Genomic DNA, 221,434 nt, shown 5'->3' on the forward strand with positions numbered 1-221,434 from the left:
TAACATGCATTTGCAAGAGATAGAGAGACAAAGTATTGCTTCCTTTACTCTGATGGCATGAATGAAGGCATATAAATTGAATTTCCACATCAAGTTACTATGGAAATCCTTTGGGTCATGGATTGAGTATAATGGCATATCTACACATGATAACTACAATTTTTTTTCCCTCTCATGAAGCTTTTAAACTTGGGTATGAAGCTTGTGTACTTGGATAGTGTCGCCCTTGGGGCTTTTTCAATTTCTAACATACAAGAACAGTGAAAGTTTAAGGTTTCTTTATGTCTGCTATATAAAATCAGAAGAACTAACAAATTTTCATCTAATAAAATCTTACATAGGGTTATTCTAAAATATCGGACCATTATTGATATACTGATTTTGATCCACTCACATTTTTTCTTTGTTAAGTGCAGGCCCAAGACCCGAAAGGAAACAAGAGACTAACTAGCTACAAAACGGGCTCTAGAAGCCGTATAAAGTCCTCCATAAGGAGCTGCTCACAGCTAGGATCCACTCACATTTTTTCTCCCTCACAAAAAGTGTTATGAATCCACTACTCTTTTGCTTACAGACACTCCCCGAAGTACACTATAACGATCCATCCTCTTACATAAGTTTGAAGCACCACAAAATTTCTAAGAAACATAATACTTAGAGAGGTTGGTAAGCCATCCATCTATCAATCAAGGCAGAGCATTCCTTGACCTTGTACTCTGCGGCAATGTGGCCTGCTCCCTGTACACAAGACCAAAAAATTATTAACTAAAGTCATAACTAACTTCCTGAGAGAGGGCAGCAAAGTGAAGGATTATTCTTGCCTTTATAGTCGCAAACGTCAAATTGTAGAATTCATTCATTAAGTTCTTTGTGTATCTGCATTAAACAAAATTTTAGTTATGTCATGAGAATTTAGTGTTAAGAAGTATAGGAAGGAACAGAAAAGGAGCAACTTTGGCTACTCTTGGGTTGCAAGGAATGAAGAAGGTTTGGTACCCACCCTGCAGTTTGGCCATCAACAGACCATGCCCTCCAGGTCTCATTCACTGTCAAATTGAGCAAATTTATCCAATTTTGTGTACCAATGTGAGGAATTGTCATGTCGTGATCACCACTGTATATCAGAGCACGTAGGTTGTTCTTTGCGAGACTTTGATGATAACTGAGAGTACTAGTGACTTCTTCAGTGTATGCATTAGCCATGGTGCTATTACAGTATTGCCAAAACGTTTTCGTGCCCTGATTGGCATCAGAAAAATGTCTTAGTGCAGTAATTTTGTATTTTTTTTTTCTCTTGTTGGTAGGATATCATGAATTACAGATTTCAGATTAAACATACCCTTCGGACACCAAGAGCATCTTGGACACCTCTGTTGTTGGCCCAGATGTAGCCAAGCATGTGAAAATAACTCTAGAAGAAGAAAACCAATTAGGTGCTGAAGAGGTTTACCCAATAGAGGAAAAATTGTTGCATACAAACAGAATGTATACAACACCCCTCTTATAGCCACCTACTCACATGCCGGTCACATGATTAGATATTGTGAGAGGAATGTTGTATAAAGAGAGAGGCTTACCCGACACCAAAGTGCAGGACCATTGGGTGCTGAACTTAGTAAACCTTTGGACAAATCTTTGAGATATCTCTGGGCTATGCCTATCTCCTTTGGTGTCGGCAATGAATCCATACAGTCTGGTTCCAAGATTTGCATTGTATTTATGTCACTGATGAGCTGCAAATTGACAGGTTCACTCATTCTCAATGCTTATGAAGCTTAGTCATGACCACAAAAAATTTAGTTGATGAAGCCAATAGTTTTTTGTGCTCTTACCTCGTCAATAGCATCGATATCTGTGGTGCATGCAACATTGCTTGAATCTATGTTTACGTAATCGCCATTGCAACTTGTTTTGGCAGCCTTGAATTCATATAGACATGGAAAATTTAGAAATATGACATATATATGAACTACAAGATGAGCATACATGACACATGATGTATAGATTCTCTACTCTACTAGTTTGTTATTTTTGGGCATTGCATCCAATTAAATTGTACAAGCTAGGTTCTTCACTTCTTCATTACATGACATAGAACATGCAAGCATAGCCAAAATTCATGATTCACCTTATACAGTTGATCTGATATAAGAGTGAGCCGGTGGGCATAAGGAATTTTTGCATTTCCATCAATGACTGAATCTGTTACTGGGTTCCCAAGCACATATCCCTGTTAACAGTTCAAGAATATAATAATCAACAACAATTCACAAAATCTGATATTATATATATACTGGCCCCTTCCATTAAGGGATCCCTCAAAATAATTTTATTTAAGGGATCCCTCATTTATATATCATTAGAGGCACACTTCCGTTTTCATAGTTAGATTCAAGTACCTTGAGATTCATTAGAGGCACACTTCCATTTGCATTCCCTGCAACATCATGAGGAAGTAGGATTCGCCATAAGCTAGAGCCAAGTTTAAAAAAGACAATGGTTTTCATTTCAATGATAATATAATATATGGTGACTAATTTTTTGGAAAACTTTTGGTGAGTTTAGTATTATTGAGTAACATGTAATATACCATCCAGAATCTGTTGTACAATCATGGGAACGGGTAAGCCAGAGTAGGAGTCACCACCAACATAGAGTACATTTTCCAAATATGTAGGGTGTGCCTCCAGCCACTGCATAACAACACAAACTGTCAAATTCAAACAGGCTTTTCCATTAAATTTCTGAGGAGTATATATTACTTATTTTCTAACAGATAAATTGTGACATACCTTCTGCAGAAATTCATAGCTTTGTGCCACATATTTATAGTCTCCCATAACATAACCACTTTGGGTTTTTGAGTAGGAGAATCCAGCACCAACAGGTGCATCTATATATATGACATTGAGGCCCTAGGAAACATGATCACCATAATGTTTCAGAAGGGTATATATAAAGAAAATTTGTTACAATTAGGATACAGAAATGAAGCATTTAATCTGCGTGTACCTTTGTCCATGAAAACAGGTTATCATAAATTGTTGGCAGGCTCCCATTGTAATCTCCATATTTGAAAGATAATGGACCTATATATGCAAAGCATTTATATCAAGGTCCTTTTCAACACAATCCCAAAGAAAAACCAAGGCCATTCTCCTAAGTCTTAATTGACCTGCATATATGGGGGCCAAATTATAAATGAGTTGAATTTAAGGATGCATCAAAATCTGCATCCTTAAATTTATTTGAACCAATGAACACTCTTATAAGGATTTATAGTGGAATATATGGTGAATCCGCAAGTGTAGAGGCCATGACACCAATTAAAGAAGATGAAATCCCCGCTCTAAATGCCTTGTCCAAGACTATTTTCTTGGGAGGCTGAGGTTGAGGGTTAAAGTCCCTCCTTCTGCTCCTGGCTTCATCATTTAGTAGTAACGAGTGTATAGGTTTTGGGGGGGAGAAGGAGGATAAAAAACAGAAAAGCTTTGCCTACTGCTTTGAGAAACAAATGAAATAAAGGATGAGAAAAATACCACTCTCAAAGAAAAAACCAGCAAGACCAGAGCAACCTGGACCTCCATTGAACCATAAGATCAGAGGGTCTTCCGCAGGGTTCCTCTGAGACTCAACAAAAGTGTAAAACAGCTGCACTTCTTCATTGTCACCTACACCGACATATCTATGTACAAAATTGATAATCCAGTAAATACAAAAGATCAGACCAAAAAATACAAAAAAGTAAATACAAAAGCATTTCTCAAGCATACTACTACATATATTCGTGAAACCAGGAATGCCTCAGTGGGGGCAAGATGAAAAAGCTCTTAAATTTCAATTAACAATACTTTCCTTCAAAGTTAAAAGAGAATATTACCAGTTATAACAATACTTTTATACATGTCAACAATAACATTCAACCCTTCAAGATAATCTTCATGGCTCCATTTAACAATTAATATAAACTATTAAACACTAACACTGTCGTTATTTACAATATATATAATAGTAACCATAACATTAACACTTAATATAAATTAATTGTTAAAACTTAGAACTTAAAACCCATTCAATCCCATTACATTCTTTCCCTCCTGGCTGATGGGTTTCGTCAATAGAAACACCATAATCCATTCATCTAACCATTACTATAAGTCATATAACAAACAACTAGTACTATGGTTTTGCCTTTTGATGAAATGTCTAATAAGGCATGTAATCAAACAAGTTCTGGCCCCCTCAAAGGGAAAAATGCAAGAGCCCCACCTTTTCTTTAAAGCAAAGGGTAGGTTCTAGTAAAGTAAGGTTAAACATTACAACCAAGTGCTCTCATCACAGTTCTTGCCAACTGCAAGCTGAGTTATCATTAATATGTGCAGTGTTCAGAGGGGGCAATTGCCCCCACTTGGCCATATATGGCTCATCCAATGTATATTTAGTACCCAATGCCAAAGTTAAACGAAACTGAAAAAAGCATACCCTGTTTCTAGTGTGAAAGGAAGGTTACCGGAGTAACCTGGTAGAGCGGTAATGGCTGTTGTAGTGATGCTTGAAGCTGAAGTGATGGCTATCACAGTACTGAAAACCAATACTGCAAGTAGACGCAATCCCATTATGCTCATAGTGTTGGTGGGCTTCGATATTAACAAAGCTCTAACTAGAGGTTGCTGTAGTACTACTTGAGCTGTTTTTGGTGCCACACAGAGAACTAAAATGCATGAACCAAGAGGATCTTTTGTGATGTTTTAATCATAATATGTCCCATGATATATCTTGTGTTTAATTCAATCAGTATCTAATTATCTATGTATATAATCTGAGGAAATAGGTTGTTCCCATTTGGGTATAACTTACATATTGTCAGCAAAATGACTCTGTTAGGTACCAGTAAGTCAAAACATGCAGGTACAATAGTACCAGTGAGTATAGTCTGTAAGCAAGGCTTATTACAGATATAACCCCAGTGTCTGTGTGTGTTTATAGATATACCAATTCAAAGATCCCTGAAACCCACTAATTTTACAAAGTTATAGAGACTTGGTAGAGATTTAGAGAGTGCTTAATTAATTTTATATTCCAAGCAGTAAGTTTGTTGTGTGCATACTTGGTTGTTAGCTGTAAGTCAAAGAGGAACCAGGATTACTACAACGTGCTCAAGAGTCAAAGAACTTATAAATCTATCTTGATTAATTACGTAAATAAAATAACATCCATGTCACACGTGTTTCATTTAGGTCGGTACTTTACCTCTAATTATGATGTTTGGGAGGGCTCTCTCTTTACTCTTTAGGGTTTTGCGGGATCCTATTTCTTTGGGGTTTGCTCTTGTTTTGCCAAAGCAAAAACAAACACAGAAAGTTTCTAAACAATTAGGCCTTACTTTTGTTGGTGTCCAAGAATGGTTGACCAGTCAAGGGGACACAGGACACTTAGGCCACTATTGACATGGGCTCTTAGCCCAATTCAATGACAGTGTTTGGACCTGGTTATGGCCAACCATGGGCTAGTCTGGTCGGTATACACTATACCAACGATTGTGAGCCCAAGTTCTAACCCGACACCTCGTTTATTATTATATACGACATATAGTTCTACTGGATAAATTATATATGGTTTAGAGTTTAATTTCAACTTAAAACTGACATAAACCTCCTTTTGGGGAAAAACATTTAGTTAGGTTAGGAGAGAATTCGGTCTAAAAGGCCTTTGAAGATTGAACGCATCCAAAAAAACTGAAATATAATATATATTGGCCTTTCAAAGTGCAAAATTCATGCATAAAACGAGGTGCTTCCCTTTCCTTGCGCAGTCAGTGCTCATCAATCATCAATCATGCATGACCTCTTTTTCAATTTATTATTATTTTTTTTGGCCATCTTTTTCTATTTATTTTGGGGTTTTTTTTTTTTTTTCATATTTAGTACTTAAACTTTGACCTTTGTCTTAATGTGGTACCTAACTTTTATTTGTCCCAATTGAGTACCTAAACTTTTATTTTGTGTCTAATAGGTACCAAAATGAATTTCTGTTAAAATTGTCAACAAAAGTTAAGGGCAATATAGTCACTAAAAAAAATTATTTTTTAATTATTTTCTTTATATGTTTAAAATTATAAAAAAAAAACAAAAAATTATAATTAAAATATAATTTTTTTGAAGTGACCATATTGTCCCTAACTTTTGTTAACAATTTTAACAGAAATTCACATGAGTATTTATTAGACACAAAATAAAAGTTTAGGTACTCAATTAGAACAAATAAAAGTTTAGATACCACATTAAGAAAATGGTCAAAATTTAGGTACTAAATATGAAAAAAAAAAAAAAAAAAAAAAAAAAACCCTTTATTTTAAAGCAACCTATCCCCCTTAACACCCATGCATCACACGCTACTTACACAGTTACACAATAGTATTCATAATGTGTGGGCCATATAGTTGATAAAACAATTGTGGCTGATATAAACAAATTAATTTCAAACGGTAATTCTAAGTTGAGATAAAAACTGAAAAAAAAATATGGTCCGTAATTGACAGAAAATGAAAGTATGTGTCATTTATTAACACAAAACAAAATTAATATCCTGAAATGAAACAACTATCAACTGTAAATTTTTCTCTTTTCTTTTTAAACCCCGCACATGAATATTTTCCCACAAACTTTCATATTTATCATTAAATGAAATTATAAAATAAAAACAAAAAATAAAAAATAAAAAGACAAACAAAAGAACTGAGCAGTACCCAACCTGAACCACCCTCCCCTCCTCCGTTTCTTCTTCCTACCCACCCACCCCGCCGACCAACGTCTCTCTCTCTCTCTCTCCCTCCCTCCCTCTCTTTTCCGTATATTCTTTGTCACTCTCTCTCTCTCCTATCTCCCTCCCTCTCTTTTCCGTATATTCTTTGTCACTCTCTCTCTCTCCTATCACTGTTATAGGTAAATTTTTTTTCTCTCTTTTTCCATCAATACTATCAATCATCCCTCATAAGTATAAATCCTGGGTCATGGATAATGAAAGGTCAGCACCAATCTTCAATGGCAGGTTGTTAGTTGCCAAACTGAAAGGATTTTTAGTGTTTTAATAGAGTTTCTAAAAAAATGAACATATGATTTAATCTCATTGATCCAAAACAAATGATAAAGATGTAAATTAATGTCTTAACCGAGTAATAATAGGGATCTCAAATTTGTATTCTAAAATAATGTGTTATTATTTTATTGATTTATATATGGCGTCATTAAAAGACTCATTTATTTAACAAGTAAAATACAAACACATGTAGTGACACATCATTTTGGATCTAAATTTAGAATACAAATTTGAGATCCCTAACATTATTGGTCCTAACTAACTAGTCAAGACCCAAGCATTATTTGTTTTCCGAATTCCACTTTATTGAAAATTGAAGGTTTGTAGAATGACATAACATAAGACAACACCAAATAGCTTCTAATGAATGAACAATTGGTTTACGAGACAATTTAGTATGTTATGTTATCACATTGTCAAATTGAACAATTTGAAATATCTAACACGTTATCTTACTAGATCAGGTCCATTCAAGTGCGAACGTTTGCACATATCTCCGAGCGCTTGTTAGTGTATAATTTTTTTTGTACTGAGTGCTTGACCTGGTTTGTCGGTGTTTATATTAGGGTTTATCTCTGGAATTTTCCAAAAACTCTAACATAACGCCTTTACAAAAGTTATTCTACATTCTAAGAATGTATGGAGTGAACATGTCTGCTTATACCCTAAAAAATGGATGGAGGAAGCAACGCCGAACTCTACAAGCTAAAAAACAATCACCTGGTTAAAAAAATTTCACCGAGCTCTCGATGGCGTTACCGATAGCGCTCGGTATCAGATGCGAACATACGTTCGTTCACACCTGAACAACTTCGCTTACCAAATAATCTAATATATTAAATTACCAAATTATCAATATAAACAGTAAATTAAATGAATAGTCTTATTTGATTGACAATATGTTAAATTAATATCTCAATACACATAATGAGAAGAAAAATATCTCAAAACATGCATATATGAACTATATAAAATATTAAGAGTGATATTCAACACAACACTTTTTTTTGGCCAGGATTCTTAAACAACACTTAACGCTTAAGAAAATGATAGGGAAATACATTACAGACACTGCACGTAAAATGCAAGCCAAGCAGCACGCAGCTTCACTTTGGTCTTTGTCTGTTCCATGTACACACATGGATGGACGAAAGTGGCCACGAGAGAGAGAGAATGGGGCCGGCCCAGGGGGGTGGGGCCCACACAGTAAGTCTGCCAGTAATAAACATTAAACAAGGTGAGATATATTTGGAGACAGAGAGGCTTTGTTTGTAAGAAAAAAACTTGTGAGGAAGAGAGGCTTGTTCTATTCCAAGCCACCAGAAAAAACCAGAGAGAACGAGGAGACACAGAGAGCTCAACATACACAAAAAAGGTAAAAAATTTTCCGTGTAGAACAGCAAAAGAGGGAATCTTTTAGATCTGAACCAACGTAATAACTATTCATTCATTGATATTTTCATTTGGGATTTTGTTCTCCTTGGAATTCTCAGCTCCATTTTGCCCGTTTTCTCTTCCTACTTCATTGTTCATTTGGTTTTCATTTGTACAACCATTCTCTCTCTTTCTCTTCCTGAATTTCAGGTGGGTTTCTGGTTTAGATTCAGAATTCAATTTTATAGTCTTGAATTTTCTTGAAGCTATTGGTTCTTCATGCATGCATTAATTTCCCGATTGGCTTAGAATTTGCATCTCTCAATTTCACAGAATGGCGTTTTATTTTTTTTGGTAACCGAGGTTGTCCTGGCCAGCTTTCGCGCACCAGACTGAATGGCGTTTTATTGCTGAATGAAGTGAATTCCTTATTCAATGATTTTCCTTTGCACATTCTCTTCACAATTGCCAATTAATTCTCTTTAAATCTGAAATCTTGTTTTCTTGTTCGTCTTTGTTACATGTTTGGTATTTAATTCAAGCTCTAGATTTATATTTTATTTCTCAGTTTGTCCTTGTAGTTTTATAAAGTTTAAATCTTACTTTGAAGGAAGAAAACCAAAATATATTGCAATTCTTCTGTTATGTTGATTTTTTATTTTCTTTGTGCCATTATGATTTCAGGTTGTGTGTCTCCTCTTCCTGTACAAGTAGAGCTCAGAGCAATATATAAAGGGTGGCAACATGGAATATGAAACTAACAATTGGATTTGGGATGGAGTGTACAACCACCCACATGTCTTTGGTGGTCTAATGCTCACCGCCGCCTTGCTCGGCCTGTCCACAAGCTATTTTGGTGGAATTGCAGTTCCTCATTTGCCTTACTTATGGTCTGATTCGGGGATTTTCCATAAGAAGAAATGTGACAAGAAGCGCATTCGGGTTTACATGGATGGGTGTTTTGATCTCATGCATTATGGCCATGCCAATGCCTTGAGGCAAGCCAAAGCTTTGGGAGATGAGTTGGTGGTGGGTGTTGTTAGTGATGAGGAGATCATTTCCAATAAAGGTCCACCTGTTTTATCCATGGAAGAGAGGTTAGTATTCATGTTTATGTTATATACATATATATATATATATTAATGTTAATACCAGCACATCCATTTCTCAAGAAAAGATTTTTATATTGGAATGCGAGAAGGTTCATATGCGAGCTTGAGTTAGATATTTTGTTATTTCTTGACTAACTTTAGTTACATATTATGTTGTTGTATATGCATATAAAGTACTATATAGTTTATACACAGAGCTTGCAGGGTTACGTTCCCTAATAGTGTTATTCTGCAATCCTTAGGAATTAGAAACTCTTGCAACTGTTGTATAATCTCCTGTTGCGTAGTTTAACTGGTCTTCGATAAAACTTTAAAAGTTTGTTGTATGCAATATATGCAAGTACTTCCTTTTATCTAATTTGAAGTTCTTTCTAGACTGGCTCTTGTTAGTGGATTGAAGTGGGTGGATGAAGTCATACCCAGTGCTCCTTATGAAATTACTGAGCAATTCATGAACAGACTCTTCAATGAGTATAAGATTGACTATATCATACATGGTGATGATCCTTGCCTGCTTCCAGATGGAACTGATGCTTATGCCTTGGCAAAAAAAGCTGGCCGATACAAGCAGATTAAACGCACTGAAGGTGTCTCCAGCACAGATATTGTAGGTACTATATTCTCTTGATCTACCTCTGAAGTTCCTGTTTTTGTTTACTAACCACTTATTATCCAATTGATGAATTTGACTCATACTTGTGCAAGTATGAGGACCTGTCAATAGTAAAATTATTTAAATTTAGAAGTCCCCTCAATCCATTTTATAGTTTGCTGATTTGAAATTCCACTTGTAACATCAAGTTAGCTGAGTGAAGACATCTGGTCAACAATCTTCCTACATAGCTAAAAAATTGCTTACTGAAAACATTTCTTGATTTCAATTGGTCTGACAATCATATGAATGTAGGGAGGATACTTTCTTCTTTAAGGGATAAAGATGTTTGTGGAGATCATAATGATACATCTTTGCATGGAAACCCAGAAAGTCAGCCCAAGAGTGCCCATTTATCTCAATTTCTACCAACATCCAGACGGATTGTGCAATTCTCTAATGGAAAGGTATGGCTAGTTCCTCTCATTATTGTTATGGGAAGACAATCATGTATGACTTCCTTTCATGTTCTGAAACATGTCTTGTTTTCTTAAACCTTAAATTTTAAGATTTGTTTTTATTTTTGTATTTTTTAAGCTGTTAGTATTTCATATATTACACTTCAGATGCTGGTCTATGATAATGTTCTAGTTAGGGGGCATGTCTTGTTAGGCGCGTTACACTTTAGATGTTAGATGTACTGCTGATGTGGGAACCGTGTCCGCAATCTGTACTTGTTTGTTTTTCATTTAATAAAGTATCTGTTTCTTTTAGGGATCCTGTGCTCCAGTGCATTTATTGACATGGGAAATATGTATCTTTGAAAATGAACAAATGAACCTCTTTTCTGTACATGCTAAGACCAAGAAGTCATCATGTGTAAGAGATGTGACTCTGATGAAGTCACTTCCTACTCTAACCTGTTAAAACTTTTCCATTCTATTATAAAGCCATGAAGAGAGAGCAGAAAAAGAAAAGTAATTCACATTTCCTAGATAACACAGTCCTGAATTTCTTTTTACTAATTAATTTAAAGAGTAGAGCATTAGACAATTATTGGGGGCATGTATGAGAATTTTGCATGGTAGGTTGGAATTGAGGTTTCAGTTTATATTTATTTTTAAGCTCTGGAGGAGAAAATAGGGATGAGGTGGAACTTTTGTTTCTGCACAATGTGTTTTTTGACACTCCCCATGATAACACTGTCTATATTCTCAGGGACCTGGACCAAATGCTCGTGTTGTGTACATTGATGGGGCATTTGATCTCTTCCATGCAGGACATGTTGAGGTACAACTATATGCTTCAGTTACTCCTGCAAACCTTTTATTTTCTAATGGGTTTTTTTATTCTTTTTTAATATATATATATATTTTACACAACTAGATTTTAATTGGATCTTTGTATTCATTTTTCTGTTGTGCATCTAGTTTCAAAGTTGTAGATGTTTCTTATTATATAGAGGTGACAATTTTCTGCCTCATCTTAGATGTTTTGTGGCTCCAATATGAACTTGGAGTAATTTCTACATGGCCTTCGTGATGGTCTTTTGTTTTGGTGCACTCTTACATGACACATCCTTATTTTCAATCCAGTATTGTTTTAGTACTCAGTTACTCACCTACAATCATGACTTAGTGCACTCCAACATGACACATCCTTATCTTCAATCCAATATTGTTCTAGTACTCACCATCAATCATGATTTAGTGTCATTGTTGTAAGAAAAATAAATCTGACCATTGCATTAATTTATGAAATGCTATTGTGAATTATTAGAATGGTGTGCTACTAATTAGTTATCAAAGGGTACCAATTGAAGGTATATGGGTTAAGTTTTGACCTTCTGGCAACCCATAAAGGGTATGCTAAATGTAAACAGCTGAAGCTGAATGTTGCCAGGTCACGTGCATAGCCACTGCTTTGTGGTAATTCTATGCCGCAGAGATTCATTGCATTATCTTCCCTTTCTGTATGAAGTGTCATCAAATCTTTTTCTCATCAATTTATTATATGAAGGCTTTTTATTTTTTATTTATTTATCTTTTACTTTTGCTTGCTCAGATCCTGAAGAATGCTAGGCAGCTTGGAGACTTTTTACTAGTTGGCATTCACAATGACCAGACTGTGAGGTATTTCCATTTTCTTGAGTTGACATCAATTCTTTCATTGGTGTGCTTATGCCTTGAAATTTTTCGTCTCTTTCTAAATTTATATGTATAAGCTAAACATAAAATTTTATCTTAGTGTCTATCTTGGTCAATAGGGGTAAACTTGTTAGAAGACCAAAAATATTGATATTTTGTTACTTGCAGCGAACACAGAGGCAAGCACTGCCCAATTATGCATTTACACGAACGTAGTCTTAGTGTATTGGGTTGCCGTTATGTTGATGAGGTCATCATTGGTGCTCCTTGGGAAGTTACCATGGATATGGTGAGTAAATGTACATATTTATCTATTTTTTGTACTTTATACCCTCTCTTACACACATCTTTGACTCATTGTTAAGAATAGTTTAATCCTTCTGTTGCACTGTCTGATTTAGATGTGTTAGTCACTATATCTGAGGTCTATGTTCTTACATTGACAGATTACAACATTCAACATTTCATTGGTTGTGCATGGAACAGTTTCTGAGTACAACTTGTTTACTGTAAGTTGATGGATCTTTCATCAGAATCAATCACTATTAAACTTTGTTCTAAACAAGTTATTGAATGGGATGATTTCTGTTGTGCAGGGTGAAAGTGATCCTTATTCTGTTCCCAAGAGCAAGGGGATTTTCCAATTACTTGAAAGCCCAAAAAACATAACGACAACATCAGTATCCCAGAGGATAATTGCAAATCATGATGCTTACATGGTATCTCTGAAATCCTTGTCTGTCTTTTTGCTTGTATGCACTGCTATTTTCAAGAGATACAGGGTCAGATTATAACTCTTATACATGCGAATTGGCCATTTTCATAGTATTTAAGCCTGAATGGTCTTTCTTAAGAAAGCTCCTCAATGTGATGTGTTTCTTCATATCTTAACCATATTTTTTGCACTGAATCTTCGTAAAAAGGAAAAGGACATTCCATGATCTTTGCATGTGCAAAATCTCTGCTTTGGAGAGTGCTGATAAAGTTCTTCCCCTTGTTGTCTTTGATGCAGAAACGCAATGCCAAGAAAGCACAGAGTGAAAAGAAATACTATGCAGAGAAGAAATATGTCTCAGGAGACTAGTTCTTCTATTGTTCTGGGTTAAAACCATAAAGTTCATCCTCGGGCCTTGACTCATTGAAGAGGTTCTGAATTCTTCAGGCTTTATAAATTGACATTCGTCTTTGCTAAAAGGACAGGAAGAGAATAGAAGGGAGGACATAGAAGACACCCACCCCCATCAGACTTCTATGTAACATTTATTTTTCCCGTTTTTGATGTATCTCTAGCAGAATATAGATGAGAATCTAATACAACCTCGTCAATCACCCTGTGCATATTTGTAATGAAATTATTTATCTGGGTGTTTGCACTAATCCCATTATATGGCATTGTTCTCATGGTTTTGATTAATAGAAATATGCTGCATTTCCCCTTTGGTCTTTCACTTGGTAGAGAAAAACTTACCTACGGGTGTATAAACCTTACATCATAACTTTCAAAGTTACATGATAAGAGCAAATAGAGTCGGTAGGTGTATATAACCATTACATAAAAGTTTTACTCCTCCGAGTGGCTTATTAGCTTAAAAGCTTAAACAAGCAAAAGATGCCCATGTGCCCATGAAAGCCAAAAACCTTAGCATAAATAATAAGCTCTTGATCTGGATCCTTAAAAGCCATAATGAACATGCAAATCATTCTTTGACAAATTCCTACACTGCTATTAACATTACAGCACTACTTTCTTTCTGGTGCTTCAAAAGATTGCTGTTGGCAAAGGGCCTCCTAATAAAATAAAAGGAACAACCAACCTCTCTTGGGTCCCTCCCATATACAACCTACATGAAAAGACTGCAAGAAGATTGGAGGCAGCAATGCAACATCCAAAAACCAACCCAGAAATTAAACCCTATTCTGCTTTTGGGGTCCTCATTGGAGCCATGTGATGGGTGTGGATGTGTTGTGTGGAGGCTGTGGTATCATGCAGTGCTGTTGCTGCCACTGAGGAAAGCCTCCATTACTTGTCCACATCCCACCACCACCATACCCATCAGCCATGCCTTGCTCTCCTGTGCTCTCTTCAACCTCCATTGTTGCTGTTCCCATCTCTTCAGCCTCCATCAGCTCCTCTGGAACCTCTGCTTGCGAAACCTCCATTGATGGTTGTGTAGGTGGTATCTGACAAGGAACCCATGGAACCACCGCTTTACACTGATTGCTGTCGTTTTGCACTGCCTCATCTTCCTCAGCTGATGATGTTTTCAGACCATAATGACCGGAACGAAGAAATTGGTCTGCAAAACCAAACCATAACAGCAATTAGTGAAAAATTTAACAAGATAAAAAGAGAAATCATTGGAAAAACCAAATGGGTATTGGGGCACATACCTTTGAAGCCAGAAATCAAGTCAGAATGAAAAGAGACAGAGACATTAGAAGGGGAACTGAAGCTTGGGGCATTAAAGGGCTTGAAGAGAACAATGGCCTTTTCTTGGTTTTCTGAGGGCAATTCCTCATTCACTGGACCACCATATTTCAGCTGATTCTGAGCAGCCATGAAAGCTCCTCCTTCTCCTTGTTGTTGCTGGTGGTGACCCAGAGAAGCATCCAATTCAACCTCCTCTTCCTCCATTATAGGTGGCAAATGAGCATCCTATATCACAAAAACACATTGGGTATTTGGGTAAGACCATGGAGCAGAATTGGCTGAAGAGAAAAATAAAAAAAAACAAGTGAAAAAAAGAATTAAAGACAATACCAGACGGCGAATCTTTCTGGCCGGAGAAGACAGAGAGAAGTCGGAGAAGTCGTCGTTGACTTGGTCCAACTCCTCCACCTCCTTCCTCTTCTTCTTCAACAGTTTCATCTGCATTCCTTCTAAGACAAAGTAGCCAGACATTTTTTTGCACTGGGTTCCAAATTTCTATGGAAAGAAAGTTAGATAAGTAAGGGTGTTGTTGAATTGTTGACTGTTGAGGGTTTGATTTGATGATGGGGTTGGGAAAGTCTGAAACTGGGTCCTCTGTAATAAGGAGGAGGCAAAGAGAGAGAAAGGAAAGAGAGGTTTCTGTGTCTCTAGATGTCTCCAGAAGACAAATCATCCATGTGTAAGAAACTTCTTTACCCAAATTTAGCCCATTGCTAATTTCTACCATCTACTTATGGGCTATGGGCATGGTCTATGGGCCCTTATTAGGATTAAAGAAAAATAAGGTTGGTGTTTAATTATCACATATATATTATCAAAAATTGAAATACCATTTTAAATTTAAAGTAAATGATTATAAAGCCCAATTTTAGGCTTTCACTACTTTTAAGACCCAGGTCTTTTTTGGGTATTCGAAGGAAGCCCAATTTATACTAACCCGGTCCTCACTTCCGTCTCCGTCATTCTCTCTCCGTCTCCTTCTTTTCTCTCCGTCTATCTCCATCTCCCTCTCTTTCTCTGTCTGCAAGCTTTGCTGCTGCTCCTTTCTCCGGCGACTCACCATTGTTGCCGTCGTTGATCGAACAATTGTTGCCCCTGCTTGGATTGATCTCGGTGCCTTTCTTCGGCAAACCACCACGAAGATGATCCTCCCTTCGCTTTGAGAAAGAGGTAGCAGAAGCCACAGTTCCAAATCGACCTCCTTCCTCACTCCCCACCTCACAAGTATGTCTCTCTCTTCCTATCTCTATATATTTTTTCTCTCTCAGCTTAGCTTGGAAACATGGCCTACGCTACCACTGAATTGGGGACTGAATTGGGGTTTCTGATTTTAGGGCTCCAATTTCTGATTTTGGGACTCTAATTTCTGATTTTGGGACTCCAATTTCAGATTTGGTACTAGCATTTAGTTTACTGTGATACTCCTTCAATGGTAAATCTGATAGCACCTTTAGCAGATATCTAAGAATACAAAAGGATAATTGGCCAAAAAAAAAAAAAAACAAAAAGAATACAAGAGGAGAGTGCCCCATATTGAACAAAACAACTCACTTGTCAATTTGGTACTCTTGATATTGCATTTATATTTTATAATCAACAACAAGGCAGCAAGCAACCAAATTAATGCAAGCAACCTATTTTATTAGAATTACATAGGTGTAACTGGATTGCAAAAAGTTGGTGTAAATGTACTATAAGAAGTTTGTGTAACTATAATGCAGCAACATATTTTATTTGAGTGTTAGATCACATACAAAGAGTGTTAAAATGTTTGACGAATCATATCTTTGTAATTAAAAAACCTCGATCTGCATGTTAGCTTTTGAGTAGCTTAAAAGTCTATAAGGTATTTATTAGCCAAAATCTCATGGAAAAATGCAATCTCTCTAGTAGTTCTGGTAACTGTATAGATTGAGCCGAACTAAGAAGCTAGCAAGCCCATAATTTCTCTTGTTGACTTAGATAAACCCATAATTTCTGTTTTAGTTTGTTCTTTTGTTGTTTATGCTTTCACAAGAATTGTACTAGGTTTAAATTATATTTTCTAATTTATTGTTACTATTAAACAATAACAATACTTAATTGCCACTGCCGAGCAGTAACAATAATTGATTGTTACTGACGAACAGTAACAATAAGTGATTTTTGGATTTGGATTTGATGTGTTTATTGCATTTTTGAACTAATTTTTATGTGATTGCCACTGCCTGCCTGATAGTGACAATTGTTAAATAGTATTTTTTTTTATAGTGGCTATTTTTTTGGCAGTGGCTATTGTTAAAAAGAAAAAAAAAAACAGAAGACACACGGCAGCTTCAACAAAAAAGCAAAAAAGAAGAAGACATATGACAACTTCATGAAAAAAAAAAAGGAAGTACATGCCTGCTTCAGCAAAAAGAAAAAAAGAAGAAGACAAAGATTTTTGTTTTTTATGTGTTTATGTTAGAAAAATACATAAGATTTGTATATGTATGTTGTTTCTGGGTTTTTTTTAGCATAGTGAGAATAGTCATTGTTCGATAGTGGCAATAAATAATAATTATCACTGTGATAGTAGCAATTAGGTGATTGTTACAGTGTAATAGTAGCAAATTAGCAATCACCTTATTTGTTACCGTGTGATAGTAACAATCAGGTGATTGTTACTCTCTGAATTTTGTGATTTTCTATAGTTTGAATTTTGGTGATTGTTATTGTATGACAGTAACAAAATATATTAGTTATCTTCAATAGGTGATTGTTACTGTCAAACAGTAGCAATAAGTGATTGTTATTATCAGACAGTAGCAATAGGTGATCGTTACTATCAAATAATAACAATACCGGATTATCATTGCCAGGAAGTAGCAATAAGTGATTGTTACTAACAAATAATGATAATACTTAATTGCCACTGTCCGGCAGTAGCAATAGGTGATTGTTACTATTCGATAGTAACAATTATATTTACTATTAAAACGTAAAAGATTATGGATGCCTCATCTTGATTTTTTTTATTTTATATTAGTTATTATTTAACATGTTTATGAAATGAAAAATATCCAAATTATGATTTTTTATTTATTTTTTGGGTAGTTTATGTACCAATTGGCATTGAAATGAAAAATAAATAAATAAATAAAAGAAAAAATGGCATTTTAAAAAACACTGTAGCGCGCTACAGTAACGGCGTCACTGTAGCACTGTTACTGTAGCGCCGAGTTTTTAAAAGTGGGCCGCTACAGTATTTCACTGTAGCATTTGGGCCGGATGAATAGTAAATTTAAAAAAATGGACTTTAAAAAAAAAAACCCTTAAATTTGTTAGAATTACACATTACAAATTAAAATTTGGGAAAAAAACGTTTTTAGTCTCTGTGTTTTATCCCGAAAACATATTAGGTCCATGTGGATTCAAAACTCTATATTTAGTCCATATGATTTCTTTTATTTACAATATGAGGACAATTTTACCAAACTCAAATTTTTCAATTTTTGTTTGAAAATCAAATTGAAGTTACATACATAATTTTTTTTTTTTTTAGTAAAACTTGCAAGTTTAAACAAGTTATTAGTTTTAATTTGAGAAAAAATTTTATGTTGGTTATAAAATGTCCTAAAATTACAAACATTATAAAACACAAGGACCAAAATATATTTTCGAGGTAAAACACAGAGACCAAAATTGATTTTTTTTCCCTTAAAACTTAACATGCAATGAACCACTAGTACTAAACCTAAACGTTATGGACAGACGACGGATTTATATTTTTAGGGTATAGTATCAATAACGTTCACTCGTATTATAACACGTGAATTAATTATACCACGTGATGGTGTTACAATTATACAGATAATTTCTCGATTTACACTTCTTATTAAGCTGATGAGTTGGAAGCCTATGTATTTGATGCTGATTGTTGAAGAAGATTGTAATGACATTGAGTGCAAGTATTTAAAGGGTTCTTTATTTCTTTTTGTTAGGATTTCATCAAACACTCTCTAACATCCCACATTATAGTTGGCATTAGAGAAAACCTTGAGCTATAATTGTAGTAGTACGTACTTAATCTACGATTCAAGCAGATCGACCAACCATACTCTTGTGCAAATTGAAATGGTAGTGAACCTTCTTAGCATCGGAAGTCACAGTAACAATGTTCCATAATCTTTTCAAAGAATGCACATTCTCCATAGGCCGAGGGATACGTCTTCTTACAATACTCATCGCAAACTTTCTTTCCTCCAATGCATCCACTCAATTCAGTTACTAATGCAGTACAGCGATTTACACCTGGACTTGGAGCTCCTGCTAAAAAAATAAACCATTATTGTCTATATATATATATATATATATATATATATATAAAGGGCACTTCTCCAATTTGGTGAAACTTTCAAACTCTCAAAAATACCTATGATTAATCAAAATTTCATGCAATTTTTTTTTTCTTAAGAGGGATAAATTCGTAAAGTAACAACACAATAATCAATATGAAGTTGTTCATGAGCCAACTTCCTATCTAATAAAAAATAAGTATTAAAATTAAGAAAATAAAAATCATTATCCATGTTAACTAAGAAGTTTTTAATGAGTCAACTTTATCTATGAAAGTAAGTATTAAAAAAAAAAAGGCCTCCAAAAATATTCCAAAAAAGTTGCTCCTCAGCCAGCATCGATCATGAATTAAAAAATAAAAAATCAAACAACAATGATTTAAAAGGTATTACTTTTTTTCTTTGAATTTATATATATTTGCTATAAAAAGACTATACTCAATAAAAAAAATGTCAATTTGAGCACATGACAAGAAACTAGTAAAACTTTAAAAAATAAAATATAACCCACATAATAAAAAGAACAAAACAAAATATGACACTTCAAATTAAGTTCTTTTAGTAGCAAAATTATTTTGAAAAAAAAAAAGGTAAGATAACACTATCCTATAAGGTAAATCATTCGGGTTAGTGCATGGCTCTTAGCTTCCCTACCTGTTAAAAGGGTTTTAGGATAAATTAGGTCCTCACACTATTCTAATTTCTTTTAAAAGAGAATTGTTAATGACCATTTGACATAGTGAATGGCATCCAATCTCCTTTTTTTTGGAGTAAATATTGAGCTCAAAACTCATGGACATATGGCAGTTGATTAATCTAAAAAAAGAACTATTAAAGTTTTTTTTTTAATCAACAATTGTTATCATGAAATTTGAACTCAAAGATCTTCTCTAGAAAAAGGAAAAATGTGTGTGATCCACTATTAAACAATAATCATTGATGAGAACTATTAAACTTTTAAACATCCTACAATACCTTTTTTTAAAAGAAAAAAGGTCTTTTTAAAAAAAAAAAAAAAAAAAAAGGTCTTTTTTTTTTAATTAAAAAAAAAAGCTCAAAACAATAAAAAGACATTTAAACAAAATTTAAAAAAACCCAATTCACCCATAATTATTTTTTATTGTTACCCACCCATCAAATTAAGTGACATATTATTAATTAGTTTTAACAATTAAAATGACTTGGTCTTTATCATTTTTGAGTCTATCGACTCTTAATACAAGGCCAGGCTACCAACCTTGTATTTCAATGACTCTGATCGAGTTTGGGTCAAGTCACAAGCTGACCCAACTCTATTTTTTATACAAGCAAATTGAGTCAAGCCTGACCATAACATAAGATCGGGACCAAGCCAATTCCTGACCCAAAGGAAGAGCTAAACACAAACCGGCCCATAATTAGACTTGGACCGTATTTTATTTTAATTTTTAAGTTTTAAGGCTATACAGACTCAAACAGTAAGCCTCGGTAAAACTAATTATTATCAAAATGATTGCAAATAAAAAATAAAATAATTACCCTGCACTAAATGGTTAAAACTCAAATGAACTAATATACCAATGTGGTAGCTGAGTAGTATGATCGACCTTTAATGCATTGGTAGTCACAGAAACATTCAGGTATATGCTTTTCAAACAACACACATTTTCCATAGGCCGAGGGATACACCTCCTCACAATATGCATTACATGTTTTCTGTTCCTCTAAGCATCCAACCAACTCATTTATCATTATCGTACAACGCTTCCTATCTGCATAACATGTTTTTTTTTTTTTTTTGGTTACACATAACATGTTGTAAGAAAATGAACAATCATTATGTAAAAATATTGCAAAAACAATACAACTCGCTCTATAATTAAAAAATATTATCCAAGCCAGGTATTGATGATAAAAATCTAGATAATGCAAATAAGATGATGTGTAGTCATCGATTATATATTGATTGGCAAAGTAAAAATCTAAAAAACATTTTATTCTAGGTTGATCAATACTCATTCATAGCTTAGAGTTTAACTTAGCTTAAAACTTGAGAATCAAACCTAATTGCTAAACTCTAAAACAGTAATTTTACACCTAATAATAATTAATCTTATTGGGAAGGAGATCCAAAACTGAAAAAATAAATAAATAAAACCCTGACAGAGCAATCTGGGTTGATATGTATATATATATATATATATATATATATATATTTTCCTGAAATTTGTCTTTGCTGATCGCAGCTGCTCTGTGTCTTTCTACACATCACAACAAATACTTAATTCCGGTATCAATAAATAAATAACCTGCATTTTCCGACAAGACGATGTAGAATACCGCAAACAAGTAAATGAATCTTGGAGTCATAGATATGCTCTTCCCACTTTTTGCAAGAAAATGAAAATAATGAAAGGGGCAAAAAGCTCCTGCATATTTTATAGACAATTGATTCAATGATTAGTTAAGAGTTTTTGGTTTTTCGGGGTGAATAAAAATTAACTAAAGTTGACGAGACAAAAACACAACGGGAAGAGTCAGAAACTCAACATCAACCATTAAATTAATTCAAATAAAATACTAAAACATGATCAATACATGACTTATACTAAGTAAAGAATTATTGGTAAAATTTCATATCTGGTTCGTCGTTAAATTACGGAATATTGTAGCATGGATAAGTACATAAATGCTCACATAACATGCTTAAAATAGGAGATAAGTTAGAGACATTAGAATTCAATGATTGAATTTAACACAATTATTAAAATCGATAAATATTGAAATGAATTCAACCATTTGAATGCATTGTCCTTTACATGTTTCTCATTTTAAGTTCTATAATAAGTATTTTTAGGTAACTTTAGGCTTATAAAGATGTGTAGTCCAACTCATTAATTGACTACACATACCACCCACAACAGGATACAATTTGTTAACTTGTAAGGCTACATAATAGATTACATGTCTTGATCAGATTCATTATTATACAATATTTGATTAAAGTGATTACTTGTACGATGAAAGTTAAGTCAAGTGGGTGAGGGCCGTGAGGCTTTCTTAAGCACGCCCAAAAGCCCTCGGGAACGTGGAACAAATTATATGTTTGATGACCTCTAACAGCCACTATTAGATGTGAAACATAGAGTTTCTCATTGGAGAAGACCCATTTTATTTGGGAGTAAGTAAACTTGTTCTCATTAATTAATGTACTTCGTTGGCTCATACATATGCCTAAACACTTGTTTGTTTTGGATATCCTCACAAGTCATAATAATGTAACCGAAAAAAGAATATCCTCATAAACAAAGTTAAGACTAACTACTTGTTTTCTGGTAAAATTAAAGAGTAGAGTGTTTCTTTTGCTGCTTAGAAGAAAATTTGCTAACTAGTAGATAAAAAGGGGGCATGAGAATCATACAAATTGATCACAAGGTGGTTTTAGTTATATTAGGCGGAAATATTTTTACAAATTAAAAAAACTGGTGGTCACAAATTGTCTGAAGGAGGTATACCATAGCATTAGTTACAAAGTTGCTTCTTGATTTTCTTTCTTGTACAAATATATCCTACTGGGGGTCCCAAATATGCTCAATGTCAAACACAATCTGGGAAAGATGAATATTAAATGGCTTCGCCCAGGCCCCAACCCATGGAGATTATGTAATGGAGGGCGGCTTTTTTTTTTTTTTTTTTTTTTTTTTTTTATTATTATTTTTTTTTTATATAAGGCTCAGGGAAGGACATATATAGGTGCAGGTTGGGGAGAGAGGGAGGAATAAGAAGATGGCTCGGGGAGGGACACAGGCGCATGAGAAAAGAATAAAAGGGGATCTGGCACTACAACAATTATAGCTTATAGCCACCTTGAATTGAAACTAAATTGAAGTTAGTGACAAATGACATTTTTTGGAGTCACCAATTAATATTTTAGTTGTTTTTAAAAATTTTAGTGGAATTAATAGTTGTTTTACGATCCACTAATTTATATAATAGTTGACTAATAAGTAGTTACACAAAAATAGTAACCAAACTGGAAAATTAGTGGGAGATTTATTCCTTTCCCACAACAATTCCAACTGAAAGAGGCAAATGTGGGATTCAAAAGTTGTCTTAATTATCATTTGCCACTTAAGGTTTAAACTAATTTTAGAATGGTGACATTGTTGTAGTTTATTGTCTGCAAACAATAGATATACTCACACTGACACACCAAAATGTTCTCGTTACAGATTATGGGAAAGTGTGGAGCAGCACTGGAACACACACTTGCGTGTGAAATGGGACTTAAAGGTATATGTGTTAATAAATAACTCATCCTTGGACCATTTGATATTTCCAAATGGTGGGGCCGCTTCAAAATTGTGAAGGAGTAGATGTCTGAACACCCTTTAGATCTCCTTTTTATCAGATCTCTTGATCTCTTGTTCTTAGTAAAGAAAAAAAGAGAGCTCTTGATCCTTTCATAGTTTCATCCCATCTGCTTCAGATCTCTCTCTCCCTTTCTTGCTCTTTCTCCCCCACATGCTTCCGATCTGTCTGTCTTTATTTTTTATTTTTTTACTTCAGATCTCTTGATCTTTCATGCATCACACCTGCTTCACATCTCTCTATACACCATCCCAACACCAAATAAATCGGGAAAATCTAAACAATAACAGGACCATACTAGAATCGATCGGCATCAGTTCTGTGTGTTCAACTATTTTTTTGTTTTTTGTTTTTTCTATTTTCTTTATGATTTTAGGGGTCTTTATTTTGGGTTTTGATTTCTCATTTCTGGCATGGATATTTGATTTCTCATGTTTGTTGCCATCTGTTGAATTACTATTTGAAATATATATTTTTGTTAAGATTTGGGTGCTTCATGTTTATTATGGACCAAGTATTTATTGGAATTTTTTTTCCAGAACACAGAAGAACCATCAACACCAATGGTGAAGAACAATCACACTTCAATATCAGCAGCAACAGCCACAACCACTTTACATATACGTTCCTTTTTTTTTTCTTTTAAAGTTAGGGAATTTTTCGGATGACAAGAGAGATTAAAGCATTAAGATCTACAAATGTATTTTCTTTCATTGTTTTCTTTTATATCATTATACACTGTATTTCAATTGATTTCAATGTATAAAGGGTTTATAATAATTAATTAATTATTTGCTTTGATTTTCAAATACTGATGTACTATTATAAAATTGTTAATACTATTATAATATCAGATTGCACACAGACAATTACTAAAGTGGATGGAGGCATTCTTTTAATTCAAGTTGCTCTTCATCAATACAGCAACTATCTGCAAAACAATGGTGAGCCTCTATTTGCAACTACCTGCAACTCTATTTGCAACTACCTGCAACATTGGTGGAGGGAGAAATTGTCAGCAGCGTTGGACAGTTTTTGTCTCCAAACTCCACCATTCCAAAAATTTGGTTTGGGTAGCCACCTTACCACCCCTTTCTCTACAACCATCAGCCTAAAAGTGACTGCATGGTAGCTATTGATCCTTTAAACCAATCTTTAGTTGTTAATGCATCAATAGATAACATAAACCAATAGTGGATTTAAGAGGAAAATGGTGTAGTGTGGGGCGCAAACAGGCCTTGGGAGATGAAATGGAAGAAGAAAAAGTTGACTGGCAGTGGCAATTGCTACTGTTTTACACCGATAATTATTGTTAGTGTGACACAGTAACTATTTAAATTGTAAAAATACTCTATTAATTGTTATTGTTTGACAGTGTCAATCATTGTTACCGTAAAAAAGTAACTATTTAAATTGCAAAAATACTCTATTAATTATCACTATTTGACAGTAGCAATCATTGCCGACAACATGGCCAAATAGTGCGACATTGACAATTTTGTTTAGTTTAAAAAAGAAAAAAAAAATCTATAGAAAAAAACATAATGTAGACTTATTTTTATAAAGTTTGGAGTTTATTTGTACAAAATTGATCTATTTATCATTCTAACTTTTAGGTGGATTTTTTTTGTAGACTTTTTAGTAATTTACTGTAAAAACAAAGAAGGGAGTAAAAATATACCGAATTACTTGGACTGTTAATGTGTCTTATTTAGCAAAGAATTATGGCTTCTTTTTTATTTCCTGCTTGCTAACTTGGTTAATGTGTTTAATTGCTACTTCTTGGGTCCCACATTTTTAGCTTCGAGCAAATTAAATATTGATGGCAGCTGCAAGAGTGAGGTTGGTAAGATTGGATCAGCTGGATTGTCTTATGAGAACCCTGGTGGTACTTGGATCCAAGGTTTTGCTCTCAACCTTGGTTGGGAGGAAGGCTACAAACGAGTTGAAGTAGAATGTGATTCTAGTGCTGGCGTGATTTTGGTTAAGACTTCTTCAGTTGATCACAAATCACAATCACCCTCTCTCAGCCTCATTAATGGTTGCAAGGAGGTTATTAACTAGTGGTGGGATTGTTCTGCTCAGCATAAATAGAAATTTGCTGCAAACCATTTAGCTAATATAAGCCATGATCTGAGTTTGGTTTTGTATCATTTTTTATTTCCACCTCACACTTCTCTCTTGGTTATCCAAGGTCTCTCTGCACAGTTGAGTGTAAGTGTGTAACAATTTAAATTTCGTAAAAATTCACATTGGCAAAGTCATCCACCACACTCTTAGTGAACAACAAATAATAACCAACTTCTCTAATAACTTTATTCAAAAAATTTGATGGAGAATACAATTGAACAAATAAAGTGGATAGAAATTGAATAAGGATGTAATGTAGAAACATACACATTTTCTTACGATTTGGGCTGCCACACGATAATGGAACTTTACAAGATATGAACAAGATTTATTCATCCATATTATTTTTTGGGGTGTCAGAAACCTGAAGATGATTTCTCTCGAATTACTATTTACTGCCTCTTTATAATTTGCTTCAGACTCCAAGTTGGCAACACAAGGATTTAAATATGCATCGATTTCTTTTCGTGGTGATATCTTCAAGGCATATGGATTTTGAGCCACACATCAGCACTAAGCATCTTCATGTGGAGTGAGTAACAGGATGATTGAAGAATAACTTAGCATGGGATATAAATTGGTGTCGAGAAAGTGAGCATACTGTTTAATTGCAATATCTCTTTCTGGGAGGTCTCTTGAGAGGAAGTCAAATGGTGCAGGCTTGCTGGTGTCTACCAAGGGCTCCCATCTGTATCCAAGCCTCTCTGGCAGTGTAATGGTCACGGGTAAATGACTGGCATTGAAGGCAACGTAGATCTCTTCCTTCACTGAGTCGATCTGGATTAAAATGTTGAGTCACAGACCAGTTGGGACAATAAAATAGTGAGTTTGAAACCACACTCGAAACAACCCCAAAAGATCCAAAAGGGAAGTGATCAACCTCAATAATAACAAAAATCTGTTACTCCTATGATGCCAGTAGGAGTAACAATAGGTCCAAAAGAAAAAAAAATGTACTTCTCTTCCATACCGTTGTAAGTGTATTTGGTATGGTTTTGAAATGGGAGCATCCAAAACAACCCATGATATACCTATTTCTTGATATGTCAGTGATGGGTACTTCCATGCAAGATTTTTATGCAACATATGGCATAAGGCAGAACAGGATAATCTTCCATTTATTCTCTTTTTCAATAAACAAGGTAAGATTAATCAAAATTTGACTCTAAATTGCATTAGTCAGGTTGGTTAAATTTAGTAGGGGATCTTTAACATTGTGACCATGTTAAAGGAACGATTGACTTCAGACGAATATGGCACCCCAGGAGAGCATGAGAGCATACCAGAGTAAAGGCTACAAAGCGGCTTGCTTCAGTCCAATCTGGCACCCCAGGAGCATGACCATGCCACTGCAGCCTCTCTGCTGTTGGGAAGTCATTTAAGCCAAGTGACTCACATTCCCTGAATAATCCACATTAAAGAAGGAGATACAAAATGTCAAACAGAAAGCAAGGTATAAATAATTGCAATCAATGATATAGATACTTACTGCCGGAATTTGGTCATAAGGCAGCAAAATCTGAAAAAATCTGAGGACTGTTCCTTCTTATCCCACCGAAAGTAATTAATCTGCAGCACAGCAACAACCACAATAAGAAAATGGGTTTGACAGAAGAAGTTCAGCAAGGTGTAGAGAATTACCTTATTATCATGGCAATATGTGTTGTTGTTTCCCCCTTTTGTATGACCATATTCATCACCCATATATATCATCGGAACACCCTGATAAAAAAACAAAAATGAAATAAGGTAGTCAGTAAGCAGACAAAAACTATGTGACACCGTTGGAAGAATCTATGTAGAAAGTGCCACACTGAAACAATATCTGCAGGGCAATATAGAATTGTGCTCCAAAAGCTAGAATATGCAAACTCAAGTTTAACATACAAATTTTTTGGCTTTTCTGTTATCTTTAGAATGAGAATTCAACGGGATCCATGCAACACGGGTATGGTAGTAAGAAATACTCCATAATATTATTTTAGTGGTTGGATTGTACTGTCTGAAAACCTTTTTGAATTTATCAGGACAAACGATACCATTTTAATAGTAAACCAATTTAGCAGTACAACATCAAATTTTCTTTTACCCCTTTCTTCCCTTGCACTGCAAACACACAAACGTTAATGCTACTATTTTTGCGTCCATGAACTTCATAGATGCCCATGCCCATGCTTCCCCGTTAATTGAGAATGTGTGTAGAGAAATCTTAAAGAAAGACTCAGATTTAAGTTACAAGAAATCAAGGCCAACAGAGACATATTATAATAAACCAAACAAGATCATTGTAGTCCAAATGAACAGTAAGGTTATAAAATGTATTATAATTGAACCTTACTTTAATAGAAGGCTTTATTACATTTTACCCACCTGAATTTTGAGGTCAATTTCACTTCACCACCTAAAAAAAAATTGTGTCAATTTACCACCTGAATTAAAAATTTGTTGCAATGTACCACCTCTGGCTCATTTTGTCTAAAGTTTTGTTGAAAATAAGAATGTTTTGGTCTTTTTAAGTCGATTTTCTATATTGTCAAAATGGGTAAAGTGTAAAAAAGCCATTTTTTTCTAACAATATGAACTTAAAAATGACCAAAAAAACCCTTAATTTTGACAAAATGAGTCAGAGTTGGTACATTGCAACAAATTTTTAATTCAGGTGGTAAATTGGCACAATTTTTTTTTAAATGGTAAAGTGAGATTGAGCCTAAAGTTCAGGTGGGTAAAATGTAAAAAAGCCTTAATAGAATAATAACAATAGTAATAATAATAAGGGTTAATTACAATTTATCCCCCCAACTTATCAGGGAGTTTGCACTTTGCCCCCCAAACTAAATTTTTTGACACTTCACCCCCAAACTATGTTATGTCAAACAAATAACCCCCTTATGTAAAAAAATAAGTATTCTCTATCAAAGAAAATTAGTTTGGGGCGCAAAGTACGAACCTCCCAATAGTTTGGGGGGGATAAATTGTAATTAACCCTAATAATAATAATAATCATAATAAGTAACAACAACAACAACTGCAGCAGCAGCATCTTACTTGGGAAACCATGAGGCAGACAATAAAGTTCCGCATTTGTCGTTTCCTCAATTTCTTCACTGAAATGCTTACGAACTCTCCCTCCTAAATTATTGAGTTAAAAAACAGAATGATAACTTGTCTCTAGAAGTAATAACACATCTATGGGCTTACAAATCTAAGATGAATTTTCAAGTAGATACATTCACAAAATGAATTCTTAATGATTTCGTTAAAGCAAACCCTTTAACATTTGAAACTCCATTTAACTCTAGCTCTTGACCTCATTATGAGACCAGCAGTGCATTCTATCAACAGCTTGAACACATATCTTTCTTCTTAAGTAGCTTTCCTGTAGGGTTGGCCTAGGATCTGGTTTTTAAGATAATTCTTTTCCTTCGTCAATGTGCTCAAACATAAAGACAAAAACACCACAAATATGGCTTTTTTGCTTCCCATAAATGCATGATAAGCATATTTTCCTTCTTCATGGGTAATCCAAATATCAAAAGCAGGAAGGAAAAAAAAAAAAGGATTCCCCCTCAAACATATTAATGAAAGAATAGAGAACTAAAAGACAAAATAGAAATTAGGTCTGAGGGGCAACAGTGTAATGCTGCTATTGTTATATTTATAATATTTATAGGGGCTGGACATATGTCAGAATCATTTATGCCTTAAAGGTTCAGCATGCTTGATCAAAAGTTGTACACCTTTGGTGACCTTATCACACAAATTAACACACAGCATCAAACAAAATCTCAATCCAACCATCAGAGAATATGTTTAACAATATTTACCTGTCCACAGTTCCAGCTATTATTATGACTCTCTCCATCATTGTTGTCTTCTCCATTTGCCAGGTTATGTTTTTTGTTATAGGTTACTAAATCAACTAAAGTAAAACCATCGTGTGCACAGACAAAGTTGATACTATTCCATGGTTTCCTTCCCCCTTCCTGGTCCAAAGATATAATGAGTGTTACTGAGTGAGAGTGAGAGTGAGAGAGAGAGAAAGAGAGAGAGAGAACAGAACAGAGCGAGAAGCATATACAGCGTTCCATACTCCAGCATATAATAATCAAATATTAAATTCGAGTCATAAATCTTAGCTTCAGACAGACAAGTAATAAGGAGTCTTGCTCATTTTTCCAATAATTTCCATATTGAGCAGTTTGGGGATTTTTCCTTTCACACCATAATTTAATATACAAACATTAAATCTATTTCTTCACCATTCAAGTCCTAATTGTTTTCCAAGCCCCAACCCACCACATAAGCAGTTGCAGAAAGATTACCCAACCTATCGTCAAGGTTGAAAATATCGGAAATTTCTTAAATATCGGTCCTCAAATTTACGGATATATCGATATCGGAAAATATCGGTGTAAGTCAATGAAAACATATAATTTTTTTAATGAAACTCTAAGAAATATTGAATCAATTGTTAATTCATGTATTAAACAAATAATTTTCATAATCTACTATACGTATGATAAGGAAGTGGATCCTCTACCAATTTTTCCTCTGCTAGACTATACAAGACTTTTAATCTAGATCATTCAAGAGAATCTAATGGTTAGGATTGTACCATCTATTTAATACTTTTAATTAATAAACCCTTTTTATATTTATCCATCACCATTTTAACGTTTATCAAAAAGAAAAAAAAACACATGATCTTTAATGATAGATCTGCCATTGTCTTCTCCTAGACATTTACCCTCTTTTCTTTCTTCGGCCATAGATCTGCCATTCCCTCTCCCTCCTCCATTGTCACCCACAGCCCTTTCCTTCCCTACTCTTCCATCCTCCCAAGTGGCTAAATTGGCTAATGCTTTCCATGTTTTCTATAGAAGTGCTATTGTGAAGCGGGAGTCCGTCCAACGATGTCGTTCGTGGAGACGCACTGAAGTTGGAGGAAGGAGGAGGGACGTTAGAGCAGCGACAGCCATGGCACTTTGAAGAACACGCAACAGAGTAACAGACACACAAGAGACAAGAAAGGGACCCAAAGTGCCAAGAGCTTGCAGACTTTGCTGATATATCCGCGATATATCTTACATGCCATTTAAATATTGACAACTGAAAAAGCCGATATCTCGGCTGATATTTCGCCGATATTGGCGATTTTTTCATCCTTGCCTATCGTCCATCAATACTACTCCCAAAGCTGGCTTATGAACTCAGGATTGAACAATACCAAGGAAGATAAAAATTAAATGTTTTCAAGAGAAGAAAAGAGGGGAAATATGGATTGACATAATATGACTAGTACATCACATAAGAAGGTTTTATAGTCATGGTTAACAGCAAGAGACAGACAACACTTGAATTACCTGGTATAAATTAGGACTCCCACAAAGGCATTCAGCCAAAGCCCCAGAAAAGCCATCTGTACCCTTGATAAACTGTCGCACTGTGTCACGGTACTGAAAGTAACAAGAATTTACAAGTTAAAAAAAAAACTGACATATCATGGAAAAGCAATATACATACATAAATGACCATATGGCTCATCTATATAAAGTACAGGATGAAGAACTATAAGCAGGTTTCAGGACTTGAAGATGCTGGAGAATAAGGTTATAACATCTGAGAAATGGAAGAGGTTTTAAAGGAAAGCCAAAAGCTTCCATTTGAAACATATCAATGTATTTTAATTTTCGGTTAATGATTTTGGCGAGATAGATCATCTGGAAGAATTCTGAGATGCCACGCCCAAAATATTGAATAATTAGACATAGTTATGATGATAAAAATCTCTACATATGGTAGATTTTTTAAGAGCCACTTGGATGAACTGATACCAGATTAGTGAGTTAATAGGTATAGGATGCAGTACTATACTTGATGAGATGCCAACAATAAGAGACAGAACTGAAGAGAATCCGATGCCTGAAGCTCTCCAAAAATTTCAAATAGATGTAGGAAGAAATCTCCTATTTCTAACTTAATTGGTCAATCTGAACTGAAGTTATGTAAGACATTGCTATGATTTTGATAAACAAGCAAAGGTATCAGAAGGTTGACTCATGGATTATAAGTTGGGATTTTACAGTAAAAAAAGGACTTGTTATGGATGTATGTTACAAAATTACGTTTATATGTTTAATGGAACAACCATCCCAGCACATTTTTCATCTGGTTCTATGACGGCAGGGAAAAGAAGATAGGGTCAATTGGGATCCCTACACTTTGGATATTTTGTGTTTCATTGTGTCATCCTATTCTTTATCTACAGTCACTTTAGATTAATTGAGATGATGACTATAACAGTATAGCATCTGAACAGACCTTCCCATTCCATTCTGACCAAATACCCCAGTGAGGAAACATGCCAACTTGGTACAAGCCTCCTGTATCCCATGCTTCAGCAATAAGCTGTTTGAAAAACAGGCAAAGAAATCACGATCAGTAATCCCTTATATACTAGCAGAAATGCTAGAAACAGTAATTGCTAATTAGTTGTAGAAACCACATTAAGCTAAATTCTTATGCAGGATCAAATCATTGAAACCAGTGCAGGGTCACTATAACTTAACAAAGTTCTAGAGACATGAATACAAAAATGACAAATAATGAATTTTTTATGAAAAGGTCATAATAATTTCAATGAAACAATGGAAATGGAGCACTGCTTGGAAGCATGGAGGCACAAACAAATGTAACCAACCAAACTGATTAATATGCAACTCATAGCATGGAGGCACACAAAAAAAAAAACAAAAAAACCAATCCAAACTGATTAAGAATCGAATGGACTAAATGGGTGTTTACCAAGGCGAGTTAAGTTGCATTTTCCCCTAATGCATTGGTTCTAATAGATGGTCTCCCCTAAATGAGATATTCACATCATTTTCCAGCTGTATCAACTATTCTAAATCGAGGCAACTTGATCTGTCTAATATTTTTGTGAAGCATGTAAATTCAATGTTATCAAACAGGCTAATTCAGTTTCAAATGGCCCTTGGACGTTTTTGGAAATATTGATAAAGAATATGTAAGGTATATTTAAGAAAAGTCTGAAGTATGAACCTTCACTCCATGAAGTATTGGGTCATTGCTTATCATGTCAATCAATGGCGGGCTAGCAAGAGGGGTTCCAGTTTTCAACAAGTCACCTTCTATCAGACTCCCGTATACATTAACTGCATCCCAGAGACTGTGGATAAAGAAGGAAAGGAAGTTAAAAGGACTGAACTGAACACCAATCTCCTGTATGAAATGATTTGGAACACAGAGCATCTATCAGATAACCTGCTACCCCTGGTCATAATAGAAGCAAGATCAAAGCGGAACCCATCCACATGCATCTCTGTTACCCAATATCTGTTGCACAGATAAGAAAAACAATGACCTTTCAGCCTTTTGGATATTGAAGATGATAGTTGCAATGGAAAAATAAATACTTCTATAGTTAAAAACAACCAAAGTTCAAAAGAAAAACACAATAAAAGAAAAAAGGTTAGAAGTGAAGAAAGATGACATACAATAACAACAGTTTGGGTATGTCTACCTCAAGCAGTCTACTATAAACTGTCGCACAACAGGATGGTTGCAATTGAATGTGTTTCCACATCCAGAATAATTATAGAACTCTCCCTGTAAAATAGAGAGAGAGAGAGAGAGAGAGAGACCCAAAAAAAAGGACAACAGATTTAGTTTACAGTATATTTATAAAGAGACATCAAATCAGAAAGGATGGAATGAGAAAATTTTTATAGAACTTTTATCAGTTCACAAATCAAACTAGACTCCTTGGTCTGGGGCATATAAAGTAAGCCTAGCCTTGCTATGCTCTTCCAAATAAAGGTATATGTTCAAAGGTCGATATTGTTAGACCTGTTTTAGTAGATATTTTGGAATATGTTTATAAACAAAATGTAACAGCACTAGAATGTTCTGCTGCTTCATTTCAGATTGACCACTATCGAGCTATGAAAGTTATAAAAAACAATTATGGAGTACAAGATTCAATCACAAGGGGATCAATAAACAGAAAGGCGGGTATTGATAAAAATTGAATGAGCCACTATGGACAGAGAGGTGCCAAATTTGGACCACCACATGACCACATAGCTTAGAAAGGGCATGCTTGGTTGGTAAAAAATGGAATCATTAATTTCTGGTTTCTGGTAAAATGTAATATATTGGTGAGACTAGTAAAGAAATTGCACTTTAAACCAATTTATCTAAAGCAATAGGGTGCACATCATTCCCTTAAGAAAAAACTTTGAAACTATATGTCATTGTCTTTTCACTCATCTTGTGCTGCTTTTTTTTTATGGTGGGGGGGAAAGACAATGACATAAACTTTTATGAAATAGAAAGAAAGAAAATCTACAAGAAACATAAACTTTTTTCCTTTGTGTTGCATATTGTTAAAAGACATGCATGGACGACCAAAACCTAGCTCTACTACCAAATTCATTATAAATTATGTAACCTTACCAAGAGAGGAAATCAACTAATTACATAGAAACTCAAGAGACTAAATAATGCACAGATCTTCGTTTTTCAAAACAGTTACCAATGAACAACAGAAATTGTAATGCATATAGAAACCAACAATGTAAAGGCATTATAATTGTCTTTAAGTAGATTCAATCACCATAACATTTGAACAATATTCTGACAAAAAAAAAATACAACATTTGAACAATATAAAACAAAAGAGAAAACTTCAATTATGAGAATCATATCATTTCCTACTTCAAGAAAAAGAACTTTTTTGGGGGAGAAAAAAATGGTACGAGTAGTTTCTCCTTTTCTTCTTCACATTTAGTCCAAGCGCATAAAAAGACTTACTATTGTCAAAGCTATACCTTAGGTGCAAGCATGTAATAGACACTGTTATCAGCTCCTCTAAAAGATAACATGGGACCATTTTCATTCCCTTCAGCTGTGTGATTGAAAACAACATCCATGATCACCTGCTTAAATAGAACTATTTCTGAAATCTTCAAAACAAAATATCTCAATGAAAAAAATTTGAATCATATTACTAATAGTTGTCACCTCAATTCCACGTTTATGTGCTTCTTTAATAAGAGACTTGACTTCATTTATTGCATCACGGCCACAATTGCGTGTGCCAGCAGATGAATATCTTATCATTGGTGAAAAGTAATTGACAGTTGAATATCCCCAAAAATTTACCCTGGGCAAGCAATGAAAATTTATTTATACCTGATATATAAGGCACCAAAATGTTGTGCTCCAGATTCTAAGGAGTTAAAAAAATAAAAATTTTAAGCCCCATTTTGGTTTTTTTTTTTTTTTTTTTTTTTTCAAACAGGGTGCTTGTACTCTTATTTTTAAAAAGCACCCATGAGTTGATATACTCTAGAAAGTTAGCTTCTATAAATTTTGATTTGATTAGATTTGTTTCGAGTTTCTATCTAGATTGTTGCTGTCTTGCATACTCCCAAAGAAAACAATGTGCATAGAAGGTAGAAGTCTTGTACTTATAGTCACCCAAGACAGAATTGTAGCTGAAGTATTCCAGCTCATTGAACTCATGACATGGCATTAACTCTATACAGTTGATCCCAAGTTCCTGCAAAACAAACGTAACCTAATAAGAGCATCCAAAAACTAAAATGCGTAATCACATTATTTTAATATCACCACAGTGGAATTGTTGGAGCTGATAATAGATAATTTGGTGGTTAAAATAACCATTATGTAATAGAAAAATATGATTCCTCTTTATCCTCATATACAGGAAACGATGATTCCTCTTTATTTTGGGATACACTGCAAAGTTATTAAAGAGCTTCTATCATGTAATTTCACTCCAATAAGGCTTAAAGGTATAAAATATTTGGTTAGTAGCTCATGGTCATGGGAAAATAAATACTTGTGACATGCTCCAGAAAAAAGATGATCGTATATTTGTCATTCACAGTGGGATATTTTGTGCAAAGGGGCGGAGGAGACTGTTGATCTTAATTTTTTTTTTAATTGCCCATTCTCAATGCAAATCTGAGTTAGGTTGATGCAATTGTTTGGAGTGGATTGGATTTGGCCTAAAAACTGCTATTCCTTGCAGGTGAAAGATTTCATGGTTATTGGGGCCAACAAAAAGGTGGTGGCTTCAATGTGGCCAAGGTTCCCGATTCTCGTTATGTATTTTATATGTCCAATGGGCCTCCAATGCACCACGCAAGCACACAGACAACAGAAGATTGTTTTACAAATACAAATAGGAAATAAATATATATACCATCCGTCGCATGACGAGATAAACCTCCTAGGACGGCTTGCAGAATTTTTCTAGAATCTCTCTGAACTGTACCTTTAAGTGATCAAGCTTCTCCACCAAACCAAGGTATGTACCAGGCAATTTAGTCATGCTGGACTCATGCCGTGTAAACCCTCTCACATGCATTTCATATATGATAAGATCTTTTTGTGGATGCTTCAGAGGTAAATCTCCTTCCCAGTCAAACTGAAATCATGAAAGAACCAAATTTTATCGCTGGAAAAATATTCCATCATATAAAATAAGTGCAATATGATTTATTGGCAAACTTTTGTGTTGTTTAGGAATTAAGTTCTTGAACTAATATGCCTAAAAATATTTTCTTAGGAATGAAAATTCGAGTTATAGGTTTAAATTGAATGTTATTTTAACGGAATATTATATTTAAAAAATTTTAAAAGGAGGAGGCAATTTATTTTCTATCACAAAGTTAGCAAGCTAAGAATGCAATTTAAATTTATTCAACAGACTATAGCTTCTAGTTTCTAGTCTCCTCATCCCACCCCCTACCCAGAAAAACAGAAATATGCTGTTGATCAAGATTACTCTAAATGTCCTTAGCAGTTAAAGGAGCTAAGAATGAATTTCAAGCTCACATAAACTAACACCACCTTCATGTGCAGTTCCAGAAATTAAACCTGAAGAGATCACATGCTTGTAAATGTAATGTAACAAAATTTTATAAATAAAGTACCTCATCATCAAAAGAAGGTACCATGCAGGCCATTTGAGGCCAGCAATTACCATCAGGACCTGGATTCCCAAATTCTCCTCTGCGTATAACTGCCTAGACAAATTTGAAAAGAAAATATATCTGAGCCCTTACACATTAAAACCAAAAACAAGTCAAGAAAACCCATGCATGAATCATAAGGGGAGAAGAAACCACACAACGCAAAAGAAATGATAAATAAAAGATGCAGTCATTCAGACCAATAACCTTTGCATAAGGATCCAATACAATCTTAAAAGGGTCATAATAGTGTCCCTCTTCTGGAGAAAACTTCCCATCAAATTTGTATCCATAAAGGATATCTTTGAAATCCCCCTTCACAAATACATGCCACACATTTCCAGTCTTATTGGTCAAAGGATCAAGAGAGATCTGCTCAGTAACTTTATCCTGCATCAGATAAATAGCAATGCTAAATTATATACGTAGTCCAAATTAAGAAACTCAAGAAGCCAGAAGTCAAGTACAAATTTCAATTCAAGTTTAGCCAAGTAAACCTTTGTAATCAAGATTTCAAGACTCAAAACTGCCAGGGTAATAATAAAAATCAAAATGTACCCAACAGTTCCAGAAAAGTACTAAACTGGGTCCTCGAAGCTTAGTACTTTTCTATACGAACCCATAATCCAAACCATAATACGATTCACTGTTGTAATAGAAGTGACTCAGAAAACTCTTGTTGGTTGTTGCATTAATGTTCTTTGGTTTTAAACTAGGCCTACCAGCTGTGTGATTTTGAAAGAATATAAAACTAAAAGAAAAATAAATAAATAAAACTCAAACACAAATGCTGCACTGTCACTAATAATCAATCTTTCAGGCTTTCTGCTACGACAGTTCGCAAACAAACGTGCTACCAGGCTCAATTCACTATACCTGCTCTAAATCGGAGACACTGATCAAACAGAGAGTGGCGGAATCCGCATTGCCGGAATAGACGGCGAAGTTAACCCCACCATCACGCGCCGTCGCACCAAAGGGAGTGGGGTGGCCCTTGGACACCTGAAAACGATGCCGTTTGGGCCGGTTGACGACGGCGGTCTCCACCTCAGTCGCTGCTCCTCCATCGGCGGGCTTCACCGCCAACACCGAAGCGCCGCGCATCGGCCAATTGAGAGTGTTCCTGTTCTTGCGGTTTAGCGGCGTGGCATTGGAAGAAGCAAAGCGGTGGTGGTGGGAGTTATGGTGAAGAAGATGGAGGTTGGGAGCAGTGCAGCAAGTGGTGGAGCTGGTTAGGTGCTCCATTGAAGCATGAGCTTTATCTGATCTCGAAGTGTAGTAGTAGTAGCATTTTTCATTGGAGTTCGGTTTGTTGAAGTTTGTTTGGACTTTGGAGGCATTGTCTGTTTAATGTTTGTTTATCATCGGCTATTTTTTCGTTCGCGAATCGTGACATCGCGGGGTCCACCACCGTTTTGTTCTTTTTCCGCTTTGATGAGTTATGGCTATGGACCTCTACTCCGTTTGGTTAGGACCGTGGGACTGACAATCGGCTCGGTAAAGTTCGACTTTGTATGGAGTTCGACCCGAACTTGATTTATTTAAGTTTGGTTCATAAAAACAAGTTAATTCCAGGTTCGCTCATTTAAAAAGCAAGTCAAATTTGAACTTTGGTGTATTTGGCTTAAAAAGCTCACGAGTAGCTTGTATTATTTTTTACAAATGTCATAAGTTATGAATTTTTAAATAAAATTATTTGGTACAGTTGTATTTTAGAAAAATCATATTCATTTATATGACATTTTTAAAAAGCTTGTGGTGCCTATTTAATTTAATTTAATTTAAAATATATAATAATTTTAAGTTAAATTAACATATTATAATGCTTTCAAGAAAAAAATGTTCAATAAAAATTAATATTTTTTTAAATAGTAGTTAATGAAATACATTAGATAAAATTATGTAAATAAGCTCGATACAACTCGAGTTTGTATTGGACACGGTAGTATTCGGCTTAGCTCAAGTTCATCATCATAAGCCAAGCTTAAGCTGGATAAATTTAAAACATGCCAAGCTTGAGCATAGTAATATTCGGCTTAGCTTGGCTTGTTTACACCCCTACCTTTGGGTCGTGCCAATAGTTCACCAGGAAAGTATTATTATATGTACCCTCCTTTACATAGTTTCTAAACAAAATTGTTTCAAATCCAAAATTTAAAAAAAAAAAATTGTTTTACCAAAAATTGTCACTTTACCTTAAGTAAAATCAAACAGGGTTTTTGACTAATAAAGGGCTAATACACATTTAGCCTACTAGTAAATCTACCATAATTTTCACTCCATAATTTATAAGAGAGGATTTGAAAGAGCTTTTATAATAGAATTATTAGTATTTGGAAATGGTTCTTTAATGTAATGTTTTTTAAATTTTTTGTTTGAAATTGCCACTTATTAAGCACCTGACTACATTTTCATCGTCATTATATAGTTGCGTTTTGCAACTTCATAATGTGATATTTTTATTCACTTTGTGGGAAAACAGATTTGAATTCAAATCCATATTCTCACATTCAAATCCATATTCTCACAAAGTAAATAAAAACATAAATAAAAATTTTAGTTTTAATTATGTATAACATCCCCAAACTATGTCCTGATATTTTGCCACATTGGTTAACCAAACCTCAAGGTTTGTCAACCAGCTGATTCGGTTGTGGTTTCTTCTTTTTCCAAGACCACACCTCTCAATTTAGTTATGGTTATAGGCACACAATTCGGTTAATCGAACCATGCCCAATAAGAGTTCATAAAAATAGGGTTAATTTCAGTTCAGTACTTTAAGTTTGTTTCAAATTTCAATTTAGTACTTCATGTTTAAAATCTTGCAATGTCATACCTCATTTTTCCAATTTGTTGCAATGTCATACCTCTGTCAATATAACTGTTAAAAAATTTATTAAATGCTGATGTGACACGTACGTGGCACTCGCACAATGCTGACTAAATGTCACGTGATCTGACAACATGGCACGTCATGTCAAGTGGCATAAAAAAATAATTTAAAATCTAAAAATTTAAAAATAATTATGTGGCATGATGTGCTATGTTTCTAGATTTTTAATTATTTTTATGCTACGTGGCATAACATGGCCTGTTATCAGATCACGTGACATCTAGTCATCATTGTAGGAGTATCATGTAAGTGCCACATTAGGTTTTTACATACCTCTTAACAGTCATACTGACAAAGGTATGACATTGCAACAAATTAGAAAAACGAGATATGACATTGCAAGATTTTAAATATGAAGTACTAAATTAAAATTTGAAGTAAACTTGAGGTATTGAACTGAAATTAACTTATAAAAATATACTAGTATATTCCTTCAAGGGGGTTTCTATTAGTACCCCCCCATTTTCTTTGCCCTCAGTTCAAAATGAAAACTGGAACACCCAAAAATTCATTGCATAAAGTGAGCCCAAGCAGTGGAAGGCCCATTTTTCTTATTTTTTAGTTTTAAAATGAAGCCCAGACTGAGCACCAGAGCATCATACCTGGCGTGACTTGGACTGCCATTATAATTGAAGAGCTCTCCTTCATTAATCTCCACGCATGCACGATCGTTTTGGTTAAACATCTCTTTACTCTCTTCTCCTCTCCATCCATTGATCCATAGCCGTTTTGTTGGAGTTAGAATTTCTCGTAAAAAATTCCACTATCTTTGGTTTTAATAAATAACTGTTTCTTTTAGTGCTTCATGTGTGTTATTTTATGAATACATAGATTGTTCCAGTTTTTATATTTATGCAATTATGCTCTGCCCGCTCTACTCTTTAGTTCCTCATCCATGCATGTTTTTGCTTGTATTGTGAAAAATTGAAAATCATCAAGTAATTATATATACAAATTAGTTTAACAATTCATTCTGTTCGAATATTTAGTAATTGGGTTTGGTATTAATTTGTCTGTTCTCTACTTTCTGCAGTATATATGTTTTGATTGTAATGCTGAATTAAATGGGAAAAAGAAAGAGGATCGCACTACAAGAAAAATGCTCATTGGGCATAGCCGCATAGGTAAAAAGGCACGTATATGATTTGGTGACACATTTTTTATATTGAGCACAAATATCAGTTGACATGTGTTGTATAATTTTTGGGCATATATGAATTGTGCCCGCCATCTGTGTCCTTCTTAAAGTGAGCACGAAATTCGTGCCTAAATTTATACCCTGACAGCCACTATCACATCAGCATTATGAATCACTCTTTTTTTATCTAAATTTTTTATGACACAAATATATGTGTCTTAGCAACAGATGTGGCAACCCAATGACACAAAACCATTATTTGTGCTTGTTAAGTGGACACAAATGTGCACATCCGTGACCTAATACATATTCTTAGGGAACTAGTGTCTCGAGAACTCTCATCATTTAAACCTTTATACAAAATTTGGAGAATTTTTTACTTCTCTTTCTCTTTTATTTTTTTTTTCAAATCTCGACAATTGATCTAACATATACAAATCTCGTAAGAAAGAATCAATGATGGTCTTCAACTCTCAATCTCTCCATCCCTTTGTAGAAAGGTATTAATTAATTTTTTAAATTTTCCTTTGGGTTTAATTTCTGGAATATTATTTTTTGGTTTTTTAAAATTTCAAGGGTTGTTAATTTTATCTTCTTCTTTTTTTTTTTTTTTTTTCTTAAACAGGTTTGATTTCTTAACATGGGACACCTTAATCCACAGCTTCCTTCTTGGTCAAAGTTGTAAAAAAAAAAAAACAGAAGGTATTTTTCCTGATTTGAGAAGCCCCATTGTGGGTGCAGTTGAAGCAGTGAACATATATGCTATTGGTATTATGTATTTGTGCTTTTGTGCTTTTGTGCCGCGTGACACAAATATCGGATTTGTGCTCTATGCTATTGGTGACGCCTAATACCGGTCATATTCAAGAAAATTGTGATTGCATTGTTACCAATGATATTATGACATGATTAATTGTGTTTTTGAGTCGAGACACAAATAAAAATTTGTGTTTTGTAAAGATTTTTTTTGTAGTGGGACTAGTGCAATAAATTTGGGTGATAAAATAGGAATATAAATAATATGATGGCTCTTAGCCAACACACAAGTCTCAAATCAAAATATGAAACACTACAACCATAAAATAAAAGAGAGAAATAATTTGCTACGACAACTAAATGAAGGATGATCTAGTAGCCAAATTTTCTTATTTGCCTAAACCCTTTCTACAACCACATGAGTTTGCCCGTATCTTCCAACTGAAATTGTCCAGATGGTACAAGCTTCCCTTTTTTTTACCATTGTCAATTGACTCCTTGGTATTCAAATCCTGATTGTGCAATAGAAGAAGAAGTACCAACATGGGCCCACTTGAAAGCTTGATCTGCCATTAGAGGATGGGAAGCCAAGGTAGTCACCTGTGAAGCTTGACGACCTTTCTTCTTATACTTTTCTTCCCATCAATCAGGAACACCATGTATTTTAAAACACGTTTCTTTCACATTCTTTGTCCCATTACAATGAGTGCACATATGTTCCCCTTTCTTAGGATCAAAGCGCCTAGTTGAGAGCCTAGAACCAGAAGGCTCGCGATCCAATGTACCACCATCAGATGGATGAGTCATTCTGTCTATTAGCTTCAACATGTTAACCCCCAAGCATGTTGACCCCCAAGCATGGCATTCTGTCTATTGGCTTCAGCACAAACCATAGCATATGCATTATTCAAATTCGGAAGAGAAGATATAGCTAAAATCTGACCCCGGACATCATCAAGATTGGAATCAAGACCCGCTAGGAAAACATACAATCTATGAGAATTAACCATAGTAGAATAGATTTCAATATCCTTAGCACATTCCATCACACATGGTTGAATATAATCAAGTTTCTGCCACAATTTTTGTAATTTACCAAAAATTCTATCACAGAGCCACCATTCTGGCGAGTAAAGATTACCTGACAATGGATTTGATATGCCCTGGAAGCATTTTGGACAACAGAATAAATTATCTTTGCAGTCTCCCAAATATCTTTAGAAGTCTTCAAGAAAATAAGTATAGATCGAACTTTCTTGGTCATAGAATTGAGAAGCCAACATTTAACCAAGCAGGAGCAATATTTTCACCATTGACATAACCCCAAAATCTTTTTTTAGTGACAAATGAACGAGCAATCTCTGCCCACTCAAAATAATTAGAACAACCTAATATTTTAATTCGGAGCAACTAGGTAATCCATAGTAATAAAGCATAAATAAACACCTAAAGAAAATGTCAATCAAAACAATTATCGATGGCAACAGAAACAGAGACGACAACACACTTGTAAAGAAGTGTCAATATCAACAATTGAAGAAAAAATCTAGATATTTTAGAGGAAAAAATCCAAAAAAACCAAGAACTGTAGCAATCAAGTCAAGGGTCGATCACGGTCACCAAACTTTGTTATCTATAGCAAAAATAAGCGTAAATGTTTAGGCAAAAATCCTCAAAACCAAGAACAAGAATTGAACTCTAAAAGATTATAGGGTTAAAAACAAGATAAGGCAAAGCTCTAGGAAAAACATCTAGGGTACGCGTTTTGATACCATATCAAAATTCAGGTTTTAGGTATAAATAATTCAACATTTTTTATTCTTCTCTATAAGGAGACATTTATAAAAATACAATCCTAATTTCATGAGGAAGAAAACTAATTAAAAATAATAATAAAAGGTAATAAATTTATCCTAATTAGACTAGATCTAGGAAAATATAGAATAAGGAAAATACACAATAATAATAAATTATGACTATACCTCTTAAATTACCACTCACGCTTATCTCTTGAAGAAAATTATGCATATTCTGCTTTTATTTTTCGATCGATTTTAAGTTATTTTCAACAGCTAGAGAGTCTTAACCTATGCTTGAATATGATGCATCAATCGTTCAGTATATAGAATTAATCATTCAAAATTTGTTTTACATTCATAATTGCCATGCCTGGCCCTAGCTAGTCATAATTTTTAATCTTTTAATTAAGGATTTTCAATTTTTTTTGCCTAACAATTAGTTTCGATCATCTTTTAGAGAACTATTGTGCTTCCCAAATTTCTAGAATTAACTAGTCTCAAGAAGGTATCATTAACAGTAGCTATCACAGGTGGGGGGCAAAGTCTCTTTGATTTGACTTCCTTGATAGAGCGATGTCCTAATTTCTTGCAAATACTAACATTGAAGGTTAATTTACTTTCAATGTTGTCTTACAATTTTAAAAATAGAAAGTTAATTTATTTCATGGTTTGAGAATAAGTGCTAATTCATATATTTATGTGAGTCAGTGTACACAGAAACTCTTTTTTTTTTTTTTTAGCTTAAATTATGAATTGGTTAATTCATTACTGTTGATGCTGAAAAATGGTAAAGCAGTCAACGTCGAGTCGAACCACGTAGGCCCGTTGACCCACCACTAAGTGGATGACACGTCGAAGTGGGGCAGGAACGGATAGCTGGGCCTGACTGGTGAGTAATGGAGAGAGTAATATCCAATGCACCCTGCGCAAGTACACAAAAGTGAGCGGGAAGGGCACCGGTGTGGTAGCGGCCAAAGCTCCTCCGACGCTCAAGTCAGTGTTCAAAGAGATCTGAGAGCAGAGTGAGTGAATAGTATAATATTGATTGAAAAATGGTCCTTTTGTGACAAGAAGGTACCTCTTTTATAGTACCTTTGGAAGAGTGTCAACCAATCCGGTGATGACACGTGTCCTTTGTGATGACTTGCACTGTAGGAGCGCCACGTGTCACCGGTCTCGAGGATCTGAGTGAGTTGACACGGGTCTGGAGCCCAGGAGGCTTGAGCTTGGGAGGCCGGAGCCTAAGAGGTCGGGGCCCAAGGGGCCGGAGCCTATGAGACCGGAGCCTAGGAGGTCGTGGCCTAGGAGGCCGGAGCCTAGTAGGTCAGGGGCTAGAAGCCCAGGAAGGGCTTAGTCTTTTGGGCTTAGGCCCAAACAGCATGATGTTAAGCTTTTTGTGACTTGTCGTTATGCCCAGACGTTTAATCATACGAACAGAAGTCCCCCAAGTTTCCGAGCAAAAGATAATTCTTGGTTGGGAACTTTGTACACAAAAAAGTCCGAGCAGAACGACAAGTAACCACACACTTATTCCTGCTTAAGCTATTGTCTAGAAGTCCCCCAAGTTCTTTAGCAAGAAAAGCTGTACTGCAGGAAAGCTTGGGGGTTACATATGAAAGATCCCTTTGAATTTCCTTTTTTTTTTTTTTTTTTTTGAATTTCTGATCACCCTGTGTTCCGAGCAGTAGACGCTTCGTGTAATCCCAGTGAATCTCGTCCGATTTAAGTGGGGGGATGTTGCCCTTTGTAAATAGGATTTTGAAACTAAACAGTATAGCTCAGATATAAAAGACCCACCCTAAATCTCACATTTGTTACTGTAGAAGTATTTTGGAGAGAGAGAGTGGGTGTTAAAATAACTCAAAGAGAGGGGTAGTGGTGTGCGTGGGAACAAAACAGAGACAAGGGCTCGGGTGGGTGGCTGACTTGCTCGGGTGGGAGGGAGAGGTGAGGTGCTCGAGTCGGGTGGATAAGGGGTCGGGTCGGAGGGTAGAGCTCGGGCCGAATTTTGCTCAGGGCGGAGGCGTGCAGCAGGAGTGACTGAGTGGGCTCGGGCCGGAAGGATAGGGGCTCGGGTCGGAGGGAAGAGCTCGGGCCGGAGGCTTGCAGGAGTGCTTGGCGCGGACGCGGGCGGCGCGGACGCGGCGCGGCGCTGGTGTGCTCGGGTCGGATCGAGTGGTGCGTAGTGGTCGGATCCGAGCGCGGGCTCGGGTGCGCGGGTGGGCGGAAGAGAAGAGGGCTTCCTCAGGCTCGGCGCGAGGCGTGCGCAGTGGGCGGATCGGTGCGGTGCAGTGGGCTCGGCTCGGGGTGGCTGCTGCGCGAAGGGGGGTGCGGCTCGGGGCGGCTGCTGTGCGAAGGAGGGCTGGTTGCGCAGCTGGCTGGTCGGGCCGGAGGTGGTGCTGCACGGGCCGGAGGAGTTAGGCTGCGCGGAGGCTCGCAGCAGAGGAGCTCGGATCGGGGCCGTTGCGGGGGGTGGCTGAGTGGGCTCGGGCCGCTTGATTTTCACACTTTGAGGTAGGGAATTCAATAAAAAAATTTTCTACCCACTTGATATATTGATTTTGCCTTTAAAAATTGAGAACTTTGAGAAATTGTGGTCGTCCAGCCTGAGGCGGACCTTGGAATTCTGTTTGTTAATTTTGTGGATAATGTGAGTAGGGGCATGTGGAGGTGCAAGTGGGTATGAGCCTTGCCGAGCACTGGGTAGGCACATGCCTTCATTTTTGGACTTTGTAATTTATTAGGTGTTGTGTTCTTGGCCAGGTACCGAGGAGACAAGATAAGTGGGTCGGAACCCGTCTGAGCCGTTGGAGCCACGGACTATAGGTAAAGGCTTGGGTTTTTATTGCTTGTCTGCTTGAATTGATATTGTGAATATTGGCTTTGATTGGTAGCTGAACATTGGAAAGTGATAGAGTGAATGTTGTGAAATTGGGGGTGGAAGAGCACATATGAGGGGTGGAAAACCATTAGTGATCTGATATGTCCATGGTGTTGTCTTGGTATTCCGAGCACTTCCCATCTTGATTTTTTGGTTTGTCTTGGATGGGCAGGTGTGGTGGGCATGCTAACGTCCTAGAGGGAGGTACCAAGGAGGTGGAGCTCGAGGAGGGAGCATCCACAGGTGGGGAGCATGACATGGGTGTTGAAGATAGTGGTCTGGGAGAGGATCCCAAATAAATGTTTGGAGCACACATGGCCCGGGGGCAGGGGTGGGCGGACCATCGCCCTATTTCTGTTTGAGTTATATGGTCGGGTCGGATGTGGCCTGTACCGAATTACAAACTATTTTGATTATGAAGTTTGTACTTGAGTATGTGGATGATTTTGAGGGTGTCCGACCCGTTATTGGGTAGGATGCCCTTCCTTTCAATACATGGTATGGTAGGATGTCTCTGGAATGCATGATACTTAGTTTTCCTTGAATGCACGGTACTTATTTTCCCTTGAATGCATGGTATTGAGTTTCCCTTGAATGCATGGTACTTAGTTTCCCTTGAATGCAAGGTACTGATATGGGTAAGGTCGGATGTTTGATGGCCCGGGTGCCTATACACACAATTAACACTTTGAATGAAAAGATGTCCGTGGTAGGATATTCATTCATTAAAGCGATATAAGATAGATGAAATTGAAAAAGTCCCCGGGGGGTACAACATGTGTCTACTTGTAAAAGTAACGGAGGTGCTCGGCATGCCATGGGTGGCCGAGTTCTTTGCTGGTTGTGGCGCGAAAGCCTGTATGTGCCCGGACAGACGACCTCAATGATTTTGTAGGGCGTCTAGGGTAGGGCAGGTGTTGGAGACATAAACAGCCATAGAGGACTTAACTTATTTTTTCTTCTTGACTGAAGTCGTATAGCAGGACCTGGCTGATACCTGATTGCCTCTGACTACCCCTGTGCCACATGGGGTCGGGAACTTAATCAAAAACAAGTGGGTGGAGATCATAACCTTAAGTTGGTTAAGGGCCGGTCGTCCCAGGATGACGTTGTAAGCCGTGGGGTAGTCGACCACCAAAAATTGAGTGGTTGTGGTAGCGGACGAAGGATACTTTCCGAGGGTGAGTAGGAGGTAGATCCCACCAAGAGGGGTGATCATATCGCCCGAAAAGCTGAGTAAAGGAGCGATCGACCGGTCAAGCCTCTCCTGGTCAATTCCAAAAGCTGTGAAGGCAGAGGCGAATAGGATGTTGACGGAGCTACCACAATCGACAAGGATCCGAGCCACGTCGAAATTAGCTATGGTGGCTTCAATGACCAAAGGGTCATCGTGTGGAAAGATTAAATCATGTTCCTCCTCCTCAGCAAGGGAAATGGGCGACCACCCGAGCTTAGGAAACCTGGGGGTGGGTGGCTACCTTGCCCTGCGTCTAGTTGACGCGGAACATTTTGGTCCCTTCGGAGGGGGGGTTCCTCCTCTCACCACTCCGGAGAGTGGTGTGTTCGTCCCTGTCGTGGGGGTTCCTCCTCTCACCACTATGGGGAGTGGTATGTTCTTCCATGTCACGGATGAGTCGCTCATACAGCTGTGTTGTATCATTTTGGAGGTCGAGCTGTTCCTGGGTTCGTTGGAGTTGAGCCTCCAATCGTTCGATGTATGCCTCATGATCAGATTCGGCAGTCTTCTTGCCTCGCTTGTCACCCAGCGGGGTGTTGTCGACTTGGTCGAGAATAGGACCTTCGTCAGACATTGCAGGGGTTAGAAAGTCCTTGCACCTCAACTGAGGGTAGAGAATCAAATGGGGAAAGGTTGCTACGTTCCCACAGACGGCGCCAAACTGTTGATGCTGAAAAATTGTAAAGCAGTCAAGGTCGAGTCGAACCACGTAGGCCCGTTGACCCACCACTAAGTGGATGACACGTCGAAGTAGGGCAGGAACGGGTAGCTGGGCCCGACTGGTGAGTAATGGAGAGAGTAATATCCAATGCACCCTGCGCAAGTACACAAAAGTGAGCGGGAAGGGCACCGGTGTGGTACCGGCCAAAGCTCCTCCGACGCTCAAGTCAGTGTTCAGAGAGATCTGAGAGTAGAGTGAGTGAATAGTATAATATTGATTGAAAAAATGTTTTTTTGTGACAAGAAGGTACCTTTTTTATAGTACCTTTGGAAGAGTGTCAACCAATCCGGTGATGACACGTGTCCTTTGTGATGACTTGCACTGTAGGAGCGCCACGTGTCACCGGTCTCGAGGATCCGAGTGAGTTGACACGGGTCGGGAGCCCAGGAGGCTTGAGCTTGGGAGGCCGGAGCCTAAGAGGTCGGGGCCCAAGGGGCCGGAGCCTAGTAGGTCAGGGGCTAGTAGCCCAGAAAAGGCTTAGTCTTTTGGGCTTAGGCCCAAACAACATGATGTTAAGCTTTTTGTGACTTGTCGTTATGCACAGACGTTTAATCATACGAACAATTACCGACTTCCTATCTAGCCTTGTGGTAAAGTGGTTACCCACTGAGTCACAAGGTCCTGAGGGATAGTGTTTGACAGGGTCTGTGATGCATATGCTATTTGGATATACCCATCTACTGATTGGTTGAGGGCAAGGATTAAAATTTGTTACAAGATTGGTGAGATCTCTCTTGCAAATCAAGCTTCTCAATTGAGTGCAATCTAGTTAAGAAGTAAAGTTTGGGTTAATTATTGGTTACTTAGCAGTTCATCACTAGTACACCATACCAGTAATAGATTTCATACACTGCAATATTGTTTTACCTTGGTTGGTAATGTTAATATGTTATACAGAATATGGTTGCATGTGTACCAACTGCTTCACCCCCTTTTGAGCTTCTAGTCTCATAAAGAAAATGTAGTGCACTAGAATAATTATTAGGAGTTAGTGAAGCTTTGTGACGACCCCAACTCCTATCTATTTCCTTTTTCTTTACATATCATAATTATATGATCTACCAATTGGTTTATAAGTTTGAATTTCAAGTAGAACAATGTAATATGTGCATCAAATCATATATGATTTGTAATAGACCAACTCATTCAAGAATCTAGATGGTCTTTAATTTTCACTTCATAATTAGTCATTACATTCAAGTTCTCGCTAAGAGATGTACATTTATGCATAAACAATCAAATTCAATGAAAATTATAAATCATGGTGTGCAACCGTGATAGTGAGAAACCTTAAACTGAGAATAATGGATACAGATCTGAAGATGAGGCGACAGAGGAAGAGCCAGTTACCCCGGCCCTAACTTCATTGAAGGCAAGTAAGAGAGAGAGATAGCAAAGAAAAGATCGAGCAGCATGTGCATTTGAAGAGGTAAGAAAAAATCATAAATATATATTTTAATGATATTATCTTTTATGCCAAGGTTTTAAAGGTTTTACAGGCAGGACATTGTAAATTTATGGGAAAAACATACAAAGTGAATAAAAAAATGTAAATTTTAATAATATTATCCTTCTATGTACGTGAAGGCTTTCAAGGCAGGACATTGTATAGGTTTTTTCTTAATTTTTTTGACAAAGTTTAGTTTAAAACGTTTTAGAAACATACATTGAAGCGAGCTCAGAGTAGTTCACTTAGCATATACTTTATGCTAGCAATGCATGGTTGTATACTTGTATTCCTTTAATTCTAGCAGAGTACTTTTCACATATATTTTATGCTAGCAATGAATCGTTTTACGTATACACAGCTTTAATTCTAGCATAGATGTTCACTTCACATATATTTCGTGGCTTCGTGCTAGCTAGCTAGGATTGCAATGTTTGAAGAGTGGTACGTCATTTCACATATATTTTTTCATGCTAACAATATATGAATGGTTTTATCCTTTAATTCTAGCAGAGTAGTTCACTTCACATATAATATATATATATGCTAGTAATGTATGTTTTATTCTTTAATTTTGGCTCTTCGATCATCTTATTTTCTGTATTGCTTAAGGTGAAAGACACAATTAATTAGATGGAACAAGTTCTAATATTCATACTCTAATATTCAAAAAATCAAAACAAGAGAGAGAGAGAGAGAAGAGACGTAGCATACTAGTATGATATATATTAAATAAACTGATTGTCATCTAAACAACTATCTAAAAGAGAAATTATTCTGTATAACCGCTACATTGACACGTGGTATAATCATTCTATTTGTTATAATATGAGTGAATGTTATTAATAATATGCGTTATTAATATAAACACATCGTCCAATAATACCCTTACACGTTGAATTAGTTATACCACGTGGCGGTATGTCGGTTATACCTATAATTTTTCCATCTAAAGGAGGGGAAATTCTATGTATCATAATTATATATTTTATATCCCTTTAATTTTGATGGTTCATTTTTTTATATTAAGATATAAATTTTTGAATCTTTTTATCTATTTATATGTCATACGATGTTTACAACAATACACAAATTCAAACTATATATGTATTTTACTAGTTAAAACACTAGGCTCCATTTGTTACGAACTCAAAAGTCAAAACATATAAAAATTAGTCTCAGTATAAATTAAGCTCGAATCATATAAAATTGAGATGAGGGGGAATGAGGATAAACGAACCAATGAACCATGGCCGAGTGTTCTTTTTTATTATATCTGCTAATTTTTGTGGGCTTCAGACTGGGGCTTTCTTATTCAATCTAATCTATAGCTAAAATGACCATAAAATTATATTCAAAATAATTATCTAATTATAAAATTAAATAATACCATTGGGATCATTATTAAATAAAACTCATGATAATTGTTTGATTATAAAATTAAATATTTTATTTGAGATAATTGTCTTGGTGATCATATCCATTGAGAATTTGTAATCTCCTCAAACTCTTCGATTCTCCATCCAACGGCCGAAATTGCTTGTAGGTCGGAAAGGCAAAAATCAGGTGTAAACAGTTTTAATAGTACTAAAACTAAAACCCCCCATATACATATCGTGTCCAAGTACAATTTGTGTATTATTGACGATGGTCAAGTCAGCATCATGACAAGTGACGGCAACGGTGGAGATCATGACTTGGTTTGCTCCACTTCTATCACTCAATAAAATAGAGACCGAATGGTTCTCTAATTTTCTTTCATTATTTAAGCTATTAATTTCATGTACCTTAAAGACAAAAATGAATACTTATTAATCCTTCTTTCATTTTTCTTATTTAAACCATGGAATCTCCTTTTGTTTTTTTTATCACTTGTAATAGACTAATAGTATCACATTATTCAACTAAAACGGCCACTAAACTAGATGTCAGAGTGTAAGGTGTGATTGGGGTTTTTATTTATTTAATCAAAACATTAGAGGATGAATACAAATTGAAATTATGAGTGTTTGTTTAATTAGTCAGAAAACAGACTCTGATCAATTTCCTAACAAGTCCTTGATACAGTATTGTCATATACAAACAAACAAAAAAACAATAATTATATGTTAATATATATCTCTTCTGTGTATTATGTGCCAAACCCTAAGTACTCACTTCTCGTTAGTAGAGAGATCAGAGATGTGTTGAAGTAAAGGTTTTATGGAATAATAAATTTGTTATTGTTCTCGTGATCTACGAACCAAGTTGTTCAAATGTTCTCTGTACATCCAACGATAAAAACTGCCAAGATTGTCACAACGTACGTACTGTAACAGTGAATCAGCTGCGGTAAGATTTTATTTACCTGACAGCATCTTTTTTTTCTTGAAAAAGGGAGAGCCGTAAAACATTGAGGACTGTGGACTCTCTGGAGATTCGATTTCAGATCCGTAACTTTCGACGTATGTCAATTTGTTGACCATTTTCATTGGTGAAAAGTGAAAACAAACAATATTGATATTTGTTTATTTATTTATGAGTAAATAATATTCAGAAAATCACGGATTTTAGCTCCATTTTTATCCCAAATTTATGGTTCTCATGTGCACGATTGGGAGAATTTTTAATGTGTAATCAATACACCGTTATGTAGTGTAATCAATTTAACGTATAATGATATTGTTAGACGGTATATTTATCTTTCTTAGAATATAATATTAATAATATTCACTTATATTATGATAAATTTAATTTGTTACACTACATGACAATGTATCGATGACACCAAAAAATTTCCGTAATTGGTGACATGTCTTTTCGATGACCACTTACCACACCCTATTTTATATTGGAGCCTCATACACATGATACCTATGTGTAGTCAAAGTTGTGTGCGAAATAAAGAGAGGTAGGGAAGAGAGTAGCTTTAAATTTTAATCAATTAGTTGAGCAGTTGAACTATATATGTTGATTGAGATTTGAGCAGTTGAGTAGTTTTAAATTTTCATCTTCGGGTCATATTAATCAGCCATTACTAATCGTTTACACTAATGTGGGTAGTCCATGATAGCATTCTAGCTCATTACTTAAAGATTTAAAGTTAGTGTGCCAAATTGTCAATAACCATTTTAATAGAGGCATCCAATTGATCTTTTGTAGGAGAAATTTTTGAATTTAAATATTATGAACAACAATTGTTGATCAATAAAAAAAAAAATCTACCAAATGAGTATTTTGCAAATATTACTTTTATGTCTTTTTATATTAGGAATAGAATGATAATGAATGAATCATATTACAATGTTTGGAAATAATGAGAATGAAGATCAGTAAATAATTTTATTCTTGTTTTGTTAATCCAAAAAGGCATTATTGGCACTCCGTAAAACTAATCATGCCCTCTTTTTTTTTTTTTTTTTTTTTTTATCAAGTCAATTATCAAAATTGTCCTGAGTTTTTAACCTTCTATAGGATAAAAATTAATAGATGTACAGTTTTTTTACTAGCTAACTATTGATCTTGTTGTATTTATCTCTGCCGTTTTGATGGAAGAGTTTCCAATTTAGTGGGTTCATGAGTTTCATATTCCTCTTCATAGGTACGTATCATGTAAAAGGTTGTTGCGCATTTACAAAAATGTGTATACCAAGCATATGAATGAAATTTCATATCATTCCCAAACTCTCATTTCGCAAAAGAAATGTTACCAAACAGGAGAAGAAAGGAAACATCAAATTGAATGGTAACTTCAAGTTTAATCAAGGAAACCACAGAAGATAATCTACTATGAAGGCTACATATTTAATGACGAGGAAGAAGCCTATAATACTATGGGCACTCCCGATTATTTTGGCCAATTAATTTTTGAATATGCTAGTTTCAACATATAATTCTAGCATAATTTTATTTTTCTTATTTTTCTTAAAGTTTAATGTATGAATACCATATAAATTGGGAGAAACTGTGATAAATAATATTTGTATCTCTAATAGTTATTGTTCACTTGCACATGCAAGTCTTCTTTTAAAAATAAATTACATTAACAATAATCAAACTTTTAACCTATTTTAATCTTAACTCACTTCTTTAGACTCGGTTCTAATTCTAATGACATCAAATCTTACGCTGATAGCTAGTGAGGGTAACATTTTGACCATCACCCTAGCCTTACGGCCCTTACCCTATCATGAATAGAAGATATTATTTTATCTAATGTTGTTTAACAGCTAGGGTTTAATGTTTATGTAACTTTGAGATAGTGCAGATAAAGTGAGTGGGTCTTTTTGGGGTACTCAAAACTCAAAAGGTTTCCCGTACGATTCAGAAGAGATTGCTCTGGTTTGCAAATTTCAGTTGGTCTCCGTAGCACTTTTCCGTATACATCATACTTCCTTCCATGTGGAAGTGTGGAACTTTGAATATTCAATATCCTTCTCTCTCTGCATCTGCTATTCTGCATGGACCATCGGACATGTCAGATATGGCACCAACCCCAAAATTAATTAATTAATTAAAATTAAATACAAACTTCATAGTTTCTACTTTCTACCTTTCATGTGATCCTTTTCAATTACCATTCTACCCTTCTCATCTCCCCCCTCTCCTCTCTCCTCTTTTCTCTCATGAAATGTCTACTTCAAATGATCATGATAGAAATAAGAGTAGTCATCTCCATTTTGAATAATTCAAGTGTTTAGGTGCTTTTTCAAAATCGAAAGTTATGCGAGGCGACATAGGCCCCATATAAAATAAGGAATGCAATGTAATTAATATGTTAATAATGTTTAGATCAAAACATGTCTAATATTATAAAGACCAACTATCTACTGGTTTAGAAATTTTATTTTTTCAATAAAAATCTCAAATTCGAACCCCTCTAATTAAAATTTAAATAAATTTAATGTAGAGGCCATGGATCAATTTCGACACTCAGTTATGAGGGCTCCAAATGGACATAGCTACGCTGAGACTTCCTAGAATATTTGCATTCAAACCTCTATTTTTTTTTGTTTTTTTTGCCATGAATTCAAACCTCTATAAATAGGGTAAAATCAAACCGTCATGATCCAGATCACACAACTCTTACTAGCTAGTAGCTACCCAAAACTTGTGAAAAGTGTTCCGCAAACATCAGACAAGTATTTCTCTGAATTTTAATTTTCTTTTATTTCGTCTTTGATACAATGATTGTATGGCATAAAATTTGTTGATGATAAAAAATCAAGCCTCATCAGCCGTCGTATTAATGAACATATTAATTGAAATTGAAAAATGACTTTTTTTAGTTATAATCCATGAGCTACATGCAATAATGATTTTTCTTTTGTGCTACCTGGTAAGTTTAATTAGTACATACAATAGTGGTTAAATATTACTTGGAAGTCCTTGATTAAAAATGTGAATTTGATTAATCCTAATTATATCAATTCGATCAAGGATGGGAAGACACTGACGATATATCGATCACTGCACAGTATATATTGGCTAAATAATGTAATCGTTTGTCAACTTCTTTATTTTTGGTCCTACATGAAAGTGGAGAATGTTCCATGCAATTAGCATCACGCTTGAAGCAGCACAAAAACAAATAAACTTTAATTAATGGATTGGGAAATTTCTTCTTAACTTTTGACCCCTAGAAACGTCTAGATTAGTAGATTTGTAATAGAGTATGCACAATTAGTAAACATATGCATTATTATCATAAAAATAATGTTCATTCAAATTCAAAATCCTAATTAATAATAAATCCTCTATATATGGCTTATGCTGTAGATTCCATATTTCCATGCATGCCGCTTAATTACTACAAGCATGAATAATGCCCAAATTAATATATTGGTTGTTCTATTTTATTTAGTGATGTGAAAGCACTTAAGTTGTTTCACACCACCATAATAAAAATTTTAGTTTTGTGAGGATAACATAAACAACATCATGAACTATTAAAATGAAGTTTTAAAGACCCAGCTTCTCGATCATGCTGCATATCAAAGTTTAATTAATTTTGTTCAAAGCATGCATAAACACTAAATAAGGTATTAAATTTCGTTTTTTTAGAGATCCGAAATCGAAACACATATTTGATAATTTTTTGTGAAGATTTGGCAGAAATTTTCAAAATTTTCGAAATTTCGGCGAAATTTACGAAATTTATCGAAATTATCGAAATTTTCCTATTTTCTATTTTTTATTTTCTTCAACTTCAGAAATTCACCAAAAATAGCTCGAGACTCCAAATAATTCACCGAAAAATTCTACGGACTCGTATTGATGAGTACTAATTTCCTATAACCTCAAAATAGTTAAATTGCTTTAAAAAAAATTATGAAAAATCCTACTCTCATAATTTAATTCTAAAAATAATAATAATCGTCAAATTCTTGAATTTTCATTTAAATTCATTTCCAGACAACTAAGCTTTAAAACTACAACCAAAGGTCTAAGTTAGTTAAAATAAACTTAAAGAAATTTCTAATTCCTTTAAATAAACCTTAAAACAAGTTTGGAAAATTTAAGTAACAAAATTACCATAAGCCAAAATTTGAGTTGCTACACTTAGTGAAGACAAAGCTTGGCTGGGTGAGAGGCACGGGAAAAAATGAAGGAAAGATAAAAAAAAAATTGAAGAGAGAGGCACGGGGAAAAAAAGTAAAGAAAGAAAAAAAAATTAAAAAAAAAAGAGAAAAAAGGAGGGGATTTGGGGCCTTTGGGCAATTGGAAAGAAGAAAAAAAAAAGTTTGAGATTTTGTTTAGTTATTTTAAACCTTAAACTCTAATACATTTCTATATAAAAAAATAATTAAAAGTATCATAAATGGCCTAAAACCTAATATCTTAAAAAATATAGAGTATATAGGGTTTAATGTATAAATTATAGAATATAAAGAGTATTAGGGTATATAGAAGATATAGAGTATTAGAGTTTAGATTTTAGTGTATAATTAAATTATACAATATAAAGAATATACTAATTTTATTTAACAGTATTTGCCTCCAGCGCGTATTATATTCATCACATATCACATGAAACCTACTATATAATTTGGTTTTTTTAATGTTTTTTATCAATGTAGTAGATAATATGTTAAATAAACATATGGTAAAGTTTCATTCAAATTTTTCATATTTTGATAGCAATTTTCATCGTTTCTGTCTAATTTTTGTCGAAATTTAAAAATCTTCAATTTCCATCAAAATTTCTTCGAAATCCAAAATTTTATTCCATGACACTAATGTATATTAACTCCCATCATTATCATTGTGCCAATATAATTCCGAACCTAACATGACATATATGTCAACAACTTCTAAAACCATGACTGTACCTTTATCATCACCTCCCAAAAAAAAACAAAGCTAAGGGACACAGAACGAGCCAATGGGATTAATGGTATTATATAGATAAATGGTGGCTAGCTTGGAATTTATATTATAATATTTTCAGAATCTTTCAGCAATCTATATGGCATTTTCCCTTTGAGTCTATATGCTACATGGTTATGGTTGGAATATGTTTTCAGGTAATGACCTACCCCGCCAACTCCACTTTAGAATAAACTCGCGCCGATCTACAATATCAAAATTTATAAACCAAAAAAAAAAAAAAAAAAATTGTAAAATGTGAACTGAATTGAGGTAGCTAATGATCAAAATAGGGTAAATGGGCAATTTTATTTATTCTCATTCATGATCTATAAGTTTCGTTCACTCATTCTTGGAGTGTGTAGATTATAAACTGAGAGTGTGAATAACAATTTTCATAAAATAACATTGAAGCTTTAAACATGTAAAAGGCATCTAAATAATTAGAACACAAAATTTCTAACCATTCATCATTAAAATTTCCAACAATTCCCAACATTTTTGTTGCTAGAAATCAATTCCTAAGACTTCATCATCATCATCATCAACTACAGCATCAATACATTGAAACAAATTGATGCCTCAAAAAAAAAAAAAAAAAAAAAAAGGTAGAAGTTCAACAACTACATCTCATTGAAGCCCATCAAAGCAGTACTACTACAATTTTGAAGATGGGGTTTCAAGGATGGTTGGAACCAAAAATCCCTAAAAAAAAGCATCAAATTGGCTTCCGAGCCACTATATACAATTCCATCCCCTAAATGAGTACTAAACTAAAACCTTTTTCCCAAAAAACCAAAGGCATTAGATATTTTTAGAAACCTAACAAGTAGTACTATTGAGAAGAAGAAGAAGAAGAAGGAGCTGTCAAACCCTAGCTTTCTGCAACAGAGGAGTGAAGGCATGGCAAGACGAAGAAGAAGTAACATTGGACGCTAATTCCTTGCAAGAATCGAAACCCACTTCGGAGTAAATCTTCAGGAACTCGTCGAGAGCGAGTTTTCCGAATTTGCCCTCGTCCCTCTCCAAGAGCCTCAGGATCTCTCTGAAGAACCCGACTTCGCAGGGCAGGACGAGCCCCCCGCTGCACTCGAAACCGAACTCCTCCTCGGCTTTTTTCAGGAGCCCGGCGAAGACCGGAAGGTTCACGAACCGGGCAGGGATCACGAACCGGAGCCGCTCGGATCCGACGTAGACCGCGAGGAACCCGGAGGGAATGCGCCGGGTCGACCCGGGGTCCGAGTCGGAGTTGTCGTGGTGGGAGAGGCGGCGCCGGAGGCTCGTGACCTTCCAGCGCATTACGAGCTGCTTCAGGCGCACTATTTGGCGGATCTTCTCTACCTTTTTCATGGCCGTCGCCATTGGAGAGAGAGAGAGGAGCGCTGTGTGCTTCTGCCTTCTGTGAGAGAGAGAGAGAGAGACGCAGAAATCAGGAGCAAATTGAATGAGTGAGTATGGGAATGGAGTCCGTGATTTGGAATGATTGTGTTTTGGTTTTTGGAATTTGACTAATTTGCCCTTTTGATGGTCAAATTTTTCTTAAGAGATGGACACAAATTTTAATTAATACATAGTAATTACTATTTTATTAATTTCGATATTTATTTTTTTTGTTTTCATAAACTTGAAATTTCGATATTGGTGTTTAACGCTTTAAGTGGACTCAAATTTCTTTATATATTTTTCTGCCAAAAAAAAAAAAATCTTTATATTTATCTCACCAATTTATTTCTTGAGTTAATTACACTTACACCCCTTGAGGTTTATCGTCTTTTCACATATACCCCTGGGGTTTCAAAAATTACACATACACCCCTAAGATTTCAATCTATTACATATAACCCCTTACAAGAGAAAAAAATAAATAAACAAAAAAGAAAATATTTATATTGAGGTTGAATCTTACACCTTGAGTAATCTTATTAGGCAATTTCACCCTTTAGCATGTTTTTTTGTATAATTTCTCATCATTTTTTGTCTCACTAGAGGGGGTTATATGCAACAGCTTTGAAACTTTATGGGGTGTATGTGTAATTGTTGAAACCCTAGGGGGTGTATATGAAAAAACGATAAACCTCATGAGATGTAAGTGTAATTAACTCTTATTTCTTTAAGTGGTTTCTAAAAAGACTTCTTCTTTTAAGGGTGTTCCATAACACAAAACGCATTCATCAATCCACTGCTTTCAGCAGAACAACTGCACTTGTAGTTAACTGCTAATATATTTGACAAAAAAAAAAACTGCTAATATTACATTTACACTATATTCTTGATAAAAAAAATACTGATTTTATATCTTAAACTTATACATTCCCTTTTTTTTTCAATGAACAAACTTATACATTCTCTAAAACTTCCTAATTTATTTAAATACATTCAAATAAATCCTATACAATCTTGAAAAAGATATATATACACATACGAACCAATGTGAGATATGTTCATATAACTCAATTTTTATGTTATTGAAGTTATAAAAAATTGACTCATACATTTGCTTTTGTTAAAAAAAAAAAAAATACTTGTACTAGCTAGTATTTATTCTTTGAAATACTAATATTAATTCTATTAATACTAGTACTATACTAAACTACAAATACTACTTGTGCAAATTAATATATATATATATATACAAAAATGATTTAGAACTAACTAGTTAGTGAGATAATATAATACTAATCACCATTTTGGGTCCACTACACAATATAATTTTATAATTCAAACTGTTCATATTGTAGGTCTCCATTCAAAGATTAACCTTACAAAAAATCAACCAAATCAGAAATCATGTAGCCATTCGATTATCATTACAATTATTTCATGTTTTATTGAAAAACTTGTGTTCGTCCATTTACTTGAGCACAATTAGCTTACTAATAGTTAGCTAAACGATTTTTGATTTTGTTACTTTTTTTCTAAGGATGATCTTTGAATGAGAGCTTAAAAAATAAACGGTTCAGATCATGAAATTACATTGTGTAGTGAGCTCAAAATGATAGTTAACGTTATATTATCTTACTAATTAACTGGTTAGTTCTAGAGTACTCCTCTATATATATATATATATATCTATCAAACATTATATGTTATGTATCATATTTAATTAAATTGCAATTTATATTGGTATATAATTAGTATTATTATTGTTAAACTGAAAATAAACTAAAGATATACTGAAAATAAACTGAAGCTAAACCTAAAGTAACTGAAGTAAAACCGAAAATGAACCCAAAGTATTAAATACCAAAATTACCGAAATCAAACTGAAAACCAAAGTTTACCAAAAAATATCGAACCGAAAAATACCAAAATTGTTTATTTTGGTAAGCCCCATTACCAAATCGACCGATGGGCAGCTCTACTTACATCCATATTTTATTCCCAAAACTTCCAATTTTTCCATGAAATCAAATTAAAAAAAGAAAGGGAAAAAAAAAAACAACAACAATACCCACTCACTTGAGCCCCACCCCACCTCGCTCTGCCCCACTCACCAACAATAGAAACCCCACCTCTGTCGCCTCCTTGACCACCCATTTTCCCCTCCCATCTCCTTAGCTCAACCTGTTTTCCTCCCTTTGTCTGCCATTCACCGAAAATACCCAGAAAGAGCCGACGACTTTACTGGTTACCATTCGTGGGGTTACTGCTGGCAGTGGGCCAAGGGAGACGGGGGGGTTTGGTGTTTTGGGGTTTTTTTTTTTTAATGTTATGCAAAGGGTAAAATTGAGATTTACTATTTAAGAAAATGGTGGGGTGTTTAGAGCGTATGTAGAGTACAAATGGAATTACCCATTATAAAATAATGCATTAATACCTCAATAATTCACTATTTTCTTTTTAACTACCACTATCCTAACTAAAGAAAATTTACCATGCGGAAGCCACATGTTATGTAAACGATTTTTGACTCTCGAATATTGACGGGTTCTTCCTTTCCCTTCTAGGTTATAGATTCTCTACTCTTGAATTTGACTGCTTCATACATAGAACTACCACTACCAAAACGAGGTTGTTTGTTTGTAATAGTGTTCTAAATATAACGATAAAGAGACCCACTATTAATGATAAATAAACCCACTTTTTATAATTACTTTTCCCATGTTATAAGCTTATCTAGACCATTTTTTCTCCAGGGTTCGAATGCTCCTTATTAGGAGTTTGAACGGCCATTGTAACTCTTTGATAGTTATAAGGCAGACGTGGTTTAACTTACCAATAGTTTGAACTTTTAATTGTATTTTTTGAACTTGTATGTATTATTTTCTTATAGTTGTGTATTAACATTACAAAAGTAACATGTGAAAAAGAATTATGTAAATGACTATTTCTTTGACGTAAGGGCATGTTTACCTCAAGGGAATGAGAATAGGGGAATGTGAATGATTTTCATTCATGTGTTTACTAATATTTGGGAATCATTCTCATTCTCATTCCTGTGTTTACTTAACAGTTGGGAATAAGAATGATTCACATCCCCTTGTTTCTTTAACAATTGGGAATAAGAATTCCTTGTTTACTAAACTTGGAGGGGAAAGAGAATGCATGTGGGGCCCACCAAAATCAGGAATGTGATTCCTGAGGGGGGTTTGGAATGAGGGAGGGGGAATCATAATGAAATTTTCATGTCCAAAATTGTAACGCTTCGAACCTCGGACCCATAAAAATACTGAAACACTGCCTTTCAACCATTTTTCAAAGAATGAGCCATGCACATAAATATAAATAAATAAATTTCTTTCAAATAAAACATTTATGTAAAACCTCTGTATAAAAACATTTAACAAAACAAAGTGGGTCCCACTGCCTCGACTTCTCCTCACTGCTTCCTCAGCCTGCTTAACCTGCAAAACACAAACCCTACACCACATCCATGGTGTACCGGGTTATACAACAAATCCGGTAAGCTCGAAAGCTCGTATGAGTGAAATGACTTAAAGAAATATCCTCAATAATTTTTCAATTTCTATACTAAAAAAAAATAATCTCCGCAATAATATCTATAATTACTCAATCACATAACAATTTCATCAACCCTCATCCAAACATCAAGATAAACATAATTCCTCAAATTCACATCAAATTTCACCAATAATAATAAATCAATTCGGCAATTCAAATGCCTAAACGTCAACTATTAACCTCAACATCAACCATTTACATTCTAACCCATAATCTCAATGCATAATCATCCTCATTTCTATTTTCAAAGATTCAAGCCTAGACTTTACAAAGTTCTAGCCAAACCAATTCCTAACAAACAAATGCATACACGCAAGCAAAGCAACAAATCAACTATCTAATTTCACTCACATCGCTCTTTGAAATCCCCCTATTTAAAATCATTTCTCAAATCCATTTTTAAATCATCTCAAAATACTCCACAACTGAAACCTCATGCCACACTAGTACTTGGGGAACTGCTGGTCATACACTGAGGTAATTAAGCTCGTCACATCCTGTGCATAGGCACGAGCAGGCAGATAAGCTCGCCACTTCCCGTGCAGAGCGAATCGATGCACGGGCAAGCATGTATGCTCGCCACTTCCCATGCCGAGTGAATCAATCCACGGGCAGGCCAAGATGCTCGCCACTTCTCATGCAGAGCGAATCTATACACGAGCTGGTAGGAATGCTCGCCACTTCTCGTGCAGAGCGAATCTATACACGAGCAGGCAGGTAACTAGGCTCGCCACTTCCTGTGTAAAGCGAATCGATGCACGGGCATGCAGGTATTCTCGTACAACCTCAAACACAACATTCTCGAAACTAACTCATAACTTTCATTGTTTAATAATATATTAATGCCCCTTGTATTTCTTCTCGGATTCACCTCTACATATGCATCATCATCAACACTTGCTGTGAGAAAATTTATTCTTAAAACATTTATAAAACAAGGTTCACTCACTGTTTACTCTGAACTATGCCGAATCTTTTTCGAAGTTGATTCCTACTCACGATCCTTCACTTGTTTGTCACTCAAATCATACCAATACTTCCTTAATAAGTAACTTGATTATTCTGTAAAATAATTGCCTAAACATTATTCATTAACCTCGACAATAAGCATTCCTTCTCTAATTCAGCAATTATCCTCAGAGCAACTCTATAATTCCCAATTAATTCCTTAGCCTCAAATTCTCATCAATTCATTCTCATGATCCAAATCCTACACTTAGCCTTCTCTAACATATAACATCAAACACACAAAACAGACAATTCACTAACGGTACTCTACATTACAATTCGATAAGTTTCACTCACTGTTTAACCACGTGAAATGACCGAAATGCCCTTCACGGCACCTTTGCTCGGATAACAAATCCGGCAGCATAAAGGCATATGGAATAGGATTTCCCGAGCCCGTGCACCTGTTAAGACCAGACAATCAATCAAACAAAATCCAAATTTCTCAACAAACAAAATTGGTCGAAAAGAGAATCGACCATCACGCGTGGTGGCTGCCAAAATTACAGAATTCACAAGAATGCACAATCGGACTAGAATTTCACCTTAATAGGTTCAAGTGGCTGGGAAGAGGTCAAATACACAAAGTTTGAGTCGTCGTCGCCGCTGCACACGGCAGAGTCCACGTTGGCCGAGGATTCCCAAACCTGGGTTTTTCAATTAATCAACTTTCAGCTCAAACCAAGACAACTAATAACGAGAGGAGGTCGATGAGATCGATTTTGATACCTGAGTCGACGCCAAATGTCACCGGAATCGCTGAAATCCGCCGGAGCAGCCGCGGCCCAAAATCCTTGATCCGCCTCTGAGAGAAGTCGTCGGAGCAAGAGGGAACCATGGCCGAACTCGTCGTGGTGAGAGGAGGAGGACCCAGTAGGTCCGGTGTCTCGTCGTCGCCGGAAAAGCTCGAAACTAGCTGGAGAAGACGCAGCTTCTCTCTCTTCGCACCGCCGTGTACGGTGATCATTGGCGTGAAAGGATGGCATGGGGAGGCTCAGAACGTCGAGGGGAGTCCATCTGTGGTGGTCCGGAGTCGCGTCGTGGCTGAAAAAGTGAGATCGCCAGCGAGGAGGCTCGGCATGGGTGATCAGCCGAAAAAACGAAGACTAATGGGAGAGAGAGGAGAGGGAGGCAAGCTCCGTCGACTAAACACCTAGCCCAGCCGTCACCGGACGCGCCAGTGGCAGGGGCGGCGAGGGTGAGGGGCGAGATAGAGAGAGAGGCGTGGGGAGAGAGAGAGAGAGAGAGAGAGAGAGAGAGAGAGAGAGCTGAAATGTATTTAAAAATGATTTTGGGTTTTAAAATTCTTTCCACGCGAAAATACAAAAATGCCCCTCACTTTGGACGTCCGTAAAACCCAAACCATAACTCCGTTTTACGCGTGCTTCGTGTCTACGAACTCGTGGATTCGAGACCTATCCAACATACCCAAAGTCAAAGATGAAAGTCTATTAACTTAAAAAGTCAACTTTTGGGTCAAGCCCAATTTAAAACAAAATTTAAAAATAAATCCAAAACCTTTTATTTTTCAAATAAATTTCCAAAATAATCCAAATAAATTTTCAAATTATTTAAAATAAATCTCTAAAAGATATGGGGTCTCACAAAAATGCCCCCACATTTTTTATGAAAAACAAAAAATATACTTTATTTTATCATTTAAGATAAATATTTAAATAAATATTCATCTTTTTGAATATTTATCATTTAAAAAATTGTGATTAATAAATATAATGGATTAAAAAATTGATAGAAATATAATGGATTAAAAAAATTGTGAATATTAAATAGTTGATAGAAATACATTGTAAAAAGTATTAAAATTGTAAATATAAATAGTTAACAAATGGATTAATAAATAAAAATATTAAAATTGTGTATATTAATAAATAAAAATATTAAAATTGTGATTAATAAATATAATGGATTAATAAATAGTTGATAGAAATATAAATAGTAGTAAAATGAATATTTATCATTTAAAAAATTGTGATTAATAAATAGCATCTAAAAAATATAATAGATGTTGTTTAAGGGCATTTTAGTAATTAAACTCATTTTTATTCTGATTCCTATTAGTTAGTAAACACATTTATAGAAATCAACTTTATTTTCATTCTCATTCCTAATAGTTAGTAAACACGTTAATGAGAATGGCTGATTGCGATTCATGTTCATTCCGATTCCTATTCATTTCGATTCCTTTTCATTCCGGTTCTTTGCATTCTGATTCTTACTCATTCCGATTCCAGTTTAATAAACATGCCCTAATTATGGGTTGAAACTAATAGACAGCGGGTTAAAGATAATTCCAAGCGAGCTATAAGCCATCGTTCGAAGTTCTGTATCAAGTTCTAAAAGCTCACAGCTGCTCGCCCTAAAGGTTTAAACACTTGACGAGAGATGTTAAAAGTGGACCGGTTTATTTTATATTTTTCAGCTTTTATCCTATTTTATTATGAGAGGTGATTTTCGCACTCATCTTTTCTCCATTTGCACTCCTTCTTATCTTTTTTAAATGTTTGTATATATTTTTATTATTTATTTTCCACATATACCCTTTGACTTTTAATTATAGAATGTCACCTATGTAACATTAAATCCTACACATTTAATTTTTTAAAACTGTTATAATAATATATCTATTTCTATAACTCTTTTTAAAAAAGGAATAAAAACTTATGTAATTCTCTACACTTCTGTCTGTCTTCATGATATAGTACATTTTTTTTTCTTTCTTATTAAGCTATCATGTGACATTCATTTTTAAAAAAATCAAATATGCTACAAATAAGTAGTGGTTGCTTGGCATGGGAACATTTTTCTTGGCAGTGTCAAAAGACCCAAAAATGAGGGAGTGGACTAATTGAAAACCCCAATTAATTTCATAACACAAAACCCACCATCAAAAGAAGAAGATACATAAATTATGACCCTCATGAAGAAAACGAAAAAAAAAATATGACAGGCTAAATATGTTTCTAATGAATTATAAAATGATGATTGAAAGCACGTACAAGACTGGTTCACAAAAAAAAAAAAAATAGCATAAAAGGTAAAAAGATGCAATATAAAGAAGATACGACGAGGGGGTAGAAAATTACTTATTTTTATTTTTTTAATAAGTAAGAGAGAATATAAGAAAAAATAATCATTACTAAAAGATAATTAAAATAAAAATTCAACAATCATAAAAGATAAATTTGAAAAAATATACAAAATACATTAAAAAAGAGATAGGAGTGCAAACTGAAGAAAAATGAGTGCCAAAATCAACTCCCTTTATTATTTGTATTGTATTGACTTATTTGGACTTGAAAAAAACCGGACCGACCATTCTATTAAACTTGATATGACGTTTTAACCATATGTGCCGCTACACTGACTATGATTGCCCAACGAAATTGATTGATTTTTCTTCAAGTTTATACCACCTCTCCCACTTGAGATCCACAAATCTCTTATGTTAAAGTTCAAACATAAAACGCTGCTGCATTTTCATTAGGATCGACTGTCGAGTAGATTGACATTTGCAAGATCATTTGGGAAGATGGGTGAATCGTCCTGGCCTACTGAAGCTCAGGTACTCTTCTGAATGAATTGAAGTCACTTGTATTTCAATGGTAGCATAACTCCAGAATGTTTCAGTTTATGCTCCTACCTATTATCTGGATATACCAAGAAAGATGTACGGTCTAATGAGGCTACTACGAAGTATTTACTCATGGGTGGGGCAAGCTCTTCTGGAAGCAAGAACTGGGTTGGGGTTGGCATTGGTTCTTTAAAAGTAGGGGAGCTAGTTTTTGAGAACCGGGTTGGCATTGGTTCTTTAAACTGGGTTGAGGTTGCCTTAGAGTTGTCTTCAATGTGGGTTGAATTTTTTGGATTACATGATAACCAGATATTTTTTACTTGGGTTTTCGTTCTTTTTTTCTGGTTTGCTCATGTAACAATCGTATTGGCTTTGTGAATAGGTTATGGGGTAGTGCATTGTTGATCTACATTCCAGTTTATGGGGTACTTGTTTTAATGAATTGAAGTCACTTGTAATTCGATGTTAACATGAGCACTGTTTAGCTGACATATTCTTGCTTTCGGAAGAAATAACTGGGTTGGGGTTGGCCTTGGTTCTTTAAAAGCAGGGGAGCTAGTTTCTGAGTGCTAATTAGACGTTGCCTTAGAATTGTCTTCAATGTGGGTTGAATTCTATTCTTTAGATTATGTAATAAGTTTGGCTCTAATTTGGGAACTTTACTTTATGGGTCTGTTTGCAAGTATTGTTTTTGGCCTCTGTTTAATCATTTTGCAATGCTGTATGGGTCTCATTTATTATATTGTATGCTAGTCATATATGTATGTATGTATATTGCAGTTAAATGGAATTAGAAAGGTAGTTTCAGAAATGACTGGGAGAGGTATCGAAGAAGTTCGTGTTGTAGTTTCTCCTTATCGAATTTGTCCATTGGGAGCTCATATTGATCATCAGGTTAGTTTTAGGTAGCCCTTGGTTCTTTCGTTGATAGCATGTGGACCTCTTGATTGATCTCCTTTTTAGTAGAATTTTAAAACTTTATTTGTTGTTCATTTAAAAGAATTATGTTTCTATATGCTTTTTAAGACTTGTCGCTGTTCATATATTACCTTTTGATAACTAAGTTGCTGTTCGTAGAATCATATCATTTTACTTGTGCATGTTATAAGTTGATTTTATAATTTCTATCAAGCTTTCTGTTAGATACCAAAATTTTTTGTTTTAATGAATATATTTTTTAGGGTAATGTGTTAAAGAGTTATGATCACTTATTGAAATGGTTGCAGGGCGGAATTGTATCAGCTATGACAATTAATAAGGGAATACTTCTTGGTTTTGTTCCTTCTGGTGACACTCAGGTAAATATAAAATATAGTCTTTTAACCTTGCGAGTTTAGAATACCAGTGAGAATGTCCAAAAATATTAGTCAATTAATTTTATTTTACACAGTATTTACTATGAAACATCAATCTAATCAACAAGTAATAGTAGGCTGAGGTAAACATATAATTTCCTTTGAAAGCATAGAGCCTTATTTTTCATTGGGTTTTTTAGTTATATTTATCGTTATTGAATGAATCAGAATAAAGTAACATTTAAAAAGAAATAGATTCTTTGGAAATGAACTTAATTTCAGTTGTGCAATCTCAAACCTTAGACAAATTTGGCGTCTGGTGGGTATGTACCTACAAGGTGCACTAATGTGGAACAATTAGCTCTACGATGTACATTGGCCAGGGCTGCTTCTACCTTACTGGATCTGCTTGTCCATTCTTTCATTCTAGAAATTTGGGAGCTTTACTGATGCATCCATGGTTTGTTGGTTGGGTATTAATTTAAAATATTGAAGGTCCTCAACAATGGGTACTTTGCAATCTACTTCTTCCTGTTGATGCAAAAAGCAGGTTATTAAATTGTAAACCTGATATTTTAGATCTGACAGCAGATTATTAGGATGCTATAAATGTTTAGTTCATACCTTAAACCGTGGAGTGAGTTATTTGAAGTTTGAATTACAAATTAAGTTGTGTTTGGTGCTAGCTTTTCACCTAACTTGGTTGCTTTGCTTGCAATGGTTTAGCTCAATTTGTTTCAGCACATGTGACTCATTCTTGGCTCTGGGATCTTGGCCAAGCTTGACCCTATTCTTTGATTCCTAACACCCAAATCCTTTCTGTATTACATAAATTGTGGAATCCTAACTATAGTTTGTTCGAGTATCGGAGCATTTTAATGAAATTTGGATAGCTTGCCTGTATAAAAGTCTCTCTCTCTCGCCCCCCCTCTGTGTGAGTATGGGGTGGTTGAATGACCCATGAAGTATCTCATATTGTTGCACCAATATGCAGTTGGATAGTTACTGATCATGGGAAAAACAAAATCTTAACAATGCTATCGGAATATGAATGATCCATGTAGTATCTCATCATCACATGTATGATTTCGTGCTCAGATATGGAGTTGTGATCGTGTTTGTCATGATTCATGAAGAACGAAATCTGGAACGTCCTGTGAATACTTTGGAAATTTGGAAACATTGAGCAAAAAATTATACTAGAGAAACTTTTCGACTAAATTATGAGAGTTAAAACTTTAAAGTTAGCTTCCTCATAATTGTTTTAATCTTTATTTCCATTGACATCTGCCTGCTGGGTTATTGAATTCTTGCTGTAGGTTATACTGCGTTCAGGACAGTTTAAGGGTGAAGTTAGGTTCAGGTGTGGGGTCCTTTCTCATGGTATTTTTTAATTTTATCTATTTTTTTGTTAATATGTTTCATATCCATGCTTACTAAATTTCTATTACTGTCATTCTAGTTACAAAATGTCTTTATATTTGAGCTTCAATATTAATTTTGTGCAAAATAGTTAAATTGAGTACTGCAAGTAGGATTTGTACATATGGATGGGTGAAATTGGTAAACACATAACTGTTTGCTTCTCCTAATGTTTTCAAATTTCAGTTAGTGCGCCAATATATATCAGCGGTATCGAGAGAATTAAAGTAGATGTAGTTAGTTAAAATATCCATCATCTAGAAACCTGCCTATGTAATTTGGAGTTTATGCCACTGGATTAATAGCAAAGGAAGCAATAAGGCAATTGTCATCATATCATGCCTAATGGAGATTGCCAAGCCAAATAACCAACTTTTTATATTTTAATAATTTGAACTTTTATAAATCTTGCTCAATGGTTATCTTGTTTGTTTGATGTTTTTGTCAGAAACAAAAGTATAAGCAATATAGCTGAAGAAGTACAGTAACTTGTTGATCATTTGATCTACATAGGCAAGATATGGAGGTCACCTCCTAAGCACAAAATTCATGATGACTAAAATGTTTCTTTTCCAAATTTCCAATGCTGCATCTTAGAAATAGAGAAGTGATTGAATCATCGCATGCGTACAAGACTGCATTCCTAAATCCCAATAGCACAAAAAGCCATCAAGCTCCAATCTTTTTTAAAAAGTAACCATTCCTAAATCCCTTTAAATCTCAAATCAAATAAACCATCAGGAAACCTAACTATAGTTCTAAATTCTAAAGATCCTGCATTAGTAGGGTGTATAAATTAAATTACGGTTTACAGGATTAGGTTAAATACTTAAAGCATGAGGTGCAGTAGAAAAATAGGTTGCTGGAAATTGTGGGTAGTATTTAATGTTATAATTTAAGGGCGGTTTTGAAGGACTATTTGAAGGCTTAAGGTTGTGGATAAAAGTTGGGCTTTAGGGTTTCAATGAAGGAAAACGGAATGGATTCAAGATGCAAATAGATAAAAAAAGGAAGAAGCTCATCACTATGCTGTAGCAGCGAATACTTAAAAGGAAATTGCAATACAAGTTAGCAAGATTATAGAAAAGCTCTTTTCATGGTGCTGCATCTTTGTACCAAGAATTTATTACTTTTGTCAGACTACTGTAAATAATTTTTGTATTTACTCTTTTCTCTTTTTAGAATCTACTGAAGTTGACAGGAATTTTCTTCAGTAAGATATAAAATAGTAACCTGTCTTATGTTTGTTGAGTGTTCCTATTTTCTGTGTATGATTTTTTCTTCAAAAGGTAAGTCATTGACTCATTATTTTACTTGCATTTCATTGCTTAATCATGTGGCTTCTGGTGAACTTGATTATGTATTATTGTTTTTATAGTGTTGATGAAGTTCAGTGCCTTAGGAACAATGCAAATAATGGTTCCAAAATAGATGAAGAAAGTGACTGGGGAAGTTATGCAAGAGGAGCCGTATATGCATTGCAGAGTAGGCAGAACAATCTTGTCCAGGTTGGAGATATGTCTTTATTGACCTTCCTCACACTTTTTTCTGATTAGTAAAATAATTGCTTAATTGGTCTATGGTAACCTTTTATTATTTTTTTCCAAGAGTCAAAGAGAGTCGAAAGAATATTACTCGGACATGCACGCATTACTAAGCACTTTTGCACCATAGTTTTGGTTTAGTATAATAAAAGAATAACTATGGCCAAATTCCATAGCTTACGTTCACTGATTTGAAATTGAGTGATGCTCAAGTATGTCATTTGGGTATCAAGGCACTGGGCAGATCATACATGAACTTTTGCTTTTGGGCTACATTATTTTCATTTGCTCCAGATGTATGATTTACAATCTTATTTATCTTGGTTAAGTCTAGTTGTAAAGCTTTGCATTCATTTGGAAGATGTGATTATAAATTTATAGCAAGTATGTAACAGATCTCTGGAGGAGGTCAGCTTGTTCTAGCACCTAACTGTCGTGCTACTTGGGAGTTGGGATTGCCTAACTGCCCCCTCAAGATGCCCTTTGGTATTCCTTTCTATAACTTTTTTAGACACACCTATTTGTGTCTGGCTAAAAAGTATTTGTTGGGCATTTTTCTTTGGAAATTTTTTGAATGCATATGATATATTGTCTGATGATTCTATGCCACCTTTCATCAAATAGTTATTTTTAAGATAATTTGTTTCTCTTGTTGTAGGGTATCATAGGATATATTTGTGGTCCTGAAGGTATGGACAGTTCAGGCCTTAGCTCCTCTGCTGCTGTAAGTTTGTCTTCCTCATTGATTGTTTTTTTATGTTAAATGATGACAATAAAATATGATCGTGTGCAAAACCTTCTAATGAAAAGAATCAGAATATTGCAATTAATAATTCTTGATTTTATGGTAAATTTTTTTATTTCTATCATGTTTTTTGTATTTTACAAGGAAAATGATATATAACATGAAAGATTTTGGTGATTTGTAACTTGAATTATGTGGAAACTGAGATATTCCTGCCATATTAGGAAATGCATTTATCCATATTTTTAATCTGGGTCACATCTACATTTTAATACACACTTGTGAATCTCCTCATTACCCCCCCCCCCCCCCCCCCGTTTTTCTTAACAACTCTTCATTACACCTTAGATGCCACATTATATGAGTTTTGTGTCAGGATATACTATGTATTATTTCTCTTTGTAAAATCTATCTCCTCCTCATTAGATGCCATAATATACAAGTTTTGTGTTAGGAAATACTATGTATTATTACTCTTTGCAAAATCTACAGATGTAGATGTATTATTTACTAGGGGTCTGCCTTGTATGCCTCTCCTGGACTAGGTTTTGCACCTCACTCTTTTCTAATAAAAAATTACTAGTGTAGAAAGAAGAGTTATATGTTCTATATATTCTTTTGGCTGATGGGAGTAGTGAATTAGGCTTAGATTCAAGAGATCAAACTTTGTTGACTGATTTTATCTTCCATGTCAAAAGACTCAGGCACAAACAAAAACACAAGCACACACATGAACCAGTTTGCTGTTCGTACAATTGCACAGTGATAGAATTATATGAAGATGCAACGAATTTTGAAGCAGAACTGCAGATGTGTTCATGAAGTTTGTCCCAAAGGATCAGTTTTCAAATACTAAAGGGTAAAATTTTAGTTGATGATACAACCCATTAGTAGCTACCATTATTCGTGGCAATTGGAGGTAGGTTATAATCAGAAATTTATAGATGAAGGCATGCGGATTGCTGTATACAATAATTGCATCCGTTGAGACTTAATTTTAGTGGCTCGGAATCCGTGTACAATTTAAATAGAGGTGAAACTGTAAAGCAAGAATTACTTAAATGCTATGCATGGTTTTTTATTTATTTTATTTTTTTTTTTATTGGTAAAAAATTATTTATTTGAAGACTGTTTGTAGTACAGCTTGTGGAGCTTTGCATTTCTTTATTGCTGAGACTTCCTTTCAGTAAAATCCAACCCATTAAGTTTAACAGTTACATGTTTGACAGGTCGGCGTAGCTTACCTACTGGCTTTGGAAACTGCAAATAATTTAACGGTGTCCCCTGAAGAAAATATTGAGTATGATCGGTAGGTTTCTTTAACATTTAAGGGTCCAACACATGGGCCAACAATTAGTTTCTATATTGGCATTCCCCTTCACATGTAGACCTCTCTCTATTACTAGAGGGCCCAACATGTGAAATTCAACTTATACGGGTTAATTTGTTACCAACTTGCTTGATACTATGACAATTTATTGGTTTACCAAGCTTAAATTGTTAGGATGTGACCAACTACTAGTTTATATTATAACAGATGTATTGCTTTTGCTTTTACTTTAATGCCCAACATTCTGCCCCATATATAGAATAATAACAGTTGTAAAACTTTCCTTTTAATCTATTTGATTTTCGGTTATCACACAGTATTCTGCCAGCTTGTCTCTTTTTTGGCCATCCTGTTCCAGTATAGTTATTTATTTTATGCTATTCAGGTCTCACATTAAGGTAACATCACTCTTCTACATTTCATGTGGTGTCATACCTTTTAATAGTTTTAATTCTGTGTTGTTGTAGGCTGATTGAAAATGAATTTTGGGGCCTGAGAAATGGTATATTGGATCAATCAGCCATATTGCTTTCAAGCTATGGTTGTCTATTGTGCATGAACTGCAAGGTAATGTATGAAAATGTGTCTGTATTTCATGTTTTTTAAAACAAAGTCTGTATATTGACTTTGTTATAAGTGCAGGAGTCTGATTCTATTTCCTGATATGTTGGACATACATTTTAGTTTTGGGCTTTTTAACTTTGATTCATTCTGCATACAATAATCCAATCATCATCTTCATGAATTGCTTAAGTGAGTCTTCGAGTATGTGGATCATCTGATCTATGGGGTGACTTCTTAAGAAGTTCACATTCCAGCTGCTGCATTTCTATGATCCTGTGGGCAGAGTTGTTTGTGTGGGACAAACTAATTACATCGTAAATTTTATATAATTTAGTAACAATTTTAGTATTATAAATGAAAACCTTAAGCATATCAATTCAGAGCTACAGGTTTAATCTGTATATATCTGAAAACCCTAAGCGTATCAAACATTAACCCAAAATTACCAATAACATTGAGGGGGGAGAGAGAGAGAGAGAGAGTAGCATTTAAAAGATTCAAAGATTTTTTGTACCCAGTTAGAGTCTTACAAATACACAGTAAATCATGCCTTCTATTTTATCTGCACCTCAAAGTATAATAAATTTTCCTTATCAGTGTATTGCTTTCAATTTTGAGCAATATGTTCTTAAAGGTACTACTTTACTATACTAGTTATTGCAGTCTGATGTGGGTTATGCATTTCTCCGATCTATTTCTTTTATAACCACATATATCGGATTCTGCTCCAGTTTTGATTATTAGCAACATGATGTCTGATATATGTAGTTTGCATATGTAGACTAAAGAACATAAGCTTATACACCCACCAAAATTGGGAAAGAACCACAAGACTGAGTGGCCGAAAGCATACAAAATATTATTGGCATTTTCAGGCTTGAAGCAGGCTTTGACTGTAAATCCTGGATATAACCGTCGAGTTGAAGAGTGTCAAAAGGCAGCCACAGTTCTTTTGCAGTAAGATCCATTTCCCTTGTAACTGAGAAAAAAATTTACTCTTCTTCATTTTAATTGAAGCTCAAGGAGTTAGACCATGGTGTTTTCCTTTCTGTATTTTCCGGTTAGGGGGGTCCATGCCATCACCCATTTATTCCTCAAAATTGAATCCCGTTGACATTCAAAATGAATCTTAGTGTGTCAATTTGTATAATTTTAGGATTTCATGAATCAAAGTTGAAGCATTTCTCTCTAAATATGTTTATTTATGTACTTCCTTTTTTTTTTTTTGGGGGGGGGGGGGGGGGGAGGGTTAAAAAAATTGACAGTTGAATCTCAAACCAAGCGAGGCAGTCACAGTTCAAGGAAATTGGCCAATTTTCATAACTTTTTTTTGACTGTTTAATAAGAAAATCTGCATATGATATTTTCTGGTCCTTTCGCCAGGAGGAGAGGGGGGTAAAAAGCTGAACACTCCAAAAATCGTTGGTTGAATCTCAAACCAAGCGAGCAGTCATGGTTCAAGGAAATCGGCCAGTTTTCTTAACGTTCTTTTTTTTTTTTTTGTTTGTTTAAAACCTACGCATATCTGCATATACTTTCTGGCCCTTTCACTAGGAGAGGAAGTAAAATCTAAAGAGATTTAGATCATGTGTGGGAATTTTATCTGTTATTATTATTGTTGATTTTAATAGAGACAATCATTTTAGGGAAACCAGTGCACATATAGGCCATGTCCCTCTGGTTACTTGGACAGTCATTTTATTTTGTGTGCATGTGGTAGGAAAAATAACATGTTGATAACCACTCCATAATAATTATGGGTATGGTTTTTTTGTTTCAAAATTTTGTGGGAAATTTATTTCCTTGTATCCTTCTTGACTTTCTTGATTTTGTCTTCTTCTTTTGTTTTTCCCATTAAAGTACATTTTTTTTTCCTTTAGAATACCTAGATTTTCAATTTAATCCCTAAAATTGTATTTATATATGAATACAACATTTTAATTTCTAATATTTAATAGATCATGCTGAGGTTACAGATTGAAAATTTGACCTTTGACTCTTTCCTTCTCCAGCTCCATTTGTGAAAACATTGGACATTTGCTTCCTTTTTCGCTTCATCATGAAGCTGTTTCCTCTTTATTTTTTTATTTTTTTATTTGGCTATAAAGCCTATAATTGATAACTTAGACTTGCCATTTGTGATTGTCACCCATTGCTAGCTCCTCGGGTTGTGTCTTTTTGACAATTTCATGTTCTGTCATTGGTCTGGAATGGTAATCAAGAGAAAGCTGGTTATTTTCATATAAGGGTGAAATAATAGTTACTAGGAAGCCTGCTTGCATGTATATATTGGTACAAGCCCAAGAATGCCTGTCAAATTTGACATAACACACACTAACATGTCCCCTCACGTGTACACTAACACAACACTTTAGATCCAAATTGAGCCTTACATGTGGACATTAGATGTTACCAGAAACAGTGTACCATTTGGAGCAAACATTTCATAGACAATCAAGCTCTGATACCATGTTAAGTTACTGTTGTCCCAAAGAAGCTGCTCAGTCACAAACCTAAAAATGTTATTCAAATTGAACAGAACAAGCACTGGCAAGAAAGAAATAGGCATAGTTATTTTCTTATTAATTGTTAAATGCTGAATTGAACTTATCTTCCTCTTGTTTAGACTATTGATATCCAGTCTGACATAGCCTTTTCTTCATTTTACCAGTGCAACCGGAGGTGGTGGAGCAGAGCCACTCCTATCTAATGGTTAGTACCTTTTCCTTAACTTCTCGAGTTTAAAATTCATTCCTATGATCTTGTGCGATGATATTGATTCACTTCGTTTTCCTCCTACAAAACAGTTGAGCCAGAAGCTTATCAAGCTCACAAGGTAAGAGAATGTGTTCAAAGTTTTTGCGAACGAGATTCCTATGGTTCATGTACATACACACAAGTCATTAATACATAATATGTGCATGTCAATGTATTTGGAGCATAGGCCATACCCTTTTCTTTTTATGTCCTGTCAAGATAGGTACATCCCAAGTTGAAGCATAGAGTCCATGTAACCCAGGTTATGAATTACAAATTAGTCAGAAGGTGTAGAGTTGGATCAATTTTAGATGTATGATAACCAATTCCTTGAAAATGGTACTGATTCCTTATGTGAAGGATATGGCTCATAGTAGAGATGGTGATATTTACATATTCAAGAGTTATGGTGGTAATGTAGGTGGCTGCTCATCCTCGTGACTTACAATGTTGAATAGGATAACAATGTACGAGCCCCTTGTATTGGTGAAAGCATCCCCCTGAATACAAGAAAACTCCACCCATGCTTCAATGTATGGCCTAAAAACACTTGTGCCATTGTCATCTTTCATAGCTTTTAGAATGTTTATATCTTGTTAGGAACATGTCATTAGTATAAACTATAAAGTGTGATATTTTGTGATCATTTAGGGACTATCTTTTCGTTGCTAATAGTTCGAAATATTGCTTTTCATTTAAAGAAGTTGGCAGCCTTGCCTCAGAAAACTTTCATCTGCAGTTTTGCTTGGACTGAGTTAGTTCAAACAATCAAGTGTGAATGTTTTAATATTTGACATCCACCATCAACAGCATTGAGTGCCATCCATTTTTCACAGTGAATACTCTCCAGTGTTATTTTCCCATCTAAGTGATGATGTTTGGTCTTGTCCATCTTGGGCCTGCATAAACATACATTCTCTTCACTTTTATTTGATATCCGGAATTTTGTTCAAATTTCTGGTCATCTGTGTTTTCCTTCCTGGTATTTCTCACTATTTATGTGTCCTCGATGCTTCAATTTGCAAACTTCTTTACAGAATCTCATATGCTTGAGCATTTGATATTATTATTCAGACAACTCTGAGTATGTTCCACCCTGACTTTGCACCGAGATGGGGGTTGTTTGGTAGTATAAGATCATGGGTCATTATTATGGTCCATTGTCAGCTTCTATGTTATTAATAAGAGCAACGCTTCACCCCCATAATTTTTCTACAGACTTTCGCTCCATGATGTGATGTACCACGTGGCATACCACCAACAGTGTGCTTCTTCATGGGTGTGAATGAGTAATGTGCATGGTAACGTCATGGAGTAAAAAATTGCTATTACACTTGGAAGCAGGAATGCATTTTTCTTTTAATAATTTCCTATACTCTTTGATAAGTTGAGATTTCCCTTGTATATATTTAGCTTTTCTTTCTCTTGTGAACAACATATATACTTCTACTCAATGTTGTTATATGAAAGAGTCATGCCAAGTGGTGTGCCTCGTTCACTTGCAGGCTTAAAAGAAAATGAATATGCTACTTTTTTTTCAGTGAGGTCTTCTGGGGAAAGTTCTTTCCCCCCATATTTTTGTTCTCTTGGGGCTGGTGAACTGTCCACCTCTGGACACACAAAGAAAACAAGGAAAGTAGAAAAGCATTCCTTGTTCTTTGAGGGCTGTGGTTCTTGCCTCATCTATTTTTATTTGCGTTACCAGAATATTCAAAATAGCCTTAAATGTGATATACAAATACATGCATGAGAAAAAATTTCCTTATAAATATGATGTCAATGGACTTAAATGGTTGAGAAGTTATTTGATTGATGTTTGTTCCATATTCCATTTCAATGGCTTTAGACATGTAAATGAAGCTAAGTATCCGGTTATGATTTTACTATGTCGTGGTGATTTATCAATATGCTCTCTCTCTCTCTCTCTCTCTCTCTCTCTCAATCTCTATCTTTAATCTCTATTTCTCCTGCAGCACATATTAGAACCAAATCTAGCCAAGAGAGCAGAGCATTATTTCTCAGAGAATATGCGGGTTATCAGAGGTATTAACATTTACATACACTCAATAATCTAAATTGCAAAAGTGCGGGTCATTCTAACTTCTATTTTGTTCTTTGCTTTATCTACTCCTAGCTACTTAACATAATGTGATTATTTCAGGACTTGAAGCTTGGGCTTCAGGCAGGTTCAAAGATTTTGGAATGCTCATTACAGAATCTGGCCTAAGTTCTATTCAGAACTATGAATGCGGTATGATTTATTTTCCTTTGTTCATAGCTACCGTCTGTTTTCCCAAAGCATCCTCCTGAATCTTCCCTAATCATGGTGAATAAAAAATGAAAAAAGATATTTAATTGAAATGATGAAAAGAATGAAAACTTATTTTCACTTTTTAATATCAATAAGCCTATAGACCTCTACAAGGACAGTTTTGCAGGTAGTACCAGTGATGGCTATATTGCCTGTTTCTTTTACTATTTTGTTGGTAGAACCAAAATGTAGAAGCCACCTGATGGTGAGAGAGAAGTTAAGGGATATATGGATACTTAAAGAAAGAAAATATAATTAATCTTTCTTCAAGTGTAATATAAACTAAATTCTTTGTGCCAAGAATTTGATATATGAGTACATTTCTTCAAGTGTACCTGGTCCGATTCTTGATCTCATGGGGGCAAGTAGGTATACCAGGATTAGATCATTCAAATGCTTCATGTTCAGTCCAGGTCCATTACTGGTTAAAATAGACTAGTTTTCCATCTTTGTTGTTTAGGCAGCATGGGCACTCAATTGAGTTACCATGTCATTAACGTCTGTTCTTTCTTTTGATCTGTGATCTCTTGTCTGCACAATAAAAGCATAGGATCACAGTGATTTGCTTCTGATAGTATCTGGACTTGAGCAACTTCTCAATGTCTGTACTAACAGGCAATTTAACTGATTATCTTGTTTTCTTTCCATATACAATCACCTTTCGAAATGAGTTACGCTATTTTGGCAATGATTTCTCCTTGCTGGCTTTGAGCTCATTTCAACACAAATTTTACTACCAGTTACTTAATTATCGATTTAATTTCCAAAATTTGATGAGTTTTGTCTTGATTATGTTGAAATTCTGACATCTGCGCAATCTTAAAATTCCGTCCAGTTTCAACCTCTTATTTTGGTAAATATTATATCTCATACTTGATACTAGCATCAACTGTTGTTGTGATTGTTAAGGTTCCGAACCACTGATACAACTGCGCGAGGTCCTTCTAAGGGCTCCTGGTGTATTTGGAGCACGGTTCAGTGGTGCTGGATTTAGAGGATGCTGTGTTGCACTTGTGGATACTGATCATGCAGCCGAAGCTGCATCATTTGTCAGGAAAGAGTATCCTAAGTTCCAACCTGAGTTGGCAAGTCAGTTAAACCAAGAGACAGCGGTTATGATATGTGAGGCTGGTGATTGTGCCCGTGTTATTTGATGACCGTCTACCAATTACTATTATCTGGTCAATTTTTTAATTTTTAATTATTTCATTCATTGTAAACCTTTTTGAACTGCATCTTGATTAGGTTTAGCAAATACGAATATAGGACATTGAGTATTCAAAAGAAAGCTTCTATGGGTGGAAGGTGAGAGCTTCTGTTTGTATTGAACTTTGTTTTCTTTGTTCTTTTTCTTCTGGTGGGCTTGAATTTGATATGATATGGAGTGTCTGTGTGTTGTCCTTTGACGACTCATCTAAATGGAATCTGAAAAGTCGCGTGCTGTTACTAATGAACAGATAAGAGAATAAAGCAGTGTGGACTGTGTAGTGTACATACAACTTCGTTATTTGGTTGTGTCATTTCCATTACAGCTATGTGTCTGGAAAAATAGTTATCCTCATTCCCCCTTCTTATGTCAAACAAGGTGCTTCTTTTACTGCTATTTCATAATACAAATGATAATCCTCCCACCATATCCAAAGTAGTGGGACATTCGGAGTATAAATAGTTCAAGCACTTGTATGAGTTTTATGTTAATGCGATAACACGGTAATGCATTCTTTATTCCAAACCCCACAGCACCTTCAAAGGCATCTTCTTGCTACAACCTTTCTCGCGTGCAGTCTTGTCATACGTGTGGAGAGATAGACATATATATATATATATATACATATTGAAACATATTAGTACACTATGCTTTGCGAATTAACAAAAAAGTAGGGATGGAATTTTCCATCTCAGTACCTCATGAAAATTACTAAACCTTGATCAAAAGCTTGATACAAAGTGATTGAACAATGTGTATCAAACTACCAACTAGCTTGTCAACCAAAAAAGAAAAAGAACAAAAGCTAATTAAGTAGTTTAGCTGCATCAAAACTAGTTGTTAGTGGAGAGACATACATAGAGAAAGATATGGGTACACTCTACTTTGCAAATTGAGGGATGAAGGATTGAAATTTGGAAAATTCTAAGTCATACGGACGTTTTTGGACCTTTTGATGTTTCTAAGGGTACACAATGGACTAATAGGGTATAATTTTCTGCCATTGGATGTGGTGGATGTTCACATTACTGTTTACACCAAAGAAGCTCTTTTGAATGTATTGATCTCAATATCTCATGCAACCCTAATTTTGAGATTTTATTGGATAATTATTGAACTTCAAAAGTTTAAAAAAGAATGAATCAACGATGTATATATAGGCGCATCTCATTTTAATTTCTGTTAAGTATTGACTATCTTATACAAGATCAATATGGGTCATTCATTATTTGGAAAATACTATAGTGCATATGTGATGTAGATTAGACCTGACCGTTAGTTGCTTTTAGAGGTAAATTAGTTTCTTGTAGAATATGGTTTTGGACCAATACATCTAGCTAGCTGTATGTAGTGCAGCCGATTGTATGATAGAAGCTGTCGTTATTTTTATATTATTTTGGAAATGGGGCCTGAAAAGTGAAAAATAATATGTGGTATCGGCATTCATTTGGAAGAGAAAAAGTGATCGAGGTTTCATGCACATTTTTGGCATTTAAACTTTAGTATCATTAAGTGGCCAAAAAAAAACAAAAAACTTGTATCACTATCACCCCATCTTTTGATAGATAGATAGAAAAACACTAAAGAAACTTATCCTGAGATAAAAAAGCAGCAGCACTCATTCAAAAAAAAACAAGGACGTTAGCGATTGATCAGCTAATTATTGTTACCAAAGCTGATTGAAAGCTCTCTCATAAATTATAATTTCCATCAATCGTTCTAGCCTAGTCTAGAATATTTTGGATTGATATTGACCGCTTTCTTAGCATTATAATATAGGATAATGCTTTAGACATGCTAGATTATTAATTGATAGGAAGATGCTATTTGTCCTAAACATTTGTTTCTAATTATTTTTTCCTAACTTACATAATGTTTATACATTAGACTCTTAAGAACAATAAAATAAATAAATTCTTCTAAATAAAATGATACTACATATGTTGGAAAACAAAAATTGAGAAAAATAGTTGAGATTTTAAGCATTTTCCTAATAAAGATTATAGTGCCTAATTTTAAACACCCTACTCACCAAAAAAATTTGTCTAAACCCCCACCCATCTATAAACTCTTTCAAAACCCCCTAAAACTTATAATCCTAAATTACCCTTCTGACGCATGCTGACGCGCGCTGACGCATGTTGACGTCACTGTAACTGTATTTTGGTGAAACTGTTTTTTTTTTTTTTTTTTTTTTTTTTTTTTTTTTTTTTTTGTTGCTAAAACTCAATATTTCACTAAAACTAAAATCAAACACTGAAATTGAATTTCATTACACTAAAAATGAATTTCAAAAATTCAGTTACACTGAAACTGAATTTCAAAAATTCAGTTACACTGAAACTGAATTTCAAGAATTCAATTACACTGAAACTGAATTTCAAGAATTCAATTACACTGAAACTGAATTTCAGATACACTAAATTGAAGAATTCAGTTATGAATTCACTTACTGAAACTGAATTAAGTGATAAAACAATTACACCTCGACTAAAATGCAATTACACCTTAATTAAAAAACAATTACACCTTTACTAAAACAATTACACTTCACTAAAACAGTTACACCTTTACTGAATTCCGTTTCACTAAAAAGAACACAGCAACCTTATCCAAAAAAAAACCAACAATACAACAAGTCATTGAGATGAGAGGAGTAGCCAACAATACAACGTCGTCCGATCACCTCACACGCGACGAGTACACGACAGTCGCCATTGCCTCGATCTGTTTCTACCTGCAAATTTGATTCATCATATTTCAGAACCATAATTTCATTCAAAGTTCATTTAAAACTCATGTTTCACGAACTGAAACTGTTTCAAGAACTGAAACTGTTTCACGAACTGAAACTGTTTAATCAATAAATTAAGTAAATTTGTATATACTTATAAATCAATTAAAAAACTCACATTTCTATCCGATTAACATAATTAAGCTAGAACTGAATTTGGGGTGAAACTGAATTTTCAGAAAGTGAAACTAAATTTTCTAGAACTGAAACTGAATTTACACAGTTACACTAATTAAGCTAGAAACTGAAACTGAATTTGTTGAATTCAGTTGCACTTTTTAATCGCCGAGGTACCTGTTTAAGACCAGACAGTTCAACAAATCAAACAGGGTTCATAAAATTGATCGTTCAACGGCCGAGTCGGGCGGTGACCACCACACACGGTGGCTGCCCAGCCCCAATCAACACACAGAAAATTACAGAACTCACCCAAAAATATTCTCGGACCTCGAATTGAGCTTTTAGGGTCGGTTGGATGATCGGTGGGCACCACCGTGTTCGTCGCGAGGAGAGGAAGCTATTGGTGCCAGAGTTAGACCGCGACGCTACCGGAAAATGGAGATCGCCGGCGGAGGCTTCGCTGCTGTTTGGCGTCGTTCCATCGCCGTCGAGGGTCGGTTGGATGATCGGTGGGCACCACCGTGTTCGTCGCGAAGAGAGGAAGCTATTGGTGCCAGAGTTAGACCGCGACGCTACCGAAAAATGGAGATCGCCGGCGGAGGCTTCGCTGCTGTTTGGCGTCGTTCCATCGCCGTCGAGGGTCGGTTGGATGATCGGTGGGCACCACCGTGTTCGTCGCGACGAGAGGAAGCCATCCATGGCGGTCCGGCACCTCGTCGTCGCCGGAACTGGCAGATCTCCGGCGGGGAGCTCGGGTCTGCCTAGACCCGATCCGGTGTCGACGTTCAGTTTCGCGGAGAGTGGAGGGCAGGGAGAGGATGAGGGGGGAGAGGTGAGCGTGATGGGACTGGTATCGCCGGCAACCGTCGCCGGACGGCGGCGCACGCGCCGACGACAACCGCGGGGGAGAGAGAGAGAGAGAGAGAGAGAGAGAGAAAGCACGCACAGAGAGAGAAATTTCAGAAATGTGGGCTTGATATTTTTTTGGAGGGTTATAATTGGAAAAAAAAGGGTAAAACTGGAAAATTAAAAGATGGGGAGTCAAACTTGACTGGGTATTAGTTGACTAGGGGGTTTAGGAAAATATTAAGTGTAAGATTGGGGGTTATAGGAGAGGTAGATTTTGGGTGGAGGTTATGAAAGATTTTATCTCTAACTAGGGGGTTTATAATTATTAACATTAAAGATTACAAGCTTTTTATCTAATAGCCCTATTAGAGTATGTGCAATGGTTGAGGTCAATATGCAATTCAATACAAGCCTATTAACCTTATTTTTCAATTATTGACTTTACACAAGTCTGTTTGTTGCAATGGTTCAAGTCAATAATAACATAAGTCAATAACTATATATGTTTTAATATGTTTTGTATGTTCTCTTACAAATTAAAATTTATAAATTTATTTATTTTAAAAATTATACCATTGGAATGATCTCAATGAGATCTTTAAAATGAGCCTAATATTTAATATTTTTTAATCATTTAAATTAATACCCAAATTTAAATTTCTCTATTTTAGATTATAAACTATAAAATAATCGTATTAATAAAAAACCATAATTCATATAATAAAACATTGATACATTAATTCATATAATAAAACTATAATTCATGGCAAAAAAAAAAAAAAATTAATACACCAAGCAACATGACACAATCTCTCTCCACCTTTCACTTTTTCTCATTGTGGGTCCGACAAATCAAATTTTTTACCTTTCAATTTCCATTTCAATTCATCTATTGCCAATTGACACCCCATTGTAAACTATTTTTGTTTCAAATTGTCAATTGAATCGCCAGTTGATCACCATTGCACATGCTCTTAACACTTTTGTAATATAAAGAGATGGCCAATCTTGATCGAAATTTCAAGAGCTCAAGGAAAATTATAAAATGCACTCTCAAGCCTCCAAATATATTCACGTGATTTCTTTTTTAGCGTTAAGTACTCATAATATTAGAGGGTCTATATATTACTTGGATCTAACCCACCATATAGGGGGTTTATAAAATTTGGGGCCATGAATATTTAAGGTCTCAAGGTGGTTACCTCATTTGGCTCTCTCAAGAATTGACGATATACTAGACTGTTAGACAAGTGAAATTTTTCGGAATGTATATTAAATTTCATAGTAAATTACACTTTCTACCTCCAAGTTTGGATCATTTTTCATTGTGCACCATTACCTTCAAAACTTTACAACCTAATGTTAGATCCGTCTTTTGATTCACGCAATTCGTTAGTTTGACTATGTTTGACCGTCTTTTGAAGTGTTATTTGCTTATGTAAAAACTATGAGACCATGTATTTTCTTACATGGCATATGTGACCAAGCAACTACCCTGGTTTCTGTTAACAACAGTTTTGTAAAATATAACACCCATTTCCTACCCCAAATTGTCCATGCATACCATTTGAGATGGCATATGCTTAACAAAAACCGTAGTGAACTTCTCATCACTTCTCACATAAGAAAACGTGGGTCTCATAGCTTTCATATAAATAAATAACGCTTCAAAAGAGATGCCGAACATATCAAACTAACAGAGGACAGAAATTGAAAGACATACATAACACTAGGGTTTAAATTATATATATAGTTTCAGTAATGCTACACTTACCACATTTTTATACCATAATTTCATACCATCTTATATGACATTCATACATTGGACACTAAAAATTAAAAATTAAAACCTAAAAAAGAAAAAGGAAATACCCTTCCAGTAAAGTAATAACACATCAAGTGAGATACAAATGTGGGAAAACAAATGTGGGACAATTAGCATTATTGATATAGTTTTGAAGGTCAGGGTGCAAGATGGAAAACGACACAAATTTGGAGTGTATATAGTGTAATTAACACTAAATTTTATGAGAAATAATAAATAATTCCAAATATAATTGAATAAAAGGTTTTCTTATTTTAAATATCGAACTCTATAAGTTTCAATTTAATTGCTAAAGTACAATAGATTTTTAGATTAAGTAATAGTTGAAAAGTCAACATAAAATTTTACTAATATGCCCCTCACCTTCCTCTAGTTCCTTTTCACCAATACTCTGGCCGGCCACTCTTCACTAGTACAAAGTTGTGACTGCTTTCCAATCAGTTAGAGTTGTGACTCATAAAAGTCATAAAAATTTAGAGTTTATATGGATTTAAAGTTTTAGATTTAGACTTGAGGACTGAAGTCCTATTACCTATAAACTAAACACTAATGCCTAAGCCATAAATTAAAATAGAATAATGCTATATATACCATATTTTTATACCATATTTTTGTACCATCTTACGTGTCATTATTTTACTGGACAAGGTTTTTTTTTTTTTTTTTTGGATTTTGGTTTTTGGTTTTTATTTTTTAGTATCCAATGTATGAATGCCATGTAAGTTGCCACATAAAGTGGTATAAAATTATAGTATAAAAATGTGGGATGTCTAGCACTACTGGTTAAAATACAACACTGAAAAAATAAATAAGCTATTGCTATAAGCCTATAACACGCTTAAAAAATTGTGACTGTTATAAACTCATACCTGTCGCTTAAGATAGGTCTGCCGAAAGTCAGCTAGCAATTTGCTAGATGATAGGTGGAGGGTGGTGAGAGATAAAAGGTGGGGCTAGGACAAAATGGTAATATTATAATATCTTGGCCAAAATTAGTTCCTAATCTAAATTTAATTAGATTTGATTAGTACCCCAACTAAAATTTTTTGGACATTTGATATTTAATCTATATTTTTCTTTGAAAGAAATACCCTATGACATGGCAAATTTACAGCCACAGAATAAAGAAATAGTGATTGGCAGACGCATGATTGCGAATAAAACAAGGTGCGTACTTAATTAATTTTACAAGTGGTTTAAATGCGCAGAGGCTTGAAAAGATGATGATGAAGGCATCATTTATGGCATTTTATGAGTGATATGATATTGTTGAAAGTCTTGACTTTAAAGAATTAACATGGTTAAACTGCTCGTAGTGCATTATGTATCACCCGACTCCACAGTCCACAATTATTAATTATATATGCAAAGTGGGAAAATTATACATCACCCTATTGGGGACTTCATAATTAACAACCTAATAATATAATATATCAAGATATTTAACAAGACAACACTACTAAAGGACTTATTATCTATACATATTTTGGGGAAAATTAAGTAAAAATCATTCTAATTAATAAAATATATAACGTTCTCCATATCCCATGCACTAATGTAATTGGTTAATTTAATGGAATTGGACATTGGTGTTGACTTTTGAAGATTAAAGTACTAATTGAGTGTTTCCTACCCACAACTAGGGGTGCTACAAATATTGTAGGGGCTCCTCACACCTAGCTTTGGTCTCTAGATTAGGAGCTCCGTTTTTATGGCAATTATTGTCCATTTTGGGGTGTTGCCTTCATTGTAGCAACCCCCACCCTGGGCCCTAGTCCTCATGCAAGTGATCTTTATTGGTTAAATTTGAGAAGCATATATGATACCATTTTCGGTGGCCAAATTTTTTTTGGGGAGCGCGGGGGAAGCTTTTACGATTGTGCGATTAAAAATGAACGGAAAAAATTTATCTAGAATTTTTTTTGCCTAGATCAATTAAAACTTTGAGCAACCAAAATATAAATAAAAGAACAACATAAATTTAAAAGAAAGTTTAATGGAAAATAACATTAAAATAAATTAAAAGTTAAGAGGCGTTCTTGAAAAACTTAAAAATACAAGAAAATTGCATAAGCATAAGAAAATACAATTAAAAGGGCCTTGAAAGACTATGCAAATGAAAATAAAGAGAACTTCGAGAAATAAAAGCCACTAGGCTAATGTGCTTGGAGATTCACATTATTATGAGTTTTGGGGATTGTGTGTGTTGGAGAGGTTCGATGCTTGAAATTGTCTTGTGAACCTACTTTTATAGTGATCCAATTATTTTGTTCTTAAGTTTTGTAGCCATGTGTGTGACTTTGCCCCTCCATTACTCTTAATTATTTTAAGAGCAAAAAATCAATGTAAAAATGGGTGTTAAATGGGGTATAACAACCAGAGTCTTATGCACTGGGCGGCCGTGGGTATAGGCTGTACAACCCTTGCCAATTGTAAAAAAGTATGCATAAGATAAGTTGTAAACTAAGACGTTTTAAGTCTAAATTTTACGAGCTAAAAAATATTCGGATTTACCTTTTACATAAGAAGTACTGATTTGAGTTAATAAATAATCGTGAGTATTATTTAAATATCTTGTTGCGAAAAAAGGGATAAAAAGAAGTTGGCCCTTTAGTAATCTTGATCATTTGACTAATTTCGCAGTCTCTGGTTTAAAATAAGAAAGTATATATGTCCTCACCGCCCACCTGGGTGGTGAAAGTGGAGGAGCCAACAACATATATGGCACTAACATAAGCCATAATGTCGCATTTGCACAACTTGAAAATTTATCAAATAGAAAGCCATTCAATCACCAATCCGTCAATTTTTCATCAAAGTGATGTTATATCATATATATGACCCAAATCATACAAATTCTGACAAGGCTCCATCAAGCCCTCCTAAGTCCTACCTATATGTACGTAGCACATATTTTAGTATGCAATTCCATATTCATTTCCCACTCCATAAAATTGTTTTTCTTTTATATTTTTTACACCTTTCAAATTTTAACCAAGGTTAGGGTTTTGAGTCCTCTATGAAAGTTCAAAAACTATTTGACCTAGTTTGAGTAGTACTTGGCGGGATTTGAACATTATTTTAGGAGAGTTTGATATTATTCAAAAGGGTTTTTCTTTAAAAACAATTATAATAAAACATGCATTTTTAAAAAAAATATTAAAAGGGGTATAGTTAGTAATATATTTAAGGACGTACAAATAGAATTTCTCTAAATTTTATTTTTATTAATAGATGAATGAAATATTTTTGATAAACACTTAAAATAATGATCATTTAATAAAAGTTTTTTTATCACCAATAATTCCTTTACTTTCACTCAAATATCAAATTGGTCCCTAAAGCGCATTTTCGATCAATTTCATCTCTCATTTTTGCCATCAAACATCAATTTGGTCCCTAGACATACTTTGTAAATTCACCAAAAATAGCTCAGGATACGAAAAAATGACCTAAAAATTCCTATGGATTAGTCTTGACTACTGCTATTTTTATATAGAGTCAAATTATCAAATTGATTTTTTAGAAAATTCAGAATTCTAAAACTAATTCCCCAAATTTTTTAGAAAATACTAAACGTCAATTTGATAATTTGATATAATATAAAAATAGTAGTAGTCAAGACGAGTCCATATGATCGAATTTTTCAGAGAATTTTTTCATATCCTGAGCTATATTTGATAAATTTTTAAAGTGTGTCTAGGGACTAAATTGATATGTTTGGTGACAAAGATGAGGGATGACATTGAGTGAAAATGCGCTTTAGGGACCAAATTGATGTTTTAATAAAAATTGATGGATTATTTGTGATAAAAAGCCTTTAATAGAACAAGTAAATAATTTTCGATTTACGTTTTTATTTATAGAAAATTAGGATTAAATACCAAATATTAATAGTTTTTCAGTAAAGCAGCAAGACATTAATTTTTTTAGTTTAGGTACTAACCTAGAATAAGACATTTTGGATTAAGTCACAAATCATTTTGTTATACAGTTTTGATTGTCGAACAGTGACAGTTGTGACTGTCGAACAGTGACAGTTGTAATTGTCGAACAGTCACAGTTGTGATTGTTTAAAATTTATAAAAAATCAAAATTTTTTAAGGGTTTCATACTTTTGATTTAGGTTTAGGGAATGAAATCCTATAATCCAAAGATTAAACATTAAAGTTTAAGCCTTGCAAATATTGAAAAAACAACAAATTAATAAAAAAGTTATGACTATTTGACAGTCACAACTCGATATAACCATGTTTTTAAAAGTTAGTACTTAAACTGAAATTTAGTACCTAAAGTGAAATTACATAAATATTTTGGTAGTTAAAATGAAAAAATATTACAATTTGGTACCTAAATTAAGTCAATGGACCTTTTTATTTATAAGGATGATAAAAAATTTACAATAATTTTCGATATTGCATTTTTTTATAATGCACTTTAGGGACCAGATTTTAAGGGTAGACGTTTTTTTATCATCAAAATGCAATATAAGGTAGGCTCCACAATTGACCCCTTCAGTAAGTTTTTTTATGGGATCCCTTAAATACTATATATAATGATAAGAATATGTGAATTATCGCAGGAACAGTTTCAAGCACGTGCATTTTTTTTTATTCTAGCTACTTGGATTTTGGCCATGCAGAGGGAACCCCACTCATCACTTGAATAGGACCTGGTGCTCCCCTTATAAAAACCCCACCCCACTTGGAGTATGGCCATGCCAATTTTGTTTTCTTTCTCTCGCGCGCAGCAAACAGAGATGAAGATTTTTGTTTGCAACAAATTAGAGAGCTTTCCTAGCTCTTCCAGCAACAAATCACCTTGCTTCCTCAAATCTTGTAGGGCTCTAAGTCACTCATTATTTCGTGTCTTACTCTTTCATACCAACCCTTTCTATATCCAGCTTATCTACTTTGTAATGCTCTCTCTCTTGGGTTATCTGGCTTTGAGAGTCACAAAGCCAAGAACTAGTACTTCATTTAGGTCTAAGGACTTTGATGTGTTCTTCACATCTGTGTCAGCCACAACAGTCTCAAGCATGTCAACACTGGAAATGGAGGTCTTTTCAAACACCCATCTTATTATCATGACCATCTTGATGTTATTGGGTGGGGAGGTTTTCACTTCCTTGCTTGGACTTCAATTGGCAAAGTCCAAAATTCCCAAATTTCATGATGACCCAAATTCTCAAGACTCTAATAAGACCACTTCTTTTGATCTAATTGAGTTAGGCCATCATGATAAGTTCACTAGTGCACAATTAGAGAATCATCATGATCATCATGACCATGAGAAACCCAACAATTTTGACATGCATAATGGTATGATCAATATAAAGTGCAACTCGATTAGGTGTTTGGTTTATGTGGTTTTGGGCTATCTCTTAGTGGTTCACATTGTTGGGTCTAGTTTAGTGTCCTTGTACATAACCCTTGTCCCAAGTGCAAGACAAGTACTCAAAGCCAAAGGCATTGAAACCCCAACATTTGCTGTGTTCACCACAGTTTCCACCTTTGCAAATTGTGGCTTTGTACCCACAAATGAGAACATGATCATTTTCAAGAAAAATTCAGGCCTTCTACTTCTTCTTGTCCCTCAACTCCTTGTTGGGAACACATTGTACCCAACATGCCTGAGATTTGTGATCTGGGTTTTGGAGAAAAGCACAAAGAGAGTGGAGTTCAGGTACTTGTTGAAGAATTATAAAGATTTGGGGTACAGTCATATGCTGTCTGGTGTTCATTGTTTTCTTCTGGCGGTGACTGTGTTGGGGTTCATAGCAGTTCAGGTTGTACTATTTTGTGCAATGGAGTGGAAATCTGAAGCCATGGATGGAATGAGTGGCTATCAGAAATTTGTGGCCACTATCTTTCAAACTGTGAATTCAAGGCATGCAGGTGAATCCGTTGTGGATCTCTCCATCATCTCCCCTGCAATTTTGGTGCTATTTGTCGTCATGATGTGAGTCCCTCTTAATTTTCCATCTCTAAAATCAATTTCCATTATTTGTATGAATCCGGATTCTTACTTTGTTCCATGGAGATTGTTTGGAATTTTTGCGTAAGACCTTCCTATGTAACCTTCTTCTCAAGTTGACAACATGCATCTAGTCCTAGCCTCATATATAATATAAAAGTGCATCTCTCATACATGCATATTATGAGATATTGCATATTATAGGCTCATAAAGTAATTTTTCATTGTTTCACTTTCAATGAATGACAAGTATATATTGAATTTAGGACAATATTTGGGACCTTTGGGTCACTCCAGTATTCCAAGGTCACCCCATCTCTCAAATTTCGATTTCGGCAATGCCGGTGCATGATTGGAACCGTTCACTTTTTAGATAACCAATTAAAAATCATCTCTGTAAAAAATTAAATCAATTGAAAATCGTTTGGTTATACAACTTTTGTCAATTAAGTAGAAAAAATTTATGGTTTTCAATTAAAGAGTGATTTTTGATCAAACTGTTGATTTTTTCTATTTAATAAACAACAATTATATAATCAAACGATTTCTGATTGAGTAAATTTTTTACAGAGATGATCTATAATAAGTGATCTAAAAAGTGAACGATTCCAATCATGCGCCAACATTACCGAAATTACGATTTTGGAGGAAGGGGTGACCCAAGTAGTGTCCTTGAATTTATAAGAGTCTTTAACTAGGAATGCACTGATATTCCACGCTTAACCCACTCGATCATAATTAAACTAGCATACGGAGGTTTTTAACATTTAAGGAAAAAATATGGGTCGAGTGCTATTACACTGCATAACACTCTTTTGCACTTTTTTGGCAGTGCAGTTACACTTATATAGAGCAAATTGGACAAAAATCCAAACACTCTTGTTGATTTTGGATTAAACCCACTGTTTTTTTTGTTATCAAATTATGCCCTATTTTACCTTGACATATTGGATTTCTTTTTTGCTGTATTTTTTTATTTATTTTAAATACTTATTTTGCCCCTTAGTTGACAAATTAATTAAGATTTTCCTAATAATTACATTCCATTTTAAGTCAATTCCTTATATCATGTTATTGGTAATTAATTTGTTATTATGAATATTTATTATGTTTCATTCGAATTCGGTTCTCATTGTCTCACTTGTTTTTTTCGGATGTTTTTGGTAAACCACGAAGCTCCTTGGTTAAAGGTAAATAAACTGCTTTGTAGGTGCTGCTTGGCTGTTCTCGGTGTCTCACATGTTTTTAATTTTACTGGTGGTGTTTGTGTTTGGTAATACTGCTAAAACTGTGTTTGAAGGCATCATATTAATTTGTCTTTGTGATGCACCGATTTGATGTAGGGGACAATTGCGTTGTTGATGGAGTACAGGTAACGTACTCCATAATCCTAAAATACCTTTAATGCTACTATAAAACAACCTCACTGACACATTGACTCTATAATCCCAAAATACCTCAAAAAACAAACATGCCTGCAATTGAGGTTAATATTCACATCTGCTAAAAAAACCACACCTGCAATATAGCTAATTACTAAACAAACACACTGCAATTGAGGTTAATATATACTCACACCTCCTAATTACCCAGAACCCACCTGCAATATAGATTACTAAACAAACGCAGCCAGAATAAAAAACACACCTGAGGTTAATATTCACGCCTGCAGTCTTTTAAAATCAAAACCCAAAACACACCTCGGAATTACCCTCTACCATAGGTTCATTAACTGGAAAAACCCATCGCAGATGAATTTCTAAATAAACCCTTCAATTCAGGTTAATTTACCTTGAAATTCTGAATAAAAACTAGAAATCAGGTTAATTCAGGATTCCTACACATCCAAACACCAAGAAAAAAACAAAATACCTCAAAAAACAAACCTGAATATTGTACCTACTATGTAGATAGAGTGATTACAATCATACCTTCTAAAGAGGTGTATTTCCAAGATTTAAGGGATTAGGAGTTTGCAAGATTTTAGGAAACAGAAGGTGGCAAAATTTTAGGAGGTATAAGAATATCACGGTGGAGAACTGGAGAAATATGGAGACGAAGACGCTGACTATTACCAAATGGCAGTATATGTAATTTCTTTCATCTTTTGGCTTATTTACTTTGCTGATGTGTACTAAAATGGGCCGCATCTATGAAGGAAAAAACCACTTTCTAAGGTGAAATTGGGCTCATCTTCTAAAAGTTAAAACCTCTATATATTATTAACAAAAACTTAATATTCTAAATAAACTCATCAATTCCCTAAAACTTATTAAATCAAACCTGAATACACACAAGTAAGCCTAAATCAAAAAGTAGAAAGCAGTGCATTAACACCAGGCGTAACTGTCATGCAAATTAAAGAGTTTGATCTCTTCACACAAAAAAAAAATATATATATATTAAGAATTTGATCTCTTCCTCAAGGAAGTAAAAGTTAAAACACTGCCTTGTGATCGAATTAAATTTATATGCAAAATCTTAATTAGCATGCATATATGACTTGTCAGTAGTCTACGACTATGCAAGTGAGATTATGCATTTGTTCTTTGACCCCACCGTTGCTTGGTGTTCATGCCAGTTGGGGTTTCTGATTCTCCTAGCATTAAAGTTATAAAGTCAATCAAGCCTAAAAACTCTCTACCAAAGTTTTTGATCCAGTGGCAATTCTCTGTATCTGTACGTACGTAGAAGTATTATTCTTTTCGGAAAAAGAAAAAGCATATATGCATGCATGCATGGTGGGTTTTTGGTTATGGTGGGTTTTTGGTTATTGAGTTTTCTTCTTTACTATAATTCAGGTATCTGCCACCATATACAACATTTCTTCCAACAACCAATTATCGTGAAGAAGAAGTTTCAGAAAATGGAAGACAAATTCGAAATGCAAGAAAGACTTGTTGGGTGGAGTCTCTAATATTCTCACAACTCTCTTATCTGGCCATCTTTGTCATTCTAATTTGTATCACAGAAAGAGAAAAGATGAAGGAAGACCCCCTCAACTTTAATGTTTTGAACATCACCATAGAAGTTGTAAGGTGAGCATAATTGCTTCTTTATATATAGTTCTCTGCATTTATCTTAAAGGTACATGTTTGTTTCTTCACATCAAAAATTAGAATCCTATAGTGTCACCCCCCTTTACTTTTTTAAACACTAAAACAAGAATCTTTACATCTTGTAGATTTTTTAAATCTTCTTCTGAGAAATAGGCATGGAATTCTTATAGATCGAATATTCCATGCCACAAGACAAACACTACCTAAAAGTACTATACGGATTTGTTAATTTATTAATCAATATATGATAACTATCGGTTTCTTGTTTTTTTAATGAATCAATTGTAGTGCATATGGAAATGTGGGGTTCTCAACTGGCTACAGTTGTAAACGTCAACTGAAAGTGAGAGCTGAGAGTGATTGCAAAGATGCATGGTATGGATTTGTGGGAAGGTGGAGTATGGAGGGAAAGTTGATCCTCATTCTTGTCATGTTCTTTGGGAGACTAAAGAAATTCATTATGAAACAGGGTAAAGCTTGGAACCTATCTTGATTGTTAACTCATCCAGGTTGATATATCAATAATATTAGAGTACCAATTACTATTCAAACTTTTAGTCACAATTCATATGATATGGCACATTACATGATATATCAATTTATTACTTGTTGTTATAAATAATATTTATAAATTTAAAATAATATCTAATACTATTAATATACATATCTTGTATGTAGTTAGTTGTAGAGTGACGATTATTATTTTCTAAAAAAATAAAACTTTGTTCTATCTTCTTCTTTTTTTTCTTTTCGATTAAAAGTTACTCAAACACGTACTTTAATAAAAGATGCAGTTACAATTACATTTTTTAGGGGTCATTTGGGTTAGATAAGATAAAAGAGAATTACTTAGGTGGGTGAGAATACGTTTTAATTAGCATGCTATTGGTTTAGATTTAAGATTTATAAATTTTACTAGAAATACATAGGTGTAATTATAGTGCAAAATTACATCGACACTAGGGTATATATAACTGTGATGCAGTGATAGTAAGTGTTCAAATGCTTTCAAATGAGCGTTTCAATGCTCGACAGTAATTAATGTAGCATTTGAAAAAAATTTCCTTCAAAGTTTTATTCTTTGCACGCGAAATCAACCCCCCAAATCAAGTCGATCTTTGGGGTTCAGGAAGAACCGCCAAATCAAATCTTTTGGGGTTCAAGCTGAACCCCCAACCCCAAAATGAAGTCTTTAGTTTCGGTTGAATTCTCTCAAGACGTCCATGTGGGTTCAATCTGAATTCTCAAGAAAATGATGTTCTAAAGCATCTCTACTTATCTGTTAAACCTTTCTTTTTGAATTTTTATTAAGGAAAAAGAAGGATGAGAGTTGAACGCTTGTTAACTCGTGTAGAGGTGACTAGCTAATTTGTCACTGAAATTTATGGAAAATAGTGAACTCTTTACTTGTAAGGAATCACTATTTACAGACAAGTCATAATTTTACATGTATTCAATTAAAATACTTTTATAAGTCAACTTTTGTCAAAATTATAAAAAAATAAATAATCTTTTACACAAAAAAAAAATATTTATTTTGTATGACTATCACACTATCATATAATGTTACTAATTCACGTTTTATAATATATATATAGCCAATAAATTTATATTTTTAAGATATAATTTTAATATACATATATTAAAACTTAGATGAATTAATAACACATTGTGACGGATCTGACGGGTATTACTGCTTAAATTAGTAAACAACATAGCATCTACATAATTACGGTTATCTTAAGCTAATCGGGGCGACGGATTGGGCTTTATTCTTTTTGTTTATTTCACTACTGATTGGGCTTTACTTTCCAAAAGTGGACATCACCATGCTTTGACTAATAAACGAAAAGAAAAGTTGATATGAAAACCTAGTTTAAAAACGTGGCAGCATTACATGCAAACCCGTAAATATAAAATGGTTGTTGATTCCAAATGGATGGCAAAGCATGCTGAGTTAGTTAGATGCGATGAATGACTGATTTAGAGGGCAACGACATGTAGCTCCATAGTAAATGCAATGCCAAACGGACAATTCAATGCAAAGAAAAACCTAAACCTAGTAGCCACTGCCCGTGATCTATTTATATCATGAATATATAAATATATATATTTATATATTCAGGGACGGATCATAATGGAGGGCTAGGCGTGCTCAAGCCCGCCCTAATTTTTTAAATGGAGACGATTGTTATGGAATCTCTACCCTACTAAAGTAGAGAAAAGCGACTTTTTAATAAGTAATAATTGCGGCAGACGGCCCGACTCCATCTTCATCCTAGACATAAGCCTCCCAATTATTAAAATTGTAATCTTTAAAAGATTTACTTTCACTGTTTGCTTTATTTGCACTACAAAAAAAAGATATTTGGGCGACGAAAGTTTGGAAGACGAACTCAAATTTGTCGCCCAAACAGGTTTTGGGCGACGAATTGTAAAATTAGTCGCCTAAACTAATAAAGGTTTGGGTGACAAATATTTTCATCGCCCAAAGTCACTTTGGGCGACGAATATGGTGTTCGTCGCCTAAAATTACGCGCCAAAATGCTCTTGGACCATACTTTGGGCGAGGAATCCATATATTCCTCGCTGAAAGCTATTTTAGGCGACGATCTATAGATTTGTCTCCCAAAGTAGCTTGGGGCGACAAAATTATTCCTCGCCTGAAGTGACTTTAGGTGAGGAATATATGGATTCCTTGCCCAAACTCACTTTGGGCGACGAATCTATAGATTCCTCGCCCAAAGTCCAGTTCATTTTTTATGTGCATTTATATTTAGGTATAAGAATACGATGCGATCATGTTTTCAACGATCTGAACCGTTCATTTTTTACTTCCATACTCAAAGATCATCACTGCAAAAATTTAGCTCAATCGAAGATGTAAAAATTGGTTTGTCAGTTTGTCTCTAGAGATAAGATTCCCTATATTTTCTCTGTTTACTTTAATTATGCTGTCGAGGTCTCAACTCCTATAAGAGACCACCTTCAGTCTGTTGAAGGGCATCTTTCAAATGTGTATTTCTTTCATATCCTGTAAAATATTGTGAGCTTAGAGTGTCTTGAGGAGTGGTGTGCTCTTGTAATCACGTGTAGTGTGCTACTACAAACTTATACTCGACTGTTGTCATGTAACTTTGTTTATTAAATAAAATTTCAGTCCAGTCTTATGATTATATCTCTTATATATTTCATTTCAGCATGTACGTGTTAATAATCCTTTAAAATATTTGTGTAGTTTTCAATTAATTTTCATAGTTTTGTTAATTTTATATATCAAATCTATCACCTCTCTGCATAAGTTTAAAATAGATTAAACATGGGAGCGTTTGTACACCTATAATGGTATCATATATATATATATATATATAAAGGAATGCTCTAAAACTAACTGGTTAGCAAGTTAATACAAAGCTAACCATGCTTTTGGGACCATCACATAACTAATCTTATAATCCGAACCGTCAATTATTTAGACCATACTTCAAAGATTATCATTGCAAAAAATCAACTAAATCGGAAATCATTTATTCATCTAATTGAGATCAAATAAATAGACGATTAGTGTTTCCGATAAAAGCATATAAATAGTTTTTGTTATAATCAAATGACTAAATGACTTCTGATTTTGAAATTTTTTTACAGGAATGATCTTTGAAGTATGGCCTGAAAAATAGACGATTCAGATTTGCGGTGGGCCTAACATGGTGGTTAGCTTTATATTAACTTATTAATCAGTTAATTTTAGAGCATTCTTGTATATTTATATATATATGCCCTCAAGAAGGCATAAACTATGCACATATGCCTCATGTAAGGCAAAAAATATGTTGTCCAAAAAAAGGCATAAAATATGGGAGAACAAAATGTATAGATGGTTATGCAAATTTTTAGTTTTCATATTTTTAGTTTTTAGTTTTTCGTTTTTTTGTGTGTAGGATTGTAGGTAATGCTTATGCAAATGGCTTACATAACATATGTTTAATTCGCCTTCAATTGAAATTACAGGTAGATACATAAAAGTTGTAATGTTCGATCTATTCCAGGCTTCAGTCCTAAACGGCTAAACCAAACCATATATATGTTAGACCTCCCAAGATATAAAAAAACAGATTATTGGACCCTTTTTTGGTTCATTAATGAGCCAATAAAGTCCTTCAAGACTAGCTTGATCATGTTTATGTACACACTTATCTGACCACATTAGCTGATCGATCATCTTATGTACCAACTGATGTGACCAAATCATGTCAATTAATAAGATAGGTTGAACATAAGGTTTAGTTAAACTAATGTGGTTTAATTGAACAAATTAATAACATTACTCTTTTGCAAGGAGTAAAATTTCGAAACTTTCGGCGAAATTTCGTTTTTTAGAGGTAAGGAAATTTTAACACCATATCAAGAGGATTTCGAAAAATTTCGAAAAATTTCGCCGAAATTTTCCGAAATCCTCGAAATTTCGACGAAACTTTCGATGCAGAGACTGGAGGGAGAGAGGGGAGGCAGAGCAAGAGGACTTCGAAAAATTTCGCCGAAATTTCACCAAAATTTTTCGAAATCCTCGAAATTTCGGCGAAACTTTCGATGCAGAGATCGGAGGGAGAGAGGGGAGGCAGAGGTAGAGGCAGAGCACCATCACCAGAGGGAGAGAAGAGATCGGAGAGGAAGCTGCAGTGGCGTGCCCCCCTTCGTCGGATCTCTTCTCTCCCCCCTTCGTCGGAGGGAGAGAAGAGATCCGCGGAGGGGAGAAGAGGAAGAGAAGAAGATCGGGCGTGGGAGAGGGAAGATAGAGATTAGGGAGGAAGAGGGAGTGAGGGACTAGGAGAGATAAACAAAGAGAAGAAAAACTGGAAGTGAAGGGGGAGAAAAAGAAAAAGGAAAGAAAAATGAGGAAGACTGGCCACTAGAAGACGAAGACCAAAGTCACGGGGGAAGAAGAGGAAAAGGAAAGAAAAGAAAGAAAAAAAAAGGAAAGAAAAAAAAAAAAGGAAGAGAAAAGGAAAGAAAAGAAAAATTTTTTTTTTAGGGTTGATTGGGATTTGAAGTCTTTAGGCAATTGGAAAGAAAAAAAAAGGTTTGAGATTTTATTTGGGGTTTGATTTGGCCATTTTGGTGTTTCGTTTAGTTGTAAATATAAATTATGAAAAAAAAAAATTTATTCCCTCACCATGGGGTTTCATTCCCTTAATGTTTGGTTTTCCAATTTGGAGAATTTGTGAAATTGAAATTTCAGGTAAACCGCTATCGCCACTGCTGCCACCGAGTTAGTTCTCTTTTAACCCAATTCAGCTCAATTTGACTATCGAAAACCATTTCCAAGTCCCTTTGAGTAAGCTTGCTACTTTCTATTGCCACATTGGTGATTTATTCGTGTAATTTCATTATGTAATTATTAATTAGTGAAGCATTTTTTTAACAGTACAACGCGTATTATATTCATCACATATCACATGAAATCTACTATATAATTTGGTTTTTTCAATATTCTTTTATCAATGTAGTAGATAATATGTTAAATAAACATATAGTAAAGTTTCATTCAAAATTTCCGTCGTTTCCATCTAATATTTGTCGAAATTTAAAAATCTTCGAAATTTCCGTCGACATCGAAATTTCCTCGAAACCCAAAATTTTATTCCTTACTCTTTTGTTGATGATATCAACAATAAAATATGAGGAATTTTATTGACTCCTAAATTTGTTCTTTCAACACACCCAAATTCTAAAGTGTTTGTTTTAAACTTTCAATTTTATTCTTGTAATTAAATAACTGAAAGAAAATTAAAAATACAAGATTTTTTTGTCAAAAATGAAGGCTTAATTATCGATTTACCATTCAAAATTGTAAGTCATTTCCACATTGCCACCTGAAAGTTTTTTTGTTCTAAATTATCACCTGTAACTTACATCCGTGTCCCATTTTATCTTGTTCCGTCAACAATTCCGTTAAAAATAATGACTTGGCCGTTAATGCTGATGTGGCGCACTGGATGTGCGCCACGTGTCACATATTTTCTTGTATTTTCTGATTTTTTATTTTCCTATTTTTATAAACTTTGAAAATTAATTAAAAATAGCACCGAACTTAGAAAAATACACGGAAAATTCTTATGGACTCGTCTTGACTAGTACTAATTTTTTATGGAGTCAAAAATACTAATTTTCCCTCTAAAAATTTCTAGAAAATTTGGAAAGTTCAAATTTATTTTTAGAAAATTAAAATACTCTAGATTTTTTGAAAATTCATAGGATAATATCCGGACCTCCAAAAAATATGAGGTCTGCACCATTAGTCTTCTAAAAACTAACAATACCTTTCTCGTGAACATTTGCTACCCAAAAGACCTCTCGGTCTTAGAGGAAAATAAATTTCCCTATATAAAATAAATTCTAGAATTTCTGTAAACTCCCGAAATAATTCTCTAAAACAGGCTTTTGGTAATTTTTCCAAAAATATTTTTGAGAATTCGTCCTAGAGTTTCAGAAAATTCTAGAATTTTTCTAGAATTTATTTAATAGAGGAAAATTTATTTTAATTTTTTAGAAATAAATTTGGACTTTCCAATTTTTTTGGAAATTTTTAGAGGGAAAATTGGTAATTTAACCCTATAATAAATTAGTGCTAGTCAAGATGAGTCCGTAGGAATGTTTCGTGTATTTTTCTGAATTTAGAGATATTTTTAATTAATTTTCAAAGTTTATAAAAATAGGAAAATAAAAAAAATTCAAAAATAAAAGCAAAGATGTGACACATGGCGCACATCCAGCGTGTCACGTCAGCATTTTTAATGGAATTGTTGATGAAATAAGGTAAAATGGAACACAAATGTAAGTTACAGGTGGTAATTTGAGACAAAAAATCTTTCAAATGACAATATGAGAATGAGTTACATTTTAAGTGGTAAATCGATATTTAAGCCAAAAATGAGAGTTTGAATCCCCAACCCTCATCCCTCAACAGGGCCCCAACCCCCTCCTACTCTTCTCTCTCTCATCGAAGTCACCGACCCCGCATCCTCCATATTAGAGGTCATCAACTCTCTTATTGTCGTTACTGAGTACAAAACTTTAAGATAAACGTAAAATCGTACAAAAACAATAAGAACTAACGAATTACTTTATTTTATAAAAATAAAAAATGGGCTTAACAACTTTAGGTTGGAAATTGCTGGTTAAGACCACCAAAAAGGTAATTTCTTTACTATTTTAGAGAGGTTGCCTAGCTAACTTGGGGACATGACTATACATAGATTTATTTATTTTTTTTATGAGAAACACATTAACTCTTGAAAACAATAAAATCACCGTTTTTCTAGACAGCTTTCCGTTTGGACCTTCTAAACATAGATAGAGAGATCGAACACTATTTTTAGATTAGAGATAGCAGTAAAACAAAGAAGACACGGCCAAGAGATTTTAAAAGGCATGCACAGCCATACTTCAAAAGGATTTTAAAAGAAATTCCAAACATAGAAGGACTTGGGAGGTCAATTCTTGAGGTCCTTCTATGTGACACGTACAAACCACCCTACAAACATGTACCATATTGCAAGAAGTTTTGATTCCATGGGTTTGAGGGGTGTTGTTCTTCTGGGCTTCGGCTTTGCTCTGCTCTCTTGCATGGCCGATGGGGCATCCCGCGGACATGTGTTCCGGGTTGGTACGACCCATCGGAGCCTTTTGGAGCTCACCAGTAGAGCAATGTTGGAACTCCATTCCAAGCTGCCGGCTAATGAGACCGAAGCTGCACTGGTGAGTTTTTGGGCGACATTCATTTAAACAAATTTTGAATTTTGAATTTCAATTCATATATTCATATTTGAATTCACTTTTTGATTTTGTTTATTTTGAACTTTTAAGATATATTATTTGAAACTTTAAAGCTAGGTATATTAATCTCTCTCAAAAAAAAAAAAAAAAAAGAAGGTATGTAGAAAAATTTATAGATAAATATAGAGATTGCAAAATGCATGTTATATCATTCAGAGTTCTTTATGTACTTGTTTTAATGTATAGCTAATTAAAATTCAAACAACTTGTAATGCTAAAAATATAAAATTAAGGAAATATATTATTTATATTTGGACAAAATAAATCTTCATCGACTTTCATTTTAAGTTATGAATATATCTTACTTAAATACATTGTGTTTACATAAATGATATTTTATGCACATGATTAAAAATAAAATTACACTTTTCACAAAAAATAAAATGATAAAAATATTTTCAAAAAAAAAATCAGGGGGCCACTATTCGGACCTAATTTATTTAGAGGGTTGCTATTTGCACACCTCTGTTTTTCTTTTTGCACACCCCTTCTAAAAAACAAAAAAAAAAAACTCATGGGAAAAGACCTTATACCCTTTTTTTTTTTTTTTTCCTTTTGCACACCCCTCCTAAACAAAAAAGAAAAAAGAAAAAAAACAACCAACACTCACACACCCTATCCCGACCACGCCGAGCAGCCCACCACCGCCGGCGACCACCCCACCCCCTCCCTGCCCCTCTCTCCTCTCTCCCTTTCTCTATGTCTATCTAGCCTCTGCAATTTTTGTGTGTGAATGTTATGGCTGTCTGCGGGGCGAGAGGATAAAGGGAAGGAGAGAGAGAGAGAGAGAGAGAGAGAGAGAGAGAAAAAAAATCTGAGCAAAGCTCACCCTCATTGGTTGCTATAAAAGGAGTGGCAATTGGGCAATAGGGACTAAAGTTTTAAATTGCCACCCATTTTATAGCAACCAATCATTAGTTGGCTTTACTCACATTTTTTGTAGTGGAGGCGACATGAAGACATGAGCCTGAGAGGAGGGGAGGGCTCCCGGGGGGGGGGGGGGAAGAAGAAGAAGAAAAAAAAAAAAGAGATGGAGATGGGGTCTGTGGGTGAGGTGAAGGAGAAAGAGAAGGAAAGAGGGCCAGTATGGTCTTTTTTCTTGAATTTTTTTTGTTTTTAACAAAAAAGGTGTGCAAAAAGACAAAAAAAATATGCAAATAGTAGCCATTTTATTTATTTCTAGACCCAACACATTTTTTATATCCAACATTAAATTTAAAATTACAAAAATTCATTATCACACCCAATAAGTTTCTCAAAAATACCCCTAATAAAACCCAACATCACAACCAACTTATTTTATTCTCTATATCCAACAACACACCCAACGGTCCTAACACTATCACCTCCGCCACCTGAACACCATGTGGTAGTTAAACTGAGAAATGAAGCTGATGATCATTGGCCTTCTCATCCATTCAGAAATCGGAACCAGAGAAACAAGTAGTACACGCAATTGGAATTTGGTCAACGATCACCTTGCCCCTTAGCAAACACAATCACTTTGCCCCCTAACAAACACAAAAGGTCAGCAAAAAGGGCAGTGTAGCCATAAATGAATTCGGCCGATTTGGGATCCTCTCCTTGTCTTGACAATTTTAATTCCCAATCTAGACCCTCTATTAGAAATTTAGGATAATCCATAAATTTATAATACACGGTTTAGCGTCAAAAGTCAAAACCCATATATTTACTAAGATAATAAGAGGATTTACATTATTTATATTGTCATTCTGATGAGACAATTAGAACATATATGATCTAGAAAATATGTGAAAATCCATGAAAGAGGCCGCCGGCAAAGAATTTCCATTGATCTCTGAAACCTTCAACACTTTTCTTTAATGTGTAACAAGACACAACCCCAAAAGTCAAACGCCATGACAAGGATTACATACAACTCTCAACTCTCTATTATACCAATACGCAGACTTTGCATGCCCAGAAGAGTTTCATACCCAATTAATTAAGGTGGTGGTTATGGTGTTAAGGTGGCAAGGGTGATGATGTTGGGACTGTTGAGTGTGTTGTTAGGTACAGAGAATAAAATAAGTTGGTTGTGATGTTGGGTTTTAAAAGAGGTATTTTTGAGAAATTTGTTGGGTGTGATTGTGTGAATGAATTTTTGTAATTTTAAATTTAATGTTGGATATAAAAAATGTGTGGGGTCTAAAATTAAATAAATTTGGTCCGAATAGCGGCATCTAAAAAATTATACCACCGATTTATGTATTTTAACTTACCCGCATGTTGGGCTTCAATGCTAATAAAATATTGTAAATGAAAACTATAGAAAAAATAAACTTATATGGTCCACTTTTACTAATTACCTTATTAACAAAAGTAAGGTTTTTTGGAAAAATAAGGTTTTTGGACAGACTTCGAGTTAGGATTTTTATAAATATCTTAGATCCTATTACCAAAAAAAAAAAAAGAATAAATAAATATCTTAGATCCAATGCATGTCCATAGTACTTCATATCCAAACAGGCTTAGATTTTACTAGGTTCGGGCCCAGGACTGAATTGAACTCTTCGAACATCCAACAAAACAAAATTAGATGTTACACATGTGAAAGAAATATAAGAAACAAAAAGGTGAAAGCAATACAACAACAACTTGACATTAATTGCAGACTTGCAGCAAGAAAGCTAGTTGTTACTTGGCAACTTGGAATTTTCCAGAAACACTATAGTTCATTTCCTTTACTTTTCTTTTCTTTCTTTTCTTTTGGCTGCTAGCTGAATAATTCAGTTGGAGAGAGGGTAGAAGTACTCACTCACACAACATTTATTTATGACTTAGTTACGTGACTACTTATTGTATATGAGAGATGGTATATACACTCGTATCATACAAATTTTTCTTAGCCAATAAAAGAGTATTCACGAAGAAAAAGTTTTGTATACGAGTGTTGTATAAAACCCCCAATCTCACATCCAACCTTCTTCATGCTAATAATGTGATTAGTATTGTGACTTGTGAGAGAGAAGTATACGATGGTTATACGTAGAAATTTTTGTTCACTTGAAATGCATCCCATAACTAATTTGCTGATATGCTTGTTCTAAGAATGCATTACTCTCTTTGATTTTATCGATGGATTCTGGGCTAGGTACCTAAGTTAGTAACTAGCATAGGGGGGTAATCCTAACGCAAAGAGTATTAAACCTTAATAAAAGCATAAGTCCCCCCGTCGGTACGTTCTTTCATGTGCTTAGGTACCTTAATAAATAGGGTTCAGTCTCTTATTAATTCAAAGAAATTAAATTAAAAAAAAAAAGGAAATGAAAATTAAAATGTGAATGATTTGGTAAGAGAGTGTGAAGAGAACAACACTACAAAAAACATATCACGAGCCATTACAAGACAAAGCCAACCTCTTTTCTTTTTCTTCCCCATACGAACATTACTTCTCTTCTTCCTCCTCCACCTAGCAGTAGCGCCGTTTAGCCTATTACACCTTCTGCTCATTCATTCAACACCTCTCACTTTCTCTGCCACTCTCGATCTTCTATAAAAATCAGAGCCTTGTTCTGCAAAACCAAGCAAACCCCAACTCAAATTTCAGTGCTTTTATTTCCAAAACCAAAACCATGGTTCTTAAGCAGTCATTGAAGTTTGGTCTTGCCCTTTTTGCCCTCTACTTTAATTCAATTCATGTGCATGCCCTTAACATTGGTGTTCAAGACACAGATACGTCTATTGTTCTGGTTTGCTCCTCTGCATTTCTTCTTCTTCTTCTTCTTCACCATCTCACTTTATTTTTGCTTCCCATTAATTGGTTTCAAAGTGATAACATTCTCTTCCCATGGCTGCTCAAAATTTGCAGAGTAAAGAATGCAGTAGAAGATGTGAGTCAGAGTTCTGTACAGGTACTGATCTCATCATTCACACTTGGTATTTTTTTTTTTTTTTTTTTTGCTTTGGAGATCGAATTAGTGAATGGGGTTGACCAAACAATTATAATTTATTTATTTATTTCTCTTTTTTTTTGGTCCAAATGTCACAATTATATGAAATGCCCTTTTGATGACTTTGATTTGTTTTTGGGGTTTCAGTGCCTCCATTATTGAGATATGGGAAGTATTGTGGGCTCTTATACAGTGGATGCCCAGGGGAGAAACCCTGCGATGGCCTTGATTCTTGTTGTATGAAACATGATGCCTGCGTGCAATCTAAGAACAGTAAGTTCATTCATTTCTTAATCCATAATTACAGTCATTTTAGTACAATTTAGTAGTACTCTGCTTTGGATTGTTCTGCATTTTGGATAATGAACTGCTCTGCTCTGTATACTGTTCCATTTGATTTTAGTTTAGGAAGGATTTCAATTTTTGCATCACAAAACAGAAACAAAAACAAAAACAAAAAGGCAAAATAGAAAAACGGTTGGTGGGGATAAAGGAGATTTCACCATAACTGGTGCAATGAATTGATATATATGGCATTACTTAAGGCTATGAAATGCACAAACAGAAATTGAATTGAATATTCATGCTTATTTCTTAAGTAACATCATCAACACTTTTGAAGGAAAAGGATAAAACTAATTTGTACCCATTAGAAAAAAGCAAAAAGAGCTGCACATTTGTAATTTTTTTTGGCTAGGGTGGATAATTTTGACTCTTCCAACTGAAGAAATCTTCTTTAGTAACAGTAGAGTACAGAAACCAGTAGCACCTATGTCTTTTATGCACCACAAATGGCCTCATTCTGCTTCTTCACAAAGATATAATATGGATGAAATTGTTCTCTTACCAAACAATCTAACATGTTATGTTGTTAACAACATAACATATAACATACGACACATAATTTAAGAGAACATGAACTAGATATATTATATTCATATGCAGTGTCGGTGGTGTGGTACAGATATGAGACTAGAATGCAGCCAAAAGTTCCTACTGAAATAAGACTAATCATTAAGATGGAGAAATTATTTAATAATGTGTTTGATTAAAACAAATCCAAATTTTATTCTGTGGTGTTTGTGTGCATGATGTCTATGCAAAAAGTAAACCTTGTCTTTTCTTTTTCTAAATCTTTTTTGGTTGGTTTGTGTGTGAGAGATATTCGAATATGCAATTAGAATTCTAAAACAAAGTAAATGGTGGCATGTGGAATATGGTGTACAGATGACTATCTAAGCTCAGAGTGCAGCAAACAGTTCCTAGATTGCATGGCTAACTTCAAACAAACAAACGGGAGAACTTTCAGTGGAAGCAAATGCAAAGTTGAGGAAGTTGTTGAAGTCATCACCATTGTCATGGAGGCAGCATTATTTGCAGGAAGATACCTCCATAAGCCTTAGCAGAGAGCTAGTAGCTAGCTGGCCTCATGTCATTTCTAATTATTTCTCTACTTCGATCTTTTTTTTCTTTGTTTCTTTATTCTTGCATAGGTGGAAAGAACATTCAGACCAAAAACAAAAACAAAAACAAAAATGGGAATGAACATGCACCTGTTCATGCATTGATTAAATCCAGATGTTCATTCCATAATTGTCTCGCCAGAAGCAACAAAGCTTTCATTTCTTCTTTCTTTGCCTCTCGGAGAAAAGAAATAAGAAAGAAGTGAAAGACTGGTCCAGTTGGATGATAGGATTTAAAATAAGGGTATTTGGATTTGAGTTTTTCGTGTAAATTGCGTTTTGGACTTTCGAAAACAGGGGATTTGAAATTACATTTTATAGCTTAAACATGGTTTTTTTTTATTTTTTTATTTTATTTTATTTTTTTTTATAAACATAAGAAATTAATATATTTGAAGTCCAATATATTAAACAATTTCCACTGAAAGCTCAAATCCAAATACCTCATTTTAAATACTTCCATTCAAATGGACCCTAAACTTGTAGATGTCCAAGTTGAGATAGTATAATGTAACCCCTAAAAGACACCTGCTTGCAATAAATATAGTATATATATATATATATATGTATATATGTATTAGCATATATCTAAATTAAAGGCACAAGTTCTTTTGGAGTAGAATTATAATTAGGAATCGATAGAAATTCATTGGCTTGCATCCAACATTCATGCAAGACATGAAGCACAATCATAATAACCACAGTCAGCAACTCAAGTTGGTCAGCTTTACAAATGACTATCTGAAGAACCTAAAGCAAAATTAATCTAAAGCAATGTTGAATGGCAAGCAGCCAGTTAATGCCCAACTGAGATTTTGATGCACCCTCAATTGGACAATGATTATGGAAACCACAAAATAGCTGATCGGCTAATTGTTTTCTAACCCATAAGTTGAAGGAAGCAATGAAAAGAAAATACCATTAGAATGAAGTTAAAAACACATGTAGAGAGAATTTGCTAATACCAAACAATCTCAATTTTACAACCAAAAGCTAAGAACAGGACAACGGCATGGGATAGTAAGTAGCATCACACACAAGGCAAAGTCTGCATAAAGTGATGAGTAGTACAAATTTCTCAGTCTCATCACTGCCTATGTGAGTTATGTCACAAAGTGTCTTAAAGGTCTTATCCCTAAAATTATAAGAGATATTCTTACAAGGAATAAACAGCAACAGAGATGAATCCTCTTCATTATCCTCTCGAGAAACAAAGATAGTTCAAATCCATCTTCAGCACATCAAATTGAGTATGACAAGGACTAGAAGGAAGAACAGGATACAAATGGCCACGAGACTCCCCAACATATCTACACATCAGAATGTGGTAGTGTGACGAGTACTTTCTCTGCTGCTAATCCAATGAATTGCGCCATTGCAGTATACCAATTTGGTCCAGATTGGTATAGCGTTCACAGAATTTGGGGTTGGAGATGAGAGAGTAACATGTCTTGGAGACGCATTTGAAGCGGAGCAGAGATCGAACTGGCAAGCACAGTAGGGTTTGTGTAATGAGGACTTCCTTGTTGGCTACGGTTTCTGCTGATTGGGGACACAGACTCTGCATGTTGCCTAGGACTTCTGCTGATGTGGGACACTAATTCTACGATTTCTATATGTCATTTAAATTCCACTCAAACCAATTTCCTCCGCTTTATTTTGACTGGGCCTTACATTTGTCTTGGGCCAAACAATTGTTATGCTAAATTTTGGTGCTAAATTTAGCAATTGCTAAAATTGCTTTTAGCAACCCTCCTCCTCCATTGTAGCTAATTTTCACTAAAAATTGTTTTCTTTGCAATAACATTTAGCATTTAGCACTACCAATGTGCATGCTCTTACTAATAAACCTAAATTATAATATATGTACGATTATTAATATCTAAACTCTAAATCCTTAAAAATTGTACGCATGTTATAACGTCAATAATTTTTTTACCTCTTAAGGTAGAACTTTAAGAATCTCCAAAGAAATTAAATGGAGTAAGTCCTTAGCCTTACAACTGTGAAGTTTGTCAGAACATTCTTCTCCAGTTCCCTCTTTTATCCTTCTATTCTCCCTTTTTATCTTCCTTGCTATGTTCTCTTTTTCTTCTCTCCTCTTTATCTTTTTTTGGTTACTTTGTAGGTATGTAATTGAATTCTCAACCTAGCATAATCCTTAACCATTACCCCATCTACCTTGACCACTTTGACTAATTGCAATGGCTTCTTTTTCTTTTCTGTTCTCTCTTCACTCCTCCCTCTGATTTTTCTTTCTTTTCTCCTTCACTCTTCTTCTTTCTTCTCTTTCCCTATTTTCTTTCTGTCATTTCTTCATTCCTCTAACACTACTGGCCTTAAATAAATCTTAAGGTCATCATCAGATTCCATAGAGGGAGGGTGATTCATCACCGTAAGTGGATCTCCTCCACACATCTGTGCAAGTTCAATTAAAGATGGGTAAAATATCTTAGCTCTAAGAGCATGTGTCAAACATTATGATCCTGATCTCTCTTTTTATTTTTATTTTTTGTTTATTTATGTGGGCTATTATCAGTTCAAGACCTTTCGGTTTAAACAAATGGGCCTCAGGACATTAGTTTACTTGCATAGATTGGTTAAAGATAGTCTAAATAAAATTGTAACTTAGCCCAATCATAAAATCATTCTCACTTATTTATTTATTTTAGAGCAAACTATATTTTATTATCTCAACTTTACATGTTGTTTCAAGTTAGTACCCCAACTTTGAAAATTTATAAAAAAGTACCTCAAATTTCATTTTGTGTCAAAATAATACCTCCGTTGGTTTTTCTATTAGTAAAACCATTCTCTGCTTATGTGGCAAGAGTATTTTTGTTTTTTTCTCACATATAAAAAAAATAATATTTTAAGAAACTTTGAATAAAAAAAATTCTTCAAAAAAAAAAAAATCTACAGTAGGGGGAGTGGGTCGAGGAGGGGCGGGGAGGGGTTGGATTTGGGAGGAGAAGGGTGGGGGTGGGGAGGGGAAGGGATGGGTTTGGGTGGGTCAAGCTTGGGTGAGGTGGAGGGGGTGGGTTGGGGGGAGAGATCGAGGCGATGGGGGCTGGTGTTGGGTGGGGAAAAAGATAGTTGCAGAAGAAGAAGTGGGGTTTGTGGGTGCGGGGAAAAGATGAAATATTAAAAGTTTTAATATTTTTAATTATTTTTTATTGAAAGTTTTTAAAAATATTAATTTGTTTTTTACATGTGGAAAAAAGATGAAAATATCACTGTTACGTCATCAAATAATGTTTTCACTAATAGAAAACCTAACAGAGGTATTATTTTGACGCAAAATGAAACGTGAAGTACTCTTTTGCAAGTTTTCAAAGTTGAGGTACTAACGTGAAATAACATATAAAGTTGAGGTACTAAAATGTAATTTGCTCTTTATTTTATTATTGTTTATGTAATTATATATATTCATATAAATTTTTTTCAGGATATTATAAGTTTGTAAAAAAAAAATAAAAATTGGCTGGTCTCCGGAGGTCAGTCGGAGGTCGGTAAGTGATTGGCCCGAAGGTGGTGAAGGATAAAGGATGGACCTATAACTAAAATTGTAATCTCTTAACACATTGGGTCTAAAGTTTACCTATTCTAAGCGGCCTAAAAAAAAATTTACCTATTCTAAATTAAAGTTAGATTTACTTAATCTTGCTAAAAATAAAAGTTAGATTTATTTAGTACCCAAACTAAAATAAACAAACAGATAACTAAACTCACCTAAAAGGTTGCAATGTTAAATAGGTTCAGTTTGTGACAAATAAATTCACATTTTAATTTCTTTCGTGTTTTTGGCGCCAAGCGCTCAGTACCCTGCCGAACACTCGATAAGCCTTTTTTTAACCGGTTAAATTGGCACTGTCCGAAAGTTAAGTCACAAAGTTTACTAATGGTGACACCCTTAATATTATCAGAGATGACCTTACCAGGAATATGCAGCACCAGAAATGAATCTTCTTCATCATCTTCCTCTCGAGCAAGAAAGAGAACAACAAATGCATAATAGCAATGGTCACAAGAGGCGGTGCTTATGCGATCAAGATGAATATGGTACTTGACAAACCAACCAGATTGAGTAGTCTAATCCCATCTCTATCACATCACGTTGGGTAAGACAAGGACAATAAAGTTCAATGAGATGCAAATGGCCGCGAGACTCCCCAAAGTATTTGTACTCCCTCTTGTGGAAAACACTACAACCCGGCGGTCTAGACACCAACAATATCCATGACCCTCTTCGTTATATATGTCATAATGTAACAGCTAACTTGTACCGCTAATCCAATGAATTGCGCCATTGTAGTACACCCCATGTCTGAAGTCGATATGAAATGGCCTAAGGAAAGTCAATAAACTGATCTTGCAATGCACCGGAAGCAAAGAACCTTGTAATGAAGCGATTTGGAAGGGTCAAAAGCCAGAGCAACACCCAAATTAATGCTTGTGGATGTGTTGGCATATGGGGAGCTAAGTTCCTAGAACTACTTGGTTGTGGGATTGATAGCATAATATCCTCGAGTTGTGTTTGCTAAGCTGGAGGATCAACACAAGAGCAAGCCATTGCAGGACTGCAGGGTCTTGGATGAAATTGAAGGGTTGGTAGGGTGACGCGGATGGGTTTTCATTGTTGCGGAGAGAGATGAAGTTGTGCGACAAAAGAAGGCGGGAGACATTGGAGTGTGGGTGTTGGAGGGTGTGGCGGTCACGGAATTTGGGGTTGGAGATGAGAGAGAGCCAATGCTTGGAGAGCGGAGACGCATTTGAAGCGAACCAGAGATTGAGCCGGCACACATAGAAGGATGTGTATAGCAAGGTCTTCATTGGTGGCTACAATCTCTACTGCTGCTCCTGAGGAAATGTTGGGTAAATTGGGACAGAGACTCTGCAGTTTTGCAAGGGTTTTGCATCAACCTCAATAATGAGCCCATGTTGTATGCACCACAAGAGCCATGGATGCAACCAACTTAAATTTTATTTTGTAGGTCACTTTTCTTTTCTTTTTTATTAAACCATATTGGTAAAAATTCTCCTTCTCTCTTCTTTTTTCTCTATACTTATCGCCTGAGATAATTTCTCTTGTTTGCACTGTGCTTTCTCTGTTCCCTTTTCAACTTTTCCTAAAACTTGGCTAGGCTCTCAAGTCTGTTCCTCCATCTACGAGATTTAATTTGGGTAATATTAAATTCCTCTAAGAGTTTGTTTTCAAATCATGCTTCTTCAAAATCAAAGATTTGGGTCACCCCCTCTTCAATCATTGTTTATGGGTTTGCTTAAATAACATAACAAGCAAATTTTATAGATGGAAGAGAAGAAAATTTGATTGATGGAAGAGAAGAAGAAAAAGGGTAAGGGAGGCAAAAACTTCGGCATCCTAATGTAAGGCATGGAGAACAAGTTCCTCTAGGCATCCTAATGAAAGCTTGAAGAAGAACAAGCTCCTCTTTAATATCATTGTTCTTGTTGGGTTTGATCCAAAATTCCTTCTTGCAATTTCTTTATTCGTAGAAATAGATGTAAGATAACAAGAATGGCTCAAAAAGACCAAACCCAAAGTGTAGAAATACTAGCCCAAAATATCAATGTTAGGAAGAGATGGAGCATTTTGTTCCATTGGCAAATAATGGTCCCTAAGAGATTTTTAGGGACATGACAAATAATGTTGGGTTTTCAATTAATTGAGAAAAAGAGGGGTTGAGTATAGAGGAATGAAGGGAGAGGAGAGCGTTTTGAGGAGAAAAATTTGAGCAATGCTAGAAATTCCAAATTCAAATCACGAATGATATGTTAGTATTTCATTGATTCATACATGACTTACCCTAAGTATTATTTATTTCACAACAAGTAAAACACTGACGTGTGTAATGACACATCATTTGGGATTCAAATTTGAAATATAATTTTAAAATCCCTAACATTATTGGAAAAATTTACATTATCGAGGGAGAGAGTGAGAGAAAAGAAATATTTCCTTTTATTTTTTTAAAGTCGAAGATAAATCATATCAGCATCATCTTAACCATTAAAAATTGAATTTAAGGGCTCAAAATTGTATCATAAGACATGACCCATATTAGACAAATATGTGTAAGAGTGGTTATATTCTCACCCCCTTGTCTTATTTTTCCACCCATATTTTAATAAAATTGATAATGAAAAATTTATACTTTTGTAAAATGACTTCTAAGGACTTGACTAAAAAAAGAAAAAAATAAATCTACTCTACCTACTCATTCTCTAGTCACACACCTCTTTACAACGACTTAAACTTCATAAACCCTAGAATCTTTTTATCTTTTTCTCATATCATTAATCATTTGATTACTGAACATAAAACCATACAATACAAGCATAAATGATATGACTACCAAAATTTCGGTTATCAAAAGTCTCATTAGAAGTAACCACATGTTAAGGATCACAGGAACCAAACACCATGAGGCAAATGTGTTAAGCTCCTTTATGGCTGCTCGTATAATTTAAGGTTTGTGCCGGTGATTTGCGTTCATAGCTAGTAAGCATATACCTACAAACTAACAAGAAAAATTTTAAGATAGATAAAGTGAAAGCTGCAAACAATGATTCGACTTCTAGAATGAAAGCTTGGGCATCATTGAAAAATGGTCTCGATCACTTTGACAATTGCAGAAAAATAAACTTATATCCATCCAATAATTCATCCCTAAACTTCAAATTAAATCCCTAAAATCAATACTCAATTTCTAAATCAAAAGAAACATTAAAATATAATGAATTCTTGATTTAAAACTATAAAAAAATTAAAAAGTAGGATATAGGATAATCATACCTTTTAATAGATGTATAGGCATCAATCAAATAGTATCATTGATTTTGAGTTTTGGTTGTTTATAGAAAAAAGAAATTATGAAAAAAATGGGTTGATGATAATTAAGGGGGTGGGAAGAGTGTTTAGCAAGTGAATGTTTGAGTTGGTATATCAAATGGTACTGTAAGAATAATGAAAGGTGAGAAAAATATTTTTATATTTTTAATGGGGGTGTAAAAATAAGATAGGCAAGAAAATAGGACATGAGGGTAAGAATATAAGCACTATTATGTGTAAACATTTACAATCCTATCACTATAACCCTAGAAACATTACGACACCCCCAACTTCTAGTTCAAGCTAGTTTAAGAAACAAGTTACAGTTATTTTTCGTGGATAGAATATACAATGGATCTGAAGGAATCTAAGTTTAACACAGTGAGAATCACAACAATAGCAGAATTGATTAAATTTATATCGACACTGAACAAAAGAGTAGACAATTCAGAACACTAAAATCAAATAAAAGTGTATTCAAAAGAATCAGAAACATTACAATATTGTCTTTATTCCTCTTTAGAATTTTCAATGTGGTTTTATTCCATGGTGGTCACATAGGTCTTATTACCTAGAAGCCAAAGATCCTGACTCCCCCACAATTAAGGGAACAATCAGTAGTTCAATAGGTTCAATGAACCACATTGTACATTAGTACATATATATAATATTCAATAATCCCTATCAAAGTTTTCAAAAATATGTCTTAAGCTAAGAGCTGAGCTTCATGAGCTCCAACCTTAACAATTAAGCTTATAGCGAACCTAGAATTGGCAAGAGCCCTGAACCTGGGACTACCACACTCTAGTAACTAGAGGGAGGAAATGCTCGATCCCTATCAGACATGAAGTCAAAGAATTTAAAATGGGTTGTGAGCACATAGTCAGACCTCATTGACTAAGCCAGAGGGTGTGAAAGATATAACAAGTTAGAGATGGATCGAGCTCTGTGACGGTCGTTGTTCAATTCAATTCATGTAGTGGATCAAGCTCAGCATTCATAATTCTCTTTATTCATACTATACCATCTCTTCTCTCATTCTTGTGTTTGAACAATCAACATAAATTACGTAATATTTTACAGTGGCACTAGAGAAAGTGGAAATCACATTTTACAAATTTTCTTCAATACATGTCCCCCGTGTGTACATAACTTTACTATTTTTTACTTACCAAAAAAAACTTCACTATTTTTTAATCATCCCACCATCATTCTTATCTGCAGAAAAGAAGCAATGTGTATAAAGAAATAATTGTTGCATAAAACAATCGATCTGCAGTTGGTGGAAGAATTGATATTATGATATAATATATATCAATGCAAGCTCTTTTTATGAGGTATACCTTATTGGGGCCCACACGAGTCGTTTTGTGTCGATCCGAACCGTTCATTTTTTACATCTCCATTGATAGATCATCCTTGCAAAAAATTAGCTAAATCGGAAATTATTTACCTATCTAACTTTGATCAAATAAATGGATGAACCAAATATTTTCGATGAAACCGTCCATTTGTTTTATCAAAGTTAGATAGGTAAATGATTTCCGATTTGGCTAATTTTTTGTAAGAATGATCTATCAATTGAGATATAAAAAATGAATGGTTCAGATCGACACAAAACGACTCGTGTGAGCTCCAACAAGATCATACCTCAACATAAATAAGTTGAAGTATACCTCAATAGAAGAAGCTTGTATACCAATAAATCTCCGTTAGTGTAATTAAACGATTCCCACTTGACTGTAAAGAAATGATTGTGGAATAATTGATATTATTATTATATAATATACATATATATATATATATATCTCATTTAACTCCCATTTAATTATACTAAAGATTCCTACTACATAAAATGATAAAATGAGAGAGAGAGAGAGAGAGAGAGAGAGAGAGAAAGAGAGAGAGAGAGAGAGAGAGAGAGAGAGAGAGAGAGAGGTGGAAGCGATCAGACAGAAGTCAGAAAAGTATAAGAAATTTTGGTGAGATTGAATAAGAAACTTGGAAGTTAAGGCAATTCTTGCACATGTTGTCAATGATCAAATGCAATTAGTTTTGATTTTTCATTGACACTCTAGCAGTGGTTCTGCATTGTATATTTGTTACTTAATTTTATCCATATGCGCATGATTGCTGTTTAAGTACTACTGATCATGAGATCGATCGCAGCAAATGGTGACTATCTATAATCCATTGCCTGCAGCTGAAGCAGTAGCTAGCAACCAAGAACACCAGCCAGTAAAGTCTCTTCTCAGCATCAAAAAGCCTCTCCAACCAGTGGCTCACTCTCATCTCCAAACCTCAATGCTGTCACAACCACCACAGTCTTGCCTCTGCAGGCATCATCTTGTGTCAAATCCTGGTCTCATCGGCGGCAGCAGCAACTTCTATCCAGAGAAGGGCAGTCATGACATTGCCTCTGGAATGTGAAGTCGGTGCCCATCTCCTCTCTCAAAAAGAACAGAGAAGAAAGACTGAAAGACTGTTTTGGGGATAGAAACTTCAAGAGTGAATCAACTTCTAATCTAAGCTAATTTGAAATGGAAGAAAAATGGTTGAGCTACCACAGCTCAGCAAGCAACTACATAAAGTTAGTAAGTCATTCACACAGAGAATATAAAAATGACCTAATTAAGGAATCGAAGTATAACACCAAAGTGAGAAATAACAAAACTAACAATAGCAATAGAAGTGAATTGATCAAGTTCACATGAACGAAACTGAAAATTGGAGCAGAAAATTCAGAGAATTAAAATGACATGCAAGTCTACTCAGAAATACCATTAGACACAAGCCAAAGTCTCCATATACTGATAAGTACTATGCCACCCAACTTGTAAATCATTCTTAGTCTGATATCCTTTGGGAGTTAAGTCACAGAGTTTCTTAAAGGTCCTATCCCTAAGATTATAAGAGATGACCTTACAAGGAATATGCACCAACAGTGATGAATCCTCCTCATTATCCTCATTATCTTCTCGAGCAACAGAGAAAACAACAAATGAATAATAATACCAGTCATGGGGGTCCCAACAGTCGTCCTCAAGTATGTCCGGAAATTCAGATATTATCGGGTGAAGATCAACATAGTACTTTAGAGACCAGCCAGAGTAGTCCATTCCCATCTCCAGCACAACAAATTTAGTAACATCACCCTCATAATTTTCAACACGATACAAACGACCATGGGACTTGCCAAAATATCTAGACTCCAAAAGCATGGAACTTCGGGAATTAGGTACCACCACTCCAAAACGCTCTTCATCTATGTTATAGTGTACCAACGTACCTTCCGTGTCAATCCAATGAATTGCACTATTGCAGTATACCCCATTACTAAAGTCCACATCACTAAAGCTGATACCAAATGAATCACGGAAAGTAGATTTTGCGAGCCTCCAACTTCGAGACTCAGACGAATATATCTCAACCTCAACTTTTGTCGGATAGTCGATATGTGCATCAATGTTCCGAACGCAGATCACCTTGTAATGAAGCGATTTGGAAGGGTCAAAAGCCAAAGAAACACTACAAATGTATGTGGATTTAATAGTAGCTGGAAGTGTCAAGATCTTGTTGGTGGTGGGATTGACAGCATAATATTTGCGGGTTGTGTCTGTTTCGCTGCAGGAACCGCACAGAAGCAAGCCATTGCAGGAGTCCAGGATTTGTAAGCCTGCGAGGTCTTGGATGAAATTGAGAGGTTCTGAGGGACACCCAGAGGGGTTTTCATTGTTGGGAAGAGATATGCAGTAGAAACCATGATATAGCATATGGGAGAAGAAGCCGGAGATCTTAGGGTTTGGGTTTTGGAGGGTGTGGCGGTCACAGAATTTGGGGTTGGTGATAAGAGACAGCCAATGCTTGGAGACGCATTTGAAGCGGAGCAAATACCGAGCCGGTATGCAAAGAAGGATTTGTGTAAGGAGGTCTTCGTTGTTGGCTACAGCTTCTCCTGAATTGGGACAGATACTCTGCATTTTGCCCTAGGGTTTTGTTTCAATGGGAGACTGAAGAAGAGGGTGTCATACATATAGCAAGATAGAGATCCGGCCCAGCCCACTACTCGTTCCTTGTTAAAATATAAGCCCAACAATAAGCCCATGTTAGTTGCTGCATAGGTTAAGTCAATATCCATTCAAAAGAAAGAATTAGTCAGTGCACCCTGGAGAAAAAAAAAATATATATATATAATAAATTACTCTTGAAAACAAAAAAAATTGATTTTCCAGAAAATTTAGAATTTTCAAACTAATTCCCCGAATTTTCTGGAAAATACTAAACGTCAATTTGATAATTTGATCCCAAATAAAAATAGTAGTAGTCAAGACGAGTCCATAGAAATTTTCGGAGAATTTTTTCATATCCTGAGCTATATTTGGTGAATTTTTAAAGTGTGTCTAGGGATCAAATTAATGTTCGGTAATAAAAATGAAGGATGACATTGAGTGAAAATGCACTTTAAGAACCAAATTAGTGTTTTTGTGAAAATTGAGGGACTATTTGTAATGAAAAGCCAAATTTTTATTTGGCTTATTTCCAAAGGGAAGTTGCAGCTACGCACATATTGGTGGTGCACAAGGTGCCTTCTGAGTCTTTGCTCATTGAAGCACCTTGTTGTTAATGCATCATGTTCACTTTGTGATCATCCTGTAGAGTCATTTCCCTTCATCACTTACTGCTCACTTGTTCTAGTTGTTGAGATCTAATATCATCCACATATTGGTGGAAATTGGAATATGATTCTGCCCTTGTTATGAATCTAATCATGAGTCAATGGGTTGCTTGACAGACCGTAAGCATTTCTTGTTGGGGACATGGACTTGCAACATTAACCCTGTTTACAGTTAATGTAATTTTGCACCTGATAGATTTGCTCACTTAGGCTATTATTCTCTATACCACTTGGCCTATTGAGGCACCGCGTGTTATATAAAAAGTGGAACTTCAAAAGTGAATTAACTCCTAATCTAGGAAAAATTGTGAGCTACCATAGTTCAATAAACAATTACTTAGAGCATGTGCAATGCAAGGTCAATAGGAGAGTTCGGTTCAATATATTGACATTGTGAAAGAAAAAATGCTTGCAATGGGAGGTCAATAGTCAATTATTGAACTGACTTATCAATAGCCAAAGCAAAAAAATTTACAAAACTATTGCCAATTAACATAACCGAGACACGGTGGGACCCACTAATGGACAAAAGTGCCAAGAGGAGAGAGAGTGTTCTAAGTGGATGGAGGTGAGTGGCCGGAGGTGAGGGGAGAGAGTATGCGTGGGCCCGTGCCAGCAGCAATTGTCTCACTTGTGGCCAGGTGGAAATCATATATTGATTGGTTTATTTTTAATTAAACCAACTGAACGTTCCTGGCACCAAAAAAAAAAAAACCAATTGAATGTTTTAAAACCAATTACAAGGAAAATTATTTGGTGTAACTAATACACCATCACGTGGTGTAACCGATACATCATCACGTGGTATAACTAATCCAACGTGTAAATGTATTGTTAAACGGTATGTTTATTTCTATATGTATAGTATTAATAGTGCCTAATTTTAAACCCCCAAGTTACAGTAAAAATTTGCATCCGCCGCCCACCTTTTAGGAACTCTCCCAAAACCCCCTAGCACTTGCATTTCCTTTTCTACCCTGCTATCGTCCCATGCATCAGCTGACGCAAGCCCACTACCTCTACTCTTGAGCTCACGCTAAGCAACTAGCAACCTTACATTAATTTTCTTATTATTTTTAAATTTTTTAACGGCAATAATGCCTGCTACAGGTTTACCCTTAAGTTGAGTAAAAAAATTGCTTTTAGCTTCAACTGGGGATTGAACCCGAGACCACCAGAGGCATTTAACAGTCACCCTACAATGGAGGTTTGTGACTTCTGTGTTAATATAGATAATTAATGATATTTATAAACATTTTAACATATTTGAAATCTTTCTTATTTCAATGTTTAATTTTATAAATTAAGTCTAATTATTTTTTTATTGCAAATTTAGTGTAATTTTTTCCATTTTAATTGAGAGTAATTTTTTTATTGAAAATTTAGTGTAACTGTTTTTAATTTTTCAATGATCGATTTTTTAGTTTCAATGATCGATTTTCAGTTTTAGTGACCGATTCAGTTTCAGTGATCAATTCAGTTTCAGTGATTTTTTTTTTTTTTTCAGTTTCAGTTTTAGTGATCATTTTTTTAGTTTTAGATATCAATTTTTCAGTTTTAGTGATCATTTTTTTAGTTTCAGTTATAGAATTTCAATTTCAATTATCGTTTTTCCAGTTTCAGTTATCAGTTCAATTTCAATTTCAATTTCTGTTCTCGATTTTTCAGTTTAAGTGATCATATTTTTCAGTTTCAGTTATCGATTTTTTAGTTTTAGTGATCATTTTTTCAGTCTCAGCTATAGATTTTCAGTTTCAGTTATAGTTTTTTCAGTTTCAGTTATTGATTTTCAGTTTCAGTAATGGATTCAATTTCAGTAATCGATTTTTTTTTGTTTTAGTTATCGATTTTTTAGTTTTAGTGATCAATTTTTTTTAGCTTTAGTGATCATTTTTTCAGTTTCAATTATCGATTTTTAGTTTCATTGATCGCTTCCACTGGCCCGTCCCATTGACACACTAGCATAGTCCGCTACTTCTTGAGCCACTACTTGCCACACAGGCTCTACTATATAACAAGCCTTTATGTGCAAAAAATTATAAGAATTTGCACAGAAAGTGACTCGAACTCAAGTCAAGCACATACAAAAAATAGTTACACTACTTTGTAATAAAAATAAATAATTACACTATTTTGAAATAAAAAAAATAGTTACACTAATTTTCAATAAAAATAGACAAATTAAAATTTGAAATTAAATATCTATAAAAATGTATAAATATAGTTAATTCTATTACACTTACACAAGTTGCAACTTGGTTGAGTTGGTTGTGCTTCCCATTTGTACAAGGTCTGTTGTTCAAACATTGATTTGTTCATTTTTCACCCAACTTGTTTTTTCAATTTTTTAGATATGGGATGGAGATAGTGCTAGACTAAGCTATGTCAGCAAGTGGATCATGCAGTTGGGTGAGAGGCACAACTAGAATTATAACAAAAATAAAAGTGTGGATCATGTAGCTAGGCAATGTCAGCGAGTGAATCATGCAGCTGGGCGATGTCAGCGAGTGGATCATGCAGCTTGGTGAGGGGCACAACTGTAATTATAACAAAAATAAAAGTGTGGATCATGCAGCGAGTGAATCATGTAGCTGGGTGATGTCAGCGAGTGAATCATGTAGCTGGGTGATGTCAGCGAGTGGATCATGCAGCTGGGTGAGGGGCACAACTGAAATTATAACAAAAATAAAAGTGTGGATCATGCAGCTTGGCGATGTCAGCGAGTGAATCATGCAGCTAGGTGATGTCAGCAGCTGGGTGATGTTAGCAAGTAGATCATGCAGCTGGGTGAGGGGCACAACTGGAATTATAACAAAAATAAAAGTGTGGATCATGCAGCTGGTGATGTCAATGAGTGAATCATGCAGCTGGGTGATGTCAGTGATGTGCACATGTGCAGTAATTGGAAAGGGGCACAATTGAAATTATAACAAAAATAAAAGTCAACAGTAGCTATATATCCATTAACTTGGGGGTTTAGACAAAAATTTAAGTAAAATAGGGGGTTATGAATTAACTACAAAAATGGTTAGAAGTTATGAATTAACTAAAATAGAATTAGGGGGTTTATAATTATTTACTATAGTATTAATAACATCTATTTTTATTTTGACACATGTATTGGTTATCCCACGTGGCCGTATATCGGTTACACAAAATAATTTCTCCAATTACAGGGGCATGATTGCTTTAAAACGAATTGATTATTGCAACAAATTGGTTTTTATTATATTAATTATGGTTTTTTATTAATATACTTGTATTTTATACTATAATCTAAAATAGAGAACTTAAAATTTAGATATTAATTTAAATTATTAAAAAATATTAAATATTTGGTTCATTTTAAAGATATCATTGACATAATTTTAAGAGAGACTTAGAGTTCAATCCATTTTAAGAGTTTTTCTTAGACTAAGACCGGTAGTGATTTAGAGTTTTTAATTAAATCCTTTTATTTTTCTTCTTTAACGGATTTATGTTAGGTTTTAACTCTAAACCTAAAATCTCGGAGTTAAAACCTAACATGCAGTCTCTACAAAGTCCATTCTACACCCTAGGAGGGGAAATACCCTTCAAATAGGGGGAAATACCCTTCAAATTGAGAAATGACTTTATTATGAATTAAAATGATTTTCTTATAAATTTTAAAATACTTCCGATCTCCATCTAAAAATTGTTTTTTAAAAGGATCTAAGTCTAATTATCTCTAATTTTAATGATATAATATTTGAAATAAATAAATTTAAAAATTGTAATTTGTAAGAGAATATACGAAAATATAAAACACAGATAGCAATTGACGCATGCTATTTTAATAAGCTTGTATTGACATTGTGCATTGTACATGCTCTTATTGTTAAGTCAATTTTCTTAGATGGCAGAGCCCAAAATCCCGAAGTTAAACCATAACATAAACATTGACAAAGTTCGACGAAAGATGCGAACGTTTGCAACTAAATGAGAGAGAGAGAGAGAGAGAGAGAGAGAGAGAGAGAGAGAGAGAGAGAGAGAGAAGTCAGAAAAGAATCAGATTTTTCGTGAGATTGAATAGGAAACTTGGAAGTTAAGCGAATTCTTGCAAATGTTGTCAATGACCAAATGCAAATGGTTTTACTTTTTCATTGAGACTTGTGGTTCAGTATTGTATATTTGTTGCTAAATTTTAGCCATATGCGCATTAATGCTGTTTAAGTACTAGTGTACTACTGATCATGAGATCTGAAAGCAGAAAAATGGTGACACTCAATGATCCATTGCCTGTAAAGTCTCTTCTCAGATTCAAATCTGTCTCCAACCCTCAATTCTGTCACCACCACCGTAGTCTTGCTTCTAAAGGCATCATCTTGTGTCAAATCGTGGCAACAGCAACTTCGAATCCAGAGGAGGATAGAGTGCTTTGGGAATACAAACTTCAAAAGTGAATCAACTTCTAATCTAAGCTAATTTGAAATGGGAGAAAAAAGAATGAGCTAACACAGCTCAGCAAGCAAATACATATACTTAGTAAGACATTCACAGAGAATATAAAAAAGATGACAAAATGAGAAATAACATTCCCAACAATAGCAATAGAAGTTCATTGATCAAGTTCACATGATCGAAACTGAAAATAGGAGCAGAAAACTCAGAACTAAAATCACATGCAAGTCTATTCATAAACACCATTATACACAAGCCAAAGTGTCCATATACTGATAAGTATACCATCCAACTTGTAAATCAGTCTGAGTCTGATATCCTTTGGGAGTTAAGTCACAGAGTTTCTTAAAGGTCCTATCCTTCAGATTATAAGAGACGACCTTACAAGGAATATGCACTAACAGAGATAAATCCTCTTCATTTTCCTCTCGAGCAACAGAGAGAACAACAAATCTATAAGAGTCCCAGCCACCAGGGTAACAAAAATAGTCCTCCATTATCTCAGGAAATTCGGATATTATCGGGTGAAGATCAACATGGTACTTTAGAGACCAGCCAGAGTAGTCCATCCCCATCTCCAGCACAACAAATTCAGTAACATCAGGACGATAATTTTCAATACGATACAAACGGCCATGGGACTTGCCAAAATATCTACCCTCCCCGTTCTTGTAACTTGGGGAGGGTAGATAATTTTCAACACGATACAAACGGCCATGGGACACCACCACTCCAAAATGCTCTTCATCTATGTCATAATGTAAAAGCGTACCTGACGAGTTAATCCAATGAATTGCGCCATTGCAGTATACCCCGTCAATGTAGATGATACCAAATGAATCAAGGAAAGTAGATTTGCCCAACCTCCAACTTCGAGTCTCAGACGAATATACCTCAACCTCAACTTGTAATCGCGGACGGCCGATAAGATGATCAGTGTTCCGAACGCAGATAACCTCGTAATAAAGGGATTTGGAAGGGTCAAAAGCCAAAGTAACACTCCAAATGTATGTGGATGTAATAGTATCTGGAAGCGTCAAGAATTTGTTGGTAGTGGGATTGACAACATAATATTTGCGGGTTGCGTTTGTTTCACTGCAGGAACCGCACAGAAGCAAGCCATTGCAGGAGTCCAGGATTTGTATGCCTTCAGGGTCTTGGATAAAATTGAGTGGTTCTGGGGGACACCCACATGGGTTTTCATTGTTGGGAAGAGATATGCAGCAGAAATCAGGAATTGACATCTCGGAGAAGAAGCCGGAGATCTTAGGGTTTGGGTTTTGGAGGAGGGTGTGGCGGTCACAGAATTTGGGGTTGGTGATAAGAGAGAGCCAATGCTTGGAGATGCATTTGAAGCGGAGCAAATACCGAACCGGCAAGCACAGGAGGATTTGTGTAAGGAGGTCTTCGTTGTTGGCTACAGCTTCTGCTGAATTGGGACAGAGACTCTGCATTTTGCCTTGGGGTTTTGTTTCAATGGGAGACCGAAGAAGAGGGTGTCAGACTCATACATATAGCAAGGAAAGAGATCCGACCCACTGCTTTGTCCTTGTTAACAATAAGCCCCTGTTATTGCTCCATAAGGTAAAGTCACTTTCCATTCAAAGAAAGAATTACTCAGTGCACCCCTGCCCGAAAAACAAAGTGCACCCTTTTTCATTGAAAATAAAAAATAAAAATCAGTGCACCCAATAGCCTGGTGGAATTATGGACCCCTAACTTGTTCTTTGAGCATCAACACCCAAAATATTTTGTCCTAAACTCTTAGTATGCTCTATAATAAAAGACTACTAAAATTATCAAAGACAAAAGTTCGAAGACCGTTTGGTTGACATTGATTCAGTTTTGGCCTAAAATCACAAATCAAACCAATCTAGTCGGTTTGAGTTTTATCCAAACCAAAACTGATCAAATGATTCAAATCATATGCTTAATTGAGCCAAATCATTCATTTAGTAGATAATTTGAACCTTATGGGATAAATGATAGAGAAACAAAGAATGAGATAATAGAGAGATGAAAATAAAGAAAAGAAGATTTGTTGGAAATACACTAGTAGGAACGCAATATTATAAAATAAAAAAATAAGATATAAATTTAAACAAAGAAAGAAATAAAAATGGCTTGCCAAATGTTGGTTACCGTAGTTTGTTATTCTTAAATTGATTTCGCCCTCTCGGGTTCTTGAATCGGTGCAGCAGGATGATGGTATATCACTCTAAGATAATCTAGTCCAATTTAACTTGAGGAGCTCAATTTACAAATATAAGTGGAGGTGATAGGTATTGATAATTTGATATAAGGGTGTATCTGGGAATGAGAATTCAAACTTTTTTCAATAGATATTTCCACCCACGTGTTTTATTTTCACTCCCATATTTTAATGAAAATAAAATTAATAAATTTATCCTTTTGTAAAATAACATCTAAGAACTTGATTAAACAAAATTTACTTTACCCGGCCATCTACTCTCTATTCACTCACCTCATTATAACGACCTAAACTCTATAAATCCTATAATTTTCTTCTCTCTTTTTCTCATATCATTAATTTTTTTATTATACTATTTTTAGATGATAGACAATCAAATTAATGAACATTGAAAAGAACTCTTCTAATGCAAAAGGAAGCAAAAAAAATTCAAATTGTATGATGTTTTCAATTTTTATTTTTGGGAAAAATTTTCAAACAGGACACCTAGTTTGGGGTCAATCTTAGTTTAGGACACCAGTTTGGGTTTGTGCTAGTTTAGGACACATATTTAGGATTTGTATTAATGTGGGACAATCCGTCACTTCCGTCAAGAATTCCGTTAAAAATAGACATGTGCCATGCACATGACCTATTTTTAAGGGACAAAATGGACAATTCACCATAATATATTAAAATAATTAAAAATAAACAAGATTAAAACTAAAAATATATTAAAAAAGTTTAAAACTATAAACACAAAAAATACAGAAAAAAAAAAAGGATTGAAGAGGGAGATGCAGATCTCACCCCCCCCCCCCCCCGTTTTCACTCAGCCCCAACCACCTCCGGCGGTGGCTTTACTGCCGGCGACGACCCACCCTCTCTTCTCTCTCTCTCTCTCTCTCTCTCTCTCTCTTATTCTCACTTCTCTCTCTCTCGGGCAGCACTCCCTGCACACACCCAGCTCCACCCAAGTCCAGCCCCTCCGGCCACTTTCCCCGACAACCCAAGATCATCGGCGAGCTGTTCTCGCCGGCGCCAACCCCCCCAGACCAGTCCCCTTTGCCAGCCCGCCGCTCTCTCTCTCCTCTGTTCTCTCTCTCCTTCGCGCCCCCTGCAAGCGCACATGGCCCAGCCACCTGACGCCGACCACCTTCCCGGCCGTCTCCTCACTTCTCTCTCTCTCTCTCTCTCTGTCTCTCTCTGTCTCTCTCTCTCTCTCTCTCTCTCTCTCTCCCTCTCCCTCTGTTCCATCTGCGCACCCCTTCTCCACCCAGCCCCAACTCGTGTTTGATTGTTTCTCAATCTCATTAATCAGATCTGTAATTTTAGATCAAGTAATTTGGGTTTTGTCTAAAGGCGTATGCTTTGATTCAGATCTGTAATAATATGAAGATGGTGAACTATTTAGTTTAAATTGATGGAAAGGGTTTTGGTAGATCTGAAATTGGGATGTATATGTGTATTGGGTTTTTGCAGACAACATCGAGGCGGACCTCTAGCGGCGATGTGCAGAGAAATAGAGAGAGAAAAAGGAGGGTGCGATCTGCAGAGAAAAAGAGACAAAGAGAGGAATAGAGAAATGGTGGGAGAGAGAGAGAGTGAGATAGAGAGGGGGGATGGTGGGGTCACTGCCGGCAAGTATGGCCACCGGAGGTGAGTTGGGGCTGGGTGGAGAAGGGGTGCGCTGCCATCTTGTTCTTCTTTCTTTTTTGTTTTAGTTTTATTTTTATTTATTTTAATATATTATGGTGAATTGTCCATTTTGTCCCTTGAAAATAGGTCATGTGCATGGCACATGTCTATTTTTAACGGAATTCTTGACGGAGGTGACGGATTGTCCCACATTAATACAAATCCTAAATATGTGTCCTAAACTAGCACAAACCCAAACTGGTGTCCTAAACTAAGATTGACCCCAAAGTACGTGTCCTGAATGAAAAATTTTCCCTTTATTTTTTGGGTAGAACAACCACACCATGTTCAACTCTTGGGTGGAAACCACCATGAAATTAAGATCCCCCCAACTTCAAAAGTACAACGAATAAGACTGATAATATTGACCCCTTTACTGAGTACTATCCTCCTTTGACATGAAGAACTGCTTGCACCTTTGCAAGATTTAGATAGCTCACATAGTCGCCATAGCATGGATCATGGCCATTAACCTGCATATATATATATATATTATGAGATTAAATTAACTAATTTTGTTTTTTGTTTTTTTTTTGGAATTAGCAGCATTACTTTGTTAAAATCATCTTAATTAATTAATTAGTGACTTACAAAACTAGTTGGGGAAGATAAGAGTTGTGATTGATTAGTGATTTTGGAAGAAAGAAATTATTAAAAAAGATGGGTGGGTGAGATAATTGTTAAGGGAGTGGAAAGAGTGTTTAGTAAGAGGGTGTTTGAGTTGGTATATTAAAGGGTATTATGAGAATAATGAGAGGTGTGAATAATGTTTTTGTATTTTTTTTAATTTAATAGAGGGTGTAAAAATAAGATGGGTGGGGAAATAGGACAAAAGAGTGAGAATATAAGCACTCTTTTCTATATTCTTTTAGTTTTTTAATTACATGGACAAAGGTGAATTTTTCGTATCCAAGTGTCTATAAAATCCTTCAAAAGTTAGTCATTGCACTCTTTTTCATTAAAGGAAGCATAAATTAAGGATGCTCATATCAAGAAGGCTTTACTTGCCAAAGCCAGTTGGAGAAATATCAATAAGGATTAGGGTCCCTGGGCTGAGATGATGAGGAAGAAATATTTGGGTGGCACTAATAGCTTTTATTCTTACCCTGATGTTAGACCCTGGGTATGCTTCTAGTACCCAGAAGAGTGTGTTCTCTGGTCTGAAACACAATGGTCTCTTGTGGAATCTGAAAATGCATGCCTCCCAAAATCAAAACTTTTATTTGGCTTATTTCCCAAGGAAAGCTGCACCTGCACACTAATGAGCAAAGACTCAGAAGGCACCTTGTTGTTAATGTATCATGTTCTCTTTGTGATCATCCTGTCGAGTCATTTCCCTATATCACTTACTGCTCACTTGTTCTAGTTGTTGGGATCCAATATTATCCACATATGTGGAAATTGGAATCTGATTCTGCCCTTGTGAATCTAATCAAGAGTCAATGCGTTGCTTGAGAGACTCTAAGCATTTCTTGTTGGGGACATGGACTTGCAACATTAACCCTGTTTACAGTTAATGTAATTCTGCACCTGATACATTTGCTCACTTAGGCTATTCTCTAGATCAATGTGTTATAGAAAGACTAGAAGAGGTAGACTTGGCCTACTGAGGCACAGTGTGAAATAAAAAGTGAATCAACTTCTAATCTAAGCTAATTTAAAACAGGAGGAAAAAGGTGAGCTACCACAGTTCAGTAAACAACTACTTATAGTTTTTGGCTGGCCTTGCCAAGCATCGCTGCCTCCTTTCAGCGATTGAGGTTTGAGGCTTATGCAGTGGTGGAGGGCCTTTTGCTGGCAAAGTCCAAAGGCTTTAGTTATATCACTTTGGAGAGTGATTCTTTTAATCTGATTCAGAATATTAAGGGAGGTCTCCACAACTGTGAATGGAAAATTTACCCTTTTCTCACAGAGATTTACAAGCTTAGATACTCTTTCACTGAGATTCACTGGTGTTGGATCCCCCGGATTGCTAACAGTGTGGCTGACTGTGCTGCTAGGCATGGTTTAAGGAGTATGTGCATGGAGTCATGGTCTCACCATCCCCCATCCTCCCTTGTGTCGGTTCTTCGCAACGATGGACTCCCTTGCCCCTCCCCCCCCCCCCCCCCCCCCCCTCCACTAATTACTTTGGCTGGGCAGCCACATCTGATGGGCATTCATCCACTTGCTGAGGTCCTGTCTTCAATCAGTCCGGTTTAATTTCAAGCAGCAGTGGCATGCCGCAGCAGTTACTTGTAGCTAACAGTTTTATCTATCTTCCCTTGCTTTCTTTTTGCTGTTCTAGTTACCTTGTCTTTATGATTTGTGTTGTTTTGCTTTACATTTCCTTGGGTTTTAAGAGCATGGGTTCTATCCCCTCTCACTACCTCTCTTTTCCTCTTGTATTGTTTGCTTGTTGCCGCTTGGCTATGAATATCATTATTTCGACCAAAAAAAAAAAGAAAAAAACTACTTATAGTTGGTAAGTGATACACAGAAAGAGAATACAATAGATCTCAAGAAATCAAAGTACAAGACAAAGTGAGAATCACATTCATAACAGTTGCAAAATAACTGAATTGATCAAGTTGACACGAAAGAAATTGAAACATGGGGCAGACAATTCAGAGAATTAAAATACCATCAAACACAAGCCAAAGTCTCAATATATTTGAAAGTATCCTCCCATCCAAGTTGTAAACCACTCTCAGTCTCAGTGCCTCTGGGAGTTAAGTCACAAAGTTTGTTAAAGGATAAGTATAGATCTCAAGAATTCTAAATATAAGACAGTGAGAAATCACATTCACAGTAATAGCAATATAAGTGAGTTGATCAAGTTCACATGACGAAATTGAAAATAGGAGCAGACAATTCAGAGAGTTAAAATCACATGCAAGTCGTATTCAGATTTAAATAGCATCAGACACAAGCCAAAGTCTCCATATAATGATAAGTTTTCCATCCAACTTGTAAACCAGGAGTTAAGTCACAAAGTTTGTTAAAGGTCTTATCCCTTAGATTATAAGAGATGAGGTTACGAGGAATATGCAGCAACAGAGATGAATTGTCCTCCTCATTTTCCTCTCGAGCAACCAAGACAATAACTAATGCATAAAAGTAAAAGACAGTAGGGCCAAAATCCTCACAAACCATCTCAGGAAATGCAGCGATTATTGGGCAAAGATCAACGTTGTATTTTACAGACCAGCCAGAGTAGTCCCTCTCCATCTCCAGCACAACAAGTTGAGTAAAATCGGGAGGATAACTTTCAACAAGATTCAAATGGCCACGGGACTCACCAAAATACATATATACCACTTTGTTGAACCTAGATGTTAAACTATGCACCACTACAAAACAATCTTCATCTATGTCATAGCGTAACAACGCACCTTGTGAGTTAATCCAATGCATTGCGCCATTGCTGTATACCCCGTCAGAGAAGTTGAAACAAAATGAATCAAGATAAGTAGGTTTGTCGAACCTCCAACTTAGAGTCTCAGATGAATATATGTCAACCTCAACTTGTAAGCTGTCAGTGTCAGAAAATTCCTCGGTGATCCGAACGAAGATCACCTTGTAATGAAGCGATTCGGAAGGGTCGAAAGCCAAAGCAGCACCCCAAATGTTATATGCAGATGCACTACTAGTAGGTGGAAGTGTGATGAACCGACTAGTTGTGGGATTGACAACGTAATATATGTCGATTATACTGTATTCAAGGCACAAGAGCAAGCCATTGCAGGACTGCTTAATGCTGAAGCCTCGAGGGTTTGTAACGAAATTGAGAGGTACTGAGGGACACCCAGATGGGTTTTCATTGCTAGGAAGAGATATGCTGTAGAAATCAGAAACTGAAGTGTTGGAGAAGAAGAAGCCGGAGATCGTAGGGTTTGGGTTTTGGAGGGTGTGGCTGTCACAGAATTTGGGGTTGGAGATAAGAGAGTACCATTGCTTGGAGACGCATTTGAAGCGGAGCAGAGATCGAGCAGGCAAGCACACAAGGAATTGTGTAAGGAGGTCTTCGTTGTTGGCTATGGCTTCTGCTGATTGGGAACAGAGACTCTGCATTTTCGGTTTTCCAAAGGGTTTGCTTGCTTCAACGGGGGTCACTGTGAGACTGAAGCAGAGGGTGTGAAACATACAGCGAGATCTAAGCCCTTGGTTAGCCCTAGTGGTGGTAAGGGTTAAAATTAGATTAGGTACAGGTTCGATTCCTTTCGATGTGACAAAAGAAAAAAAAAACATATAGCAAAATCTGGCCCACTCCTTTGTCCTTGTTTACAATAAGCCCATATTAGATGCAGCACAAACCATACAGACTCGAAACAATATACAAGCACCAACCAAAGTTTTATTTATATTGTTGTGCTGTGAAAAAAATTATTTTTAATTGATCTGTAAAAATAATTAATTGCGAAGTAAAGTAATTGAATATTTAGTAAATTATGCTTATAAAAAAAATTGTGAATATAAAAAATAGTATTTGATAAATTTTAGTGTTGAATTTTTGTAATTCTGTAATAACTAAAATGAACCTAAGATGCTGAAAATGTTTTACTCATATGTTTGGTAAAAGGAAAAATTCAGCTGCATTTATGCATTTTATTTTCCAAGTATAATGATATGTGACAGATGTTGGATATCTCACTTGGAAGAGTTGTAGAATTGCCCACACTCCTTCAAAAAAAATGATAATATGTGAACAAAATATTATAAAAACTACCAAAACTTTTGAAATAAAAATTAAAAAGAAATTAAATTAATTAAAAAAAATAAAAAAGAAGGCCTATACGCCTGCCGATCCCTCTACTCACCCCATCACATCTTCCTTTTCTTCTTCTTCACTAGAGCATCCCCACTGCCCCCACCCCTAAGCCCTTGCAGATCTTCCCCGACTCTCTCTCTCTCTCTCCCTCCCTCCCTCCCTCCTTCCTTCCCTCTCTCTCTCTCTCTCTCATCTAATTGAACCTGCGTTACTTAAATAAACCAAAATTGTTTTTTTTTGGTGGAAAAATAAACCAGAATTTGAGCTTGAGCCCAACGATAAGTGTTGATGCAAAAATATATGTACATCACCTAAAATATGGGTTGTAGGCATAGAGAATGTAGAAAATCAAAAACACAAGAGATTTTAGGTGGTTCACCCAGTATATTTTTCTTTCTCTGTATTTGGAGAGATTACAATTGTGTGAGAGCATTAGTTTGTGAGATGCTGTAAAAATGTAAATGAATCACCCCCCTAACACTTGGGGGTAAATATGTTTAGAATTAATTATCATATAGTACAGGTCAACTTATGTATGTAACCAAACACACCCTATGCTTGATTGTGTAACAATTAGGTAATGTGTATTTAACAATCAGGTATTCATTTTAGACATCAAGCACATGTCTGCCACATGTCCTTTTTTAAGTAGTCACTTTTATTGGTTTGCCTTTGTCCATTTCAGTTGTTATTTTCATTGCTTTTTTTTTTTTTTCGATATATTTCCAGATCTCACAACTCACAAGCTCCAGATCGATCTCTCTTTCCCCCTCTATCTCTCTATGTCATCTCTCTCCCCTCTTTCTCCACAAATTGTGTGAGTTCGCAGAGAACATAAATGAAAGATGACCTCTTTCTCTCTCTCTCTCTCTCTCTCTCCTCGCTCTCTATAAATCGTTTGAGTTGCAGAGATCGAAAATGAAGGATGGTTGCGGATCACGGCCTAGAATATTATGCTCCGTTGCCGACGGAGGATAGATCGTCGTCGAAGCTGAACTCATTCTTCAAAGGTAGAGATCACACAAAGGATGTATTGTTGGTGGCGAGATTGCTTTGTGAAATTACATATGTCGATTTGTTTGTGGCCTCTGTTTTCGTATTGATTTTGATTTTGAAATCAATTTTTCACATTTTATTGTTGCTATAGCTACAGTTGCAATTGCGGGTTTAGGTGCAGTTTCAGTTGTAATTTCAGAATTTTCAAATTTGTTATACCAATTTGAATATGAGAGGTCTCGGAAATCTTAAATTTTTTGTTTTGTAGCAATTTCAGTTTGATCTTGGAGATGAGATTGCAGTTTCATGTGGTTTCTGATCATGGTGAGTTGTGGCTTGGGGTGGTTTCACTTTTTATTTTGTATTCTCGGCCCGCAATTGAAGAAAGGATTACTTTATTTTCATCTCTCTATTAACTCATTCTTTGTTTCTCTATCATTTATCCCATAAGGTTCAAATTGTCTACTAAATGAATGATTTGGCTCAATTAAGCATATGATTTTAATCATTTGATCAGTTTTTGTTTGGATAAAACTCAAACCGACTAGATTGGTTTGATTTGTGATTTTAGGCAAAAACAAAATCAATGTCAACCAAACGGTCTTCGAACTTTTTTGTTTGATAATTTTTGTAGTCTTTTATTATAGAGCATACTTGGGGTGTTGATGCTCAAAGAACAAATTAGGGGTCCATAATTCCACCAGGCTGTTGGGTGCACTGATTTTTATTTTTTTATTATTTACAATGAAAAAGGGTGCACTGAGTAATTCTTTATTTGAATGGAAACAATAATACTAATTATTCTACATTTTTTTTTTCACATTTGTATCCCATCTAATGTGTCATTACTTCACTAGAATGATATTTCATTTTTTTTTTTTTTTCAGATTTTAGTTTTTAGTTTTTAGTGTCCAATATATAAATGTCATATAAGATGGTATGAAATTATGATATAAAAGTGTGGTAAGTGTAGCCTTAAAATGGAAATTGACTTTACCTCATGGAGCAATAACATGGGCTTATTGTTAACAAGGACAGAGTAGTGGGTCGGATCTGTATCTTTCCTCGCTATATGTATGAGTCTGACACCCTCTTCTTCGGTCTCCCATTGAAACAAAACCCCAGGGCAAAATGCAGAATCTCTGTCCCAATTCAGCAGAAGCTGTAGCCAACAACGAAGACCTCCTTACACAAATCCTTCTGTGGTTGCCTGCTCGGTATTTGCTCCGCTTCAAATGCGTCTCCAAGCATTGGCTCTCTCTTATCACCAACCCCAAATTCTGTGACCGCCACACCCTCCAAAACCCAAACCCTAAGATCTCCGGCTTCTTCTCCGAGATGTCAATTCCTGATTTCTGCTGCATATCTCTTCCCAACAATGAAAACCCATGTGGGTGTCCCCCAGAACCACTCAATTTTATCCAAGACCCTGAAGGCATACAAATCCTGGACTCCTGCAATGGCTTGCTTCTGTGCGGTTCCTGCAGTGAAACAAACACAACCCGCAAATATTATGTTGTCAATCCCACTACAAACAAATTCTTGACGCTTCCAGCTACTATTACATCCACATACATTTGGAGTGTTACTTTGGCTTTTGACCCTTCCAAATCTCTGCATTACAAGGTTATCTGCGTTCGGAACACTGATCTGCCTATCGGCCATCCGCGATTACAAGTTGAGGTTGAGATATATTCGTCTGAGACTCGAAGTTGGAGGTTGGGCAAATCTACTTTCCTTGATTCATTTGGTATCATCTACATTGACGGGGTATACTGCAATGGCGCAATTCATTGGATTAACTCGTCAGGTACGCTTTTACATTATGACATAGATGAAGAGCATTTTGGAGTGGTGGTGTCGAGCTCCCCAACTTACAAGTACGGGGAGGGTAGATATTTTGGCAAGTCCCATGGCCGTTTGTATCGTGTTGAAAATTATCGTCCTGATGTTACTGAATTTGTTGTGCTGGAGATGGGGATGGACTACTCTGGCTGGTCTGTAAAGTACCATGTTGATCTTCACCCGATAATATCCTTATTTCCTGAGATAATGGAGGACTATTTTTGTGACCCTGGTGACTGGGACTCTTATAGATTTGTTGTTCTCTCTGTTGCTCGAGAGGAAAATGAAGAGGATTTATCTCTGTTGGTGCATATTCCTTGTAAGGTCGTCTCTTACAATCTGAAGGATAGGACCTTTAAGAAACTCTGTGACTTAACTCCCAAAGGCACTCTGACTGAGACTGATTTACAAGTTGGATGGTATAGTACTTATCAGTATATGGAGACTTTGGCTTGTATCTAAAGGTGTTTCTGAATAGACTTGCATGTGATTTTAGTTCTGAGTTTTCTCATTTTCTGCTCCTCTTTTCAGTTTCGATCATGTGAACTTGATCAATTAACTTCTATTGCTATTGTTGGGAATGTTATTTCTCATTTTGTCATCTTTTTTATATTCTCTGTGAATGTCTTACTAAATATATGTATTTGCTTGCTGAGCTGTGTTAGCTCATTCTTTTTTCTCCCATTTCAAATTAGCTTAGATTAGAAGTTGATTCACTTTTGAAGTTTCTATTCCCAAAACACTCTATCCTCCTCGGGATTCGAAGTTGCTGTTGCCACGATTTGACACAAGATGATGCCTTTAGAGGCAAGACTACGGTGGTGGTGACAGAATTGAGGGTTGGAGACACATTTGAATCTGAGAAGAGACTTTACAGGCAATGGATCATTGAGTGTCACCATTTTTCTGCTTTCAGATCTCATGATCAGTAGTACTTAAACAGCATTAATGCGCATATGGCTAAAATTTAGCAACAAATATACAATACTGAGCCATTGTTAAAGTCTCAATGAAAAAGTAAAACCATTTGCATTTGGTCATTGACAACATGTGCAAGAATTGGCTTAACTTCCAAGTTTCTTATTCAATCTCACCAAAAATCTGATTCTTTTCTGACTTCTCTCTCTCTCTCCCTCTCCCATTTAGTTGCAAACGTTCGCATCTTTCGTCGAGCTTTGTCGACGTTTATGTTATGGTTTAACTTCGGAATTTTGGGGTTTGCCATCTGAGAAAATTGCCTTAACAATAAGAGCATGTACAATGCACAGAGTCAATAGCTATCTGCGTTTTATATTTTCGTATATTCTTTTACAAATTAAAATTTTTAAATTTATTTATTTCAAATATTATACCATTAAAATTAGAGATAATTAGGCTTAGATCCTTTAAAAAAATAATTTTTAAATGGAGACTGTAAGTATTTTAAAATTTATAAGAAAATCCTTTTAATTCATAATAAAGTCATTCCCCAATTTAAAGGGTATTTCTCCCTATTTGAAGGGTATTCCCCTCCTAGGGTATAGAGTGGGCTTTGTAGAGGCTGCATGTTAGGTTTTAACTCCGAGATTTTGAGTTTAGAGTTAAAACCTAACATAAAGCCGTCAAAGAAGAAAAATAAAATGACTTAATTAAAAACTCTAAATCACTACCGGTCTTAGTCTAAAAAAAACTTTTAAAATGGACTGAACTCTAAGTCTCCCTTAAAATTATGTCAATGATATCTTTAAAATGAACCAAATATTTAATATTTTTTAATATTTTAAATTAATACCTAAATTTTAAGTTCGCTATTATAGATTATAGTATAAAATAACAAGTATATTAATAAAAAAACCATAATTAATATAATAAAAACCAATTTGTTGCAATAATCAATTGGTTTTAAAGCAATCATGCCCTTGTAATTGGAGAAATTATTTTGTGTAACCGATACACGGCCACGTGGGATAACCAATACATGTGTCAAAATAAAAATAGATGTTATTAATACTATAGTAAATAACTATAAACCCCCTAATTCTATTTTAGTTAATTCATAACCTCTAGCCATTTTTGTAGTTAATTCATAACCCCCTTATTTTACTTAAATTTTTGTCTAAACCCCTTAGTCAATGGATATATAGCTACTGTTGATTTTTATTTTTGTTATAATTTCAGTTGTGCCCCTTCCTAATTACTGCACATGTGCACATCACTGATATCACCCAGCTGCATGATTCACTCGCTGACATCGCTCAGCTGCAAGATTCACACTTTTATTTTTTTTATAATTCCAGTTGTCCCCCTCACCCAGCTGCATGATCCACTCGCTGACATCACCTAGCTGCAGGATTCACTCGTTGACATCGCCAAGCTGCATGATCCACACTTTTATTTTTGTTATAATTCTAGTTGTGCCCCTCACCCAGCTGCATGATCCACTCGCTGACATCGCCCAGCTGCTGACATCACCCAACTGCATGATTCACTCGCTGACATCGCCTAGCTGCATAATCCACACTTTTATTTTTGTTATAATTCTAGTTGTGCCACTCACCCAGTTGCATGATCCACTCGCTGACATAGCTTGGTCTAGCGACATCTCCATCCCATATCTAAAAAATTGAAAAAACAAGTTGGGTGAAAAATGAACAAATCAATGTTTAAACACCAGACCTTGTTCAAATGGGAAGCACAACCAACTCAACCAAGTTGCAACTTGTGTAAGTGTAATAGAATTAACTATATTTATACATTTTTATAGAAATTCAATTTCTAATTTTAAGTTGTCTATTTTTATTGCAAATTAGTGTAACTATTTTTATATTTCAAAATAGTGTAATTATTTATTTTTATTACAAAGTAGTGTAACTATTTTTTGTACGTGCTTGACTTGAGTTCGAGTCACTTTGTGTGCAAATTCTTATTTTGCACATAAAGGCTAGTTATATAGTAGAGCCTGTGTGGCAAGTAGTGGCTCAAGAAGTAGCGGACTATGCTAGTGTGTCAATGGGACGGGCCAGCGGAAGCGATCAATGAAACTAAAAATCGATAATTGAAACTGAAAAAACGATCACTAAAACTAAAAAATCGATAACTAAAACAAAAAAAACGATTACTGAAATTGAATCGATTATTGAAACTAAATCAATCACTGAAACTGAAAATCAATAACTGAAACTGAAAATGAAAAATCTATAATTGAAACTTATAGATGAAACTGAAAATCTTTTTTCGTTCCAACTAAAAAAAAAGAGTTTTTTTCGTTACATGCAAAGGATGAAACCTAAGATTTCGAGATTAACTGAGAGTGAGTTGGGTAATGAATTAAAATTATGATAAGTTTAGCTTTTAATTTCTAAGATTGAATGTTGATTTATCGTATTATTTTCTCATTTTTGGAAACTAATTGAAAAAGTTTTTAATAATTTTATTCATCAAATCATATGGTTCAAATAGTTTTATTCTAAGTCAATAAGAGATCGATTCTCCTTTAGCCACTCAGTAGGGAATATCGGTGAAATTAGTCTGTCTACCGCTTTCTTTTATAACAGAGTCGTTATTCCCGACTAGCATAGACGTCTCTCGTAAGGGCGAAGTAAATTAAGATGCATGCTGATTCGAATACAACCCATTTAATTGAGTGCTAGAAAGTCAAACAATCTAACACCCATTTATTAAATGAGAAGACACCAAAACATTTCATGTAATTTGTTTAATAATCAATTCATTGTTAATCAAATAAAACAAGACGACCCATCTAATTTCGGGAATTAGGTGAGAATGAGGTGAAATACAAATTCGGATATGAGTATGGGTAAAATTTAGAGTTATAGTGTAAAATTTACCATTCTTAGTTTTAGAGTTATAGTATAAAATTTAGCTTCCAAATTTGAGTCAAGCGAAAGTCTAAACCATAGAAGAAAAAAAAAAAAAGTAAAGGGCCAAAAAACCAGAAAAAACGGCTATAAGTGTAAAGAAAACGAAAAAACAAATGACGGGGGCCAGAAAAAGAGTGAAAAAGATGCCAAGACATGTACGAACATGTCATGTTTCATTTACAGTGCAACACGTGTCATGTATTCACCTTCTGATTATTGTTTCTACATGTTTGTTGACTGTGTCTGAGTTGTGACTTGTCATGCAAATTGTGTCCATTGTGAGAGTTGGTGACTTACAACTCAACTCACAAGTGTCCACCCAACTCACTGAGACAAACAGCTGAACTCGGAGACTGTACAGAAGACTGAGAATATGGCACCTGAGAGAGGCAGAGGAGGAGGTGCAAGAAGAAGAAGCTGCAAAGCCGAGGAATATTCCGGTGCAGCTGCTGCAGTGGCCAGCTCAGCAGACCTCTTGATCGAGATCCTAATGCACCTCCCAGCAAAGCCGATTCTCAGATTCAAGTGTGTTTCAAAGCAGTGGTACTCTATAATCTCTAATCCTCAATTTACTATCAATTACGCCAAAAGAAATCCAAACCCTCTTTGGGTTTGTTGTTGAATGGTCGTCTACAGCCCTACCCTGAATTTTTCTTCGTTTCCCTTGGAGGTTATCGCCAAATTGGGAGAGACCCAAAATTCCTTAGCATCCCCAAAATCGAAATTCAACATTTCTGTAATGGGTTGTTGTGCTATTCCAAGCCTCACATGGATGCCCCTGAGTTCACTTCTTATTATGTTTGTAATTCTGCTTCTGGGGAGTCCAAAAGAATAAGGGTTCTCGGAAGTCCATCAAGCATGAGGTTGATGGCTGTTAATTTGGTATTTGATCCTTCAAGTTCACCTTATTACAAAGTAGTTTTTGTTAGTGAAACATCTGGGTCAGAATTGTATCATCTGATCAAAATCGATATTTACTCGTCTGAGACTCAGTCTTGGAGACCCAGCACAAAGGGACTTTTCATTGTGCCATATGATGTAGGCTTTGGCAATGGGGTTTATTGGAATGGTGCAATTTATTGGTTCCAGCAGAAGAAGAGCACTTTGGCTTATTTTGATTTGGATGCTGACTGCCTTGAAAGATTGCAAATGCCATCACTTCCTCGGAGTCTGAATTTCGAGTATTTTGGCGAGTCAGGTGGGCATTTGCATCTTGTTGGGACCTGCAGGCCTATGACTACTCTGTTCACTGTCTTCGAAATGCAGAACGATAGGTCCGGGTGGTTTGTGAAGTATCATGGTGATTTTTACGCTTTAGCAACTGCCTTTCCGAAGATGGTTACTCATAAACCGAGTAGGCTTTATGTGTTTTCTCCAGTGAGCCTGTTTAGAGGAAAAGAAGAGGAGTTGAGCATTGTGCTAACAATACCTGGGAGTGTGGTCCAGTATAATGTCAATGCTAAGACCTCAAAGAAGCTCTGTGATCTGCCAAAAGGTTTCATTTTCAATGAATTTCCAGCACAATACATGAAGTTGAAAGCGCATCAATACATTGAGACCCTTGCTTCCATATGAAACCGTACGAAAGCAGTGTTTTTGTGGTATCTCCTCGCTCTCTTCTTCCTTAACTTTATAAGGATGATTTTGCTAGTGTTTCTATTTTATACTCGTCACCAAGTTGTAAGTTATGCAAACAAAAATTTGGCTATATAAGAACTTTAGATGGAGGAGTATAACTTAATAGTCTTAATTGCTTTCTAACTGAGACTGACTAGGTTTGTTGCTTCGAACTTTAGAGCCATGTATGATTGAGAAGTTTGCAAATAACAGTTCTTTCTTTCATGTGTTTCTACTGCTATGAAAGAAAGAACTTTCCATGTTGCTATAGCTACAGTTGCAATTGCGGGTTTAGATGCAGTTTTGGTTACAGATTTAGGTGCAGTTTCAGTTGCGGGTTTAGGTGCAGTTTCAGTTGTAGTTTCAGAATTTTCAAATTTGTTATACCAATTTGAATATGAGAGGTCTCGGAAATCTTAAATTTTTTGTTATGTAGCAATTTCAGTTTGATCTTGGAGATGAGATTGCAGTTTCATGTGTTTTCTGATCATGGTGAGTTGTGGCTTGGGGTAGTTTCACCTTTTATTTTGTATTCTCGGCCTGCAATTGAAGAAAGGATTAGCAGGGACATGCTTGAAACTTTTATTAGTTGGCGTATGCTTTTTTGTCCTTGTCATAGGCGGCTAAATGTTGGGCATCTAGAATGTGACCTGGAAATTAAATTTGTGGGTTTGAGTATTTTTTATTAATATTTTAAATTGTCATTACCTTAAAGTTACTTTAAGGGACTCATATGTTTATATAAGGAAAATAAATGGGTCATTAGATCAAGTAGGCAATTGGGCCAAGTGGGCAAATGTGCCCTGTATACGTAACTGATGGGTTTCTTCTTTTGGGCCTCTGTCCTCAAACTCTTTAATACGGAGCCCAATAGACAGCCCGAGATGTCACCCAGTGGTTGGCTCTGCTACTTGGCAATTTGTTGTCATTGGTCAAATCAAAGGAGTGGATTTTATCCACAAACAATAAAGCCCATGTTCAATGCTACACAAACCATAGAATCAAAACAATTTGCAAGTACCTATGGCCAAAGAAAAAAAACCAATTTACAAGAACAAAACTGCTACAGGCAAAACTTTATATTTTAATTTAATAAATCACAATTGATGTGAGAGTTTTTTATTTCTTCGCTTATGGATCCACTTTAGACTTTATTTATTTACTAATAGAGCACACATTAGACATCATTATTTACTAGGAAGAAATTGACATCATCTGCCTTGGGATCAATAAGTTGCGATACAAGATGAAAATGGTGCCTCTAGCATTATTATTACAAGCACACCAAGCTTTGGGCCATTTTACTGGCGCTTGCAATGGCAAGGTAAGCAGTCAAGCAGAGTTCTATATCCTTCTAAAGAATTAATCAGTGCACTCTTCTTCGTCAAAAATGAAAAATATAAATCATGGCACCTAATTTCTCACAATACTCAGCACTCCAATTTTAGAATAAGCTCTTGGGTTAGTCTAGGTGGTGGTGGAGAGTAGAGTAATGAGTGAGTATTAAAATTAGTTCGGATTGAATCACTTTTAATGTAACAACAAAGAAAATATGACATTAATCACTGAATCCAACCCAATTATAAATTATCCCAAAAATAACCCTTCAAATAATTTAAAGATAAATTGAAAAACTGACGGAGGAGACCATTCAAGGCCGATGCCCTCCAATAAGGGAGGTCGGTGAGGTCACCACCACCTTCTTATGAAATAGTTAAGTTGCTCCATAATAGATATAAACAGTTCTTTTCTCTACATTAAATTCTAACATCTTTCATAAGTCATAACCAAAAATGCAGGAAAAAAAAAAAAAGAAAAACTAAAAAGTAACTTCTTCGGTAACACTAAAGAAAAATAATTAAAAATAAGATAGCTAATAATACAACATGAAGTGTTTGACCTATGTAGTAAAGTATATCTGACGTGGTGTTGAAGGAAAGAGCTTTAGATTAATGTAATTTGATAGGTTATTTTAATTAATTGCAAGAAAGTTAAATATAATCTATATAACTTTTATATTGCCATCTCTTCCTTCTCTCAATCACTCTTGTGTTTGAACAGCCATACATAAAACCAAATGACATTTTTGTATTGTCATTAAACTACTACTTTTGCCCAGTGGCCACAAAAAAAAAAAAAAAAACCCTACTAATTTTGCCCACGTTTCTTTAATTTTGACAATTCTAGTCCAATATTACAATTCCAGCTGTCTAGTACTTCCAGAGATGTTTCAGAACTACCTTGACCCCATGACTGTCATTTTTATGCATTTGTTTTATTTTCTGTCCAAGACAATGAAGACCGGGGTAACTGGTAAGTGTCTTAGGACTTGAAACTTTTTTTAAATTTAGTTTTAGTTTTTTAATTACATGGACAGCCCCCACCTTTTATTTGGCCTCTTTCCCAAGGGAAGCTGCAGAGCCTGCAGCTGCTCACTGATGAGCAAAGACTCAGAAGGCAGCTTGCTGTTGATTCTTCATGTTCTCTCTGTCATAGGGAACCTTCCCTTTATGATCACTTGGTGCAAATATGTGATCTTGAGCTTCTTAGAAGAAGGGAAGATGCTAATTGTTGAGAGAAATCTCAGATTGAAGATGTGAGAGCCTTACTAGTGGCTTATAAGGATTTGGGCTACTCCTCCCATTGCCAATTGGTTTTGGGTTGGATGCTCTAATTCTATCATGGTATCAGAATTGGTTATCCGCGTGTAAGGCCCAACGGTCACACGTGCTCCCACGTCACCTAATACAATTTGTTCAAGTGTAAGGCTCAAAATACCGCCACACGTGCGGGGCGTGTTAAGAGTAATGTGGAGCAATATCCCACATCGAAAAACTAGAGCTTAGCATATGTGCTTATAAGTCTTGTGCCTCTCCACCCATTGCCAATTGGTTTTGGGATGGATGCCTAGATTTCTTCATGGTATCAGAGCAGGTTATCCACATGACACGCCTAACGGTCACACGTGCTCCCACGTCACCCAATATATTTCTATATAAAAAAATAATTTAAAATACCCTAAAGGGTCTAAACCCTAATATCATATACCATATCCTAGTTTGAGGTTTTTGGGCAATTGGAAAAAAAAAATGATTTGGGGTTTTGTTTGGCCGTTTTGGGGTTTCGTTTAATTGCTTTTAAACCCTAAACCAATAAAATCTAATACATTTTTATATAAAAAATATGGGTAAATTATAATTAAATATCTCAACTTTACCTCGGATTTTAAGTTAGTACCTCAAATTCAAAAAGTTGCAATTTCATGCCTCAACTTTCATTTTGTTTCAAGTTAATACCTTCGTTAGTCTTGCCGTCAAAAAGGCCGTTATCTGATGACGTGACACACCACTAAAAGGCTTTATTTCAATTTAGTTTCTCAATTTTATCATATTTTTCAAGTTCATACCTCAAGTTCAAAAACTTGCAAATAAATAAATGTTTTCAAGTTTTTATCTCAACTTCACCCCAGTTTTTTACCCATCAAATCTCTACCAAATCTATCAATCATATACTTATTTTGAAGCTATGAATCTCCTCTTTACAACCATATAAAAATCATGCAAAAAAGAGTTATGAAACCCAAGATAATTGGTCACAAAGTAGGCTACCCGAAAGTGCCAAATTTTCCAAACAAATTGACAATTTCGGGTAGCCTAATTTGTGACTACTTCTTTCACGTTTCATAGCTCTTTTTTGAATTATTTCTATATGGTTATAAAAAGGAGATTCATAGCTTCAAAATGAGTATAAAATTGTTGATTTTGATGAAGATTTGATGGGTCAAAAGTTGGGGTGAAGTTGATCGAGATAAAAACTGGAAAACATTTATTTATTTGGAAGTTTTTTAACTTGAGGTATGAACTTGAAAAACATGGTAAAATTGAGGTGCTAAATTGAAATGAAGCCTTTTAGTGGTGTGCCACGTCATCAGATAACAGCTTTTTTGACGGCCAGACTAACGGAGGTATTAACTTGAAACAAAATGAAAGTTGAGGCATGAAATTGCAACTTTTTGAACTTGAGGTACTAACTTGAAATCTGAGATAAAGTTGAGGTATTAAATTATAATTTACCCAAAAAATAATTAAAAATATCTTAAACGGCCTAAACCCTAATATCATATACAATATCTTAAACAATATAGAGTATAGATTATAAAGTATATAGGGTTTAATGTATAGATTATAGAGTATAAAAAATATACTAATTTTATTTATTCATTATACAAATTTTATTTAACAGTATTTACCTTCAGCGTGCATTATATTCATCTTATATCACATGAAACTTACTATATAATTTGGTTTCTTCAATGTTTTTTATCAATGTAGTAGATAATATGTTAAATAAACATATAGTAAAGTTTCATTCAAAATTTCTGTATTTTGATAGTAATTTTCGTTGTTTATGCCTAATTTCTGTTGAAATTTAAAAATTTTCGAAATTTCCTCGAAACTCAAAATTTTATTCCTTGATCATTACCAATGTTATAAAAAGAATTTAAGAATTTGACATTCATCACAATACTGATCCTTTAAAGATTTAAAAAAATTGATCAATAATTAAATGATATTGAAGGAGGCCAGTCAAGGCAATGACTTCCAATAAGAGTGGTCAGTAAGGTCAACACCACCTTATGAGGAAATAGGTTTTTTTTTTTTAATTAATCAAAAAATATCGTTCATAATATTTGAACTCAGAATCTCTTTTCATAATGAAGAAACTGAGTGCTAACTAAATCAAATAGTCATTAATTTCTAAAGAAATAGTTTTTCTTTTTGTTAAGTATGATGAAATAGTTATATTGCTCTATAAAAGATAAATAAGGGTGCTTTTTGTATTAAATTGTGACATTATTTTATAACAATAATGCAGTAAGAAATAGTAATTTTTTAACATTACAAAAGAATTAATTAAATAACAAAACCAAATTAACTAACCACATGTTTTGTTTGGACCCATGTAGTAAAGTATATCTGACGTGGTGTTCAAGAAAAGAGGTTTGGATTAATGTAATTTGATAGGATACAGGATACTTTACTTTAATTGCATCACTCATTCTCTTTCTTCTTACCATACCATCTCTTCCTTCTCTCACCCATTCTTGTGTTTCAACAATCAACATAAATTCTCTAATATTTTAGAGTATCTCTAGAAAAAGTGGGAACCACATTTTTCAAATTGTCTTCACATGTCACTCGTGGAGTCGTGGGTTCATAATTTTGATGCTTTTAATTAATCCCACCATCCTTAATTCTTATCTCCAGAAAAGAGTTAGTGGCTATAAAGAGTTGGTCGAATAATTGATATTATTATATCACTGAATTCCCATTTAATTGCACTAAAGAAGATTCCCACTGCATATAATGGTATAATGAGGATGAGAGAGGGAGAGGGCGAGAGAGAGAGATGTGAGATGGAAGCTATCAGACAGAAGTCAGAAAAGAAGAAGAAATTTTTGTGAGATTGAATAAGAAACATGGAAGTTTTAAGGCAATTCTTGCACATGCTGCCAATGACCAAATGCAAAGTATGCAATAGCAATAAGAAACTTGGGAGCTAATAGATTCTGCATTGTATATTTGTTGCAGCTTAATTTTATCTATACGCCCATAATGCCCATTAATTAATGCTGTTTTAATTAATGCTGTTTAAGTAGTACTGATGAGATCTGAAAGCAGAAAAATGCTGTCTCTCTATGATCCATTGCCTGCAGCTGAAGCAGTAGCTAGCAACCAAGATCTCATCACAGATATCCTCATACACCTGCCTGTCAAGTCTCTTCTCAGATTCAAATCTGTTTCCAAGCAGTGGCTCTCTCTCATCTCCAACCCTCAATTCTGTCACCACCACCGTAGTCTTGCCTCTGCAGGCATCATCTTGTGTCGAATCCTTGGTCTAATCGATTACATATCTCTCCATGGTGGCAGAAGCGACTCCGGGCCACCCTTTACCTCCCTCAACTTCATCCATGACTCAGCAGGTATTAAAATTTTGCAGTCCAGCAATGGCTTGCTCTTGTGCAGCAGCTTTTTCAAGATGGGAAAAAGTCGAAGCTTTTACGTCTGCAATCCTTCAACAAAGCAATTCTTAATGCTTCCTCCACCTAACGCTGCTGATGGGACGTATGATGGATTCACAACAATTTTTGGTGTTCATTTAGCTTTTGATCCCTCTAAATCACCTCACTACCAAGTCATCTGCATTCGAAGTTGTTCTTCACCTGCAGCTTATGATCATTATCAGATTGAGATATACTCATCCGAAACTCGTGCTTGGAGGCTTTCTGGGTCTCCTTTTGTTGCGCCATTCGACATGGTGTTTCACAATGGGGTGCTCTGGAATGGTACAATACATTGGATTAGTCCAACAGGGGCTTCATTATGTTTTGATATCGGTCAAGAGCGCCTTGGAGAAATGCCTGGTCCTCCATCACAGGAGAGATGGGGCAAGAGGAGGTTCAGATATTTTGGTGAGTCTGGTGGCCATTTACACCTTGTTGAAATCTATGGCCTTAGCACCACTCAATTCCAAGTCTTTGAGATGGAGAAGGATTACTCGAAGTGGCTTCCGAAGTACCATGTTGACCTTTCTGCAATTGTAGATGCATTTCCAGAGATGGTTCAGAACTACCTTTACCCCCAAGACTCTCACTTTTATGCATTTGCATTACTTTTTGTGCAAGAGAGTGAAGATGATTCATCACTGTTGATGCACATTCCTGGTAAGCTTATATCTTATAATCTCAAGGATAGGACATTCAAGAAGCTTTGTGATTTTGGTCCAAATTCCACCAAAACAAACACTACATTACAGATTGGATGCTTCCATGCTTATCAGTTTATAGAGACTCTGACTAGTGTTTGATCATCTCAAGATGTTTCCATCCCCATATTATTTGTTCAATTGAGATCTAAAACATGGCTTGTAACTTTGGGATCCAGAATGTGATGAATTTTCCTATTGAGTTTCTCACATTGTCAATGGTGTATTCTTTGCTGGGTTTGTACTATTCCTGAAAAATGATATTTTATGGCTTAGGCCTAATATATTAGGTGATCTGTATGGTGTGGGTTGGTTTAAATGTACGTCACGCATTACATATAATCTCTTTTTTTAAGACCAAATGATGGGTAGACGATAACCCGAGAGGCTAATTAAGCAGGAAGAAATCTGGGATGAGTGACACCAGAAAGAAAACGTGGTATCTAATCAATATTTCACCTTCAAGTCAAGGGTGCCATGAATCAAATTCAGGGCCCCACTCCTTTTCGAAGTGATCTCCTAACCATTAAATCAATACCTTAAGATTTAAAACTAAAAGTTGTGGAATCTTGATTTCTTTTACTTTAATTAAACAAAAGAATAAGTAGACTTTAGAGGGGTAGTCAATATGTGAATCATTCAGCTCAAATGGGGTCTCCATGATTGAGATGATAAATATATGCACCCACTTCACATAAAAAGTAACCATAATGCATCCATCAACAGTCAGCAAAGAAAGGAGGCCAAGAATATATATTTTCCGGGAAGATATGTCTCCCAAAATAAATTTATATTCTTGATATCTTTCCCGGCCACCCCCCTTAAAACAATTTATCACACTCCTTCCAATCTATCTGCGCAATATGGAAAGTTCTTTCTTTCATAGCAGTAGAAACACATGAAAGAAAGAACTGTTATTTGCAAACTTCTCAATCATACAAGGCTCTAAACTGTATAAATATAGTTAATTCTATTACACTTATACAAGTTGCAACTTGGATGAGTTGGTTGTGCTTCCCATTTGTACAAGGTCTGGTGTTCAAACATTGATTTGTTCATTTTTCACACAACTTGTTTTTTCAATTTTTTAGATATGGGATGGAGATGGCACGGGTGATGTCAGCAGCTGGGCGATGTCAGCGAGTGGATCATGCAACTGGGTGAGGGGCACAACTGGAATTATAACAAAAATAAAAGTGTGGATGCGTGATGTCAGTGATGTGCACATGTGCAGTAATTGGGAAGGGGCACAACTGAAATTATAACAAAAATAAAAGTCAACAATAGCTATATATCCATTGACTAGGGGGTTTAGACAAAAATTTAAGTAAAATAGGTGGTTATGAATTAACTACAAAAATGGTTAGAGGTTATGAATTAACTAAAATAGAATTAGGGGGTTTATAATTATTTACTATAGTATTAATAACATAAATTTTTATTTTGACACATGTATTGGTTATCCCACGTGGCCATGTATCGGTTACACAAAATAATTTCTCCAATTACAGGGGCATAATTGCTTTAAAACCAATTGATTATTGCAACAAATTGGTTTTTATTATATTAATTATGGTTTTTTACTAATATACTTGTTATTTTATACTATAATCTAAAATAGAGAACTTAAAATTTAGGTATTAATTTAAAATATTAAAAAATATTAAATATTTGGTTCATTTTAAAGATATCATTGACATAATTTTAAGGGAGATTTAGAGTTCAGTCCATTTTAAGAATTTTTCTTAGACTAAAACCGGTAGTGATTTAGGGTTTTTAATTAAGTCCTTTTATTTTTCTTCTTTGATGGCTTTATGTTAGGTTTTAACTCAAAACCCAAAATCTTGGAGTTAAAACCTAACATGCAGCCTCTACAAAGCCCACTCTACACTCTAGGAGGGGAATACCCTTCAAATAGGGAGAAATACCCTTCAAATTGGGGAATGACTTTATTATGAATTAAAATGATTTTCTTATAAACTTTAAAACACTTCCGGTCTCCATCTAAAAATTGTTTTTCTAAAGGATTTAAGCCTAATTATCTCTAATTTTAATGGTATAATATTTGAAATAAATAAATTTAAAAATTTTAATTTGTAAGAGAATATACGAAAATATAAAACACAGATAGCTATTGACTCATGCTATTTTAATAAGCTTGTATTGACATTGTGCATTGTACATGCTCTTATTGTTAAGGCAATTTTCTTAGATGGCAAAGCCCAAAATTCCGAAGCTAAACCATAACATAAACGTCGACAAAGCTCGACGAAAGATGCGAACGTTTGCAACTAAGTGGGAGAGGGAGAGAGAGAGAGAGAAGTCAGAAAAGAATCAGATTTTTTGGTGAGATTGAATAAGAAACTTGGAAGTTAAGCCAATTCTTGCACATGTTGTCAATGACCAAATGCAAATTAATGGTTTTACTTTTTCATTGAGACTTTAACAGTGGTTCAGTATTGTATATTTGTTGCTAAATTTTAGCCATATGCGCATTAATGCTGTTTAAGTACTAGTGTACTACTGATCATGAGATCTGAAAGCAGAAAAATGGTGACACTCAATGATCCATTGCCTGTAAAGTCTCTTCTCAGATTCAAATGTGTCTCCAACCCTCAATTCTGTCACCACCACCGTAGTCTTGCCTCTAAAGGCATCATCTTGTGTCAAATTGTGGCAACAGCAACTTCGAATCCAGAGGAGGATAGAGTGCTTTGGGAATAGAAACTTCAAAAGTGAATCAACTTCTAATCTAAGCTAATTTGAAATGGGAGAAAAAAGAATGAGCTAACACAGCTCAGCAAGCAAATACATATACTTAGTAAGACATTCACAGAAAATATAAAAAGATGACAAAATGAGAAATAACATTCCCAACAATAGCAATAGAAGTTAATTGATCAAGTTCACATGATCGAAACTGAAAAGAGGAGCAGAAAATGAGAAAACTCAGAACTAAAATCACATGCAAGTCTATGCAGAAAGACCATTAGACACAAGCCAAAGTCTCCATATACTGATACCATTCATCTTGTAAATCAGTTTGAGTCAGAGTGCCTTTGGGAGTTAAGTCACAGAGTTTCTTAAAGGTCCTATCCTTCAGATTGTAAGAGACGACCTTACAAGGAATATGCACCAACAGAGATAAATCCTCTTCATTTTCCTCTCGAGCAACAGAGAGAACAACAAATCTATAAGAGTCCCAGTCACCAGGGTCACAAAAATAGTCCTCCATTATCTCAGGAAATAAGGATATTATCGGGTGAAGATCAACATGGTACTTTACAGACCAGGCAGAGTAGTCCATCCCCATCTCCAGCACAACAAATTCAGTAACATCAGGATGATAATTTTCAACACGATACAAACGTCCATGGGACTTGCCAAATATATACTCTCCCCGTTCTTGTAACTTGGGGAGCTAGACACCACCACTCCAAAATGCTCTTCATCTATGTCATAATGTAAAAGCGTACCTGACGAGTTAATCCAATGAATTGCGCCATTGCAGTATACCCCATGAATTGATGGGATGATACCAAATGAATTAAGGAAAGTAGATTTGCCCAACCTCCAACTTCGAGTCTCAGACGAATATATCTCAACCTCCACTTGTAATCGCCGATCAGTGTTCCGAACGTAGATAACCTTGTAATGCAGGGATTTGGAAGGGTCAAAAGCCAAAGTAACACTCCAAATGTATGTGGATTTAATAGTAGCTGGAAGCGTCAATAATTTGTTGGTAGTGGGATTGACCACATAATATTTGCGGGTTGTGTCTCTTTCACTGCAGGAACCGCACAGAAGCAAGCCATTGCAGGAGTCCAGGATTTCTATGCCTTCAGGGTCTTGGATAAAATTGAGTGGTTCTGGGGGACACCCACATGGGTTTTCATTGTTGGGAAGAGATATGCAGTAGAAATCAGGAATTGACATCTCGGAGAAGAAGCCGGAGATCTTGGGGTTTGGGTTTTGGAGGAGGGTGTGGCGGTCACAGAATTTGGGGTTGGTGATAAGAGAGAGCCAATGCTTGGAGACGCATTTGAAGCGGAGAAAATACCGAGCAGGCAACCACAGAAGGATTTGTGTAAGGAGGTCTTCGTTGTTGGCTACAGCTTCTGCTGAATTGGGACAGAGACTCTGCATTTTGCCCTGGGGTTTTGTTTCAATGGGAGACCCAAGAAGAGGGTGTCAGACTCATACATATAGCAAGGAAAGACAGAGATCCGACCCACTACTCTGTCTTTGTTAACAATAAGCCCATGTTATTGCTCCATAAGGTAAAGTCAATTTCCATTCATAGAAAGAATTACTCAGTGCTCTATAATAAAAGACTACAAAAATTATCAAAGAAACCATAATGCACCCACTTCACATTAAAAGTAACCATAATGCATCCATCAACAGTCAGCAAAGAAAGGAGGCCAAGAATATATATTTTCCGGGAAGATATATCTCCCAAAATAAATTTATATTCTTGATATCTTTCCCACCTCCCTTAAAACAATTTATCACACTCCTTCCAATCTATCTGCAATATGGAAAGTTCTTTCTTCCAAAAGATTTCATAGCAGTCGAAACACATGAAAGAAAGAACTGTTATTTGTAACTTCTCAATCATACAAGGCTCTAAGTTAGTCTCAGTTAGACAGCAATTAAGACTATTAAGTTATACTCCTCCATCTAAAGTTCTTATATAGCCAAATTTTTGTTTGCATAACTTACAACTTGGTTACAAGTATAAAATAGAAACACTAGCAAAATCATCCTTATAAAGTTAAGGAAGAAGAGAGGGAGGAGATACCACATAAACACTGCTTTCATACGGTTTCATATGGAAGCAAGGGTCTCAATGTATTGATGCGCTTTAAACTTCATGTATTGTGCTGAAAATTCATTGAAAATGAAACCTTTTGGCAGATCACAGAGCTTCTTTGAGGTCTTAGCATTGACATTATACTGGACCACACTCCCAGGTATTGTTAGCACAATGCTCAACTCCTCTTCTTTTCCTCTAAACAGGCTCACTGGAGAAAACACATAAGGCCTACTCGGTTTATGAGTAACCATCTTCGGAAAGGCAGTTGCTAAAGCGTAAAAATCACCATGATACTTCACAAACCACCCGGACCTATCGTTCTGCATTTCGAAGACAGTGAACAGAGTAGTCCTAGGCCTGCAGGTCCCAACAAGATGCAAATGCCCATCTGACTCGCCAAAATAATCGAAAATCATTGGGTACGAACCCTGACCCTGAGGAAGTGGTGGCATTTGCAATTTTTCAAGGCAGTCAGCATCCAAATCAAAATAAGCCAAAGTGCTCTTCTTCTGATAGAACCAATAAATTGCACCATTCCAATAAACCCCATTGCCAAAGCCTACATCATATGGCACAATGAAAAGTCCCTTTGTGCTGGGTCTCCAAGACTGAGTCTCAGACGAGTAAATATCGATTTTGATCAGATGATACAATTCTGACCCAGATGTTTCACTAACAAAAACTACTTTGTAATAAGGTGAACTTGAAGGATCAAATACCAAATTAACAGCCATCAACCTCATGCTTGATGGACTTCCGAGAACCCTTATTCTTTTGGACTCCCCAGAAGCAGAATTACAAACATAATAAGAAGTGAACTCAGGGGCATCCATGTGAGGCTTGGAATAGCACAACAACCCATTACAGAAATGTTGAATTTCGATTTTGGGGATGCTAAGGAATTTTGGGTCTCTCCCAATTTGGCGATAACCTCCAAGGGAAACGAAGAAAAATTCAGGGTAGGGCTGTAGACGACCATTCAACAACAAACCCAAAAGAGGGTTTGGATTTCTTTTGGCGTAATTGATAGTAAATTGAGGATTAGAGATTATAGAGTACCATTGCTTTGAAACACACTTGAATCTGAGAATCGGCTTTGCTGGGAGGTGCATTAGGATCTCGATCAAGAGGTCTACTGAGCTGGCCACTGCAGCAGCTGCACCGGAATATTCCTCTGTGGCTTTGCAGCTTCTTCTTCTTCTTCCACCTCCTCCTCTGCCTCTCTCAGGTGCCATATTCTCAGTCTTCTGTACAGTCTCCGAGTTCAGCTGTTTGTCTCAGTGAGTTGGGTGGACACTTGTGAGTTGAGTTGTGAGTCACCAACTCTCACAATGGACACAATTTGCATGACAAGTCACAACTCAGACACAGTCAACAAACATGTAGAAAGTAGAAACAATAATCAGAAGGTGAATACATGACATGTTCGTACATAGGGCTGGGTCGGGTTGACCGAAAAACCGAGGCCGAGCCTGAAACTGGCCCAACCGATACCGAAAAAAACCGTACTGAAATAAAACCGTACCGGAAGTTCGGTTTGACTACCGAACCGGGAGGTTCGGACTCGGTCCCGGTTCTTATATCCTTAAACCGCCGGTAAACCGAACCGAACCGAATATATTTAACAAATCATTTACATAATTCATTTTTATACATTTCTAATACATTTCTTATACATTTCTAATAAATAATTTATAATTTTATATAATACATTTCTATAATTTATATAAAACATATATAAATTTATAAACCCCTATAATTTTAATTTATATGTTTTTTAATATATATATATAAATTAATTAAAAATACCCTAAATCATAATATTAATATATTATACTAAATTAGTGAATGGAGTCAAGGCCCAAAAATGGCCCAAAATGTGGCCCAAAACATGGCCCAACATGTGTTCGGTCTAGGCCCATAACCGAGCCGAGCCGACCGGATTCTTCGGTTGACCGAACATCGGTTTACCGGTTTTTCGGTCTCGGTCTCGGTTGCCGTGGAGGCTTACCGGAAGGGTTCGGTTCGGTCTTCGGTTTAGGGGTTTCGGTTCGGTTACCGATCCGAACCCACCCCTATTCGTACATGTCTTGGCATCTTTTTCACTCTTTTTCTAGCCCCGGTCCTTTTTTTTTTGTTTTCTTTACACTTATAGCCGTTTTTTCCGGTTTTTTGGCCCTTTACTTTTTTTATTATTATTATTTTTTCTCTTCTATGGTTTAGACTTTCGCTTGACTCAAATTTGGAAGCTAAATTTTACACTATAACTCTAAAACTAAGAATGGTAAATTTTACACTATAACTCTAAATTTTACCCATACTCATATCCGAATTTGTATTTCACCTCATTCTCACCTAATTCCCGAAATTACATGGGCCGTCTTGTTTTATTTGATTAACAATGAATTGATTATTAAACAAATTACATGAAATGTTTTGGTGTCTTCTCATTTAATAAATGTGTGTTAGATTGTTTGACTTTCTAGTTTCTAGCACTCAATTAAATGGGTTGTATTCGAATCAGCATGCATCATAATTTATTTCGCCGGTGCAAAAGACTTCTATGTCAGTCGAGAATAACGACTCTGTTATAAAAGAAAGCGGCAGACAAATTAATTTTACCGATATTCCCTAATAAGTGGCAAAAGGAGAGTCGATCTCTTATTGACTTAGAATAAAACTATTTGAACCATATGATTTGATGAATAAAATTATTAAAAACCTTTTCAATCAGTTTCCAAAAATGAGAAAATAATACTATAAATCAACATTCAATCTTAAAAATTAAAAGCTAAACTTATCATAATTCTAATTCATTACCCAACTCACTCTCAGTTAATCTCGAAATCTTAGGTTTCATCCTTTGCATGTAACGAAAAAAAAAACTCTTTTTTTTTAGTTGGAACGAAAAAAACTCTTTAGATGATGCAATACGGGCCCTCAATATTTTGTGTTGTGTTAACTATTAACCTCAGTCACAATTCACAAGATATATGCATTGACTTGCAGCTGCCACAATACACATCAATGTGAGCTTGACCATCGTGGAATAGGCATGTGTGTCAAGTTCTTTGTTTTCTTCTTCAATCCCTTTCCCAACAATCTGATTGATTTTTTTTTTTTTGTACAGACTAGAGAGAACTGGAGTAGTTTTCAAGTTTGTTTGAATTCTTTCTATCCAAAATCCTCCTTCGACTCCCCCACAATCCCTCTTCTCCTTCAAATTTGTATCCAAACTTCCAGCCCCCACTTCTCTACCACCCACACCCGCCACCGCGGAAGCCCTACCCACCCCCTAATTCCAACACCTTCCTCTCACTCTCACACACTGCAACAACAATCCCACTACTTCAGCTCCTCCTCCATATCTGACCTGTCTCGGTGCCCCACGTGTCAAGATTCTACAATCCTGTAATGGCTTGCTTCGATGTTTCTCTACCTAAGCGAAATTCTTCATGACCCCACTGTAAGAATGTAGAGTGTGTTATCTGACATTAGAAAAGTTTAGCATTGTATAAGTGCTTATAAGGATCTTGAGTCTCTCTTATTGTCAATTAGATTTGGGTTAAATGCTCTAATCATGATATAATTAGAGTCAAGGTAACCAACATGTCTTAGGTCGAGTGACCACATATGCTCCACGTCACCTACCACATTTCCTTTCACTAGATAATTGGTACCTTAGACCATACATTCGATTTAAATGGTACATTTTTTATGGTTTTAGATTCCATGTTTGCAATCCCACCACCAAGCAGTTCATTTCCCAACCATTTTTTCGAGTTGGAGTGTCAAATGCTTGCTCTAAATCTGGCTTTCTATTCTTCCCGGCCATTCACCTCACGGTTCAAAATAGTGTGTACTTCAGAGGAAGCAGCAGCCGGGTGGCTTTCTTTGATTCTCACACCAAAACTTGGAACCCGTATCTTTCGATCCACCATCCACCATATAATTGTTCTCTACCCTGCGTTTTGCAAGCGTGCACTTCATTGGTTCAGTGAGAAGGAGACTTCCCTTTACTTCAATGTGGACACGGAGTGCTTGAACCTAATGCATGTGCCTCAGTTTCTTGACCGTGAAGAAAAAGTCCATTATTTCGGGGAGTCTAGAGGCCATGTGCATCTGATAGTAATGGCCACCAAATCTAATGCTGTGGAATTCAATGTGTTGGAGTTGGGAGGACGATTATGCTGCATGGTCTATTAGTTACCATTTCAATCTTCATGCCTTAAGAGTTGATTGAGTGATGTGTATACGTCCTGGGATTCCCAGTAACTGGTTTCGGGCTCCAGTTCGGAGTGTCGTTCGAGCAGAAAGTGCTGATGTGTGTGTTTGGTATGGTTTTCTCCTACAATTTCAATGATGGGTCGCTGAAGAATCTTATGGATTTTGTCCCATGTCATAGACCTCACTTTTGTGATTATTGCGTATGGACGAGTGTCTTTCCATTCATACAGACTCTCTCCCCCATTTGTGCTGGAAAAGCTTGTGTATGTGGCTGTTCCAGTTCCAAAATATGACATGGATCCTCTACTTGTCTACCAGTTCCAAAATAACCTGGTAGAGGATACAGGATCCAGTTCCAGTTCCTTTCTTTAGGTGAGTTTGGTTTATATTTTCTTAGTTTTTGGGTGTATTAGTTTCCCTCTCCTCTTCAAAGTGAGGTTCTACTGGAGGTGGGTGTATTAGTTTTCTCTAAATTTTGGCAAGGAAATAGGAAAAATTGCAAACTAAACTTCAGTATTTATAACAAAAGCACCCAATATTTTCATGAGAAAATGAATATAGAGAAAACTCATGGTCTGGAGGTTGAGGTTGAGGTTGAGGTTGAGAAGGCTTGCCTTTAGTGATTTGGAACAAGAGAAGATGAAGAAGCTCGTCTGACTCGAAAACCGTTCTTTGCCTCTGGTTGTTTGGGTGTTAAAAAGAATAAATTTAAAGCTAGCTGACATGGCATGATGTAGATTGTAGGATTCTTGGACAGATGAGATTAAAAGCCTGGTATAGTCAGACACACTAATTACTCCTGCTAAAAATGGCCTAATTAACCTAGAGTTGATGTAAATCTGCTTCATCGTCTTGATATGATGATGGTTAGCTTTCTCTTGTCTTAAACCCCACCTGTTTAGAGTTCCATTTGCCCATTATGGCCTGTTTGGCAATGCTTTTAGAAGATATTAAAAGTGTTTGCAGATAGGCTTTTAGCATAAACAACTGAAAGTGCTTTCTAATACTTTCTAGAGAAGCACTTGATAGGTGCTTACTTAGAAAGCATTTTCAAGTGTATTTACAATGAGCACTAGTATTTTTATTCTAAAAAAATAATAAATACACTTCCACCAAAAGCGTTATTGAGCAAAAGTACTTCTCACAAAAGCACTCCCAAACAAGCCCTAAAGTTTGGCATGTGGAGTTAAATTTGCCTATGATTTAAGATATTGTTCTTTTGGTTGGTGTCATGACTCATGAGGGATGTATTTCTGTCCCATTTCAATATGTGTGCAGAGATAAATAGATATAATATATACGGAGCCGATCAGGTGCGGACGTTCGCACCGTGCTAACGCCGCATCTGACCGTTGGATCACGGTCGGTTGATCTAATCCAACGGTCTGAATCGGACTGTATATATATATATATATATATATAGAGAGAGAGAGAGAGAGAGAGAGAGAGAATCCAAGAATGCAGAGAAACCAATCTAGACAAAATATTATAAATGACAGAAGTTGGCTGTTGATTGTGCAGTAATCATAACTGAAAAATACAATGCAAATTCGCATAACATTACGTTCCATTGATTGACAAAGAGAAGAAAATACATTCCCATACCAGGAGAGGGAAATCTGTGGTCCTGTAGAGAACCTTCTGTGACTTAGTCCTCCCACAGTTATTGCAAAACATCATCTTAGTGCTCACAGAAACTTCCGGTGTGGTCTGCCTGCATCCTCATCTTGCATATGCTGTCATCATAGGAGACAAGATGTTAGGAAACTGATTTGTTAACTGCAAGACTGGAACAGCCACATTGTGTGTGTGCGTGTTCGCAAGCGGACAATTTCATCCGTGCAAATACTTGGGATAAATAAACAGATCAGTAACTAATCAAAGATATTTAGAAGTAATATAGAAACAAGGTAAAGTACCTAATATTTAGATTAATCACATCTTGCAAAACCATAACTCTTACAATACTAATACTAATTTTAGTATCAGAATAAAATATGCATCAGACAACTTTAAAGCCTTACACCTATCCTTCTTTGTGATAAGTAAATTTAATATGAAAAATCATAAGGCTCTAACAATGAAAGACAAAAGGGAAAAAAATGAAAGAAAAAGGAGAGTAGAGAGCGGTGGGATTAACTTGTCTTAAAGAATAAGTACTAAAGAAAAAAGAGTTTTCAGAGAAAAACTAGTTACTGTTACCATTACGAATAAATAAAAGAAAAGTGCCTTGAATAGTTATATGAGGTTTAGAGGAAATATGCCATAAGAATGAATAGAACTAGGTTGGGAGAAGTGAAGTAGTTGGACGAGGGCACAACCTTACAACAAAGAAATAAATCAGGTAATTGGGAAACTGATTACAAATGAACAGGTTCAAACAAAACAATACAAAGAAGTGCATTTCATGACATCAATGATGCAAAGGGAAAAAAAATGTTTCACAAGACTCCAAACTAACAATAATTTTTTCTAACATAATACAGCAACTGAAAATGAAATCAAAAAAAGGAAAAACAATGCAAAACAAGAAGCTAACAATGATATCATCTAAATCTCTGCTTCAAACACCCCCCCCCCCCCCCCCCCCCAAAAAAAAAAAAAAAATCGGCCAAGCAACATGGCATTGCATTTGATTAAGTCTTTCAGCCTTTGTTCCTGCAGAAAGATTTACTTCCATGGAGAAACATCTTTGACTACCTACGTTAATCAAATACAAAGACTCCACCAGGGAGAAATATCATTGGCACTGCAATAGAATGCATAAGAGATTTAGAAACTCAAAGAAATGCTCTTGAAAGTCAAACATTGCTGCTCTCCAATCTGAGTGACTGAGCATGGGAATTTTCATTCTCTCCCCTAGCTACTTATGATATTACATTTTACACCCATCTCCCATACATCCTAGCATTTCCTTATGATTTCACTACACGAAAAGGGTTCTCAATATGCATTTCGGACCATCCCTAATCAGGTGTTTTACAAACATTTTACAGAGAACAATCGCACCAATACTGACAATTCAACAGTGCGAGAAAAATCCTTCTGGTACAAGGAACAAAAATAAATAACAACAAAGTATAGTATGTTAGGGTTCAGTGCACATTAATGCAAGTGGCATAGGACAGGTACAAAATTCAAAGACTAAGGCTGCCTGAAATAGTGAAATCAATATAGACAGGGTAAAGGTTTAGGATTAAAGGCTTATGGTAAAAAGAAAGTTAATGTACGGGTTCTGGAAGGCAAAGGGTAAAACTGTTTTTTTTTTTTTTTTTTTAGAAAACAGGAAAATTTCATTAACTTATTGAGGGTGTAGCTATTGAAGGACTTCAAGGGCTTCTAGCATTAGGAGGCTGTAATGTTGAGAAAGGTTATACAAATATGTGTAGTAGTGGGGCTTTTATAAGATGTAGCAACAGTATGGGGATTAGAGTGTACCCCTTGGGACGACGATGAAGAAGAGAGAAACCTTCCAGGGGTCTCATCAAAAGAAATTTGAAACCTTCCAATCTAAATAAGGCCTTCTAGGGGTCTCACCAAAATAAATCTCCATAGGGGTCTCAACATTAAAATAAATCATAACTTGCAGAACCACTTTTGGGGATGAAAGTCATCCATTTGTAGGCTCATTATTGTAGAAGCTAAAGTTTATGACAAAAATGGAATTTGGTAAAACCCCTAAAATGTGCCAAAGGGTTCTAATATTGCAAACATTTCACAAATCATGATTCTACCCCCATTTGCAGTGCCCCAAGGGCCAAAGCACGCGAACTATCTATGACATCAAAACGCTTACACAATTACCAGTGCTATATAAGTTCTAACAAACAAAGACGAAAATATGAACAAGAAAACCATACTTCCTAAAAATTGTAACAAAGCTTATGTTATTTTTACATAATAGGGAATCAAATGCCTGTTAATTCCCAAAAGCTAAATTGGGTCAAAACCCAAATCTTTGAACAACATAATTTGAGAAAAATGATATCTTAAAAGTCAAACAGTAGCTGAAAATTTTAAAAGAAAAAAAAGACCCAAGAGAGCTAATGAGGAATCAATCTAAATTCCATAACCAGAAGTGGAATAAATAACGATCCATTCAATACCAATCGGATCCACAGATTAATTGCCAAAAAAATCAACGAAAAATGATGGAGAAAGAGAGAGTATTACGAAATCTTTGACAATGCCCCTGTAGACGAAGATGGGGACGGCGATGCCGAAGAGGCCAATAAGGAGAAAGTTGCGGCGAGTCCAGCGGAAGTTGTGCTCGAGATTCTCTCTGGCGGAGCCCCACTCCTCTATGAACTTGTTCTTGTTTGCTTCCATTCCTCCCCCCATTTCTCCTTCCTTCTTCTTGCTTGCTTTCGCTGCTCTCTTACCCCTCTCTCACTCAATCTCTACACTCTCTATCGACTCTTGTAGGCTTGCATCTAATTTACATTTACCTTTCGTTAAATTCTGAGCTATCTATCCGCTGTATGGCTGCAGCGATAAAACTTTGGTAAAAATATTAGTTGTATAAGGCCCCGAAGTTCGATTTTTCTTTCCCAATTACAAAAATATATATATATATTTGCAAGGACTACGTAAAATTTTAAGATTAACTGAAATATAGAGGTAATGCATTCTATGTTGAGAGAGAAGAATGTTAGTTGCTTTATCTCTTCTTATTATTTCCGTAGTGTAGTTTTATAATCGAAATTATTCATTTTCATTAACAAAATGTCTTCTTCTAATATTTTTAAAAACAAAATTATTAATAATAATTTCAAATTAACTATGACAAAATAAAAATAGTAATAATATCACACTTTTTTCATTAGCTAATGTTATATTTACCACATTTTTATACCATCTTACGTGTCATTATTTTATTGGACAAAATTTTTCTTTTTCTTTTTCTTTTTAGATTTTTATTTTTATTTTTTAGTGTCCAATGCATGAATGCCATGTAAGTTGCCACATAAGGTGGTATGAAATTATAGTATAAAAATGTGGGATGTCTAGCACTACTGTTCAATAATATCCAACTATCCAAGTTATGATCACCTACAAGAGCAAAATAGTAGCAAACATCACTGATTCTTCTAACATTTCTAGAAGTAAAATTATCAATAATGGTTTAAATTCAAGTTTTTCCAACACATCTCTTTCAATATATAACATTGCCAATCTATTCAACATTTCCTCTGACATAGAAAATTGCAACATAAAACTTTAGTATTTTTAATTTTGATGTGCATTCTTTATTCCATCATTGGTTACAGTCATGGAGGCCTATAATTTTTCAAATACACTAGCCGCATCACAGTAAAGCTTCCTCTTTCTTTGAGAAAAGAGGAGGCTGAAGGCATAAGTTTCTAAACTTTTTTTTTTGAAATTTGAATCACATAATTGATAATTCACATTAGGCCTTCGTGTATTGATTTATATTGACATTGGATTCGGCCATTTGGGCCTCTGTAGGTAGTAGGCATGTAGTTGTTTTTTTTTTTTAAGTAAATGATTATAAAGCCCAATTTTAGGCTTTCACTACTTTTAAGACCCAGGTCTTTTTTTGATATTCGAAGCAAGGCCAATTTATACCAATCCGGTCCTTTTTTCCTTCCTCCGTTTCTTTCTCCGTCTCTCCCCCACTCCTTCTCTCATTTCTCTCGTTTCAAACTCAGCACCATTCGCTCTCTTATCTCTCTTCAACGTCACTCTCTCTCTCTCCTCGATGCATCGTCGTCCAGCCATGGATGGCGGCGAGACCCACCTCTCCATGCTCGCCTCTCTCTCCTCTTCCTTCCCATGGCCTTCGATCGTCCAACCACCCAGCGACGGCGGCAGATCGACGTCAAGAAGCAGAAGCTTTTCGACCAATTTTCAGGTGAACTCGACGGTGACTCTACTCGATTGTGGTATTTTCCTACTCTTCTAATCAAGAGCTTTCTTTTCCCCATGATTTTGCTTGTCAATTTTGAGGAATTACGATTTTGAAATTTTTAGGGTTTGAAAATTTGATTTTACTGTGACCGTTGGTCCTTGCAATTTTTCATAAATGAGCCAGAAATTTTAAATCTGAAAAGGCTACTGAGAAAGCCTTCTTTGGCTTTCCAATGTGCACATCTTCTATTTCAAGTTTTTAACACTGATCCTATATATCATTTCAGGGTGAAACGCCATACAATTTCTGTATTTGTTGGGGATGAGAGTGGAATAATAAACCGAATAGTTGGGGTTTTCGCTAGGAGGGGCTACAACATCGAGTCCCTTGCTGTTGGTTTGAACAAGGACAAAGCTCTCTTTACCATAGTCGTGTCTGGAACTGAAAAGGTTTTGCGACAAGTTGTTAGCTCAACAAGTTGGTGAATGTGATAAAGGTTATGATTCAACCTTAATTATTTCTAATATTCCATAGAGATCTTAGTTTATGGTGTTACTTTAGTATTTTACATAAAATATCTCAGCGGTCGGGTGTTTTCCAAAATGTGGTAGCTTACATGAATTTGATGTAGGTGTATTTATTTGGATGCTGAGATTGGAATAAATTGAACTAGATTCAACATTATTATGCTTATATTAAATGATTGTAGATAACACAACCCTTCATTTTCATTCCTTTCCCTGTGGACCACGAAGATGTGCTGGATGCTTTGACATGCTAAATTTATAGTTTGTTCATCTTATTATCAAAATTGGCTATGAAACTATTGTTGTCAATGCTTGACTTATAATTGAAAAGCTAAGTGAAGCTTTGGTTGTTACTATTTGGCAGTAACAAATTGTTACTGTTTGATAGTAACAACATTTTATTGTGATTTTTATATATGTTCTTGTAGATTATGAAATTAATCTCACTTATTTTGATTTTTTTTTTTATGTTGAATATTTGAAGGTGTAAGGCTTGTTGTCAATTTTTGACTTAGAATTGAAAATGTAAGTAAGGCTCTAGTTGTTACTATTTATCAGTAATAACCTGTTATTGCTACTGCTTGACAGTAACAACCTTTTACTATGATTTTTATGTTCTTAGGGTATGAAATCTCACTTATTTTGATTTTTTCATACTCAGTAGTTGAATATGTAAGGTTTTTTGTCAATTATTTACTTAAAATTGAAAATGTAAGTGAGGCTCTAGTTGTTACTGTTTGTCAATAAGAACTTGTTATTATTATTGTTACTGTTTAACAGTAACAAACTTTTACTATGATTTTTATGTTCCTGCAATATGGTATGAAATCTCATTAAGTTTGAGAAATCTGAATGGAAATGTGTTAGGTTGGTTTACCTATTTAGTTTGGTTTAGGAGAAAAAGATGAATAAAAAAATATTAAGAAAGAAACTTTCAGATTGTGGAGTTGAGGAAGCAAAAGCCTCAAGTCAGTAATAATATGTTATTGTTATTGTTTGACAGTGGCAACTTATTTGATGTATCATGTATATAATTTTTACATGCACTGTGCACACATGCTTTGAATTTTTTGGGATAATTGATGTAGTTAGTGGCACAAAGAAGCAGCATGTGGCCAATGATTATGCAAAACGACTTTCAATAGGTTACAAAGAGGTATAACTTGATCGCTCTTGATATTCTTAGTAGTTTCTTTACTTTCTCATAATGAAATATTTTCCTTTCAATTGTCTCTTGCAGTCTAAGAAGATTGTTTGTTGCATAATCACTTGCTTGCATGACAGAGTCAAGATCCAAAACTGGTTGCAAGAGTATAATAACTAAGTTTCAACATGCAAAATAAATTACCTTTTAGCCTACACTTTTGGGCTGTTTCACTTCACCGCCATATTCAATCAATTATTTCGTATAACAAGTTTCAAGTTAGATCCGGAAGTTTCAAGTTATTGTGATTTTGTTTTATTTTGTTGTCATTGTATCATAGGTTTATAATTCATTTGGTTGTTTATGATTTCACAAAGATTGTATTAGGTTTAAATTATATCCTCTAATTTATTTTTATTGCTATTGTTAGGTGATTGTTACTGTCGGGCAATAGCAATAGGTGATTGTTATGCCGAGCAGTAGCAATATGTGATTGTTACTTTTCGATAGCAAGGATTGTATTAGGTTTAAATTATATTTTCTAATTTATTTTTATTGTTATTGTTACTTGATTGCCACTGTCTGGCAGTAGCAATAGGTGATTGTTACTGTTGGGCAATAGCAATAGGTAATTGTTACTACCGGACAGTAGTAATAGGTGATTGTTACTTTTCGATAGTAACAATTATATTTACTAATAAAATGCAAAAGATTATGGACATCTTGATTTTTTTGTGTTTTATGTTGGTTATTATTTAATATGTTTATGAAATAAAAAATACCTAAATTATGATTTTTTTTGGGTAATTTATGTACTAAATGGCACTAAAATGAAGAAAAAAAATTGCATTTTAAAAATACTGTAGCGTGCTACAGTAACGCCGTTACTGTAGTAACGGTTTTTTTTAAAAGTGGGCCGCTACAGTAGTTCACTGTAGCGGTTGGGCCGGATGAATAGTAAATTTTTAAAAATAGACTTTAAAAAAAAAACCCTTTTTTTTTACAACATAAATTTATTTTTAAATATATATATTAATATATATAATATAAAAAAATTTGTGGGCCCCCCTTAAAGGTAGGCCCTAGGCATTGCACTATGTGCCCTCCAGGGCCGGCATTGATTTTAATAAGAGATAATTAAGCTTAAGTTATTTAAAAAAACAGTTTTTAGATGGAAACCGGGAGTGTTTTAAAATTTATAAGAAAATTCTTTTAATTCATAATAAAGTCCTTTTAATTTATAAAAAAAATCTTTTTAATTCATAATAAAGTCATTCTCCGATTTGAAAGGTATTTACCCCTATTTGAAGAGTATTTCTCCTCCTAGAGTGTAGAGTGGGCTTTGTAGAGGTTGTATGTTAGGTTTTAACTCCAAGATTTTGGGCGGAGCTAAAACCTAACATAAATTCGTCAAAGAAAAAAAATAAAAGAACTTAATTAAAAACCTTAAATCACTACCGGTCTTAGTCTAATAGAGGCTCATAAAATTAACTAGACTCTAAGTCTCCCTTTTAATAATTATCTCTTAAAATATTGTAATCAAAAAAGAAATTGTTTAGTTATCTAACCGTTATCAATTAAATGGAGAGTGTATCTAATTATTACAAAAATCATCTATTTATTTGATTGTAATTAAATGACTAAACGATTTTTAATTTAATTAATTTTTTGAAATAATAATCTAGAAATTGAACAATTCTGATCATAAGGGTACAATTTCAAACAAGTGAAGAGAGAAGACACAAATGAGAAGGTAACTAACATTAGTCTTTGAGATATTCCAATTCTCTAGTTAAAATTTGGAATCAAGTTTAGCTCAAAGATCAAGTAGACATTTGAAGCTCGCGTGTAAGACATAGTTTGGAATTTGGATGCTATGATAGGGCTCGCGATAAGGGGCTCGGACTTTGCTTGAGAAAAATGCTAACTTCTATTACAGTTTTTTGTTAAAAATGTTTATGTGTATTGCACATAACCACTGAATATGGAGTATTTCGGTATCTCTAATCACAAAACACATGTCCACTAAACCCCCAACCCTCCCATCAAATTTTTGTTGCCTCACTCCCGCCATTGTCCTACGTCCTTGTGTCTTAATCTTGAAAAACTCTTTCAATGCTCTAAAATTGTAAAAAGAAAATAAATTGAAGAAAACCTATTGAATACAATTGCCATGTGGTTTCTTTACATGCAATTAATGGGATTTATAATTTGTGATTGGAGTGACCGAAAGGTCCTTAATGTAGTATGACGTGCCATGCACGTGACAACTTTAACGAAAATCTTACATAAACTTTGTTCTTACTTCTTATCGAACACATTTTTCTTATAGTGTGTTTGGATCAAGGAGTAAAATTTCGGTTTCGAGGAAATTTTCGATGGAAATTTCGACGGAAATTTTCGCAGAAATTTCGATTAAAATTTCGATTTCGATAAAATTAGACAAAAACGACATAAATTGCTATCAAAATACGGAAATTTTGAATGAAACTTGACCATATGTTTATTTAACATATTATCTACTACATTGATAAAAAATATTGAAGAAATCAAATTATATAGTAGGTTTCATATGATATAAGGTGAATATAATGTGCGCTAGAGGCAAATACTGTTAAATAAAAATAGTTCACTAATTACTAATTACATAAAAATGACCTCTTTTTAAGGGATATTTAATCATTTTGAATCCAATTGTCCTTAAAACATATGTGGACAAATAAGAAAATGACATGTATTGTTATTTTCTAAACCACTTAATCTAATAACAAAAAACAATCTAAATAGATTGTGAGATCCCAAAAAGTTGGTTTATAATTTATTTTGAAGTAAATAATGATTTATTGATAATTATCTTGTTAATTCGGAGATATTAGAATTTTTCTGAGGAATTTTGGAAGGAAATAAATGAATTTGAAGTAGTAGAAAAATAAAATTTATTAAGACGAGCTCACGAGATTTTACAGAACGTTTTTCGAACCTCGAAGTTAATTTTGGTAAATTATTTGAATTTTAAGTGATTTTGGCAAGTCATTGAGGAACAATAAAAATTAGAAAAGACTCAGTCTTGATTTTAGTCTTGTTGGAAAAGTCTCGGGTCAACGAGCGCATAGACGCAAATAAAACGTGTTTTTTTTTCTTTTTTTTTCTTTCCTTTTCTTTTCTTTTCTTTTCTTTTCTTTTTCTTTTTTTCTTTTCTTTTCTTTTTCTTTCTTTTCTTTTCTTTCCTTCTTCCTTTTCACCTGTGACTGCAGACTACCTTTCTATTCTCCTCCCTCACTCACGCAGACCTCCCTCCCCCCTCACTCCTCCCTCCTCCCTCCTCCGTCCTCTCTCCCTAATCTCCTCTCTCTCTTCTCTCTCCTCTCTCTCCCTCCCTCTCCCTCCCCCTCCCCGATCTCCTTCTCTTTTCTCTCCTCCCTCTCCCTCCCCCTCCCCGATCTCCTCTTCCCCGGATCTCCTCTCCCTCCGACGACGGCGACCTCTTTCTTCCCGATCTCTTCTCTTCCTCCGGCGAAGGCGGCCCTCTCTCCCTCCGGTCTCTGCCTCCCTTCGATTTATACGCGAAATTTCCAGAAATTTAACCAAAATGTGCTTGGGGCATTTTCGAAATTTCGGGCGAAATTACCGAAATTTTGGCGAAATTTTTACGAAAAATAACGGATATGTGATAAAATTTCGAGATCCCTAAAAAACGAAAATTTCATTCCTTGGTTTGGATAGAGAAAAAAAAATTTGGAATTTAAACAAAACTCAGCATTTAAGAAATTACATGTTCTAATTTCCTTATTTGAGTCCATAAATATAGAATTTTATAAATTCTATATGAAAAAAAACTTGGGATTTGAAGACTATAAATTCTAAGTTTAAATTCCACCTAAATTGGTGTCATTTTCAAAATTCCAATTTTTATATATAAAAAAAAAAAAAAGTCGTGTCCACCTATCACCTTGCCAATTAATTACAATACCACCACCACTACCACCATGCCACCGCTACCACCGCCGCCACTGCCATCGCCACCATCACCATCACAACCACCGACACCACCACCACCGTCGCCACCACTACCTCTGCCATCACCACCTCTGCCACCACTACCACTGCCACCGCCACCATCGTCACCACCACCACCACTACCACGGCCCGCTGCCACCACCATCGATACCACCTCCGCCGCCACCACAACCGCCATTACTGCCACCACCGTCGCTGCCACCATCACCACCACTGACACCGCCACCGCCACCGCCACCACCACCACCACCACCACCACCACCAACACTGACATCGCCGCCACCGCCTCCATCACCAGTGCCATCACCACCACCATCGTCGTTGCTGTCGCCACCACCATCACCACCACCACCAATGTCGCCGTTGCCGCCACCTCCAATACCCCAATTTTTGCCACCACCATTTCTCTCACCGCCCGTGGGCCATCACCCCTACTACCATCGTCAACTCACCACAAGCATCATTTTTATTGTTGCCACCATCACCATCACTTTTTTATAAAACTACTATAAATTTCGTATTTAAATTTTATTATGATTACATTTATCCAAACAAGAGAATTTACAAATTCTAGAATTTTAAATCACGTCATTTTTAATTCCATCATTTGTGAATTCCTTAGTAGTTTCAAACTACTTTATCCAAACGCACCATTAAAGTGAGGACAAAAATGACTGCTATGAAAATTTATGGACCAAAATAAAACTTTGGTCAAGGTCTAGGTCGATTTGTGTAATTTTCCCAAATAATTGCTAAAAAGTGTAATTTTCCCAAAGAAAAGCAACGGCTGTGATTGCCGCTATCATAATCATACGTCGCGCCACCGCCACAATAACGACACTTAAAATTAGGGTTTTAGCATTTAGGCTTATATCACTGAGAGAGAGAGAGAGCGAGTCACACAAACACAGAGAAGAAATTCAATTACAATGGCGTCGAAGGTTGCTTTGAAGAGCAAGGGCAAGGGCAGCAAGGGCTCCAAGGGCTCCGAAGAGCGATCAACGGCTCAGTGCCTCAAGGAGTGGAGCACTTGGACCATGAAGAAGGCCAAGGTGGTTACCCACTATGGCTTCATTCCTCTGATCATCATTATCGGCATGAACTCAGAGCCTAAGCCCCATCTTTCTCAGCTTCTCAGCCCCGTCTGATCCGGTCCGGTCGGATCGGGTCGAATCCTTTAATACCCAGATGGGGTTTTGGGATTCTCGAAAATGGGTTATGGGTCGGTGACTATTCGTCGAATCTTCATCGTATGGATCAGGGTACTGCTTAGGGTTTTGTTCTGTATGTTAGGGAGGTATTACTGTTAGTTTTAGTAAATGGGTTTGTGGAGTTTTATGTATGCTCTTTGCATAAATCGATGATTAGTTACTTTTGGATGGAAATTTGCCTCTGTATTTTGAATTTATAAAATATATGAAATCTTGGGCTTTATGCTTCATAATAATCTATTGGATCGTAATTTTGCTTCCTATGATTCAGTATTCTGGGCTTTTAAGTTCTATGTTATTTGATATTCTTGAGTACCAAGTTGACTGCCTTGATTTTATGATTCTATGCTTTCTAGTTTCTCCTATTGTCTCATTTACAATCCGGGTATTTGCAATTTTTTTCCTTTCTTATTTGATGTTCTTGACACCAAAAAAATTTTTAGTATTGCCTTTGCTACGCAGATAGCTCTGTGTTTCTTTTGGGATAGTAAAGCAATGATCACACTATTAGTTGTCCTTTTCTGTGATTATCAGACTTGTTGTCTGGTTGCAGTTCTTGATATGTTGAAGCTCTTGTAGCTCATTTTGGTGTTATAAGCTTTGCGGACTTCAAGATTATTGTTGCCATGTTGTGGTCATCAATATTCCTACCCACCATTGGATGTTATTCTAGTACAAAAATCTCTGAAGTTTACTGATTTTTACAAGTTTGTGGACCAAACCAAGTCCCCTTAATCCCTTATGCTTGGCTTGATTTTGTGGCATCCTTCCCTGGTTCCTCAGGCCAGTCAAACTGGAGGGGCTTAGGTTGTGTTCATTCCTTCTTGTTTCCCCAATCAAAATCCTTTCAAGTCAAAATGAAGGGGCTTTGATTAGTTTTTTTTCCAAAATTTTGTGGACCTCCTCTGGAGAGCCTACTTGTATTATAGTATGATAAGGAGATTAGTACTATTGAAACAGTAAATATTTATTGTTCCTGCAAGGAGTAACTTATATTCTGTCTCTCAATAGATTAAGTCTGCTCTTTTATGGCGCATTTTCTTTAAAGAACAAATTGTTTGGCTTTGCTGAAATCTGCTAAGTATCTTTGAATTGGTTATTTCTTGATTTTATCTTTGTCGCATCAGTTTTTTTTCCAGTGCATGCAATAATGTAAAATATTACATGTTGCTACATCAGTTTTTCCAGATTTGATTGCTCAGACTACTTCTTATAAACAATAATGTAGTGTCTAAACCTATACATTGTGAAAGCTACACTGGTGGTATGTCTCTTGCTGCTTATTTGTAATAAACGTAGTGTCAAGACTAAGATTGAATTAAGAAGGCCTAAATTAGTGATCAGGTGAATGATATAATCTCTGCTCTGCATCGTATCACTATATTTTCACCCCCTTGTTGATTGAAGTTTATGAGCCTCATGAGTGGGCTTTATTGTATCAGTATATGCATCAATAGCTCATTTGCTTACACGTTGCAAATCTGAGGTTCCTCTTCCTGTAATGCTATAGTCTATACTTATCTCTACACATACACAAGCACCCCACATGTACGTACATATGTTTGTAGATGAACTTCAATTTCATCCCATTGCCTTAGCATATGATGATATGAGCCACAGTGTGTAAAACAAAGGATTTAATGATCCCTAAGAGTTAGTCAGAGTCCTAGAGTCTTTTCCAGTTCCCGTCCTAGTAACTAAGTTCTGAGTTGTCTGAAAAATCATACAAGAGTTATCAAATGTTTTTGAGGACTATAAGATTAGTACCTAACATTTATATTATTTAAGTTGGTCCTTTCGTGAGGTTTCTCTTACAAAATCTGTATTCTGATGCTATTTTCTTAATTTCTGTGGAAGAGGACCGTCTTTTTCATTGACATCACCTAGCAATTGGAACTATTGTGAAGGTTAGGCTCTATGCTGTACTGCTGTGTTTATGAGGTGTGATTTGCTCTAGTTCATGAGGCTTATGTTTTAGTAGTTTGTGTCCGATTGATAGTGGTACCTATCTTGGATGTATGTCTGCTAGTTTTGTTTGTGCCACAATTGCAATAATACTTAGACGTTTGCTTTCTCATTTTCCTCCATAAAGTAATCTATTAACTTTGATAACCCAACTTGGATTGATGCTTTGTCTGCTGAATGGTTTTGCTAATCGTCTTCATATTGCTTATGGAGATGAAATGCGGTGTTTGGTTGTTGGGGAATTAACAAGTAGAAAGCTGTATGGGGTTTTGTCATCTTCTGTTTATTGTTTTCATTTCGAAATAATGATATTCAAGTTTTTGAAAAATTTGAGTTAGTGACAAATTGAAACCAGTTTTTGAAAGCTAGTGACTACTGTACAATAAGTAAAAGTAGCCTTATGAGCAATAGTTGCGTCCAAATCTGATTTTATAGAAAATTAGGCTTAGTTACACTAATAGTCCACTTACTTTTCTTAAAATCCTAATGTGGTCCACGGACTAAATGTTGTTGCAATTTAATCCACAAAATTTCTAACGTGTTTCAATTTGGTCCAAAATCATCTATTTTAGATAATTTTGTCGCTCAAAGTCAACTTATGTCTGGCTAATTTGAGGGACAACATTAGCCAAAAATGGACTGAAACACATCAGACTTTTCGTGGCCTAAATTGTAACAAAATTTAGTTTTTGTACCATGTCTTATATGTTGAACTTTTAATTTAGTCCCCTATCTTGGACTTTCAATTTAGTCCAAAGTGTTGCCAACTGGATCACTTATTTAGTTTGGGAAAAATAAGTGGACTATTGGTGCAATTAACTCTTTTCCAATATACATGTATGTACTTACTATGTCTTAACAGTGATATATGGTGAAATAGCACATGAAGAAAGTTAGGCCAAAAAACAGAATTTAGAAAGATAATAATTGGGGAAAAAAAGTCCAAAAGATTAATAGAGAAGATAAATTAATTTTGAATTTAAAACAATCAATTAAGAATACAAAAATAATGATTTTTCAATTTAGTACACAAATAATCTCCAATAGGAAGGGCTAATTGGTTAATATATTTGAATAAATTAGCGTAGAATGCATAAAAAACATCCTACTTAATCTCTAGTACACTTATTATTAAAATATAACAATAAAATAACATTTATAACATCTAGATCACTTAGTTTAATAGGTTCAATTCGTTTTTTTTTTTTTTAGTTTTGTTCGTTTTGAATTTTTTTCTCTCATATTCTCTTAGGTTCTTTTGGTATATTGTTGATACCCAGTTTGTGCCATGTTGAGTCCTAGAAAATATTGGGTCTTAAACTGTATAGAACCTTATTGTTTGTATCAAATTTGAGCTTTAAATGTGTTATAGCCCATTAAGGTATTTGTAAAAGTGAGAGTCTTGCCATCTATTATAAATAAGGCCCTCCACCTTTCTATTGAGGGGAGATTCATAACATACTGCTCTAGGGCTGTCATATTTCTCTGTATTCGATCTCCAATTATTCATAGTGAAACCCTAATCACAACCAAGTGGACGTAGCCTGGATCTAATTGGAATCAGGTGAATCACTATACATCCTTGTGTTTGCTTTTGTAATTGTCGTTTTATGTTTTGATTATTGTCGTTGATGACTTGACGAAATTTGTGCATCAACATATATAAAACGTATATTTGTCCAAAGTGTAGTAAAAATATGTATGTAGTTGCTGTCACGCCCCAATTCCGGGCCTAGGGAAATTGAGCTCGTGGCAGCCGGCGTACCCCTCAATTAACATGAACTTGACCGTTACCCCCGACGGCTCAAACTCACATTAACTGAGAAGCACAAGCCTTAAGTTTACCGTTCTACCCATGTACAAAATAGGTAGGCAGAGTTAACTAGCGGAACGTCCACTAAATAGTGAGCTCGTCGGAAGGTGTGTTCCTAATTAATTTATTAATATTAGGCCCGAGTTAATTATTATCAATTAATTTAGGTAGGATTCAGGATCTAAGTAACTTGGTCGACCTAGGTCAGATAGCCAAATTACAAGTCAAGTAATCCGGGGTTAACCCGACACACCCCCGAGAGTAGTCTTGCAATAGATAAACCTCAAGTAAGCCAAACATTTGTAACACTAATGAGCCAAAGACTAACGAAGGATAAGTACGAGAGTCTAAGACACTGGTCCGGTACTCACTCGCTCATGAGGGAACTGCTGGAACTCGAATATCTAATTGTCGTCGAAGTAGGCGGTGTCTCGTCATCAGATATCTCCACTAGTATCACCATAACGCCAAACCTACAAAATCTATGTAGGGGTGAGCATCACCAAACCACTGGATCCTTTGCTCGGCTCACCCGACCCAAAAATGTGTCCACACAATCTCAAGTTTTATCTTACTTAACAAGCAAGTCGTTTAAAAACAACCATACCCAAACAGGGCTTCACACCATAAATCACAATTCGTACAAAAACGTAATAAATCACAAGATAACATGCTATATCAAGTTCATCATGTAAGACATGTCATTTTGTACTTTCATGGCAAAAATGTCAAAGATGCATGCAACAAATATCTTATGCACGTGTATCTTTGCCAATCCGCAGAAGCACATCTCATTACCTGTTAAATAACAGTGGACCACCATAGCCTATACAGCAGTACCATCACTACCCGGCCTACCCTTCTGCCGCAAATTAGTGATAAGAACGGCTCTCACGACCCGTGGTACCTCCATGGTCGCAAACCCAGTATACTACCAAATCAAATGTATCCACGCAGTTCGTACTATCCCAGTACGTTCTGACCGAACATGGGGAGCTGACCAGGGGGCCGACTACTCACTGGGTTTTCCACTGTGGTTTAGGGAATCGAAACCCAAGGTCGTTCACGCAACCCTTCGTTCTAAGACTAGGTGTCCAAACACTGAATTCTCATTAGTTTCACAAATACTCAATGAAAATGATTATGATGCATGAATGCATAATCCACTAGCATCAACCTATGCCAAAATCAAGTCCATGTAGGAATGCACATGCTCAATATCAATTTCAGTGTTCAACATATAACAACATTATCAACTCAAAACCATTACATAGTTAAGGGTTCTCATCAGTAGCCATTAATCATAGAAATGATACAAGGTTTTTCACATACTGAAATATAAGTCACACAAGTAGTTCAAAGGGGATTTATAAGCCTCATTACCATATTTAATTAGATTATATTATGAGGAATAATTCATTAATCAAGCTGGCCAGTTGCAAGGCAAATAAGGATAAATCACGTTTAAATTATAGAGTGATTATAATCCGATAATTCTATTTCTTTTAATCATCAAATAGCACATAATTTTCTTTAGGCGTTTAGGCCTTTAATCTAACCATTTATGCATCCTATAGTTTAACTAGAGTTTTCAAATAGCAATTAAGCAAGTACTAAGCCTGTAGGTTCCAGACTGCACAACAATTAACCACCATGGATGCAAGTATCACACTTACAATGTACATACACAACCAATCATGCACAAGCACAAGCAAGACTCTCCAATTGTTAGTTTCTAGAAAATTAACTTGGGCAAGCCCCCCTACCTTCTATAGGAGCTGCCCCCAAACTCTAAAGCTCTTAAGAAACTAACAAGGCCCCTGCAACAGTACACAAAACACACCAAGTCACAACCAAGTTCAAGAATGGGGTTTTACCGAATTAACGCACTTGTTTGGCAAGCTAAGATTGTCCCGGACACCAAATGAATAATCCAAGGAGTGAAAACATTTAAATGAATGCTAGGTGGACTTTAAAACAAATTTATAATGATGTAAATAACTCAGGTGGTCAAATGGATGAGTTTTAAAAAGGAAAGAATTAGAAAGTAGCTGACTGCTAGCAAATAGGATCACTGGAGCAGGGTGTAGTCTTGGATTTTTAAAAACATAAGTAACAGTCCAAAAGTTATGAAAATTAGTGGGATGATTTTAGACATGCAGAGGGTCACTCACAAAAATTATCAAGTGGTTTGGAGTTGTGGATCAATACAGTTTCGCCAATCAATCCAGCCTATGATTTGGGAGCAATGCTCATCCTCCAAATTCAAAGGTGGAGTGACTGATGTCTTAAAACCTCAAACCGCATGATCCAATATAAGGAAACCAATCAAAACAGGTATAACATCATCCCATCAACCTCATTTTAGGTTAAAACCACTAGAACACAAGGGAGACTCAAAAACTTAGACTAGTAAAAATGAAATCGCTGCTGTCAGGTTTCAGAAATTCAGGGTCAGCTTAGAAAATTCATAACTAATTCGTCAGAGGTCCGATTGAGGTGTTCTTGGTCTCTAAATGACCATTAGGATGTCTAGTTTATGCATACCAAAAATCAGGTCGAAATACTTTGTCAAACAGTACAGTTTTCAAAAATAGTAACTCGGGGTCAGGAGTTACAAAAACCAGAAAAAGAGAGTTTTTGACAGAAAACTCAAAACTCTTGACTCTTTTGCCAAACCAAGCAGACCAACACACCCAAAGCAACACCAAGATAGATTCACAAGGTTCACAAATAAGTTTAGAGCTTCTTACCCCAAAGCACAGCTTGGTTTCACGAGATAGTACCCTCAAACCTGCATGCAAGTGCACCAAATCTCTTTTCTGATCTTGCATGTATCAAGGATGAAACCCTTAACAGCCTATCAGTCTAAACAAGTAAAAAGAGAAACTTGACTCACAAATAAGGGTAGGAACTTACCAAGAAGAACAGACCTACTCTCGGATTGCACATGCATTCACAAAATACAATCCATATTAGTGATCACCTTGAGAAATGACCAAGTCCTGGGCTTGATCGACAAAATGAAAGGTTTTTGGGAACGAAGTCAGGAATGAAAAGAGGATTGAGAAATCCAAACCTTCCTCAACCAATTGTTGTGTGCTCTCCCTGAGTGAAACAAAAGTCCAGCAGCCCCGAAACACAAATGAAGGTATCAAAGTTAGTTCAAGGCCTTGGTGAAATTTATAACTTCAGAGAAAGAATCTGAAGGGCTATCGAAACGTAAGGAGGTAACATGCAAAAGGAAAAATTACCCAAAATCAGTCCTCACATCTTCTATTCATGTAGCTCAGAGACGATGGTCTCCGACTTCTCTCTCTCGGCTCAAAGGTTCCTCACCTAGTGAACTCGAGAATGCTGTCTAAGGTTTGGTTTGTGGTTACAAGACTGTTTGGCTACAGAGGAAATGTAAAGAGAGAAAAATGCAGAGAGAGAAGAGAACACAGACAAAAAGAAGAAGAGGAAGGTGAAAGGGTTGGCGTACATGAGTTTACAAATGATGGCTGGTTGGGTTTCCAAAACTAACAGCCATCAGAATTAAATAACGTGTATGTGGCTGTCTTAGGGGCTAGGTGGGCTGCTGATTGGGTTTTGGGCCTAAGCTAACCATATGTAATTAAAAAGCCCAGCTGGTTTTAATTTTTCATGCCAAAGGAAAATAATTGGGCTTGGATTTATGTACTAGGGTCCAAAATAAATAATTAGGTTTAAGGGAAAAATTAAATGGGCTTCCTAAGAAATGGGAAGCCGGCCCCTCTTGCCATGTGTCACGCCCTCAAGTTCGGGTCTAAGAGTTCGAGTGTGAAATTACTACATTGTCCCTCCAAGGTTACTACCGTTAATCTTTGTCTCACTCGCAAGACGCGAGCAACAAAATAAAATAGAAATAAAATAAAAATAGAAAGTAACAGTAACAAGGACAAAGGTAGTTCCAACTATAAGCAAAAGTACTACGAGTCACGTTTACAACTTAGATAGAAGTGGTGGTTTGACCTACAAGTCAACCATGATCAAGTAATACCGCAAAAAAAAATTTGCTCTAAATTTTTCTGGGTATCACAGTTGCATAGTTTTCTGATGCATTTTAGTTTGCAATTTTAGTTTGGCGCTTGTTGAACCTGTTGTGGATTAGTTTCAGTTTTTTATTTTAGGTGAGTTGAACTAGTGTTAGTTTCCATTTTTATTTTGGGTGAGTTGAGCTTATGTTAGATTTTTTTTTTTTTGTATTTTTTTTTTCTCAGCCCGCAATTGAAGGAGGTGGTTTAGTAAGAACACACTTGATATTTTTTATATTTGTTGTGCTGTGTTTTGTCATTTCACTGGCTCCCCTATTTTGAACCTTTTAGAAGGTTACTTGCAAATTAAATTTGTGTGTTTTAATAATTTTGGTTAAATTTTTAGATTGTGAATACCTTAAAATTAAGGCCTCATAAATTAATTAAAACGATGCTGCAGCATGCGCACCATTTGAGAAATTAAATTATCACACGTGATGTGGACTGTTATCCAATTATTCCATTGATTAAGCAAAAAAATAAAACATGCTCCTATATTTATCATTTTACATCCAATCCAAATGCAAATACTTCACATTTGGATTTGGTATTAGGTGTCTGGATTTATTAAACTAAAAACTGCAGTAATTGAACTTCTTCAACCCCAAAAACAAAAACAAAATAAAAGTAATTGAACAGATGGGAAGAAGCCCATAACCGTCCTTATGTTTCTTCTTTCTCTCTAACAGAGGATAAAACTTGGAGTGGATCATATGCAGTTCCGACATGACCCTCCGACCGTAGGATCTACCCATTACATCAAAACCAACGGCTCTGATTGACTCTCTCTGTCTGTCCAAAGTTATCATCGTCATAGATCTCTCATCCTCATGTCCGGTAAGAATCAAACCCTTGAAAACATGTTTGATGTTTGATGTTCTTTCTGTAGATCTGGTGTATGTAGAAATGTTTCTTTTTCTGTCTCATGTTTTCTCCACATGTGTTTGGGATCTGCAGATTCCATGGATTCTCCAAGTCCTTATAAGAAAATAACGTTTAAGCTCCAAAGGGAAGAAGAAAACAGCGCTGCCCCAGAAACCTTTGATGTCCCTTCATCTTCTTCATCTTCGTCTCTCTCTTCATCCTCGTCATCTTCTTCTTCAGATGATGAGATTGTTCAATCCCATTTGAAATCCAAAGAGCTGGTGCTCTACGATCCTTTAGCTGCAGCTAATGCTGCTGCTTCTGTTGCTTTAGCTACAAGGAACGAAAATGGGGACAGACCCATTTCGTTTCCAATCCCAAATCAACACACACCTAGGGTTTTGCCCTCTGTTGGGGCATTCACTGTGCAGTGTGCTAATTGTTTCAAATGGAGGCTCATACCCACAAAAGACAAGTACGAACAGATTCGAGAACACATTTTGGAACGACCCTTTTACTGCGAAACTGCACGCGAATGGCGGCCTCACATTTCTTGTGATGATCCCCCAGATATACAGCAAGATGGGAGCAGACTCTGGGCCATTGATAAGCCCAACATTGCTCAGCCCCCTCCTGGGTGGCAACGCTTACTGAGGATTAGAGGTGAAGGAAGCACCAAGTTTGCAGATGTGTATGTATTATCAATGCACCATCATCATCATCATCATCATCATCATCTTCATCCCCGTTGCCAAAATGCAACCTTTTCTAACATGTCCATTTCAATGTTTTGTATTTGCAGGTATTATGAAGCACCCTCAGGCAAGAAACTTCGTTCAATGGTGGAGATTCAAAAGTATGTTTCAGTGTTTCCCTTTTAAAATAGCTTGTATTTTCTTCTCAATCACAACTGGGATCTTTGAGTAGTTTGTGATGCTTTTGATTTCTTCAGGTATTTGATGGAACATCCTGAGTATCTGAGCGATGGGGTTACTATGTCGCAATTTTCATTCCAAATCCCAAGGCCTTTGCAAGAAAATTATGTGAGGAAGCGCCCTCGTTTGCCAGCTTCTACTGATGCCAGTAGACCTCTTGAACTTGGTGAAGGTATGCATTCATATACAATGTATACTCTGTTTTAATTGCTTCTTTATGAATTGTAGTTTTCATGATTCAATCAGATTATTTGCCCCATAAGTCAATGTGGAATGATATTCTTTCCTGATGTTTAAAACAATATCAGTAGCGTTTTCATAGTGGATAAAAACGCTTTCGTGAGGCCTGCCTGCCTGCCTGATAAGTCTAAAATGTCTTTTTTCCTAAAAATAAGTGTAGGGAAGTGCTTTTTTTTATTTATTTTTTTTTATTATTATTTGTTTGAAACAGGTCGGATGATGGTATGTATTTTTGCAAAACATTTTTTTTGTTTTTTTGCTTTTCAATTGTGTACTTGATAGCTATGGTCTAGGGCACCTCCACAGAAAGGTTGGCAAGTTGATTTGTTTGGAAATTTACACTCATTAGGGGATGCTGCAAAGTGTGATGTCCTATTTGAGTTTTATTAGATACTGTTGCATCCTTTATGGTACAGATATTGCGATTCCTTTATGTATTGACCTTGACTTGATTAAGACATTATGCAGTTCGAATGGAAAAAACCCTTCAGTGGGATGTCCTCTACATTGTGTTCCTGCAAATGTATTAGTTTTTACAGCATTTCCCATTTGCGCCTTGGACCTGAATAGATCATTTGGATATACAAAATGCAGGCAGGAAAATGAATTATATAGGCCATCGGGTTTTTTCAATATTTCTTTTCTTTTCAAGGGGGAATTGAGACCCTTGATTATAGACGTCCTGTTACTTCAGCCTGCTTGTATAAAAAAATTTAATGCAAAACTAGGCCATGCCACCAAAAAGATACAAAATTATGAAAAAATTCTCTTTTTTCCTTCTTTTTTGTATTTTTGAATCCGAATCCCGTTTTCCTTAATTCCTTTTCTAAAAGAAATCTTTCTTTTTTGTTTGGGGTGGATCCATCCCTTTGATTGATTGTATAGTATCTTAAAAACACGCAATATCTAAAAACTTCCTTACCTTTTTTAATTGAAAACAAAATTTGGATTTTTCCATCAAAAAAGGAAAAATTCAGAATAAACTGGAACCTTTAACTATTAATTCATGAATGGTTCTTGAAAGAGTTGTTTATTCTGCAGCAGTAAATCCCCTAGCGTGGGCTAGTCCAGATGACCCTACGGCCTTGCAACTTGGTAGGCCAGCACTCCCTCCTCCGTACTTGGAGGCACCTCCATTTGATCCTGTTGTTCGACCTACAAAGAAGCGAGCAACAACAAGAATTCCATCAAAGATCTACAATAGTAATCCAAGGTTCAGCACAGAGTCAAGGTAGAAGGGCCTGGTCAATCTTGAAAGAGTTCTTATCTGCGGGGATCTGTCCAGATGGTTCTTATTTTGCTAACTGAATGTTCATTTTGTATGGTCTTTTTTTGCCCTACACTACAAAATTATATACAAGTATATTCAGAGAAGAAAAGTAAGGTTTTTGAACTTGTGAGGAAATGAGGCAGATCATTTTGGGGTCTAGGGATGTTGTCAGCCTTATGCCTGTAATATGTAAAGAGCTACCATGAAAAGGAAATCCCGATTATATTAGCCAAGCCACATCCAAGGCAAACCAGTTTCACATGTATATGGATGGTTATATGCCTGTGCAGAGTTGCATTTGCAAGTCTTGTGCAGGAGAACGGCATGTCTTGATGACTAGTGAATTTTATTTTATTTTGTGAATATATATATGTATATGTATATGTATTTGTCTTGCAAGAAGATTTTGTGAGAGGATGCCCCATAGGGCATGCTCCATGAAATAATCTCTTATTATTGAATTGACAAATAGTGAAGACAATATTAACATGATTGCAATTAGGGACTGAAGTGGGCCAGGCTAATTGGAAACTCTGACCTTGCTGAACTTATTGGGAGATGTTTGGGTTTGCCAATCGATTTTGTCGTTTATACTATATTCAAAAAGATAGTAGATTTGAACTCTCATTGAATGTTGACATTGTTATCAAAAGAATAAAGAAAAGCACAATACTTGTGTCACCTCATGTCATCAAAAGAAAAAGGATAATACTTGGGTCAACTCCAGATACCTGCAAGACACCCCAAACACCCCCCCCCACCCCCCATCATTTATGTTTTAGATCATTTATTAAAAATTATTTTTATAAAAAATTAATTCAATTAAAAAATTGTGGTTATATAATTATTATCGAATAAATAAAATAAATAAACGGTTTGGTTAAAAAAATTACTCTTTAAATATAAACTGTCTATTTATTTTATTTATTCGATAACAGTTATATAACTAAACGATTTTTGATTGAGTTGATTTTTTTGCAAAGATCTTTAATAAATGATCTAAAAAATAAACGGTTCCGATCCTGAACCTGCACTGCCGAAACAAGCTTTTTTTTTTTTTTGGGGTTTCTAAATGCCTTACCCTCAAAACTACAACTCTTTCATTATCGTTTATAATTTAAGCTTATATTGAGTTGGGGTTTTTCATCGTATCATTATTTTATTATCACCAAACTAAATATTTTAAACTAATTAATTTAAAACTGTACACTTCCTTAAGTATATCACTGAACTTGGGGAAATACTAATAAAAACCAAATAGTATTGGCGTGGGCTAGGTTGCAAAAGGCAAGACTTGAATTGGATGTATTTGGACAGGGTTCCTTTTCATTAGATAGTGTCCCATAAAAGATTAGACGCTCAGACTAAGCTGTGGAATGCTCACCATTACCTTGAATCATGCAATAAAATCTGAATGCCAACGTTTTTTTGTCGCATGTCTCTTTTCTTTTTGAATAAATTGGTTGTGGCAAAATGAAACTTGAAAAATAACATTGCATTTCATGTCAGATTGCTTCTCCCTTTGAAGCAGAACAAATTTGAAATTTAGCACCACTTTCTCCCTGTCAAACACTACTTATTGCACACAACTATGGAAGAGAGTTGGGGATCAGAAGCTCCACTGATAACAGCACCCTTGCTTCTAACATCTAGCAGATAATCCAAAGCTTTTTTTGTGATAATCTCCCCAGGGATCATTACTGGAATCCCAGGTGGGTATGGACATATAAGCTCTCCACAAACTTCCCCAAGGCTGTTTTCAATACTCACTCTCCTTTTACCATTGAAAAAGGCATCTCTAGGAATTAAGCTTGTCTTAATATCTGCAAAGAGTGCAGAATGACCACCGTCCGCCTTCCTCTTAGCAGCCCAAGTTGATGCAGAAGCGGCTGCTAGATGCTTTATTCCTGACACTAGCCTCTGGACATGCTCTCTGCAGGTTCCAAGGTTAATTGCAAAAGTAATGGATTGGGTTTCAGCAAGTTCACAAATGATTTCATGATCCTTATATAAAATTTCATCAGCTTCGTAGCCAGACAAGCCAAGCTGTTGAAATCCTAGGGTAAGCCGCAAGGGATCAATTGCAGGGAAGTTAGGGAAGCTTGGAACATCAAGCACTGAAACACCTGAAATCTTTCTTATCATATTCTTAGCTTCAATAGCCAATTGCAATGCCTTTTCAAAAATAGTTTCTGGATTTTCACTAATTTGAGCTCTAGCAGCATCTAATGATGCCAAAAGCAGATAACTAGGACTACTACTTTGAAGTGTTTGAAGACATCTAGAAATTGTTTCTCTATCTACTAGACTCCCTGACATGTGCAGCATTGATGACTGTGTGAGCGAGCAAAGAACCTTGTGAGTGGATTGTACAGCTAAATCAACACCTTGCTGCATGGCTGAATTTGGCATCCGGGGATGAAATCCTAGATGTGCCCCATGTGCCTCATCAACAATCACAGGAATTCCACGAGAATGGCACAATTCAGTTATCTTGCTCAAGTTGCTACATATACCATGATAAGTGGGAGAAGTGACGAAAACTGCAGCTGGTTTTTGCCCTTCTTGCTCCACTTCCTTGATTGCTCTTTCTACCTGTTATAACAGCTAGTTTAGTTCATATACAGAAATAGAAATAGAATAGCTGTATAATGTCAACATGGAAGGGGGAAAGAGCTCATCATAATAATTTTTGCTTTTATAAACATCTTTTAATTGTTAAAAGAAACTTTTTATATTTGAGCAACAACATACCAAATCTTTACAGATTAATGCTTTGGAAGGTAACACAGTAGCCATGTAATGTCATTTTAAAATTTAAAGTAATAACCATAACATTCATTGCATGTAGACTTGCCTGTGAAGGAGTGACCCCACCAGCAATGTTCCAGTCAAAATTGTAATCAGGGATGATGTACTTAGGTACTGCACCAGACATTATCATAGCAGATACAGCTGATATATGGGAATTGCGAGGGAGAATTAAAATTTCTCCAGGGGAACATGTAGCCATTATTGCTGCCTGAATTCCGCACGTGGTACCCCCTACAAGGAACCATGTCTGCAATGAACCAAAGAGTTTTGCTGCCTGTTGTTGTGCATCTAAAATGGGTCCTTTCGGAGAAAAGAGGTCGTCAAGCTCCGGAAGCTCAGGTAAATCATGAACGAATGGTTTTAAACCAATAAGCTGAGTTAAAGACGATGGCGCAGCTCGACCTCTGTTGTGCCCAGGGAAGTGAAAGGTAGCAGCACTTTGTTCAGCTGAAGCCTTCAATGCATTAACAAGTGGAGGGGAACTCTCCCGCTGAGATATCTGAGAGTTGGAAATGACAATCTCATCCTTTGTGGCAGACCTGGTTTTTCCTATCTGAACAGTTCTACTTATTTTAACTTGCTTCTTGTTTGGCTCTAAATTGCTACCTTCCTACAAGAAAATTCAAAGAGTTAACCCTAAAAAAGAAAAATGCAACACAACAACTTCTGAAAAATAAATTAGCACATGCACTCTTCGATTTAAATAGACAAGGTTCAAATCTGACATGCTTCTCTTTTAAAAGATGAGGGTACCGTGACCCCACTCTTTCCTTGAGGGGGGCAAACACCGGGACAGTTTGGATGCCCCTATAGCATGCGGCAGGTCAGCCCAATAGTTATGAGAAACATTATTATAGTAGAGCTGACTCCAAGGTTGGGTAAAGTCAAACTTGGGACCTATGCTTCCTGTGGCACACTCCAGTGCCATATGAGCAACCTCATGGGCTTAAATATTGAGATCACAGTGATGGCATGCCTAATTATTGTCTCCTACATTACTACCTATAAGAATTACCTCCAGTCCATCTGTGGCCTCCATTGATGTCCTCCTTTTTACTCTCATTCATGACAAATAAAGTCTTGAGCCAGATTACACTTGTTTCATAAGTTTGTTTGGAAAATTTTTCTAACATTAAACAAACCATGCCGAGAAATCAGTTTCCAGCTCCAAAAGCCTATGGCCAATATGTGCAGCTAACAAATTCACAAGAAACATACAACAACTTTTTTTCTAAATAAAGCAAACAATTGGTTTTTAATCCAACAGCCATTCAACCATAAGTCTTATCATAACTAATCAAATCAATGCAGTAACTTCTTTCATGATTTCTAATGTCTCCAACTCCAAAAGTCCGAGCTCAATGATGGAAAAGTGATCATTGTCTAACTTACTAACCTTTCAAAAATAAGAGCTCCACTGTACACTGTTATAAACACACAACATACTCCAAAAATATATATATATATATATATATATACATATATTATTTTCAACATAGAAAACTGCTGTTTTATTTGAGCTTTACTTGGATGCATGTCAAAAACATTTCTCTCCTTTTTTTTTTTTTTTTCTGTCTTTAAAGATTTCTCGTTATTTTACAATTTCTCTTCCTTGAGTATTATATCCTATTGACAATGAATTCACAATCTCTTCAACCATCATTTTTATATGGAAATAATCCAGTCATTTAGTAAGTTACAACACAATTTGACCAATATTGACAACTCTCATTCATTCTTAAAGAAACATTGACATTTCCCAATTAATTAAAACAAATCAATTAAACGCTTTAAGGCTAAAACATATGGATATTTGATGAAAATTCAAAATTAAGGTCTAGAAACATTAAATAGCGAAAAAAAAAAATCAAATTGTAACTCATACATTTTTCATAGCACTTATAGACCTCTACAAACAAAAGTAAAGCCCAACCATATGAAGAAGCAAAATTGATTATTTTTTCCACATACACAGGAGGGAAGAAAACACAGGACCGCAGGAACAACAAACAAGACAGCAAGAGCACATGAGAGTTCAAAATTTCAAATCGGGTTCTTTCCATTTCAGATGAATTCATAATAAAAAACCAGAAATTAAACCCTCAAAGTAACTAAAATGACAAAAAGAACAGGCATGAGGCTCAAATTTATTTTACTTTGTTTCTGGGTAGTACAGGTAAACGAGACCGTTGCAATGAGAACCATCACCAGTGGGTACTGAAACAAAAACATACCTGAGAGAGACAAGCGCTTGGTCTTCCTAGAGTCCTGAAATTCCAGGTATTGCTAAAACCCCAATGAGCAACACTCTGCAAAAACAACACAGAGTCAGAAGACAACAACAATACGCACACCCAGTGTGGGAGAGAGAGAGAGAGTAGACTTACCAGGCTTAAGGAAGATGAGGGAGCTGAGAACATGGAAGCACTGAGCATATTATGCAGAATTCAGTGGTGGCTGAGAGTGTGGGTGTAATTGTTACAGCGTTTACTTTCACTCTTTACCCACTACTGGTGTTGTCCAGTGTCCAGACTAAAAAACGGTGTTTGTACGTCCGGTTTATTTTTTAAGAGCCACTTCAAAAATATTTTTACAAAAAAATGTCCAAATTAGAAGTTTGTTTTGTTTTGTTTAGGGCTCACCAAATAGCCCAAGGCCCGAAGCCCGCCCGGCCCATTGGGCCCGAAGCCCGATTTGGTCCGACATTTGGGCCGGCCCGGCCCGGCCCGAAGATTTCTTGGGTTGGGCTTGGGCCATCCCCTTGAAGCCCACGGCCCGCCCAAAGCCCGGCCCGCTTAGGCCCGCCCAAAGCCCGGCCCGAAGCCCAAAGCCCGTTTAATATCTTCAATAAAAAAAAATATAGGATTTTGGCTATGTTATGAATTGAACTTGAGACCTCATAGAACAAATTTCAACTCTCAACCAACTGAGCTGACTAGTTTATTTGTCTAATTTGTGAATCATAACATATTTAATAGGTTTTTCGTTTATTTATTCTAATAAATTATTAATATGCTTATTAAGTTATTATATAATTCTATAATATTAGTAAATAGTAATAGTGTAAAGTGTAAACTATACTATGTAATACCATAAATAATAAACTTTGAAAATTATATACAACATTACAAATTTACAACTATAATAAAACATAAATGTATATGTATATATACAACTTTTATAATACAACTATAATTAAAGTTATTAAACCATGATTGTTCATTAATTTAATAATTTGAACCGTTCATTTTATATGTTGATAGTCAAAGATTATCCTTACAAAAAATCGGCCAAATCGGAATTCATTTATCCATTCGATTATCATTAAAAAAACCATGATCATTCATTAATTCGACCATCGTTACGTCACTTTTACATATAAATACACTTGAAGAGTTGAAGAGTATAATTCTAATAACTTTCTCGTTGAAACCTTATTGTTTTCATAATTGTGAAGACCACAACGTGATTTCAACAATCTGAGCCGTTCATTTTCTATATTCATAGTCAAAGATCATCCTTACAAAAAATCAGCAAAATCAGAACTCATCTACCCATTCGATTATCATTAGAAAAATCACGATCGTTCATAAGTTGGACCACCATTATCTAATTTCTACATTTTCAATTGAACTAATTTTTTGCAGGGATGATCTTTGAGTGAAAAACTAAAAAATGAATGGTTCGGATCATTGAAAACTTGGAAACACGATCGAGATGTGAGCTTCTACATATAAATACACTTGAAGAGTTGAAGAATATAATTCTAATAACTTTCCGGTTGAAACATTGTCGTTTCCATAATTGTGAAGACCACAACGTGATTTTAACAATCTTAGCCGTTCATTTTTTATGTTAATAGTCAAAAATCATCCTTACAAAAAATTGGCTATATCGGAATTCATCTACCCATTCGATTATCATTAGAAAAACCACAATCGTTCATTAATTCGACCACCGTTATGTCACTTTTACATCTCCGATTAAGCTAATTTTTTGCAAGAATTCTCTTTGAGTGGGGAACTAAAACTTGAACGATTCGGATCGTTGAAAACACGATCGATATGTGAACTTCTACATATAAATACACTTGAAGAGTATAATTCTAATAACTTTCTCGTTGAAACCTTGTTGTTTCCATAATTATGAAGACCACAACGTGATTTCAACAATTTGACCCGTTCATTTTCTATGTTCATAGTCAAAGATCATCCGTACAAAAAATCGGCTAAATCGACATTCATCTACCCATTCGATCATCATTAGAAAAACCACGATCGTTCATTAATTCGACCACCATTATGTCACTTTTACATCTCCGATTAAGCTAATTTTTTGCACGAATTATCTTTGAGTGATGAACTAAAATTTGAACGGTTCGGATCGTTGACAACACAATTGCATCGTTTGTTTATAAAAATATGTAATAAAATATATAATAAAACATATGTACATTTATGTTTTATTATAGTTGTAATGTTGTATATAATTTTAAAAGTTTATTATTTATGGTATTACACTATTACACTATTACTAACATAATAGTATTATAGAATAACTTAATAAGCATATTAATAATTTATTGAAGTAAACAAACGAAAAAGCTATTAAATATGTTATGATTCACAAACTTAACAAATAAACTGGTCAGCTCAGTTGGTTGAGAGTTGAAGTTTGTTATGTGAGGTCTCATGTTCAAATCACAACATAGCTAAAATCCTATATTTTTTTTTAACATATATATGTGTCTAAACAGGCTTTGGGCCGCCCGTTTGGGCCTAGCCCGGCCCGGCCCTCCAAGCCCGCAAGCCAAAGCCCGATGGGCGGGCCTTGGGCTTGTGTATTAAAGCCCAAGTCCGGCCCGGCCTGGCCCGAAAGCCCTATTGGGCTTTTATCATTCAAGCCCGAGCCCGGCCCGAACCCGAAAAATTTGGGCCGGGCTAGCCCGGCCCGGCCCGGCCCATTGCCGACCCCTAGTTTTGTTTGTTTCTTTTTGGTCACTCAAATTAGAAGTTTGTTTAACCCTTTGATTACAAAATAAAAATAAAAATCTTTAATTATAAATACAGTCATTTCAATATTTTATCGAAAACATTATATTCATTTATCCCACTAGATGACAAAATGATTTGTGAAATTTGAAAAACTAACATAAATTTAAGTCAATTAAAGACATTTAACCTTTTTAAAAAAAATTTTAAAATTTGACCCTTTGAGTAGTGCTTGAGGAGTGTTCGAGCACTTCTTGAGGTAAGCTCGAGCACTACTTAAGAGGGGTTCGAGCATTATTCGAGGGAAATTTGAACACTTCTCAAGGGTAGATCGAGTATTATTCGAGGGTCAAAATTCTAAAAAATTAAAAAAATGATTAAGTCTTTAATGGAAACCAAAATGGGTTAGTTTTTTAAATTTTTTTATATTTTTATTGTATTTTTTATATAAAGAGTAATACTTCAATTGCAAGTATTTAAAGAACAAATGTTATATATATAGATATAGTATTCAGATAGGGTTTGTGTACTACTTAAAAGGGGTCAAAGTAGTGCTTCTATTGAAAGTATTTAAAGATCAAATGTGATTATATATATAGATATACTACTTGACAGAGTTTGAGTACTACTTTAGGAGGGTTCGAGCACTTCTAATTAAAGGGAGCTCGAGTACTATACGAGGGTCAAAATTCTAAAAATGGAGACTTAGAATGTAGTCCATTTTATGAGTCTATCTTAGACTAAGACCGGTAGTGATTTATAGTTTTTAATTAAGTCCTTTTATTTTTCTTCTTTGACGGCTTTGTATTAGGTTTTAACTCCAAGATTTTGGGCTCCGCCCAAAATCTCGGAGTTAAAACCTAACATACAGCCTCTACAAAGCCCACTCTACACCTTAGGAGGGGAAATACTCTTCAAATAGGGGGAAATACCCTTCAATTCAGGAAAGGCTTTATTATGAATTAAAAGAATTTTCTTATAAATTAAAAGAACTTTATTATAAATTAAAAATATTTTTTTATAAATTATTATGAATTAAAAGAATTTTCTTATAAATTTTAAAACACCCCCGGTCTCCATCTAAAAACTGTTTTTCTAAAAGACCTAAACCTAATTATCTCTTCTAAAAATTTCAAAAAATAATTAAAAGTCTTTAATGGAAACTAAAATGGGTTAGATTTCCAAATTTCTATATATTATTTTTATTGTATTTTTTAATATAAATAGTAATACTTCTATTGAAAGTATTTAAAGATCAAATGTGAATATATATAGGAAACTAAATCAGAAATCGTTTGAAAAAAATTAGAAAACTAATCCATTTTGGTTTTCATTAATGAATTTTAACCCTTTTTAAAAAAATTTATAATTTTGACCCTCAAGTAGTACTCGAGGAGGGTTCAAGCACGACTCGAGGACCAAAATTCTAAAAGTTGAAAAAAAATGTTAAAAGTCTTTAATTGACTTAAATTTGGGTTAATTACTTTTTCAAATTTCTCTCCCAAAACAAGGTCATAGTGCTTCCCTTAACTAATTAGGATGTATTTGCACATATATATATATATATATATATAGTGCTCTAGAGCTAACTAGTTAGTAAGATAATATGACGCTAATTATCATTTTGAGCCCACTACACAATGTAATTTCATGATTTGAACTGTTTATTTTTTAGACTCTCATTCAAAGATCATCTTTAAAAAAAAAAATAATAACAAAATTAGAAATCGTTTAGCCAACTATATATTAGTAAGCTAATTGTGCTCATGTAAATGGACGAATACAAATTTTTCAATAAAACATAAAATGATTATAATGATAATCGAATAACTAAATGATTTCTGATTTGATTGATTTTTTGCAAGGTTAATCTTTGAATGGAGACCTAAAATATGAACGGTTTGGATTATGAGATTATATTGTGTAGTAGGCCCAAAATGGTGGTTAGTATTGTATTATCTTAATTAACTAGTTAGCTCTAAAGCATTTTTGTATATATATCTATATATATATATATATGAAAATATTCTCTTGTCAAATTGCATGTTATGCATGTTTACATGTTATATTATCATATTAATTGTTAAGAGAAATTTAGAAAACTAACACATTCTTTTAACTCTTTTTTAAAATTTTTGACCTTGAGTAAGGGATGTTCGAGCACTTCTCAAAGGGAGCTCGAGTACCACTCGAGGGTCATATTTCTAAAAAAAAAAAAAAGTTATAAGTCTTTAATTGACTTAAATTAGGAATATTGATTTTCTAAATTTCTCTACTAATGTATCATACATTCATACAAGATTGACACTCTTGTAGCATAACCTATTTGACGTCTCACGAAAGAATATTACTGTTTGTGGGAAAACCCACACCGATCCAAACGGCCAATCATGGCTCGACACGTGGCTGGTCAAAACCAACCTTGGAGTTGACTTTCAGTGGTCAGACTTTGACCTCCACATCATCACTACTCAGCACTTCCTCCGCCAGCTCAGCTCGGGTCTCCATGCCGAGTCCTCTATGCCCGGTCCGAGCCAAACCGATGACCTCCCAAGGGATTGAGTGTTCATCTTTCCATGGTCATCCCAGTTCGGCTCGGCTCGGCACAGAGATAATCTCCTTCCGAGTTCTGACGTCGACTAGTTAGGGCTCGGAAGGGACCCCTATCTACTGGACCGGCTCGGCCTGGAATCCCATGTCCGATCCGATCACACACGGGCCTCATGTATACGCATAAAAACATGTGCTTGGGTCGGCTCGGCTCTCCGCCGCCATTCCCGGGAAGATCACGTTGGGATGAACCGCCACACTTGAATGCACCTGACACAAATCCTCTGACAGATGGAATATCCAGCCTGCATTCATGACTATTGAGGTAGTTTGTCTGAACCTTCCAACCTTGCATTTAATGGAGCATTCAATGCAGCATTGAATGCTGAGGAGGTGAGTAGCTGTGCATGCAACTAGTTCTGACCAGGCGCATGGGTCTCTGGCAACCATTCATTCACATGCAGGTAACTTACTCATCAAGTCTTCCTTTGCCTATATAAGGCACCCTATATGCACAAATGGAAAGAGCAATGAATCCACAAATCTAGCCATCAACCTATCTACAAAAACACTTACGCAAAAATTCCCAAACACCCAAGAGAATACCCAACTTGCTGAGAATAACCCAGAACATTTGCCTTGTTCTTCCTATTCTCCCAAGTTCATCCTTTGTTCTTCCTCACCTACCATCAAACACCATCACTGACTTCATCATCGGAGTGTGTTTGGCTGGTACCACACCGGTGCATCTCCTTTGATCTTGTGTTTGTCTACAGGAAGATCTCAATCAACATCCACGTCATCATCCAGCAAGGCTTCGGATCAGCCAAGTCATCACCTCTAAGTTGTTGCATCTCTCTTACGGAAATTTGCATCAACAATTACCCTAGAAAATATTACTATATATAATCATTATAATGAGTCTATTACAAGGAAAGAATATTCTTACCTTAAGAAAAAATAAGGACACTTGTTTAACTTATAACATAAACTATGATATTGTACTACTTTCCATTATTTCCTGCATATTTGCCTTCTAAACCTTAATCTGTAAATCATAAATACAAATATCGAATCGGAATGTCTTTGGAAAATTTCGGATCAAAATTTACATATACATTCCAATTCCAATCCAATTTTTTTCGGAATTTTTGAAATTCGTTATTTTCGGATTTGATTCGAACGTTTCAAAATTGGAAATTTACGGATTGGAAACGGTCGGATTCGGATTTTCCAATCCAAATCACACCCCGAACTATCATACTGTACTTGGATAGGAAAAAAAAAAACATAAACTATGATAGTGTACTACTTTCCATTATTTCCTGCTTATTTGCCTTCTAAACCTTAACCTGCAAATCATAAACACAAATAAAAACTCCATGAGTTAAAGATATATGTCTTTCTCTTCACTTATAAAGGGGAAAAAAAAACAATTGGTTTTAGGAATCTGGTTTACTATATATTCAACTAATTAAATTCGACCAAAATTCTTCCAGCATCAGTGTCAGCAATCTTTGAAAAAGCCTCTCGAGAAAGATTAATGATTCCACGACATCGTGGTGGTGCACAGTAATCAACAATGGTAACTATTACTTCAGCTTCCTTGCATGGTTGTTCCATTTGGTTTGTGCTCCCAATACATTTCACAACGTATGTTCTTCCACAAGCTCCCCTATTATCCCACATACTTTCACTTGCTGCAGCAATCATCAAATCTTCTGGGATCTGGATTCCATTGCATGCAGGAGCTGCCCAATTAAATCATCATAATCAACAATATTATAATTAGTAGGAATAACTCTAGCTAGCAATATTTACTTTATTGCTAGAACTTCATGTATAAATGGAAAGAATTCCACTAATATTCAGACACTAGCTTGTCGGTTAGTATTTATTAACACTTATCAAATTGTAAACTAGAGGAAGGCTAACTACTTTTTCTTTTAAAATATAAATAGTTTAGAGCACGAGACTACATTGTGAAATGTGAAGAAAAAAATAGAAAGTAAAAATGAGGAGATAGCTAGCATGATAAAAGTTCAATCGTTAATAAGACAAAGCTTAGCAGCCAACATTACCTAAACCCCAAGCTAGCTTGGAATCAAAAGTGGCCGGTCTCGGGCTAAAAAGAAATTTTTAAGTAAATTATTTGATCCACTATCCCATTGCCCCTTCTCCAGCTACAATTTGAATTTTCTTTCAATGGGTTATGTTCTTTAATTCATCAAAATATCAGATATTCGACATGTTATATTATTAAATTTTCGATATGAGTTATATATTAAACAAAATTTTATTTATCAATAATTCAAATTGACAATCTAAAAAGCATTACATATCATACGGTCTAGCAGGAGGAAATTTTCCTCCATCCAAGGGCTTCTAGCATATATAGTAGCAGGGAAAGTCTCTTAGTGGGGTATATTCAATATAGAATTTGGTGGAATTTAAAAAACTTTGGTGGAATCTAAAAGTTGAAGTGTATTCAATGCAAACTTTCAAAGAGTTTATAAAAGTATGGTAATATTCAAATTAAGATTTTTTAGACCTTTAAAAAATTCATGAAAATCTATATGTATTCAATTAGAACTTTTAGAGAGTCCATAAAAGTATTATAGTATTCAAAAAGTCATTAACTTTTGAAGAATTCTTTAAATATATAATGGATTTTGATGAAGTTTTCAAGATTTCTCCATACTCTCCCCTGCAGATGTCCATGGATTTAACCAAGTTACTGTCTTCACACTTTGCAAACAACAAATATATATTTGCATGTAAAAACTATATATAAGGTTGTTTCAAAACTATATAAAATAGCAATTGTGATAGCTAGAAGCCTAGAATGCATGTAAAACAGTAAATTAGAAATTAAGATGAATAGGAATTATAGGATGTACTAACGGACATAAGGGGGTCCATAAAAGGTAGCAATTCCCTGGTAGGCATATGCCATTGATATTGAGGCCCAGTTTAAAGCGATCATGACAACCAACATCAGTCGAATTTCTTACATATATATATATCCTCAAAGCACCTAATGATCGATCAATTGATGATATTATATATATAGCTCAAAATTAAGTAATAGTTTGTTGTGTAAGCAAAAGCCAAGAAGTTTTTTGTACCAAAAAAAAGCCAAGAAATTACCCTCATTTTTATAGAGGCCAGGAATGATGACATTAATTAACATGTAAAGCTAGCCAGCCTCTTCCCCATGCCAAGGAGTCGTCCAATATTATCATTTATATTACACTAATAGTTGGGTTTTTTTTTTTTTTTTGACCAATTATTCTAGCTACCCACTTCAATCGGTGCTAATTACAACGACTTAACGCTTCTGTAATAAGGAATCTTGGGATAACAATAGAAAAAAAAAAAAAATAGAATCCTTTTTTCAGTTTTTACCCTTTTCTTCAGAGAAGACTGTTTAACTATTTGCCAAAAGAGAAAAGAGAGACGACTGTGACACCCCAAACTCCAAAGGGCGCCAGAGACCTAAATTAATTAAGCTAAATATCTAGCTAACAGGCATGAGGCATCCCATATTAATCTACAAGTGAAATGGCACAATTTTCTAATCAATACCATTGAGTAACAGTTATGACTAGTGAATCATAAATTTAATAAAATGAATATTTTTTCGATATTTTTTTTTATCAATCAACTGTTGGTTCATTAGATTTAAACTAAAACATCCTCCCACGAAGAGAAAATTGGGTGACACCATTAAACCAAATGGTCATTGACATCATTTTTTCTTCGATGTTAATCACATTGACATCTATTTTCTAGGCTTTTAATTTAATCTTGATTAATTTTTGCTCTCTCTCTCTCTCTCTCTCTCTCTCTCTCTCTCTCTCTCTCCTCGTAGAACTAGAGTCTTCTTGCAATTGGAATCTGGTTGTTACACAAAGACAACAAGATATTTTATTAGAGAATGAGTATAACCGAACTCTTCTCATGAGTATGTGCGTTGGGGAATAAATCGATGTCCCACTAAAGCTACAAGCTTTCTTATTTTTTTATTTTTTTGGCAGGAAAGCTACAGGCTTTCATGTTTATTTTATTTTATTTTTATTCGTACAAGTTATGTTATATATTGGGGTTAATTAGTATAATTAATGAATTTGGTTTCTCTACTTTTTTTATTTTTGCTTGTTTCGACCCTAACTTTGTTATATAAATCCAAATATTGTAAATACATAGATATAACTCTACTCACACCTAGAAATTGCTATGAATCAATTTCATTTTTTACTCTCCATTTGGATAATAAATACATGACATGATTAAAAATCAAGCAAAAATAAACAGAGAAAAAAACATGTAAAAACCAAGTAGAGGTTCTGTATCCATAAAAAATAATGGGAACCCTATCTTGTATGCTATCTTGTATGCTGCTTAATTTTCTATCCAAAGACATAAAATCAAGATTGTTGCTTCCCTCGATCAATGTTGCTTTGTGTCTTTGCCTTCGTACAAAACTCTTCTTCTCTACAATGTCGGGTCTTCTTTATGACAAAACTCTGCCACATATTTTTGGTTCGTTAGGTCTTGTATTTTGAAATGCTACTATCACAAGAATGAGGTCATTGTATCTTGGGGAACGAGCACTGATTCACCTATAGCACCAGTGGGCGACCTAATTCATCTTAAGGTAGCCTTGACCGAATTTGAAGATTTGTCTAACATTTTTTTCTGAAATTATTTTAAATTTATTGTGATTAATGGTATCCATTAAATTCTATAGGTTATGATAAATAAGTTCACTTTTAACTTTCCAAGGTTACATTAACCCATCTAATTATATTTGCTTGAGTTCAAAAATCATGTACTATAGTACGATGTTGATAAAAAATAAAAATAAAAATAAAAAGGTTAACCAATAACTTTGTTTATGATAGATAAGTTCATCTTATAAGCTTACAACGCCAAGCGTTTGAACACTCCTTTGTGAGCGTTTTAATGGTCCTTTGTGAGCATACTAATGCTCGTTGCCATTGTACCATATATATGTGGTTGTTACTAAATGGTAGCAACTGTATTTTCTATTTTTAAAAGATTTTTTTTTCTTTTTTGAAATTGTATGTATTACTTTTTTGAGTCCTTTAGATATACCCCCATTTTGAATACCCCATTTTAAAATAGGCCCATTAGGTAAACTAAGTGTTTTTTTTTTTTTTTTTCTGATTTCAAATAATAGTTTGGATGTGTTTTTTGTTATATTTACGGAATATGTCATTCCTCCTTATCAGGTATGCAAATACATTTAGCAACATTCACGCTTAATTAGCAAGAAGTTTATTACATTTAGCAACATTCACGCTTAATCATTCCTCCTTTTTGATGCCATATAATTAGCAAGAATCACTCCTATATTCAAATAAGTTTATTACCCCAAAATCCCCTAAATATTGTGATTGCAAGAATCACTCCTATAGTTGATGGGAGAATTAATGGCTCACTACATGTGTATTAGGGCTTCTGCAATTGATCAGAGAAACGGGAAAGTGAAGAAAGTGAAGCTGCAGTTCTGAGTAATAACATCAAATTTTAGGGGTTTGGGAGACTGACACCTACGGTGGAGGTTTGTTGGTCGTGCGATCAGAGAAACATATTGAAACCTCTACTATAGGTATGATCACAGAATCGGGAAAGTGAAGAAAGTGAAGCTTCAGTTGTGGGTTACTACATCAAATTTTAGGGATTTGGAAGTTTCAAACCTACGGTGGAGGTGTGTTGTTCGTGCGATCAAAGAAACCTACGGTGGAGGTTTGTTTGAGACCAACAGATTGTAACCTGTACTGTAGGTATGACTAAGTACACATTCTTCTATTTCCTTCAATCTTAGAGAAATTAATTTGTTTTTTACCTACATCTAATGTAAATAAGAATGCTTAGCGATCGATTGTCAAACTAATCTTCTTTGTGTGAATGAGTTTTGATCCTTTACTATTTCTTTTATCAGAATCGGTTTGATCCTTTACTATCTCTTTTATACCACCTATTCAAAAGGTTTGATATATTTACACGGTTTGAAATTCATAATCTACCTTTTCATAAGCTGCCTATTCACAAGGTTTGGTATTTGTAAACTACCTTTGCGCAAGGTTTGATAGTCATAAAACACATTTTAAAAGGGTTTGATCGTAACACATAACCTTCTTCTAACGTTTTTTAGTCAAAAACTACCTTTTTTCATGGGTAGTTAGCTTGGTGAACCTTTTTTTTTGTTTTTTGTATCTATAAAACCTTAGTAAACCTTAGTAATAAGAAACTTCCTACTGCAAACATGTGATGAATTGGGACCTTTTGCGGATCTGACATTAAATTGGACAAGATCAGACAAATTTTGAAATTTGAAAACAAAAACCATAAATGAAAAATATTCAACGTCGTAAATTAATGACAATTAATTACAAAAAAATAAAAAATAAAAATTTGATGACAATACCTTAAAATAAGGCATTAATTGACAAACACAAAATTTACCTTTTTTCAACTCAGAGGATAAAAGAGGAAATCACAAAAATGAATTTTCTGCATAAAATATAAAATCCTATGTGGTAAATTCAAAAATGGATTTATATCAAAAAGATGAGGTAACATCAAATTGGGCCTCAGACAAAGGTGTATATCTAATTAACTCTACTTTTTTATAGGTGTGTATTAACGTTCCGCAAGCAGCATATATTTAAGGAAAAAGCGTATGAATGACTTTGTTTTCGATGTAAATATGTGTTATCATTGACAGATCGTGACAATCGTGTTATAAAAGAGAGTTGAAAGTTTCGGCATCAAGCATTCACCCTTAGTGTTAGAAAGCTCATTATCGAAACCTAAAAGTGGCTCGACTTAATTATCATTGATTTCCGCGTGTGGACTAGTTTATCATTCTATTTTAAATATGTTTTGGCTGTAAAACCCTAAATTTATATTTTAATGTGAATTACTTGGTTACATAAATATTAATTCCATTTTTTCCGTCGAGAGTCGGCTTAACCCAAATTTATTATTCAGTAAACCTGATTGGGGCCTACACCTGAACTCAGCGAAGGTGCAAAGGTAAGGTGGGTCTGGCCCAACCCTTTTTAAAAAAATTTGTACATATATAATGAGTCTATTAATTATTATGAGTCTATTATAAGAATAAATGATAACATAATATGTCAAATATCTTATATAAAGAGTCTATTATATATAGGACACATTGTTTAACATATAACATAAAATATTCAAATATGATATTGTACTACTTTATATTATTTCTTGCATATTTGCCCACGTGTAAACCTGCAAATCATAAACACAAATAAAACCCATGAGTTAAAGATGTTTCTCTAATTAAGGATAAAAGTGCTTTTTAGGAATCTGGCTTACTAATCATATTCAACCACAATTCTTCCAGCATGAACATCAGCAATCAATGCAAAAGCCTCTCGAGAAAGATTGTTGGTTCCATCACATCCTGGACAGTAATCAACAATGGTAACCAGTACTTTACCTCCCGTGCAAGGTTGTGGCATTTGGTTTGTTCCCTCAATACATTTGACAATGTATGATCTTTCACATGCTGCCCCATTATCCCATATACTATCACTTGCTGCAGCAATCATCACATTTTGTTGCCTTTCATTTCCATTGCATGCAGAAGCTGCCCAAAATATCATAATAAAAATTAATAGGGATCGATAACTCTAGCTAGGATCTAATTAAAGGCTAGAACATCATATGTGGGAAAAGTGACACTAACCAGTTAGTATTTAATAAGACATCTATCGTATTCTAAATTGTCGGGAAGAGTGACACTAACATGTAGTAATTGTTTTGAATTTTCATCTATTTGGTATTTGTATCTCGGCGAATCTGTGACACTATATTTTTTACACAAGTTTTCAATGGACTCATTTCATATAAGATTTCAACGATCCGAATCGTCTATTTTTTTTGTCTTTATTAAAAAATCATCTTTGCAAAAAATTAGATAAATTGAAAATTATATATTTATCTACAAAAAATAAATGATCAATATTTTGAAATGTTGACTATTTTCAATTTACCTAATTTTTTGCAAAGATAATCTTTTAATTGAGACCTAAAAAACAGACGGTTTAAATCGTTGTCATATATGAAATGAGCTCCACTGAAAACTTTTGTGTCAAAAATATAGTGCCATGAAGTCATCTCCATCTTTATATATCTAACATGTATGTTATATCGTAAAATTATCAATTTAAGCCATTTATTTAAATAAAATTTCACTTTATTAATAATTCAAATTGATATTATTTTAAAAACAAAATACATTAGACGTACTATTTTGCAAAAAAAGAGTTTTTTCTTCGTCTAAGGACTTAAAACATAAAAAGTACCTTATTACGGTAAGTGTTTTGACACTCTTCTCAAAAACTATAAGACTGTCAAAATTATATCATTAGCTTTGGCACATTACAATGTAAAATAGCAAATTAGAAATTAATTAAGATGAACATAGTACTCACGGACATAAGGGGGTTCATAGAAGGTGGCAGTTCCCTCCAAGGCATATGTCATTGATGAGGCCAAGTACAAAGTCATGAAAACCAGCAACATCATTGGAATTTCTTGCATATATATATCCTCAAATCACCTAATGAAGTGATGATCGATATTATATATATATATATATATATAGCTCAAAACTTGTTTGTTGTGTAAGCAAAAGCCAAGAGGAGTACCCCATTTTCTATAGAGGGAATATTGATGACAGTAACATTTAAGCTAGGCAGCCTCTTCCCCATGGCAAGCAGTCGTATAACTCCAATATTAATTATCATATAACATGCACTAAGCTACCCACTTCCATTGGTGTTATTTATATTCATTTTTATTTGAAATCTTCTTTATTCTTGCAAAATAAATTAAACAACCAATATATATAGAAATAAAAGACATCATACAATTATTAATTTATTCACACACCAAATTTATTACTGCACACAATGCAATTCTCTGTTCAACCTATCTTATAGTCATTTTTCTACTCATAAAGAATATAAAAATTATTGGTGGTTAATGCTTTATAGTGAGCACACTAGCTACATGTCGATCTGTTGATAAATGGTATTAAATTGTGTCATTTAACTTGCAGATTAACACGTGGTGTTTGTAAAACTATATCTGGCCAAGCATGCATGCACTCTTGTTGGCTTGCTTCTGGCTCTTTTATCAGATGAATTGATAAAAGTCAAGTGTTTCTATAAAAATTATAAATAAATAAAAAAAAAGATTAATTTAGGTCTTCGGCCTTTGGAATGGCAGTTATTTCGGGTGTTCTCTCGTCTCTCTTTCTGGCCAACAAAAAAAAAGGGTCTTCTATCTCTGTCAAATAGAAGAAAAGGGTGAAAACTGAAGAAAAGGTTATATATATATATATATATATATATATATATATATGTTTATGCTTTCAATGTCGGTACCATTTTTAATACGTTGACAAGCTTAATTAATAATTATATATATAGAAAATTTTCATGGGCAAGGATATCAATTGCTTGGTGTTGTTTTTTTAAACTACCGATCGCTTCTTGCAAATCGGCGCTGCTTCCTCTGCTATTTTTAATCTCTTTATCCGATGGGGTGTAATCACTTGAGGATGTTGTTTTTTTTTTTTTGGTCACATAGCAGGGGAAAGCCCAAGAGAAACAACAAGGTCCAGCTCATTCCAACTCACAGAGTGAGGACAAGCAATTAACAGGACCAGAAAAGAACAAAAAACGTACAGACAGAAACTAAAATTTCCAGACCAGAAATCTAATCTAACAAGCTAATTAAGCATCTTCAGACCAAGGGATTAGGGATGTTTAATCTAACAAGCTAAGTATCATTTGAGGTTAACCCTACATCTTTTTAATAAATAGGTAAGGCCCAAATTTAAAACTTTAAGCCAAAATCCATATTAGATTAATTTATTTACACAGTATGCCATTATTTGATTACATTAATTAGTTCTCCCATCAAAAATTCCCTCAACTTAAGGAATTCATTAAAAAAATTAATATATGACACTTTTTATAGTGTGATATTTTCTCTAGACTATAATTCAGTAGGTAAATTCATACGTGAACAATATAATCTCTATTAAAGAGTGTCAACAAATAGAGTAGAATAATTAACCTACAACTGATCGAAAAATGTCTTTAAATATTATATTTATTTGTTAGTGTACATGTACGCAAGAAGTAAAATTTCGGTTTCAAGGAAATTTTCGCGGAAATGTCAATTAAAATTTCGATTTCGATAAAATTAGACAAAAACGACGAAAATTGCTATCAAAATATTAAAATTTTGAATGAAACTTGACCATATGTTTATTTAACATATTATCTACTATATTGTTAAAAAATATTGAAGAAATTAAATAATATAGTAGATTTCATTTGATATGTTATGAATATAATGTGCGCCGGAGACAATACTGTTAAAAAAATACTTCACTAATTAATAATTACATAATAAAATTACACGAATAAATCACCAATGTGGTAACGGAAAATAGCAAGTTTACTCAAAAGGACTTGGAAATGGTCTTCAATAGTTAAATTAAGCCGAATTGGGTTAAAATAGAACCAATTCGATGGCACCAGCGGCGACAACTGTTTACCTAAAATTTCAATTTTACAAATTATCAAAATTGGAAAACCAAAACATTAAGGAAATGAAACTTCATGATAAGGGGATAAATTTCTTTTTCATAATTTATGTTTACAATTACAACTAAACGAAACACCAAAATGACCAAATCAAACCCCAAATAAAATCTCAAACCTTTTTTTTTCTTTCCAATTGCCTAAAGACTCCAAATCTCAATCTACCTTAAAAAAAAAAAAAAAAAATTCTTTCCTTTTTTCTTTTCTTTTTTTTTCTTTCCTTTTTTTTTTCTTTTTTTTCTTTTTTTTCTTTCCTTTTCTTTTCTTTTTTTCCTTTTCCTTTCTTTTCTCTTCTTTTTTTTTTTTCCTTTTCCTCTTCTTCCCCCGTGACCTTCCTCTTTTTTTTTTTCCTTTTCCTCTTCTTCCCCCGTGACCTTCCTCTTTTTTTCTTTCCTTTTCCTCTTCTTCCCCCAGTGGTCTTCCACTCTTCCCTTCCTTCTCCCTCCTTCCCTAGCCACTAGATCGCCCACCTCCCGCGACCAAAACCCACTCCTTGCGCCGCCCGCGCCTGCGGCTGGCCTCCTCCCTCCTTCCCCAGCCAGCCTAGTGCTGCTCGCCTCATCCCTCCTTCCTCAGCTAGCCTCGCGCCGTCACTCGCCTCCTCCCCCACCTCGTCACCGGCAAAAAGCACAACGAGATCGTCCTCAAGCTCGACCCCAACAGCCAGACCATCGAAGACGACTTTCTCGGCGCCAAGGTGATGTGGACGACCGAAGGGCAGAGACATAGTCGCGAAATTTCGCCGACAGTTTACAAAATTGCACGTGAAACTGCTTCAAAATTTCGCCGAAAAGTTAACGAAAATTAACAGATATGGTATAAAATTTCGAGACCCCCAAAAAACGAAAATTTCGATGAAATTTCGCCGAAATTTTCGAAATTTCACTCCTTGCATGTAGGTTCCTTAGTTGTTGTAGGTTATTTATTTGTTAATGATTTAGTTCATTAGAATTGTGTATTGTAGGTTTATTATATTTATATATAACTTTTTCTGTAGGAACATCATTTATTTATGAGAATTATTTTTATATTATTTATTTGGTTATAATTATTAATATAATTCAAAAAATCATATATGGGAATTCATGATTGACATTCGAAAAAATGCCCAACAATGAATCATTAGCATTTAAAGCATTAAAAATTGTAAAAGTAAATACAGACGTTACCAAAAATTTAGGGCATATGAATACAGCGTTACCAAAAAACATCTTTAATAGGATTGAGGGCATATGAGGAATTTATAAAGTTTAAAATTTAAGAAATACTGACTAAAAAATCTAAAAATTGAAAGTGTGATGAGTTGGCAAGTGATCAAAGGGGGTTCACACATAAAAAATAAAAAATAAAAGATATAGTAAATTAGAAAAATCACCTTCAAACTCAAATTTATCCAGTTAAAACTCATGTCTTCTTTTTTTCATATGTTAGACCCTTTAACTAGTTTCCAACTTATCCACTTTCCATATATATATTTTCTAGTCAACATTTTTTTAAACTCAGATTTTGTAAATCTCTTTTATGCCCTCAACTATATATGAACATTTTCTTCATTGTTTGACTATTCAATTTTGAAAACGGTTATTGTTGCTCATTAAATTTTAGTGCTTTTAATGTTGATAATGGTGATCCTGCAATAATAAATAACCGCAATAATTATTCTAGAAAAAAATGGCCTTCAAAAATAAAAAAAGTTTTTTATTTCCAAGTGGTGGTCGAACATAAACAAATTCCAAATAATTTATCTATAAATACTAACTTATAGAAAATAAACCAATAAAGAACCTACATACTTAAATATGTAATAAGTAACCTACAATTACAAAATATACTACAATTAAGACACCTACACTAGTAAATTTAGCTAACTTATATATATAATAATTTAGGGGCCTTCCAATGAGGGATCCCCCTGTGGGGCCCACACGAGTTTTTTTTTGTCTATTCGAACCGTTCATTTTCTATATCTACATTAATAAATCATCCATGCAAAAAATCAGCCAAATCAGAAATTATTTGCTTATCTCACTTTGATCAAACAAATGGACGGTTTTATCGAAAATATTTGGTTCGTCTATTTGTTTGATCAAAGTTAGATAGGCAAATAATTTCTGATTTGACTGATTTTTTGCAAGGATGATCTATTAATGGAAATGTAAAAAATGAACAGTTCGAATCGACACAAAACGACTCGTATGAGACCCACAGGGGGAACCCTCATTTAACACTAAATGAGAGATCTCTCATTGGAAGGCCCATGTATACTAATTATATACTTTGTTTTTATAAAAATTCATATATATATATATATATATATACATACAAAAATGCTCTAAAACTAACTAGTTAGTAAGTTAATATAAAACTAACCACCTTGTTGGGTCCACCGCACAATGTAATATCAAAATCCGAACCGTCTATTTTTTAAGCCCTTGTTCAAAGATCATTCATGTAAAAAATCTCCAAAATCGGAAGTCATTTAGTCATTTGATTATAACAAAAACTATTTATATGATTTTATCGAAAACACTGATCGTCTATTTATTTGATCTCAATTAGATGACTCAATGATTTATATATATTAGTAAACCTACACCAACATTTTCAAATATAAAACTAAGAAGTAAGAACCTACAATAAAGAATCTACATTAGAATTATTTAATAAGGAGCCTACATTTAATGAAAATACAATAGCTAATACACCTGTAACATCAGACAAAAAAAAAATACTCCTACAACATAAAAACACACATATCTATTACTTTCTATATTTAAATACGAACAACCATAATTCTAGTAATTTAATAAAGTCCTATAGTTTAACTAGTGATTTTTCAAAGAAAGAAATCTAAAATTAAAATTAATTACATAATGGCAAAACTTGTAAATAATAGAAAACTAATGGATTGTTGTTATCCTAAGTGGCGTAGGATTTTAAATATGAATTTTAGTTATTAAAAAAAAGTAATGGTGTTAGATTATATGAAAAATTAGTTTGAAGGACTAATATCCTAATATCCCAAAAAAATAATGACATAAGTTTTAGTATAGAAAATATGACTTAATTTGAAGGGAAATTTTCTAATTTACTATAAAAAAATTTGCATTGTCGTCACCGCAGCCGTCGATCGCTCGGCATGATGCGGTTATGCTATAGTTAATCACATAAGAGAATGAATGTGTATATATATATATATAAGAATGCTCTAAAACTAACTAGTTAGTAAGTTAATACAAAGCTAACCACCATGTTGAGCCCACCGCACAATGTAATCTCAAAATCCGAACCGTCTATTTTTTAGGCCCTACTTCAAAGATCATCCCTGTAAAAAATCTCCAAATTCGGAAATCATTTAGTCATTTTATTATAACAACAACTATTTATACGTTTTTATCGAAAACACTGATCGTCTATTTATTTGATCTCAATTAGATGACTAAATGATTTCCGATTTAGTTGATTTTTTGTAATGATGATCTTTGAAGTATAACCTAAATAATTGACGGTTCGGATTATGAGATTAGTTATGTGGTGGTCCCAAAAACATGGTTAGCTTCGTATTAACTTGCTAACTAGTTAGTTTTAGAGCACTCCTCTATATATATTTATATTGTTATCATAAGATTTATGGTTACAGATAGGGTAAATCAACTAATATATTATTTTATGTGATTATATAAAATTTGCATGAAGAATGTACGTAGGGTTACTCTTGTTACATAATTAAAAATTTGGATCAATGAACTAAAAAAATGATAGCTATAGAATGTATTTGGCATTTTCAAATTTTTTATTTAAGTAATAAGATACTTGTGGCTGTGTTTTATTTATATTTTTTTGTCAACTTGTGGTTGTGTTATGTGACCAACAAAACTTTGCGTAGCATATGAAATAGAAAAGTATGTGCGGAGATTGACGTAATTTTTCAGTGTGACTATAACACTGTCACGTGATTATTATTTCACTTTTATATAATATGAATGCATGAAGGATCATACTTTTAAAGTATATTATTAATAAATATAAACATGTTATAAAGAACTTAATTAAAACTTTATGGTGTGTTTGGTAACATTTTACAAAACGGTTTTTCATTTTACAAATTCAAAAAATGACAAAAATGCATTTGGTTGCCGTATTGAGAAAACAGTTTTTGAAAAACACAAAATATAATTTCTAGTTTACAGTGTAAATTCAGAAAACGACTAAATGATGTTTTCAGTGAATTTAGAAAACATAGAGAACACGGATACAAATAAAAAAAATTTACAACTGAAAAAAAAAATAAAAAACATGTGCTCTGCACCTCCTCCCCACCTTCGGCGGCAGCCCTACCCCTCACCGCTGCCCACCTCACCCATCTCTCTTCATCTCTCTTCTATTCATCTATTTCTTTCTCTCTCTCTATCTATCTCTCAAAATATATATTTTGTAATCCCTCTATAGTTTCTAATTCTCGTTTCAATAAACAAATCAAGACTCTCTGTAACATCCATAGTAGGAAGCTCACGAGCCTTAATAACCCTTACATAGAGAAAATACATATGTTCAACTAGATCATAGGTGCTTACAGTTTTGTCTTCATTAATAATACGGCCACCAACAACTCTTTCACCCCCAAGGTAGTCGCGCCGGCCGAAGTGAGTTGGGTTTCATGAAACTTCTTTTTTTTTAATTATATATTTTATGAAATTGGTTAATAATAATTTATAATTAATATCTTTTGTGAATATAATTATTTGGTTGTAATAATTGGTTAATATCAATTGTGTTTTCATTATTTTTGTTTTATATAATTGTTTTTCAATTACGCTACTAGACGCCTTCTCATATTTTGAAAAGGCAAAATTTAATTTGTCATTTTCATTTTACAATATAGTTTTTAGAAAATTATTTTGTAAAACGTTACCAGACGGGCCCTTAGAGTTTAAGAAGACAATACCCAAACGAAAACAAAAAACCCCTCTTCTAAAAATTGGCATGACCTATAGCAAAATATTAGTAATTTGATTATCAATGTGTTAAGTATGTAACTGAATAGTCATTTTCTTTTTAACTTCAACTATCAATTGTCTTATTCATAATTTTATGGCATAGAGATCAACTTATAAAATCATTCTAAAATAATTGAGAAATTTTCTCTTTCCAAATTATCAATTTGGACCAATTAAGGGCCAGTTTGGTATTGCAGTGAGGAAAAACAGATGTGAAGTAAAACAGCTGTGAAGTAAAGTCAGCTGTAAAGTAAAGCAGTTGAGTGTTTGGTAAACTATGTTTTCAAAAGTGTTGTGAATACAAAAAACAGTATTAAAGTATTTGGTAAATGTTAATGTAAAAGTGTTGTGACTGTGTATAATTACTAAAATGAACATGATGTTGAAAGTGTCTTTCACTTATTTGTTTGGTAAAACAAAAATGTTTTTTTTACTTATTTTTAAATTTGTGGCTACAAATTTTTATTAGCGTTAATTTTTTTAAGAACAACATTATTAAATAAGTATGCCTATTATTTTTTTAGGTATATTATAATTTTAATCATACAAATAAAGTATCATAATTAATTATCACAATATAAAATATAACTAACATTGGACATATTTTTTTAATTTAAAATAAACAAATAAAAATTATAGAAATCAATAAGGGTATTATGGGTAAAATAAAATATTCATTGTTATTGTGATTCACTGCAGCTTTCAAAAGCACCTAGAAACCTAGCTACTTTCTATTTTTGCTGTGAAGAGTTAAGAATTGTGGGGGAAAACAGTTTTTTATTTTTTTACCAAACACCAAAACTGCTGTAGGTGATTGAGAATTGTCATCCACAACAGCTTTTGGGTCCTCCACCGCAATCTCAAACGGGGCCTAATAAGTCATTCAAAATTATAACTACTTCATCTAAGTCCTTATAGGCATAAGCTTTCTCCATATCTCTTACGACCCGTTTGGTTCAAGTTTTATTTCATTCTCACGTAAGTGCAGGGATGAGAAATGGTTTCCTAACCCGTGGAAATATGATGCACTGAAAATAGGGAAAAGGAATCTCTCTTTCCAGCAATTGGGTTTTTTTTTTTTTCCAATTTATTACACTTTTTCTAGACAAATGTATCCTTCTAATATTTTAAAATACCAATTAAAATACCTTCATTCACTATATATATAATAGATGAAAGTATAATTGAAAATTTGGATAATTTTTATGTCTTATTCCTGCACAAACTAAACATTAGAATGGAAATAAAAAGGTAATTACTAGTTTACTTTCCTAGTATTACCAAACACAGGAATAAGTTCTATTCTCCCTGAAAAATGTATAGAAATTGATTTCCCAAGAAAATCAGTTTTGCGAACTAAACGGGTTCTTAGAAGTTTAAGTGACTAAAGAATTTCATAGCTCAAAGACTTTGTCTTCACGTTTGATTGGGCAACTTGTAATTTCATATTTAGCCTCAATTATCTAAATGCGAAATTTATTTATTCAATAAAATTAGTAATCAATGGAAGCCTATATGGCTATATTCTTACATTATGTCCAAAATACCTTATGTTTTTTTTTTTTTTGTCGGAGAGGGAATATTCGAACTTCAAATTTCTCTCAATAGTGAGCAGAGAAATACCACTTAGACTAACAGTTAATTGGTATTCTTATGTTATGTTAATGGTTATTTTATGGGACTTACACTTCATTTTTAAATTGGGTTTTGATTATGTTGTCTTATTTCAAATCTGCCAAAATCATAGCAAGGTTCAAAAAAATTGTCTTGAAAGTACATTTTATAGGTGACATATATGCCTGGAATATAATAAGTCAAACTCTTTGGTGAGAGAACTTTTTCTTGTATATACACCCATGTATTATATATGTACGTTTGACGTAATTGTTTAAGAACTATAACATAAACCTTTATTTCGACACTTTGTTAGGTTTAGATGTAATTTTTTTTAAGGGTACTTTATCTATAAGCTCAAAATGAGAAAGAAACTTAAGTCATAGTCCACTTGACCCAATACTTAACTTTTAGGACAATATTTTTACCGAGGGCTCGGCGACACATGCAGATGCACCCTGCATATGAATGCATTTGCATCTATATCTGCATACATATGCATCTTAAAAACCGCATATGCAAACTCAAAATAACCTAAAAACTAAAAAGTGCATATGCAACTCCAAATGCTCAAAAAATTGTGCATCTCCATCTACCGAGCGCTCGACAGCTTTATCAACATTGTCGGCTGCACGCACAAGAAATAGAATGTCCATTGACTTAATTTTGTTTTTAGGTGGATTTTCACTTAAAAATCTTTCAAAAACTGGAATTGAGAGTTTTTTTTTTTTTAATTAGGGAGGAGGGGGATCAAACTTAGGAGGGTGAGTAATTTGATGGGTCTTCCAACTTGGCTACTTCAATAACTGTTTTTTAGCTTTATTGATTATGTTAACGTTGTTTCAACTAATTTAATTTTGAAAGGCGATTTAGACTTAAATGGAAACTATGAAAGACATGAGCCCAATCTTAATAAAGAAAAATAGAACTAGATACCTGCTTCTAAATATCACTAAATTTTTAAGAAAAATTAGAGTTAATCCTTCTAACATTTCTTATTTAGAAAAAAAAAAAACCTTATAACTTTTTTTTTCCCAAATAAAGTCTTTTGACCATTGTCATGTCAAAGAAATATGTTTTTTTTTTTTTTTTTAGAGTATAGGATACGGGCTCACCTCATACTTTTTTAGGGTATAGAATGAGGTTTGTGAATGCTGCATGTTAGGTTTTAACTCTGAGATTTTGGACTCCAAAATCTCAGAGTTAAAACCTAATATAAAGCCAACAAACCAGAGCTTGAGAAGAAGTAAAAATGCACTGTCGAACACTTGAAAATGACTGAAGGGCTCGACACCTGGTATGTGTAAAAAATTTGAAACGAATGGATCAATATTATGTAATATGGAATGGTTACAATATTAGTGGACTTTAGTTAGAATTTTAAAAGTCATAAGGCTTTATTCAGTATATTGTTAAATTAAATGACCTAAATGGAAGTTTCCCAAATTTTTATGAATAGAATTTTTTTTCTATTGGTGTTGATCTTGTATTTATATTCAAAATGGCGTTGTTTTAGGTCTTAGCATAATACCAGATCAACACCAAAAAGTTCATTAGAGAATCTGAATCTAAATTTTTCATTTTAGATAACTCTAAGAGTTTATTTGGCAGTGCTTTTAGAAGGCTTAAAAGCGCTTTTGATTATGTTTGGCAAAAAAAATAATTAACGTTTTTGGATTCTAAAAACACTTAGAAGCGCTTCCGGGTGAAGCATCTATCCTTATGAAGCACTTCCAAGTATATCAACAAAAAGCACTTGAAATTTTTAAAAAAAATCTATGAATTTCTAAAAAAAGTGCTTCTAGTAGAAATGTTTTTACTCAATAGCAAAAACGCTTTCTACAAAAACACTCTCAAACAAGCCCCAAAACTTGAGTTCTTTTTACATTGTCTAAAGTTTAAATGTAAACTTTGTTTGTTCGGACAAATAGGCCTAGTCAATAGCCAGCCCATTAATTCGAGCATAGGATAAGCCATGGGTCAGGCCTGAGCTTCTATCTTTTTGTTTGGAGTCGACCCAACCCATTCTAGATCATATAGAAACCAATACATGAATGACAAGTTGACCAAAAAAAAATTGGCAGTAAAAAAAAAAAGTCAAAAGTCAAAACTTTCTTTTATTAAGAAAATAAATTATAGAATTGGGAACTTGGGATTTAGATTACATTAAAAATGGTTACTGATCACTATTGGATTTACTAGGGACAATTGGACAAAACCAATAGGTTGCTAATAAATTAATACATTATTATAATATAATTGTCACACATAGTGACACACCCCCTTCATTTTTGTCATATTATCTCTAAATTGTCAAAAGTTGGTGGGTCGTATTGATCACATTTAATGTTTACAAGGCAATTGCACATGGATTGGGGGGCCAGCACAGTTGATTGAGAAATAGTGCTTCCGTAGGCCATAAATAAAAACTAATATTAAAAAAAAGGAATCTTACAAAAAGATTTCAATCAATGTATTATCGCAAGGAAAATACTTAAGTACTCATTCATAAATAAGTATCAAATTTATCTTTACAATCAATCACATAATTCTATGATGGAGCCCACCACATTTTTTGTCATGGTGGACCCATTATGAGTTCATGTTATTGGTTGTGAGGACAAACTTGTACTTATTTCTGAGTGACCAAGCACTACCTTATCGCAAATTATTCTTTGTACCCAAAAAATGTTATCGCAGTTAAGTATATGTTATCAACTATTGTATAATGCTCTCTCTTTATATGTATTCTAAAGTTTGCATGTGGGTGTGGCTTGTATGTGGAGTTAATTACAAGATGGATTTGGGAAATGGGACTCATTGACTAAAGCCCAATGGCCCAATGAAATGAAATACTTTGGGAACCGTGAAACACTAGTAATTGCTTCTGATTTTTTGTCGAAATGATAATAACGGTATGTATTTTGAGTTTCTTCCATTGAAGCTACAAATAAACTACCACTTTGTTTTCTTATCTTTTTTTTTTTTTTTGGGGAGAAAGACGACGAGAATTCAACTCTTATAGTTAGTGTAAGAAAATAATCAAATAAGTATATGTTATACTGTTTGAGTTATATAAAAGCCCCCATTTTCTTTTTTTTCTTTTTTTTGGGTTACATTGAAACAGATGAAATCTTTACCTACACTAACTGAACTTATTTTCTCACTCTTTCTCATTATTTGGGTTGATCCAATTTTCGTTTTCAAATATGGCAAGAAAGATGAACAAGGGAGGGCTATAACCAAGGGTTTAAATTTCGAAAATTTTACCGAAATTTTCGATTTGAGGGGTCGAAATCGAAACCTAGTTTTGTTAAATTTTCGGGATAATTTCGGCGAAATTTTCGCCAATGATCTGGTTTTGGACTTTTGGGTTTTTGGAGAGGAGGCTGGGTTTTTGGAGAGAAAAAGATGGTTTTGGGAGAAAAATGGGGCGGTGGCAGGGGGGAGATCGAGGGAGAAGAGGAGGGGGCGGCGGCAGGGGAAGATCGAGGGAGAAAGAGGAGGGGCGGCGGAAGGGGGCGGCCGGGGGGCGCGGCAGGGTGGGCGACAGTGGAGGCGTGGCAGGGGGGAGAAAGTGGTGAGGGTGAGGGTGGGTTGGTGATGGATTGGGGAGAGAGAGAGAGAGAGAGAGAGAGAGAGAGAGAGAGAGAAGAAAAACAGTGGAGGCTTGCTGGAGACTAGGGGGAAAAGAAAGGAAAGGGAAGAAGGAAAGAAAAAGAAGAAAAAAAAAAAAAAAAAAAAAGAAGGAAAGAAAAAAAAAAAAAAAAAAAAAGTAAAAAAGAGAAAAAAAATTAAAAGGTTTAGAGTTAATTGGGGTTTGAGGCCTTTGGGCAATTGTAAAGAAAAAAAAATTGTTTGGGTTTTCATTTGGCTTTTTTGGAGTTTCGTTTAGTTGTTTTTAAACCCTAAATTTGTAAACTCTAATATATTTCTATATAAAAAATAATTTAAAATACTCTAAATAACCTAAACCCTAATATCATATACCATATCCTAGTTTGAGGTTTTTGGGCAATTGAAAAAAAAAATGATTTGAGATTTCGTTTGGCCGTTTTGGGGTTTCGTTTAATTGTTTTTAAGCCCTAAACCAAGAAACTCTAATACATTTTTATATAAAAAATAATTAAAAATATTCTAAAGGGCCTAAACCCTAATATCCTGTACGATATCTTAAATAATATAGAGTATAGATTATAAAGTATATAGAATTTAGTGTATATATTATAGAGTATAAAGAATATATTAATTTTATTTATTCATTATACTAATTTTATTTCACAGTATTTACCTTTAGCGCGCATTATATTCATCTTATATCACATGAAACTTACTATATAATTTGGTTTCTTCAATGTTTTTTATCAATGTAGTAGATAATATGTTAAATAAATATATAGTAAAGTTTCATTCAAAATTTCCATATTTTTATAGTAATTTTCATCGTTTCCGTTTAATTTCTGTCGAAATTTAAAAATCTTCGAAATTTCCTCGAACCCGAAATTTTCTCGAAACCCGAAATTTTATTCCTTGACTATAACAAAAACCATAGAAATTTAAAAGAAAAAGACTGTTTTATCTATAGTGTATAACAATTATTAAGAGCACATATATTGGATGTAGAATGCATATTTTATAGAGCAAATTACAACTTACACCTCTAAGGTTTGGAGGGTTTCACAACTTGCACCTTATTGTTTTAATTTTTTCAATTTAGTACTTAATGTTTTGATTTACTCACAATTGACTATTGTCATTTGTCTGACTGTCTAATCAGACATTAATTTATGACGTAGCAGTTGCAGGTCCTACATTTTGTTGACTTGTAAGGTCGAATAACCTCCCAGACTGCCTCATAAGAAGTGTTTTAGTAGTTTGATATGAATTTTTGGTTTTGAACGACCTCTCAAAATTTATATCAAACTTGATGTACTGAAAATACCTATTAGGCCTTATAGGTTGACAAAAATATGGGATCCGCAACTGTCATGTCATCAATTGATGTATAATTAGACAGTAAAAATTATGACAGTAGTCAATTGTAAATAAATCAAAATATTAAGTATTAAATTGAAAAAATTAAAACTATATAGTGCAAGTTGTGAAACACTCCAAATCTTATAAATGTAAATTATAAATTACTCTATTTTATATGTCTATCGACTGTATTCCCTTCTTTTCTGGTTTGAAAATGGAAAAGAGATAAAGGAAGGGACTTGGGAAAGCCCCACAAGACAAAAGTCCCTGTCTTAACATGAGCCACATGAACATGAGCATTTCACCTTCCATTACTTGCTATACAGGGCTGCTGCAGCTCCAAGCAAACAGTGGGATATTCGTATCCATTATTGGATGCTATCATTTCTTTATTTCTTTTGGTTTCTTATTTATCTCTTCTTCTTCTTTGTCATTATTGTATGAGTTTATGGGGGTGGCATGTGGGATCCTTAACATGAAACAAGTTAACACTTTGAGTTGAAGTTTCTTTTGCATTTAATGTTTCTTTGGTTCATCTCCCTTGTTATAAGTGGCCTGCTTTTTTTTTTTTCTTAATTAATATATAATGTCTACACATCCCTATATGTGGCTTTGTCACATATAGTTCATATCAATCATATCATGGGGACAATGAAGTATCTATATATGTGCCACTAATCAAAATTCATAGAAAAATCTATATATGGTATGTGTGTAGTAATTATTACAATTTTCCACGCCTGCAAGCATTAAGTAGCCACATTTGTGTAGATTAAGGTGAATTAATTTGTTAGTGGCCAAAAAAAAAAAAGGTGAATTAATTTGTTAAATATAAAATTATTTTGTTAACTTATATTGTGAATTAATTTTGTAAAATAATTTCATTTTGTTCACCAGACTATTATACTTGTATCAGTTTGATTTTCAAACTTCTAATTTGAAAAATTAATGACTCTAATTTTTTAATTTTACCAATTAAAATTATTCAGTCAATTTACACATTTTTCATCTAAATTTTTGTTTGCATAGCATCATGTGTCAATCACTTGTGATCTTTTTTTAAGGCAAAATGGTATCTTCCATTTAAATTTTACCTTTTTTCCCTCTTTCATTTCCCGCTAAATTTAGATGAAAAATGTATAAATTGACGGAATAATCTCAATTAGTAAAATTAAAAATGTCAGAGTCTTTAATTTTTTAAATTAAAAATTTAGAAACCAAATTGATACAAATATAATAATATGAAAAACAAAATAACATTAATCTCTTTATATCGAGATGGAAAACATTGACATTACAATATAAAATTATTTAGATCTTTTAAGTTATTATTAATTAATTTTGAGTAAAATATTCTAACTTCAATACAAAATTGACTTCTTTTTCTTTCTCTTTTTGTCACTACGAGAGATAACACAACATTAGCCATTGGCAGAGCCACATAGGCACATACTCGGGGGGGGGGGGGGGTGGCAATTGACCTTAATCGGTGTTTTTTGTATGCCATTATCGGGGGGGGGGGGGGGTGGCAATTGACCTTAATCGGTGTTTTTTGTATGCCATTATATTTGAGTTTAGATGCAGCTCTGTCTCTTTCTTTCTTGAAATTTTTTTAAGAGATAAAGAGGCATCTTGTTCTTGCAAAGGCAAATTCTTGACTTTTTTCACACGAGATTTGTTAAGCTTGTTTGAAAACTCATAATGTAATATTTCATCGCTCTCTCACATTCTGCATTAAAAAATTCTTCAAATATTAAGATCTTTATACATAAGATAAACAAATAATAATGTAACGGAAGATCCTAGAGAAATTTTCTCTAAAAGACCTTAAAACTCAAGGGAAATAGAAAAATGGAAAACTTAATTCTGATAGTTGTATTTCAAAATAATGATAATCTGATGCTAATCCAGGTTACAAAAGGGCCTAAAAGTAGATATACTCATATGCAGGTTGAAGATGAATTAAAGCTAGGAATAGTCATAAATTACAGATGCATTAATGACAATGTAGAGAGATGCTCCACTGGGGCATTGTCCCATACAAGATTTATCCTGACAATGTATGATTAAAGGCATGAACCTATTGTGCTACATCAAGTAGCGTGAGGATTCTTTCAAGTCTAAAAAGATCTATTTGACTTGTATTCAAGATTAACGTAGATGAGATGGATGAGATGCACAAGTTCATTAGCATTGCTTCTGGCAAAAACCCAACTGGCATGACTGTTACTATAAAGTATAAAATGTCATTCCATTTGGTTGTAGCCTTTCTAGAGATGCGACGTCCCTAGAGAGATGCTACGACCTTTGTTTAATTGGCCTCTCTGATCTCTCACTCATTCTCTCCTGTTGAAACCCTCTCTTGTAGTGTTGGTGGATTCTCAAGCTGCAACATGTCCCATTTAAATTCACAACCCATCTCAAATTCCAAATTAGATGGCCCTATGCTGCTCAATTCTAGGACATATCAACCCATATCTGCACTTAATTAGCAAAATATATATTGAACATTATGAAAATAAAAAAATGGTCTTAATTAGGTTCAAAAGATGACAGTTTATCCAAGCTAATTAAATTTTTATAGACTAAACTCTTAAAATCTCTTTCGATCGATACTATATCGGTGCCTAACTTATTAGATCTTAATGTTGAAACATTTTCTTCTTGTTGTGGAAGATCTTTATCATGATTAATTGAGTTGGTTTGTGGAATTTTTTGTCACAAAATCAAACATCTTTTTGAATACATTGGTTTTAGCACAAAATCATGGGACATCAACATTCTACAAGTCAAAGCTACGCCCAATATTCCACTACAAGTCTACAACTCTGCAAGCCTGCTTGGCGACACCAGACCATTTACTTCAACTTGTCCCACATGTCCACCCCCATGGTTTTTCTTGGGTTCAAACCCCAATCAACTACCTTCTACACCCTCCAATCTGCTGACGTGTCCAACCCCCATTGGCCAACATGTTAGGAACATGAGGGACCATGGGACCCTATTGTGAGGACATGTCAATTAGACATTGGCCCTACTACTAGCAAAGACCAACATGCTTTGCCCTGCAGGCTGTTCTTTACCCACACTCTACTACTACTACAACAACTACTGTAGACATTGAAAACTTTTCCCTCTAAACTTGTCAACCATTTCTGAGAGTATATACTTCTTTTTAAAGTCACTTGAACAAGTTTCATTTAAGGAAACATTGATGCACAGTGTCTTCTTCTAGGACACTCAATTTGAAAGAGGTGTGCCTGTAAAACACAAGGATAACTAACATCTAATTATATATATATATATACCTTAATTTGGATTGTGTTAGACTTTAGACAAACTAACAAACTAGCAAAAGTTTACCTCATATATTGAAGAATTAGCATTTTATTTCTAAATTGTCCAATAGTAGCAAAAAATAGAGATTTGCGGGATCTTTGGTTTGGTGTGTGCTCTGTAGGTCGTTAATTGGTAGATAGGCCTTAGGTTTGGTGTGTAAGCCTTAGGCCTTAAGTGAGTTTTAATTGTTAGTTTTGTTTTTTTTTTTTTGCCAGGATAATTGTTAGTTTTGTTGAATACTTTTAATAAGGGGAATTTCCAAAACAAGAATATTAATCAAACACAACCAACTATTCATATAATGTATATGAAACTTTATATTGTCAAATGTCAAACCCCTTTTATATGTAAAAAATTTAAGTTGTCAGGATATGGGCCAATAATGTATATCAAATTAACATCATTTTTTGTCAAAAAATAATCGGAAATAAATAGAAAATGAGGGTTGAAAGTTTCAAATTTAAACAAAACAAAAAAATGTTTTAGTTGTCACGAAATGACTGACAATATATGAAGCTAATAATAAAAACTATAAACAAGCTTTCATTTGGAAACCCATTTTCCTATAAACAAATCACAATAAATTATGAATTACCCCTGTGAATCATCCTAATGAATCAAATCCCTGCATTAAGAATATGGTTGCACGCTGCATTTTTAATACAACAATGAGTAATGAGTTCATAGAAGTAAGCCCTGAAATACTTTGGCACAGCTCACAGCCTCCCAGTTCCTGAAATATTATATATTGGCAGATTGGGCTGAAATCTGAATATATAACAGCAGTTTTTTGGCTTCGATTAATCAACAGCACATGGGAGGAATTTAAAAACAATTGTTGCCAGTGAGAACTGGCAGACGATGTTGACATTTGAGAGATGATCTAATTGGCAAATATTATTTTTTAGTGCGACTGTTAATTGTTTTTCTTTTTTATATATTAATAATACATTATTCTACCTGAACCATGTTCTTGCTCAGAAGTACACATATCATCAATCAATGACATCTCTTAAATAATGTGCAGGTGGATGATCATTATGAGGCTGTTTGATTATAAAAGAGAGAAAAATTGGTGAGGTTGTTTTTTTTTTGGGGTCAGAATAATGAGGTTGTTTGATTGAGTCAAAAAGATAACAAAAAGGTTGAAACTTTGAGGGAAAAATTAAAGGGATAAGTGTTTACTTTGTATCAGTTTATTTTTTAAGTTTTTAATTTAAAAAATTAATGTCCTTAACTTTTTTAATTTTACTAATTAAAGTAATTTTGTCAATTTAATCGATAAATTGATACAAGTGAAAGGTACGTAACTATTATTTTTTCCTCAATAAAAACTCTTACGGATGAGTACTTGACTTTGTGTAAACCAAACTTTGGATGAAAAACGAGCAAATTCACAAAATTATCTCAATTGACGAAATTAAAAAAGTTAAATATTTTAATTTTTCAAATTAAAAATCTGAGAAATAAATTGATACAAATGCAATAATTTAGAGAACAAAATGACAATTATCCAAAAAATAAATAGAACTTAATTGATTATTTATTTCAATCATTTGTCTTCCAAGATTTTCCTCTCAAGTTTGTACTTATTTTTGAGTATGCAACACTGTCTTTATAATATTATAATAGTATTATTCGTTACATAAAAATAGTAATATATTATGTAAAAAGTTACATATAATATTACTTTTTATCTAAAAACGTGTAATTTTTGGATTTCACTTGAGAGAAAAATCTTGGAAGACAAATGACTGAAATAATAAATCAATTAAGTCCTATTTATTTTTCCCTTCAAAGTTTCAGCCTTTTTATTATCTTTTTGACTCAATCAAACAACCTCATTATTCTGACCCAAAAAAAAAAAAAACAACCTCACCAATTTTTCTCTCTTTTATAATCAAACAGCCTCATAATGATCATCCACCTGCACATTCTTTATTTATTTGTTGGGTATGTACATATTATTTAAGAGATGTCAGGGGTACTTAAAAATGAGTACAAGTTTATTCTCATAATTAATTACATGAGCTTATAATGGGGTCTACTATTAGAGAGAAGATGGTGAGCCCCATTATGAACTCATGTGATTAATTATAGGAATAAATTTGGTACTCATTTTTGAGTATCCGAGTATTTTCCATATTGTAATGTGCTCTCAGCATTTCATACAACAAATATATAGGATTGATACAAGTGAATCAAACTTGTAAAGAAAACTAAATAAACAAATGCATAAGTATAAATCTATTTAGTAGAACATTTTCATATATATATATATATATATATATAGCATTTTCCTTAAAAAGAAAGGAAATTAAAGGAGGGATCTCTCTTGTTCCAGTTCAACTGAGAAGGGTGTGGAGTGTGGACCAAGGTTTTGGGTGCAATCATTTACTATTAAATAACGTATGGAATATGGATATTCTGATTTCTGGCCCAAAAAAAAGAAGGAAAAAAGGTATGGTTACCTTTCACGTATTGAATCTATTGATATTTGATACACAGCTCACATGATTGCGAAGGCTAGGCATGTTCCTGAAATTCCATAATCATTCTCCCACAAAGCCACAAGAGTCCTTAAAAATGAATTCCTTGTATTATTTAGGTAACTTTTTAACACAGAATTCTGGTTTGTTAGAAGAAGAGGAATGCCAGCTACATTTCTACTTTCTCTTTTGACATTTTTTTTTATTATTTGTATTTTATAGTTTAATTTCATAATCATAACTGTTCATAATTTAAATTACTCTTTAAAAAGATTATTTTTATAAAAAAAATCAACCAAATAAAAAATTAGTTAATAAAATAATTAGGAAAAATTTAGCAAAAAGATTTCAACTATACTTCTATTTTCAGTTAAAAACTCGCTTTTATTTGGTACGATAATATTAATAGAATTGATTTTTTTTCATACAATAATAGAAACGAATATTAATATAATTGATTTTTTTCATACGAAAATAGAAACGATTTCATTCATTATTTGTTGCTTATTATGCTATCTTTTTTGTCCATTTCTGCAAGAAAAAACAACCTATCTTAGAATTAAATAAATTCTTATAATTTTTTGATAATATTATTCAATTTTTTATATAAATAAAAAACATCAAGAGAGAAAACATATGAGAAAAACAACAGACAAGTAAAATTATATACAAATATTTTTAGAACAACGATCAATAATAATATATCAAATGATTTAATAGAGTTAATATTTTCTACTATCTTATCTCATCCGAGTGTACTACTTCCTCAAATAAATAGTGCAAAATATAGTCACTAGAAATAGTACAAAATGGTAATTGATTGTTATTTTTTTTGGTACATTGTTTTTTATTAATGAGAGAAAATTACAGATTTAGTTTAGTTATTTTATACTTACTTCAATTTTGGTCCACAATTTTTTTTAAGTTCTGTTTTGGTCCACTAATTATTGTACTTGTTCAATAAAGGTCCAGATTTGTTTTCTCAAATTTGACATTTCTTTTACCCTATCAAATCTCACCCAAATTCAGCAAACATATACTTGTTTTAAAAGTATGCATTTTTTCTTTACAACCATATAAAAATCATTCAAATTGGAGTTCTAAAACTCAAGATAATTGACCCCAAAGTAGGGTACCCGAAACTGTCAATTTTTCAAACTTTACCCAATCTTAATTCTCTTAAATTATAATACTCAAAATTTATTTTTATGACTAAGAAATGATGAAATATAACTTATATTTCAATTATTATACTTCATTATAATTGAAGAAAACAATATCCAAAGAATTTAAAGTCACAAATCTGAATCTTTATTGAACAAATGAAACAATTAATGAATCAAAATAGAACTTAAAAAAATCGTAGACTAAAATTAAAATAAGTATAAAATAAGTATACAAAATCTGTAATTTTCTCTTATTAATAAGGGTTTATTTTATATTTAGTACCTAAACTTTGACCCTTGTCTTAATGTGGTACCTAAACTTTTATTTGTCCCAATTGAGTACCTAAACTTTTATTTTGTGTCTAATAGGTACCAAAATGAATTTTTGTTAAAATTGTCAATAAAAATTAGGGGCAATATAGTCAAAGTATATTTTAATTATTTTCTTTATATGTTTAAAATTATTAAAAAAAACACACAACAAACAAAAAAAATTAAAATTAAAAAATAAATTTTTTGAAATGACTATATTGCCCCTAACTTTTGTTGATAATTTTAACAGAAATCCATTTTGGTACCTATTGGACACAAAATAAAAGTTTAGGTACTCAATTGAGACAAATAAAAGTTTAGATACCACATTAAGACAATGATCAAAATTCAGGTACTAAATATGAAAAAAACCCCTATTAATAATTTAAAAAAAACCGTCAAAAAGAACTTAGAAATTAGACATGTCATTATCAACTATCAAGTATGAAGTGAAGAGATTCCATGAAAGCCAAAAGTAGGTGATGAGAGATTGAGAGATCTTTCATTACATATGGGAGATTGGGAGAAAAAAAAAATGGATGGACTAATGTATTTTGGCATTTTGTTTTTGGCCTTGGCTTTTGAAAAAGCAAACAAAAAAAGAGAGAGAAGTTTTGGGACGCTAATCCCGAGACGCAAACAACGCCAATCCAAAAGCGAAGGCGTGCGCTCCAAAAGCACCCTATTCTTTACTATTCACTGTTTGACAATTCCCACTTCCCAAATCCCAAACGGGAGATTTGATGTTGCCGTGGGTCCCCCTGCCCCTGTGGGTCCATTAATTGTCAAATCCCTTTTCTTCTAATCCTACGTTACCCGCTAATTTAAAAATTATATTTATAGATCTCGTATTTCCGTGCTTTTTTTAAGACACGCGGCGTTCTCTGTATGGCGGAGATGTTGGCGTGCGTTTACGTCGGGCGCTGTGAGCCAGTCCCTTAAACCTGCCGGGTTTTCAGCTGATTATTACAAATTTATATGCACGCTCGCGGCTCGCTAATCGCTATCCGGATAGGATAATCCTAAATATAACAAAATAAAAATATTTTGTTCTGTAATAAGGAAAACCACACCATGTGGGTAAAGAATGCCGGTTAAAAGAGTAGTCTTAGATATCTCATATTTTTATAGCATAATTTTATATCATTTTATTTGATAACTTATATGGCATTTATACATTGGACACTAAAAAATAAAATAAAAATTTAAAATAAAAAAAATCTTATTCAGTCAAATAATGGCACGTAAGATGATATAAAAATGTGATAAATATAACATTATTCTCGTTAAAACTCTTGCAACTAGTTAAAATAGTGAGAAAGAAATGATAAATGAAGAAAAATTAAAATAGGTTAAGATTCATTAATTTCCATCAATTATATATAATAAAACAAATTACGAGTAGTCTCATATTCATACTTAATAAATTATACGCTGTCTTTTTCTTTTAAGCCCAAAACTAAAACTATACTCAGAAATATGTTCACGCAAAATAAATTA

At 34.7% G+C, this 221,434-nt stretch overlaps 18 protein-coding genes and 5 pseudogenes across 23 annotated transcripts; 10 read left to right on the forward strand and 13 right to left on the reverse strand.

The window, feature by feature from the left end:
• Nucleotides 1-356: 356 nt before the first annotated feature.
• LOC147293614 (serine carboxypeptidase-like 13) lies at nucleotides 357-4,772 on the reverse strand. Its single transcript, XM_086231756.1, has 13 exons — nucleotides 4,483-4,772; nucleotides 3,540-3,685; nucleotides 3,013-3,089; nucleotides 2,793-2,915; nucleotides 2,591-2,693; nucleotides 2,400-2,437; nucleotides 2,129-2,230; nucleotides 1,833-1,919; nucleotides 1,578-1,733; nucleotides 1,340-1,411; nucleotides 1,001-1,239; nucleotides 822-876; nucleotides 357-738 (listed from the first exon to the last, which is right to left on the reverse strand). The coding sequence occupies exons 1-13, from the start codon at nucleotides 4,623-4,625 to the stop codon at nucleotides 655-657; spliced, it is 1,425 nt and encodes a 474-aa protein (XP_086087882.1). The 5' UTR covers nucleotides 4,626-4,772; the 3' UTR covers nucleotides 357-654.
• Nucleotides 4,773-8,356: 3,584 nt separating this feature from the next.
• Nucleotides 8,357-13,759, forward strand: LOC147293615 (ethanolamine-phosphate cytidylyltransferase-like). 2 transcript variants are annotated; one of them, XM_086232471.1, is made up of 10 exons: nucleotides 8,357-8,470; nucleotides 9,154-9,566; nucleotides 9,957-10,192; nucleotides 10,489-10,640; nucleotides 11,392-11,463; nucleotides 12,238-12,305; nucleotides 12,489-12,609; nucleotides 12,767-12,829; nucleotides 12,917-13,039; nucleotides 13,333-13,759. In XM_086232471.1, the coding sequence occupies exons 2-10, from the start codon at nucleotides 9,214-9,216 to the stop codon at nucleotides 13,402-13,404; spliced, it is 1,260 nt and encodes a 419-aa protein (XP_086088597.1). In that variant the 5' UTR covers nucleotides 8,357-8,470; nucleotides 9,154-9,213; the 3' UTR covers nucleotides 13,405-13,759. The 2 variants fall into 2 exon arrangements, with proteins under 2 accessions (XP_086088597.1, XP_086088598.1); XM_086232472.1 differs by lacking the exon at nucleotides 8,357-8,470 and adding an exon at nucleotides 8,543-8,679.
• A 185-nt stretch (nucleotides 13,760-13,944) lies between these two features.
• Nucleotides 13,945-15,436, reverse strand: LOC147293616 (DBH-like monooxygenase). The gene is made up of 3 exons (XM_086232473.1): nucleotides 15,082-15,436; nucleotides 14,712-14,976; nucleotides 13,945-14,617 (listed from the first exon to the last, which is right to left on the reverse strand). Exons 1-3 carry the CDS (start codon nucleotides 15,220-15,222, stop codon nucleotides 14,253-14,255), a joined length of 771 nt encoding a protein of 256 aa, XP_086088599.1. The 5' UTR covers nucleotides 15,223-15,436; the 3' UTR covers nucleotides 13,945-14,252.
• Nucleotides 15,437-25,708: 10,272 nt separating this feature from the next.
• ISA1 (isoamylase 1) lies at nucleotides 25,709-37,893 on the reverse strand. 3 transcript variants are annotated; one of them, XM_086231590.1, is made up of 18 exons: nucleotides 37,451-37,893; nucleotides 36,782-36,964; nucleotides 36,536-36,628; nucleotides 35,875-36,027; nucleotides 35,042-35,133; nucleotides 34,593-34,734; nucleotides 34,400-34,507; nucleotides 33,091-33,176; nucleotides 32,832-32,903; nucleotides 32,610-32,736; nucleotides 31,869-31,955; nucleotides 30,911-31,003; nucleotides 29,372-29,530; nucleotides 28,593-28,676; nucleotides 27,189-27,269; nucleotides 27,037-27,116; nucleotides 26,831-26,948; nucleotides 25,709-26,324 (listed from the first exon to the last, which is right to left on the reverse strand). In XM_086231590.1, exons 1-18 carry the CDS (start codon nucleotides 37,817-37,819, stop codon nucleotides 26,061-26,063), a joined length of 2,391 nt encoding a protein of 796 aa, XP_086087716.1. In that variant the 5' UTR covers nucleotides 37,820-37,893; the 3' UTR covers nucleotides 25,709-26,060. The 3 variants fall into 3 exon arrangements, with proteins under 3 accessions (XP_086087716.1, XP_086087717.1, XP_086087715.1); XM_086231591.1 differs by lacking the exon at nucleotides 28,593-28,676; XM_086231589.1 differs by having other exon boundaries at nucleotides 27,037-27,269.
• Nucleotides 37,894-57,392: 19,499 nt separating this feature from the next.
• LOC147293618 (protein SMALL AUXIN UP-REGULATED RNA 51 pseudogene) lies at nucleotides 57,393-58,206 on the reverse strand (annotated as a pseudogene).
• Nucleotides 58,207-66,176: 7,970 nt separating this feature from the next.
• Nucleotides 66,177-79,906, forward strand: GALAK (galacturonic acid kinase). Of its 2 annotated transcripts, none has more exons than XM_086231728.1 (14): nucleotides 66,177-66,346; nucleotides 67,136-67,249; nucleotides 67,582-67,653; nucleotides 68,970-69,013; nucleotides 70,475-70,580; nucleotides 71,275-71,340; nucleotides 72,591-72,670; nucleotides 73,159-73,258; nucleotides 74,037-74,212; nucleotides 75,927-75,967; nucleotides 76,063-76,091; nucleotides 77,986-78,055; nucleotides 78,174-78,263; nucleotides 79,233-79,906. In XM_086231728.1, the coding sequence occupies exons 1-14, from the start codon at nucleotides 66,314-66,316 to the stop codon at nucleotides 79,475-79,477; spliced, it is 1,266 nt and encodes a 421-aa protein (XP_086087854.1). In that variant the 5' UTR covers nucleotides 66,177-66,313; the 3' UTR covers nucleotides 79,478-79,906. The 2 variants fall into 2 exon arrangements, with proteins under 2 accessions (XP_086087854.1, XP_086087853.1); XM_086231727.1 differs by having other exon boundaries at nucleotides 70,451-70,580; nucleotides 79,233-79,904.
• A 9,982-nt stretch (nucleotides 79,907-89,888) lies between these two features.
• Nucleotides 89,889-94,646, forward strand: HKT1 (high-affinity K+ transporter 1). Its single transcript, XM_086233305.1, has 3 exons — nucleotides 89,889-91,079; nucleotides 93,896-94,132; nucleotides 94,442-94,646. The coding sequence occupies exons 1-3, from the start codon at nucleotides 90,037-90,039 to the stop codon at nucleotides 94,644-94,646; spliced, it is 1,485 nt and encodes a 494-aa protein (XP_086089431.1). The 5' UTR covers nucleotides 89,889-90,036.
• A 10,714-nt stretch (nucleotides 94,647-105,360) lies between these two features.
• Nucleotides 105,361-107,704, forward strand: PLA2-ALPHA (Phospholipase A2 family protein). Its single transcript, XM_086232891.1, has 4 exons — nucleotides 105,361-105,699; nucleotides 105,819-105,861; nucleotides 106,048-106,173; nucleotides 107,128-107,704. Exons 1-4 carry the CDS (start codon nucleotides 105,583-105,585, stop codon nucleotides 107,301-107,303), a joined length of 462 nt encoding a protein of 153 aa, XP_086089017.1. The 5' UTR covers nucleotides 105,361-105,582; the 3' UTR covers nucleotides 107,304-107,704.
• Nucleotides 107,705-108,300: 596 nt separating this feature from the next.
• LOC147293622 (F-box protein At5g07610-like) lies at nucleotides 108,301-112,326 on the reverse strand (annotated as a pseudogene).
• A 4,673-nt stretch (nucleotides 112,327-116,999) lies between these two features.
• On the reverse strand, nucleotides 117,000-118,196 carry LOC147293623 (F-box protein At5g07610-like). Its single transcript, XM_086231097.1, has one exon. The coding sequence runs from the start codon at nucleotides 118,194-118,196 to the stop codon at nucleotides 117,000-117,002; it is 1,197 nt and encodes a 398-aa protein (XP_086087223.1).
• A 5,362-nt stretch (nucleotides 118,197-123,558) lies between these two features.
• LOC147293624 (F-box protein At5g07610-like) lies at nucleotides 123,559-124,816 on the reverse strand. The gene has a single exon (XM_086231098.1). It carries the CDS (start codon nucleotides 124,765-124,767, stop codon nucleotides 123,559-123,561), a length of 1,209 nt encoding a protein of 402 aa, XP_086087224.1. The 5' UTR covers nucleotides 124,768-124,816.
• A 5,243-nt stretch (nucleotides 124,817-130,059) lies between these two features.
• LOC147293625 (F-box protein At5g07610-like) lies at nucleotides 130,060-131,329 on the reverse strand. The gene has a single exon (XM_086233908.1). It carries the CDS (start codon nucleotides 131,325-131,327, stop codon nucleotides 130,104-130,106), a length of 1,224 nt encoding a protein of 407 aa, XP_086090034.1. The 5' UTR covers nucleotides 131,328-131,329; the 3' UTR covers nucleotides 130,060-130,103.
• Nucleotides 131,330-134,036: 2,707 nt separating this feature from the next.
• On the forward strand, nucleotides 134,037-135,324 carry LOC147293626 (F-box protein At5g07610-like). The gene has a single exon (XM_086234032.1). The coding sequence runs from the start codon at nucleotides 134,080-134,082 to the stop codon at nucleotides 135,253-135,255; it is 1,176 nt and encodes a 391-aa protein (XP_086090158.1). The 5' UTR covers nucleotides 134,037-134,079; the 3' UTR covers nucleotides 135,256-135,324.
• Nucleotides 135,325-139,026: 3,702 nt separating this feature from the next.
• Nucleotides 139,027-140,599, forward strand: LOC147293627 (F-box protein At5g07610-like; annotated as a pseudogene).
• Nucleotides 140,600-145,687: 5,088 nt separating this feature from the next.
• Nucleotides 145,688-147,238, forward strand: LOC147293628 (F-box protein At5g07610-like). The gene is made up of 2 exons (XM_086233992.1): nucleotides 145,688-145,800; nucleotides 145,987-147,238. Exons 1-2 carry the CDS (start codon nucleotides 145,794-145,796, stop codon nucleotides 147,135-147,137), a joined length of 1,158 nt encoding a protein of 385 aa, XP_086090118.1. The 5' UTR covers nucleotides 145,688-145,793; the 3' UTR covers nucleotides 147,138-147,238.
• A 2,657-nt stretch (nucleotides 147,239-149,895) lies between these two features.
• LOC147293629 (F-box protein At5g07610-like) lies at nucleotides 149,896-151,864 on the reverse strand. Its single transcript, XM_086232579.1, has one exon. It carries the CDS (start codon nucleotides 151,179-151,181, stop codon nucleotides 150,318-150,320), a length of 864 nt encoding a protein of 287 aa, XP_086088705.1. The 5' UTR covers nucleotides 151,182-151,864; the 3' UTR covers nucleotides 149,896-150,317.
• LOC147293630 (F-box protein At5g07610-like) lies at nucleotides 151,049-153,174 on the reverse strand. The gene is made up of 2 exons (XM_086232578.1): nucleotides 151,840-153,174; nucleotides 151,049-151,187 (listed from the first exon to the last, which is right to left on the reverse strand). Exon 1 carries the CDS (start codon nucleotides 153,087-153,089, stop codon nucleotides 151,866-151,868), a length of 1,224 nt encoding a protein of 407 aa, XP_086088704.1. The 5' UTR covers nucleotides 153,090-153,174; the 3' UTR covers nucleotides 151,049-151,187; nucleotides 151,840-151,865.
• Nucleotides 153,175-153,271: 97 nt separating this feature from the next.
• LOC147293631 (uncharacterized) lies at nucleotides 153,272-156,097 on the forward strand (annotated as a pseudogene).
• A 1,443-nt stretch (nucleotides 156,098-157,540) lies between these two features.
• LOC147293632 (neuronal acetylcholine receptor subunit alpha-5) lies at nucleotides 157,541-160,484 on the reverse strand. The gene is made up of 2 exons (XM_086233694.1): nucleotides 160,255-160,484; nucleotides 157,541-157,817 (listed from the first exon to the last, which is right to left on the reverse strand). Exons 1-2 carry the CDS (start codon nucleotides 160,420-160,422, stop codon nucleotides 157,770-157,772), a joined length of 216 nt encoding a protein of 71 aa, XP_086089820.1. The 5' UTR covers nucleotides 160,423-160,484; the 3' UTR covers nucleotides 157,541-157,769.
• Nucleotides 160,485-168,507: 8,023 nt separating this feature from the next.
• LOC147293633 (mitochondrial import receptor subunit TOM7-1-like) lies at nucleotides 168,508-169,103 on the forward strand. The gene has a single exon (XM_086233782.1). It carries the CDS (start codon nucleotides 168,571-168,573, stop codon nucleotides 168,787-168,789), a length of 219 nt encoding a protein of 72 aa, XP_086089908.1. The 5' UTR covers nucleotides 168,508-168,570; the 3' UTR covers nucleotides 168,790-169,103.
• Nucleotides 169,104-177,253: 8,150 nt separating this feature from the next.
• Nucleotides 177,254-180,483, forward strand: MBD02 (methyl-CPG-binding domain protein 02). 2 transcript variants are annotated; one of them, XM_086233207.1, is made up of 5 exons: nucleotides 177,254-177,522; nucleotides 177,643-178,240; nucleotides 178,352-178,405; nucleotides 178,502-178,656; nucleotides 179,769-180,483. In XM_086233207.1, the coding sequence occupies exons 1-5, from the start codon at nucleotides 177,516-177,518 to the stop codon at nucleotides 179,957-179,959; spliced, it is 1,005 nt and encodes a 334-aa protein (XP_086089333.1). In that variant the 5' UTR covers nucleotides 177,254-177,515; the 3' UTR covers nucleotides 179,960-180,483. The 2 variants fall into 2 exon arrangements, with proteins under 2 accessions (XP_086089333.1, XP_086089332.1); XM_086233206.1 differs by having other exon boundaries at nucleotides 177,255-177,522; nucleotides 179,766-180,483.
• A 991-nt stretch (nucleotides 180,484-181,474) lies between these two features.
• On the reverse strand, nucleotides 181,475-185,327 carry LOC147293635 (uncharacterized). Its single transcript, XM_086232604.1, has 4 exons — nucleotides 185,196-185,327; nucleotides 185,043-185,117; nucleotides 182,852-183,418; nucleotides 181,475-182,589 (listed from the first exon to the last, which is right to left on the reverse strand). Exons 1-4 carry the CDS (start codon nucleotides 185,241-185,243, stop codon nucleotides 181,567-181,569), a joined length of 1,713 nt encoding a protein of 570 aa, XP_086088730.1. The 5' UTR covers nucleotides 185,244-185,327; the 3' UTR covers nucleotides 181,475-181,566.
• A 6,492-nt stretch (nucleotides 185,328-191,819) lies between these two features.
• On the reverse strand, nucleotides 191,820-193,305 carry LOC147293636 (EG45-like domain containing protein pseudogene; annotated as a pseudogene).
• Nucleotides 193,306-221,434: the final 28,129 nt, after the last annotated feature.

Source organism: Dryas octopetala, chromosome 2, assembly GCF_963921425.1.
Source record: "Dryas octopetala chromosome 2, drDryOcto1.1, whole genome shotgun sequence".
Lineage (NCBI taxonomy): Eukaryota > Viridiplantae > Streptophyta > Magnoliopsida > Rosales > Rosaceae > Dryas > Dryas octopetala.

Excerpts from the sequence above, each read along its gene's own strand:
- LOC147293630 (XM_086232578.1), bottom strand. The coding sequence starts at position 153,089 with ATGGCACCTGAGAGAGGCAGAGGAGGAGGTGGAAGAAGAAGAAGAAGC.
- LOC147293616 (XM_086232473.1), bottom strand. The coding sequence starts at position 15,222 with ATGTCTGGCTACTTTGTCTTAGAAGGAATGCAGATGAAACTGTTGAAG. Across the intron at positions 14,977-15,081 it reads CCAGAAAGATTCGCCGTCTG|GATGCTCATTTGCCACCTAT; the intron begins GTATTGTCTTTA and ends TTTGTGATATAG. Across the intron at positions 14,618-14,711 it reads CTTGATTTCTGGCTTCAAAG|ACCAATTTCTTCGTTCCGGT; the intron begins GTATGTGCCCCA and ends TTGGTTTTGCAG.
- HKT1 (XM_086233305.1), top strand. The coding sequence starts at position 90,037 with ATGCTCTCTCTCTTGGGTTATCTGGCTTTGAGAGTCACAAAGCCAAGA. Across the intron at positions 91,080-93,895 it reads GTGCTATTTGTCGTCATGAT|GTATCTGCCACCATATACAA; the intron begins GTGAGTCCCTCT and ends ACTATAATTCAG. Across the intron at positions 94,133-94,441 it reads ATCACCATAGAAGTTGTAAG|TGCATATGGAAATGTGGGGT; the intron begins GTGAGCATAATT and ends AATCAATTGTAG.
- LOC147293625 (XM_086233908.1), bottom strand. The coding sequence starts at position 131,327 with ATGTTTCACACCCTCTGCTTCAGTCTCACAGTGACCCCCGTTGAAGCA.
- LOC147293623 (XM_086231097.1), bottom strand. The coding sequence starts at position 118,196 with ATGCAGAGTATCTGTCCCAATTCAGGAGAAGCTGTAGCCAACAACGAA.
- LOC147293633 (XM_086233782.1), top strand. The coding sequence starts at position 168,571 with ATGGCGTCGAAGGTTGCTTTGAAGAGCAAGGGCAAGGGCAGCAAGGGC.
- LOC147293624 (XM_086231098.1), bottom strand. The coding sequence starts at position 124,767 with ATGCAGAGTCTCTGTCCCAATTCAGCAGAAGCTGTAGCCAACAACGAA.
- LOC147293615 (XM_086232471.1), top strand. The coding sequence starts at position 9,214 with ATGGAATATGAAACTAACAATTGGATTTGGGATGGAGTGTACAACCAC. Across the intron at positions 9,567-9,956 it reads GTTTTATCCATGGAAGAGAG|ACTGGCTCTTGTTAGTGGAT; the intron begins GTTAGTATTCAT and ends AGTTCTTTCTAG. Across the intron at positions 13,040-13,332 it reads CAAATCATGATGCTTACATG|AAACGCAATGCCAAGAAAGC; the intron begins GTATCTCTGAAA and ends TCTTTGATGCAG.
- LOC147293635 (XM_086232604.1), bottom strand. The coding sequence starts at position 185,243 with ATGCTCAGTGCTTCCATGTTCTCAGCTCCCTCATCTTCCTTAAGCCTG. Across the intron at positions 185,118-185,195 it reads CCTCATCTTCCTTAAGCCTG|AGTGTTGCTCATTGGGGTTT; the intron begins GTAAGTCTACTC and ends TTGTTTTTGCAG. Across the intron at positions 183,419-185,042 it reads CAAGCGCTTGTCTCTCTCAG|GAAGGTAGCAATTTAGAGCC; the intron begins GTATGTTTTTGT and ends ATTTTCTTGTAG.
- ISA1 (XM_086231589.1), bottom strand. The coding sequence starts at position 37,819 with ATGGAGCACCTAACCAGCTCCACCACTTGCTGCACTGCTCCCAACCTC. Across the intron at positions 33,177-34,399 it reads ATTACATGCTTGCACCTAAG|GGAGAGTTCTATAATTATTC; the intron begins GTATAGCTTTGA and ends TCTATTTTACAG. Across the intron at positions 27,270-28,592 it reads TCTGCCTCATGGTTTCCCAA|GGTGTTCCGATGATATATAT; the intron begins GTAAGATGCTGC and ends TTTTTTTATCAG.
- LOC147293629 (XM_086232579.1), bottom strand. The coding sequence starts at position 151,181 with ATGCAGAGTCTCTGTCCCAATTCAGCAGAAGCTGTAGCCAACAACGAA.
- GALAK (XM_086231727.1), top strand. The coding sequence starts at position 66,314 with ATGGGTGAATCGTCCTGGCCTACTGAAGCTCAG. Across the intron at positions 66,347-67,135 it reads CCTGGCCTACTGAAGCTCAG|TTAAATGGAATTAGAAAGGT; the intron begins GTACTCTTCTGA and ends TGTATATTGCAG. Across the intron at positions 78,264-79,232 it reads TATTCAGAACTATGAATGCG|GTTCCGAACCACTGATACAA; the intron begins GTATGATTTATT and ends GTGATTGTTAAG.
- LOC147293626 (XM_086234032.1), top strand. The coding sequence starts at position 134,080 with ATGCAGAATCTCTGTCCCAATTCAGCAGAAGCTGTAGCCAACAACGAA.
- MBD02 (XM_086233206.1), top strand. Across the intron at positions 178,241-178,351 it reads AGCACCAAGTTTGCAGATGT|GTATTATGAAGCACCCTCAG; the intron begins GTATGTATTATC and ends TTGTATTTGCAG. Across the intron at positions 178,657-179,765 it reads ACCTCTTGAACTTGGTGAAG|CAGTAAATCCCCTAGCGTGG; the intron begins GTATGCATTCAT and ends TTTATTCTGCAG.
- LOC147293632 (XM_086233694.1), bottom strand. The coding sequence starts at position 160,422 with ATGGGGGGAGGAATGGAAGCAAACAAGAACAAGTTCATAGAGGAGTGG. Across the intron at positions 157,818-160,254 it reads GGGGCATTGTCAAAGATTTC|CATATGCAAGATGAGGATGC; the intron begins GTAATACTCTCT and ends CTATGATGACAG.
- PLA2-ALPHA (XM_086232891.1), top strand. The coding sequence starts at position 105,583 with ATGGTTCTTAAGCAGTCATTGAAGTTTGGTCTTGCCCTTTTTGCCCTC. Across the intron at positions 105,700-105,818 it reads CAGATACGTCTATTGTTCTG|AGTAAAGAATGCAGTAGAAG; the intron begins GTTTGCTCCTCT and ends CAAAATTTGCAG. Across the intron at positions 106,174-107,127 it reads CTGCGTGCAATCTAAGAACA|ATGACTATCTAAGCTCAGAG; the intron begins GTAAGTTCATTC and ends TATGGTGTACAG.
- LOC147293614 (XM_086231756.1), bottom strand. The coding sequence starts at position 4,625 with ATGAGCATAATGGGATTGCGTCTACTTGCAGTATTGGTTTTCAGTACT. Across the intron at positions 1,734-1,832 it reads ATATCGATGCTATTGACGAG|CTCATCAGTGACATAAATAC; the intron begins GTAAGAGCACAA and ends GTCAATTTGCAG. Across the intron at positions 1,240-1,339 it reads ATGCTCTTGGTGTCCGAAGG|GGCACGAAAACGTTTTGGCA; the intron begins GTATGTTTAATC and ends GATGCCAATCAG.